At 42.8% G+C, this 288,358-nt stretch overlaps 3 protein-coding genes across 6 annotated transcripts in view; 1 reads left to right on the top strand and 2 right to left on the bottom strand.

The window, feature by feature from the left end:
* Window positions 1–76,102, bottom strand: part of LOC126266596 (alpha-1,3-mannosyl-glycoprotein 4-beta-N-acetylglucosaminyltransferase A) — a 705,207-nt gene extending 629,105 nt beyond the window's left edge. Inside the window, exon 1 of one of the 2 annotated variants that reach the window (XM_049970912.1) lies at window positions 75,961–76,102. The gene's annotated coding sequence lies outside the window, so the exon portion shown is untranslated. The remainder of the gene's footprint in view (window positions 1–75,960) is intronic. The other variant, XM_049970913.1, reaches the window with a different exon arrangement.
* An 85-nt stretch (window positions 76,103–76,187) lies between these two features.
* Window positions 76,188–129,834, top strand: LOC126266598 (U6 snRNA-associated Sm-like protein LSm1). Of its 2 annotated transcripts, XM_049970918.1 has the most exons (4): window positions 76,357–76,431; window positions 113,094–113,191; window positions 122,372–122,556; window positions 129,358–129,834. In XM_049970918.1, the coding sequence occupies exons 3-4, from the start codon at window positions 122,380–122,382 to the stop codon at window positions 129,529–129,531; spliced, it is 351 nt and encodes a 116-aa protein (XP_049826875.1). In that variant the 5' UTR covers window positions 76,357–76,431; window positions 113,094–113,191; window positions 122,372–122,379; the 3' UTR covers window positions 129,532–129,834. The 2 variants fall into 2 exon arrangements, with proteins under 2 accessions (XP_049826873.1, XP_049826875.1); XM_049970916.1 differs by lacking the exon at window positions 113,094–113,191 and having other exon boundaries at window positions 76,188–76,431.
* A 55,894-nt stretch (window positions 129,835–185,728) lies between these two features.
* Window positions 185,729–287,897, bottom strand: LOC126266595 (vezatin-like). 2 transcript variants are annotated; one of them, XM_049970910.1, is made up of 8 exons: window positions 287,662–287,897; window positions 270,858–270,980; window positions 249,961–250,026; window positions 247,244–247,362; window positions 230,079–230,327; window positions 216,542–216,712; window positions 192,140–192,263; window positions 185,729–188,299 (listed from the first exon to the last, which is right to left on the bottom strand). In XM_049970910.1, the coding sequence occupies exons 1-8, from the start codon at window positions 287,692–287,694 to the stop codon at window positions 186,986–186,988; spliced, it is 2,199 nt and encodes a 732-aa protein (XP_049826867.1). In that variant the 5' UTR covers window positions 287,695–287,897; the 3' UTR covers window positions 185,729–186,985. The 2 variants fall into 2 exon arrangements, with proteins under 2 accessions (XP_049826867.1, XP_049826868.1); XM_049970911.1 differs by lacking the exon at window positions 216,542–216,712 and having other exon boundaries at window positions 287,662–287,770.
* Window positions 287,898–288,358: the final 461 nt, after the last annotated feature.

Genomic DNA, 288,358 nt, shown 5'->3' with positions numbered 1-288,358 from the left:
GTTTTAAAGTACTCGGTTCGCTTTGGAGCCACTGGGGCGTACAGTTTTCAACCACTCATCTTATCATGAGATACATTTAAAAGTAGTTTTGTATTTTTGCTGGACGCAATCCCACATTTCGAAACCTTGATGAACTCTTAATGCCTGAAGCAAATTATAGTCCTAAACAAATAAGCAAAAAAGGGCCTTATATTAAGAACTGTATATAAGAAATATGAACTGCTGCAGGGATTTTATTTCGAAGCCACTCATAACCAAGGGCGGCAATACCAGGAGGCAAGGGGTGCCCCCTACCGCCGCCCTAGCTCTCAGGTAAAGGAAACAATACAGCGCAGTCAGGTTTTTTTCTTTCAAGAAAATGACTGAATAGTCGGTATTACGCAGGTATTTAACAGGGTCAGAACTAGTCTATTATAATGACTTCTTGCAAGCCACCATTCGTCTTAAAAAATATTAAAAATACGTCATGTGCGGTAGCGTTCTCGCTTCCCACGCCCGGGTTCCCGGGTTCGATTCCCGACGGGGTCAGGGATTTTCTCTGCCTCGTGATGGCTGGGTGTTGTGTGATGTCCTTAGGTTAGTTAGGTTCAAGTTCTAGGGGACTGATGACCATAGATGTTAAGTCCCATAGTGCTCAGAGCCATTTGAACCAATACGTCATGCCACCAGGTCTGAGCCACCGCGAGAAACTATTGCATGACCTCTATTGTTCATAACAGATTTTGATAAATTTATAATATTGCTTTAATGCCACTGGAGGCAGATTTACATACGAAGCGATTGTTCAAAGAGCTTCTAGCGTTTTGTTAATTGAATGAGAAAGAATCGCTTCCAGAATATAGTTTTTGAAAAAAGGAATTACTTGTCTGGGTTATCATTTATCGAGTTTAGATTTGACCAAATCCTTTCTCTTGAATTATATGTAGTTGTAGTAAGCAGCAGCAGCCGCAGCAACAGCAGGAGCCGCCATACAGAACATGCATTGCACTCAGCATGAATAATAGTTTTTTATGTTTTTGTTAAATTATGGAATGCAGCAGATCAAGCAGTGGCAGCAGAAAGACCAAGTAAGTTATTTGTTGCGCACAGGACCAATTAAAAACAAATTAAGTTTAGGCTATCTCTGTAATAGTAAAGTCAACAAGAGTACAAGCACGAGATTTTCAGTAGAAAACACGAGATAAGAAGATAGAGCTCGCGACTTTCAGTTTGGAGAAATAGTAGCTTTATTTCTATTGTGTAAGCAATTTGACAATAGCAGAGGCAGTGACGTAACACTGAAAAACCCTGAACGTTAAGATGATGGCACAGAATCCGAAATGTCACTGTACCTAAGGTAGTAAATTTTTCTCTGGGACGCAAGGAGGCTTTTGTACCGGTACCTGGGTGTGAAGGAAAGGAGGTATACAAGGGACAATGGGCAGAATTAAGTAATCACGAGCCGCCCTCTAAGAGCTGCTGGCACCGGCCAGCCAGCTGTGCGGATCCGCCTCTGGCCGCCCCAGTTCACGGCCTCACTTATTCATCGCCGTTCACAAAGGTCTGCACAGGTTCCCAGAGGTCCGGCTGCAGTGTAATTTCTGGGCTGGCATTGTTCCCCGTGTGTATAATGGACGGCTGCCTCCGTCTCCCTTACCGCCTCCTGTCAATCCGCCTGCTTCCTCCTTTCCTGTGACGGCAGCCATTGCTCACATCTGAGTCAGTTCCGGAGTGGGCGCGCACTTACACCTCTCAGAATCGTGTACGACAACTGGCCAATCAGTAGCACGAGGTAGACCGAGAGCGTATGTAAGCTGTAAAGGTCACCGGAGTCTTTAGTTCTGTTAATACTGTCATTGAGATTTGATTAGCAAAATCGGACAAATCTTTTAACTTTTCATTTACATTACGTTTAGTATGTAGCAAATTTAATGATACGTACGAGGTAATGGAGAAGTACGCCATCACAACCCCCCAGGGACTCAGTATTCATTGCTGAGTACGGGCTTGGCGACCCCGGGGTCCTGAGCTGGGGACTGGTCAGCGCCGCCAGTCTCCTGTCACCGTAACCCCCGGACATGCTTCAGCGACCACCGCATGGCGCGGCGGTGGAATGTTGTGTGCTGTGGGGAATGGTAATCTTGGCTTGACCGCGTGGATTGTGAGGAAGGTAAACCTCTATAAAACCCCCTCAATCTTACGGTGTGCTGCGCGCCTATAAGATGCATGGCTGTTGGTGTGGAACAGTCGCAAGTGGGCAACCTTGGGGCACCTGCCGCACCCCAGTTGTATAAGGCTTACTCAGGCACGCGGGGCTCTGTCTGAGCGGACCTTTAGTTCCCTAGCTGCTCGTGGGACCACAATGGACCCCTCGACCTTTACATTTCCCCCTACCAGTGGATTGGGTGGGCCACTGGTAGGAAAACACACCCCATCGAAAAAGCGACTTCGTGCTGCGAGTCCTCCAGCGCCTGGTGTTGCTAGAGATTTATCAGACTGTCGTAACTGAGCACATGCTGATAACCAGAATGTGTTTTTGATTGTTAAACGGAAGGAACGTAGCTTTGAGAGAGTTTCTCCCTTTTACATCCACAATGGTCTTGAGGGAATTGCAGGAACACTGAAATCTGTGAAGCGACTGCGCAATGGGACTCTGTTAGTTGAAACTTCTAGTTCCCGTCAAGTCACTTCTCTTCGGAAAGCAACCTGTCTCGGAGAGTACGCTATCGAGACCGAGCTCCACTCCACTTTGAACTATAGTAAGGGTGTTGTGACATGTAGGGACTTGGTGGATATCCCCAAGGACGAGTTGAAATCTGAGTGGGCTGACGAAGGTATTGTCGACGTGCAGCATTTTATGAAACGAGTCGATGGGGACCTAGTCAAATCCGACTCGTTTATTCTCGCGTTCAATTGCCCGAGACTCCCAGAGCGTGTTAAAGCCGGTTTCTTACGTTTGCCAGTACGGCCATATTTCCCCAACCCAATGCGCTGTTTTAAATGTCAGCGCTTTGGGTATACTAAGTTGGGGTGCAATGGGGTAGCCACTTGTGGTAAATGTGGTCAGCCTGCCCATGAAGGAGCCGATTGTTCATCGCCTGTGTCGTGCGTGAATTGCTGAGGAAGTCACCCTGTCTGGAGCCGGGTCTGCCCCATCTATCTCGAGGAACGGAAGATATAGGAGATCAAAACATCTAAGCGCATCCCCTATGGTGAGGACAAGAAGCTCTTTAAGGCCATGCAGCCTCCTGTGTTTACAAGATCTTTCGCTCCCGCTCTGCAGAAACCGGTACAGTTGGCCACTGTTGCTACACAAACGGAGGTTGCTAGTGTCAGCATTAATACCTGCGTTTGGCAGTGCACTTGTGCTGCTGCGGTTGTTTTGCAACCTGTAGCTCTCCCCACAACGTCGGACAAGGCCTTGGTTGCTGACATTGGGGTACTTCCTGCCCCTCCCCATATAGCACCTTCTGCCCAGGCGAGTAAAGCTCCAACTGTTGACAAGGTTCTGCATTCTAAGCCCCCAAGACGAAGACGCCGAAGGTGAAGGTTTTGCCACCTGAGGGGACTAGTCAGGGTCAATCCGATGACGATGCCATTATGCCATCGTAGTGTCTGACATCTCCCTTGGGTCGGCATTGGAGCTGATGGACATTGATGTCGACCGGGGGCGATATTCTCGCCCCAGGAATAAATCTCCAGCCAGTACCGGCTCTCCTCCAAAGCACAGAGGCAGGGTGAAAATTCAAGCATCCTGATCACTGGCTCCCATATTACAGCGGAACCTGAATGGGTCAGGACGCATGTGGCCGAATTACAACTCCTTGCACGAGAGCGCCCCTTGTGCTTATGTCTCCAAGCGACACATTTTTGGGCCACTGATGCACCTTCTTTACCGTGTATCGAAAAGATGATCTGATGGGGGAAAGGGCAAAGGGTGGTGTTGCGGTTTTTGTCCGTGACATGCACCACTCATCTGAGCTCCCTCTCGTTACGGACTTGCAAGCAGTTGCAGTTGACCTTCTTGTGGGGCGGAAGCTCACAATCTGTTCCGTTTACTTACCGCCTCAAGATGCAATAGACTCTGAGGCTCTTACAGACCTTATTAGCCAACTCCCCCGCCCATTTCTCCTTCTGGGGGACTTCAATGCTCATAATGTCTTATAGGGCTCTACAACTACTTGCCCCAGGGGTCGCATTCTGGAAAGCCTCATGGCATCCGAAGAACTGTGCATCCTCAACTCCGGTGCTCCCACTCATTTCTGTACTGCTTCTGGGTCGTCGTCAGCTATTGACCTTTCCTTTTGCTCTCCAGCACTCGCGGATTCTGCTCTGTGGGAGGTTGCCGCTGACCTACATTCTAGTGACCACTTCCCCCTTTGGATTCGCCTCCTGGATGAGACTGTGGCATTACCAGTGCCGCCCAGGTCGCACCTCTGCAGAGCTGACTGGACACTTTTCAGCCATTTAGATGTTTTGGTCGACCATGTTACAGCCGTGATCTCCCATGCTGCTGAATTGTCGATCCCACAGTCCTCAAGTCATCCCAAGACGCGTCCTGTCCCTTGGTGGACCACTGAGTGCCCCTCAGCCACCCGAGCCCACCGTGCAGCTCTGCGCCGCTTCAAGTGCCGTCCCTCAGCTGATAATCTTGCGGCCTTTCGGGTGGCAAGGGCCAAGGCGCGGCGAGTGATTAAAGAGAGCAAAAGATAGTCATGGCAATCGTTCTTGAACTCTATCTCCCGCTTCACTAGTTCCAGGAAAGTATGGGAAGCCATCAGGAGAATTTCCGGGAAACGCAGCCAACTACCTGTCGCGGCATTGCTGCATCAGAATTGTCTACTCACGGCGCCGAGAGACATTGCCCAGACACTGGCCATGCATTTTGCGGAATCTACTGCCACTATTAACTGTGATCCAGATTTCTGCCGCTACCGCACTGCCATCGAGAGGGATCACTTGGACTTCTGGTCTCCAAATTCTGAACCCTACAACTGCCCCTTCACAATGTGCGAACTGGATTCGGCGTTGTCTGTGGCTCATGATACTGCGCCAGGTGATGATCAAATCCTGTACAGCATGCTGCAGCACTTGTTGCTGCCATCCAAGGAAGTTCTCCTGAATTGTTTTAATATGATACGGTCATCCGGCTCGTTCCCTGACTCGTGGAGGGAGGCGATTTTCATTCCCCTCCTCAAACCGGGGAAGGACCGAATGCATCCCAGTAGTTATCGGAGTATTGCTTTGACGAGCTGTGTCGGGAAGACGTTGGAACGCATGGTCAACCGTCGCCTTGTTTGGCTGCTCGAGACCAGGCAGCTCCTTAGCCCCTCTCAGTGTGGCTTTCGGAGATGTCGTTCAACTATAGACAACTTGACCCTGCTTGAGGCGGCCATCCAGCATTGTCTAGGTGTATCCTTTGACATTAATAAGGCGTATGACACTACTTGGCGCACCGCCTTATCCTCAATCAACTTCATCAGTGGGGCTTCCATGGCCATCTCCCCATCTTCATTCGGTCCTTTCTTTCCCGCCGCCTATTTCGATATCGGGTTGGTAATGTGTTATCTGATTTGTACGTGCAGGAGAATGGTGTTCCTCAGGGAAGCGTTTTAAGTCTCACCCTCTTTGCCATCGCCATTAACAGTATCACGTCCACTATCCCGAGTACTGCCCAGTGCTCCTTGTTTGTGGACGATTTTGCTGTTTTCTGTTCTTCCTCCGGTCTTGTCACTTCTAGTCGGCAGTTGCAGCTTACGATAAAGCGATTAGAGGCATGGACTGCGAAGACGGGTTTTACCTTTTCTGCAAACAAATGTGTGTGTGTTCATTTTCATCGTTCTTGACGTCTTTTTACCTCCCCTGAATTGCGTCTGATGGACACCATTCTTCCTTTTAGCGACACTGTGAGGTTCCTGGGCCTCACTTTTGATTCCAAGTTGTCGTGGTTGTCTCACCTTAAAGACCTCAAGGTGCAGGCCCTGAAGGCACGGAATATTTTGAAGTGTTGAGCCATCAGTCCTGGGGAGCAGATCGGGCGCGTCTGCTGCAGTTTTATAGGGCTTTCGTCCGGTCGCGTCTTGACTATGGATACACCGTGTATGGGTCAGCAAGGCCTTCGTATCTCAAGATCCTTGACTCAGTACACCATGGGGGTATCAGGCTGGCCACTGGTGCCTTCCGTACCAGTCCCATCCCCAGCCTGTGTGCTGCGGCAGGGAAACCGCCGCTCGCTATCTGGCAGAATCTCCTCATGGTGCAATGGGTGTGTCAATTCCTTGCCTGTCCTACCTCCCCTGCGTACCCTACCGTTGCCCGACCGCCTATGGAACGACTCTTTTCCAGTCGTCCCAGGGCAACGAGACCATTTGGGATTCGTGCCAAGCATTTGCTAGAATCCCCTGGTGTGGAGTGTGTGGCACCCCAACTCCAGGGTTTTACCCATCTGCCTCCGTGGTTGCTCCAGAGGCCCAGCGTCCTTTTAGACTTGTCAGAATACCGGAGGAGCTGCACTTCAGCATTTGTTTTTACCTCCTTATTTTACAATATTTTAAACCAGCATCCCGACCATGTAGCAGTATTTACAGATGGCTCAAAACAGGGGGACTCTGTTGATTGTGCTGTTGTTTTCCCTGATCGAGTCCTCAAATTACGGCTCCCTGCGGCGTTTACCATCTTTGATGCCAAATTGTTTGCCATCTTGTGGGCAGTGGAGCAGATGAGATGTGTTCATAATCTTAAGTTTCTAATCTGTTCTGATTCCCTGAGTGCCCTTCAGACCATGCAACACCTGTACCCAGCGGATACGATCGTCCAGAACATCCATGATGCCCTACTCCACCTGCAACGGCAGGGGAAGGAGGTTTCCTTCTGCTGGGTGCCGGGGCACGTGGGTATTAGGGGAAACGAACTGGCGGGTGTGGCTGCCAAAGATGCATGTTCCCTCCCTCAAGTTGTTGAATGTGCCGTCCCCCTCCATGCTGTTACCTCCCTTTTGCGTTTTCGTGTTATGCGTCAATGGGAAGAGGAGTGGCTGGCAGTCGGTGAAAATAAGCTGCGTTTGGTCAAGGCCACCACGCGGCCATGGCGTACGTCCTACCAGTCATGCAGGCGGAATGAGGTTCTCCTGACTCACCTCCACATCGGGCACAGTCCCTTAACGCATGGGAGGACCCCCCAATCTGCAGTGCTTGTGGCGTCCAGATTACTGTCCGCCACATTTTACTTGACTGTCCTTTATTCTCTGACCAGAGGGCGGTGGTTTACTTGCCACCGGATTTGCCCTCTATTTTGCAAGACGACACAAAGACTGTGGTTAAGGCCTTACGGTTTTGTGTCCTGTCCAATTTGTTGCCTCGGATTTTAATGTGCTGTTGAGTGACTGGCTCACCCAGGTTTTAGGTAAGAGGTCCGCCAGTCACGATTACCTACTTGTTTCACTTCGATTTCTGTTCTCTTTTCCTTGTGTTTCCTTTCCTTTTTTAGTGCGTTTCTTCTCCCCTTGTTTTGCCTCTGTATGTGAGGATTTGGAACTGCGTCAGGTCTGTGTCTTTTAGCCGTTCTCCTTGTTCGGTGTCCACCTTCGTCCCTTCACCGCATGTGTTCCTGTTTCTATGCGTTTGGGCGCTGATGACCACGCTGTTTAGCGCCCGAAAACCTCAAACACACACACACACACACACACACACACACACACACACACACGCCATTACAAGTGCAGAGGAATAATCCTGGCCGACGGCCAGTTATAAGTGATATGTCTGCGTAAGCAGAAGAAACTAACGATCAAAGTCCGAAAACAATTTATTGGACCGTTCAACTAACCAAAACAAATTCTCCAAGTATAACACCAACACAAAACAGTGATCCGTCTTCCAATCACAGCTACATACAAGATTAATATAGAAAACAACTGAAATACTTTCCTACTAGTCTCCGCCAGAGACTTCTCCGATATACCAAGCCTAATCCAGAGATCAGTGAGAAGGATTTGAAGGGATTTATAAAAGGTAGGGTGGGGGGGGAGGGGGGGGGGGGACCGAGATCCAGGCCGGATGGGCGTTACAAAGGATAGGGCGGATGAGGGATTTATAGGTGTGGAGGATGGTGAAGGGGTTCAGACCCCACGTACGGCCGGAAAGGCGCTTGAGGAGACGGAGTCGGGAGCGTGCTTTGGCTTGGATTGTCCGGAGATGGGGGCTCCAGGAGAGGCGACGGTTGAGGGTGACGCCAAGGTACTTGCCGATGTGCGGCCGAGCGCAGGCCTTTATAGCGCTTCGATGGATGAGAACCTCGGAACTATTTTCCATCACGTGGTTTGACGTACGAAAATAGTTCCAGGATCTGCAACGACCTCTTCCTTATGTTTATGTTGGCCTGTAGTGGCCCCTGGTGTCTTTGCTGTGTTGTTGTTGTGGCCGTTCATCAATATTGCCTGCCGGTTGTGTAGTGCTTCGGTGTGCCTGAGAAGCGGGTAACCCGCGGCTGCAGGCTGTCGGTCTGGTTGCTGATACTCTAGGCGCGGTAATGTCTGGTGGATAAGGCCACAGCAATAAGTACCGCATGGTGTCAGTACTTATCAAGGAATACGTCAGTTATTACATAAGAGGAAGATGAATGGTTGGTAATAAACGTGTGAATTTACACTTTTAGAGACTATGTCACTAATGAACGATGAGAGGTTCGTAAATAAAGTTACTCTAGTCTACATGTGTAAACCAATTAGGTTAGTTACACTGAGTATGATAGGGGTATTTCTTTCACCGATATCGGTCTCGAAATGGCAACATTGTATGACAATATTTTCATTTCATATTTTTTCCCAATTTTCGATAAATATTTGAATTTGGTCTTTTGAAATTTTAGTAGAACATAATTTTACTTTCACTGTGTGAAGGAGTCTTACTACTTCTTGAGCTTCTTTGCGTCCAGTCTTTCTCTTGACTGTGTGAAGCAAGTATAGCTAGCACAGGAACTCCGATTTTTAACGCTTCTTGTGTGTTATATCTTCACAACGGCATTCTTCAAAAATAGTTACTGAAATTGATGAAGAAAAATCTAAATGACAAGTTTCATCTTTGCGGTGGGCAGAGACGAGTGAGGGGAAATGCTGACTAGTGCAGAAATGAAAAAACAGGGAAGTCGACATGAAGAGCTCCTGACAAATCCGATGTGTGACGAAACCTAACGACGGACCCATCGAACATCTTTTATTGTGCCACTAACCTGGAATTACCATTGTCAGCAACGTAGTTATCGCCAAGCGTGAACATGCTTCGTTTTTCTTTCAATTCTTGATCTAAGGGACATAAGCGGACTGAACAGAATATCTAATATAATAAATCAATATTTAAATATACAGCTCTAAAAATGGCTATGGCAGTATATTTACAATGTGCAGCCGATATTGTTTTGGCCGGTGCGTCGACAATTTTCCTTCGATATATCGGTAATTTTTCTCGATATGTCAACGACCGACAATGATATTATTCTAAGTATCTATGTATCGGATTCCCGATATTTTTAAAAATATCAGCAGTCCTAATACCTAGCGATAATGTATGAGAGCAAGATGATGCGCACAATATATGTAGAACTGTCTGTAGATTCTTAATGAAGAATGTGGTGGAATGTTTTTCAAAAATGATAATGACGAATGAATGTGAAAATGGTTCAAATGGCTCTGAGCACTATGGGACTCAACTGCTGTGGTCATCAGTCCCCTAGAACTTAGAACTACTTAAACCTAACTAACCTAAGGACATCACACACATCCATGCCCGAGGCAGGATTCGAACCTGCGACCGTAGCAGTCGCACGTTTCCGGACTGCGCGCCTAGAACCGCGAGACCACCGCGGGCGGCGAATGTGAAAGAAGTACGGAGAACGTGGACCTATTAAGTGATACTGTAAATGACTATAGCAACGAAGGAATGTGGCCTTTCTTGCTGGACACTGTATACGAAATGGAAGTGTCTGGATTGTACTGTAGGGCGTATGCGTTCAAATCGACATAAAAAGAAGGGAAAAACGGGGAGGATGATCCTCATATAACACTGAGAGAGAGAAAACGGGGGAGGAAGCTTACAACTTTCTTCTGCTACGCAAAGTTGGCTGATTAGTTTATGTAGGTATGCTACAGTGCATATCATTCTAAACTGTGGATTTGAAAATTGAAGAAATAGGAACTGAATATTACTTGTGGGCATAGCTGTTAAATAAAAAAGTTTTGTCACGTGGTAGACGATAATTTTGAGCGACATGATAATATATTTAAATAATGGTTAAGCTTCATTGGGACGTGTTTTCTAACAAAAGAGAGATTAATAATGTAACTGTGGAAATAAATGTGCATAAAAAGAAAACCCAGAATGGTCGATCTCCGTCACTCCTATGGCTCACGGTTGTATAGCATTGGGTGTAACCTTGGGTTAACCCACGTCTAGGCACTGAGCGACGTAAGGGGCAGATTACTTCGCAAGCCAAATCGCGATCTGCTCGTAGTTTGATAAAGAGACAGATGTGAGTGCAATCATGGTCCAAAACGTGGGAAATCCTATGTTTAATCATGTGGAAAATACGTTGCAGAAAGCACAGTATGTTTATTACTGGACACCGCTGCCATTTTCGCAACCTGCAAGTGACCAACAATGGCGGAGTGCTGGCAGCCGGGCGAGAATGCTGCGGGTGTCAAGATTCCGTGTCGAGGCCCGCTGCTGCAGGGAGAGCGGTTCCCTGTGCTGCAACCGTGCTTCCTGCAACATATTTTACACACGACCAAACAGAATTTCCCTTATTTTGGACTATAATTGCACCCTCAACTGTCTCTTTACTATAAAGAAGAGCAATTCGCGTGATGGCTTACGAAATAAATTACCACTGTCGCAATAATCGGTGCCTTACACATTCACTCTACAGAAAAATCGATATTTGGCCTGTTGTGCTGTACAGCTGATTCTCAAGACAAGTGCCCACTGACGAGCACTGCACTTAGCCGATAAACTGCGTTTGAAAACAAGAGTAACTTCCTGAAGCGCCTTTTCACACGAAAAACACAACTGGCGCAGTACTATATTACTTAACTCATTATTGGGGGGGGGGGGGGGATTACAGTCTTTCGAAAAACATCGTTTACTATGGGTGAAACGAAAGAGTCCGACCTGACTGACCTGGCAGGTTCACGTTCACTTACATCTGTGTCTACACCCATACTCTGCATCATTGTGAAGTGCATGATGAAGAGCACTTCACATTCTGTCAATTATTAGGGCTAATTCCCGTTCCCTTCACGTATGAAGCACGGGAGGAACGACAGTTCTAATGCTTCTTTTCACCTTGTAATTAAATTAATCTTGTGTTCACGATCCGTACGGAAGCAATACGCAGGGGGTCATAGTGTATTCCTAGATTCAGCATCTTAAGTTAGTGAGATAGTGACAGTTCACTTTTGTATTAATAGTGAGCTTCCCGGTATTCATCCGAGTTGTTTCCATTTTCTTTCCGTTAGTACACAGGAACCTGATGATGGTCTGAGGACCGAAACTAGTTGTACAATAACGAAATTATCAGCAGACTTTAGCGTTAAATCACGACGTTCTTCAAATACTTACTACCTGTTGGGCATTACCTTCTCAAAATATAATCATTTAAGGTTGACCTTGAAACTTTGTTGAGTAGGCTTTCGCGGTATAGTTTTCGCATATCTTCAAGCGTTCGCCAGTTCAGCTTCATCATCCGCGTGACACTGGTGTCTGGGAACATGCGGACACGGAAACTGGCGAACGCCAGACAGTCGTGGACACGTAAGGTTACGTTGCAATTTGCAGCGGCTGCAGGCGGTATTGTTTAAGCTACGCACAGCAGTCACTTAAGAGCTCGATCCTCCATTGTAAATGCGCATACGTACACTATGTGATCAAAAGTATCCGGACACCTGGCTGAAAATTACTTGCAAGTTCGTTATGCCCTCCATTGGTAATACTGGAATTCAGTATGGTGTTGGCACACCCTCACCCTTGATGACAGCTTCCACTCTCGCAGGCATACGTTCAGTCAGGTGCTAGAAGGTTTCTTGAAGAATGGCAACCCATTCTTCACGGAGTGCTGCACTGAGGAGAGGTATTGATGTCTGTCAGTGAGGCCTGGCACGAAGTCGGCGTTCCAAAACATCCCAGAGGTGTTCTATTGGATTCAGGTGAGGACTCTATGCAGTACAGTCCATTACAGGGACGTTATTGTCATGTAACCACTCCGCCACAGGCCCTGCATTATGAACAGGTGCTCGATCGTGTTGAAAGATGCAATCGCCATCCCAGAATTGCTCTTCAACAGTGGGAAGCAAGAATGTTGTTGGAACACCAGTGTAGGCCTGTGCTGTGACAGTGTGACGCAAAACAACAAGGGGTGCAAGTCCCCTCCATGAAAAACACAACCACACCGTAACACCACAGCCTCCGAATTTTACTGTTAGCACTACACACGCTGTCAGACGACGTTCACCGGGCATTCGCCACTCCACATAACGTTTTTCTACGGTTCCTTTGTCCAATGTTTACGCTTCTTACACCAAGCGAGGCGTCGTTTGGCAATTACCGGCGTGATGTGTAGCTTATGAGCAGCCGTTTGACCATGAAATCCCAGTTTACTCACCTCCTGCCTAACTGTCATAGTACTTGCAGTGGATCCTGATGCAGTTTTGAATTCATGTGTGATGGTCTGGACAGATGTCTGCCTATTGCACATTACGGCCCTCTTCAACTATCAGCGGTCTCTGTCAGTCAACTGACGAGGTCGGCCTATACGCTTTTGTGCTGTACGTGTCCCTTCACGTTTCCACTTCACTATCACATCGGAAACAGTGGACCTAAGGATGAGTGTGGAAATCTCGCATACAGATGTATATCGCAAGTGACACCCAATCATCTGACCACGTTCGAAGTCTATGAGTTCCGCGGAGCGCCCCATTCTGCTCTCTCACTATGTCTAATGACTACTGACGTCGCTGGTATGGAGTACCTGGCAGCATAATGCACCTAATATGAAAAACGTATGTTTTGGGGATGTCTGGATACTTTTGATCACATAGTGTATGTGTTCGCTGGTCAAGCGTAAAAATGATGTTTCAAAAGAAACGGGACAGGCAATTGCATTAATCGTTAGTCATATGATAGAATATGGTGTAATATTATTTGGTTTTAAGTATACTTGACGTGGTTTATGGTCTCTGGTCATTTCTTAAGATTTACTTTTCATATTTTTCCATGTTCATAGTAACTGTTTATATGTTTGTGTACAGTTTCTTAATTTCTGTTTAAATTATAAATGTTAGTCATGGGCAGTTTTCTGAAACTGGATTCGTATCTACCATTTAGATACGCCGAGGGAAACATTATCACCACAAAATTGCTACCAAAAATTTTAACATGAAAAACACGAAGTGTTCAAATAATAGTCCACGTATTCTTTTCTATAAACAAGTAGAAAACATTGTCACGATTCCAAATATGCCTGAAACAGCAGTATATGCATCCAAGTACATCATTGCGCTACTTTTTTAAGACCAAACAAAAACCTACGAGGGGCTTTCAATAAGTAATGCAACACTTTTTTCTCAGACAGTTTCGGTTGAAAAAACGCAGAATTTGTTGTGAGACATAGTGGAATACTCTCGCTTCAGTTTCGATAGTTCTGATAGGTGGCGTCACTATGTGGTTACAAGCGAGCTGTCACTGAATTTCTTTTGTTGGAAAACCAGGGCATCGTAGATATTCATAGGGACTTGCGGCATCTGTTACGGAAACGTGGCTGTGAACAGAAACATGGTGAGTCGTTGGGCGAGGCTCTGTCATAATCGCAACAAGGTCGCGCAAACCTGTCCCAACTCCCGTGTGCCGGCTGGCCGCACACAGCTGTGATTCCTTCAATGTTGGCATGACTTTCAGCGTGTTCGTCACCAAAAAACACAAACGAAGTTCTCCTTCTGCATGACAACGTAAGGCCTCACACACGCCTGCCACCCAAAAGGAAATCAGAATACTTTATCGGTCTGTTCTTCCTCATCCACACTACAGCTCGGATCTCGCACCTTCCGAGTTCCACCCGTTTGGTCCAATGAAGGATGCACTTCGCGGGAAGCAGTACGTGGATGACTGGAAGGTTACTGATGTAGCAAGATGTTTACTCCAACGTCGACCAGCAGAGTGGTACCATAAGAACAAACATGTGCTTTCAGTAAGGCAGAGTAAGGCCGACACGTTGGACGGAGATTATGTTGAAAAATAGGTTTTTGTAACCAACAGAGTGGGGAATAATACGATGCATTGTAATCCTGAATAAAACCAACTTGCCCACAGAATAAATATGTTGCATTACTTATTGAAAACCACCGTACTTCCTCAGACTGATTTTTCAAATAGTACTTTAATGCTAAATTCTTTGTCAGCTTAAGTCTATGCAATAATAATTATATTTAATACTACGCAATGTGGATAATGAATGAGTTTCATTTTACACATTTAAACACAAGTTTTACCTTGTTTAATTAAATCATAACAGTATTTCTCAATGCAGCTGCAGAAACTGCTTCCACTTCGTAGAGTATATCGAATTTATGCTATAACCCGTATTCTGTAAAATGCACGTCAATCTCACGAAATTATCACAAATCATTACGAAATCTGGACATCCAGCTACAGCAATACTTTTTTACTTGCGGATTAAATTCCAAATCTACTGTAGCGGCACCACTGTTTAAGATGGCGCGGGCCTGTTGACAGTAAGTTACACTACCAGCGGTTGTGAAGTAGAATGGAGGCCACAGGGCTGTACACCCGCTGAAAAGAGTAAACACAGCGGTTTGCATGGCGCAAGTTACAGGCATAAGGGGCCCACTGGCCTACCTAGTTGTTATGAGTACGTGACTCAGAGCAGCGCGATAGCAAAACAAAGGCGCGCAGCCACATATAAATAGGCGCCGATTCACTAACAAGGCATTGAAGTGTAACAGCTCTCCTGGGCAGCGTGGCGTGTCACACCACCGGCTACACGCTGCAGCAGATGGGGCGCAAGCATTCCAGTTCATAGAAGGTCGCTGGTTCGACCCTCTGAGGCCAACGCGGGGTCCGCAGCCAGCCAGCGGCGGGCCACGCCACGGCTTGCTACTGCGGGCAGTATTGTTGATTCCCAACACACGCCGTAGGCATCCCGAGACGAGGGGCGCAGATTCGGATGCTGGATCGCGGGTGCTTGTTGTCGCCGTGATCTTAGTTAGCCACGCTGGCGAAGAAGCACGCAGCAGACCGCCCTGCGGGTTCTTGCGAGTGGTGCTGCGGCAACAAGGGTGAAGACCACTAAGTCGACTGCAGATGCATCTTGACGTCGCCACAACTCTGCAGCAGTACAAGGCAGACACACAGCAGGGCACTGCACAGGTCCCTGAGGCACCCCACACCAAGCCGTTTCACAGACAGCGAAGTGGTGTCCTCAGCATTGCAGGAACCAGTGACACAGACTGAGAAGGATGGGGGCACTGTAGCTGGTAATAATAAATCACTTGGGAAACTCGGATGAGTTTTAATACGGTGCATCCTGACAGTTTCCATCAATGTCCAACACTTGCTCTACACCACACATTATATTTAAGACTTTTATCTCTATCTGCTTATACTGGTTGCAGCAGAAACCATCAGAAGGTTTAAATTGGACATCATTGTTCAACATGGCCAATACCTGAGAAAGGTAGCGAACCTTGTGACCCGCATACCTTCATGTCCACATTTCTCCGTCATTTCCCATGAAAGAAAAAAATGATCTGTGACTATTCGTGCTGCCCTTCTCTCTATACATTCAATAACCCTGTTAGTCCTATTTCGTATGGGTCCTACAAACTTGGGCAATATTCTAGGAATAGTAATGCGAGTGCTTTGCAAACAGTCGCCTTTGCATTTTCCTAGTATTCTATATATGAACTGAGGTCAGCTAACTGCTTTATCTACGACTGAACCTATTTGATCTTTACATCTCATATCTCTACAAACTGTTACACCAAAGTATTTGTATGAGTGATTCCAACTGGGATGCGTCAATTTTCTTTTCATGCAATACTGTGTTTTCGGAAGTACACAATTTTACATTTATGAACGTTCAAATCAGGATGCCAATTTTTGCAACACTTGGAAATCTTGTCATGATATGAATGAACATTTATGCAGCTTTTTTCAAACATTACTTCACTGCAGGTAATTGCTTCACCTACCAGATTCATTATCTCTGATGCCCCAGAGGTATCTAATTGCCTTCTTTTGCCAAATGACAACTTCTTTTTGCTCCAGGGGAATTCTCTCTTAACAAAACGGCATATGTCAGTTGCCCATAGAAAAAAGCATAGCATGCATTGAGCAATACCTTATCACTAACATAAGACGTTAGTTTACCAAACAAATATGTAACACTTGCTAACTTAGTACAGATATAATTCGTGTGACACTTCCATGTCAATTTCGAGTCAAGATAGATCCCAAGAATTTTAGGTGATGCACACTCGTTTCCATCATCTTTAGTACACACAATGAAAAGAATATTTACAGCCTATTCCATGATTAATACACACTTCATTGATTTGGACCAACGTACTGGCTCCTCTGATATGATCCTTCTTTTCTGCTTTAATGCACGTAAGTCTTTTGCAGCTGTAACGAAAGTTGTATCACATGCGCAGAGTGTGGTATACACAACATATTGCTGGGAAAGTCAACTTACATACACTGTGAAGAGTAAAGGTTCAAAGACAAAACACTGTGTCACACCCTAGTGATATTCAAGTCGTTTGGCCTCATATGTTCAAATGCACAATTTGTTTTCTGTCAGTACGGTGGGATGTGATCAGAAATAGTTCTGAGCCTCTAAGACAATAGCACTACAGTTTTTCTACCAGAATTCTATGCTGACAAAGTCAAACGTCTTGCTGAGACGCACAAGGATCGCATTTAGACACGAAGACCTTATTTCAATAGTGTTGTTGTTGTTGTCTTCAGTCCTGAGACTGGTTTGATGCAGCTCTCCATGCTACTCTATCCTGTGCAAGCTGCTTCATCTCCCAGTACCTACTGCAACCTACATCCTTCTGAATCTGCTTAGTGTACTCATCTCTCGGTCTCCCTCTACGATTTTTACCCTCCACGCTGCCCTCCAATGCTAAATTTGTGATCCCTTGATGCCTCAAAACATGTCCTACCAACCGATCCCTTCTTCTAGTCAAGTTGTGCCACAAACTTCTCTTCTCCCCAATCCTATTCAATACCTCCTCATTAGTTACGTGATCTATCCACCTTATCTTCAGTATTCTTCTGTAGCACCACATTTCGAAAGCTTCTATTCTCTTCTTGTCCAAACTAGTTATCGTCCATGTTTCTCTTCCATACATGGCTACACTCCAAACAAATACTTTCAGAAACGACTTCCTGATACATAAATCTATATTCGATGTTAACAAATTTCTCTTCTTCAGAAACGCTTTCCTTGCCATTGCCAGTCTACATTTTATATCCTCTCTACTTCGACCATCATCAGTTATTTTACTTCCTAAATAGCAAAACTCCTTTACTACTTTAAGTGTCTCATTTCCTAATCTAATTCCCTCAGCATCACCCGATTTAATTTGACTACATTCCATTATCCTCGTTTTGCTTTTGTTAATGTTCATCTTATATCCTCCTTTCAAGACACTGTCCATTCCGTTCAACTGCTCTTCCAAGTCCTTTGCCGTCTCTGACAGAATTACAATGTCATCGGCGAACCTCAAAGTTTTTACTTCGTCTCCATGAATTTTAATACCTACTCCAAATTTTTCTTTTGTTTCCTTTACTGCCTGCTCAATATACAGATTGAATAACATCGGGGAGAGGCTACAACCCTGTCTCACTCCTTTCCCAACCACTGCTTCCCTTTCATGCCCCTCGACTCTTATTACTGCCATCTGGTTTCTGTACAAATTATAAATAGCCTTTCGCTCCCTGTATTTTACCCCTGCCACCTTTAGAATTTGAAAAAGAGTATTCCAGTCAACATTGTCAAAAGCTTTCTCTAAGTCTACAAATGCTAGAAACGTAGGTTTGCCTTTTCTTAATCTTTCTTCTAAGATAAGTCGTAAGGTCAGTATTGCCTCACGTGTTCCAACATTTCGACGGAATCCAAACTGATCCTCCCCGAGGTCTGCATCTACCAGTTTTTCCATTCGTCTGTAAAGAATTCGCGTTAGTATTTTGCAGCCGTGGCTTATTAAACTGATAGTTCGGTAATTTTCACATCTGTCAGCACCTGCTTTCTTTGGGATTGGAATTATTATATTCTTCTTGAAGTCTGAGGGTACTTCGCCTGTCTCATACATCTTGCTCACCAGCTGGTAGAGTTTTGTCATGACTGGCTCTCCCAAGGCCGTCAGTAGTTCTAATGGAATGTTGTCTACTCCCGGGGCCTTGTTTCGACTCAGGTCGTTCAGTGCTCTGTCAAACTCTTCACGCAGTATCGTATCTCCCATTTCGTCTTCATCTACATCCTCTTCTATTTCCATAATATTGTCCTCAAGTACATCGCCCTTGTATAAACCTTCTATATACTCCTTCCACCTTTCTGCCTTCCCTTCTTTGCTTAGAACTGGGCTGCCATCTGAGCTCTTGATATTCATACACGTGGTTCTCTTCTCTCCAAAGGTCTCTTTAATTTTCCTGTAGGCAGTATCTATCTTACCCCTAGTGAGGTAAGCTTCTACATCCTTACATTTGTCCTCTAGCCATCCCTGTTTAGCCATTTTGCACTTCCTGTCGATCTCATTTTTGAGACGTTTGTATTCCTTTTTGCCTGCTTCATTTACTGCATTTTTATATTTTCTCCTTTCATCAATTAAATTCAATATTTCTTCTGTTACCCAAGGATTTCTAGCAGCCCTCGTCTTTGTACCTACTTTATCCTCTGCTGCCTTCACTACTACATCCCTCAGAGCTACCCATTCTTCTTCTACTGTATTTCTTTCCCCTATTCCTATCAATTGTTCCCTTATGCTCTCTCTGAAACTCTGTACAACCTCTGGTTCTTTCAGTTTATCCAGGTCCCATCTCATTAATTTCCCACATTTTTGCAGTTTCTTCAGTTTTAATCTACAGGTCATAACCAATAGATTGTGGTCAGAGTCCACATCTGCCCCTGGAAATGTCTTACAACTTAAAACCTGGTTCCTAAATCTCTGTCTTACCATTATATAATCTATCTGATACCTTTTAGAATCTCCAGGGTTCTTCCACGTATACAACCTTCTTTCATGATTCTTAAACCAAGTGTTAGCTATGATTAAGTTGTGCTCTGTGCAAAATTCTACTAGGCGGCTTCCTCTTTCATTTCTTAGCCCCAATCCATATTCACCTACTATGTTTCCTTCTCTCCCTTTTCCTACACTCGAATTCCAGTCACCCATTACTATTAAATTTTCGTCTCCCTTCACTATCTGAATAATTTCTTTTATTTCATCGTACATTTCTTCAATTTCTTCATCATCTGCAGAGCTAGTTGGCATATAAACTTGTACTACTGTAGTAGGTGTGGGCTTCGTATCTATCTTGGCCACAATAATGCGTTCACTATGCTGTTTGTAGTAGCTTACCACCATTCCTATTTTCCTATTCATTATTAAACCTACTCCTGCATTACCCCTATTTGATTTTGTGTTTATAACCCTGTAGTCACCTGACCAGAAGTCTTGTTCCTCCTGCCACCGAACTTCACTAATTCCCACTATATCTAACTTTAACCTATCCATTTCACTTTTTAAATTTTCTAACCTACCTGCCCGATTAAGGGATCTGACATTCCACGCTCCGATCCGTAGAACGCCAGTTTTCTTTCTCCTGATAACGACATCCTCCTGAGTAGTCCCCGCCCGGAGATCCGAATGGGGGACTATTTTACCTCCGGAATATTTTACCCAAGAGGATGCCATCATCATTCAATCATACAGTAAAGCTGCATGTCCTCGGGAAAAATTACGGCTGTAGTTTCCCCTTGCTTTCAGCCGTTCGCAGTACCAGCACAGCAAGGCCGTTTTGGTTAATGTTGCAAGGCCAGATCAGTCAATCATCCAGACTGTTGCCCCTGCAACTACTGAAAAGGCTGCTGCCCCTCTTCAGGAACCACACGTTTGTCTGGCCTCTCAACAGATACCCCTCCGTTGTGGTTGCACCTACGGTACGGCCATCTGTATCGCTGAGGCACGCAAGCCTCCCCACCAACGGCAAGGCCCATGGTTCATGGGGGGGTACACCACTAATTTTTTTTTTCATTTCGAGATACAGAGGCGTTAACTACAACTGAGTGATGACAATAGAAAGAAATGGTAATTCCTTGCACTAAGCAATGAACTGCAATACTTCAGGTATCTCAGTCGCAGAATTGTCGTCACTCAATTTTGTTTCAGCCTCAATATCTCGAAATGAAGAAAATTCTGTACTACTGAAATAAGGCCTTCATATAATCTCGATTCAAGAGAAGATAGTATAAATGATACAGCATTTTCAGTTGCTTTTAGTGAGAGTCACTAAGAATATTATACACAGTCCGATGTGGACTGATTTGGAGCTGCATGCAATATCGCACTGCTTTTGAAACGCTGCATACAAGACTGATTGGGCGGTAATTACTAGGACAAGACGTTTCATCGTTTTTTGTGCACAGGAAGAACGACTGACATTTATAAGGATGATGGAAAACAGACCCTGTCAAACATCCGCTCTATAAGAGACGATACTGGTTGTACCATTACAGCCACAAATTCTTTGTTCATAAAATTGGAGAGATCATGAATTTCTTTTGATTTTGAGTAATTTAATTTTCCTAATGCAGTTTTAGTATCGTCTGTTTAACCTATTTCCATTTATAGACAGGAATTACTATTCCAAAATTTTGTAGAAAGCGTCTACATGAGCTGAGTTTTAGATGTTGTCATAATGGCTATGTTCTGTTGGAAGTGTTATTCATATTAGCAGTATTAATGAAGAATGTGTTGAAATTATCTGGTCTGATACCAGGATTTATTTTTGCTAATATCTTTACCACCACTGCTACTACTACTGTGATGAATCTTGACAACAGTCCAGGCTGCTTTACATTTTTTTTCTTGGGGAACTTATTAATATAATCATCATTCATCTTTTCCTTGCTTAGTCTCATTTCTGCCCAGTGCTTGTTCTTTAGCCTTAAGTAGTTTGCTCTTTCTGCTTCACTATTCTTTAATTTGTCAAAGGAAATCAGTAAGAGAGCTCTATAGCTTTGTAAATCATGTGTGAACCACTTATGCACAGATGTGAGACCATGTTCCCTGCTGTTCCCTTATCGTTTCTCACTACTTCTTAAGGTTACAAGTTTTGAATGTCTCTGACAAAGCCCTGAAGAACAATGTAAATGCATTTTCAATATGAGTAATTTCAAGCAGAATGCAATTCCAGATTGTCGTCTTTAGTTATGGTCTGCAGTTATCAGTGTTCTCCACATTCAGAAGCCGAATGTACTTCATTTCATTTTAGTTTTTCATTTAACCAGAATCCTTTATGATGTAGTAAAATACATATATTTAACAACCCTATTTCATATTCGCTTATGAGTCCTTAGCCTTACATCAATATTTTTGTCACCATAACTTATTTAAGACATATCTCAAAGGATAGTAATCGTTTCTGTTAAGGCGTGCACAAACACTACAGTATCACTAGCTGTTGTGTGGTATATAGACACAATTATGAGTTTTAAAATGAGCAGTAATACCGCCGCTGTTTCCAGTACAATTTCAATGCAGTAACCATTAACATTACGGGCACTGTAATACTATGCCACTGTTAAACATACGTTGAGCCCCCCTCCCCCTCTTAGTTCTGTGTTCATCTACACTAACCCTTTCTAAGTCAAAACCTTGTGGTACATATAACTGCAGTTTATCTTCACTTAGGCAGTGTTATTATAAATTATATAATGTTCTTTTTAACTCCTAACAAAATACTGAAATCATCAGTTTTATTTTTAAAAAGCTGATATTTATGTGTACAAATAACATTGAGTCATCCTGACAAATGGGTAGGTCTGAATTCTTATACAGCAACACATCAGTTTGCTCACGTTGCTTGTGCATTCTTCTTTGACTTGCTGACTGTGTACCTATACCTATGTCTAGTTCCCTGAAAACACTAGCTGCTGATGGTCATGATCAAATGATTTCCCCAGTGCCAGCCATAAACCATAGTTGGTCCTCTCTGGAAACGTTCTTGTTATACACTCCTGGAAATTGAAATAAGAACACCGTGAATTCATTGTCCCAGGAAGGGGAAACTTTATTGACACATTCCTGGGGTCAGATACATCATATGATCACACTGACAGAGCCACAGGCACATAGACACAGGCAACAGAGCATGCACAATGTCGGCACTAGGACAGTGTATATCCACCTTTCGCAGCAATGCAGGCTGCTATTCTCCCATGGAGACGATCGTAGAGATGCTGCATGTAGTCCTGTGGAACGGCTTGCCATGCCATTTCCACCTGGCGCCTCAGTTGGACCGGCGTTCGTGCTGGACGTGCAGACCGCGTGAGACGACGCTTCATCCAGTCCCAAACATGCTCAATGGGCGACAGATCCGGAGATCTTGCTGGCCAGGGTAGTTCACTTACACCTTCTAGAGCACGTTGGGTGGCACGGGATACATGTGGACGTGCATTGTCCTGTTGGAACAGCAAGTTCCCTTGCTGGTCTAGGAATGGTAGAACGATGGGTTCGATGTCGGTTTGGATGTACCGTGCACTATTCAGTGTCCCCTCGACGATCACCAGAGGTGTACGGCCAGTGTAGGAGATCGCTCCCCACACCATGATGCCGGGTGTTGGCCCTTTGTGCCTCGGTCGTATGCAGTCCTGATTGTGGCGCTCACCTGCACGGCGCCAAACACGCATACGACCATCATTGGCACCAAGGCAGAAGCGACTCTCATCGCTGAAGACGACACGTCTCCATTCGTCCCTCCATTCACGCCTGTCGCGACACCACTGGAGGCGGGCTGCACGATGTTGGGGCGTGAGCGGAAGACGGCCTAACGGTGTGCGGGACCGTAGCCCAGCTTCATGGAGACGGTTGCGAATGGTCCTCCCCGATACCCCAGGAGCAACAGTGTCCCTAATTTGCTGGGAAGTGGCGGTGCGGTCCCCTACGGCACTGCGTAGGATCCTACGGTCTTAGCGTGCATCCGTGCGTCGCTGCGGTCCGGTCCCAGGTCGACGGGCACGTGCACCTTCCGCCGACCACTGGCGACAACATCGATGTACTGTGGACACCTCACGCCCCACGTGTTGAGCAATTCGGCGGTACGTCCACCCGGCCTCCCGCATGCCCACTATACGCCCTCGCTCAAAGTCCGTCAACTGCACATACGGTTCACGTCCACGCTGTCGCGGCATGCTACCAGTGTTAAAGACTGCGATGGAGCTCCGTATGCCACGGCAAACTGGCTGACACTGACGGCGGCGGTGCACAAATGCTGCGCAGCTAGCGCCATTCGACGGCCAACACCGCGGTTCCTGGTGTGCCCGCTGTGCCGTGCGTGCGATCATTGCTTGTACAGCCCTCTCGCAGGGTCCGGAGCAAGTATGGTGGGTCTGACACACCGGTGTCAATGTGTTCTTTTTTCCATTTCCAGGAGTGTACAAGACATACATCAATATTGGCTCCTTCCATGTGCACTTGCCAGAAGTAGCAATATTTTTGCATATTTTCTCTTTTTGTCTCATGTTTCGAAGAATTCCATGTTTTGTGTAGTCTTCTCTTGGTAAAAGTTGTTCATATCAATTAAAGTGATGTAAGCACATGTATGTGCTAGATCCATTATCTGTACACTGCAGGGGAAAAATATTAGTACACCTGGAAAGACGACGTCGATTTTGATCCAATGACGTCATTTGCCACCTGAGGGACAGTAGATGTACTAGTGGTTTTAATGTCATCCGGCAACAGATACCATAGAGGTATAGTTATCATAGTGCCATCAGTGTTACCCTTAATATGCAACGCTCACAGCCAGACGGTTCAGGGTGGTGCAAACGTGTGATGCAAGCAGGAAACCATGCCCAGGAGATGGACTTCTGCTTCCCACAGTCAACTGAACGAGTTCGAAAGGGGTCAAATTGTGACGGGATGGTCGTTTCAGAGAACTGCCACACGTGTTGAACACGATGCCTCAGTTGTGCAACGATGCTGGTACCAGTGTTCAAGTGAACATTGTCACACGTACAGACGAGGTTCTGCACTTCCACGCAGCACAGATGCCCGCCACAATCGTCGTACAGTAAAGGCAGCAGTGGCAGATCGTACAGCTACCACAGCACATACAAGAGGGTTTGTGAGCTCAAATGTGCCAACACAAATTGTTGTGGACTGGTTATTAGCAGTGAGACTATGGGCTCGCACACCTCTAGCCCATCTTCTACTCATGCCACAGCATCCACATGCAAGGCTAGACTGGTCTGTATAGAGCAAGAGAGAGAGCCTGCGCCAACGTCCATTAATAGTTTACCGAGATCAAGTCGGCACTTAACTCTGATCGACGCAAAATAAGACTTAATTGCGGCACAAGTTAACTAAGGTCGGAGCGTCGGTTATCTTTACTTCATCACGCTTGAAATAAAGTAAACACTTAGCACGGCGGCGCGTTTTATGTTTTGGATGGGACAGAGGATAAAGAAATGTTATACACTACATTAATCATGTAAATCGACGCCGTAGTGTTATATCTGTGGAAAGCGGAAATTCTTTCGAAGATTATGGGGGCAGGAAATTTCGAGAGAGATTTCATCTTTCAAAAGAAACAGCATGGCGGTTATTAGGATAAATCTAGGATGATTTCCTGCTTATCGAAACAACCCTCTCCCGCCCATGAAGAGACTGCTAGAGACATTAAAGGCATATGCAACTGGTGTATTTAATATAGTAATTGGTGCCATTGCTGATGTACATAGCACAACATCGCAAAGAATTATCAATGATGGGATCACTGTAGCAATGTCTCCTCAATACATAAAATTTTTTTCCCGAGCAGAATTACACTCCGTGATGGATGATTTCAGATTTCCTGGAGTCACTGGTAGTGTACTCACATAAGAAGTCCTGGGAGGCATAGTGAGAAATTTTTCCGCAATCATATTTTTAATTTAACTGCTGAACATCAGTGACCACAACTTAACCCTTTCGTGGTTGATGGGTCATATATGTCCCACTAAATTTGAGCGCCAGTTCGAGTGTCGGGATATATGTTACCCAGCTCTGCACGGTGCTGCCATCTAGGGACGACTCTACTGAACCTAAGAAAAAAATCGGGACTTCACTGCAAAGGCAATAGAGAAGCGGTGACTACTTTTGTTGACTGGCGTGTATATATGGCCGCTTCAACGCCACTTATTTGTGTCATTCTTCAGTTTTCACCATTTCACACTTTCCAGCGATGTCTGAAGTAAGTAATTCATCTTATTATTAACTTAATAATCATGTTTTAGTACAAATACAGTGTGTAATGTTACTTCTCAGCGACTGTACTATCTTATAATCGAAATAAAGTTAGTAGGACACATGTGTCCCAGCAGACATTATTGTAAAGATTAGCAAGACAATTGATTAATGACCGAACGAGGTGGCGCAGTGGCTAGCACACTGGACTCGCATTCGGGAGGACGACGGTTCAATCCCGCGTCCGGCCATCCTGATTTAGGTTTTCCGTGATTTCGCTAAATCGCTCCAGGCAAATGTCGGGATGGTTCCTTTGAATGGGCACGGCCGACTTCCTTCCCCGTCCTTCCCTAATCCGATGAGACCGATGACCTCACTGTCTGGTCTTCCCCAAACAACCCCAACAATTGGTTAATGGGTATTCATCCGGCAAAAAGAGGGGATCAATGTCCACTTTCTTCCCGGCAAAGAGAGGAGTCTAGTGTGCCAGATAACGTCCGGCTCGCGAACGTAGGCAAACATGTACCGAAAGACAGTGGTACGAGGAAGCGATGCAGATTCTGCAGCACAAACTCTATAGAGAAGAGAACAAAAGTTGTTTGCACTGCTTGTGGTGTACCACTCTGTGCCACAACATGTTTTTCCAAGTTTCACGGCATATGAAGTATTGTAAGTATTGATCATGTATCATGAAAACTGAAACGTAATGAATATTTTTTACACTGGTTCTACACAAATAAAAAGATTACATGCATGTGTAACTTGTAGTTATTTTATTCTCTGCAAAATCCTGTTTATGGCTAAAAAATAAAATTACAAAATCAATCGGTCAGCAGAAAAGGTATCTTGCGTTGGTTCATGGGACATGTGTGTCCCACTTCCTGTTGTGAAAAAATGGAGAACTTAAAAAATATTTTGGTGATGAAAATATAATAATGGGACTGAAAAGAAATTGTAATCACCTTAATATTTTAAAAATCTGTAAAAAATGAATTTTATCCATGAAAGGGTTAATAGTATGGGCTATTGTGGCTCGATGGTCTGGCTCTGTGCACGGCAGTACAATATTTCGTAACTGCGCTCATAGAGCCCAGTTTGAAAATAGGGTACTACTAATAGGTTACTTACTGGGAGATAATGGCCACACATGCAGCCCGTACCAACTAACACCACTTCCAAATCCATAAAATGAAGCAGAACACCGAAACAACAGGATTCACATTAGAACAAGAAACGCTGTGGAGAGACAGCATGGTTTGTGGAAAAGGAGAGTCCCCATTTTATCCGTGGGACTGAGGTATAAACCACAAAAAATAATGGCAATTATAGTGAGTCTGGCTATCCTGCATAATAATGCAAGGAGCGTGACTAAGAAAGAGCCATCAGAAGATCCAGAAATTGCATGGCTGCTGAGTCTGTTACGTAGTCAGAACAGTCCCGACATCGGCGACAATGTTCCAGTGTCTCCTGGTCATGCATCGTGATGACACCCGCCAGGACGAGCAGTTCGCGGCAGTATAATTAACGAACATTTTCACTGAAGTAACTGCTACTTAATACATGTAACACAAGTAATTATTTTTAAATTATTATTGTGTACAAGTTACAAAATATTGAAGTAGACACTGGATACAAAAGTATAATTTTGAGAACCAATAGATTTCTTTATAACAACACAGGATTTATATTATAACTGAATTATTAAATTAAAATTAAAATGATAGTGACGTGGCTAAATATAAAAAATATACATTTGCGTTTTTCCCCTTCGCATCTTACTTTATCTTTCAGTGACAATAATTTTAAATTTTTCATTCTCATTTCTTTGAGCTGCTTCGCTCTCGTCATTTCCTGATGCTCCTGGAGTACTTCAACCTTCTTCCGCAACACACTATCCATTGAAGATCTACATCTACAACCATACTCTGCAAACTACTGTGAAGTGCATGTCAGGGTGTATGTCCCATTGTACCAATTATTGGGATTTCTTCCAGTTCTATCCACGTTTAGAGAGCGGGAATAATGACTGATTGAATGCCACTGTGCGTTTAGATTAGATTAGATTAATACTTGTTCCATAGATCATGAATACGACACTTCGTAATGATGTGGAACGTGTCAGGTTAATAAAAGATGTCTGTACAAGAAATTACATTACACAAAATATTGCATGACACTAATGATTAAGTTTTTTTTTTTTTTTTTTTTTTTTACTTACTTTATATCTAAAAATTCAGCCAATGAGTAGAAGGAGTTGTCATCTAGAAATTCTTTTAATTTATTTTTAAATGTTAGTTGGCTATCTGTCAGGCTTTTGATGCTGTTTGGTAGGTGCCCAAAGACTTTTGTGGCAGCATAATTTACCCCTTTCTGTGCCAAAGTCAGATTTAACCCTGCATAGTGAAGATCATCCTTTCTCCTGGTGTTATAGGTATGCACACTGCTATTACTTTTGAATTGGGTTGGATTATTATCAACAAATTTCATAAGGGAATATATATACTGTGAGGTTACTGTGAGGATCCCTAGATCCTTAAATAGATGTCTGCAGGATGACCGTGGGTGGGCTCCAGCAATTATTCTGATTACACGTTTTTGTGCAATGAATACTTTTCTACTCAACGATGAATTACCCCAGAATATGATGCCATACGAAAGCAATGAATGAAAGTAGGCATAGTAAGCTAATTTACTGAGATTCTTATCACCAAAATTTGCAATAACCCTAATAGCATACGTAGCTGAACTCAGACGTTTCAGCAGACCATCAATGTGTTGCTTCCAGTTTAACCTCTCATCAATGGACACACCTAAAAATTTTGAAAATTCTACCTTAGCTACAGACTTCTGTTCAAATTCTATATTTATTACTGGAGTTTTGCCATTTACTGTACGGAACTGTATATACTGTGTTTTATCAAAATTTAAAGAGAGTCCGTTTGCTGAGAACCACTTAATAATTTTGTGAAAAACATCATTTACAATTACATCACTTAGTTCTTGGTTTTTGGATGTTATTACTATACTTGTATCATCAGCAAAAAGAACTAACTTTGCATCTTCATCAATGTGGAATGGTAAGTCATTAATGTATATCAAGAACAGTAAAGGACCTAAGACCGAACCCTGTGGGACCCCGTGCTTGATAGCACCCCAGTTTGAGGAATCAGCTGTTTTAACATTACACGAACCACTTATTTCAACTTTCTGCATTCTTCCAGTTAAGTATGAATTAAACCATTTGTGCACTGCCCCACTCAAACCATAATGATTTAGCTTATCTAAAAGAATTCCATGATTTACACAATCAAAGGCCTTTGAGAGATCACAAAAAATACCAATGGGTGATGTCCGGTTATTCAGAGCATTTAATATTTGATCAGTGAAAGCATATATAGCATTTTCTGTTGAAAAGCCTTTCTGAAAACCAAACTGACATTTTGTTAGTACTTTATTTTTACAAATATGGGAGGCTACTCTTGAATACATTACTTTCTCAAAAATTTTTGATAGAGCTGTCAGAAGAGAGATTGGGCGGTAGTTGTTGACATCCGACGTATCCCCCTTTTTATGCAATGGTTTTACAATGGCATATTTCAGTCTATCAGGGAAAACACCCTGCTCCAAAGAGCTATTACATACGTGGCTGAGAATTCTACTTATCTGTGGGGAACAAGCTTTAAGTACTTTGCTGGAAATGCCATCAATTCCGTAAGAGCTTTTACTTTTCAGTGAGTTTATTATTTTACTGATTTCAGAGGGAGAGGTTGGTGGAATTACAGCTGTTTCAAACTGTGCAGGTATGGCCTCTTCTATTAATAGCCTTGCCTCTTCTAGTGAAGATCTAGATCCTATTTTCTCCACAACATTTAAAAAATGATTATTCAAAATATTTTCAATTTCTGATTGTTTGTTAGTGCACTTGTCATTCAATTTTATTGCACTAAAGTCTTCCTGTGCTCTTGGTTGCCCTGTTTCCCTTTCAATAATATTCCAAATTGCTTTAATTTTATTATCAGAGTTACTGATCTCAGACATGATACACATGCTTCTGGACTTTTTAATAACTTTTCTTAGTACCGCACAATAGTTTTTATAATATTGAACAATTTCGGGGTCAGTACTCCATCTTGCTGTTAGATACAGTTCTCTTTTGCGGTTGCAAGATATTCTTATTCCTTTAGTTAGCCAAGGTTTTTTATATGTTTTCTTGGAATTATGTTTAACTATTTTCTTGGGAAAACAATTTTCAAATACCCTTAAAAATGTATTGTGAAATAAGTTATATTTCAAGTTTGCATCGGGTTCCTTATACACTTCATCCCAGTCTAGCTGCTGTAGGCTTTCCCTAAAGTTTGCAATATTTATATTGTTAATTGAACGCACTGCTTTGAAAGTCTGATTTATTATACTGCATGGAGCTATGTCATGTACTGTAACAAGCTGTGCACTATGATCTGAAAGACCATTCTCAACAGGATAAGCATTTATGTCCTTAAACTTATCTTGGTCTATAAAAAAGTTATCTATCAATGTACTGCTGTTCTTTGTTATCCGAGTAGGAAAATCAATGACGGAGCTCAAATTGAAAGAACTGAGTAATACTAAAAGGTCATTCTTCCTATTACACTCTTTCAGGGAATCAACATTGAAATCCCCACAAATGATAATTTGCTTCCCCCTGTCTGACAGATAGCACAACAAAGCATCCAAGTTTTCCAGAAATAGCTGGAAATTCCCTGAGGGGGACCTATACACTGTTACAATTATGAAAGTGCCATCCTTTAGTTTAAGTTCAGTGGCACATGCTTCCATATGTTGCTCTACACAAAAATTTTTAGTTTCTAAATTTTTTGCACTGTGGAAGCTTTTGACATATATGGCAACTCCTCCTCTCATCATATTATCTCTACTTACATGTGCAGCTAATTTGTACCCATTGATGCTAACCTTTTGCATATCAGTGACAATGTGATGCTCAGACAGGCATAGTACATCTATTGCATTCTCAGTTTCTATATCTTCTAAACAAAGCAGAAGCTCATCAATTTTATTGTTCAATCCCCCAATATTTTGATGAAATATACTAACATTTTTCATTTTACTTTTGCAACTATCTTGAACTTTTTTGACATCTTTAGTACTTGCATGGCTGAGTTTCCCACTGGACACTGATCTTACACTAAAAAAGAGTTTCCACCATGAGATGTAGTTCCTCCCCCCTTTAAATGTCCTGCTATCAGCCCAGCCAGTTTACCCTTCCCTTTCCTGTTGAGGTGTAGGCCATGTCTTGTATAGTCCCACCTACAGAGTGAATCAACACGAACCACACCAATGTGTGACCCCGCATCAGATCCAAGTAGCCGTTCCAACTCCAAATTAACTCTCCTGACAGAAGAGGTCAAATGAGGTCGGTCGTGGCGCTCCAGAACCGACACAAACCCAACACTGGTATGATTCGATGCCGATGCAATATTTGCCAGGTCACACTCTATGCTGTACCCCGGATCTCTGTCAATACTGTTGCCCGGCCCACCCACAATAACCACGGTGTCTTCCTTAGTAAAACCTTTACATAGTGAACCTAAATCCTCTGTAACCTGCCCAAGTTCAGCACTAGGTTTGAAAAAACTTGTGACCTGGTAATCCAACCCTAATTCATCCTGCAGAAGTTGGCCCACACCCCTAGCATGCGAACTACCTAGCAACAAGACTTTCTTTCTCTTTGCAGACTTCCCTACATTCTTAATCAATTTGCTGCTGAAAGCTTGTTGAGCCCTGTGTACATCTACTTCTGTGAGAGGCTCATCAGTTTCTGACTGAGGCAACAGGTCAAACCTATTTTGTACATTAATAACAAAGCGGTCAGAAGAATTTCTTGGCCTGTTCCTCATGCCTGTTGCCACTTCCCACCCCTGTTTACCCTTCTCCCCCCTTAACCTGCCCAGTTCTCGCCTAGCCTCATCTAACTCAGCCTGAAGGGCAGCAATTTTCCCCTCCTGTTCCACAATCTTCCTATCTCTACTGCATAGCCTACAGAACCACTGATGAGTCTCGCTCATTTTCCCAATTCCCACGCCACTACAGTCGCCCCAATGAAAAAAGTTACTACATCCATCACACCAGACCCCGGAGCTAACGATCCTACGGCACGTCAGGCACTTTACACTCATGGTACAAATCTATTTTAGTGACAGAAAGACAATTAAGTTACCGGAAAACAATGAAAATACGTGTACGAAAAATTAGGCCTACTCGCGACTATGTAAACAGTGGTTCAGAAGTTTTTTACTGGAAATTACTTAAGAGATGACGATACTCTACAGATATAAATGGGCAGCAAACGTATTTAGCACACTAAACTATCAGTAAATGCTCTTAAGATTGCGGTATGAAGTTTAATCTGAAAACTCAAAAGTTCGGCCTGGCCGCGATATGTAAACAAAATGAACTTTACGTGATTACTGTGAAAATACGCGAGTAAGACAAAAACCTTTAATGGTATGCTTGCAGAGCACTATAATTAACGTAATAAATTAGTTTAAAGTGTTAAAAAACAGTTTATTACTACTTAAATTCCTTATCTTGTACAAGAGCTGAGACTCAGACGTCCGTGTAGCAGGCGCAGGGCTACCAACTGTCGTGCTGTAATTTATTCTAATATTCTCCTCACGACCCCTATGCGAAAGATATAGTGGTGGTTTTAGTATGTCCCCAAAGTCGTCATTTAAAGTCGGTTCTTGAAACTTTGTCAGTAGACTTTCTTGGGATAGTTTACGTCTATCCTCAAGAGTCTCCCAGTTCAGTTTCTTCAGCGTCACTGTAACACTCCCCCACGGGTGAAACAAACCTTTGACCATTCGTGATTATGAAGTTGCCTTAGGTTTAGCGGCGGGCATGCTTCGCCGATTCCATCTAGATGGTGTTGCTGGACTTGGGGGAGGTGTTACCCAGGAGCATCCATAATAATCTCAGGTGCAATTACGTTCTACATCTACATACATACTCCGCAATCCACAATACGGTGCGTGGCGGAGGGTACCTCGTACCACAACTAGCATCTTCTCTCCCTGTTCCACTCCCAAACAGAACGAGGGAAAAACGACTGCCTATATGTCTCTATACGAGCCCTAATCTCTCTTATCTTATCTTTGTGGTCTTTCCGCGAAATATAAGTTGGCGGCAGTAAAATTGTACTGCAGTCTCTGCTGCTTGAAAATTAATTACAGTACCGTTATTGGGGATACTGCTGGCATTGTCAACTGCCGCTTCTCCTACCACATCTAAATTCAGATCCATTATCACGCTGTATTGCGAGTCCATGTCAACTGGGTTGTCAAGGGGCAACTATTTCAATAAGTTTTGCCTAGTGCGGATTTTTTATTTTATTTTATTTATTTATTTATTTTTTTACTGCCTTCCCCTCTCCTATCTTATGCACCTGTACCTTCTTCTCTGCTAAGTCCAACCTCAGCCTTCTTTTCATGTTTTCATAGCAAGTTTTCAGTGCTGCGGTCGTTCTTTGCGTTATACCCGAAATTAATACATTTTGTAGTTGCTAGTGTCTGTTTTGGATATAAGTTTACATACAGTGTCGCGTCATTTACGTGTGCTCATGTTAAATGCTGGGAACTGATGTCAATATTCTTTGTAAAATCCAAGCACATGTAATGAGGGAAATATTCTTTTGTGTTGCCCATAAAATAAATGTAATGCTGTTAGCTGCCAACAAAAAAATGGTTCAAATGGCTCTGAGCACTATGGGACTTAACATCTATGGTCATCAGTCCCCTAGAACTTAGAACTACTTAAACTTAACTAACCTAAGGACATCGCACAACACCCAGTCATCACGAGGCAGAGAAAGCTACCAACATGAGCACACAAGAAAATGCCACCGACACCGCAGGTAAATTTTAACCTATCTTTGTGCTCTGTGTATTTTGAATTGTTATTGCGATATTAATCTCAGAACCATGACAAATAGAGTTTTCGTTTACTGCAGTAACAGAAATTTATTAATTTATGAGTGAAATAAAGTTTAATCTTACCTGGATTGAATCAAACTGTGTAGTTGCATTCGCCCACGCATGGATTGTGTCGTGAAGTGTGTTATGTAATGGTAAGTAACGAAAGTGTTGCCATCGGTCGCGTCAACAAGATTTTAAAAGTTGACGAGTCGCACATTGCTACTCATAAATGCGGCAGAAGGCGTCGCCTAAAAAAGAAGTAGAACACATTTGGATGTTCAGTGGCAGCGACTGGAAATCCAGAAAGTTTTTTTTTTACTTCGTACTCACTCTCGGGGTAGTACCGCTTATTGGGCATTTCATTCTTTCAGGTACAAAAGTGGCAACTGACTACTTCAGATCGTATCAAAAATTGAAGAATGAGGGTTTCGATCATGAGTCTGTAGCTTCAAACGATCCATATGTGCACACCCAAAACGTTGAGCGATTGTGGAAGACATTACAATCATCCATTAAGAAAGAGGACCGACTGGGAGAGAGAGATATGAACTAACTATACATTTTCCGACAGTTGTACTTCCACAATTTACGACTATCAGGAAAATCTCATTTGTGTGACACTCTCCCCGTATTTTTCAAAGACATTTCACGAGGTGAGCGCAGATTCGGAAAGAAAGGAACGCTTCCAGCTGCCAAAACCTCACGTGGCGTTACTCACACTGAGGAAGTCGTTGACGAGTAAGGTAAGTCATCTACTGATTTCTTCATTACTCTGATGAAAGAAAAAGTAGTAGAATTACGGTTCCTTTTATATCACCTTCATTTTAAACCATGTTCGTCATTTATCGTCTTAGTTTTCACCCTCACTTTCGGCGTTTGTCATCTGAGTTGTCAGTGCAAAAAGTAATATCCAAACCTGTCGCCTCGACAGTCGAATGTTCGATATATATATCGCTCTCGTTGTGTGCGCCACTTCGATACCCAAGGCTTCTTGAAAATTACCCAGAAAGTTAATAATTTATGAATCAAATAAAATTTAATCTTACCTGGAGTGGGATTAAATTGTGCCGTTATATTGTGCCCGGATGTCCAGTTTCTCTCCAACAGTGTAACCGTCAATTTATTTTACACTCTAATGTTGTTCCACTGCAGGCAACCATTTCCAAAGGGATGTCAAATTTAAATATAGAAATATCACATAAACAAAGCATGATGTGTATTAGGCACCACTCAGACAAGAATATGGATATATTGCCATATGGCATCAAATGATCACTAGCAAAATCTGGGAATTAAGGAAGTCCCACGAAGGAACAAAAATTTCTTTGCTCCGCCCTTCACTCGCCAGAACTCAACCCCCCCCCCCCCCCTTCCCATACACCTCGTAGGAGGAGTACAGGAGGGGAAACATGTTGCATCAACTTCATCGTTTGAGTGCACAGAGTAGAAATATATCTGGAGAGAGCACTCCGAAGCTCAGAACAGATTTTGTGTACTCAACCTAAATTGACAGCCTGGTCATATGATTTCAGGACGCCATAGGCTTGTCTGCAGGGAGCCCTGTACATTTAGAATATCATTACACCACTAGTATAGACAGATTCTCTTCTTAGGTGCCGCGAATTTGGCGTAGACGTTTCGTAAACTTAATAACAATTTTTATTTGATACCTGGAATATACCGGTTTGAAGAGAAATGGAGGAAACCAAGAACAGAACTTAGAAGATATTTTTTGGGAAAAGTGTCAGAGCTCAGATGCACCCATTTTTTTAGATCTAGGTCAGCGACAGCAATTTTTCGCTGTTACACGACACTTAATCGTATTATCAGGTCTGATGTAAACTTTTTGCTGTGATAGTGTTGGCTGATAGCAAGCCAGTGCCACTGACAGTGTCTGAAAAAAACCGAATTTGCCGCATATCAGGGATTATACCACCAGCTTCATCATTTTTTTCCATTTTTCTGGATTTATTTTCCTCTTTCTTGTAGGCTAGTGCACAGTTTTGCTTATCGGTAACACTTTGAAGTATATATTTAACACATTTGCTTCCCACTATAATACAGAGTAAATGAGAAGTGAAAAAGACGTCCAGTCTCCGGTTAAATGCATTACAAAGCCATATGTACCCCACACATTACAGCCCCCTTAACATACAGTATATTGCGTGAACTTATAATACCGTTGCTCCTGTAACACTTATTTATTTCTTTAATCTCGAATCTTTTAACAGCATCAAGGCAAGTGGACTACACACACGAATGCCAACTCATATAACAATATTTTGCGCTTGTTAATCAAATGGTAAATACAATAAATTGAAAGTAAAATTCAACAAACCAACTGGTTTTGTACTTTGATTACACTGTGTGTGAGTTTTTTTTTTCTTTTCCCCTTTTTGTGTCTGAATTTTGATCCCCTTTATCCTGATTCACAGTCAGCCTGTTGATTTCTTATTGACTTACTTTCAAAGCACAATATACTACCTAGGCTACCTAGGTATGAGAATAGCACAGCTGTGATGAAAATAAGCAAAGCAATTGCCCTGTACCAGATTTGGGCAGAAAATGTATTTAAGATAAATAGTGAAATTTCACTCAGTGCAACATGTTACATTTTTCAGATTTTGTGTACATCACATACCTTCACTTCATATTCTTATTAGCATATATTTAACTTCCAATTTTCTGTGTTCAAAAAACCTGATGCTCCCCCCCCTCCCCCCCATCTCTCTCTCTCTCTCTCCCTCTCTCTCTCTCTCTCTCTCTCTCTCTCTCTCTCTCTCTCTCTCTCTCTCTCTCTCTCTCTCACACACACACACACACACACACACACACACACACAGTTTTTCTTCTACATTTTGCAAAACATCCTATCTGACCAGGAGTGGAATATTTTATGAACATTTTGCTTTTAAATAAAACAAGAAGCTGTTTCTTCTTACATAGTACCACTTTGGAAGTACAGAGTGCATCAAAAAGTATCATCCGATCTGGCACGTCTATATTTCTGAAACTAATAAACATATACAATGAATTTTGTTTTTTGAAGAATGGAAAACTCAAAGTTTTTTTCATCTCTTTTCACAGGTGTTCAATACTCCCCCCCCCCCCACCCCCCCTTGAGATGCACGGCATATGTAAACGCAGTGTTCAAATTGTTCCCTCACTGCAGCGAGCATGTCTCGAGTTACAGCTTGCACAACTATGCGATGTATCAGTTCATTCATTGTTGTTGGTAACGAAGGCACATAAACAGAGTCTTTAAGAAAAATCACAAGAAATAATGACATACAGTCAGGTCCGGTGAGCTTCGAGGGCAGTAATGTAAGGCTACATCATTCGGTCCACGGCGACCTATCGATCGTTCAGGAATCCTTTGACTTAAAAATTCCCACACTTCCATATGGCAGTGTGGCAGTGTCCCATCCTGCTGGTAAATAAGTCGTTCAAATCAGTCTGCAACTGTTGGGAAAAAAAGTTCTCAAGCATACCGAGATATGTGATTTCTGTAACAGTGTTCTCGGCAGAGAAAAATGGACCATATACCTTTTCCCATGAAAACTGCACAAAACACATTAAATTTTGTAGAGTCCCTCTCATGTTCTACAGCTTCATGTGGTTGTTCTGTACCCTATATTCTCACATTATGACGGTTCACCTATCCATTTAAATGGAATGTTGACTCGTCATTAAACACTAAGCGTGGAAGATAACTGTCACCCTCCATCTTCCCAAGAATGAAATCACAGTATTCCACATGTTGCCGTTTGCCACCTCCGCGAAGAGCTTGCAGTAGCTGAATTTTGTATATTTCACGTACAAATGTCGACGCAACACACACCAGACGGACATTGGGGACATGCTAAGCTATCGAGCTGCACGCCGAACGAATATCTGCGGACTGCTTGTGAAACTATTGCGGGTGCATTCGACGTCTGTGTCAGACCCTCAGGGACGGCCCGGCGATTTTCCGTTACACAAACAACCTGTTTCTCGGAATTGTTCATGTCACCGTCTAATGCTCTGTCTGTAGGAGGATTCACACCATACCCAGTATGAAAGTCACGCTGAACAGTTATTACTAACTCGCACTTGAACAGTTATTACTAACACACACTACGCTAAACGTAGAACACAAAACGCTTTCGGACCATGTAGTGATGGTGGGAGGGGCGGGAAACAGTCTCGACAGGGATGGGGCATATGACATAGGTGGTCACCTGGATAAGATAGCTTCCCTGACTCATGGCACCAACGTACACTTTGTTGAGCTGTTCCGGCGTCATGATCGACCACACCTTGATGGAGCTGTGAGGCGAATCAATGTGGTGTTAGGGATGGCTCTGAGGACGGCCAACTTTGCTCCTGTTTCTCTGGTGCCCGTTGGGACTATCAACAGATGGGGTTTCACTAGGCATGGCCTACACCTAAACAGGACCGGCAAGGGAAGATTGGTACAGCTGATTCATGGAAGTATAGCGTATGGGTCTCGGGCCACACATGGTCAAATACCTGGTGTCATAGGTTAGAAAGTAGGTCTTTTTTAAGATAAATCCACACAACAAGTTTCCGTGCCTAAAGAGTCTCTCCAGCACTTTAAAATATACTGACACAGTCACTCACAAGAGAGATTTTTAACACTTCGAACATCACATATACCAGATGTCACAAAGATGTCAAAACATGCAATCAATAAAAAATAAAATACAACTATTAGAAGTTGAGCTCCAATCTTTGAATTGCACAGTAGTTTGTATTACTGAGCACTGGTGTACAGACACAGAAATCCAACATGTAGTATTATCATTGTATGAACAGGCAAACTCTTACTGCAGGACTACTTCAAGGGGTGGAGGATCATGCATTTTACCAGAAAAGGAACACAGTTTAAATTTAGACGTGACCTCAGCACCGTAAGTGAAGAGAAACATTTTGAAATATCAGCTATTGAATTAACAGGGCTTGATATAACCAAGAAATTAATCATTTTGTGTGTGTATAGATCTCCTAGTGGTAGTGTGGACACTTTTTTCAATAAGTTAATAAAAGTTCTAGGTAAAGTCTCACGTACAAAGGTCAACATAATTCTGTGTGGGGACATTAATATCAACACTAACATCATAAATGAATCCAGCAGCACCTTCATAAACATCCTTCAAAGTTTTGGCATGTCCCTATTGGTCAGTAGTGCAACAAGGATTACCACAATGACTTCATCAGTAATTGACCATGTGACCACAAATACGGACAGGGAAAAATGTGATGTAGCTGGAAAAGATCTCGGAATATCAGACCATCTCTGTCAAATACCAACAGTAAAGGTATACATCAACGACTTTCCCAGTAGTGCTAGTCTTAGTGAAAAAATCCTCTTCGCTGATGACAGCAATATTATAGTCACTGATAAAATGAAAACTCCTTGCCGAGAAATCAAATGAAACTCTCAAGGAAGTTTATGATTGGTCAATAAGTAATAAAGTGACACTGAGCATAAAGAAAACTAATGCCATGAATTTCAGTTTAAAGAGGAAAAATGTCATGTTAAATTAAATGTAGATGGCACCTCTATAGACTGTGTAACAAATGCAGAATATCTAGGAATGAATATTGATTCTCAGTTGATGTGGTGCGAACACACAAAGGTACTTGCAAACAGAATGTCATCAGCATGTTATGCCCGTACAATACTATCATCAGTGTGTAGCATGCAGTGTCTTTTAGTTACATATTATTCATATGTACACTCAATTCTTAGCTATGACATTCTTTTTTGGGGAACAAATGCACAAAATATGAACACAATTTTTAAACTCCAGAAAAGAGCCATAATAATAATAACCAAAAATACTAGTCGAGCTCATTGTAAAGATCTGTTCAGAACACTGAGGATTTTAACTGCTCCATGTGAATACATTTACCAGTCAGTTACACACATCAAAAATAACATTGGTTATTACTGAAAAAACAGCTCTGTCCATTACCATGAAACAAGAGATAGACTCAGCTAACATTTAGCAAGAAAAAATAACCATAAAACTCAAAACATCATTTTCTAGCAAGGAATAAAATTGTACCATAAATTACCAAAAGAGATTAAAGAAATTGCCAGAATACACTTATTTAAAAAGGCAGCTAAAAAGTACCTGCTCTGCAAAACATTTTATATGCTGAAGGATTAGTTAACGAAAACAGAGTTGGGGTTTGATAAAGAATGTTATACAAATAAATAATAATGATTACAAAATATCCAACATTCCACATAACACCTTCACTTTGTTTTTTCCCTTCTTTTTTCCTTTCTAGAAATACTTACCCTCAAGCTACACATAGCACCTCTTCCTCTTTCTGAGCTCAACATCTCACTCATTATGGAGGGATGCTGACTCAGTTTTTCAGGATAGCAAATGAGAAGTTGCGGTACATAAAATGGCCCAGAAATCGTGTGTGTGTGTGTGTGTGTGTGTGTGTGTGTGTGTGTGTGTAGTGCGTGAAGTGTTGTGAAACAATGTGTGTATAGTGACTGATAGTGAGATATGGGTGAACAATGTGGCATTACATTATTTAATAAGTTATTTGTTATTTGTCAAAAAAGTATTGTATACCAGGAGTAAATCTAATGATTGTCTCTAACTAGAAGTCTGTAAATATGTGTGTGTACGAATTAGCTTATTTTTAACTGATTTAAATTTGTAAATACTTTGACATGTCCAATATCCTTGTAAAAAAGAGATCTACTGCTACTGCTACTACTACTTTCTGTTGTCCCGACATCATTTTTATTAGAACTGAAGTGGGCGGACACTGCTGCCTCCTAACGGGAACCTCGTAAAACTCGAAAGTTTGCTCTTTCCAACACTACGTTGTTCACACACATATCTCAGACAACATAATAGTTATGATTTTGTTAAAATCGGATTATTCTTTTTGATACGCCTTTTATATTTCAGTTTAAAACAGTGGCCACAATTACGCATATGACAGATATCATAAATGTATAAAGAGGAAAAGAGCCTAACTTATACGTCTTTTCTGAGGTTCACAAGTATCAAAAGAAATGGTCATTTTTCGAAATGTGGATTTAGACAGCCTTTTATGTGTATTACTAACGAGAAATAAGGCACATTTTGCACAGACAACGGTATCTTTAAAACATTTATTCAAAATGCAGCATCGTACATCAAGGTATTCATATAATACAAACTTTTTCTCTTTCTATGCACCTATAGCAAGAACAGTAATTCACATTGCAGTTACGAATTAAAAAATGGCGAAACCGCAATAAATATAAGTATCCAACTTTGCAGAAAGCGTAAACAAACGGCGGTATCCCTAGATCACGTGACAATTCCATGTTAATGTTGACAACATGTGCAGAACGCAATCCTCATTCCGGAGATGCTTGTGCTCTATGTTTGAGTGAGCCGACGTGCAAAGGTGTGCATGACCAGCTGTGTCGCAGCTGGCTGCACTGTAGAGGACAGCTGAACCGTTTCTCGTAGACGTGTTTCGTGTGTGATGCTGTTGCTGTAGAGCTGGTTCGGAAGCAGATGGCGCGGGAGGCGCCTGGTGTGCCCATACCCGGTCACAGGTGGCTCTTCTGAGGGCGGAGGGGTCGTTACTGCGGCGGGATCCCTCTCGTAGTGCGGCGGTGGTGTATGCAGCAGTCGTGAGAGGAGCCTCGGGCAGGTGACAGTCAGAACGTCATGTGTTTCGAGGTTAGATGATACGGAAGGGTAGTCGATGTCGCTGGGAAGGGTGTACGTGTGGTCGAGTCAATGAATGCGTGCAATGTCGCTTGCCGTGAGGCAGAGATCATTACGGGTGAGCTTGGCGATGATGTCTGGGTTGAAGTAGCTGAAATCAAGCCGAATCGCGGTGGTATTGGGAGTTACCATCTGTGCATCAGGTACTGGTTGATACTCGGTGTCATCGTCGCCTGTGCCGCCATGGTCGATATTCTTTGATAACTCAAGCTGATTTCACGCCGTTAATCGAAACGGTTGTTGGTTTGTCATTAACCACAATGTCGAACACATGTGTGTTCCTTTTGGGACTTCGAAGCGACCTGTGTATGAACTGTGATGCTTTACGTATGAAGACTCTAGGTGCCGAGTGTGTTTGGGTGTGGGGGAGTGGCAAGTGGATATGTGGGATGTGGTGCTCCACTCTCTGGGCTAGGGCAGATAGATCTGTCTGTTCATGGCCGACGAAATCAGTGCGGAGAACTAGAGCTACGCCGTGCAGTACCTCAGTGAGGGAAGCCTGCAGGTCTTTGCCGACGGCTGTTCTTGAGCCGAGTAGTATCCAACGTAATGCTTCACTCCACAATCCGCCGGGACACAGAGGGGCTGCTTTGAGGGCTCGATACCACCGTTCGACTAATCGATTGTTCTGGCGGTGAGGTGCTGTAGTAACATAAACATCTTGTCCAGTAGAGCCAAATGCCTGTCTTAATACTCGGCTTCATGCGAAGTAATTGTCAGTTGTTGCGACGGGAGACTAACGATTCAGAGTGTCCACAGGGCAGCAAGCAGCATGGCCCGGTTCAGACACGCGGGAATCGCGCGGTTGGAACCGCAAAATGATGGCCTGTGTGTTCTGACAGGCGCTAACCGACCGCGGTTAGAAAGTGGCTGGCTTACGCTATGTGCAACAGGAATTGACAGTTTCAAAATGGAAGTCGATCAATGAATACTGTGTTTACTCTGGCTGCTCACAAATAATAATAATAATAAAAAACAAGAGTGAAAGGAAGAAGTGGCAGTATTGGGTGCATCCTATACCAAGTGATCGGCTCGTACAAGGCCAATTAGTTATCCTAAATTAAGAATCTATGGGGAAAAATTCCTTGACTATTTGAGAATATCAGTAAATTCTTTCGGTGTGCTACTTCGATTGGTCAGGGAAGCTATTTCAAGTTCCAAAACAGACTTGAGACGAAGTGTTCGCCAGACGGAAAGCACGTAATTACTTTTCATATAGGCTATTTATTTATTGTTGTTCAGCGAATTCAGCATAGTATACATTGTTTATAAAGGTGGAAGAATGCGAGGTAGAGCTAAACTGAGATGATGGCGCTATGACTTTAGAAGCTGATTCAGGTGCAGTAAAATACCCCTGCCGGGTTTGAATATCGCTGACTATGCCAGTATGCTGTGGTAGGTATAATCTGATGACAGTTGTTGCGAAGAGGAGGTGGTAAAACTTGCCCTTTTTGTCTCACCTGAAGCAATTCAATTTTGTTTGCTAAACGCCTGTTTTCCGGTACGTTCTTCAGTCGTTTGTATTGTGACAAGCAAAAGAGTTTATCATCATCTTGTTTCGAATTACTGTTTTCTTGTGGTTCTTTCTCATTATTTTTTGACTGGATATTGTTTTCTGTTAATTCACTTATTCGGTCTTCTGTCATAACCTCGGTTTCCTTTCGTTTGGGTTCATATATTTGAGTGGATTTAGTAGCTTTAACTCCACTTGCCTCACTATTGACTTTACTAGCCTGATTATTGACTGTAGGTTGCGTTTTCTGACTTCCGCTGTAGTGCTCTTTCATACTAGCAGTGTTTTCTTTGCTGTCTACATTCTTGTACAGAAAAGAAAATTGCATATACTGTGATCCTTTACGAGAACTTGAACCTGAGGGAGCTGTTTTTATTTCCTTGTGCTCCTGATTATAACAATCACATATGTTCTTCCATTTTTTTTTTTTTTTTGTAGCGTACACCTGAAAATAATATGATTTATTAATTTGACTGTTTCAGATATCTTGGAACGGATTGTTCACTTGGAGACACTAGCTACAACTATCGCCTTCGGAAATCTATGGTTACAAAAACTGTACGAGAAATATGTAGAACATCATGGAAAAAGTTGGTACATAAAGTCAAGACCGAACCAACTGAACATTTGTGGAAGAAAACAGCTGATAACATCGAAAGATACGCGAATTTTCCGGGAAGGGCAGTGTCTTCGCTGCATTTAAAAATTCTATATTTTATGAAAGATTAATAGAAAAGTCATTAAACATACCAAAACCGAGAACTTGTGTAGATCCAATACCAATGCCTTATGTTGTAGTTGGAGATAAAGAGCTCAGCTTAGCGGAACATTTAATGGGATCCTACGCAGGCAAATGTTTACCATACGAAAAACGTATTTTTAACTATAGGTTATCGAGAGCCCGACGTTACATAGAGTGCATTTTCGGTATTTTGTCATCCAAGTGGCGTATTTTTCACAGGCTCATAAATATAAACACAGAATTTTCTGAAGACATAATAAAAGCTGTTGTCTACTGAACAACTTTAAGCGGACTAGAGATAGTATAAAGTATGAAGATACTTTATACATTGCACCAATGGTTAATGTAAATATCTTGCATGGAGGAAAAGGGGCATTGTCTTCTTTGAATATTAGAGATAAAGTCGCTCTTTTCTTTGCGGGCGCGCTGCATGGCAAGGTACAAAAATAATATTTTATGTATGTTCATTTTTATTGAATAAGCACCTACTTACTAACAATACTCTTTTTTCAACAGATTTTCATTATTTCCAAATATATCCACCAACTCATGGCACTTTTATTACAATATTTATCACTCTGAAAATCCCATACTGTAGGTTGTTTCTCCACTTCATCGATAAATAATTCAGTTTCGGAGCGATCCATTGCAAACTTGTGGTGTCGAGAGGTCCGAACCGTGCGGTGCTCGCAACGAAACTAGACGCTCCCTGAGTTCCACAGAAACAGAATTGCGCGAAGGCGGTTTTATTTTCCGGCGGATGAAGTACGGTTACCGTGCGGCAGGACAAACAACGCGGTTATGTCTGAACACTTACGACGATACTCAGTTAAATGAAATCCGCGCGGTTCAGTAGCCGCTAGATTTATCGCTTTGTCTGAACGACGCTTAAAGTTGACGTCCAGCGTAGATTGGAGTGGTCCGAAATCTGGCGGTATTCTGTCATTCAGTTGTTCGTCACAGATAGCCCTCTCTGAACTGCTGCTCGGGTGTCCTGGAGGGCCATTTTAGCAATGTCACTTCGGCTACGTCGTACGTGTTGTGGGAAGGTGGTGCCAAGATGGCGTCACTGATTAAGTCTGCGTGTTCCGCCAGATGACAAATGAAGATGAAGAATCCGGTGTCGACGTTGAGGATGGTCAGTGGAGTAAACACCAGTATGAACTCCGCAGTGACTAACCATAGGGCGGGCTGATCAGGTCTAAACGGAAGCAGTTTCGGTTGTGAGTTGTGGCAGCGCGTGTCTGCAGCCGCACCGTCCGGAATTGGTAATGATGATGTTGATGATGATGATGATGATGATGATGATGATGATGATGATTAGTGTTTTAGGGCCGGAATTGGTGACTGAACTATGTATGTACGCAGATGCAACGTTCACAGCAGATGTGCAAAGCACATCCCGTGATTTTTGTTTTTTCTACAGGGCCAAAGTTCAAACGCTTAACAATACGTATAATAAGCAGAATTGTACTTGGCCATACAGTCGCTTAAAAGAACATGTCGTTGTTGTCTCCGTTCTCACATCCTTTCTTGTAACACGTGTGGAAACTTTCCGGACTTTTTTTTGGACAAAAACCAGTAAAGATAAGCCGAGTAACGTTAAAATGCGCTGATTATGCCATAATTCATGAAAAGGAGCAAAATTTACCTTTGTGAGTAATGTTAGCTTTGTCATCTTCTACCGTATATTAACCCCCAAATAATTTTTTGCTTTGGCTACGTATCTGATGCGTGCACGTGTATCTGTACTACCTTTCACGCGCATTCACGCTCACACGTTGGGTTTGAACACGTCAACGCCCATTGGCAGATACAGGATTTCTTCCTTTTTTTGTCAAGATGTTGGTGAGTTCTGTCGGATGATGGTGAGGTGTGTTTCCATATCTAAGGTAATGATTTGACGGAAAAATCGTTAAAATTCCCTTGAAACTAAATTACGCCGATTATGTTGGATCGAAGTGGTTTCCCTCTCGTCTACAAATCCATCCTTGCTCATTCTTACAGCAATACTGAGTAAAATTTAAATATCGAGTAAAAAAAAAAAGCCTGAGGCACGTTTTGCTCTGGTGCTGTTACCAGTAGTGCATCTTATTTCCCTGGCGTTTATCAATAGTTCGTCTCCGTAGCTGAACGGTCAGGGTACATGGCTACCAGCGGAGGACCCACGTTTGAATCCCAGTATTACCAAGGATTCTTCCTTGGCAGGACGATGGTACAGCGCGCACTCAGGGTGCCAACTGAGGAGCTAATTGACCGATTAGTAGCGGCTTCACGGTCTGGAAAGTCTGCAAAACGGCTGACTAGATGCCCCTTTCTCGGGCCTTTACGGCCTGGCAAAAAGCTCAATATGCCTTTTTTTTTGCCTCCTGATTGGCTTGATGCAGCCCACCACGAATTCCTCCCTGCGTTAACCTCTTCATTTTTGAGTAGCACTTTCCCCTGCGTTCTCAGTTATTTGTTGGATGAATACGAATCTCTATTTCCCCCTGCAGTTTTCAGCTTTTACCCAACACATTCCTTCTAGTACCATAGATGATAGTCCCTGATGCTTTAACACACGTCCTATCATTCTGTCCCTTCTTCGTGTCAGTGTTTTCCAAATGTTCCTTCCTTCGCCGGTTCTGCACAGAAGCTCTTCATTCCTTATTTTATCAGCCCACCTGATTTTCGACATTTTCTGCATCGCCACATTGCAGATACTTCGATTCTCTTCTGTTCCAGTTTTTCCACTGTCCACGGTTCACTAAGATACAATGCTGTGCTCCAAACGTACATTCTCAGAAATTTCTTCCTCAAATTAAGGTCAACGTTTGATACCAGTACATTTCTCTTGGCTTCGATGAACGCTATGTGCTTGCCTTGTTTTTGCTTCAACCTGGCATCAGTTATCAAGTGCCATGTCAGAACTGCCTCTCTGACACCTTTACCTTCTCTTTGCCTGTACTAGCCTACTTTTTACGTGCTGCTCGTTTCATCTGTAATTGGTAATTTTGCTTCCAAGGTAGCAGATTTCGTTAACTTCGTGATCCCTAATTTTGATGTTAAGTTTCTCGCTATTCTCATTTCTGCTACTTCTCAGCACCTACTTATTTTTCCAGTTTACTCTCAATCCATATTCTGTACTCATTAGTCTGTTCACTCCATCCAACAGATCCTGTAATTCTCCTTCATGTCATCAGCGAATCTTATCACTCATATCCTTTCACCCTGAATTTTAACCCATTCTTGAACCTTTCTTCTATTTCCGTCACTGCTTCTTCAATGTATAGACCGAACAAAGCGAAGGCAGTAACCCTGCCTTGCACCCTTTTTGTTCAGAGGACTTCGTTCTTTGTTTTCCATTCTTATTTTTCCCTCTTGCTTCTTATAGTTCTCACATATTACCCGTATTTCCCTATAACTTATTCCTGTTTTTCTCAGATTTTCAAACACCTAGCACCATTTGACGTTGTCGAACGGGTTTTGTAGTTCGACGAACGCTATGCGCTTGCCTTGTTTTTTCTTACCTCGCTTCAGTTATCAAGTGCCAGGTGAGAACTGCCTCTCTGACACCTTTACCTTCTCTAAAGCCTAACTGATCGTCACCTAACTGATCCCTTCTTCTGTATATTATTCTTGTCAGGAGCTGGGATGCGTGACGTGTTAGGTAGATCGCGCGAAAGTATTCGCACTTATCTGCCCTTGCTATCTTTGGAATTGTGTAGATGAGGTCTGGTGGTATGTCGTCAGTCTCATAGATTCTGTACACCAAGCTGAATCATCGTTTGGTTGCCAATCTTCCCATAGATTTTAGGAATTCCAATGAAATGTTGTCTTTCCCTTCCGCCTTATTTGATCTCAAGTCTTCCAGGGTCCATTTAAATTCTGACTCTAATAATGGGTTCCCTATGTCTCCCTGTCGACTGCTGTTACTTATTCCATCACGTCATTAGACAAGCTCTCTCCCTCATAGATGTCTTCAATGTACTCTTTCCACCCATCTGCTCTCTTCTCTCCATTTAACAGTGGAATTCCCATGTTACCACCCTTGCTGTTAATTTCACCAAATGATGTTTTGACTTTGCTATATGCTGATTCAGTACTAACAACAACCATCTCATTTTCAATTCCTTCACATTTTTCATGCCACCATTTGGCCTTGGCTTCCCTGCACTTCCTATTTATTTCATTCCTAAGTGCCTTTTATTCCTGAATCTCCCCGAAAATTTTTGTACTTTCTTCTTTCATCGATCAACTGAAGTATTTCATCTGTTGCCCGTGGTTTCTTCGCAGTTACCTTCCTTGTACCTAGGTTTGTCTGTTCAACACCTGTGACTGCCCTTTGTACAGACGTCCACTCCTCTTCATATGAGCTGCCTACTCTGGTGTTCCTTATTGCAGTGTCCACATCCTTAGCGAACCTGGGACGTGTCTCGTCAATCCTCAGTACTTTGGAATCTCACTTCCTTCGACACTCATTTTTCGGACGATACTCTTAAACTTCAGCCTACTCTTTATCAATTTTAAATTGTAATCTGAGTTTATACTTTGACCTGGGTACGCCTAACAATCCAGTATCTGATTTCGGAATCTCTGTCTGAACATGAAGTAACACAGGTGGAACCTTCCTTTGTCTCCCTGTCTTTTCAAGTATATCTCCTGCTCTTGTGAGTCTTGAACCGAGTATTCGCTATTACCATCTCAAATTTATTGTTAAACTCAGTTAGTCTTTCTCCTCTCTCATTCCTACTACCAAGCTCATATTCTGCCATAATCCCCTTTCTTCTATTCCTTCCCCTACAAATGCTTTCAAATTGCCGCTAGGCTGCAGTATTCTCCAAATCAATAAAAGGCAGACGCCACTTTTACTCTCACCTGACTACTGAGACGATTAATGTTTCACTATTAATAAAATTATGATATAAATTATAATTTTGGGATAAAGGTATTAATCAGGGTTATTAAGAAGTATCTCTTATAAGACTTGATTTAATAACAACCATTAACTCGTGAGGTGACTTTTCTGTAATGTATACCACGAGGTGGAGTGTCTGGGACCCCTATGTTTAAACCGAGATTTAAGGCAAAAATTATATGGAATTTTTAATTTATGCTACATAATACTAATTTTCACAATTATTTAAGTGTTGTTTAAATGCTTGTAGTTTATTTTATTGCACTAAACAAAGCTGTAGGATTTTACTATTTATCACATAAAGCACATAATTTTCTGTAGTTACGTTAAGTAGTACACAGTAATGGATTGTTAGAGTACTGAATTCCACATTCTGAAAAGTTATACAATCTTTATATCAAATAAATTTCCATACAGAACTAAATTCAAGGGTTTAAATTTGCGCATAAAGATTCCCCCTGATAGCTACAAAAAGAAACTCGGTCACATTCACATGGATTGCTGGGAACTACATTTTTCTCATCATCTCTCAGAACACATCAATTTTAACACACACATTGAGTATTTCATTGAAGAAACAGACACATCCTCATCACAACTTTCGTGAAGTTTTTCCTCTGCATGATACTCTTGTTGGATAGTAGAACTGTGGTCTGGCTAATGTAAAATCTTCGTCTTTTTCGTTTATTTCTTGATCTGTATCACTGACACCTTCCTCCATAGACTGACTAACAATGTCATCAAACTCGGGAAAGTTAAAAGGGGCAAATCCGTGTGAACACATTTTGCGCTATACGGTACAGTACCGAAGAAAACAGGTACATGTCCACGAGGCGCGATCTAAAAGAATCCAACACCTATCAACACGTGTCAACAATAAACACAGAAGGCGACAACACAACCGACAACGAAATATCGTAGGCCTGACAATTTACGGAGGGTAGGGGGTGTATAATTGCATTCCACCCAAACTGGCCTTGAAGAGCGAGTTCGAAAATTTTCGCGCTGTTTGTGAGACCACACTTCGTGAGTTAAGGGATAATGATACTGAGAAATTGCGTAGCAAAATTCATACAGCATAAAATTCAAAACTATGTGATCGATGAGGGTCGTTTTGTAATTACCTGATTGAGATGAAATCTTGTACGTACCTTTTTCTTATCGATTGAAACAAAATACGATGGTAGGACGTAAACTTTTTTAAAGCTGAAAAATAAGGGCCACCCTAATCAACACCCAGGGCTATCATAATAGCAGTATCTTGTTTTTATTCTTATCCTCAGTCATTTCACAACCGGTACCAGTAACCATTTTTGAGTTTCTGGAAGTTTTTTTCAGTCTGTTTTGCTGTGCCTTTTTTGCAGCATCAGAATTATTGTTTGGCGGAATACTGACACTAACGGTCACTTGTTTCAAATTGTAACGGTAGCTGGTTTCCAATTGGATGCAGTGGGCCTATTGGTTGTTGCAATTTGTTTTTGAATTGGAATCCATAGCGCGGTTGTTTACTTTGTTGCCTTTTCCAAGTAATCAATCATATTTTAGAAACTGAATTACATCGAGATAACTTCGTGTTTACTGTGAAGGCAGCACACACAGGACCGATTGTCAGTCACCCTGTATTTTGTTGACTGTAACAGACATTATAATCTAATAGAGGCAAGCACACAACCTAAAAAATAGTCGGGGTTGGCAAAAAAACAAAAGATAGGACATGTCCATTTTCCCACCGAGTCGACTCAATTACCATCTGTTTAGTAGTCGTCATGTGCTGATTCTTTGTGTTAACGATAAATACTGATAAAGAGAGGCTGATTATTGTTCAGAAACATTGTCCTTTCTATGATACTTCCAGCGCAGAATATCATGGCGGAAATACACATAACAAAAGACTATGGAAGTATTATGTGGAACTGATTGGTAAGAAAATTCCAACTTCGCTTATTTATTACTGTGCTACACTTTATCATATTGCCAACGAATTATTCCTTGTGATGACGTAAATTAATTGGCAAAATAATCCCTAATCGGCATTCCTCTGTTTGCACCTGTTCTGTCTTGCAATGACATACTTTCCAAGGGCGGTATCATCAAAGCAAATACCGTCTTTCTTCCTTACAAAGTTGGGTAGAACACATGCTGATTTAATTATATGAATACAATGTTCCAGGCTAACGTCTAAGCTTCTGTGGAATAGCCTGCAATTACCAGCTGAAATTCCAAATGTGCATTCCATGATACGTCTTGCCTTACATAATCTATTGTTAAAAACCCTTTTCTCCACATCCAAATATCGATAAGGTCTCAAAACATCCGTTAATGCTGCAAATGGCACGTCTGCTATGGAAACAAATGGCATAAATTTACCATGTTCATCATGATTCATGAGGTAACTGTTGACTGCCTGGTATACTCAAGCGACCTTCAACTAAACATACATTAGGGTCGCTAGTTTGCCCCAAGCTCCTATATCAACACATGTGAAGCAGTAATCTAAGTCAGCGCTGCTCTGAGTATCACAGAAAAATATTGTTTAAAAATGAAGTAGTCTAAATCCGACGTGGTCAGCATTTTGATGCGTATACGATTGCCACCAATGGCTCCTAAAAATTTAGGAAAACTGGTTTTCTAGAAAAATCCTTTGAAATTTTCAACCGTGATTCCTCTGTTGGAGATCGTATGTACTATCCAATTCAAGATTTCCCAAAGAGCTTGACATTCTCTAAAAACAATTTTGCATACAGTTGTTGCACCAAGCAGATATCGATAACGTAAAGATATGAAAGAGCTGCTGTTGCCAAGTAACTATAAAAAAGAAACAAAAACAACTAGGCATGGGTGTAGATATTGTGTTACAGAGTAGAAAAGATGGGGTTCCTCCGTAATTGCTTCAGACGAGAACTAGCTTTGCAGAGGAAAATGTGGGAAACTCTGCAAATAAAAGGCGAAAGTACATCTATTTCGACCAACTACTGTTGCTAATGCCTCATTCACCAACAGAACTGTCATTACCAGAAGGTGAAGAGAATGTAGAGGAACCTCAGATAACAGTATCAAATAACCAAAGTAGGGTTTCTTCAAATCAAAGAAGGACAAAAGGAAACTACGATGATGAAATTTTGCAAGACTTTAAAGAAAGAAATAAGTCACAATCAAACTGTGCCAAGAGCAGTTGATAAAGATGAGTCTTTTTCAGCTATCGCTCATTCCTTCTTTCACGAGCCACAATCACGAGCAAACTTATTGTTGAGAACATAACTTAAGAACACAACTGTCAGATTCAGGCAGTATCAATGGGTTTCAAACCATGGGTCAGAAAATTTCAGCACACACCATCAAAAGGCGCAGCAGATACATCCATCCACTAGTACACGGGTCTAACAACAAGACATATCTACAATTGCTACATTCAACACGGCTGCCCATCAACCAGTTCCTGAGATCAACGGCATGGCCATGGTCAATCACCTTTAGAGGCAACATCCACACCTGGAATGAGTTCTTCTGTGATTTAGCCACAACTAATAAATTCACCAGAATCCTCTTACTCACAAGAATCAATTAATAGTAGCGTTTTGTTGGAGCTGGGATACATGGATGAAAAGTAAGCTATTATGTGATATATGGTTTAATGAACGTGGTACGTCTGATTAAAAATAAAAATGCTGTTCTTTCCTTAATGAAACTGACAACCTCTCTTCCACTGCTACACGTTTTCTCGTGGTAGTATCTTGATGTGATATTTCTCTGCCTAGTATGTACAGTAGCTCGTCGAATGAGCTTTTAGACATACGACAGTAGTTGAAAAATGTATTTTCCAAGAAACGTTGCATATCAAAGTTGCGGCCTGCCCCCGAGCGATATATATCGAACGGAGAACGCGTGATTCTCGAAGCAGTAAATATGGATATCGTAAATGGTCTTCACGGGTTTGCTGCCGGATCACGTTGTGCAAATTCCACAATATTTCCTCGGAGCAACTGTCCGACATCTTCAGGGAGACGACACAGAAAATAAATAAATAAATAAATAAAAATAACGGGGGAGGGGGGAGCAGGGCGGACGCGAGAAGGAGCTAGGAAGGCAGTGGAAATGAGAGCAATAGGACTCTGGGGGGCGGGGGGGGGGGGGGGGGGGAAGGAGTCAAAGAGTGGGTAGGCGGGGAAAAAAGGAACAGGATGGACCGACCAGAATACCGACGTACCGGCAATTTAAGCAAACAGAGGAGGAATGGATCGAATACGTGACTCAGTTCCAAGCGCATTGTCAAGTTCATCGTGTCCAATGTACCTTAAAGTTATAATACTTCCTTTCCACTGCCGGGTTCCCAGTATTCAATACAAAAACTATTCCCAATCGCGTCTCCCGACGAACTCGTCTCTGACAAAGTAATCGCTGCATTAACTCAGTACTAAGTCCAAGAAGTCCAAGTAGCTGCAGCCAGATATCAGTTCTTTTGCTTGCAGAAAAATCCGGAACAGATGTACCGCCAGTGGCACAGAATCAACGGGCATGACTAGCAAGTGTAAATATAAGTGTAGTAGTGGCAACTTTTACAGTTGTTTAATGATAAGAGCTGCAATACATTCAATGTCCCAGATAGCAGAATAAGGGAACGGATCTTAAAGTAGTCTGATCCATCACTTCCCCAAGTATTGCAGATCTTAGAACAATATGATTCGGGTGCCATAGCGGCCGATAAGTTTGACCAGACACCGATTTGTCGGGTCGGGTCGCCCCTAGTTAGCTACCGCCCCAAACAGCCACAACAACGAGCGCGTACACAGTCGCGCGGGCAGCCATGTACACAGGTAAACAGGCTTGTGAACAAAGTGAAGCCTTGACCTAGAGGTCTTGCTCACCATAGAAGACAGGATTGCCCATCACGTGACGCCACGTGCTACAGGTGTGGGAAAACAAGGGCAATGTCCAAGCAGTTTTTTTGCAACGGCGCAAAAACGCCAATTTTACTCGCTCCCAGAAAAAACAGGCTCGTGCACATGCAGTCAACGCTGTGTTTTGAAAACCTACAACAGTTCCTGACAAAAGTAGATTAAGGTTGCGCCTCCATCTCGCCCTAGTGCTGTGCAACGACGTTCTAACAAACTATTTGCCTCTTTACGAATTGCTGGCCCTCGTGTGATCTTTCAGTTACACAAAGATGCCTCAGTAACTTTGCTTAATCGTAACAGGTACAAACAGTTATGCACACCACACCTTTCTTAATCTAGCAAGCACCTCACTGCTTACAATGGACAGGAAATTCCAGTGCTTGGACAGTGTAGTTTGCCTGCCATTTACGAATCTCACCCCAGGACAGTGAATTTAACTGTGTTGAAGTCAAGAGACAGTGAGAACACATTTGGTTCAAATCCCTTTGATTTGTTTGGACTTAGCATCCAGGACTTCAGTGTCTGCTTTTGAACCAAACCAAACCAAATTAGTGATTATAGTGGGACTAGTTACCCCAACCAGAATTGTACTTTACTGATGAGCTTGTACCATAAAACATTGACTCTACTCGAGTTAAGCAAAATTTCCAGTTCATCTAGAAAGAACCGAAGTAATCCAGTGTGCATTTCTGTTGTGGAAAGAGAATTCCGGCCACCCATAACAATATCCTCCCCCAAGCTTCTTTGCGGTAAAAGAATACAGAAGGAGTTTTCAGGATGCTCACATAAATCCTCATGTAAGTTAATGTCTGAAATTGCTCCTTAAGTAATTCCTAACAAGTGAAGACTTCTTTAACAAAAACTTGTCAAAAATTTACATCTTTCAGGAGAGCGAAAAAACTTCGCCATCAATTATATTTTTATGTGGCTTCTTGGGAATGTCTAAATCATTTTATGATACTGTACTAACTTACCTTTCAGTGTAGCTAAAGCGATTTTTTATCAAGTTACAGTCCTTACGGACATAGACTGTTTTCAGAAAAAGCAGCTGGGCATTACTAATTTTTTACAGAACAAAAGATCAAGTTACATTAAAGATACACACAACTGATCAGATAAACGTTCACTGGTCCTCTCCACTACTGTCGCCATATTCAATCACCTCCATGTGCGGCCCACCTTCTTCCTCTCTACAGGCAATCAGTGTTCTGAAAAAGTTTTGGCTGACGCTCCTCGAATAAGAAAAAGCGCCTTGAGGTCTTGAGCTCTCCACTTTTAATCTTGGGTACACTGTTGTAAATCTGACTGAAAATTATTTCACGTGGAAACTTCTTGTTCCAAAGTACAACCCAATGCCAATGTCCTGTATAGCAAGGCCGCACAAAAATGTACACTCCTGGAAATTGAAATAAGAACACCGTGAATTCATTGTCCCAGGAAGGGGAAACTTTATTGATAAATTCCTGGGGTCAGATACATCACATGATCACACTGACAGAACCACAGGCACATAGACACAGGCAACAGAGCATGCACAATGTCGGCACTAGTACAGTGTATATCCACCTTTCGCAGCAATGCAGGCTGCTATTCTCCCATGGAGACGATCATAGAGATGCTGGATGTAGTCCTGTGGAACGGCTTGCCATGCCATTTCCACCTGGCGCCTCAGTTGGACCAGCGTTCGTGCTGGACGTGCAGACCGCGTGAGACGACGCTTCATCCAGTCCCAAACATGCTCAATGGGGGACAGATCCGGAGATCTTGCTGGCCAGGGTAGTTGACTTACACCTTCTAGAGCACGTTGGGTGGCACGGGATACATGCGGACGTGCATTGTCCTGTTGGAACAACAAGTTCCCTTGCCGGTCTAGGAAGGTAGAACGATGGGTTCGATGACGGTTTGGATGTACCGTGCACTATTCAGTGTCCCCTCGACGATCACCAGAGGTGTACGGCCAGTGTAGGAGATCGCTCCCCACACCATGATGCCGGGTGTTGGCCCTGTGTGCCTCGGTCGTATGCAGTCCTGATTGTGGCGCTCACCTGCACGGCGCCAAACACGCATACGACCATCATTGGCACCAAGGCAGAAGCGACTCTCATCGCTGAAGACGACACGTCTCCATTCGTCCCTCCATTCACGCCTGTCGCGACACCACTGGAGGCGGGCTGCACGATGTTGGGGCGTGAGCGGAAGACGGCCTAACGGTGTGCGGGACCGTAGCCCAGCTTCATGGAGACGGTTGCGAATGGTCCTCGCCGATACCCCAGGAGCAACAGTGTCCCTAATTTGCTGGGAAGTGGCGGTGCAGTCCCCTACGGCACTGCGCCGGATCCTACGGTCTTGGCGTGCATCCGTGCGTCGCTGCGGTCCGGTCCCAGGTTGACGGGTACGTGCACCTTCCGCCGACCACCGGCGACAACATCGATGTACTGTGGAGACCTCACGCCCCACTTGTTGAGCAATTCGGCGGTACGTCCACCCGGCCTCCCGCATGCCCACTATACGCCCTCGCTCAAAGTCCGTCAACTGCACATACGGTTCACGTCCACGCTGTCGCGGCATGCTACCAGTGTTAAAGACTGCGATGGAGCTCCGTATGCCACGGCAAACTGGCTGACACTGACGGCGGCGGTGCACAAATGCTGCGCAGCTAGCGCCATTCGACGGCCAACACCGCGGTTCCTGGTGTGTCCGCTGTGCCGTGCGTGTGATCATTGCTTGTACAGCCCTCTCGCAGTGTCCGGAGCAAGTATGGTGGGTCTGACACACCGGTGTCAATGTGTTCTTTTTTTCCATTTCCAGGAGTGTAGCTCGTGGATGGCTCTACTTTATACATCCGTAGCCCTATCACTTCTTTTTTCGCATATGGTTTGAAGTTTTGTTTAACAGTTTCTTTCATACTGAATATCATGAGTGGTCTACTTTGCAGATGCGGAAAGGTGTTGTATGTTTTCCAAAAGAGGTAATGAGTGTGTCCCAGTCATCAGGTAATTCTATGACCTTATTCTGTTTCTTACGTGAAATTAAGGAAATATCTTGATCATTGGGCAAAACAGAATTACCTCCCATGGAAAAGAAGTCAGTTATTCCGTTCAACAATTTCAGGTTGTGCATTAGCATATACAGAAAATACGTCATGAAGTTTTTATTCTGAGCAACGCTTCCCTCTGAAATCAAAACTAAATCTTTCTTCAGATGTTACCTACTTTTCAAGTAATGAAACAATAAAGAAATCATGTCGTTACGCTGTTTGTCGGGTACACTTTGGTCGACGTAATTCATGTGTTCCTCCCTGATCAGCTTCTTCTTCTTCTTTATTACATTTTCCTTTCCTGCATTACGTTTCTGGTTTTTTGGCTACTAAACACTTCGTCGGAATTCATTACAAAACTACAGACACTGAATCGCCATTTGCCAAAGAGTGGACTGAAATACACTCCTGGAAATGGAAAAAAGAACACATTGACACCGGTGTGTCAGACCAACCATACTTGCTCCGGACCCTGCGAGAGAGCTGTACAAGCAATGATCACACGCACGGCACAGCGGACACACCAGGAACCGCGGTGTTGGCCGCCGAATGGCGCTAGCTGCGCAGCATTTGTGCACCGCCGCCGTCAGTGTCAGCCAGTTTGCCGTGGCATACGGAGCTCCATCGCAGTCTTTAACACTGGTAGCATGCCGCGACAGCGTGGACGTGAACCGTATGTGCAGTTGACGGACTTTGAGCGGGGGCGTATAGTGGGCATGCGGGAGGCCGGGTGGACGTACCGCCGAATTGCTCAACACGTGGGGCGTGAGGTCTCCACAGTACATCGATGTTGTCGCCAGTGGTCGGCGGAAGGTACACGTGCCCGTCGACCTGGGACCGGACCGCAGCGACGCACGGATGCACGCCAAGACCGTAGGATCCGGCGCAGTGCCGTAGGGGACCGCACCGCCACTTCCCAGCAAATTAGGGACACTGTTGCTCCTGGGGTGTCGGCGAGGACCATTCGCAACCGTCTCCATGAAGCTGGGCTACGGTCCCGCACACCGTTAGGCCGTCTTCCGCTCACGCCCCAACATCGTGCAGCCCGCCTCCAGTGGTGTCGCGACAGGCGTGAATGGAGGGACGAATGGAGACGTGTCGTCTTCAGCGATGAGAGTCGCTTCTGCCTTGGTGCCAATGATGGTCGTATGCGTGTTTGGCGCCGTGCAGGTGAGCGCCACAATCAGGACTGCATACGACCGAGGCACACAGGGCCAACACCCGGCATCATGGTGTGGGGAGCGATCTCCTACACTGGCCGTACACCTCTGGTGATCGTCGAGGGGACACTGAATAGTGCACGGTACATCCAAACCGTCATCGAACCCATCGTTCTACCATTCCTAGACCGGCAAGGGAACTTGCTGTTCAAACAGGACAATGCACGTCCGCATGTATCCCGTGCCACCCAACGTGCTCTAGAAGGTGTAAGTCAACTACCCTGGCCAGCAAGATCTCCGGATCTGTCCCCCATTGAGCATATTTGGGACTGGATGAAGCGTCGTCTCACGCGGTCTGCACGTCCAGCACGATCGCTGGTCCAACTGAGGCGCCAGGTGGAAATGGCATGGCAAGCCGTTCCACAGGACTACATCCAGCATCTCTACGATCGTGTCCATGGGAGAATAGCAGCCTGCATTGCTGCGAAAGGTGGATATACACTGTACTAGTGCCAACATTGTGCATGCTCTGTTGCCTGTGTCTATGTGTCTGTGGTTCTGTCAGTGTGATCATGTGATGTATCTGACCCCAGGAATGTGTCAATAAAGTTTCCCCTTCCTGGGACAATGAATTCACGGTGTTCTTATTTCAATTTCCAGGAGTGTAATTCAATAAGTACTACGAAGGCGACAGTGAACATTGAGGCTGTATTGTCGCCCACTTTCACACAAAAATTGCTCTTGTCAAATGGCAAAGCCTGTTTTGTCAGAAATTATTTTGAAAACGACTGTTTTTGTAGAACCATCACACTTTTGAGATGCAATCACTCAGTCGTTTCTGCCATATCTGATTAGAACAAATCGTGGATTTCGAGGATGGCTACAAGATTGCGCTGAAATCGAGAAAACGAAAAAAATTGGCAAGGGTTGTTTTTGTTATGAAGTGTTCAATTGGAAGGACCAATAATTGTGAATTTTGTCTTCTTCGTCGATATCTCAGATATCAGGCTACACATTGCAGTTCTTGTGCATTCACCTTCATTCATAACTATCCACAGACTATCGGTCGTATGTGCGTTTCCAAAAGCTGTCAGACGATTGCGTTTATTCGCGGCCACTGAAATCACAGGTTTATTGGAAACTTCAGGTACGCAAAATCTTTATCGGAAATTACTCGTGTAAATTACAGCCTAAAAAAATAATTTGTTGAAGTTAGAAGGATGGCGTATCTTTTGCTTAAAGTTACTATAGTGGATCTTTTTTTAATTTGGGTATGTGGACATGAGCTCTCTAGAAATTATTATTACGCTTACTCGCATTTTGATGCCACTAGGGCGGTGACTGTGTTTCTGTTATATGAAGTACTTTAAAAATGTGGTGTATATGTTTCCAAAAAAATGGTTCAAATGGCTCTGAGCACTATGGGACTTGACATCTATGGTCATCAGTCCCCTAGAACTTAGAACTACTTAAACCTAACCAACCTAAGGACATCACACAACACCCAGTCATTACGAGGCAGAGAAAATCCCTGACCCGGCGGGAGTATGTGTTTCCACTATTCAGTGTTTTAGGTGTTCACGGTATCTCATTCTATAGTTTTGCCTTCACACGAATGCTGAATGACAGTCATTGAAGGTTAACTGAGTATGTGTGCAAAACTTCATATAAAATCAGCAAAACAGTGTGTTTGTAATCTTGATTTTCAAGGTCACCACGTATAATCTCCTGTATGTAAAGCAGGAGACCAATACGTGAAACACTTTCGGAAAACGAAAGCTAATTTCAAGTACTTGTAGAGCTGTATCTCGACTTTATTTTTTTTTTTAATAATCCGATACTCACATAAAAGTTGCAGTTCTGTCTCAAGGAAAACTAGAAGACATCTGGCGATTCATCTTTACACTGTTTTGGCCTTCACCACGTTCTGAAAAGAACATTTTCAAAGTTTTTGTGTGATATGTTAGATGCTACTATCGATGCCCTAAGACTACTTTAAAAGATAATATTTTCAGTGTTGAATCGCACATCCACTGGGCAAGCGTTTAATCAGCACTGAAGTTAGCAGTACTAAAATCTGATTTTCAGAATATACGGCTAGCACTATATTAATTTCCACCTTTTTTACGATTAAGTGAGCTGCTGTGAAACCACAAATCTATCTTTCACTAATTAAATAATACTTGCACCCACAAATTTTATCCATTCATCGTGTAATACGAACATCTACTTTTGCCACGTAAATTAACTATTATGTGCTCGGTCTCATTCGCAAGACCTTTATACACGGAAGCCGCACGTCCAACAATTGTAACACAACAAACCGTATTCGTTGGTTGGTTGGTTTGGGGAAGGAGACCAGACAGCGAGGTCATCGGTCTCATCGGATTAGGGAAGGGCGGGGAAGGAAATCGGCCGTGCCCTTTGAAAAGACCCATCCCGGCATTTGCCTGGAGCGATTTAGGGAAATCACGGAAAACCTAAATCAGGATGGCCGCACGCGGGATTGAACCGTCGTCCTCCCGAATGCGAGTCCAGTGTCTAACCACTGCGCCACCTCGCTCGGTACACCGTATTCGTAACCTTGTGTTTTGGAGAGATGCTTAATGTGATGTATCATTAAAACTATATTTTCTCGAAATGGACACGTATAAAAAATATGAAAAACGCCATTTACGGAATGTTAGTCTCAAAGGTGGTTGCCCTTTCTTACACTAATAGGTGGTGTGAGAAGGAAAGTGGCGTCACAAGGTTAAAGCGTTTTTAACTTTGTGGAATGGCGTTTTTCCGTTCATTTCATGTATTCCTAAAACTTGTCTGGTAATTCCGATAACTAAGGACGGAGTCTACAATACTCTCCATATTCTTTTCGAGAAAGTTATACTTCTTTTACATGCTTTCGGCATTTTTAAAATGACAAACGTCGCATTGCAGAGGGCGTCATGGTGTCCATCCCACGCTTGGCGCTTAAATCTCTAACCTACCCTTACATCCTTGACCCGCCAAAAACTGAGGGCGAAGGAGATCGGACGTACCGTGACGAAGCTATCGGCCGATGTTTTCGGGCGACCTCTAGCGGCCGTTGTCGGTGCCTTTGTGAATGCAGCCTAAATTGGCAGCATGAAAAAACAAAAATACAGTGGCCATTAGCACAGACTTTGCAAAAAATGTATCCCTGCCAAATACTGCAACAAATGACGTTTATTTTAAGTGGCTATTTTCGATTTATTCGGTCAATATCCAAGTTCATGGAACAGGCGAATCCTTTTTTTTATGTTTATGCTGAATGCACTGTGAAAAAGGATGCAAATTAAGTGACGTCATTCCGTTTTCCCTTTTATCACTCGTGCCTCGGACACTTAAGAGCTGTGTATAGTGTGTCCCAGGATAGATGTTCAATATCCAGGGGTATGGAAGGATCATTCGAAGCAAAAAAGTACAGTAAACATGGGCTCTAAAATACGTACCGTAAGAGCTATGATAACTTTTTCAACTTAGAGGCTGTGAAACAAATCTTGTCTACTAACTCTCCTTCCTTTCCAAATTTTGGGAGGAAATAGTATCGACCAAAACAAGATCAAACTGCTTATTGAACGCACATCTTGAAGAGCTATTAGCACTTGTTCAATAGAAGAATAGAATGTTTTTCACAGTAGCGAAGATGAGCCAATGATCATAGTTCTTGGGATATGCGCCTTACAGACAGGCTTTTTCGCTTCAAATAGTAGTTTCTGTGATATCCTTGAATATTGACCATTCCTTCTATGAAATTCTGTATATTCTGTGATTTTGCTGGTGATCAAAACAAAAACTTCACGGTCTTCCCCTTCATTCATTATGTAACTCAAAGTCAAATTAGAGGCCTGAATAAGATAAAAATTAAATTCCCTGTGCATGGCCATGGAAACATGGAAATTTCAAGGTAATGATAGAAGCATCCACGTATAAGCAAACTGCTTTGACTGTGGTCAGTGTTAATAAAGAAATGGAACGCGGTTTGACTCAAACTACAATGCAAAATAACCTTTAAAAAAAACAATCTGAATGCAGCAATGTCGTATGCTGAAAAATCGAACGACTTATCACGGATGAGTGCAAAATGGCATTATAAGGACACTATGACAGTGTCAACCAACGTATGTACTGTTTGAAATGCCCATATCTGCTTATAATGGTATGTTTCACTTCATAATTTCTTACTTGTCTCGCGCACAAAAACTTTGCAGTTTCCTGCTCGCTGTAATCTAAGCCGTAAAATTCCGTTTTTTATTCTATATCTCCCAATCTCCAGATTAAAATATAAAGATTCACAAAGCATGATTAAGTTTTTTCCATCCTGGTGCTGTGAAGTCCTTTAGTCAGCTGCCCCACAGCTAAATTTACGAGATTTGACGACTGTTGCAGTATTATTACAAACCAAAAATTTGTTCAGTCGTGGTTATTATGAAAATATTGCGTCTGTTTCGCTTGACTTACCTGTTTCTTTCCCGTTACAGAGTGACGGATGACTACATTTTGGAAAATTCTGGGAACTCTCCGCAAGGCATTAACGCTATTCCCACATTCGCTGTAATCGAGATGTTTAATGTGTGAAATAAAAAGTGTTGTATGTGTTTATATATTGCTGTAATCAGGGTTCCAACAAAAGAACCGCATTTTCTCCAGTTTCATAAAAATTAACTTACCTTGCTCTTTTTCCACTCATCCTTCAATATTCTGAGGTGACCAAATTCATGGGTCAGCGATATGTACATATACAGATGGCGGCAGTATCGCGAACACAAGGTGCGAAATTGCAGTGTATTGGCGGAGTTGTCATTTGTACTCAGGTGATTCGTGTCAAAGGGTTACCTACATGATTATGGGCAGGAATTAGCGAACTTCGAACGCGGAATGGTAGTTGAAGCATGGCGCATGGGACAACCCATTTTGGAAATAATTACGGAGTTCAACAGTCTGAGATCTAGTGTCTAGAGTGTGCCGAGAATGCCAAATTTGAGGCATTACCTTTCACCAAGGACAACGCAGTGGCCGGCGGCCTTCACTTAACGACCGAGCGCAGCGGCGTTTGCGTAGAGTTTTCAGTGCTAACAGACAACGACCGAGCGCAGCGGCGTTTGCGTAGAGTTTTCAGTGCTAACAGACAAGCAACATTGCGTGAAATAGCCGCAGAAATCAATGTAGGAAGTACAACGAACGTTATCCATTAGCACAATGCGGCGAAATTTGGCGTCAATGGGCTATGGCAGCAGACGACCGACACGAGTCTCTTTGCCAACACCACGACATCGTCTACAGCGCCTCTCCTGGACTCGTGACCACGCCTATTGGACCCTAGGCGACTAGAAAACCGTCTGCTGGTCAGATGAGTCCCTATTTCATTTGGTAAGAGTTGATGGTAGAGTTCGAGTTGGTGCAGAACGCACAAACCATGGACCCACTGTGCAAGCCGGTGATGGCTCCATAATTGTGTGGGCTGTATTTACACGGAATGGACTGGGCCCTCTTAAGGTAACATTCCGAGCGCAGCGACAGCGACGGGCGACAGTTGGCAGAGAGCCATGACAGCGACATGTTGTTGCCCTACCCAGCGGCAGACTCTGCATTGTATATTGACATGGATATGGTGACTGTTCATTCGGACATGTCCGAAAAAACAGACACCATATCCATATAAATATATAGTTCTGCCGATACCGACCATGACCTTCTTGTTCTGTGCGGATGCACACATATTCCCCGAACTCTTACGGGACTTCGTAAGAATGTCTTCCACGAGTAATGAGTGTGTTGGGGTGGGGCACTACGAATGTATTGTGTGGACATACAAGGTGAGAATGTGAGTCTCGCGGGAGCCGTGCGCGAGATAGTCCCTGCAGTCGCACTATCATCTGTGCCCTCGGTGGCTTGGATGGATAGGGCGTCTGCCATGTAAACAGGAGATCCCGGGTTCAAGTCCCGGTCGGGGCACACATTTTGCCAGTCCTCGTTGATATATATCAACGCCCGTGAGCAGCTGACGGTATTAATATAATTCTAATTTGACTCTACAGTGTGTCATTAGAATTCGAAGACGACGGTTGTCTGCGAAAACATGTCGACTAATGAAGTTGTGCGAATACTTTTTGAAGAGGAGGAAGATGATGATTTGTTTTTGTACCAATATTTAAAGAGGAGACGCCCCGTTAACTCTATGTTCAAGGAACGGCGCAAGTAAGGTTTCTACATGTTAGAAAAACATTTACGAACTAATGAAGAAAAATTTAGATCTTACTGCAGATTAAATAAAAAACAATTTAATTTTATTTTGAATTTAATTCGTGAAGAATTACAACAAAGAACTGCAAGAGATGTGATTACAGTCGAAGAAAAAATTATTCTTAACGTTAAGGTATTGTATTTGTATCGTCTTGTATCAAATTTTCAATTTCTTCTACACTGAAATCATGCTGTTCTTGAACAGGTGGTAGCGTCAAATCAATAGGTACTTGAGGAGAGTATGCATACATGGTAACGGAACTGGCGGAAATTGAAGGCTTTGAAATTATGTAATGAGTGCTCGCAGTTTGACCTGGGGAATTTGAGTGACATGAACTAGAGATAAATGACACTTTGGTACTGAACTGCTGAATAGAAGAATCAGGATTCTCAGCTGCCATCATTTGATAGTTAATCAGGATGTTAAAAATTTCTTGCTTAGCTTTAAGTTTGTAAATTTGTGATCGTGAGCACAAAACATCTCCGACGTGATTGCAAAATGAATGTATTTCACTATCATGTTTTTGTGTTATTTTATTCAACAATATCTGCCGACTGTCATCCCTCTTTATAAGTAACTGAGAATGATATCGTCTTTTTTGTTTCGGCGCCGTCGTTTAGTATTAGCAGGCTCAGTACTTGTGGGTTGGCGGTCTGTCAGAGTTTCATTCGCAGCTCCTTAATCATTCAGCTCCCTGTAAGCGACAATACTCTCACCTCCAGATAGCTCAGCAGTATCCTCTCCGTCTACCCTGTCTTTCACCACGTTTTGCCGCCAGTTCTATGCTGAGATACGGTCTCAAGAAAACTCAACTGTTTATATATTGTCCATTTAGAGTTCTTAGGTGCAGCAGATCCTGTTCCTGATGTATTGTTGAGGTTGAATCTATTGTAGGAGTCTTTAACGTGTTTCCACCGTCTTTTACAATCCTCACCTGTAACGATAATTGTGACATGCATTTTACATGTTAACATTGAAATACGAATCACAGTTTCTTACGTATGTCGTGTACATTTACAAAACACATATTACCTATATAAATAATGATAAGGAATTCTTTTTTTTTCCTCTTTTACAGATTCATGGCGACAGGAGAAACGTTTAAGTCTTTGTCATATGCCTGTCGCATTATCTCCCGAATCGCTAGGGAAGTTTTGAACGCATTGAGAACAAAACTGTTGCCAATAGCCTTTCCCTCGCCAAATGAAAATACTTTTAAGCACGTTGAACAAGATTTCTGGCAGAAATGGAATATACCAAACTTTGTGGGTAGTATTGATGGCAAACATGTGCGCATAAAAGCACCAAAATACAGCGGATCTGTTTTTTTTTAACTATAAAAATTACTTTTGCGCTGTTCTGCTTTGAATAGTTCACGCCAGTTACAAATTCATTGTTGTAGATGTTGATTCTTAAGGCAAAGAAGATGGGAGCCGTATTTTTCAAAAATCCGAGATGGGGAAAAAGATTGCCACAAACAATTTTAATTTCCCTGCATCTAAATGCTTTCCCAATACTGACATTTTAATGCCGCTTCATAATCGGCGATGAAGCATCTGCACTTAGTAATTACCTGATGAAGCCATACTCTCGAAGAGTTGTACTATTGGATCGGGAAAAAGAGATTTTTAACTACCGTTCGTGTCGTGCTCGTCGAGTAGTAGAAAGCGCCTATTGCAATTTTACCAGAATCCGTTGATGAGCTCATTATAACAGCTAGTTGCCTACATAATATTCTGCGAGATGCTTGTCTTGAAGATCAACAAATTCTCTTCAATCAATGTGAAACTCCGACTCAACAAGTATGATCAAACTGGCGCATAGCGGAGATTTTACAAAGTGTTGGATTTGAGGTGGTACACAGTGCGGAGTACCATGGCAAGAGAATGCTGTAAATAATGGTAATTGATCTTCGTTGAACTTCCGTAGTTAATTTTACAAGAAACATACATAAAGATATGTATATATTTTTTATTTACGAAATTAATTTGATTATGCACTACTGGCCATTAAAATTGCTATACCACGAAGATGGTGTGTTACAGACGCGAAATTTAACCGACAGGAGGAAGATGCTGTGGTATGCAGATGATTAGCTTTTCAGAGCATTCACACAGGGTTGGCGCCAGTGACGACATCTACAATGTGCTCACATGAGGAAAGTTTCCAACCGATTTCTCATACACAAACAGCAGTTGAGCGGCGTTGCCTGGTGAAACGTTGTTGTGATGCCTCGTGTAAGGAGGAGAAATGCGTACCATCATGTTTCCGACTTTGATAAAGGTCGGATTGTAGCCTATCGCGCCGGCCGCGGTGGTCTCGCGGTTCTAGGCGCGCAGTCCGGAACCGTGCGACTGCTACGGTCGCAGCTTCAAATCCTGCCTCGGGCATGGATGTGTGTGATGTCCTTAGGTTAGTTAGGTTTAAGTAGTTCTAAGTTGTAGGGAACTAATGACCACAGCAGTTGAGTCCCATAGTGCTCAGAGCCATTTGAACCATTTTTTTTTTTTTTTTTTTTTTTTTTGTAGCCTATCGCGATTGCGGTTTATCGTATCGCGACATTGGTGCTCGCGTTGATCGAGATTCAATGACTGTTAGCAGAATATGGAATCGGTGAGTTCAGGACGGTAATATGGAACGCCGTGCTGGATCCCAACGGCCTCGTATCAGTAGCAGTCGCGATGACAGACATCGTATCCGCATGGCTGTAACGGATCGTGCAGCCACGTCTCCATCACTGAGTCAACAGATGGGGACGTTTGCAAGACAACAACCATTTGCACCAACAGTTCGACGATGTTTGCAGCAGCATGGACTGTCGGCTCGGAGACCATGGCTGCGGTTACCCTTGACGCTGCATCACAGACAGGAGCGCCTGCGATGGTGTACTCAACGACGAACCTGGGTGCACGAATGGAAAAACGTCATTTTTTCGGATGAATCCAAGGTCTGTTTACAGCATCATGATGGTCGCATCCGTGGTTGGCAACATAGCGGTGAACGGACATTGGAAGCGTGTATTCGTCATCGCCCTACTGGCGTATCACCCGGCGTGATGGTATGGGGTGCCATTGGTTACACGTCTCGGTCACCTCTTGTTCGCATTGACGCCACTTTGAACAGTGGACGTTACATTTCAGATGTGTTACGACCCGTGGCTCTACCCTTCATTTGATCCCTGCGAAACCCTACATTTCAACAGGATAATGCACGACCGCATGTTGCAGGTCCTGTACGGGCCTTTCTGGATATAGAAAATGTTCGACTGCTGCCCTGGCCAGCACATTCTCCAGATCTCTCACCAACTGAAAACGTCTGGTCAATGGTGGGCGAGCAACTGGCTCGTCACAATACGCCAGTCACTACTCTTGATGAACTGTGGTATCGTGTTGAAGCTGCATGGGCAGCTGTGCCTGTACACGCCATCCAAGCTCTGTTTGATTCAATGCCAGGCGTATTAAGGCCGTTATTACGGCCAGAGGTGGTTGTTCTGGGTACTGATTTCTCAGGATCTATGCACCAAAATTGCGTGAAAATGTTATCACTTGTCAGCTCTAGTATAATATATTTGTCCAATGAATGCCCGTTTATCATCTGCATTTCTTCTTGGTGTAGCAATTTTAATGACCAGTAGTGCATATCACGTTCGTCCATACATAAATGAGAGTACTTGGTCAATAAAATCTATAGTTAAATAAATGATACTCACTGTTTTTATTGAGCTCCTTCCCTGCGTCTTTCCATATATTGTCCTTCGCAAGTATATTTTTGTATGCATCTAATTTGACGTCATATAGATGGGGATTGACACAGACCAAATTGATCAGTTTTTCGTCTTCTTCGCAACTAATATTCATATCTACGCTCGGCGACACTACTGTAAGAAATATGGAAACCAGTAGTGTCGCTGTCGCCGGGTGACAGTTTTCTCTGTCGCCTGTCTCTGTCGCTGCGGTCAGATGTTACCTTTAATGTTCGGCTACTTGGCGACCATTTACGGCCATTCATGGACGTAATGCTCCCAAACAAAGATGGAATTTTTGTGGATGACAATGCACCATGTAACCGTGTCAGAATTGTTCGCGATTGGTTTGAAGAACAATTCTGGACAGTTCGAGCGAATGATTTGGCCACCCAGATCACCCGACAACAATGCCATCGAATATTAATGGAATATAATCGAGAGGTCACTTCGTGAACACGATCCTGCTCAGGCAACACTTCCGCAATTATGGACGGCGGCTATAAGAGGCAGCATGGCGCAACATTTCTACAGGCGACTTCCGCGACTCTATGAGTCCATGCCACGTCGAGTTGCTGCACTACGCCGGGCAAAACGATGTCCGACACGATATTACGAGGTACCCCATGACTTCTGTCACTTCAGTGTACTGCTGTTATACTATGCAACAAAACAGAGTTTCTTTAATCAAAATTAATGTTTCAGGTACAATTACAGACCTTCACACAAGATTAACGAACATCGTTGGCATTTCTGTAAGCAAGCTAGAGGGTACAAGAGGGTAACAGATCTATAATTTGATCACAATGTGCCGAACGAATTCTCAGCGGTGTGTGGGGAGAGAAGTTAGCGAGTTGCGCCCACCGACTCGCTGCACATTGTTTGTCGAGGGGGAAGAAGTAATGTGAGGGGGGGGCGTAATGGGGGGGGGGGGGGGGCGGTGACAAGTCATGATTCTCTACAGCAGTAATGGCTCCACTCTCGTGCTTACTGGTTTGACACGGCGCGACAACCACTTCGTAACGCTACAGTACATTAACGATAGGAAAAAACGACCTCTTAAAACCGCTATCGGTATTTTAGTTCAGAATAACCAGTGTTTTTCGGTACTTTTCGGTTAAAACAGCGTTTTTCATTTTTCACAGGCAAAAAAACTGGCACTTCAATTTGCCTTAGCAGCAGAGCTAAAATTTTTGGTTTTTAAATAATACTTTCTTTTAAAAGCGAATAATGTTTATTCGCAAAATTTCCATTCCTTTGAAATATTGGGCTATTATAGAAAGAGGGAAAAGCGATCAGTGCTATTTAAATTATGACGCCGACAGTCAGAAATGAGCAGTAGACACGTGACATAAGAAGCGGTAAAGCACTGCTGAGAGAATGGCCTTTTTGATGGTATCTGTTTTCCGTGGAGTGTGCAAAACTCATACTTTGTACGAGTACAAAATAAATGCCCAGTCTTTGGTAACGGTAACATTTCTCAAGTAGCTGGGTGTGGCAATTCGAAATGATCTTTTTTTTGTGAAATCTTATGGGACTTAACTGCTAAGGTCATCAGTCCCTAAGCTTACACACTACTTAACCTTAATTATCTTAACGACAAACACACACACCCATGCCCGAGGGCGGATTCGAACCTCCGCCGGAATTAGCCGCACAGTCGAAATGATCTCAAATGGAATGATCAGATTACACAAGTAACGGGTAAGGCGAACTCTAGATTGCGGTAGAATCCTGAAGCGATGCAGTCCTTCAACAAAGGGAATAGGTTACCTTAGTTCGTCCTGTCTTGGAGTATTGTTCGTCTGTATGGGACCCTTACCAGTTGGGTCTGATTCAAGATATTGAGAAGGTCCGAAGAAGAGCGGCAAGATTCATGACTGATACATTTAACCATCGCGAGTGCGTTACAAATCTCGTAGAAAATTTGAAATGAGACACACTTGCAGATAGACGGCGCGCTAAACGGAAGGGGCTGCTCACTAAATTCCGAAATCTAATCTTCACCGAGGATGTAGAGCATATATTATTACCACCAACTTTCAAATCGCGCAATGATCACCATTCAAAGATAAGGGAAATTAGAGATAGTACTGCGGCGTTCAGACAGTCGTTTTTTCCTCGCGCGGTCCGCGAGTAGAACAGAGGGCGGGGGGGGGGGGGGGGGGGGGAGAATGACATTGGCGCAAATTGTGCTCTCCGCCACACATCGATTGGTGGCAAGCGGAGTATATTTGTAGATGTAGGGCATGATTAGAATTTTTCAATTTTCGTTCGAAATCTACGTTTATTACTAGAAATACCAGCGATAAAAATCGAAAGCTGGTTATTTGAGAAACCTGTTATTATGTGCGGTTTTAAGGGTCACTTTAAACTGGAGACGAAAAAAACGAACACTAGTTGTTTCAACGATAATCGCCATTCCTAAAGCACAAATGGATACTGTATTGTTAGACTGTCAAAGTTGGCAGCAGCCGGATACAAAACAAAATGGGTGTTGGAAATAACTGGAAGTAGAAACAGCCTTGGTCATATTTTTTTGTTTTATTATCCGCAAAATCGATTTTCGGTCACTTAGTGACCATCCTCAGTGCTATAAGATACAATTAAAATTGTTAGGCACTGGTATTAACAAGCTTAGAGCAATCACATCACATTATGTGATTGCTCTAAGCTTGTTAATACCAGTGCCTAACAATTTTAATTGTATCTTATAGCACTGAGGATGGTCACTAAGTGAGCAAAAATCGATTTTGCGGATAATAAAACAAAGAAATACGACCAAGGCTGTTTCTCCTTCCAATTATATCCATTATCTGGTCGTGATGCACAGAACAAACCATGGAGTCGCCAATCAATAAAATGGGTGTTCTACCGATTGACGGCTCCACGGTATACTCACATTAATGTGCCCACCCAGTATGTTCGATGTCAACGTGCAACAGCCACTCACAGACGGCAGATGGCAGCATTCGCAGAGGGGGGTTTACATAAAGCGTATCGGGAGGGGGGGGGGGGTCGAAAAACATTTCAGTCATTGTCGTAAACCGAGCGAATTATCTAAAGTCCAAAAGGCATAAGCATTTGCTTTCGGACCAAGAGTGGAAGCATTACCGAAATGGCTAAGTTGGTAAACTGTTTGCGCGCCGCCGTGGTTAAATTATATCATGCATGGCAAAATCCGCTGCCAAAATCGGCATCGAGGCAACTGTGACACACCAGGGTCCAGGGCTGGTTTAAAGCCTAAACGACACAAACCGCTGCTTGGGGCGCCCAGCTGAGGGGTCGCCACAATTGTGACTCTTCTGTACCGAATGCAGACCAATAAACAGCGGTTGTTTGGGAGGGGGGAGGGGGGGGGGGGGGCTGACGCATCATAATTAATAGCGAAAACCAAGACGGATGAAAATGTACGATGGAAAAGCCGAGATGAAGGGCGCCAAATAAAGAGTCGCTCGTGTACAAATATTTTCTCCAGCTGGCTATTCATGCGCCATAGACGATACAGGTAAATGACGGCTGTGGAGATGTGCACGGGCGAACAAATGGTTCAAATGGCTCTGAGCACTATGGGACTTAACATCTGTGGTCATCACTCCCCTAGAACTTAGAACTACTTAAACCTAACTAACCTAAGGACATCACACACATCCATGCCCGAGGAAGGATTCGAACCTGCGACCGTAGCAGTCACGCGGTTCCGGACTGAGCGCCTTAACCGCGAGACCACCGCGGCCGGCACGGGCAAACAGACGTGCACCTGTTGAGCAACTGACGGCCCAGATGAACCAAGGGGCTATGACCAGTGTCTCCTCAAGGACTGTTCAGCGAATGTTGCTGCGTATGGGGTTCCGCAGGCGCCTGGTTCAGGCAACCATGCTGATTGTTATTCATCGGCGACAAATGCTGTGATTTGCACGCCAGTAACGCAACTGGTGTACACTGAGCGGCCACAGGTTGCCTTTTCAGATGAACCACGTTTTATGCTCCATCGGATAGACGGCTGTGGGCATGCGCGGCGTGAAACGTCTGAAAGCAAACATACTTCAAAAATCGTCCGAACGGTTGAGACAGGAGGAGGGAGCATTATGGTCTGGGCAATGTTTTCGTGGCATTCCCTGGGTGGTCTCGCATTCCGGGAGGTTCCCGCGGCACGATGGCATCTTCCAGCAGGGCAATGCAATGTGTCATACAGCTCGCAGTGTACGAACGTGGTTCAAAGACTACCAGCATGACTTTATCGTACTCTGCTGCCACCAAACTCCACGATGTAAGTTCAATAGAGACTCTGTGGGATTACCTCGATCGTACTGTTCGCACCACGTATCCTCAACCGAGAAACACAGGGCAGCTGACCACCGCAATGGAGTCGGCATGGCTCCACAGCCCTCCGCCTGCACGTCTCGCAGAGGTCCGCGGTGCACAACGTAATTCAGGCTTTTGACAAGTGGTCAGAGTGATGTGACTGGATAGTGTGTCTACGGAACCCTCGTCCAGGATGCAGTGAACAAACAGACCAAATACCCTTAGGCTCATCCTGGGTTTTAACAGCTATCTAACGCACAAAAAACTCATGATGCTCTTAAAAAAGCCGAAAACATCCACAAAAGTGTAATAAACATTTAATACAAAGTTTTAAACGACGGACTTCATATAAAGACCAGAAAACTTTCGCAAAATCCACAATGTTACGCATGCTATGGGTTAAGAGCTAGACAAACATGTGTATTAATGTTTCATAAAACATTTCTAACCTTTCAGAGATTCTGCACAAAGTCTTTGGTGCGTTGAAACAATAACGTCTGCTCTACAACATATTCACAATCTTTGGTGGCTAGTTCAATGATCTGCCATGTAGAACTAAGTATCTCCAAATCTTAGGTCAGTATCCAACAATGTCAGGTAGTGTGAATCAACGGAGAGGAGATTGGAGGGGGGGGGGGGGACAGTTCTACAGAAGTTTCCGTTTGTCTAAGAGTTTAGGATAGCGCGAAAACGCAGCCTTGACGAAGGAGACAGGGTAATCTCTCATGAAAGGTGTGGCAACCTAACATTAGTTGTGCAGAGACTGCTGATGATATAGCATTTCTCACTGTCTAAGCCCCTAGTCATAGCGGGAACATGATCAATCACATCTACAGGGTGTTTCAAAAATGACCGGTATATCTGAAACGGCAATACAAACTAAACGAGCAGCGATAGAAATACACCGTTTGTTGCAATATGCTTGGGACAACAGTACATTTTCAGGCAGACAAACTTTCGAAATTAAAGTAGTTACAATTGTCAACAACAGATGGCGCTGAGGTCTGGGAAACTCTATAGTACGATATTTTCCACATATCCACCATGCGTAGCAATAATATGGCGTAGTCTCTGAATGAAATTACCCGAAACCTTTGACAACGTGTCTGGCGGAATGGCTTCACATGCAGATGAGATGTACTGCTTCAGCTGTTCAATTGTTTCTGGATTCTGGCGGTACACTTGGTCTTTCAAGTGTCCCCACAGAAAGAAGTCACAGGGGTTCATGTCTTTCGAATACGGAGGCCAATCCACGCCGCCTCCTGTATGTTTCGGATAGCCCAAAGCAATCACACGATCATCGAAATATTCATTCAGGAAATTAAAGACGTCAGCCGTGCGATGTGGCCGGGCACCATCTTGCATAAACCACGAGATGTTCGCAGTGTCGTCTAAGGCAGTTTGTACCGCCACAAATTCACAAAGAATGTCCAGATAGCGTGATGCAGTAATCGTTTCGGATCTGAAACATGGGCCAATGATTCCTTTGGAAGAAATGGCGGCCCAGACCAGTACTTTTTGAGGATGCAGGGACGATGGGACTGCAACATGGGGCTTTTCGGTTCCCCATATGCGCCAGTTCTGTTTATTGACGAAGCTGTCCAGGTAAAAATAAGCTTCGTCAGTAAACCAAATGCTGCCCACATGCATATCGCCGTCATCAATCCTGTGCACTATATCGTTAGCGAATGTCTCTCGTGCAGCAATGGTAGCGGCGCTGAGGGGTTGCTGCGTTTGAATTTTGTATGGATAGAGGTGTAAACTCTGGCGCATGAGACGATACGTGGACGTTGGCGTCATTTGGACCGCAGCTGTAACACGGCGAACCGAAACCAGAGGCCGCTGTTGGATCACCTGCTGCACTAGCTGCGCGTTGCCCTCTGTGGTTGCCGTACGCTGTCGCCCTACCTTTCCAGCACGTTCATCCGTCACGTTCCCAGTCCGTTGCAATTTTTCAAACAGATCCTTTATTGTATCGCTTTTCGGTCCTTTGGTTACATTAAACCTCTGTTGAAAACTTCGTCTTGTTGCAACAACGCTGTGTTCTAGGCGGTGGAATTCCAACACCAGAAAAATTCTCTGTTCTAAGGAATAAACCATGTTGTCCACAGCACACTTGCACGTTGTGAACAGCACACGCTTACAGCAGAAAGACGACGTACAGAATGGCGCACCCACAGACTGCATTGTCTTCTATATCTTTCACATCACTTGCAGCGCGATCTGTTGTTGAAAATTGTAACTACTGTAATTTCGAAAGTTTGTCCACCTGAAAATGTACTGTTGTCCTAAGCATATTGCAACAAACGGTGTATTTCTATCGCTGCTTGTTTAGTTTTTATTGCCGTTTCAAATATACCGTTCATTTTTGAAACACCCTGTAGTTGTGTATGAGAATTCTCTAATGAATAAAAACTCTGCACTCCAGATTCCAGGGGGTCGGGGGCGCGCGAGTGCTAGTGTATTTAGGGGGAGGGGGGGGGGGGGCGCTACGTGCCTTTCCCGCCTCTTTTGCAACCCCTTGCAAAGGGTCCATGCAACACTCTGTGATTTACTGGCAAAATTCGATGAAAGTGCTTTCCCAGCAGGCAAAAACAATTTATTGTTGTATATAATATTCTCGAGTACAACAAAACATTACAGGAAAAGAAAGCGAAATCGTATAGTTCCAAGCCATAAAATATGTGATGGTTTTATACGCAACGTGTCTCAAAGAACATAAATTATTCACGGACTGACCATAGTTTGTTGGATTCCAGGGATGCTCTACTCAAAATGTCCATGCCATCCAACATTTTTGTTATGAAACTGTTTCTGCTATGTGATCCTGATACGTTCAGTAGCGGTGTTGGTGTACTTTTCTCGGGGCAAAGAACTACCGCCGAACGTGTGCCGGCCGCTGTAAAATTTAGTGCAAATCGTAGATGTACAACGGGCAAATGGTTCTCGCTTCTTCGCCCACTGTAGCGCGAAACTAACGATTGTGTGAACATGGGACAAGCACTGTTGGTACATGGAGGATTAAAAATGGTACTGAATACTCCATAATAAAGACAACAATAAAGAAAAAAGAGCACTCTTTGTTTTTTCTTTAACAATACTGCCCTAAAATGATGATTGTACTTCATATTGTGGGGGTAAACCACGCCAAGGGTTTCTGAAGTTATTGCAGTTAACAATACCACCTAAGTTGGCCTGCGCGCTTTCCAGCAGTTATCTCATATGTAGTCATCTGCTACAAAGAAAAAGCGTTGGCTTCTTAAGCTATTTTACAACGTTGTTGACAGTACTGGAACATCTTTGAGTGGATCAAAAAGCTCCATGACGGACGATGCTAAAAGGCTGATGAACATGTATTAAGCAACTGTGAGTGGGAACTTGACACTGATCATGCCGGTTACTAACAGGGCGTAGTTCGACCATTCCACTAAAAGTGAAGTACCATCAGAAGCGCTATTTAGTAGGGTATTTTCAGCTGGAAAATTGTTATTCTGAACCCTCAGTATGGGCCGGAAAAACTTAACTTTATATAATAAATGCAAAACGCTCACCCGTTTCGAACATAAAATAAAACTATGCACAGGTTGTAAAAATTGAGTTCTTTTAAAGTTTTGTCTTCAAATTATACTAAATTATATGCGAAAGTAATAGTTTTCTAGTTGGAGTAAATTAGTACGGTATTCCTGCGTAGTGCTGATGCTTCTTTTTACTTTGGTGCCGTTCCAGGATTAAAGAACGAATCACTGCGTGGAGATCTTTACAACAAGATGATCAGCACTTGGTAGGAACAGTTTAGACATACTTTGTACGGTGCTAACAGCTGTTCTGTCCACAGAGATTTCTTACGAGAGCAAGTGGCAAATGATCAAGAAAATAAACACTAAAAGCTATCTCACCTGTATTCGTAAATCACAGTCACTTAACGTAGGAATAGAATATAGTGCTGCAAATTTAAGAATAGAAAATATGAACAAGAATAACTGGACTATTCATTATTTAGTCTCATACGATAGTAGTCAGCATACATCTATTTGAACGGTAGTTCTTTATATGGGAGCAGAAGATAGTTCAGACAGTAACTACAGCTCTAAAGAACTCAAACGTTGAATGATGTATGTTTGGTTATGCATGCCGCTAATGTTGTCACTTGTCACAACAGGTACTTCGTTCTTTCCATCTTACCTGGAGTCATTGCCTCGGCTTCTGAAGATATTTCACATAATTTCAGCTCTATAAGTATTTCATAACTTGTAAAAAATACATATTTCAACCGCACAATTGCAATAGTAACACTACTCAGCCTTGTTCACCATTGCTAAGTCAATGAAGAGCGCATTTCAATGGTTGCGCACCATCTATCTACTAAGGTGTGAATTAACTTCATCGACAAATAATGTATCCTTCGCGAAATCTATGTAGCATCTTTGGTTGTATGGTCCATCATTCATAAGCCATAATGTTTGACTGGTAGTATGTGCGATTTGATTAGAGGGTGACATCAGGTGTTTACTGAATGTTTGTACTGGTTCAACAGCACGCGTACTTGCTCCCCACTGCTAGTGCGACTGAAATATGAGTGTTTGGATAAAATGATTGAGCCTTCCGAATTACACGTTGCCCCTGGCACCGCTACGCTTATTGAAGAACTTGACAGTAAGTTAACACACATTCATATATAACGTACAGACATTATAAGGACATTTAAACGCTGCTGCTGCATGTAAAAATAAATCATCTTTACTTTCGCTACAGAGCCATCATACGTCCAAAATATTACCTTGAGGAATGTCGGTTGACATTGCACAGTGGTTGTCAAATGTTGTTTTCGTCATTGAACTAGTGTTTGTATAATAAGAAAAAACGGTTCAGACATCGTTCGCCGCGTATTGCCCACTTTCCCGTCCTATGAAGAAATACTCGCATGATAGCATATCGGAAGTCTTTTAGGTTTTTCTTCCAACAGACATTTTGCTACGTTACAGCCTTCAACTGTGTGTCTCCTCGTATGTTCTGCATGCAATATAGTATCATCCACTCACTTTCCGTATGTTATGTTATCTTGAAGGTTCTTCCTTTGCCCTGCTGTCCACTTACGACCTGACAGCTTTGCTCGGTTCAAATGATATGTAGAGCTAGGTCTGCTGACTTCGTTCTACTGCGCATTCAAGTGGCTGTGCTTTCTGTCAACTTCCATTCAGACGTCATTACAATAGCAATTACGACTTCCATCCAGTGTGGGCTACACTGTGATTTGCTCTAGTATTACTGCAAATATTCTTCAGTTAACTAGTGTAGGCCGAAACTGTGCCTTTGTTTTTCGAGGTCTTTTTCATTTTGTTGAAACTGAGTGTTAAGCTTTATCAAAATTTACAACCCTAAGCAAAGTGGTACCTAATTTCTCTGTTCTGTAATTTGATGGATTGTAGTGGCCCATTGTATTCTGTTTAAGCAAACATATACCCTTCCGTTATTAAAATCTAATTTTTTTGTCATAAGTTTAGACAAGATATAAAGAGACTACCAATCTGCTTCCTTTCTTGTTAAGTATAATGTTTGAAGTATTGATTTAAGTTGTGGAAAATTTTCACCCTTTGAAGACATGCTGTAACAAATTTGTAAGATCATTTTGTATTATTTTTCCCTTAGATTTCTATTGAAACACCATCTCCAAGCACCTTTCTTTTTTTTATGCCTCCAGTGTGTGTGTGTATACCCCATTAGGCATTGTAGGACTTGAGTGTGATTCTTTTTATTAATAACTGTGTTTGTGATCTCTCTTTCTCGATCTGTGCAAATATTCAAAGAAATGTTCGAATCCATGTACAGTTTTCTCTGTTGAAACTCCTGGCAGATTAAGACTGTGTGCCGGATCGAGCCCCGAACCTTTGCCTTTTGTGGGCAAGAGCTCTACCAGCTGGTCTATCACAAACTGTTCTCACAGCTGTACTCCCCTCAGTACCTCGTCTCCTACCTTCCAAACTTCACAGATGTTCTCCTCCACATAAAGAGAACTTCTCTGAAATTTGGAAGGTAGGAGACAAGGTGGTGGAAGCAGAGCTGTGATTACAGGTCGTGAGTTAGCAATGGGTGGCTCAGTTGGTAAAGCAGTTGTCCACAAAAGGCAAAGATCCCGAGTTTGAATCTTGGTCTGCCATACAGTTTTAATTAGCCAGGAAGTCTCATATCAGCACACGCTCTGCTACAGAGTGAAAATTTCATCCTGGAATTTTCTGTTGTTTTCTTCTTTCAGATATGACATGCTGCAATAGATTTTACCTTCGCCTTCTTCACATGTAAAATATATTCAGCTGTTTCCATGTTATGTTTATATAATCTTCATTTTCCAACATGGTGAATGTCTTGCTCGGTTTGATGTGGTAAAACTCCCCATTTTTAAATAAATTTTTGAAATTTATTACTACTTTCTGGCCTTTAACTACTATTTGTTTTCTATGTTTGTCACTGTTATCACTCAGGACATGGCTAGAAGATGATTGTATAAATTCAGAAGTGGTTTTAGACAGTTATTTCCCATATAGCTAGCATGTTAGTTTATTCTTAAATCACTCCAGTTTCTTCCAAATCCACATCCTATGTGTTTACTTTTAAAGATATGCCTACATGTTAAGGACATGGACATTCATCTCAGCAAATTGTATCAATCTGTGACTTTTACATTTTATAGTAGGCTGTCTTACCAGTTTTTCCAATGAAGAAGCGGTCTTCATCTTCTGTGCCACTATTGCATTAAAATTCAGTTATAATTTTCTAGTGTGTTTAAATATAATTTACCAGGATCTTAAAGTCTTTGCAGAGGTCAGCTATCACTCTGTCAAAGTAAGACCCTGATGATGTGCAGACCTGAATGATTTCTATGGTGTACAGTTTCTTTATTTTTATGTCTTTTTATTTTATCAAAACTTGGAGTCCAGGATGATAATAAAGGCCTTCTCTCCTTCACCTGGTCTCTACATTGGATACACTGTTTTGCCATTAACCCTATCAGTTGGATTCAGTCTAAAACCAGTACTGAAATCAGTCTAAGTTTATTCTTCAGATCACTGTAACCCACCTGCATTTGCAAAATCAGTCACTGTTAACTTTCTAGAATATCCTGTCCTTGAACTTTCTCAAATTGTCCCCCTTCCCCAAATCCCTCAACCTGGAAACTACACTCTCACCTGCAGGAAGAACTTCCATCCATCACCTAAAAACTGATACTGAAGTTACAATCCTACTTGCTGACAAAGGCTGTACCACAGTGATTATGTACCACGGGTGTTACCTCTTGGGGGGACTGTGCCATCTGTCAGATACATCCACCTACAAGTCCAGCCACAGTAACACCAGTCCAGAAATCCAGCAATGGAAAATGAACTGCCTTTCTTTGAACTTTCTGTCAGGATACATATCCCATATGATGCTGTAGTACTCCAGAAAAGGATGGGCAAGTGTAGTGTAGACAGTCTCTTTAATAGCTCAGTTGCATCTTCTAAGTGTTCTGCCAATAGAGTTTATTCTTCGGTTCACCTTTCCCATAACATTTTTGCAAGTGATCGTGTCAATGTGTTCATAATTGTAAAACTAGGTGTTTAGTCGAATTGACAGCACTTACAGTTATGTGATTTATCATGTAGCTGAAATTTAACGGATTCCTTTTGGTATTCATGTGGATGACTTCTCATTTTTTTCCACCATACATATATTTTGTCCATACCGTCTCCACAACTGTCACCAGCCCCTTACCTCATGGCTTGTATCCTTGCAGTAGATGTAGCTGGAGGACCTGTCCCATACATCCTCTCACTACCACCTACTCCAGTCCTGTGAGTCTTCTCCTACCCTGTCAAAGACTAGGCCACCTGTGAAAGCAACCATGTGATCCACCAGCTAAGCTTCAACCAGTGAGTCACGTTCTTTATGCTAATGGCAAGTAACAGGCTGTCTGTTTGCATGAATTGCCACTGCCAAATTGTGTCCAACAGACCACCAAGTTGCTGAACATGCCAACCAACATGATATGCTTCGCTTTAATGACTGCATCACAGCCTGCGCCCTCTGTATTCTTTCACAAGCACTAGGATATTCTGAATCGCGCAGGTGAGAATTCGTCCTGCAACATTTCTTTCTAGTTCCTGTCCTCTGCATGCTTATCCCCTTCTCTGCTGCCACTCAAAATTTCTTCCACGCTGCCGCCACATATACATAGTCATTTCCCCTTCTCACCCCCCCCCCCCCCTCCCTTTCTCTCCATCTTCACCCCCACCCCCTTCCCCAGCACATCCTTCCAATGCTGCACCTTGTGACCCTGACCTGTCCTCACCAACTCTGTCCAAGCTCCCATGGGCAGAACTAGCCTCCTCCTCCACATCTACCATCTTATTGCTTCCTACCACTGTCCCATGCCTCTTCCTTACTCCAATACACACTACAGCTAGACGCTTCTCACATCTGACATCTTAATGCCTAGGGGTGTGTGTGTGTGTGTGTGTGTGTGTGTGTGTGTGTGTGTGTGTGTGTGTGTGTGTGTGTACTTCTGGAGGAGGACATCATCCAACAGCTGGAATACTTCTAGCATTCTTTTTGATTGTGACTGCTGGCAACTCATTCACTCACCTTGTTATTTTTCTGAGATTCTGTCTGCATCTACCCTTACCTACATCTGAACTATGCAAACCATTGTGTAATGCACAACCTATTACAGGTCTCTTCCCTTTCGTGCAGGTGCAAATGAAGAGTAGTTGCTAGAACACTTCTACATCTGCTGTAATTAGTCTGTCTCTTCATGATCACTAAGAGAGGAATACATAAGGGGTTGAAGTATATTTCTAGATTCTTCATTTAATGTTGGTTCTTGTAGCTTTGTAAGTAGACTGTCACGGGATGGTTTCTATTTGCCAATTCAGGTTTTGTGGCATTTATGTAACACTGTTTTATTGCTCAATCAAGCCTCTGACTAGTCATGCTGCTCTTTGTTGTACACATTTAGTACACTCTGTTACTCCTACGTGGTATGGATCCAACACACTTGAGCAATATTCTAGAATGAGTCGCAGAAATGTTTTATAAACTTTGTAGACTGATTGTTATGAATAATAGCCAGCTACACTGCTATGTAAATTGTTTATATTTTATATCCTTTACGATGCGTCCATTTCGACAAACTGCCATAGTCCAGGTGCTCTGTAAATACATAAGTAAGTGATGGTCTTAATATTAATGAAATAAAGTATAAACAGTTTACATAACAGTGTAGCTGGTTATTATTCATAGTAATCACGTCATTAAGAGACATTTTGCACTGTGGGCTCCAAAGAAAAAAGTTTGCAGACTGATAGTTTACTTACTAGCCCATCAGTTAACTGAGGTCTGCTGCCTGCTTTATTGATGACTGAGCCAGTGCGATTGTTCCATGTCTTATCCTTACAAATTGTTACACCGGGTTGTTCCTATGAGTCAACTGATTCCAATTACAGGTCGTTTGTACTGTAGGCATATGATACATTTTTTCCATTTTGTTATGTGCACAATTTTGGGTCAGCAGAAGCATCTGATTCCATCTGTCTGCTTTGACCACTGACGTAAGGATGTTGTGGTGTGTGATCTCATTATGGCATGGAGTTTGAGTTGGTTGTTTTTGTAGATGTCATCTTGTTATGTTTGATGGTGCCTTGTGTTTGTTTGTTTGATGGTTTTGGGATCACTGACCTACTTTGCAGTGTTCACATTTGTTGGTGGTAAGTAATTGCTTTTTGGGTCAATTTTTCCTAAGTTGTAATGTTTTGTGTATTTATTGTGTTGAATGTGTTTTAATTTATGTAGGGATGTTTGACTTTTTAATTTTTTGGGTGTTGTTGTTTTGTTCTTATTTTTCGTAGTTATAGGTGGTGGTTTTTTTGTATCAATAGTTGTGATTGACCTACATAGGTGAAGGGAAATGACCAATTCCAATTTTTGTACTTTCATATGTAGGTATTTATGTTTTGGTGTCATCAGCTGTGGTCAAGGGAAATGTCTGATTCCAATTTTCGTAGTTTTTGCCATAGGCGATGGTGTTTTGGTATCTTCAGCTGTGGTTGACCTATGTAGGTTAAGGAAAGTGTCAGATTCCTGTAGATTTTTCTAAATTTTTTTCTTTGTTCGTCATTTTGTGTGTTTTGGGATGGTGGTGTGTGTTTTTTACTGTTTTATTTAGCCTGTCCCCTCCCTAAAACCCCCAGTTTCCTGCAGCTGCCCCATTAGTTTGATTGTATTTTTGGAGGGAGATGTTATTGTTTTATTTGTACATATTTTCATGTTTGTTGCCGTGTGTATGTAGTGACATCATAGACGCCATATTGGAGACACATAGAATAGCCATTTCCGCCATATGGATGATGTCATGAGTCAAAGCAGATGGGAGGAATCGGACATTTCCATAATCCCACAATTTTACATTTTTCAACATTTAAAGGTAGATGGTACTCTTTTTTGCTACATCAAAATCTTAAGATCTGAAATTTGTGAAGCTTTTTTTTTTTTCAGGCAGTACTTCAGTATAGATAACTGCATCATCTGCAAAAAGTCTGAAGCTACTGCTAACATTTGTCTGCCTTGTCATTAATATACAACACAAACAGTAAGGGTCTCAACACATTTTCCTGTCTACATCTGTAAATTAATTTTAATCCAAGATAACAGCTGCATCCTACGTACTGAGGGAGTCTCAGATTTCACTTGTTAACCCTGTGACCTTACTTTTGATGATAGACATAGGTGTCGTACTGAGTCAAATACTTTTTGGAAATTGAAAAATACTGCATCCCTCTTATTGCCATGATCCACGACCTACAAGGTGTCAATTGCGAAAAGTGAGACTGATATTCTCGGACTCGGTGCTAGTTGGAATGGTGGTCATTCTGTTTTAGACACCTAATTGCATTTAAGTTCAGTATATGCCTTAAGGTTATAAATCACACAGATGTCAAAGATATTGGATGGTAGTCTTGTCAACCACTTCTGCTGCACTTCTTGTGGACAGTTGTGAGCTCAGCTTTGTTTGTTTTAAGAATGTACAGTATATTGTGGTTAAAATGGAGGCTAACTCAGCCAAAAATTTTACGTGGAATGTGTTAGAGATTCCATTGGGACCTGGGGCATTGTTCAGTTTTAGTGATTTTGGGACATCATATTAGTAGGTTAGAAAAACTGAAACTTTGTTGCTCAGATTTATTGGCTAGCTTTGGGGTTGTCTCCTCGTTTACTAAGGTACTTGGTGTTGACATCTTATAATTGATTAACAGTATGTTTGAGGGAGGCACAATAGCATTATTTAAACATGCACTAACCTCCACTTAGTTTTTATTTGATAACCAGTGTTTTGAATAGATTGACAATGCCGTCGCGTGTAACCCTTTCTTACCCAGAATAGCTAGTTTGTTTATGGAGGATATTGAAGAAAAAGAACTTAACTATGCAATTTTAAAACTCTACATCTACAAAACAACCGTGAGGTGAATGGCAGAGGGTATGCCCCGTTGTTTCAGTTATTAGTGTTTCTTTCATGTATGGAGTGCAGGAAAAAGATTGTTTGAATGCCTCTATACATGCAGTAATTATTCTAATCTTATCCTTATGATCCCTATGTGAGTAATATGTAGGGGGTGTAGAATACCATCAATCATTAAAGCAGATTCTTGATTCTTTAACAGACTTTCCTGGGATAGTTTATGTCTATCTTCAAGACTGTTCTAGTTCAGTTTCTTCAGTATCTCTGTGACCATTCATGCTGCCCTTTTCTGTATACATTCAATATACCCTATTAGTCCTATCTGGTACGGGTTCCACACACTTCAGCAGTATTATAGAACTGGTCTCACAAATGATTTGTAGGCAGGCTCCTTTGTAGACTTATTGCACTTCCCCAGTATTCTACAAACATTTTGAAGACATACCAATGACACATTCATGGTGAGAATAATTTGGTGCAGTTTCTTGAACACTAACTCAATTCGTCAAAGTACCAGGTTTACAATGGAATGGGAAATGAAGGTTTGTAGATGTTTTAGTTCGATGTAATGAGGAGGGTTTTTAGAAAATTGTGTGTACCGTAATTCCGCCTATAGTCAGAATAATGAAGAACCATTAACTGGATATGATCTTCCACCCTCTGACCAAGGTGGCAACTTTTCTGGGATCTGTAAAAAAGGAACACACTTTTACAAAAGGTGGGTATTTATGAAAGCCTTTGTCATTGTGGTAAAAGATACGTAGGTCAAATGATCTGAATTTAGCAATTAATAGCATAAATTATAAGCACAGTGGATTTGCTGACTTAGTGCTTTCTGTGCTTTATTATTACACACACACACACACACACACACACACACACACACACACACACACAGTTTTTTTGTGATCCGTGACTGATGGTATTGTTTCCAACAGTTGTATAACTTGAACACATGCACAGAGTTGTCAAGTGGTTTTAATTCTGTCACAAACTCATCTTGAACATGGCTGCACAGTTATCGGCTGAAATATCAGAAAAAGAATTATATCTATCCTGGATGCTCACCTCTAAAAGGATGGAATAAATTTCAGCTGGTTCTCAACATCGCTGACACTAATATCTGTTTCACTTATCTTTACGTTGGTACGAGAATTAAACTGGGGAATTTTCTAAGATTTTTCTTCATTGAAGAATATTTGAAAATGCAGTTCAACATTCCTGCCTTTGAATTGCCATTTTTAATTTCATTTTCTCTGTCATTCATGAGGGTGTAGACTCTAAATAAGATGAGTTGTAGAGCCTTTCTGTAGGACCAGAATTTCTTTGAGTTTTCACAGAGGTCTTTTGATGCCACAATATACAGAACTCCTTTGACAGCCAAATGGATTTCATTTAGCATTTCTCTGTCTAAAGCTCCATGCTGTGTTTACGCCTATTGTGCAGTTAGCATAGCTCCTTTACAAGTTTCTTCGCAGAGACTGTCCCTTCTGTCATGAACTGTTGTACTAAGTGCACATCTACATCTATGCAGCACAAGCCATCTTATAGTGTGTGATGGAGGGTAATTCGTTTATCACTGCCATTTCCCCCTTTTCTGGTTTGTCAAGAATGGTTTGTTGGAAGAATGATTTCTTAAAAGCCTCCATGTGAACCTGACTCTCTCTGACTTTACCTTCGTGGTCTTTTGCATGATATACACGGTAGGAAGCAATATGTTACTTGACTATGGTATCAGTTATAAATAAAGCATACTGTGGCTGCAAGGATGATTTTATAATTTTTTCATTATATTCAATCAATTCTGGGACTGCCAGTTTCACCTATAGATGTACGTGTGCATATAGGAAAATTTTCCAAAAATTACATCATGTTATTGGATATACAACGTAAAAATGTTTCTTGTAAAGTACATGTTAAAAGTTGTCAAGTCTGTAGGTCATAAAACCAGGAGAAAGTTATTTTGCTTGAGCTGGAAAATATCTGAAATAATGGTCACTCATTGCCAAGACCAAATATATATTCAATATTATTTTCTCTCTTTGCAATGTTAATGTCATTATGCAGCGTAACTGCAACACTGGGGATAAAAGAATGTTGACCCAAAAAGGAAATAAAGTGGAAGTTGATCATCTTTTCATAATGTTAATGGTAGCTGTAATTCATAATGTTAATGGTGGCTGTAAATAAAGTTCTTGTAATTTGGTGGGTGTAGCTCAGCATCTTCAGAATAATGATGAATGTTGTCAACTTATCTCGCTCTGGATGCTTTTGAAGCTTCACTGCAGCTGGTGTTTCCTGGAAGTTTAAGTGAAAATGGGCCAGAGAGCTGCATGGTTCCCAGTAATTGTGTAAAGCCAGTTGTCAGGTGTGTTATTTGCTACTTGTCAGAGTCCTCATCTAAATCTTACATTGTAGTTGCCCCATACTCCCCTCTTTCTGTACGTTTTATAACAATCACTACAGTGTTACATATAGCACACTCGCCAATTACAAAAGTTATCAACAATAACAAAAAATATTGTCATATGGCAGTTACAAATGAAATACATTCAGTGGGATACCAACTAAATCACAATTCTTCTGATTTTAAGGAGATATAAAAATGGTTAGAATAAACAGTGATTATTATCTTTTTGTTAATTTCACAGAAACTACTCCATCCCAGATCTTCTTAACATGTTTCTGGTTTCAATTATGAGTAAATTATTTTTTTATGTGAACAGAATTTCAATAAATATTTACAGAAGTCCAAATAATCACTTTGTTTACATCACCAGAAAGACTTTCTTTTATGAGTTTCAGTAATAACTAAGTAATTAGATATTGTTACTATTACAATTGCATAATAAGTTGACGGTATGTTAATCAGAGTTGTTGCATGTTTCAAACATCATAAAAACAGTATTTTTGATGTGTCTTTCATTATCTGATTGTTCGTAACTGAACAATTCTGTAACTAGACAAATTGATTATACATATTCCTAGCAGTGGATGGATATGATACTGACAAGTCCTTTGACATGATGTTATTGAAAATTACATTTTGATGTCTAGAAGGTGAAATTGCCTATATGGGTCTTACCTAAAGATTAAACAGTTAATTAAGCAACATGATTTGGCAGAGTGGGTGAAAAATAAGTTAAATTAGTTCTCTGGAATCATATGAAGAATGATATGTAAATTTGTTACATGTTGTTGGTAACCCGTTCACAGTTGAATGAAAACCAGTTATAGTAGGAGTGTGTAACAACTCTTTACAAACAGCAAACATTTATGGTGTTGACAACAGCTCCCTATACTGCACACAGCTGAATATTAATCTGAAAGGACACAAATATATAATAAAATACTCTTTTATGCTCAATAGCTACATAGTTTGTGCATGAAATTCAGTGAATGTTCACCTGTGAGAACATCATGCGATAAAATAGAAGTTGATGAAATCACTAGAATTATCTTCTTTGAACCATGGTCATAAAAAGAAAAAATTAGGACATTGGTATTTTTTTTCTTTCATATCAAAGATCATTATGTAATGTTAGCAACTTACTTTTGGTTAAAATTAAAGAATATTTGCAGTGGGGAATATAGTCTTTAATAGTATAAAAAATTTATGCAATTCAAAACTTTTATGATGAAACTGATTGGACATTATTATGAAAGGGCACCAAGACAAAATAAAATGTAATTCTGTGTCCCTCCCCCCTCTCTGAAGATATAATAGTAGTTACTAGATTAATGTCTAACAACATAACAGCATTTCTCATAAAGTATGAGGTGTGTTCAGTAAGTAATGCAACAAATTCTTTATTTTATTTTATTTTTTAAATTTTTTTAAGCAAATTGGTTTTATTTAGGATCCCAATATACCATATTGGCTACAAAATCCCATTTTTCGACATAGTCTCTGTTGAATGTTATGACCTTCTGCCATCTTGCTGGGAGGGCTTGTGCGCCCCCGTGGTAACACACTACTGGCCGATGTCGGGGGCAACGTCTTGCTGCATCAATAGCCTCCTCATCATCCACATACTGCTTCCTGCAGAGTTCACCCTTCACTGAGCCCAATAGATGGAAGTCAGAAGGTGCAAGATCTCGAATGTGTGGTGGATGTGGAAGAACAGTCCAATTAAGTTTTGTGGGCACTATGCAAAAACATTCAGTTGTGCAGTGAGGTGTTTGATTTTGATCTGTCAGTCACTATGAATGATAGTTTCCGCACATTCCAGCATTGCAGGAGTGACAGCTGTGTGCACCTGGCCAGCACACAGGAGATAAAACATGTTTGCGCAAGCTTCTTGTGCTGAAGACTGACACCTCACCAACAACACGCCATACTTTCGTCCCTAGGGGGTCCACAACTCTTTTGTGGATACATGAGTGGTGAACACAGGATCTCCAGCTGGTGCAGCTCTCTCTCCTTTCCGGGGCTGCATACCTCCCCTTCCTACATCCCTCCGTGTCCCCTATCCTTCCCCCCTCCTCCTCGCCCCGTCTCTTCCTCTTCTCCCTCTCTTTGGAAGTATGTTTTGTGCCTATGTATGGAGACGGATGCTTATGACAATAAGATGTGGTTTCTCTTCTTTTTCTCTATACTGGAAAGTCTCTGTCCTCATTTCATCCTTCTCTTTTTCTTGATTCTTTTCATAGCCTCCTCCTCCACTGTGGTGTTTGAGACCTCTCCCTCTCCCTCTCCCTCTCCCTCTCCCTCTCCCTCTCCCTCTCCCTCTCCCTCTCCCTCTCCCTCTCCCTCTCCCTCTCCCTCTCCCTCTCCCTCTCCCTCTCCCTCTCCCTCTCCCTCTCCCTCTCCCTCTCCCTCTCCCTCTCCCTCTCCCTCTCCCTCTCCCTCTCCCTCTCCCTCTCCCTCTCCCTCTCCCTCTCCCTCTCCCTCTCCCTCTCCCTCTCCCTCTCCCTCTCCCTCTCCCTCTCCCTCTCCCTCTCCCTCTCCCTCTCCCTCTCCCTCTCCCTCTCCCTCTCCCTCTCCCTCTCCCTCTCCCTCTCCCTCTCCCTCGGTTGGCATCAGGGTGGATGAGCCGCAATGAAATGTGGTACATCATCTCTCGCTGGTGGCCAGCTAACAGCAGTCTCTAAGCATTCTCGGGCTCAATTTAACGCTCAGAAATACAATCCCAAAACATTCCCCTCCCTGGCCACACCGTGGGAGGAGCATAAGTCTCAGGATGGCAGTGACAGTTATTCACTCCAGTTCCTGGTTTGTACGAGAGCTGATAGGGAGTCTTTCATGTCCACAAAGCCTCAGTTCTTCGTAGAGCGTTTAGAGGACAAGTTTGGGGAGGTGGAGGGCTTGTCCAAAATGTGCTGTGCATCAGTACTGACAAAAACGGCATCCTCTGCCCAGTCACGAAGGTTACTTGCTTGCGACAAGTTGGGGGATGTTAATGTTACCATCACACCACATAAGAGTCTAAATATGGTCCAGGGTATTATTTTCCATACGGACCTACTTTTGCAGTCTGATGACGAGTTGCGCGCCAACTTACAGCGTCGAGGTGTTCATTTCGTCTGGCGCGTTGATTGGGGTCCGAGGGATAATCAGGTTGCTACCGGTGCCTTCATCTTGGCCTTCGAGGATGATACATAACCGGAGAAGGTCAAGGTGATGGTCTACCAGTATGATGTCAAACCCTATATCCCTCCCCCGATGTGGTGCTTTAAGTGCTATAAGTTTGGCCATATGTCTTCCCGCTGTACTTCCAGCCTCACATGTCGAGATTGCGGACACCCATCACATCCCAATACTCCATGTGCCCCGCCTCCCATCTCTGTCTACGGCGGAAAGCATCATTCACCTTGCTTGCCAGACTGCAGGATCTTACAGAAAGAGTGTAAGATACAGACTGCAGACAGTAACAGTCTGAGGCGTCCACAGCCGTACAGCGATAGCCTCGAAAGGTGTTTGTAGAGGGACAGACTCACTGTAAAGAGAGTGTAGGATGTAGATGCAGATGCCACCAGATACCCTCTTATAAGCTGCCTGGTTCTTATAATAACCCTGATAGCCACGGAGGGCGAAGGGTTCGCATTGCCGGAAACAAAGTTTCCTGAAGAGCAATGCAGAGGAAAGGGTGAAGGCTGAGAAGTTGTCGGAGCTCAGCAAGTAGTGGAAAAAACTGCTGCAGTTCCACTGGAGGATGACATTGTCCATGGCCGCGAAAGGCGTGAAGGGACCAAGGGGGCAGATTACGCCCACCGCTGGGTCACTTGCTGCCACTGACTACCAACAGGAGCGATATTCATCATGTCTGAAGGACCGGCGAGAACTAGGTTCTCATCGGATGCCAGAATCTCAACCACATCCTCAGATGCAGAGCTTGTAGGTAGTGCTGGAGTGGGTGCCACCAGTTTCCTTGGTCTTAGGGAATTTCGATTTCTCACACTGTTCCTTTGGTTGCCTTTGGTTGGAGGGCTTCTTTGATTCAGTCTCTGGAAATGAAAAGGACCGCAAAGCCCCATGACCAGCTGCCTGGGGCTTCTTCAGCCCCTGGCGGGTACCTTGTTTGCCACTGGTAGGAACCTGGGAAGGGAGTGGCCCAAGGGATCCCTTCCTAGTGAGAGAAGCCGAAGAAGACTTACTCTCCTCTGGCTTAGAAGTGAGAACTGGTGCTCCCAAGGTAGGTGGTGCGGAAGCAACAGGGAGGGAAGTAGGGAGGTGCCCCCCACCATCAATTGGGCAGGTGTGGTCCCTCAGCTCTGAGAGCTAACCATATATGGTGCAACAGATGGAGCTGTAACGGGAGTGACAGTGGCGGCATAAGATGACATCATGCACACGGGATGAAGCCATATATATTTCTGTTTAGCCTCAGTGTAGGTCATTCAGTCCAGGGTCTTGTATCCCATTATTTTCTGTTCCTTCTGTAAAATGTTACAGTCTGGTGAGCAAGGGGGATGGTGCGCTCCGCAATTGACACAGATGGGAGGCGGGGCACATGGAGTATGGGATGGATGACCATAATCACGACATATGAGGCTGGAAGCACAGCGGGAAGACAAATGGCTGAACTTCCAACACTTGAAGCACTGCATCGGAGGAGGGATATATGGCTTGACATCCCAAGGGAGACCATCACCTTCACATCCTCGGGTAATGTATCACCTTCGAAGGCCAAGATGAAGGCACTGGTGGCAACCTGATTATCCCGCAGACCCCGGTGGATGCGCCAGACGAAATGGACACCTCGTTGCTTTAAGTAGGCGCGCAGTTCGTCGTCGGACTGTAAAACGAGATTGCTGTGGACGATAATGCCCTGTAACATATTTATGGGGCATGATAGAACAGAAACACCCCCAGCTTCTTACAAGTGAGTAATGCCCATGACTGGGCAGAGAATGCTGTTTTTATCAAGACTGACCCAGACCACATTTGTGAGAAGCCCTCCACCTCCTCAAACTTGTCCTCTAAATGCTCTACAAAGAACTGAGGCTTCATGGACACAAAGGATTCCCCATCAGCTCTCGTACAAACTAGATACCGGGGCAAATACATTTCACTGTCATTCATACCTTTCATTCCTCCCATGGTGTGGCCAGGGAGGGAAACGATTTGACGTCATACATGTTTGCATTGAAGTGAGCCCTTGAATGCTTAGAGACTGCTGGTGGCTGGCCACCAGCAAGAGATGATGTGCTACACTTCATTGCGTGTCATCCACCCTGATGCCACGTACTCCGACTAAGGGCCCTCCCCATGAGTGCCACCGAACCACAGCAAGGGCCACCTGGTAGGACGGCCATTGCCAGGAGTCCTGATGCCCCAAGGAGATAGGCATCTACTCCTTGGCATACATGGGGAGTAAATGGCGCAGGCATCAGTAGAGCGATCCCTATGTTGTCAGGGGGGCTACAACCAACAGAGTACATGGCCCACCACAATGGACTAGCTACCGTGCTGGATATTAGGTGGCATGTGGTCCAGGGTAGTCGTCAGCATAGAAAGCAGCATGGCAGAGTGCATGTCTGAAATCGCACCCAGGAATGTATCCTTGCCCAAGAGATGGAGAATGAGTGGGACTGCAATGCAATGATGAATAAGCTGGCTAAAGGTGTCAATGCCCGATGGACACAATACACCAAGTAAGACGCCCTTGCCCAACTGACTTGAAATATGGTGGTCAAACCCAAGAGGAGACCATCACATAAGGGCTGACACATTTGAGACTCTTTTTAGTCATCTCTTGCGACAGACAGGAATACTGCGGGCCTATTCTTAAGCCCAAACCCACAGGGGGTGAGACAAAGTGTATCCAGAAAGGGAAAGATGTACAGCGAGAGCTTGGAAGGAACTATTAAAGGGGACTGGATGATAATACCATGGAGAAGAATTGTAAGTCCACCATGTGCCAGCATGCCATCAACAAGGTGAGATCGAACCAGACTGATTGGAAATGAGGGAGGACAAAGCGATCATGGGGATGTAGGTTGGTTGGTTCGTGGGATTGAAGACATCAGACTGCTATGGTCATCGGTCCCTTTCTCCAAAAACTTCAAACACCCACACAGAATAAAAACAAACAATGGTGACAACAAGAGACGACACAGGACAAGAAAGACTCAGAGACCAGACAAAAGGAATTAAAATCTCACAGAATGTGACAGTGGTTGGCCGACCATAGAGACAAAAAAAGTGTATCCAGAAGCCAACCACCTAGAAACACACTGGAAAACCCAGTCTAAAATCGTAGACCAAAGACCAGACTCAATACAAAAAAAATGACAAACACTTAGATTAAGTGATAAAAGTCCCCTGCCCGAACAAAACGCAGAACTAAGCCCACCATGGTAGTGTCATCTGTTAAAAGGGCAGGGAGCATATCAGGCAGCGCAAATGTCTGCCTGAGCACAGTTAAAATGGGACAGGCCAGCAAAATGTCGACCACCATCAAAGCCGACCCGCAGCGAAATAGAGGCGGGTCCTCACGACACAGTAAACAGCTGTGTGTCAATCGGGTGTGGCCAATGCAGAGCCAACAAAGGACAACGGAGTCCCTGCAAGTGGCTCGCATGGATGACCGCCACACATTCGTCGTCTCCTTGATAGTACAGAGTTTGTTTGGTGTCGTCAAGTTGTGCCATTCAGTATCCCAAATCTCGGAAACTTCGCGGCATAAGACTGCACGCAAATCAGGGAGGCCAGTGTCCAGAGATGGTTTACTGGTGGCCTGTTTGGCCAGGTGGTCACCATGTTCATTGCCTGGTATCCCAACATGGCCTGGGGTCGAAATGAAGGTCACTGAGCATCCACTCCTGTAGAAGATATAAAGAAACTCCTGGATTACCAATACCAAAGGATGCTTAGTGAAGCACTAGTCGAGGGCTTGTAGGCTGCTTAAGGAGTCACTACAAATTATGTAGGACTCACCAGAGCAGGCGCGGATATGTTCAAGAGTGCGATAGATGGCAACCAGCCCTGCAGTGAATACACCAGCAAGGAGTGTTGTTCTGTATGGTCAACATGAGCGTAAGCAAAGCCAACAAGACTGTCGACCAGGAAGCCATCAGCGTAGATGATGTCTGAGCCCCCAAACTCGCCAAGAACAAAGTCCGGCGGAGGACCTCACGTGGGACTGAGCCTTTGGGGACAAGCAATAGGTGCAGCCTGCTGAAGCTGCGGCCGAGGTATTGACCATGGAGGGTTATGGAAACGAGTCTGCAGGGAAGGTGGTAGGGGGGAAGTGTCAAGGTCATGAAGAAGTGACTGCACACAAACAGCGAAGGGCATTTCAATTCTGGGCCCACGTTGTTGGGGATGGACCGCCGTGTTCGGGAAAAGAAGACGGTAATTTGGGTGGAAGTCTGCGGCAATAGTTGCCGCCGGAGCCGCAATGGAGGAACGCTCACTTCTACAAGGAGGTTGTTCACAGGGCTAGATCGAAAGGCTCCTGTAACGAGGCGAACTCCACAATGGTGGACAGGGTCTAGTAGACGCAGTACAGAAGGGACTGCTGAACCATACACCACACTTCCGTAATCGACACGGGTCTGTACAACGGCTTGGTACAGCTGCAGTAGTGTACTACGATCAGCACCCCAGTCGGTGTCGCTCAGGCACCGAAGGAGATTGAGATGCCGCCAGCACTTGTCTTTAAGCTGAAAAATATGGGGAAGCCAACTTAAGCAGGCATCGAAGACCAGTCCCAGGAAGTGGTAAGTGCCTACTACGTCTAGTAGTTGGTCACCGAGGTAAAGTTCGGGATAGGGGTGGACGGTACGGCGGTGACAGAAGTGTATCACCCAAGTTTTGGCGGCCGAAAAGCGGAAGCTGTGATTGAGGGCTCATGACTACGCCCTCCGTATAGCTCCCTGCAGCAAGTGTTAAGCTACAACAGTAGAAGAGGAGCAAAAAGAAAAAAAAATAATCAGCATAGAGGAGGGGAGAGATTGACAATCCTACTGCAAGTGGAAGACCATTGATGGCAATTAGAAAGAGTGGAACACTCAGGACAGAGCCCTACGGGACCCCATTCTCTTGTGGATGGGGTGCGCTATGGGAAGCACCAGCGCGAACTCTGAAAGTGCGGTAGGATAAAAAGTTCTGTATAAAAATTGGGAGTGGTCCCCAAAGACCCCACTCATGCAGAGTAGTGAGAATGCGTTGTCACCAAGTAGTATCGTAAGCCGTCGTGAGATCGAAAAAGATGGTGATGAGGTATTGTCACCGGGAAAAGACTGACCAAATGGCAGGCTCCAGGGACACAAAGTTGTCGATGGTGGAGTGTTCTTGGCGAAAACCGCACTGGGACGGAGCCAGAAGGTTCAGAGACTCAAGGAGCCAACTCAACCAACGGCTCACCATGTGTTTGAGCAACTTGCAAAGAATGTTGGTGAGGCTAATGGGGTGGTAGCTGTCCACCTCCAGTGGGTTCTTGCCAGGTTTCAGAACGGGGATTGTGATGCTTTACCGCCAGTACGACGGGAACTCACCCTCAACCCAGATATGGTTGTAAAGGTCTAGGAGGCGCTGCTGGCAGTCCACCAAGAGGCGTTTGAGCATCTGACAGTGGATGCGGTTGGACCCAGAAGCCATATCAGGGCAAGCAGCTAGGGCACTTTGGAATTCCTACTCAATGAACGGAACATGGTAAGAGTCAGGGTGGCGCGTGTGAAATGAAGTGCTCCAATGCTCCAACTGATCTTTAATGGAGTGGAAGGCCAGTGGGTAATTTGCAGAAGTGGAACTATGAGCAAAATGCTCTAAGTGGTTGGCAATTGTGTTGGGGTCAGTACAAACCGCTACATTCAGTGAAAGCGCAGGAACAATGACGGTGGTCCGATAGCCACAGAGTTGCCCAATCTTGGCCCAAACCTGCGATGGGGAGGTATGGAGGAGACAAACTGTTCCCAGCACTCCTGCTTGTGTTGGCAAATGATGCAGTGGGCCTGCGCACGGAGCCGTTTAAAGGCAATGAGGTGTTCTAATGAGGGATGCTGCTTGTGATGCTGGAGTGCCCGCCGCTTGTGACGCTGGAGTGCCCGCCTGCAATCTCTAATTGCCTCGGTGATCTCAGGCGACCACCAAGCCACAGTCCTTTGCCGACCCAGAAGAACAGGGAATGGCAGTTTCTCCGACAGTAACGATGCCGGTGGTAACTGAGTGAACCAATGCATCGTTCGCCAACAGAAGCAGGAGTGCTGGAAAAAATGTCTCCCCACCATTGGCCTCTATACCTCTCCATCGCAGGTTTGGGTCAAGATTAGCATACCTGCAGTTTCACTGAATGGAGCAGTCTGTACTGATTCCGATACAATTGCAAACCGCTTAGCGGAGCATTTTGCTCAGAGTTCCACTATTTCACACGCGCTATCCTGAATCGTACAATGCTCCATTCAGTGAGGGGTAATTCCAAAGTGCCGTAGCCGCTTGCCCTGATATGGCTCCAGGGCCAGATCACATCCACTGTCAGATGCTCAAACACCTCTTGGTGGACTGCCAGCGACGCCTCGTAGACCTTTTCAACCATTGGGTTGAGGGTGAGTTTCCGTCGCAATGGTGGAAAAGCATCGTAATCCCCGTGTTGGAACCCGACAAGAACCCACTGGAGGTGGACAGCTACCGCCCCATGAGCCTCACCAACGTTCTTTGCAGGTTGCTCGAACGCATGGTGAGCCGGAGGTTGAGTTGGCTACTTGAGTCTCAAGGCCTTCTGGCTCCGTCTCAGGGCGGGTTCCATAAGGGCTGCTCTGCCACCGATAATCTGATGTGCGTGGACTCTGCCATCTGTGCAGCCTTTGACCGCTATCAGCATCTGGTCGGCATCTTTTTTGACTTGTGGAAGGCATATGATACAACATGGCGACATCACATCCTCTCTAAGCTTAATGGTTGGGGTCTTTGGGGTCTGCTCCCGATTTTCATACAAAATTTTCTGTCGCTTTGTTCCTTCCGCATGGAAGTTGAGGGGCTTCCCATAGTTTCTCCAGAGTTTGGGAGAATGGGGTACCGCAAGGATCTGTCTTAAGTGTCTACCTCTTTTTAATTGCAATTAATGGGCTCGCTGCAGCAGTGGGAAGTCTGTCTCAGCTTCCTTGTATGCTGATGACTTCTGCGTATACTCTAGCTCCTGTGGCATTGCAGCTGCTGAACGGCAGCTGCAGCGTGGTATCTGCAAGGCGCAGTCTTGGGCTGTAGTGCATGGTTTCCAGTTTTTGGCTGCAAAGACCTGTGTTATGCATTTCTGCCAGCGACGGACTGTTCACCCTGAGCCACGGCTTTATTTTGATGGTGAACCTCTTGCTGTGGTGGAGACGCATCGGTTTTTGGGATTGGTTTTTGATACCCGGTTGACTTGGCTCCCTCATATTCGGCAGCTTAAACAGATGTGCTGGTGGAATCTTAATGCTCTTTGTTGCTTGTGCCACACCAGCCGGGGTGCCGATCGGTCTACCCATCTACTGCTTTACCAGGCGTTAATTCAGTCCCGTCTAGATTATGGGAGCCTGGCTTACGGGTCATCACCTTCCGCATTGCAGTTGCTTGACCCCATCCTTCACCGCGGGATACGACTCGCCATGGAGCTTTCCAGACAAACTATTTTAATTGAAACTAAATGTTTACTCTTGGCGATCACAATTTATTTTATTTCCAGTATATGTTCCAGAGGTATGAATCCCATGAGGTGAACTTAATTAACTAACATGTTTTTTTGTGTGCATGACTTTGGGCTAGCCAGTGTCACAGTTCCCAGGGGCTAAAGGCTTCAGTGTTTACAAAATATATGTGGTATATACTTGGCAGGAAAAGGGGCATCTCACTGTTGGAGAAAGTGGCACACGTTAGCCCAGACTCATACACACAACAAAACATGGCTTATTAATTGACACAAATCCATTTGGAGGCTTTAAACCTCTGAAACAAGTAATGGAAATAAAATAAATTGTGATTGTTTACACTGAACTTGTAGTTTCACCTGACACAAGTAACACTCACTGTGAAACCTAACCTTCAAGGTTTTGATCACTAAGAAACTTACATAAAAAATTTGAAATTAGCAAAAATTTAAGATTAATGCAGACAGTGTACACTCCTGTTTAAAGAGAGAACTAAATGTAACATGATATGATTGTTATGATATGTGCTACAGTAACTGTAACTAACAAATGTCAATTTACTAGAAAATATATTATGCACAACACTCCTAATATTCAAAAATTTTCTAAAATATTCATTTATTCACTGAAATATTAGGTAAGCAATTTTTTTTGACATATTACTGCCAAAACCTTTTAATGTAAAAATATAGATTATTTGCTGATGCTATAGCACGAAGTACATTTTTCGCAGCACTCAGAGTTTAAAATGTATAACCTGTGTAAGATTGTTTGCACTGAAGCTTGCACTGCTGCATACTACAGTGATCACAGTGTGATTGCATAGATTCTTTTTGTCTGTTTACTGACCTTATGTAGGACCAAAACGTTTTATGTTTATTTCATCAGTTTCCTAGATAGTAGGCCTATTTTACTTTTGAACTCATTGAATTTTACTCCCACTAATCCCCTTACTCATTTAACTTCTTTCAGCTTTATTATTGGGTTTGTGGTTTGATAGCTCTTGAAGTCATCCTCCTTCATTTACACAACATGGAATGAGTTGACACTAGTTTCCATAACCCTTTCATTGTTATCAAGAGATCAGAGGGATCCTTCGAAATGATCTCCCCACTCTATATTTCCCAAGGCATTTTAGTATATTTCTGGGTCCTTAAAAAGTGTTAAATGACTTTATAATGGAACACTTCTTGTTGGAACTGCTATGTCAGACCAAGTATATATGGTAAGCTTCTGGGGTGCAAGACCTTGGGTGACTGCTGTATGATGGCTGAGTTACATAACACTCTTTAACCTCTGCAGAGACATGATTACCTGCTATGATGTAATGGACTCTCAGGAGTTACATGAGGTTGGAACATACAGGTGTCACAGAAGTGCAGAACATATGAGAAGGGTCAATGGCACATTGAAAGAAACTGCAACATTAGAAAAAATGTTAAATCCTGTGGAATTACATGAACATATTCTTGCAGGCTACATCCATCTCAAGCTTCAACCACTTGTTCCCAACTCATTGTAATGCTTCAGATGCAAAAGATTTGGTGATACCACTTTGGTCTGTAATGGGAGTGCTATGTGTGGAAATCGAGGAGGCCCAGCTCACAGATCTGGTGATTGTTGTGTAATGCCTTCAAAATTTATAAAGCAGAGCAGGAAGTGCTGTTTTTCTAATGAGAAAAGGAAAATTCAGGAGTTGAGAGTTATGAGATACATACCCTATGGTGAAGCAAAAAATCTTTTTAATCTATGCAAACACTGGTGTTCGCTACTTCTTTTGCTTCGGACCTTAAGAAGCTAGTTACCAAGTGTGATGGCTGTACACAAACCCAGACCATTTATTCAAGTCCCCCCTGTGGGTCCGGGGGCTAGAATAGGCCCGCGGTATTCCTGCCTGTCGTAAGAGGTGTCTAAAAGGAGTCTCTCACGTTTCGGCCTTTGTGATGGTCCCCTGTAGGGTTTGACCTCCATTCTCAAAATTTTCCTGAATAGTGAGCCAATTGGGGAGGTGCGTCTTACATGGTGCATAGTGTCCATCGCGTGCTGAGACCTCTTGCATCCTTCGTCGACGTGGATCTGCACTTCTGCTTATTCTCCAACTGTTGGGTGAGATCACCCTCCTGGATGTGTTTTTCTCCATCCTCTGTGCAGTATCGCTTTCTGCGCTGTTGACGAAAATGGACTTCTTAGCTCATTTGCGCCTGATATCCAACACGGTAGCCAGTCTGTTGTGGTGGTGCTGCCATGTACCCTGTTAGTTGTAGCCCCCTGACCACACAGGGACCACTCTGCTGATGCTTGCATCGTTAACTCCCCACATATGCCAAGGAGTAGATGCCTGTCAGCCTGGGGCATTGGGATTCTGTCGGCAATGGCCATCCTGTCAAGTGGCCTTTGCTGCGGCTGGGTGGCACCCGTGTGGCAAGCCCCTGGTCGGAGTGGGTGGCATTGTGGCGGATGACATGCCATGAAGTGTAGTACATCATCTCTTGCTGGTGTTTGACCACCAGCAATCTCTAAGCGGTGAAGGTCTAACTTCAGTGCTAATAAGTATGACCACAAATTGTCCCCTCCCCTCCCCTCCCCTCCCCTCCCAGGCACACCATGGAAGGAACACCATGCTGGCAGTGAAGCTTATTGACCCTGGTAGCTTGTATGTATGAGAGTTAATGGGGAATATTTCTTGTCAGTGAAACATTTTTTTTGGTGGAGCATTTTTAGAGGACAAGTTTGGGGAGGTGGAGGGCCTGTTCAAAATGCAGTCAGTCAGTCAGTCTTGATCAAAACAGCATCCTCTGCCCAGTCATGAGCACTACTCGCCTTGGACAAGTTGGGGGATGTTTCCGTTTGCATCACACCCCATAAGAGCTTAAATATGGTCCAGGGTATCATATTTCCCAGGAATCTTCTTTTACAGTCTGACAATGAGCTGCGTGCCATTTCAGAGTGGTGAGGTGTCCATTTCATCTGACACATCCGCCGGTGTCCAAATGATAATTAGGTTGCCACCGTTGGCTTTAGAGGGTGACACATTACCCGCGAAGGTCAAGGTGATTGTCTGTCCCTGCGGAGTAAAGCTATATTTCCCTCTCCCAATGCAGTGCTTTAAGTGCTGGGAGTTTGGCCATATGTCTCCCCACTGTACTTCCAGCGTTACTTGCTGGGATTGTGGATGTTCTTTACATCCCAATACTCCCTGTGCCCCGCCTCCCATATGTGTCAACTATGGAGAGCACCATTCGCCTTGCTTGCCAGACTGTAGGATTCTCCAGAAAGAAAGAAAGAAAAATAATGGAATAAAAGACCGTGGACCGACTGACCTACACTGAGGCTAAGAGAAAATATGAAAGGCTACATCCTGTGCATATGACACCAACCTACACCACCACTATAATAACTGTTCTACCATCTCCCATTCCACTGCTTACAGATGGCTCTCAGAACCGTCAGACTCCACCTGCTCCCTTAATTGGGGGGAGGGACTTCCCTCCCTGTTTCAGTGGGGGACTGTATTTTACGTTTTCAAGACAGTGTGCGATTTTTGGGCTTATTATTTGACTCGAAATTAACATGGCTCCCACACCTGAAAGACCTATGAACAAAGGGGTTCCAGTCATCGAACATTTCGTAATACCTTGGCGGAAAAACATGGGGAGCTGATAGCTCCTGGCTCATGCAGTTTTTATAGGGCATTTGTTCAATCACATTAAGGCTATGGCAGTGTAGTCTACGGTTTGGCCCATCCTTCCTACCTCCTGATGTTAGATGCTGTCCACCACGAGGGGCATTTGGATATTGACTGGAGCCTTTTGGACCAGCCCAGTTCAGAGTCTGTGTGCAGAGGCTGGTGAAGCACCACTCTGGATTCAGCGATGTACCCTTTTGGATTGACAGACACTGAAAATCTCAGCGTCACCTCAGTCATTGGCATTTAGTTCAGTGATACAACCCACCTTCGAATGACTGTTTAGGAATTGGCCCCAAGCGACCCAGCCACTTCGTGTATGTGCTATGGACTGTCTCAAGGATCTGGATCTCTCAGGTATGATAATACACACCCATGGATGGAATGCACTGCCGTCTTGGTGTCTTCAGAGATCGAAAGTGATTTTAAGCTTGACACAGTACACGAAAAGTTGTACTCCAGATATGGTTTTTACAGCTTTGTTTTAATCTATTTTAAGTATTTTATCATTACTTATACAGATGGATCCTAGCGGGAGAATGCTCTCTGTTGTTCTGGATGGCATTCTGATGGCACTGTAGAGGGTTCAGGCATCAACATCCCCCCAGGGGGTCCGCAAATCTTTTGTGGATACGTGCGTAGCGAGCACGGGACCCCGAGCTAATGTGACCCTCCTTCCTTTCCGGGCTGCATGCCTTCCTTTTCCGCATCCTTCCCCATCCCCCATCTTCGCCCCCACCCTCCTCACCCATGCCTCTTTCCTTCCCTTTCTCCCCCTCTGGGAGTATGTTTTGTGCCTACGTCTGGAGACGGACGCTCGAAAATGTCGCACATTCTTCGCTTTCTCTGCTTGCATGTCTTCGGCCTTCCTTTGTCCTTCCCTTTTCCTTACCTCTTCTCTTTACCCTTTCTCCGCTGCGGCGTTTGAGACCTCTCTTCTTTCCTTTCCCCTTCTTTGTTTTTCCCTTTTCCCTTTTTCCTCACTGTGCGTGTCTGAAGGCCGACCCATGCGTAACCTGTGAGGGGCTAACGCGTAATTCCCCGCCCCGGGTAGATGGGTAGGACACGTGCGTACCCCCTGGTAAGGGCCAGGCCCAGGGAGGGGTGATTACTCGAGCTTATACCTTCCGAAAGTGCCGATTGGTCCCTCCGTCTGTTTCTCGGGAGGTGTGACCTGAGGTGTGAACAGTAACCTAAGGCGGGAGTGCCCTCAGAGAGGGCCTCCACAAGGGAGGAGCATGCCATCGGAGATGCCGGTAATCATGCAGGATACTTCCTCAATGGTTTCCTCATCCTCTGCTATGTCTGCTCACAAGCGTAAGTTCAATGAGTCTCAGCCACAGACAGTTCTTCCATTGTTGCCACAGTTCCTTGTTGTTTCTCGGTCTGACGAAGGTCAAGACTTCTCCACGGTCAACCCTTTCATTATTCAGAAAAGGGTCAACACAATTGCGGGCCCTGTCAAGTCTTGTTCCAGATTACGGAATGGCACCTTGTTGTTAGAAACAGTCATTGCCTTCCAGGCACAAAAATTGTTGCATACTTCACTGATACACACTTTCCCTGTTTGGGTGGAAGCGCACCCCACTTTAAATTCCTCATGTGGGGTTGTTTATACACGTTCCCTCGACGGATTGTCCCACGAGGAAATTCAACACTACCTGTCTGACCAGGGCGCAACTGCTGTTCATAGTCATGAAAAGGATTGACAAGAACAGTGTTCCAACCCGTACTGTCTTCTTTACATTTGACAGAGTTCAACTCCCATCAAACATCAAAGCGGACTATGAGATAATTTCCGTTTGCACCCTTACATCCCAAACCCTACGCATTGCTATTGGTGTCAGAGGTTCAATCATACCAGCCAGTCCTGTTCCAATCCGGCCAAAAGTGTTACGTGTGGCAAGGATGCCCATGAGGGTGCTTGTCCACCTCCATCCCCTCGTTGCATCAACTGTATGGGTGACCACTCTGCTTCCTCTCGAGATTGCCCCATTTTTAAAGATGAGAAGCTCATTCAGGAAATCAGAATGAAGGAAAAGGTGTCGACCTTTGCTGCTTGAAAATTATCCGCCAGTCGAAAGCCCACTGTGCCTCAGACAGGTAAATACAGCACTGTCCTTGCCTCTCCTCGGCCAACAAAGGAGGCGGCCATGCAGACTTGTGATCTCACCTTTAGTGCTACAGTCATCAGATCGGCCAGCGCAAAGATCGCCCGTTCAACCTCCCCACTTTCGCCTGCTCACCCTTCATCGGGTTCTGCTAAATCTCAAGCCCAAAAGTCAGACACCCGGACTTCCAAAAAAGAGCCTACACGTGAAGATTTTCTACGTACCCCAAATTCACAATCATAAATTCCTCCTTCATCTAAACATCCACGGCGTGTCTCATCTACATCACCACCTGGCGGTATTCGCCCTCGGCCATCTTCTGTGTCGCCGAGGTGCACTGCCGGCGATCGATCAACCGGCCGATCGCTGGTGGCAGGAGCTGCTCCTGAGCAACCTATGGATCAGGATCTTCTGCCTTCAGCTGACTGCCATTCCACGCTGTTAGTCACAAACTCTGAGCTGCAGTTGAGTTGAGGGCAACCTTGGTCACATTCTTGCATTTTCTGTCCACCCTATGTCCATTATCCATTAGAATATACGCGGCATTCGAGCCAATCGATCCTCTTGCGATCCTAATCGCCGGTCATCTTCTGTCTTCAGGAAACAAAGCTGCGTCCCCACAACCGCTTTGTTTTCCCCCCTTTTCAGCCAGCCCAATTTGATCTCCCCTCTGTTGAAGGCACTCCAGCACATGGAGGACTCATGATTCTTCTCCATAATACTCCCCATTATCACCCAATCCCCTTAAACACTTCCTTCCAAGCTGTCGCTGTCCGTCTTTCCCTTTCTGGATACACCTTCTCTCTTTGTACTGTATACATTCCATCGTCCACATCAATGGCACGAGCTGATCTCCTTCATCTTCTTCTTCAGCTTCCATCCCCCTGTTTGCTGGTTGGGGACTTCAGTGCCCACCACCCGCTTTGGAGATCTCCACATCCTTGTCCGCGTGTGTCACTATTGATAGAAGTCTTCCACCAAGCGGATCTTGTTTGCCTCAACACTGGGGACCCTACATTTTTGTCTGCTTCCACGACAAATTTCTCTCATTTGGACCTTTCGGTCGGTACTGTTGTGCTAGCTCGGCACTTTGAATGGTTTGCCCTTGCTGATACACACTCGAATGACCACTTTCCATGTGTCCTTAGATTGCAGCCGCACCTGCCATATGTGCGCCCGCGACACTGGAAGTTTGCCCAAGCCGATTGGACACTTTTCGTCTCTAGCGACATTCGATGACCGTCACTTTCCTAGCGTCGGCGATGAGGTCATTCATATTACAGACGTTATTCTTTCAGCTGCGGAACGTTCAATACCTCGCACCTCCAATTTGCCCCGGTGGCCCCCAGTTCCTTGGTGGAACGAGGCATGCAGTGATGCAATACGTGAGCGGCGGCGTGCTCTTTGCGTTTTCAGACACCATCCTACATTGGCCAACTGTATCTGCTATAAGCAGTTCCGTGTGCGATGCCGTCGCGTCATCAGCGATAGCAAGAAGACAAGCTGGGACTTCTTTACTAGTTCATTTAACACCTTCACTCCCTCCTCGGAAGTTTGGAGTCGGCTTCTACGGTTATCTGGCGCACCTAGTTTCTCCTCGGTCTCTGGGCTCACTGGGTCAACACTTTGCTGAGATTTTGAGCTCTTCAAATTACCCACCAGCGTTTCTCCCGAAGAAACGCGCTGCGGAAACGCAACCTCTTCCCTTCTCCTCTCAAAATCGCGAAAGCTACAATACTGTTTTCTCCATGCGAGAACTCCAACATGCACTCTCTTCTTCCGCTATTCCGCCCCTCCACTTATATCATGAACAATTTTCTCCGGAAACGCGAAACGGTAGCAATATTTTTTGATCTGGAGAGAGCATACGATACCTGTTGGAGGAGAGGCATCTTCCGCACACTGTTCTCTTGGGGTTTTTGAGGTCGGCTGCCCCTTTTTCTTCACGAATTTATGGCAGTGTGCACATTTAGAGTGCGGGTGAACACTATTCTCTCCCCTACTTTCTCCCAAGAAAACGGGGTACCCCATGGCTCTGTGCTAAGTGTTGTACTGTTTGCCATTGCCATAAATCCCATAATGGATTGTCTCCTTCCTGATGTCTCGGGCTCCCTCTTTGTGGACGATTTTGTGATCTACTACAGCTCTCAATGGACCAGCCTTCCTGAGCGACATCTTCCAGGATGTCTCGATCGCCTCCACTCTTGGAGTATCGAAACCAGCTTCTGCTTTTCTCCCAGTAAGACCGTTTGCGTTCTTCCACCTTCCTTACATCTAGGACCTGTCAACCTTCCGTTTTCGGACGTCGCTAAATTCTTGGGTCTTATGTTTTACAGAAAACTGTGCTGGTCCTCCCACATTTCCTATCTGTCGGCTCACTGTCTGCGATCCCTCAACACCCTCCGTGTCCTGAATGGTACCTCCTGGGGAGTAGACCGAGTGGTACTCCTCCGCCTCTATCGCGCCTTAGTGCGCTCGAGATTGGACTGTGGAAGCATAGTTTACTCCTCTGATCGGCCGTCTGTTCTTCGGCGTCTCGACTCTATCCACCACCGTGAACTACGTTTAGTGTCTGGGGCTTATGCTAGCCAACTGCCTTCCATGCCTGCAAATCCTGCCCATGACATTTTTTTCGACACCTCGTTGGATTTGGGGTATGCAGGCCGCCCTTCCTCCCTACTACCACCGGGAGTCCGCTTCCATCAACTGCTCCATTCTCTTTCCTTCTGCTTTCCTAAAACTTTGACAACTTGGGATACAGCGCCTTGGCTCCATCCCCGGACCTTTGTCAGTTTTCCAAGGATGGTACCCCTTCACTTGTTTATCGCCGGCATTTGCTGCTCTATGTGCACAAATGAAGGAAGCCACGTTTATTTACCCTGATGGCTCAAAAACATCGTTTGGTGTAGGGAGTGTCTATATTGTTGGCGACACCCCATATCGATTTCGGCTTCCCGACCAGTGTTAAATTTATACTGCGGAGCTTTACACTGTTCTCCAGGCTGTCCAATACATCCGTCACCATCAGCAGATACAGTATGTTATCTGTTCAGATTCACTCAGCTCTCTCCTCAGTCTCCAAGCTCTCTACCTTGTCCACCCTCTGGTCCACCGGATTCAGGACTGCCTCCACTTGCTCCACTTGGGGGGCATCTCTGTGGCGTTTCTCTGGATCCCAGGACATGTTGGTATCTGTGGAAATGAGGCTGCCGACATAGTGGCCAAGGCTGCAGTCTCTCTTCTTCAGCCAGTTATACGCATGATTCCCTTCGCTGATCTAAGAAGTGTTTTATGTCGTCATGTTGCTTTTTTATGGCACGCACATTTGTCGACATTTCCCCATAATAAATTTGGGACGTGAAAGCTCTTCCCTGTGCTTGGACCTCTTCCTCCCGAACTCATCGTCGGAAGGAGATAATTTTAATTAGACTTCGGATAGGGCACCGTCTTTTTAGCCATCATCTTTTAAGTGGCGATCCTCCCCCACTCTGTCCCCACTGGTTTCAGCTGTGGACGGTAAGACACCTTTTACTTGAGTGCCTGTATTTTACTCAATTATGCACCCGTCTACAGCTGTCGCCTGATATATCGTCCATTTTAGCAGATGATACGTGCTCAGCCGATCGTGTTCTCGAGTTTGTTAGTGCCAGTGAGATAACGTCAGTCATTTGAAGCTCTTTTTGGGGTCAACCAACCCCCTTCTGTAGTGTTTTTTAAGCTTTCCTTCTGCTTTTAGTTTCTCCAATATTTTTAGTTCCATTCCCATTGCTGCTGGTTTCCATTTTCGTTTTGTACACTAATGACAATAGCAGTTACACTAATGAGCATAGCAGTTTTGCACCCGAAAACCAAAACAAAGAAAAAGACATAAACATAAGTGTTTCCTTGTCTGTTCCGACTCTTAGTGCACTGCAAGCACTTCACCAAATGTATCCGGTAGACCTGCTGATTCAGCTCATCCATGACTCCTTAAAGTGGCTCCAATGCCATGGCAAGGAGGTGATCTTTTGCTGGGTACCTGGCCACGTTGGGATACAGGGTAACGGCATGGCTGATCAAGCTGCCAAGGAAGCATGTTGGGATGGTGCTGTCCAATGTCCTACCCTGTTGTATGCCATTATCTTATTTTCTGACAAATGCATCAAGTGTCAGTGGGAGACTGAATGGTTGCAGGTGTCGGGCAACAAACTGCAGTCGCTCAAATTGACCACAAAGGCTTGGCGGACTTCTTGTCAGCCTGGCTGCTGGAAGGAGGCTTTGCTTACCAGACTGTGCATCGGGCATAGCCCTTTCACACATGGCTTCTCCCTCCGGTGAGAGGATCCGTCATTCTGTGAAGTTTGTGGTGTGCCACTTTCAGTTCAGCATATTGTGGCTATGTGTGTCCTGTATACTGATATTAGGACAGTCCTCAGTCTCCCTGGAGATCTGCCCACCATTCTTGCAGATACCGACTGATACCAGTGTTAAGAGTGGTGAAATTTTGTGAACTGTCAGGCCTCATCCCTAAACTGGTGGGGAAGGTCGGCAAACTTCAGTACATTACAAACATGCTCCACCTGTGGAGACTACCTTCGTCCGCACCGATGAGATTTCTTGCTGACTTTTCGTCACGGCGCTGATGATCATGATGTTGAGTGCTCCCTCAACCCAAATAATAATAATAATCAACAACAACAACAACAACAACAACAACTTCATCCCTCCCTGTTGCTCCTGCACAACCTACTTCAGGAGCAACACCCCCCCCCCCCCCTCCCCAAACCATCCTTGATCACTGCCTCTTAATTGCAGGTGCCCCCACACATTTTAGTGTGGCACATAGCACATATTCAGCCATTGATCTCTCGGTTTGCAGTCCTGGCTTTCTCCGATCTATTCAATGAAGAATATATGACAATCTGTGTGGTAATGACCGCTTCCCCATCGTCCTGTAACACCCTGGTGTCGTGCCCACTGATACCAACACAGATGGGCTTTAAACAAGGCAGACTGGGAAGCCTTCATCTCTGCTGTCACCGCTGAATGTCACCATTGATGTTGTCGTTAAGCAGTTCACTACAACCATTTTGTCTGCGGTGGAAAATGCGATCCCTCATTCTTTAGGGTGCCCCTGGCAAAAGACAGTCCCTTGGTGGTGGCTGAAGTCGCTGAGGCAATTAAAGAGCTTTGGTGAGCTCTACAGTGACATCCTTTCCTAGAGCACCTAATAGCCTTTAAGCAGCTCCATGCCCGCATTCACCAGTTTATACAACAACAGAAACAGGAGTTTTGGGATATGTATGTATCGACCATAGGGTGCCATACATCACCTTCCCAAGTCTGTACGAAGATCAGACACCTTTTTGGGTACCAGTCCCCAACAGGTGTCTCTGCCATTAACATCAGTGACGTGTTATCTACCGACGCAAACGCGGTTGCCGAGCACTTTGCCGGGCACTTTGCATGTTTCCCTGACACAGCTCCTGAGCCAAATTGGATCCACAGTCAGATGATTAAACATCTCTCATATGACTACAAGCGACATCTCCTCGTCATCTTCAACTGTATCTGGTGCGATGAAATCTTTCTATCACAATGGCGAGAGAGCACCATCATTGCGGTGCTCAAACCCGGTAAAAACACATTTCATGTTAATAGCTAATGGCCCGTCAGCCTCACCAACTTTCTTTGTAAGTTGCTGGAATGTATGGTATGTTGGTGGTTGGGTTGGGTCCTGGAGTCACGTGGCCTACTGGCTCCATGTCAGAGCAGCTTTCGTCAGGGTCACTCTGCCACTGATAATCTTGTGTCCCTCGAGTCTGCCATCCAAACAGCCTTTTCCAGTTGCCAACATCTGGTTACTGTCTTTTTTTACTTACGTAAACATGCAATATGACCTGGCGACATCATACCCTTGCCACATTGTATGAGTGTGGTCTCTGGGCCTGCTCCCAAGTTGGTGCCTCCCACAGTTACCCCTGTATTCATATTGAGTGTCTCTCTCTCTTTTTGTGGCTATTAACAGTCTAGCAGCAGCTGTAGGGCCGTCGGTCTCACCTTCTCTGTATGCAGATGACTTCTGCGTTTCGTGCTGCTCTTCCAGTACTGGTGTTGGTGAGTGGCACCTTCAGGAAGCCATTCACAAGGTGCAGTCACGGGCTCTAGCCCACGGCTTCCAGTTTTCAGCCGCAAAGTCGCGTGTCATGCATTTCTGTCGGCTTCGCACCGTTCATCCAGAACCAGAACTTTACCTTAATGACAATCCATGCATTGTAGTGGAGACATATCGATTCTTAGGACTGGTTTTCAATGCCTGATTGACCGGCCTACAGAGACGGACAACGGTCCAGCAACTATATAGATAGGTGGAACACAGCATCCCGACACTTCGCCAGAAGATGATGGGTACGAAACTCATCGAAACGTTGCGACAAGACGACGCCACCACTCGGCTGATAACCCGAGAAGATTTCATCAATGGAATACGCCGAGAAAGACTGCAATCGCATAAGCCTACAAGCTATTGACCAGTGCTATCCTCACCATCCTTTGGTAGTGTCCATTCAGGAGTCCATGAATGCCCTGGAATGGTTCCGTCATTCAGTGGTGTTTGTGTGGACCCCAGGACATAATGGAATCACAGGCAACGAACTTGCAGACAGGCTGGCCAAACAGGTTACACGGAAACTGCTTCTGGAGTTGGGCATCTCCAAAACTGACCTGCATTCTGTCTTACACCACAGGGTTTTTTGGTGTTGGAGATGGAATGGCATAACAGTATGCATGACAATCTTCATGTCATTAAGGAGACTACGAATGTATGGAATCTTCCAAGCGGTCCTCATGCAGGGAATCAGTTGTTCTCTGCTGGCTCCGCATTGGTCATACATGGCTAACGCTTGGTTACCTCCTCTGCCGTGAGGACCCACCATGGTGTTGCTGTGGCTCACAAATGACAGTCGTCCACCTCTTGCTGGTTTGCCCACATTCAGCCGCTCTGCGGCAGACTTTTTACTTTCCCAGCACCCTACCTTTTATGTAGGGCAACTGTGCCTTAAGAGCAGCTTTACTTTTACATTTTATTCGTGATTTAAGTTTTAGCATATGTCCTTTGTACCTCTGTGTCCCCCTACCTAGTGCTTTTAGGATGGAGGATTTAATGTGGTGCAGAGTGGCTGGCTTCTCCTTTTTATTCTCATGGTCAGCCAGCCGTGGTAATCTGCTCTCTTGTTTTGTTGTTTCTTGCATCTCTCTGTGGTTTTCTTGTCCGATTTTGTCCATTTTAGTGTTTGTTGCCCTTCTGTCATTCTTGTGGTTTTCTCCTTTCTTCCAGCTGTGTTTTGCATGCCTTGACTGTTTTACTCCCACCCTTGTGGAATTATTTTCATAGGAATGAGGGACCGATGACCTAGCAGTTTGGTCCCTCCCTCCCCTCTTTTAAACAAACTGGCCAACCAACCAATTTATTCAAGTACGAGTACATGCACTTGTCATTGTACCACTGGGGGAATTCTACATACACTTGAACCAAACATCTTTCAGAAACTGTCGATCACTGTCTTGGAACCTCAGCCACGCTCAGCCACATATTGCTGCACACTATCACAAACCCACTAAACTGTCCTCTCTATCTATGCAAGCACCTTCTCCCCTAAATAAGGATAGAGTCACACACAAAGTTGTTCGAAGTTGAAGGAATTGTGAGGTAAACCTTCGAATTGGTTAGTCCTCTCCCTTTCTTATGATGATTTTACTGTCGAGGGTATTGATATCCTGATGGAAGAACTGGGGAGCAAGGTACCATCCAGTGTTGACCTGTGAGGTAAATCACCTCCACCGAGTAAGGGGGCCAGGGATAACCATTGCTAATCAGTGGCCCCCACAGCAAATTTAGTTTTGCAATGGAATTGAAATGGGCACCAATCACATCTGGAAGAATTACAGCTCCTGGCCCAGGAGAGATTGTTCTGCATCTGCTTGCAAAAAAACTCATTTTAAAGTTGCAGATACTTCAGCATTAAGGGCCTACCACTCCTATAGGAAAGACAATGTTACTAGAGAGAGGGCAAATGGTGGTGTGGTTTTTTCATCAATGTCTGATGCCACTTATCGCCTGTCCTTCTTGCCATGGCCATACAGGCAGTTGCAGTGGAAGTTCTCACATCAGTTAAAATCACAGTGTGTTTTTTATCTCTCTCACTTCCTGATCCGTTGCATGCAGATCACTGACAGAACTCTTCCGGGCACTCCCACAATGTGCTATAGAATGCAGGGGTTGAATTATGGAATATGTTATCCATTCAGAGAATCATTGCCTTTTGGACAGTGGGCACATGACAGTTTTCCATAGCTACAGGCTCATCTTTAGCCATTGACTTGGTTTCTGCTCTCCAGTTTTTGCAGGCTCAGTTCAGTGGGAAGTGGCCACAGCTTTGCATTCCAGGACCACTTTCTGGTGTGGATTTGTTTGCTGACAAGGTGGTCAACAGGAGACCGCGAAGATGGATGGTTAAGATGGCAAATTGATTGCAATATTGTCAGCAGGCAATCTTTGAACAACAGGATTGTGCTTACGAGATGGTGGACCACACCACCTGTGAGATCCAATGTGCTGCCACAGATCCCGTTTCCTAGTCTAGCAACCACCTCAAATGATGTCCTATCCTAGGTGGACTGATGATGTCGCTCAGCAATCAGAGCTAGAGATGTAGCTGTGCACAAATTCAGATGCCACACAACTACAGAAAACCACGTTGCCTTCAGATCTGTGAGAGCATAAGTGAGATGGGTGATAAAAGAATGGAAGAATAACTCCTGGAAGGAATTCACAACTTCCTTTAATTGGTCCACTTCCAGTGCTAAAGTGTGTGTCTCAGTAAGCCAGTTTCAGGTGAGGGCCGTACACCTCTCCTTATGGACCTGTTGGAAATACCATCTTTGTGGATGCACTGAAAGACATAGCTCAGGGTGTATCTGAACGTTTTTTACCATCGTGTCATCCAGACAAATTCCAGTGTCCCAGCTGTTATGTAGTACTATGGAGATCAGGCAGTTTCACTAGTTCTCATGTTATGATGTCTACAATCTTCCATTCTCCATGTGGGAATTGGAGTCAGGTCTGTGGCCAGAGCCACTACTCCAGGACTGGATCAGATTCATTATGCCATGCTCCACTATCAGTGCACTGAAGCTGAAGGCAAGTTCCTATTGTTTGTCAATCAAATCTAGTTTGATGGACAGTACCTCATGACTTGGAAGGAGGCAGTGTTGATTCCAGTATATGATCGAGGCAAGAATTACACTGACCCTAACAGTTCCAGAACATAGCCCTTACCAGTTGTATGGATAAAACTCTTGAGAGCATGTTCAACTGCCACCTTACCTGGCTCCTTGAATCCAGAGCTCACCTGTGCCACTCCAATTACGGTTTCAGGTGATACTGTTTGACCCTTGATGACTTAATTCTACTGGATTTGGCAATACAGGATTCTTTCCTCCCTCCCTCCAAGGGAGAAAAAGAAGCAGCACAATTCCAAGGATGAGGCGTCAATAGCATCCCATGGAGCTTCACCACCCCCTCCTCCTTAAGCTGAATCAAACCTAGTTTTTATGGATGTCAGCCCATCTCGGTCGGTGATGACCAATGACATGGCCTCCCTTTGGTGTCTTTAAGTCTAACCTGGACTCTTGCCTCGTGATACTCAAGTAGAATTGCAACAGATATTACCACCTCCTGCCAGCAATACAACAACTTGTTTCCTCTTATTCTGAATACTGTCTCTCTCTTCAAGAAACACACTTCCATGATGACCACTCTCCAATGTTTCATGGCTATCAGGTGTTCTGTTGGAACCATTCTGGCTCCAAGATAGCATCTACAGGGGTCTGCACTTTGGTGTACAACAGTGTCATTAGTGATTGCATCCCCCTTCTTACCAACCTGGAAGCAATAGTGGTAAGTGTGTGAATGGCCCCAGCAGTCACCATTTACAATGTGTACCTCCCTTCAGGGAGGCCACTTCCTTGTGCTGAACTGGCTACCTTAATACAGCAACTTCCGACCCTGTATGTCCTCCTTGGGGACTTCAATACGCACTACCACCAGTGGAGGAGTGCCAATTCGGCCTGTAGGGGTCTTGTAATTGACTGACTTGTTCAGACTCTGTCTCCCCACAGCAACGTTTCTCCTACACACTTCAGTGCCGCTCATTGCACCTTTTCTGCCATCGATTTCACGATCTCCTCTCCTGGTCTTGTGGCTGCACTAAACTGGTCACCCCATAATGATCTTTGTGACAGTGACAAGTTTCCAGTGATTCTATTGTTCCCCTGCCACTGCCAGGCAGACAGGCTTTCACATTGGGCACTCTGCAGAGCCATTTGGCCTGTGAATAGGTCTGCTGTGCACATCAACACCTCCCTCTTGGGTTACATTGATGTGGTCGTGCCAGGTGTCTCTGACACTATCCTTCATGCTGCTGACACTGCTATCCTCCTATCCACAGGTCCCCCCTCATCATCAGCTGGTACCGTGGTGGACCCAGGACGTAGCAATTGCTATCAAAGTCCACTGACAGGCACTGCAATAATTTAGACACCTTTCACAGACTATTCTTATCACTTTTAAGTGTCTCCATGCTAAGGCTCACTACCTTACTAAGCAAAGTAAAAAGGTATGGTGGAAGCGCTGCATCTCCTCCCTGAGGACATGTGCTTGTTCATCCCAGGTTTGATCCAAGCTCCATAGTCTTCTTGCACGCCGGCGACCATTAACAATCCAGGATCTTATCCTACAGGGTGCTCTGTGTACTGATCTGTAGGTTCTTGCAGGACACCTCACAATGCAATTTGCAATAGCATTGGTGTCCTCCTCTTATTCTGCTGCCTTTCTCCAGCAGAAATGAGGAGTTGAAGACCTCCCCCACCCCTGTTCCAACCCCTGCCTACGATGAACCGCTTCACTGAATGGGAATTCTTCCAGGCTTTTACCTCTTCACATGACTCGGCCCCAGGCCTGGATTTCATCCACAGCCAGATGATACAGCACTTGAACATTGGCCAGAGACAACATCTACAAGGGTGAGTCAAATGAAAACATTAAATATTTTTTAAATTTTATTTATTGTGCAAAAGTGCTGCAAAGCTGTATCACTTTTCAACATAATCTCTCCCACGCTCAATGCAAGTCCTCCAGCACTTACAAAGTGCATAAATTCCTTTAGAAAAAAATTCTTTTGGTAGTCCACGCAACCACTCGTGCACCGTGTGGCGTACCTCTTCATCAGAACGGAACTTCTTTCCTCCCATTGCATCTTCGAGTGGTCTAAACATATGGAAATCACTTGGAACAAGGTCTGGGGAGTATGGTGGATGAGGGAGACACTCAAAATGCAGGTCTGTGATTGTTGCAACTGTTGTACGGGCGGTGTGGGGCCTTGCATTGTCATGTTGCAAAAGGACACCTGCTGACAGCTATCCGTGTCGCTTTGATTTGATTGCAGGTGGCAGATGATTTTTTTAGATCATCTGTGTATGATGCACTGGTGACAGTGGTCCCTCTAGGCATGTAATGCTCCAAAATGACACCTTTTTTGTCTCAAGAGTGTCAGCATAACCCTCCCTGCTAATGGTTCTGTTTGAACCTTCTTTGGTTTTGATGATGAGGAATGGTGCCATTCCTTGCTCGCTCTCTTCATTTCCGATTGGTGGAAGTGAACCCAGGTTTCGTCCCCAGTAACGATTCCTGCAAGGAAGCCATCACCTTCTTGTTCAAAGCACCGAAGTAGTTCTTCACAAGCATCAACGTGTCGTTCTCTAATTTCAGGAGTCAGCTGCCGTGGCATCCATCTTGCAGATACTCTGTGAAACTGGAGCTCATCTTGCACAATGTGGTGTGCTGACCCATGACTAATCTGTAAACATGCTGCAATGCCATTTAGTGTCACTCAGCGGTTTTCCTTCACTATGGCTTCAAATGCTGCAATGTTTTGTGGAGTCACAACTCGTTGTGCCTGACTTGGACAAGGAGCATCTTCCACTGAAGTCACACCATTTGCGAACTTCCTACTCCCTTTCTAGACTTGCTGCTGTGACAAATGTGCATCACTGTACTGAACCTTCATTTGTCGATAAATTTCAATAGGTTTCACACTTTCACTACACAAAAACCGAATGACAGAACGCTGTTCTTCCCTGGTGAAAGTCGCAAGTGGGGTGGCCATCTTTATACTGATACTGTGACAGTATGTGTGGATCTGCACTATGCTGCCACCTACAGGCCATTCTGCATGCTGTTTATAGCTCGCTTACCAACTTACAGTATAACACTGCAAAATTTTGATTTGTTATTACAAATTTAAGGTTTTCATTTGACTCACCCTCATACTATACGTCTTTAACTGCATTTGGCCTACAGGTGTCTTCGTCTCGCAATGGTGAGACAGCATAGTTGCCCCTTACTTAAGCCCAGGAAGAACACAACATCTGTCTACAGCTACCGACCAATTACCCTGACTAATGTACTTGTCAGCTGCTCAAGAGGATGATTAACGTCAGATTACGTTGGGTACTCGAATCTTAGAGCCTTTTGTGCTGGTATCGGTGTGGCTTCCAGGAAGGATGACCTACAACTAACCATTTACTCAGATTGGAACAGCAATCAGACAGGCTTTTGTTAAGTGCTGACACCTCGTGGTCTTCTTTGACCTACATAAGGCATATGACACGGCTTGGTACCATCACATTTTAGTTACCCTCCATGACTGGGGCTTTCACAGCTCCCTTCCAATTTTCATCCGTGAGTTTTCATCTCACTGGTTATTCCAGATTAGAGTAGACTCTTCACTCAGCACACCTTGGTTCCAGAAGAATGGTATCCCAAAGGTTCTATGTTAAGCGTCACACTCATCGTCACCATTGATGGGCTTGTAACCTCTGTTGGGCCTCCAGTTACCCCGGCATTGTATGTCGATGATTTTTGCATCTTGTGCAGCTCCCAGTCAGTAGCATCTGCTGAATGGCAGCACCAGGGTGCCATCCAACAGGACTCTGCATGGGTCCTGTCTCATGCCTTCCAGCTTTCTCTCTCCAAAACACGGGTTATGCATTTTTACTGTCGACCCACAGTACAACCCGATCCAGAACTTGATTTAGGCAACCAGCACCTAGATGTTGTAGCACAGTCCCATTTCTTAGGCCTCTTTTTTTTATGTGGCAGTCCCATATATTTGTCACCTGAAGACTACCTGCATGTGGAAGCTTAATGCTGTCAGCCTCCTGGCTCATACGTTTTGAGTGTAGACCTTGCTACTCTTCTCCACCTTTACTGTGCTCTGGTTTTGTCCGGACTAGAGTATGGTTGTCAAGCTGATGGCTCAGTGGCTCCTTCCACTCTGAAACTACTTCACTTGTGTCATTGTTAGGGGGTCTGTCTGGCTATCAGTGCTTTTGCACTAGTCCCATTGACAGTCTCCTTGCAGAGGTGGGGATTCCCCCTCTACAGATATCAGAGTCAACCACTTGTTCCCTACACAATCATTATTTGACAATTCCTTGACCATCCCATGTGCACCGTCCTTTTTGCAAATGAGGGATTGCTAGTTGGAATCCGTCTCACTTCCCTCCTTTGGGATCTCCATCTCCACTCAGTGGAATGTGCCCCATTTATTTCCTCCTGCACCCCTCACCCTTCCTCCCCCCACCCCCTCTCCATCATCTTGTATGGTGCCTACGCCACAGATTACGACTGCCTTATTCCAGGGCTCTAAGGCTTCTATCTCCCCTATGATATTCTGGTATCTTGTACGTTCCATCCTTAAAAAATTTCAGTGTGCTATCAGAATACGCTTCTGTCTCTCCCTCCTACGGGCATGGAACACCATTTACCATTGGGATCATGTAGTGTGCTCACAGCAGAGCTGCTAGCCATTAACAAGGCCCTCCATTTTGTTACTCAGACCTCCCCAAACAATGTTTTAATACGTACCAGCTCACTAAGCAGCCTACAGGCTATAGACCGATGCTGCTCTCATCACCCTTTGGTCTTTGCTATCCAAGACCTTCTCTCTGCCCTTGGCCTCAGTTGTCTTTCTCTAGGTCCCAAGTCATGTAGGCATCCCAGGGAATGAACTGGCTGATCGTTTACCTAGAGAAGCAGATACTTGTCCCCCATTTCCTTTCATGGATTCCAGATGCAGATATGCGGGTAGACATCAAATCCCTTACCAACACCCTCTGCAAGCTCCTTGAATGCGTGGTGAGTCAGCGACTGTTTTGGATCTTTGAATTCTGCGACCTTTTGTCATTGACTCAGTGGTTTTCGCTGTGGCCACTCTACGGTGGATAACTTGGTGCACCTGGAGTCTGCTATCCAGTCGGCTTTTGCCCATCGGCAACACCTGCTTGCAGTCTTCTTTGATCTGCATAAAGCCTATGGCACCACCTGGCGCCACCACATCCTCACCACCCTTCACGAATGGGGCCTTCGTGGCGCTCTGCCCATTTTTATCCATAACTTCCTTTCTTATCGCTCTTTTCGTGTCCAAGTTGGCTGCTCCTACAGCACTCCACATCAGCAAGAAAAAGGGGTTCCACAGGGTTCTGTGCTGAGCATCTCTCTCTTTCTCAAAGCCATTAATGGTCTGGTGACAGCTGTTGGGCTGACAGTGTCCCCTTCTTTGTATGACGACGAATTTGTGTCTACCTCACTTGCTCCATAATGGGCGCTGCAGAACACCGTCTACAGAGGGCAATCTGCCGGGTGCACTCATGGGCTCTCTCCAATGGCTTGCAGTTTTTGGTTCGTTGATGGCCAGCCCCTTGAGGCAGTTGACACCCATCGCCTCTTGGGTCTGGTCTTCGATGCCCAGTTGACATGGCTCCCTCATCTTCACCAGCTGAAGAGGGCATGCTGGTCCCATCTCAATGTTCTTAGGGGTCCGTGCAATACCACGTGGGGTGCAGACCGCTCTGTTCTCCTGCGATTGTTTCCAGCATTGGTCCAGTTTCATTTAGACTATGGAAGTCCTGTCTGTGGTTCTGCATCGCCTTAGACGCTGCAGATCATAGACCCCATCCACCAGTGTGGGGTCCGACTTGCGGCTGGTGCCTTCTATACTAGCCCCATACGTCTCACAGAGGCAGGGATTCCACCACTGCAAGTTTTGTGCCAACAAAAACTGGTATCTTATGCGCAGTTCCCTTTACCGCCTCTCATCGCTGCTCATGCACGTAACCCTCCTTGGTGCGTCACTCGGCCACAGCTCTGTCTTGATCTCTCAATCGATTCAAAGGATTCTGTCCCTCTGATGGCTCTTCACCACCAATTCTAGGGTCTCCTCAGTTCATTCGAGGGTTCAGAAGTGATTTATACTGATGGTTCCATGGTTTCTGGCCACACTGGTTTTGCTTACACCTATGCACGATGCACAGAACTTTGTTCCTTACCCGATGGCTGTAATAGAATTGGTAGCCATCTTGCGCGCACTGGACCATATCCTCTCCTGCTCCAGATTATACTTCACTATGTGTAGTGACTCATTGATCAGTTTGCACGCTATTGGCCAGTGCTTCCTTCACCACCCATTGGTCATCGCTATCCAGCACTCCTTCTCTTCTTGCTCAATGCGGATGCTCGGTGGTTTTCATTTGGACCCCAAGCCATGTTGGGACCCCAAGCCATGTTGGGATTCCTGGCAGTGAACTTGCCGATCGACTGGCTAAGTTAGCTACTTCCAGGCCATCTCTTGCTATCGGCATTACATTGTCAGGTTTTGGGCCTTTGGGATGCAGAATGGCACACTCTTTCTTCGCCGAACAAGCTTAGGGTGATTAAGGATTCTAAAACTCTGTGGCCATCCTCCTTGTGGGCCTCTTGTAATGGCTCTGTCATCCTCTGCCGGCTCCGCATCAGCCATACTTACTCACGGTTATCTCCTCCGTCGTGAGGACCCCCTCTCTGTCATTGTGGATCGATGACTGTGGCTCACATCTTATTAGACTGCCTCAACTTAGCCACCCTGCGACGGACTTTGAGCTTTCCAGACTCGTTACCCCTAGTGTTAGCTGACAATGCCTCAACGGCAGATCTCGTTTTATGTTTTATTTGTGATGGTGGTTTTTATCACTTTATTTAAGGGAAGGACCTTCCACCTTATCGGTGAGTGAAGGGGATCAGGCCCCCTTGCTCCCCTTTTTGCCCCCATTGGATTGGCTTCAACTGGGCTTGGTGGTTCACCCCGGCCCTCTACCTTCCCACTCCTTTCCTTATGGGGTCTGTTATGTCTTTGAGCATCTCTCTTGTCTCCTGCACTTCTTCCTTCACGCTCCTGTCATTAGTCACTTTCTTTCCATCACCTCTTCTTTTGTCCTTTTCCTTTCTTCCCTGACAACAGTTTATCATTTTATGGATATTGTAGTTCCTCCTTCTAATGTGGGATTTTACAAGTTTTAGTTAATCTAAGGTCGGAGGGACTGATGACCGCATAGTTTGGTCCCTTCTCCAACCAACCAACCAACCATCTTTCATCTTTGCCTAAAAATGGAATGACATCTGGTGCACCACTGCTCTCAGTAATAAACTCTGCACTGCCAAGGAGTGTACTGAAGTCTCTTCTTCCACTCCTCTCAGGAGTAGTCTACTGTCTTATGTGTTGGGTACCAGGCTCACCCATTATTTTTCTCTTGTATAATGAACCAACACCACAATGCTTCTTTGGAACCTGATTCATGGTATCCCATAGGTTGGTGGAATATCCCTTTCTTTTGGCCCTTCACACTAAGTATAGCCTTCCAGATTCCTTTTCTTTAATAGTAGCTCTCCTCAGTCAATCACCTTGCATGTCGCCATCTCATCATCTGACAGACGAATCATATGTCAGTGGGAAACTGAATAGCTGGAGGAAACGGAAAACAAACTGCGGTTACTCAAATCCACACAGGCATGGCAGACTTCATGCCAGACCCACCGGTGGAAGTAAGTATTGCCCATCTGTGTGTAGGCCATAGCGCTTTAACATGTGGTTTCCTCCTTCACCAGGAAGATCCACCACTCAGTGGAGTTTGTGGTATGCCACTTTCATTTCAGTATATTTTAGCTGTGTGTGTCTTATACACTGAAATCTGGGAAGGCCTCGGTTTGGCAGGTGATCTGCCTACCAGCCTCACTGAGACTGATACCAGTTTTAAACGGTGAATTTTGTAAACAGTTGGGCTTCATCCCTCAAGTGCTGGGAAAAGGAGGTGAATGTGAATGCATTATAAACTACTCCACATGTGGGGACAGCTTACTTGACCCCCCCCCCCCCCCCCTTTCCTATTAGAATGGCGTGACTTGTAATTTACCTCAGGACACTGATGACCATGATGTTAAGGAGCAACATATTCTGAACTTATTCCGTGCTGCTGCTGCTGCTGATGATGATGATGGATCAGCAGCAGCAGCAATATATTGTTCCTTAACTGATACAACTGGTTTATAGCATAAAAATGACTTGCACTTCTTGTTTTTTCTCAGCCACACCAACATTTAGCACTAGGTAAATAGGTGTGACCTAGTACAAGGAAATGATGCCTGATATTGTCACGCAGATCCAAATAAACAAGGACATAATATTACTTATTTATTTTATTTAACCTTGTCAATTGGAGCCTCTCTCGCATCAGGCCAGGGTTCACACACAAAGTATTTTTACAGCATGGTTACCAAAATGATGTTGGTTGGTTGGTTGTTTGTTTGGGGAAGAGACCAAACAGCAAGGTTATGGTCACCAAAATGATGTTTAATATGATAAATAGTAATTAAATTCTATTAATAGAATTAGAAATTATTTGAATTTACCTAACATTAGTGTGCTGGGTGCACTCAGCACATGTGAGGCAAACTTAGGAACTACTTGATTGAGAAGTAGTGGCTCCAGTCTCATAAACTGACATATGGCCAGGAAAGCAGTATGCTGACCACATGCCCCTCCATATCTGCATCCAGTGACACGTGTGGGCTGAGGATGGCATGGTGGCCGGTCAGTACCATTGGGCCTTCATGGCCTGTTCAGGTGGAGTTTGGCTTTAGCAACAACAGTGTCAATAACAGTAACGTTGTTACTTCAGTTGCTACGTCATTAACTGTCCTTTTAAAGTAGCTTTTTTCAGTTCTCTGATATGAGGAAGGTCATTTCATCATTAGTTCTGGGCACCAAGAGTGTTTTTGAGAAGAACCTTGTAGGATACCATCAGTGAAATCAACAGTCAAAAGTATAAGTATTTAAACAACTTTATTTTTCAGGCCAAAAGAGAAGAGCTTTTTTTTATTTTTGTAGGGCTTGGAGAGATGCTGATGCATTTTCTGCATGCTGTTGCTATGTACTGAGCACACTTTGGGTCTTCATGTATTATTATTCTTTAGACTCTTTATTGAGCGTGAGAAATTAATATTTGACCAATTCAAGATAGTAGGTGTTAGAGATATTTCAGGCTAGGGATTTTGAATGGACTCCATTTTCTGTGCCCATTTTGATATTGCACAAATGTCGGCATTGAAATTCTCTGTAGCTGTGTTCAACTCTACTGGTTTAGCACTTATTGTTAGGTTAACTTAAGGTCATCAGCTTAAATGTGGTATTTATAGTAGCACAGAACTGTGACACATCATTTATGTACACGGAAAATACTATAGGAACTAAAACCAAACCCTGGTGGACACCTGATGTTACCCGTCTACCTTACAACTTGTTGCCAGACATGATGTATTGTTGTTGAAACCATTACACTGCATTTGGAGAGAGATTTAATCTGCTAAGTTTGGCAGGTAAAATATTGAAGTTGACAGTGTCAGTCTTCGCTGAAGTCTAAGAAGCACATTTAGTCCACTCTTGTCTAGCCATGGCGAGCTCTATGTCGACTGTTTATGAAAGCGGACGTTGTTACCATAGGTGTCCGTGAGGAGCGGGGTGTGGGCTCTTGCCCCTCCCCCTGGAATTACAAGTACAGAGTTTTTATTCATATATTGAGTGGATAACCATCCAATCTCTGGGATATAACAAGTTTTTTGTGCAACTATAAAATTTAGTTATTGTGGCATGACAAGTAATGAAACCGTCCAACTTACTTACACAAAAAAATGGCAATTTTAGACCCTTGCCCCTGACTGGAAAAAATTTCTGCAGATGTCCATATGTGCTGTGATTTTTACAGAAACGTGAATAGTGTTTGTCGAGTAGGTTGCAATTAAGTAGTTAGTAAGCTGACTGTGGACTATACATATTATAAGGCTGTTACCAGTGCTGGAAGAATGCTAATAGGTTAGTAAGTAGACAAAAAGACCCATACCATTTAATTACCACAAACAACAACATTTCCCAGCAAGTTTTGAAAGAAGTGCACCAGTACTGCAGTCCACGTTTTGTATTCTTTAGAGGACATGTTGTGCTGTTTAACTTACTATATCTCGTTCTTTATGGAGGCAGCTGTGCCCATGATGTGACCTGAAGTATCCATTTTTCTTTTGTTCAAGTATCTTTATTTAACCCTAGAAACAAAAGTCTATCTATTTTAGGGCTGAAGATCTCTGTCCTTCTCCAACCAGTCTATCTGTTACGGCACTCTCCTGATAAATGTGATAGAATGGGTAAAGGGTCAGTCTTTCTTAAAGTACATTGTATTGTGTGTCGTCAATGAAACTTCCTCTTGTATTCTAACATAATTTCCAAACAATGCAAGTAATTGTGTTCTTTTGTTTGTTCCTCCAGAGCAAAATCGCCTGTTAACAGTAATCGTTCAACACCACACAGTGAGAGAGAAATGTGTGTGTTGCTGTCCAAACATTATGTGTGGCATCATTGCGTATTGTGTATTACTGTTTGCATGGTGCATGAAAGAGACACCACAGCAAATAGTATTAACAGCAGTACATCATGATGCTATTTTACTACTGACCAAATACGGCAGTTAGTTTCATGTCAAAGTGGTATTCTGTCTGCATCTTTGAGACGTTCAAATGTGTGTCATGAATACTACAGGGTCACACCTGACTATGGTGGCACACATGTGCCTCAGAAAAGTTCTGTTCAGCTCTTTGTAAAACAGTGATCTGATTTTATTCTGAAGTTAAAAATTATTTGCTTTCATGTTTCAGTAGTGTGCTGCTTTAGAATTATTTCGAAGGTGTATCATTCTTGTTACAAATGTGGGTGAGGTTAGACTAAATACAAATTTGTGTAGTTGAAAATGACCAGAGATATGTAAAACATTGTTTCTAATCATCAGAAAAGCTGATGGTGCTCCTGCGAGATGGAAGGACGTTGATTGGATATCTGCGCTGTGTCGACCAGTTTGCAAATCTCGTCCTGCATCACACTATTGAGAGGATACATGTTGGCAAGGACTATGGTGATATTCAGCGTGGTGTTATCATTGTTCGTGGTGAAAATGTAATCCTGCTTGGAGAAATAGTAAGGCTTGTTAGAAATTTACTATAAATATTTAATGTTTTATTTGTTTTTACTGTTATAAATGTTTTCATTTATTACTGTCTTTAATTGAAATGTGGATACTTCATTTCACACATGTTGTAAGAATTTTGTAATGGAATTATGGCCTGTGAATTTTATCGTCATCAGATTTGTGGTTTCCTAAACATTACCATTACGCTGGAACTCTTAGTCTGAAACTGTTTCATCACCCTGTCTTTGCTCATTTACTGAGGGCCAATGTGTAATTTTTTGCACTTTATGTTCTCATATTGTTACAACAATACATTTTTGTTTCTTGATTTATATTATATTGCTCTCAATATTCATCCCCACTGCTGTCTCACATGTCATCTTAATGTTAATGCGATCAGTGCAACTTCCTATCTGCAACATTTACGGAAATGTATAAGGTAACTTAAAAAAAAAAAAAATTGGAAATCAGATGGAGGATTAGAGGAAAGGAAAGATAGGCTATAAAAACCATGAGAAAGGGGACAAAGTGAAATAAAAATGATAAAAGTGAAGAACATAGAATATGAACTTCTCCGTTCACCAAATGAGTTTGTGCAGGGCCCTGAGCTATTGCAGCCCATTGTTCCGTCCAGGGCTGCATTCCCTCCCCCCCCCCCCCCTCCTCTCTCTTTGTATCCTTGCTTACATAGAACTGGCTGTCCTCCAGGATTCTGGTATTCCTTTCAGCACTTGCTGTATCATTTTAACCTTTCCTTCTCAGCATTTGTGGTCCCCCCAATGGGGTTTGACCACCTCTTCTAAATGTTCTCTCCATAGTGTGAGCCAGCTGGGGAAGAACACCTACCTAGCATTTCCGGCATTTGGCCTTACCCTCTCTTCCACCCTTTCCTCAACACTGTTCTTTAACACTATACAGACAGCATGGAAGCCAGTCTGAGGGGTGGTGTCATTATGCTTGAGCCCCCTGACAACACACAGATCACACTTCTGATAACGGGGCTGATATCTCTCCTAGTATGCTTAAGAGTGGTTGCTTGTCATTTGGGAGCATTTGAACTTCTGACAGTGGCTGCCCTTGCTATGGCTGGTTGGCATCTACAGGAGAGCCCCTGATTGGAGTGGGTGGTATCAGGGTGGACACTTTGCATGTGAAAGGCATTCTTCTGGCCGTCTATTCAGTTGGCAACAGATCTTGTAATGCTGCTTCTTATAACCCTGCAGTCTTCCTTTCCCTGGCTACACTCTGCAAAGTAGGCCAGGCTCACTGGCTTTGAGTGAAGCCTTTCCCCGCTACCAGATCTGCACCAGGACTGACGGGGTCACTTTCACCACCACAAACCTGTTAATTTTCATGGAAGCTATTGAAGACGGGTATGGTGAAGCAGAACTCTGATTAAGATGCTGTCAGGTTTGTTTTTGATGAAAAGTACTTCTGTCGCCCAACCTGTGGCCCTTTGTGCCTGTGACCATCTTGTCCACATCCCTGTGTCCAGTACTCTTCATTAGTCTTTGAATATGGTCCAGGGAGTAATTTTTCATAGGAACCTCATCCTTGAAATTGATGGGGAACTCTGCACCAGTCTGGAGTGGCGACACATTAATTTTGCTTGGCATGGATTGAGACAATCTTGTAGATAACAGTGCATTTATTCCAGCATTTGAGAGGGGGTACTCTACTGGAGATTAAGTTTGTGTGTTACCACTGTGACTTGAAGCCTTACATCCTGCCACTTGTGAGGTGTTTCCAGTGTTCAAATTTCCAACACACATCTTCCAGCTGTACAGCGGACCCTGTATGAGGTGAATGAGGAGAGCCACTCCACGAGGGGAGCCCCTGTATTGTCATCTGTATGTTGGCTGGTTTAAAAGAAGCAAAAGATACAGAAGTTGATCATTTATCCAATGTTGAGACTCGCCAGAAATAGGAATGTCTGTAATTTTGTTTCCTCATGTCCTTTCCACCTCTTTTCTCCTCCTTATTGCCCCCCCCCCCCCACCCTCTTCTCCTGTCTGCTCCCCCTGCTGTTCCCATGTCCTCTCCTCTTGAGTGCTGCTCCCTGTACCCAGCAGGAGAAGTGTCCCCATTTTTCAGTGCCTGCTGGTGGTGAGTCTTCCTCTCGGAATCCCTTCCCCCCAGTGTCTCAGAGACCAGTGGTCTTCTGCCACAAGTCACACAAGTTGGCCTCAGGACCCACAGTCTGTGTGCCCTACTGGACCTATGGTGACGATGACGAGGAGGGGGGGGGGGGGGGTCTCACAACCCGAATCGGACATCTTGTTTATGGATATCACCCCTCATAGGTTCTGTGTTTTTTTTCAGCACCAGGTCAGCACTTTGAGGGCTTCTGATAGTGCATTCACATTCATTCATAGGGTCGTTGTTAATACATGGATTGCCCTTCTTACTGATTTGGAAGCAGTTGCCGTCCAGGTTTACTTGGACTCAGTGGTCATGGTTTGCCATCTCTATTTCCTCTTGATAGGCCGCTTACACCCACTTGGGCCAGAATTAAAGGCTATGTTGCAGCAAAACATAGAACATGTAAAATGTTGGAAGCTAAGGAACTATTAGAACAAACAAGAACAACAGTGACCCGGATATATACACTCCTGGAAATGGAAAAAAGAACACATTGACACCGTTGTGTCAGACCCACCATACTTGCTCCGGACACTGCGAGAGGGCTGTACAAGCAATGATCACACGCACGGCACAGCGGACACACCAGAAACCGTCGAATGGCGCTAGCTGCGCAGCATTTGTGCACTGCCGCCGTCAGTGTTAGCCAGTTTGCCGTGGCATACGGAGCTCCATCGCAGTCTTTAACACTGGTAGCATGCCGCGACAGCGTGGACGTGAACCGTATGTGCAGTTGACGGACTTTGAGCGAGGGCGTATAGTGGACATGCGGGAGGCCGGGTGGACGTACCGCCGAATTGCTCCACACGTGGGCCGTGAGGTCTCCACAGTACATCGATGTTGTCGCCAGTGGTCGGCGGAAGGTGCACGTGCCCGTCGACCTGGGACTGGACCGCAGCGACGCACGGATGCACGCCAAGACCGTAGAATCCTACGCAGTGCCGTAGGGGACCGCACCGCCACTTTCCAGCAAATTAGGGACACTGTTGTTCCTGGGGTATCGGCGAGGATCATTCGCAACCGTCTCCATGAAGCTGGGCTACGGTTCCGCACACCGTTAGGCCGTCTTCCGCTCACGCCCCAAGATCGTGCAGCCCGCCTCCAGTGGTGTCGCGACAGGCGTGAATGGAGGGACGAATGGAGACGTGTCGTCTTCAGCGATGAGAGTCGCTTCTGCCTTGGTGCCAATGATGGTCATATGCGTGTTTGGCGCCATACAGGTGAGCGCCACAATCAGGACTGCATACGACCGAGGCACACAGGGCCAACACCCGGCATCATGGTGTGGAGAGCGATCTCCTACACTGGCCGTACACCTCTGGTGATCGTCGAGGGGACACTGAATAGTGCACGGTACATCCAAACCGTCATCGAACCCATCATTCTACCATTCCTAGACCGGCAAGGGAACGTGCTGTTCCAACAGGACAATGCACGTCCGCATGTATCCCGTGCCACCCAACGTGCTCTAGAAGGTGTAAGTCAACTACCCTGGCCAGCAAGATCTCCGGATCTGTCCCCCATTGAGCATGTTTGGGACTGGATGAAGCGTCGTCTCACGCGGTCTGCACGTCCAGCACGAACGCTGGTCCAACTGAGGCGCCAGGTGGAAATGGCATGGCAAGCCGTTCCACAGGACTACATCCAGCATCTCTACGATCGTCTCCATGGGAGAATAGCAGCCTGCATTGCTGCGAAAGGTGGATATACACTGTACTAGTGCCAACATTGTGCATGCTCTGTTGCCTGTTTCTATGTGTCACTAAAGTTTCCCCTTCCTGGGACAATGAATTCACGGTGTTCTTATTTCAATTTCAAGGAGTGTATAAACCCTAATGAAAATAGTTAGTTTGACAGAATGAACATAGTTTTGTCATCCTTCAATATTACTGTAACTGGTATTTTACTAAACTAGCTTGTATTTGAATCTACAATGCTGAGTGTTAGTTTTTTTACACTTTATTTCATTACATTGGAGCTCACATTTGTAATACAGGGGTTCACACAGGTGTGACATTTTCCCGTATGACGTTAGCCTTGCAGCTAATCGCACAGCATATAAAAAGGATTTGCGGCACCCCTTGTGTATCACTTGAATACAGAATGTGCTTGCAGGGCAAGAGATAATGGTCAGTGACTTGCAGCTGCTTCTGTTTTGTTGCAGCTCCTGGTGAATAGGCTATGAAGGTTGTCATTTGACTGCAACGAAGCATAGAGACATGTAGTTTCTGGCAAATAACTCATGTAAGGGATATTTCTTTAAATAGCATGATGATCAAACAATAGATTAAGTCGAACATATTAAATTCCTAAGGCTGAAGAGAGATAAAGAGCTGTCTTAGAAGTATTACCTGTTGAAAATATCTTTACTGGCAGCAAATATTAGAACTAGCTATGTGATCAAAGCTTAAGTAGAAGAGGAATCGTGACCACCTGTGATTGGTAGATGTAAACTGACATACCAGTTATTTCTAATGGATTGTCGAACTGTTCATGAACACTGCTGAATCCCACACTATACTTTGGTTTCTTAAATAAGTAGAATTGCAATAACTCAGAAAAAAGGCAATTAATGTAATTGCGAGGAAGGAAACTCAAATATTATACTTTGTTCTGTGAAGAAGAAAAACAAAAATGGCCTATTATTCCACTACAGGAAGCTGATCAGATGAAGAATGCAGATTATGTTAAGTGACTGCAGGAACAAATTATTCCAAAGCTACCACAGTACTTGATAATGTCATGCCACAAAGTTCAAGAAAATAAAGATCCCACAAAGAAAATATGACTGAAGTAAATCTTGAACACCTTTACATCGTGGGCACTCTTTCAAAAGAAATGGAATTTCATGTGCCACAATTACTCTGAGGCATCAAGGGATCACCAATTTAGTATTGGAGGGCAGCGAAGAGGGTAAAAATTGTAGAGGGAGACCAAGAGATGACTACACTAAGCAGATTCAGAAGGATGTGGTTTGCAGTGGGTTCTGGGAGATGAAGAAGCTTGCACAGGATAGAGTAGCATGGAGAGCTGCATCAAACCAGTCTCAGGACTGAAGACCACAACAACACTGAACAGAAGATATGAAAAATCTGAATTTTAAAACTCAAATGGGACTGGCACACAGAGATAACTGTAAAAAAAATCTAGTGCATGTACACATTACAAGCTTCAAAAAGTGCTTAATACTTTAATGGCACAGGAATTTACAAAGTTGTAAGACAAATTGGACTTTATTTATAATGTCCAATGAGATCATTTAGAAGCATATTTCACCAGGGGAAACATAGGTACCACCTATAGCAAATTAAACATTCATTTGGTAGAAAGAGAAGCAACTATATGAATATCAAGAGCTCAGGTTGAGAACCAGTCCAAAGCAAAGAAGGGATACTGAAAGGTGGAAGGAGTATATTAAAGGGTTTATACAAGAGAGATGAATTTGAAGGCAATATTATGTAAATGGAAGCAGACATATATGAAGATGGGATTCTGTGAGAATGTGAGAGTGCAATCAAACACCTAAGTCAAAACAAGGCCCTGGGGGAAGATGACAGACCTACTGATAGCATTGGAAGAGCCAACCATGACAAAACTCTTCTATGTGGTGTGCAAGATGTACAAGACCTGTGAAAAAACCCTCACACTTCAGAAGATATAATAGTTCCTATTCCAAAGAAAGCAGGTGGTGATATGTGTGAATATCACCAGCAAATCATTTTAATAAGACAAGGTAGCAAAATACTAATTTGAGATGAATGGAAGAACTGGTAGAAGCCGACATTGGTGAAGATCAGTTTGATTCCAGAGAAATGTAGGAATACATGAGGCAGTACTGGCCCTATGACTTAGAAGATGGATTAAGGAAAAACAAACCTGTGCTTATAGCATTTGCATACTTGGTGAAAGCTTTTGATAGTGGCTACTGGAATACTCAAATTCACTTTGAAATCCTGAAGGTAACAGCGATAAAGTACAGGGCACGAAAGGCTATTCACAACTTACACAGAAAGGAATAAAATACAACTATATTAGAGTTTTCAGTATGTTGACCATTATGAAGGTGATTGAAGTAATAAACTTTGTAGTGAAACATTGAAGATAGAAGTTTCCTTACACATCAAAAATGTAACAAGCACCCATCGTAAACTTGCAAAAGTTTGTGAATAATTCAGACTCGTTTTATGCAGACGTGGTACATTTCTGATTTATTGACATGTGCGTAAACTTCTTGTATTACTTGTTTTACAATTACTTTAATAGTCATGTCTTTAGAAATAGTAGAATAAAAGGATTTACAGTAGCATTTCTAAAAGTAGAAAAATTAAGGATTGCTGCCTCAACTTTCATACAGTGTAGAATTCTATTCAATCTCTGCATGTCCGTATTTTTCCCCATTTTTATTGTTATTTTATTTTATTTTTACAGGAAATATTTTTAGTAACATGGCATAGTAATGCAACTCGTGAGATGGAGGGTGTATTCAAAATGTGTACAGCTACTTTAAAGCCTCTAACATTTTTAAGTGTTCAGAATGTCGAAAGCACATTAAAAACAGTGTAACTCAAGTTGGTTGAATTTTGGAAGTCAATATTTAGCAGATGCTTTCATTTTATTTAATAGGGGATAATTTACATAATGTCTTTCATATACTTTATATGTTGCAGGACCCAGCTAAAGAAAATGACCTCCCACTGAATAAAGTATCTGTAGATGACATCCTCGACTCACAGCGTCGTGAACAAGAGGCACGTCAGGAGCGAGAGAGGCTGCTGGCAAAAGCACTGAAAGAGCGTGGCTTGCAGTATATTCCGGACCTCAGCCATGATGACATGTTCTGAGGCCCAGCTGGGGAAGCATTAATGAATGAGCTTGTTTAACACTGAAAATGTACACATTTTGTACAATAAGAAAAACTGAAGCATTTATGCACTGCTGAAGACATGGACAGAAATGGATGGATGAACTATGTCCAGGTCATATTATTTTTGTGCAAGTAATTTTTTTTCTTTTTAAGGTTTCTACATACGTTAATGACCTTATTTTCTTTCCTTCATTTTATACTGTGATAAAGAGAATGCAAGCTGTGCAAAATTATGAAAATGTTTTGTAAAATAAACATTGAGTCTCATATTTTGTTAGAAGCTTGTTAATTTTTTTTACAACTTAAAGTGGCACTTGAAGTGTGTGTGTATATGAGCAGCAGTTCAGCTGGCATTATGTCGCTGAGTGGATCATTCCAAATTTACTCACAGCTTGTTAGTTACATACTGGACATGAGACTACGTGGCTGAAAATACAGACTGCTACCCACTGAGATGGCCAGAAACTGAAACCAAAATCCAGTCATTTGAAGCATCCCTAGGATCAAAAATTGTTCTGTCTATTGTTAGTAATTAAATTTGAGATTATGAATATTGATTTTTCTCTTGGTAATTTCTGAATTAGTCACAATAAGATGTCACTGGATTTTTTTTAGTTAAAATAACTTTCAAGCAATGTAGCAACCATTGTACTTAGTTTCTTCCCATGTATTACCCAAGACTTAATGCAGATCAAATTTATTTACATAAATAGACTTTATTGGTGTTGACCAATTACACAGACACTATCAGCAAACAAAATCAGATCTGACTATAATTAAAAACACATGACAGCATAATTCAGTAATAGAGCTGCATTAACACAAGATACATTTGACCGTCTGATAATTGCTTTACTTAATTGAAAAGCTATCAGTGTAGCATATTTATTTGCTAAGAATTACAAATGACATGGATCTGTGAAGCAAGAATTTGCATCAGTTTCAACAGAACGAAAGGAAGTAAGAATTCAGTGCAATGTGCGATTGTAACATATAATCTATAGATACATGAAATGTGGATGTAGTTATGTTACTCAAGCATATGAGAAATGTTAGAAACATATGTTTCCTACAGGTATTGTATCATCCTGTGAGTATTACATAGCTCAAATGGAAAAACATGCAGTAATAGCATTTGTAGACTTAGCAAAAGCTGTTAACAATGTTGACTGGAATACACTCCTTGAAATTCTGAAGGTAGCAGAGGTAAAATACAGGGTGCAAAAGCTATTTACAACTTCTGCAGAAACCAGATGGCAGTTATGAAAGTTGAGGAGTGTTAAAGAGAAGCAGTGGTTGACAAGAGTGTGAGATAGTTTTGTAGCCTATCCCTATTGTTATTCAATCAGTACATTGAGCAAGCAGTGAAATAAAAGAAAAATTTTAAGTAGGAAATAGACATAAAAAGTTGAGGTTTGTCGATGACAGTGTAATTCTGTCAGAGATGGCAAAGGGCTTGGAAGAGCAGTTGAATGGAATGTACAATGTCTTGAAAGGAAGATGTAAGATGAACATAAAAAAAGGCAAAACAAGGATAATGAAATGTAGTCAGGTTGAAACAAGGCACTTAAAGTTTTGCTATTTGAGCAGCAAAATAACTGATAATTGTCGAAGTAGAGGGGATACAAAGTGTAGACTGCCATGACAAAACCATATCTGGAGAAGAGGTTTGTTAACATGTTAAGTGTTGGGGAAATCGTTTTCGATGGTATTTCTGTGGAGTGTAGCCATATATATGGAAAATAAACAGTTTAGACAAGAGTAAAATAGAAGTTTTTGAAATGTGATGCAACAGAAAAACATTGAAGATTAGATGGGTAGATCAAGTAACTAATGAGATGGTACTGAATAGAATTGGGAAGGAAAGAAATTTGGGGGACAACCTGACTAGAAGAAAGTATCAGTTGATAGGATACATTCTGAGACATCAAGGGATCACCATTTTATAATTTGGGGGGGGGGGGGGGGGGGGGGATTAACCACTGAGGGAGGCCAGGAAATGACTACAGTAAGCAGGTTGCAGTTGTAATTCGGAGATAGAATGACATCTAGAGCTGCATCAAACCAGTCATGGACTGAAGACAACAACGACAGTTCATACAGTTTTTTTAGTTATAGGTACTGCAGTTCGTGGTGGTAAGAGGAAAAGCCACACACTGTGCGCAAATTTTTTATTCATGCGCAGATATGATATGCAAATGTAAGCACAGTACAGCCACAAGGTGCAACGTAGAGTCAGTAGTTTACTTGTGTGAAGGGCCCTCTTACACTTCGATGTTGCATTGTTGAAGTGCCATGGACGTCAAAGAGGAGGTGCTTGATGTGAAAATGGCTGCTGTTCTGAAAGAAAAAATCAAAAGATTGTATGGAATTACTTACCTACCTAATTGCTTCTTGACTTTGGGGTACTAACAATCTGTCAGTCAGCACATTTAGTTATTAAAATTGCAAATGTGAATATTTAATTTATATCGTGAAAGTATTGAGGGGACTGTTAAGTACAGAAAGATTTTGAGAAGCAGTTTGAGTTTGTAGCTAGTGCTCAATTATCACAGTGTTTTCTGTAAATGGTGAAGAAGTTGGATGTAGTTATGAGTGGCACTGCATAGCAGGACCACAACTTCCAGGAACAACATGAGTGCAGAAAGAGAAGATTTAAAGGTAAAGGTAGCTATGAACATATGACTGACAAAGCACATTCATGGAATTGATACCATGGTTAAGTACTCAATCAGAAGCGAAAACATTCCATGTGGTAACTACAGAATGAGAGCAAGACTCTGTGATAAGGTTGTGGTGATACGAAGGATAATTGCACTGCAAAATCGTCAGATAATACGATGTTGCTAAGGGCAACAACAGTAAACAGGGACAGAGAGAAGAGACTTACCTGAAACGTGTTCTCTCAGTAAATGAGGAACCAAATAACTAGAAACAGAGGAAAGATGATTTATTGAAGAGGGTAACCTTTCGACATTAAAAATGGTTACTGTGTGTGATTGCTGGCTCAGCACATAATACAAGATTTAAGTCATGTACAGGAAGAGTCTGCAAACAGTTTCAACGTCTACAAGTCCAACTGCAGTTTCTGTAGGCAACACTCCACAATTCCACACTTCAGTGGCAGGGTTGTTGGCTACGGCTGCAAGATACTTGATCCAGGAGTTGTTTAGTGCTGTGTGCGGTCAGGCATTGTTGCGCAAAAATAAAATTTTGGATATCAGCTTTCCTCAGGGTTTGTTTTGAGCTGCTCTTCTAAGCCTGTGCAGAATTCATGGTTGCTCCACGTTCGAGAAAATCAATAAGAAGTACACCTTGCCTATCCCAAAACAATGTCACCATCAACTTCCTTGCTGACAAGGTTTGCAAACATTTTCTTGATTTTTGAGGGGACTTTGTGTGCCCCCACTCCATGGACTGTAATTTTGTCTCGCAATTGACGTGTTTCACCAAAGTCTCAACACCGGTTATGATTCGATCCAATAATGAATCACCACGTTTGTGGTAGGCCTCCACAAATGTCAACTTTTCCCCCATTCGCTGTTCTTTATGGTGCCCTGTAAGCATTTTGGGCACCCATAATGCACAAAATTTGTGGTAGCCTAACTTTTGAGTGACAATTTCAAACAACAGAGTCCGTGAAACGTGGGGAAAAAAGTGAAAGCTCCGTTATTGTGAAGCAATGATTTCATGAATCGTTTCACCAACTTTAGCGACAAGATCATCGGTCACAATGCTCGACCGCCCACTCTTCTCTTCATCATGAACGTTGGTTTGCCATTTTTAAATCAAACGCACCATTTCCGGATGGAACATTCCCTGATTACGTTGTTCCTGTACACTTCGCACAGTTCACAATAAATTTCTATACGTTTTAGGTTCTTTGCCAACAAAAACCGTATCACGGACCACACCTCACAACTGATGGGATTTTCAATTGCAGCACACATTTCAAATTCAAACATTAAAAAAAAAAACAGACTTGCAGAGACGTTCCTGTGGTCACAGGTGGATGCCAACTGAGCTGCTGAGCACGTACATACCAAAACATACGCGATCGGTGCACACCTAGTGGTGTCATACAGAAACGTTCCCTACTTTCTGAATAGCCCTCATATTAGTAGTATATTTAATGGCATTTAATCAGATCAAAATATTTAGACAATCTACTAGATGAAATACATTTAGTACAAGTTCTTATGAGGCGATTACCTTACTATGTACAAAAGGAGATATTTTACAAGTGATGGATTAATGTGAATAATTCATTAACCTTCATTGAAGGGTTACATACATTAATCAGAGATAGAGGAGATTCCAATTGGGGAGAAAATTGGAGTGCTGGAGTTAAATATTCAGGAAACAATGTGGGTGATTGCTATACTTAGAAATGTCAGAGCCAAAAAGAAAGTAATTTTTGAGAAGGCCCAATGTTATGGAAAATTAAATACTAGACACAGTAATAATTCACAGGTATTTGTACCGTGTAATGCAAACACCAGTGACAATGGAGTAAGACACAGTTCATCTTACTGTAGACATTAAACACAAACAGATACTTTTTGTATAGTAGTGACGGAAAACACCCAACATATTGGAACATGGACCAGAATCCAGGATGTAGCAAACCAATAATAGACCCATATACTAGATGATTAATAGCTATTACTCAAATGATACCTACAGAGGATAAAACGAAACAAAAAGGAACAAGTGAACCCATGTGTGGAGATAGAATGTTAACATATACATAGATTCTGGATGTGAAATTTCACTAGTATTGTAGGAATATCTGGAAACAAATAGAAATAGAGATTGAAACATCAGCCAACCATTTGCAAACAAAGGTTTATCATCACTCTACCTGGGTTTCAATTTTTGTAAAAATATCTTCTTCAGAAGTAGTGAGCCTTGTTACATCACACGATGGAACATTAGATTAGATTAAGCTGAGCAGCTTTTGTAACATATAAAGTTGACAAAACAAGAATTAACCCAAGCCATGGCTTTAGATAACAGCCAGGTTACATATATCGTACTTCAAAATGAATGCTCACTAGTAAATGCCCACAGGTAGAGACTCTTGTCAACATAAAATTGTAACAGGCATCACAGGATAAAATATTTACTTAAGTTACATTTTCAGAAGGCCAGAGACTAAAACCAATTGTTGGCCTTCTTGAGGTGTAATGGGTGGCAATAGTTGAAGTGGAGATATTGCCGGTGGTCGTAGATTTGATGTGGGTGGAGGTACTGATGTAGCCATCCTTGAGGCAAGGACAACACTCAGGAAGCCCCATTACAGCCAGTTACTGTGCCCCCACTGAGACAGTCTCTGCTCTCGTGGACCAACACATGCAGCATGTTACCCATAAATTACACCCCTGTACAAAAGACACCAACCATTTCCTCCAATGACTCTCCACAGTTCCTATTCCTTTACCACATGGCATCTTGCTCATCTGTGTTGATGCCACCTCCCTCTATAACAACTTACCCAATGCCCTTAGCCTTTCCACTATTAAACTCTACCTTTCCCAAATCCCGACTGACTACAAACCATGACCTCCTTCCTGGTAACCATGTCTATCTATATCCTCATCCACTATTATTTCTCTTTAAAGGCATTACCAACAAATCTGTGGTACAGCAATGAGCACCCACATGGTTCCATCCTGTGCCAATCTATTCAGGGACCATCTTAAGGATGGTTGGTTGGTTGATTGGGGTTGAAGGGACCAAACAGCAAGGTCATCAGTCCCTTGTTACAAAGGCGGTCAGTTCCGACAGAGGGACAGCTCAGAAGAGTCAAAAACGATAAAAGGTAAAAGGTAAAAGGCTAAAAAAGTGCAGTTGTGTCGTCAATGATAAAAACACAAGGAGGGAAGTCAGTAAATGGGCAACCTCAAGAGAGGAAATATCCCACCTGTGATGCAGTACAAGCAAGACCACATGCTATTTAAAAGCGTTCAACCGCCAGAGTGTAAAAGGGCGGATTGTAAAAGGGATTAAACAAACCTAAAAGGCGATAAAAACAGTAAAAGGGAAAAAAGAAGGAACATGGCCAGGGAGGGGAGTCAGGAATCTCCAAGCACAGCCTACAGTGGGAGACATCCCAACCCTCACCGCCCTGCCCCTACTCCAGAGGGAGATGAAAATCCTTAAAACTGAGAATAAAAACCACTTTCACGGAGGAAACTGAGAACCAGTTCAACCATCCGGGAATCGTCTGCTAATATTAAGGGTAAAGTGCAGGGAAGTCTGTACTTAGTACGCAGAGCTAAAAGAAGGGGGCATTCCACCAAAATGTGGGCCACTGACTGGAAAGCTCCACAACCACAAAGTGGGGGTGGCTCACCACGCAAAAGAAAACCATGGGTCAGCCTGGTATGGCCGATGCGAAGACGACAGAGGGTGGTTGAGTCCTTTCGCAAGAGGCGTAAGGAAGAACGCCATGGGACAGGTGTCACCTTAATCGCACGAAGTTTATTAGACAAGGAGGTAGCTTCCCAGGATGTGGCCCATGATTGCGCAAAGTGGGATTTGAGATGAAGCCGTAAATCCGCCACAGGAGGGGTGACAGGGAATGGGGGGTAAGTGACTGCTCCCCCAGCCAAACGATCAGCAAGCTCATTTCCTTGGATGCCCACATGGCCAGGGACCCAAAGGAAGCTAACAGAACAAGCAGCATGGTGGAGATCAGCGAGATGGTCATGGATGGAGGAGACCAAGGGATGACGGGAGAAACACTGGTCAAGTGCCTGAAGGCCACTCATTGAGTCTGTACATAACAAAACGCGATTGAGCTTGGACTGTTTAATAAAGGCCAGGGCCCGGGAGACCGCCATCAATTCTGCAGTGAACACCCCACATGCATTTGGCAGGAGATGATTTTCCATGCCTACAGAGGAGGTGAAGGCATAGCCCACACGATCAGCAGATTTAGAGCCATCAGTGTAAATAACAACAGCATCCCGAAACTCAGATAAAATGCGGCGGAAAAAACAACGGAACACCATCGGGGGAACGGAATCTTTCGGACCTCGGCAGAGATCCATCCGAACTCGGGGCCGAGGAACTAACCAAGGAGGTGTGTTGGGGAGGGAACGTGGGATACAGGAAAAGGAAGGAAGCTGAAAATCACGGCGAAGAGACGCTAGGCGGAGCCCAACCGGTAAACCCGCCCGAGGGCGGGAGTCAGGTGGGCGACTTCCTTGGGCAGGGAACAGGATAGAATAGGAAGGATGAGTGGGAGAGGAACGGACAGCGATTGCATACGAAACCAGAAGCTGGGAGCGCCGAACGGAAAGGGGGGGGGATCCCAGCCTCAACCAGGAGACTATCAACAGGGCTAGTCGGGAAGACACCGATGGCCAAACAGATACCACGATGGTGGACCGGATCCAAGAGGCGCAATGTAGAAGGGGCAGCTGAACCGTAAACTTGACAACCATAGTCCAAGCGAGACAACACTAAGGCCCGATAAAGGTGGAGGAGAGTGGAACGGTCAGCACCCCAAGAGGTGTGGGCAAGGAAGCGAAGGACGTTTAGTTTACGGAAACATCCTATCTTCAGGCGTCTGATATGAGGCAGCCAAGTGAGCTTGTTGTCGAAAAGAAGGCCAAGGAAACGAAACTGTGGGACCACAGGTAATCGTTGTGCATTGAGATAGAGCTCTGGATCGGGGTGGACTGTCACACGACGACAAAAGTGGACCACTCGCGATTTTAAAGGAGAAAACTGAAATCCGTGTGAGATGGTCCATGCAGAGGCACGCCGTATAGCACCCTGGAGCTGCCGCTCTGCAGCGGCCATCGAAGAGGAACTAACCCAAATGCAGAAATCATCCACATACAGAGCAGGAGTGACCAAAGGACCGACGGAGGCCACAAGTCCATCTATAGCAATGAGGAACAGAAGTACACTCAATACGGAACCCTGAGGGATGCCATTCTCCTGGGTTCGCGGAGAACTTAAAACTGTACCAACCCTAACCCTAAACGAACGATGAAACAAGAACTGGCGGATAAAAATCGGGAGTGGGCCCCGAAGACCCCACTCATGAAGTGTAAGTAAGATATGATGGCGCCAAGCCGTATCATAGGCCTTGCGAAGGTCGAAAAATACAGCAACCAAATGGCGGCGCTGGGAAAAGGCCTGCCGAACTGCGGATTCCAAGCGAAGTAAATGATCGATCGGAGACCGTCCCTCTCGGAAGCCACACTGGTAAGGGGACAACAGACGCCGAGATTCGAGGACCCAAGTGAGGCGACGGGCTACCATCCGTTCAAGTAACTTACAAACAACGTTCGTCAGACTAATTGGCCGATAGCTGTCGACGAACAGGGGGTTCTTACCGGGCTTAATGACGGGAACCACGATGCTATCCCTCCATTGAGAAGGGAAGTCACCCTGGAGCCAAATACGGTTAAATACCCGGAGAAGATGTCGCTGTTGTGGAGCACTGAGATGTTGAAGCAGTTGGTTATGAATGGAGTCTGGGCCAGGGGCCGTATCATGAGAAGAGGAGAGTGCGGAAAGAAGTTCCCATTCAGTAAAAGTGTCGTTGTATGATTCTGACTGGCTGGGGGTAAAACATAAGGCGGAAGCTTCGGCCCGCTGTTTCTGGGGAAGGAAAGCAGCCGGATAGAAGGCTGATGCCGACGCTGTTGCAAAATGGGTGGCAAGGTGTTCCGCGAGAATCAACGGGTCCGTGCAAAGGCCATCCGGGAGGTGAAGACCCGGGAGGGTAGACTGCCGATGGCAACCTTGGAGAGAGCGAAGTGTAGCCCATACCCGCGACAGAGGGACAGCAGAACCGAGGGAAGAAACAAAGCGTTCCCAACACATCCGTTTGCTCCGTTTGATTAAGTAACGGGCCCTTGCGCGAAGGCGTTTAAAGGTAATAAGATTGGCAACGGATGGATGCCTCTTAAGGTGTTGCAAAGCTCGACGGCGATCACGGATGGCAACGGCAATGTCCGAACTCCACCAAGGGACCTGCCGGCGGCGAAATGGTCCAGATGAGCGCGGGATAGCAAGGCTAGCAGCGTGAACAATCGCGTCAGACATGTCACGTATGACATCATCAATACCATCCGACAATGAGGGAGAAAAAACTACCTGTGCAGTATACAGAGGCCAATTGGCACGTTTGAAGGACCAACGAGGTGATCTGTCCATAGGGGAGCGGGAAGGGAGCGAGAGAATCAACGGGAAGTGGTCACTATCGCAAAGGTCGTCGTGCGGTGACCATTGTAGGGAAGGGAGGAGGGAGGGAGAAGAGAGAGAAAGATCAATGGCAGAAAAGCTACCATGACCGGCACTGAAATGGGTAGGGGAGCCATCGTTAAGAAGGCATAAGTCGTGGTCGGTAATAAACTGGTCAATGAGATGACCCCGACTAGATGGAAATGCACTGCCCCACAAGGGATGATGTGCATTAAAATCGCCAAGTATAAGGAAGGGAGGAGGAAGTTGCTGAAGGAGGGCACTTAAGGAGGCAGGTGTAGGAGTTCTGTCAGGAGGGAGATACAGATTGCAAATTGTGACCCCAGAGTCCAGGTGGATCCTAACAGCAACTGCTTCCAATGTAGTTTGGAGAGGAATCCACGTGCTGGCAATGTCCGTTCGGACCAACGTGCAAACTCCGCCAGACGCCCGTAGGGGGCCGACCCGATTTCGACAGAAAGCACGGAAGCCACGGAGGGTTGGTGAGTGACCACCAGTAAAATGAGTTTCTTGTAGAACCACACAAGCCGCAGAGTAAAACGAAAGAAGGGATTGCAACTCCGTTAGGTGACGGTAATAGCCATTACAGTTCCATTGGATAGCCAAAGAACGATGAGTCAATTGGGGGGTGAACAGGCTAATGTCAGTCATGCCGGTGGGTCACCACCCGTCACCGACAAGGAGGGGGCGACATCCATGAATAACAGGTCAGAGACAGGTTGTGAAGATGGGGACGAGACCTCTGGCGACACCAGAGACTCCTTGTCCCGGGACTTGTGCTTCTTCTTTCTTTCTTTTTGGGATCGTGGAGGGCTGTGCAACAAAATGGAGCCAGCCACAGCAAGATCGGGAACAGAAAGAGAGCGGGCGATCTGGGGGCCCGCAGACCGTGGTTCTCGTGGTGGCCGCGTGGCAGCAGACCTTTGGCCTGGAAGGTGCCGGGAAGGGGGATCCCGCAAGGGGCGCCCATGACCGGCAGACGCCGAAGAAGCAGGACACTTCTCCAGCCGGGGAGGGGAAGCGGTGCCCGGAGGGGATGGTGTGGGAACCGCAGGGGGAGGGGGGAGGAAAGAGGTTCGGGACTGGGGTAAGGAATGAGGAGGAGGGGGTGAAGATACTGCTGAAGCATAACTAGTTGTCAGGGTCACTGGATGAAGGCGTGTATACTTTTTACGGGCCTCGGTATAGGTGAGACGATCAAGAGTCTTATACTCCTGTATCTTTTTCTCTTTCTGATACACTGGGCAATCCAGTGACCGTGAAGAATGATTCCCACGACAATTTACGCACACAGGAGGGGGAACACAGGAACTTCCCTCATGGAACGGATGTCCACAGTCACCACAGAGGGGGGCCTGCGAACAGCGCGAAGACATGTGGCCAAAACGCAAACACTTCAAACATCGCATAGGTGGTGGGATGTATGGCTTCACGTCACACCGATAGACCATAATCTTGACCTTCTCAGGGAGGGTGTCCCCTTCAAAGGCCAAGATAAAGGCACCAGTGTCAACGCGGTTGTCCTTCGGACCCCTCTGAACCCGCCGAACAAAGTGAACCCCCCGCCGGCTTAGATTGTCCTGAAGTTCCTCATCAGATTGAAGGAGGAGGTCTCTATGGAAAATTACACCTTGCACCATGTTCAAGGACTGGTGTGGGGTAATTGACACAGGAATCGTACCAAGATGGGTACAGGCACGGAGAGCTGCAGACTGGGTAGCTGAAGCGGTTTTAATCAACAGCGACCCAGACCGCATCTTGCTGATAGAGTCCACCTCGCCAAACTTGTCTTCGATGTGTTCAACAAAAAACATAGGTTTCGTATGAGTAAAAGTATCCCCATCAGTTCTGGCGCAAACCAGACAGCGAGGGAAAGGTTTCGCCCCCAGCCGACGAGCCTGGCCCTCCTCCCAGGGGGTAGCCACGGAAGGGAAGGCGGAAGGGGCAGAGGAAGCAGCACGTGAAGAATCTTTTCCAGTCAAAGAGACGGCCGGAGAACGGCCAGAGTTGTGGACTCTTATGCGTTTCATGAGCATAGTGTCCGCCCTGATACCACCCACTCCGATCAGGGGCTCTCCTCATGGGCGCCACCCAGCCACAGCAAGGGCCGTCTGGCACGGTGGCCATTGCTGGGAGTTCCGATGCTCCAGGACGACAAGCAACCACTCCTAGGCTTACATGAGGAGGTGACAGCTCAGGTATCAGACGTGTGATCCCTGTGTTTTCAGGGGGCTCAACCAAAAGGGTACATAGCGACCCCACCACACGGGCTGGCTACCGTGCTGGCTATGGACCCTAGCGTCAAACAACGACGTAAAGGAAACGATGGAATCAATGATGATGGCACACGCCGGAGACACTAGGTAAGGTGCTCTTCCCCAAATGGCTCACACTACGGAAGAAAATTTAGTGATGGAGGTCAAACCCCAGAGGGGACCAGAGAATACCAAAAGGATGAAGGAATTACAGAACAAGGCCGAATTGCAAGGTCAACAGAACCAGGAGAATAGCAGGGCCAACATAAGGAGGGACACCATAAGTAGGGACACCAAGAGAGGGAGAGGAGAGGTCGGAGGGAAGGATGAAGGACAGGAAAGGAGGGGAAGGGAAAGGAAATGCAGCCCGGAAAAAGAAGGAAGGCTGCAATAGCTCGGGGCCCCGTGCTCGCCATGCACGTACTCACGAAAGGACCGCGAGCCCCCTGGGGGGCCATCTTAAGGAATCCTTCCTAACCATCCAGAACCCAAACCACTCACCTGGTTCAGATTCATTGATAACATATTTGCAATCTGAACCAGCAAGAATGAGGAGACACTATCCACATTCATGCAGAACCTCGCCACCTTCTGCTCGATTTGCTTCACCTGGTCCAAGACACGTTCCTCCACACCAAGGATGGCTACATCAGTACCTCATCCAAATAGCACCTACCAACTACTAGACTTTCATTATTTTAGATGGCATACACGGATCATGGCAGGCTCTGTAAGACGTAAATGTCCTTGATGTTATTTGAAGAGGAAAATAATGCAGTTGAAGTGGATTTTGAAGACAAAATGGACACAGATTGTAACAACAAAATTGACTTTTGGCAAGTTGATTCAGAAAAAGGAGGAGGCAACAGTGAAGTCAATGAGAAAGTATTTGAGAAAAAATTCTTCTCTATAATGGTAAGAATAGAGAGATGAAATTGTATAAAGTTCCAACATCTCAGACTGATGGCCTCAGCAGTTAAGTCCCACACCGTTCAGTCCAACATCACAGAGAATACATTTCAGGGCAGAAAATGTTGCTTGAATGTTACCTGGACCTGTAGATCTGGTGAAAGCAATGAGAATGTGTATGGAAAGATGGATTTGCCTCACAGATGTCTTTTTTTCCCATTATAGTTCTGTATGCAAACAAGGGTGCTGATATTGTGAAGCTTCATTTCAGCATTAGACAGTTTTAAACCCAATTGGTATTAATGAACTAAAAGCCTTTATCAGTCTCTTATTTTTAGCTGGTGTTAACAAGAGTAATAGAAAATCTTTAGAATCTGTGGGAAACTGATGGGGCAACATTGAAGAATTTCAAGTTGTAATGAACATAAAATGTTTCAGTTCATCATGCGATACATTAGATTCGATAATTGCTCAATTCTTGATGACAGGAGTCAACTAGATAAAATAACAGCAATACTGAAAATATTTCCTGTGGTTGCATAGAGCTGTCAAAAGTTGCAAAGAAAATGTTAAAGTAGATGGAGAAACTGGATGGATTCCATGGAAGATTCTTCTTTTTACAATTTATACTCAATAAACCAAACAAATATTCGTGTACTTGAGTATTGCTCATCATTCCAAGATCCGTACCAGGTCGGATTGACAGAGGAGATAGAGAAGATCCAAAGAAGAGCGGCGCATTTTGTCACAGGGTTATTTGGTAAGTGTGATAGTGTTACAGAGATGTTTAGCAAACTCAAGTGGCAGACTCTGCAAGAGAGGCACTCTGCATTACAGTGTAGCTTGCTGTCCAGGCTTCGAGACATTATCAAGTTTGACTCTATCAAGGGTCTTAACACCTATAGTGCTGTTCCCCATAGGTTATATGGCCTTCTGAAGGTTCATAAGGACGGGGTTCCTTTCCATCCTATAGTGAGTAACATCGACACTCCGACATATCGTGTAGCCAAGCATCTTGCTTCTCTGTTGAGTCCACAAGTGGGTCAGTGTGAACATCATATCAGGAACTTAGCTGATTTTTTACGTTGTTTGGGGGGACTGCGGTTGAATGACTCTGATATTTTAGCGAGTTTCGATGTGGTCTCTCTGTTCACTCGTGTTCCTCTGTCTGATTCATTGTGTTTAATTGAGGCCAGGTTTGGTGCTGAATTAACTAATCTCTTTCGGCATGTGTTGACATCCACTTAATTTTTATTTAATGACCAGTATTACAAGCAGACAGGTGGAGTTACGATGGGTAGTCCGTTGTCTCTTGTGATCACAAATTTGTTTATGGAAGACTTCGAGGAGCATGCATTGGAGCCGACACCTTTGAAATCCGCCTGTTTCTTTAGATACGTTGATGATACCTTCGTTGTTTGGCCTCATGGTACGGAGAATTTGAATTTCTTTCTAGAACATCTGAACTCAATCCACCCGAACATTCATTTTACAATGGAGGTCGAAGAGGATGGTTGCCTTCCCTTTCTTGACGTGTTGGTCAGCAGGAAAGATGATGGATCATTGGGACATGCAGTCTACAGGACATGTACTCACATTGACTTCAACTTATAGGCTAATGGTTGTCACCATCCAGCTCAGCGTGAAGAGGTACTTCGTACCTTGGAACCCAGGGCACATGTCGTTTCTGACGCTGAGACTTTGCCAGCTGAGCTGTCCCATCTTGAAGCTACATTTTGTCAAAATGGTTATAGTGATAGACATTTAATGTGTGTTGCGCTATCGACCAACTGTACATCGGGTGATTGAAGATAATTTTCAGTCAACACTTAAGTCTACCGCCTTTTTGCCTTACGTAGGAAACATGTCCTACAAGATCGGTCATATTTTATGGAAATATGATGTGAAATGTGTTTTCTGACCTCCATCTAAAATTAGAGCACTTTTGAGTTCCGTTAAGGATGATCTTGGACTGCGTAAGGCGGGTGTATATTGTATTCCTTGTAGCTGCGGCATGGCATATATTGGTCAAACTATCAGGACTGTGGAGGACCGATGTACTGAGCATAAACGGCACAAACGATTACACCAGCCAAGTAGATCTGCTATTGCCAAACATTGCTTGGATACTGGTCACCCCATGTTATATAATAACACCGAGATATTGGCATGCACGTCCAGCTATTGGGACAGTGTTATTAGGGAGGTGGTTAAGATTAAATTAGCGAGCAACCTCGTTAACAGGGGTGGAGATTGCTGTTTAAACTCTGTTTTGAATCTGGCTCTCTCCCTTGTCAAAAAACAGAGGGACAGAGTCAATGCTGCCTCACCTGCGAACTCATAGTCTCACTATCAATAGCTCTGACTTTCGTCAGCTTTGGTGACACTAGTGTTCTGAGAGTGTGTTATCTTTCCTGCTAAATTTGCATGTACGCCGCCAGTCTGTTGCAGTTTGCCTTGAAAATGGCGGGGGTGTTCTCCCGCCGAAATATCGGCGGTCGCTGACAGTGTTACCTGGCTGAATTCCCGGAAGTTATTTGAAATCAGAATAATTGTAATGTGCAGAACAACGTAGAGTATGACTGAACTGATGCCCCCATCACTATGTCAACACAGTGTACTGCCACTGCAACAGACCTCTGAACTGGGCAGACAATAAATGCAAGAACTGCTGTACTAATTAGCAAGGTACTGTGAGCTAACACTATGTAACTCCATGTCTGAGCACTGATACAATGTAAAGCATCACAAGGAGGACCAAGTTTGATGGCCTAGAATCATTACTGAAATTACTATAGTGAGGTAAGAAGCTCTGGCTTGTTTGATAAATGGGGTCAAATACACTCATGCACCCGGAACCACCACATTATAAGTGACCCCTAAAATAATGCAGCATTAGGAGCACAAGAGCACATTCTGTTGTGCTGCCATTTTTTCCGTGTCAAAGAACCAGAGACAATGACAGTCTAATGAATTTCAGTGAAACCACGATGAGATAATCAATGGTGGCCATCCTTCTACTTGCTTGCTGATATCAACACCAAGGCAGTACAACTTTAAGAATACCACAGCTGTGGCCTGCTGTTGCTGCCTACTGAGTCACTTTGGATGAGAAGTCTTATGAGCAGCCAGCTATCCTGCTCCACTGGGTCATTGCAGTTGATGTACAAACTGCCATCTTTACACCGACCAGGTGAGGCGTTTCCACGCAGCCTCCTGACCAATTCGTGAGCAACTGCTGCAGTCATGGTCAATGTGCGGTGAGCGACCACGGCCTGTCTGAGCAACTGCCAGCATCTTGGACCACATTCGACTGACTCGACCAGAATACTTGATGTGGCTCTCTTCAAGAGCACTTCACTACATCCTATAGGATGCGGCAACCACACCACTACCATTGCCAGCACTGATCTGCGGCACTAGTGTCACCACATGCTGATGAGGCATCACCATTCCTTTATAGCATGTGCGCCCACGTGCATCCCCAGCCTGTAGCTTGCTCAAACAAAAAATGTATGTAGAGGTAATACTTATCACTGATGCCTCTGGGCATGCACTGGACCACTCACACTCGCTTCACTTGACCTCATGATTACAGTGCAGTCCCATGTCAGGTTCACTACACTGGCATCAGCAAGTGGTCTTCTGGTGGGCTGATATTGCTGGCAAATCTAGCATCATATAATCACAGTTGGACACTGGCTCTACATAAGTACTAATCTGCCTTTGATCAGTGGGAAGGCTCATATAGTATGATGTATTGCTCTAAAGTACATGTGTATTCTGTGAACCTGGTGCTTAGCATTGCAGAATAAAAGAAACTGAAGTTATTAAATGTCCTTGTATAAAGACCATTTCAGTATACAGTGTTGCTAGAGAGACCAGTTGGCAAGCTGATATCATTGTTTGTAACTATAAAACATTCTAAATTTTGTAAGTGAACAAAAGGTCTTGATGGAAACACGTAGTTAGCAATTATATCTTGTAACATAAAAACAAACATGTTTTGAGTAAAGGTAAGCAGCCCACATAGAATGTATGCAATACCACAATATTCTTCTTTGACGAGATATTAAATGCTGTTAAAAAAAGTACATAATTCATTGGAAAAAACTATACTTATTTCCGTATCTCATTGGATCTTATGTGCTGTTAAGTAATGGAAAATGCAGGATGGAATGTAACAGTGTAATGAAAACGATAGTTGCTACTCACAATATAACAGACATGCTGAGTCCCAGAAAGACACAACAAAAAGACTGTCAGAAAGTTAGCTTTTCGCCAACAAGGTCTTCATCAAAAATTGACAACATACATACTCACAGACACCACATTCACGCAAATACAACTCACTAACATGTGACCACAGCCTCTGGCAGCTGTAGCCAGACTGCAGGTAGCGGGGCATGACGAGAGAGGTAACTGGATTGGGGGGGGGGGGGGGGGGGCGAAAGGAAGAGGCTGGGGGCAGGGATAGCAGGAGGGTTGTGGGAACATAGGATGTATTGCAGGGAGTGTTCCAACCTGTGCAATTCATAAGAGCTGGGATTTGTGGGAAGGATCCAGATGGCACAGGCTGTGAAGCAGTCATTGAAATGAAGGATGTCATGTTGGGTGGCGTGCTCAGCAACAGGGTGGTCTAGTTGTCTTTTGGCCACAGCTTGCCAGTGGCCATTCATGTGGACAGACAGCTTGCTGGTTGTCACACCCATGTAGACTGCAGCACAGTGGTTGCAGCTTAGCTTGTAGACCGCACGAATGGTTTCACAGGTAGCCCTCCCTTTGATGGGATAGGTGATGTTTGTGACAGGACTGGAGAAGGTGGTGGTGGGAGGATATATGTGACAGGTCTTGCATCTACGTCTATTATGAGGATACAAGCCATGAGCCAAATGGTTGGGAGCACGGGCAGTGTAGGGATGGATGAGGATATTATGTAGGCTGAGTGGGCAGTGGATTACCACCGTGGGAGGATTGGGAAGGATGGAGGGTAGGACATTTCTCATTTCAGGACATGACAAGAGGTAGTTGAAACCCTGGCGGAGAATGTAATTCAACTGCTCCAGTCCTGGCTGGTACTGTGTCACAAGGGGAATGATCCTCTGTGGCCAGATGGTTGAGCTATGGGTGTTGGGTGACTGGAAAGATAAGGCACGGGAGATCTGTTTTTGTACAAGATTGTGAGGGTAATGATGATCTGTAAACCCTCAATGAGACCCTCGGTATATTTTGAGAGGGACCGCTCATCACTACAGATGCGACAGCCGCTGGTGGCAAGGCTTTATGGAAGGGACTTCTTAGTATGGAATGGGTTGCAGCTGTCAAAGTCGAGGTATTGCTGGTGGTTGGTAGGTTTGATACGTAAAGAGCTACTGCTATGGCTATCTTTGAGGTGGTGGTCAGCATTGAGGAAAGTGCTTGATGGGTTGAGTTCAACCAGGTGAAATGAATGAGGGAGAAGGTGTTGAGGTGGATAGGGTGTCCTCACCCCCGACCGTGATCACATAGATGTCATCAATCAATCTGAACCAGGTGAGAGGTTTGGGATTCTGGGTGTTTCAGAAGGACTGCTCTAGATGGCCCATGAATAGGCTGGCATAGGAGAATGCCAAGCAATTGCCCATAGCCATACCCTGGATTTGTTTATTGGTAATGACTTAAAAGGAGAAGTAATTGTGGGTAAGGATATAGTTGGTCATGGCAACTAGGAAGGAGGTGCTCGATTTGGAATCTGTCAGGTATTGAGAAAGGTAGTGTTCAATAGTGGTAAGGCCATGGTCATTAGGGATGTTAGTGTATTGGGAGGTGGCATCAATAGTGAGATGTAGAGCACTGTATGGTGAAGGAATGGGAACTATGGAGAGTCGGTGGAGGAAATGGTTGGCATATTTTATGTAGGAGGATAGGCTGCGGGTAATAGGCTGAAGGTGTCGCTCTATGAGAGTAGAATTCTCTTAGTGGGTCACAATAACTGGTCACAATGGGGTGTCCTCTGTGGTCGAGTTTATGGACTTTAGGAAGCATGTAGCAGATATGATTGCAGGAAGTGGCAGGGGTGAGGAAAGAGATGGGCTTCAGGGAGAGGTTCTGGGAGGGCCATAAGGTTTGGGGAGGGAGGTGGGGTCACTGTGGCAGGGTTTGTAGGTGGATGTATCTGACAGCTGATGAGTCCTTCTGCCAGGTAATCCTTGTGGGTCAAAACAACAGTGGAGTAGCCTTTGTCAGTCGGTATGATTATAAGGTCAAGGTTAGGTTTTAGGTGATCCACCCCTACTGTCCCCAAATGACACCCTGTTAACTTTCCAGAATTTTGTAACCTTGAAGCTTGCCTCACAATCATTCCCAAAATCCCTAAAAATGCAAACTAACCTTACATTCGCAGAGAGATCAGTGATCCACCACCAAAAAACTGATCCGACCTTATAGTCCTACCTGCTGACAGAGGCTCCTCCACTGTTGTTTTGAACCACAAGGGTTACCTGGCAGAAGGACTCTGTCTGCACTCAGATTCATCCACCAACAAACCCTGCCACAGTGACCCCATTGCAGAAATCCAGCAGGACCTCCAGTCTCTCCTCAAATCCTTAGGCCCATCCCAGAATCTCTTCCTGGAGCCCATCTCTCTCCTCACCCCTATCATTTCCTGCATCCTTAACTTCTATATGCTTCCTAAAGTCCATAAACCCAATCATACAGGACACCATATTGTGTCCAGTTACAATGCCCCCACTGAGAGAATCTCGACTTTTGTAGCCTATCAACCACAACCTACCCTCCTACTTGAAAGATACCAACCATTTCCTCCATCAGCTCTCTGCAGTTCCTGTTTCTTTACCACACGATGTCTTGCTCATCACTATTGATGCCACCTCCCTTTACAGTAACATCCCTAATGCCAATGCCCTTACCGCTATTGAATAATACCATTCCCAACACCCAATAGATGGCAAACCAGCCAACTCCTGCCTCGTCACCATGACCAACTATATCATTACCCACAATTACTTCTCCTTGAAGGCATTACCTTCAAACAAATCTGGGGCACGACTATGGCAAACTGCGTGGCACCATCCTATGCCAATCTATTCATATGCCATCTAGAGCAATCCTTCCCAAACACACAAAACCTCAAACCTCTCACTTGGTTCAGGTTCACTGATGACATCTTAGTGATCTGCATCAAGGGCGAGAACACCCTATCCACAGTCCTCCAGAACCTCAACACCCTCTCCCTCATTCATTTCACCTGGTCCTACTCAACCCATCAAGCTGCCACCCTCAATGCTGACCTCCACCCCAAAGATGGCTATATCAGTACCTTTGTCTGTATCAAACCTGCCAACCACCAGCAATACCTGCACTTCAACAGCTCCAAACCATTCCATACCAAGAAGTTCCTTCCATACATCCTAACTACTGGTGATTATCACATCTGTAGTGACGAATGGTCCCTCTCGAAATATACTGAAGGTTTCACTGAGGCTTTTACAGATGGTAATTACCCTTCCAACCTTGTACAAAAACAGATCTGTCTTGCCTTATCTTTCCAGTCACCCAACACCTCCCAAAGCCCCTTGTCTGGCCACAGAGGAGCATTCCCCTTGTGGCTCAGTACCACCCATGACCTTGAATTACATTCTCCACAAGGGTTTTGACTACCTCTTGTCATGCCCTGAAATAAGAAATGACCTACCCATTATTCATCCCATCCCTCTGACAGTGGTATTCTACCGCCCACCAAACCTACACAACCCCTGCTCTCAGCCCCTTATCCTGTGGCTTATATCCTTGCAATAGACCTAGATACAAGACCTGCCACATACATCATCCCACCACTACCTACTCCAGTCCTGTCAAAAATATCACCACCTCATCAAAGGCAGAGCTACCTGTGAAACCAGTCATTTGATCTACAAACTAAGCTGCAACCACTGTGCTGTGTTCTACGTGGGTATGAGAACCAACAAGCTGTCTGTCCGCATGAATGGCTACCGGCAAATTTTGACCAAAAGTCTAGTGGACTACCTTGTTGCTGAGCACGCCCGCCCAACACATCTTTCATTTCCATGACTGCTTCACAGATGTGCCATCTGGATCCTTCCCACCAACATCAGCTTTTCTAAACCGCACACGTGGGTACTCTCCCTGCAATATGTTGTACATTCCTGAAACCCTCCTGGGCTCAACCTTCGTTAGTCATTGTCCTCACCCATCTAGCCCCTTCCCTGTTCCCATTCCAGCACTACACAGCCCAACCCCCACCAACGTACCCACTCTTTTTACTTCTCTCCTTTTCCACTACCCCCACCCCCATCTCTCCCCCGCCCCCACATCTCTACACCACCCTCCTTCTAACCCCCTGACTGCACCTAGCTTCCTATTCTCTTGCACATTCCCAGCAACACTTTACCATCCCCCAGCCCATCCTGCTATCCCTCCCTTTCCCCACCCCAGCTTCCTCTGTACTCCTACCTGATTGCCTCTTCCGTAATGCCGTGCTACACACAGTCTGGCTTCGACTGCCAGAGACTGTGGTGATGTGTACATGTGAGTTGCATTTGCTTGATTATATGCATGTGTATATGTTGTGTATTTTTGACAAAGGCCTTGTTGGCTGAAAGCTAATTTTCTGACAGTGTTTTTGTTGTGGCTTTTTGTGGCTTAGCATCTTTGCTATATGGTGAATAGCAACTATCCTTTTCTTTGTGTACTATCATTTGCAAAAACTTCGTTTCAGTATTGTGAATCGTTCATGAAATTTAATTAGTGTTACATCCACATAATTCATGTTGCACACAGACAGAACTGTGTGCACTGTGCTTGGCTCTCTATTGAAGCACTAACTGATATCCTAAAAGAATGGAGATAATGTCAATTTGCACTCAACTTCGAATACAATTTTGATATGTTAGCTACATTTCATTAGCAACAATGTAGTATCTAAATAAAATATACTATATGCAAATACACACTGCATTTTTGCTTCTGCAAACTCTTAAAATTTCTTGCAGTGATTTATTTAAGTTGATGCAGCCCAGTAAATATGACAAATAATAAAAAGAAATTCAGTGTTTCATTGAGGGAAAATATCGGACTTTAAGATGTATTAAAAACAAAGATTCCAAGACTTACCAAGCGGGAAAGCGCCGGCAGACAGGCACATGAACAAAACACACAAACACACACACAGAATTACTAGCTTTCGCAACCGATGGTTGCTTCTTCAGGAAGGAGAGGGAAAGACGAAAGTATGTGGGTTTTAAGGGGGAGGGTAAGGAGTCATTCCAATCCCGGGAGCGGAAAGACTTCCCTTAGGGGAAAAAAAGGACAGATGTACACTCGCACGCACACACACACACACACACACACACACACACACACATATCCATCCGCACATACACAGACAGAAGCAGACATATTTAAAGGCAAAGAGTAAGGGCAGAGATGTCAGTCGAGGCGGAAGTACACAGGCAAAGAAGTTGTTGAAAGACAGGTGAGGTATGAGCGGCGGCAACTTGAAATTAGCGGAGGTTGAGGCCTGGTGGATATCGAGAAGAGAGGATATACTGAAGGGCGAGTTCCCATCTCCGGAGTTCGGATAGGTTGGTGTTGGTGGGAAGTATCCAGATAACTCGGACGGTGTAACACTGTGCCAAGATGTGCTGGCCGTACATCAAGGCATGTTTAGCCACAGGGTGATCCTCATTACCAACAAACACTGTCTGCCTGTGTCCATTCATGCGAATGGACAGTTTGTTGCTGGTCATTCCCACATAGAAAGCGTCACAGTGCAGGCAGGTCAGTTGGTAGATCACGTGGGTGCGTTCACACGTGGCTCTCCCTTTGATCGTGTACACCTTCCGGGTTATAGGACTGGAGTAGGTGGTGGTGGGAGGGTGCATAGGACAGGTTTTACAGTGAGGGCGGTTGCAAGGGTAGGAGCCAGAGGGTAGGGAAGGTGGTTTGGGGATTTCATAGGGATGAACCAAGAGGTTACGAAGGTTAGGTGGACGGAGGAAAGACACTCTTGGTGGAGTGGGGAGGATTTCATGAAGGATGGATCTCATTTCGGGGCAGGATTTTAGGAAGTCGTATCCCTGCTGAAGAGCCACATTCAAGGTCTGATCCAGTCCTGGGAAGTATTCTGTCACAAGTGGGGCACTTTTGGGGTTCTTCTGTGAGAAGTTCTGGGTTTGAGGGGATGAGGAAGTGGCTCTGGTTATCTGCTTCTGTACCAGGTTGGGAGGGTAGTTGCGGGATGCGAAAGCTGTTTTCAGGTTGTTGGTGTAATGGTCGAGGGATTCAGGACTGGAGCAGATTCGTTTGCCACGAAGGCCTAGGCTGTAGGGAAGGGACCGTTTGATATGGAATGGGTAATTTGCTCTGAAGCAGAATGTGCTCGAGTTGTAAAGCTGTAGGCTCATGATTTTTGAGGACACATTGAAGGTAGGCACAGTCTTCATGTTTTATGGCCACATCCCCCTGATTCATAGCACTCAGACTAGCACAACTATGGAAAGGCAGTCCACTACAAAATTGTCTTTGCCTGATATATATGTTGCATATTGGTTTTAAATTGTGCAATAAACACAGTCTGCACTGGTGGGGTGAGTTGAGGTCTGCCACTTGTTGAAAAATCGTCATCAGCAGTCTTTGGTCCATGAATATCATAAAGTTCTGATATTTGACTGAAGATCAGAAATGCTTCAAACTCAAGTAGATGGCACACACATCTCTGTCGATTGTGCTCCAGTACGGTTGCTGCTCAGATAGGTTTTTCAAGAACACAAGTGGTTGTCAAGTGGTTCCAACTGCTGTCTATCTTAAGATCTACCATCAGCACTAGGGGAGCACCTACATTAGGATTAGCCAGTAGACTAGTCTTAGATAATGCCATTTTTAAATCGTGAAAGACTGTCTCACCTTCTGGGTCCCATTGTACTTTCCTAATCCCAATCATGATTTTTTCTGTTAGCAATTTGTTGAGCTGCTCTAGTATCATAGCCAAGGAAGGCAAATGCCAATGATTGTAGTTCAGCATTCCTGTGAACCTGCCTAGTCATTTCAATGCAGGAGTCCACAGTGTCTGCTGAACAGCCACCTTCACAGAAAACAATGGACTGCTTGCATACTCAAAAAAAAAAAATCCTTCTTTGCAATAACACCTTTGCCTGTTAATTAGATTGTTGAACTCCTCCAAACATTGAAATATCTTTCACAACATCATAATTACGGTAAAGGATCATTTTTTCTAAACGCCATAATTCTCTCTCATTGTGATGCAAAGGTTTGAACTTTGGCTCAAAGATGTCTGCAATCTTTCTTTGTAAGGGTGAAACAGCTTAGCACCTACATCATCATCATCCTACGCAACACTTCAAACAGCGAAGTGTCGACACATGCAAAAATAAGGCCTCAGCTCAGAAGTTATGTGGGGTAGTTATTTTATGTTTTTAAAATTTCAATGTTTTTGGTTAAGATACCAATGTTTTTAGTTCATTTTTGGCTTCCTAAGGCTCACATAGGGACTACAGTTTCTGATAATTCATGTTGGTGTTTTATTAAAATGATGTGGGTATGCCATTTTTCATGTTATAAAGGTTATTTCTTATTTGGGTTTAAGGTTTAACTGTTTTTTACTGTCTTCATGTTGATTGGATGGTGTTATTGTTAGATTTGTTTGTTTTCATCAAATTGATCTAAAGTCTTTAATTGCTTATTCTTCTGTTGCTCTTATGATTATTGGTGGTTTAATGACTATGAATTGACGGGGTTATATGGGAGCACTTTCTTTAATAATTGTGCAAGGGTCATGTTCATCTGGTTGGTTGGTTGGGTGTGGGATTGAAGGGACCAGACTGCTAAGGTCATCGGTCCCTTGTTCCACGATAAAATCACACGAAATAAAAACTGTCAGTCGTTAAAAACGGAGAACTGAGAGAAGGGACGACACAATACAAGAAAGGCAGACAAAGACCAGACAAACGGAACTAAAATCGCACCGAGTGTGAAGGTGGCTGGCCGACCATGAAAATAAGGAAAAGCCAACCACCAAATGACATTAAAACCCACAGTTTAAAACCACAGGCCAAAGGCCCAAGTCAATACAGGAAATAAAAGGACAAACACTCAAATCATACGATAAAAACCCCCTGCCCGAATAAAACTCAACACGAGGTCCGCCATAGCATCGTCATCACATAAAAGGGCAGGGAGGGTATCAGGCAGCGCAAACGTCTGCCTGAGTCCTGTTAAAAGCGGGCAGTCCACCAAAATGTGGACCACCGTCAGAGCTGCCCCGCAGCGACATAGCGGTGGGTCCTCCCGGCGCAACAAATGGCCGTGCGTCAGCCACGTGTGGCCAACGCGCAGCCGGCAGAGGACGACAGAGTCCTTCCGAGAGGCCCGCATGGAGGAGCGCCACACATGGGTCGTCTCCTTCACCGCCCGAAGTTTGTTGGGCGTGGGCAGGGTGCGCCACTCGTCACCCCAGGCACCAAGCACTTTCTGGCGCAAAAGCGACAGGAGATCACACTCCATAAGGCCGAGTTCCAGAGCCGGTGAACTCACTGCCTGTTTAGCCAGCGTGTCAACCCGCTCATTGCCCGGGATGCTGACATGACCTGGGGTCCAAACAAAGACCACGGAGCGGCCGCAACGGGCAAGAGCATGGAGCGACTCGTGGATGGCCATCACCAGACGGGAACGAGGAAAGCACTGGTCAAGAGCTCGTAAACCACTCAGGGAGTCACTACAGATGACAAAGGACTCACCTGAGCGGGAGCGGATATACTCTAGGGCGCGATAGATGGCAACCAACTCGGCAGTGTATACACTGTTCCCGGGTGCCAGCGACCGTTGCTCACAATGATCCTCTAGAGTAAGAGCGTAACCAGTGCGACCAGAGACCATCGAACCGTCGGTATAGGTCACGGCAGATCCGGGAAACTCGGCAAGGAGAGCAACAAAGCGGCGGCGGAGGGCCGGAGGAGGGACCGAGTCTTTCGGATCCTGTGCCAAATCCAGCCGAATGCATGGTCGGCGCACACACCAAGGGGGCAGACGGAGATTGGCCCGGAAAACAGGCAGGAGAGGAAAAAACTCAATCCCACACAGTAGAGCCCGGATGCGAACCGCGATCGTACACCCTGACCGGGGCCGCCTGTCTGGAAGATGGACGATCGAGTGCGGGAACAGGAGACGGTAGTTGGGATGCCCTGGCAAGCTACAAACGTGGGCAGCATAAGCGGCCAGAAGTCGGTCGCGCCGGATCCGCAATGGAGGAACACCAGCCTCCACAAGTAAGCTGTCAACAGGGCTTGTCCGAAATGCTCCTGTGGCGAGTCGGATCCCGCAGTGATGGATGGGATCCAGCAATTGCAACGCTGATGGCGACGCCGAACCATAAGCCACACACCCATAATCAAGGCGGGACTGGATCAGCGCTTGATACAGCCGGAGAAGGGTGGACCGATCGGCACCCCATCCGGTGTGGCTAAGGCAACGGAGAGCGTTTAAATGCCGCCAGCATGTTTGTTTAAGCTGCCTAATATGAGGCAGCCAAGTCAACCGGGCATCAAATACCAGTCCCAAGAACCGATGCGTCTCTACCACAGCAAGAGGTTCACCGTCAAGGTAAAGGCATGGCTCAGGGTGAACCGTGCGACGCCGGCAGAAATGCACAACGCAGGTCTTAGCGGCCGAAAACTGGAAGCCGTGCGCTACAGCCCACGACTGCGCCTTGCGGATAGCGCCCTGCAGCTGGCGCTCAGCAACTGCAATGCCAGCGGAGCTGTAGTAGAGGCAGAAATCGTCTGCATACAACGAAGCTGCGACGGACGATCCCACCGCCTCAGCGAGCCCATTGATCGCAATTAAAAACAGGGAGACACTGAGGACAGACCCCTGTGGGACCCCGTTCTCCTAGACCCGGGAGGAACTATGGGACGCAGCAACTTGCACGCGGAAGGAACGAGACGACAGAAAATTCTGAATAAAAATCGGGAGCGGGCCCCTAAGACCCCACCCATGAAGTGTGGCCAGGATGTGATTTCGCCAAGTCGTATCGTACGCCTTCCGCATGTCGAAGAAGACGGCAACCAGATGTTGGCGGCGTGCAAAGGCTGTACGGACGGCAGACTCTAGGGAGACCAGATTATCGACGGCAGAGCGGCCTTTGCGGAACCCACCCTGAGACGGAGCCAGAAGGCCTCGAGACTCGAGGAGCCAACTCAACCTCCGGCTCACCATACGTTCTAGCAACTTGCAAAGAACGTTGGTGAGGCTTATGGGGCGGTAGCTGTCCACCTCCAGCGGGTTCTTGCCAGGTTTCAACACGGGGAGGACGATGCTTTCTCGCCATTGAGACGGGAACACACCCTCAACCCAGATGCGGTTGAAAACATCTAGGAGGCGTCGCTTGCAATTAACAGAGAGGTGTTTCAGCATCTGGCTGTGGATGCGGTCTGGCCCAGGAGCCGTATCAGGGCAAGCAGATAGGGCACTCTGGAATTCCCAGTCGCTGAAAGGAGCATTGTACGACTCCGCGTGGCGCGTGTGAAAGGAAAGTCTCCAACTTTCCAACCGCTCTTTCCGGGAGCGGAAGGCCAGTGGGTAATTCGTAGATGCGGAACACTGAGCAAAATGCGCTGCTAACTGGTCCGCAATCGTGTCGGAGTCAGTACACACCACTCCATCCAGCGAAAGCCCAGGGACAGAGACAGGCGGCCGATAGCCATGGAGTCGCCTAATCTTAGCCCAAACCTGCGATGCAGAGGTACGGACACCAATGGTGGAAACATACCGTTCCCAGCACTCCTGCTTCCATTGGCGAATAAGGCGTCGGGCACGGGCACGGAGCTGTTTAAAAACGATGAGGTTCTCCAAGGACGGGTGCCGCTTATGGCGTTGAAGAGCCAGCCGGCGATCTCTAATCGCCTCTGCGATCTCGGGCGCCCACCAAGGCACAGTCCTCCTCCGAGGGGACCCGGATGAACAGGGAATCGCAGATGCCGCCGCAGAAACGATGCCGGTGGTGACCGACTGAACCACCGCATCAATGGTGTCAGGGGAAGGAGGTGCGATAGTGGCGAGAGAGGAGAACAAGCCCCAATCAGCCTTATTCAGAGCCCATCTGGAGGGGCGTTCAGAAGAGTGACGCTGTGGTAGTGACAGAAAGATGGGGAAATGGTCACTACCACATAAGTCGTCATGGACACTCCAGTGGATGGATGGTGAAAGTCCGGGGCTGCAGATAGAAAGGTCGATGGCCGAAAATGTGCCATGGACGACGCTGAAATGTGTCGGCTCTCCCGTGTTTAAGAGGCAGAGGTCAAGCTGCGAGAGAAGAGTCTCGACATTTCTACCCCGGCCAGTAATAGCGGCGCTACCCCACAGGGGGTTATGGGCGTTAAAGTCGCCCAGTAACACAAAAGGAGGAGGCAGTTGTGCTATCAATGCAGCCAACACATGACGCGAGACATCACCATCTGGCGGAAGATACAAACTGCAGACAGTAATAGGCTGAGGCGACCACATCCTTACAGCGACAGCCTCTAAAGGCGTGTGAAGAGGTACACATTCGCTGTAGACAGAGTTAAGGATGAAGACGCAGACTCCACCAGATACCCTATCATAAGCTGCCCGGTTCTTGTAATAACCCCGATACCCACGTAGGGCAGGGGTCCGCATTGCCGGAAACCAAGTTTCCTGTAGGGCAATGCAGAGGAAAGGGTGACTGCTGATGAGTTGGCGAAGCTCAGCAAGGTGGTGGAAAAAAGCGCTGCAGTTCCACTGGAGTATTGCTTTGTCCATGTCCGAAAAAGGCGTGAAGGGGCCGAGGAGGCAGATCACGCCACTGGGTCATCTGCTGCCACCGATGGAGGACCAGTACAATCTGCTTCCATGGCGTCTGAGGGTCCGGCGAGATCCAGGTCCTCAGCGGACGCCCGGATCTCCACCTTATCCCCGGACGCAGAGCCTGTAGGGAGCAGTGGGGTGGATGCCACCGCGTGGTCCTTGGCCTTAGAGGTCTTCTTCTTCGTCTTGTCTCTCTGGTCCTTGGGTTTCATTGGCTGGGAGGGCTCCAGCGAGTCAGTCTCCGGGACGGAGGAGGAGCGGGAAGCCCTGCGATCAGCCGCTGGTCTGCTTTTCTTCCATTGGCTGACGTCACCCTTCCCAGAGGTGGAAACCTGGGAAGGAAGGGACCCAAGGGACCCTTTCCGTGCTATTCGAGCAGGGGAAGTTTGAGGCTTCCCCAGCTTAGAAGTGGGGACTGATGTCCCCGATGGTTGGGGGGTTGCTGCACCTGAGGCAGGTAGTGCAGGAGCAGCAGGGAGTGAAGTGCCCCCCACCATCAAGGGGGCAGGTGTAGCATTCCGGCTCTGAGAGGTGGCAGTCTGAGGGAGAGCCAATGGGGCCATAACAGTAGTAGCCGCGGCGTAAGAGGCAGTCATTCGAACAGGATGGAGGCGTTCGAACTTCTGCCTGGCCTCAGTGTATGTCAGGCGGTCCAGGGTCTTATACTCCATGATTTTGCGCTCTTTCTGGTAGATCCTGCAGTCCGGCGAGCAAGGTGAGTGGTGCTCTCCGCAGTTTACACAGATGGGAGGCGGAGCACATGGAGTATTGGGATGTGATGGGCGTCCACAATCTCGACATGTGAGGCTGGAAGTACAGCAGGAAGACATATGCCCGAACTTCCAGCACTTGAAGCACCGCATCGGGGGAGGGATATAGGGCTTGACGTCACAACGATAGACCATCACCTTGACCTTCTCAGGTAAAGTATCACCCTCGAAGGCCAAGATGAAGGCACCGGTGGCAACCTGCTTATCCCTTGGACCACGATGTACGCGCCGGACGAAGTGAACACCTCGCCGCTCTAAATTGGCGCGAAGCTCGTCATCGGACTGCAATAGAAGGTCCCGATGGAATATTATGCCCTGGACCATATTAAGAGTCTTATGGGCGTGATTGTAACCGGAACATCCCCCAGCTTGTTACAATCGAGTAACCGGCGTGACTGGGCAGAGGACGCCGATTTGATCAAAACCGAGCCCGAGCGCATTTTGGACAAGCCCTCCACCTCCCCGAACTTGTCCTCTAAGTGCTCGACGAAGAACTGAGGCTTCATGGATGTAAAGGATTCACCATCAGCTCTCGTACACACCAGGTAGCGGGGCGAGTATGGTTCGCTGGCATCCTTAGTCTTTCGTTCCTCCCATGGTGTAGCCAGGGAGGGGAACGATTTGGGGTCATATGTAGTTGCGTTGTATTGAGCCCTGGAACGCTTAGAGACTGCTGGCGGCTGGCCACCAGCAAGAGATGATGTACCACGCTTCATTGCGGGTCATCCGCCCTGATGCCACCTACTCCGACCAAGGGCCCTCCCCACGGGCGCCACCCAGCCTCAGCAACGACCACCTGGCAGGATGGCCATTGCCGGGAGTCCCAATGCCCCAAGGAGATAGGCATCTACTCCTTGGCATACGTGGGGAGTTAACGGCGCTGGCATCAGCAGAGCGATCCCTGTGTAGTCAGGGGGCTACAACCAACAGGGTACATGGCGGCCCCACCACAACGGACTGGCTACCGTGCTGGATTTTAGGTGATGTAGTCCAATATCGTCATTGGCGCATAAAGCGACACAGCATAGCAGACTGCAAGAAACCGCACCCAAGAACAAATCCACGCCCAAGAGATGGTAGGTGAGCGGGACTGCTAAGCGATGATGACAAACCTGGCTAGAGATGGTAATGCTTGATGGACACATCGCTCCTTGTAAGGCGCCCTTCCCCAATCGGCTCGCTCTTCGGAAAATTTAGAAGGATGGAGGTCAAACCCGTTAGGGGACCATCTCACAAGGCCAAAACGTTTGAGACTCCTTTTAGTCGCCTCTTACGACAGGCAGGAATACCGTGGGCCTATTCTTACCCCCGAACCCACAAGGGGGCATGTTCATCTGGTGTAGTTTGTTGGTCAAATATTATTTATGATTGTTTAAGCAGATTAACATTATTAATTAATAAGGTAGCATGTTGGTGATTTCTTTTGAGGTCATCAACTATGGTTGTCTCTCCTCCTCTTTAAATTTGGAGGATGAGTTGAGTTTATTAAATATAATTATGTCTCTTAACCTTCCTTTAGATTTTCAGCATTATTTTTTTTTTTTTTTTAATGAACTACTGACGGCCTCGGGAGAGCCAGTCATGACAAAACCTTACCAGCTGGTGAGCAAGATGTATGAGACAGATGAAACACCCTCAGACTTCAAGAAGAATATAATAATTCCAATCCCAAAGAAAGCAGGTGCTGACAGATGTGAAAATTACCGAACTATCAGTTTAATAAGTCACAGCTGCAAAATACTAACGCGAATTCTTTACAGACGAATGGAAAAACTGGTAGATGCGGACCTCGGGGAGGATCAGTTTGGATTCCGTAGAAATGTTGGAACACTTGAGGCAATACTGACCTTACGACTTACCTTAGAAGAAAGATTAAGAAAAGGCAAACCTACGTTTCTAGCATTTGTAGACTTAAAGAAAGCTTTTGACAATGTTGACTGGAATACTCTCTTTCCAATTCTAAAGTTGGCAGAGGTAAAATACAGGGAGCGAAAGGCTATTTACAATTTGTACAGAAACCAGATGGCAGTCATAAGAGTCGAGGGGCATGAAAGGGAAGCAGTGGTTGGGAAAGGAGTGAGACAGGGTTGTAGCCTCTCCCCGATATTATTCAATCTGTATATTGAGCAAGCAGTAAAGGAAACAAAAGAAAAAGTCGGAGTAGGTATTAAAATCCATGGAAAACAAATAAAAACTTTGATATTCACTGATGACATTGTAATTCTGTCAGAGACGGCAAAGGACTTGGAAGAGCAGTTGAACAAAATAGACAGTGTCTTGAAATGAGGATATAAGATGAGCATCAACAAAAGCAAAACGAGCATAATGGAATGTAGTCAAATTAAACCGGGTGATGAGGAAGGAATTAGATTAGGAAATGAGTAGTAAAGGAGTTTTGCTATTTAGGAAGTAAAATAACTGATATAGGGTACACATCCCTATTATTGGCACCCCACCAGTAACTGGCAGCCTGCTAAGAACCATTGTGTAGTAAGGAAATTTTTAAGCTGGTAGTGCTATTTTACAAACAGATAAAGACTGCTGTTTTTGCTTGTTGTGTTGCATTTGTTTCAACATTATCTGTGAATTGGTTGGCAGGAAGCTGACATCAAGTTGATTGTTGTGAAGTTCCCTGTGCAAGATTGAATTTTCTAAGAGGTAAGTTTAGAAATACTACCATATATTAAGTGCTGTAATTGTGTGGACATCTCATATTTCAAAATCATGATACCAGGGTTATCAAATACAATCAATCAACATGGTGTTACTGGAATAAATTCAAACATCCTAACTTCAAAAGTATAGAAGTTTAAGCTGTGCCAATATATGGTTTTTGCAAAGGCTGTAAACCTAATAATGCCAACAACTGGCATTTTGAATTGATTCACTTTCAGAGTGAAATTCATTTTAATGCTGATAAGAATGAGAAATAATGTATGAGTAAAAACTCAACTTCAAATGATAACAGTAACCAGTAAATGGCACAGTGCCAGAAACTAGAAAATTGTGTGCCAATAACTGGAAAATTATTAACCAATAATTGGCATTGATTTTAACAGTTTTCTGCATCTCTTCCTTCATTATAGAAGTAAACTGAATGAAATATGGGTCCTAGGTGAAAAGATTCATACAGTGAACAAAACCTTCTGAAGCACTCCAAGAATTAAAGAAAGGTGCAGTAACTTTGTTTGTTGATGGGCATAAAACCCACGTAACCTGCCATTTGAGCGAGCCATGTCAATAGCTTACAATTATTCTGACATCTTTGTATCCCAATTCTACACAAATATTACAGCCTGCTGATGTTGCTGCCTTCAGACCTCTCAAAAGTCAATGGAAGACTGCTACATTCACATGGCAAACTAACAACAGTGGAAAAGCTTTAACCAAAGAGGACTTTACACTAGTCTCGAAAGAAATGCTTGAAAAAATGAACCTTGAAAACATAATTAAAAATAGTTTCAGAGTACCAGTGTGTACCCCTGGAACTCAATATTGATGTCTCAAAATGCTTGGGTAGGAATGTTTCTAACTGTAATAATATTAGCAGCAATAGGAGAAGGCGGAAATCCTGCGTCTTCCATACGACACTTTTGTTCGAGTTGTTGGAGAAGAGACAATAAATGAATTTGAGACTAAAAGAGAATGTGGTAAAAAATGTTAATGGAGAAGATTTCTTTCTTCTATATTGACTATGGGAATGTTATCAAAATGAAAACCAACAAGAGGAACAAGAAGTTACTGAAATCACGCCAGATGCCAATGTATCGCCTTCTGATGAAAATCTGAACATTTCAAATCCACAACATGCTGTGAGTGAAGAAGTTAGCCATAGTTCATCAGGAAGAGATGACACAGATGATAGGCCTACACCTATAGTAAATAAAACTCCAATCAAACGTAAAAACAAAGTGCTTCTGTGGCCAGAAACGCCAAGGAAAGGAAAGTGTCAAGTCCAACGAGTCCCATTTGTTTTAACCTCAACAAAGTAGCACGACCTGCACAAGGGAAAGGTAAAAATGAAGAAGGGCGCCATGAAACAGAAAGAAAAACGAAACCAGGAAAGAGAAGAGAAGAAAATTCAAAAGAAAGCTACTGAACAAATTAAGAAAAAGAAGCACATGAAGAGAGATACCAGCATTCTGAAGAGCTGACATCCCAAGCTGAGCGTTTAGAGGTTGAGAACACTCCAGCATCTACGAGTGGTTGCATGAAGAATAAAGAAAAAAAAGGTTTTGTGGAATATGCTTCAAATGTACAAGAAGTGTTTCTTCCAAGAAGGTATATGAACATAATAGCTGTAAAAAACTTTTCCACTCCACATGTATTCCCAGTGGCCATCAAATACATACCCCAGATGGTGATCTTTTTTTAAGCCATAATTGTTACATGGTACATGATAGTGACAATACTGATGATGAAAGTGATTTCTCTGAATCAGTGGAATAAATTCTTACTGTTTGCATTACACAAATGGTTACGCATAGCAGTTCTTCAGAAATAGTACTCACATATAGAAAAAGACTGAGAACAAACTCAGTTCGGTGTTTCTGTAGTTCATAGTTGTATTTGTATAGAGTGTTGTGTAATTTCACTGAATTATTAAACTGATTCCTAATTTTTACTTTAATAATAATAAGTAAGGTCAGTATGCATTTGGGGTGCCAATGACTGGTATAATGTGGATGCCAAGTATTGGAAAATCAACTCCAACAGAAAGACATCCAGATTTTATTTATTTATTTATTCATTCATCCATCCATCCATCCATCCATTTCCAATCATTTGCATGCTTTTGATGTCGTCACGAGTAATGCAGAATGCCAACGTACCCACCCATCTTTCCCCATCCCTGTTCCTCTCCTTTTCTGTTCCCCCTCCACCTCCCTGCTCCACAGCCTCTTCAACACTGCCACTATGCTTGGTGACAGTCTTGTCAGGCCTCTGTCTAGTCCCTGCAAGCTCCACCAGACAGCAACCTCCCCGCCCCTCTCTGTATCCTCTCACTTCACTCCTCCTCCAGGCCACTTCTTCTTCTGTTGACAATTGCATTCCAGTCTGTGCTGCCGGAGATGATGTGCATATGTCTGTGAGATCTACTTTCTTCTGTGAATGATTTTATGTGCGTGCTTCCTTTTTTTGAAGGCAGCTTTGGCTGACTGAAAGCTAAATGTTAACAGTCTCTTTATTGTGCCTATATGCAACTCAATGTGTCATCTTTATGGTGCGTCACAATCTATCCTTTTCCTTATATTGTAAGTATATGTTTCAAATACCTACATGAACACAAGTACTTTTGTTAACTAATACATTATACTTAAACAAATCTACAATATTCAGAAAATGACAACAAAAATGTTACATCAGCACGGAAGATATGCCGGCCACTGTGGCCGAGTGGTTCTAGGCACTTCAGTCGGGAACCGCGCTGTTGCTACGGTCGCAGGCTCGAATCCTGCCTCAGGCATGGATGTGTGTGATGTCCTTAGGTTAGTTAGGTTTGAGTAGTTCTAAGTTCTAGGGGACTGATGACCTCAGATGTTAAGTCCCATAGCGCTCAGAGTCATTTGAACCATTTTGACAAAGATTGCACAGTGGCCCAAACTTGAACTGGACCCTCTCGTGTTAAAAATGCAGAATTATACTTCTACAAATTGAAGCCTTCCTCCTGAATTGCATTAGAAGAGTCCATCTAAAGATGATGAAACTCAAAGCCAGGAAATCAGAAGGGAAAAGACTTTCTCCATGGAGCTCTGAAAAGCTCACTGAAAAAAAAAACATCACTTTTCCAAGACACAAGAACGAGAGAGACTTAATTTAATGAAATTGCACAAATGCATTTTTTATGAGACTTTCACACAAAAATCAACAGATTGTGTGGTTTTCTCGCAAAGGAAGTAAAAGAAAAGGCTGTCATGATGTTTCCATTTACCATAAATAGAGTAATGTAAAGCCAAGGGATTTAAACTGGTTAAAAGATGTGTGTTACAAATTGTGATAAATCCTGAAACCGTATTGTGGGGCAGGAACAGGCGAGTGAGCATGTGAAACAATTTTACCACAATGATATAATCTTATTTCGTGTTCTGCATCTCAGGCAGGCAGTGAGTTACCAATAACTGAAAATTTTAAATAACAATACTGAAGCATGAAAAGCTGCTGGCATGCTGCTGCATGGCCAGTAGTGGGAACGGACAGAGAGATTGCCACCATCAAATACCTCCGAATAGCAGTTCATGCATTTGTCATTACAGTATGAATCCGTGTATACAAGCAATGGAATGCTAACCATGTGACAAACCATATCCATGAAAGGGGCCAGCAGAAAGGTCATTGCATCATGTCATAGCAGCATGGAGCATAATCCTGTTGGCTTCAATTCACGTGGAGTCCATCAAACTGTCTAGTCAGCAAATATCAACATATGACTAATGAACTGACTGAGAAAATAAATTCAAAGTCAAGGGTAAATGCTCCTTGGTGCTTAAGATTACTTTTTAATAATGTCATAAAGTGACAAAAATACCTTAATCCTTATGGGCCATTCTCGGATGTTTCAACCTCAAATCTTTATCCTGTAGTTGCCATATGGCCACACATATGTGTTTTGAGAAACCAGCAACAGACGGCAGCAGAATGGCCACCTGTTGTTGTTGTTGTTGTGGTCTTCAATCCAGGGACTGGTTTGATGCAGCTCTCCATGCTACCCTATCCTGTGCAAGCTTCTTCGTCTCCCAGTACCTACTGCTACCTACACCCTTCTGAATCTGTATAATGTATTCACCTTTTGGTCTCCCTCTACGATTTTTACCCTCCACACTGCCCTCCAATGCTAAATTGGTGATCCCTTGATGCCTCAGAATATGCCCTACTAACCAATCTCTTCTTCTAGTCAAGTTGTGCCACAAATTTCTCTTCTCTCCAATTCTATTCAATACTTCCTCATTAGTTATGTGATCTACCCATCTAATCTTCAGCATTCTTCTGTAGCACCACATTTTGAAAGCTTCTATTCTCTTCTAGTCTAAGCTATTTATTGTCCATGTCTCACTTCCATACATGGCTACACTCCATACAAATACTTTCAGAAACGGCTTCCTGACACTTAAATCTATACCCGATGTTAACAAATTTCTCTTCTTCAGAAGCGCTTTCCTTGGCGTTGCCAGTCTACATTTTACATCCTCTCTAATGCCCACCTATGGGTCTTAAAAGTAATCTTTGGTATGAGCTGCCATTCTGATGTTTCAATCGGATGTTGTATGCTATTAGTTGTTGCGCTTTTATACTCCTCTCTCCACGAATATTTATAAGGTTTTTAAAACGGCAATGTATGACTAACTGTAAATTAATAACACATTTCTAACGATCTGTACTCATAACACTTACTGAAATGTGACTGTTGCCATTTGGTAACTATGGGAATTCATGTCTTGTGCTTACATAACCTAAGAAACTGCTTCCTGTGTCACAGTTTTCTGAGAATGGAATTCTCCCAGAAAAGTCTAACTGGTAAGGAAATATTAGAGCCGCTGCAGATTCCAGATGGTGATATTTCAGAGTTAAGCTTTTCATCAGATAAAGAAAAAATGAGTCTGACTTTATCCAACAAGACTCCGACAGTGTCCTAGAATATCAACGAAGTAATCGTACTGAAATTCACAAGCAAGGGAAGGATTATAGTATTGAACATGAGGACATCTCTAAACCACAAGCAACGAACATAGAAAGTCATAGTGTACAACCTTCCACCAGTAAGGTAAGTATTATTTCTTTTCAGCACGAAAAATTATTACATAGTGTTACCCCAAAATGCACGTAACTGATTGTTTATGCATACATTATGCTACAGGAAGCAGCTTAGCCCACAAAAAAGAAGAAGAAAAACTGTTCATGGAAGAAAGGTGATTTCGTTCTGCCAGATACCACATGAAAGACAAATACTTCTACCACCGCCTGATGAAGACCTGACTCCAATGAATTATTTTTGGATGTTCATCAATGATGAAATATGCAAATCCATTGCCCTTGAAACAAATCATTATGCACACATCAAAGATGAGGTTGTCACTGATATTTCTTGCAATGAAATAAAACAATATATTGGTATTTTCGATTTATGGGTGCAGTTCTAATGCCACAATATAAAATGTACTGGTCACACCAGTGTGGCTTTCCTCCAGTTGCAGGTGTTATGAGTAGGAATACAGTACAGACGATCCCTTTCAAGGGAAGAAGTTCTTTAGTTCAGTATCTCAAAAACAAACCACATAAGTGGGGATATAAAGTGTTTACTTGAGCTGGAGTATCATGCCTAATATACGTCTTTGTAATTTATGTGGGTAAAGGCACATGTGATAAGCATGGTTTAGGAGTTTCAGGAGATATTGTTCTGATGGTGTGTGAAGATTTACCAGAGGGCAAGAACTAAAAGATATTTTTTGATAATTGGTTCAGCTCTTTAGAACTTTTAGATGATCTCAAACAGAAATATATCTTATGTGTTGCAACTATTTGTTCAGACAGAATGTCACTGAGCCCCATAGCAGAAAAAAAGGAAGAGGGGCACTGGATTATAGCATTTATGAATCATCCAACACCATAGCAGTAAGATGGTATGAAAATAAAGCTGTGCAACTGGTTTCCACATATGAAGGTATAAATCCACAGGATAAATGATGCAAGAGGTGGAGTAAAAAATATAATCAGTCAATTCAGGTAAATCGGCCACTGATTGTGAAGGAATATAATGAAGACATGGGAGGAGTGGATTTAGCAGACATGTTCATAGAACATTATAGGATAAATGTCCATTCAAAAAAGTGGTATATGCGAATAGTTTATTGGTGCTTTAAATTCGTGGTTGCTTTACAGATGTCGCTTGAGTCAGCAAGGCGCAACATCTCATCTTTCTCTTCTGGATTTCCACACTCATATTGCTTCTGGTCTTACTATGGCAAGAAATCATGTTCATCGCAAAAGAGGAAGACCATCTACAGAAGATATACAAGCTCCAAAGAAGAGGTTGTTAGCTTCCAGGCCAATGCAGATGTCAAATATGATGAAGTTGGTTATTGGCCACAACAGAGCCACCAGAAAGGCCGCTGCAAGCTATGCCCTAAAGGATTCAGCAGAGTGTTGTGCATAAAATGTAAAGTGTTCCTATGCCTAAAAAATGAAAAGAATTGCTTTATGCCTTTCCACACCAACTAATTAATGAAGTTTTCTGTAACTTACCTTGGCAGCATGTTTGTGTTATGTTGTATAAGAAAAACTTAGAAATGGTCATGTCATCCATAGGAAGGTATATTCTCCTTGTTGCATTGATATAGAAGCATATCTTTCATTTGTATTCAATTCTTAAAAATAAATGATTTTATCAAATTCCTGAAAATCATTTTGTTGGGTACCAACGTTGCCATATGGCAACATTTCTTGGTGTGTGTGCGTTTTTTTTAATTGGGTGGGGGAAAGTTTAGGAGAGCTTCAAATTATATTTCCAAATACATCCTAGATAACATATTTCAAAGCAAATTTTTTTTAAAAAAAAATCACATATATTAATTCAGAGATGAAAGTGTTAATATACAGGGTAACTATAATGATTCATTCATTTTAAAAGATCTATGTTTTCTAAGGTCTTAGATGTTTAAATATGACTGATGCATGAATAGTTCTTTAAGGCAAGTTTGCATTGGGCCACCCGTTGGCTTTATGAACGCAGAGCCTTGACAAAATGGCAACAAAGCAAGAAAAGTGTTTTTGTGTGCTGGAATATGTGAGACGTTTATCTGTCACAAGAATGCAGCATGCATTTAGAAGCAAATATGGAAAAGAGGTGCTGCATAAACAGAGCATTGGGCATTGGTATAAGCAGTTTCAGAACACTGGCTGCCTGTGTAAACAGAGAAGTACCAGTTGACCAAATGCAAGCATGGGGAGGGTGCAAGAACATTTTATACACAGTTTAAAAAAATCAACAGTCTGTGAATGCCACAGGCTTGGAATACCAAAGCAGACTATATAAATAATTTTGCAATGATGTTTAGATTTCAAACCGTACTGTCTGCAGCTCATGGAACAATTAAAATGGGAAGATTATGGCCAGCCCCTTCAATTTTGCATCACGATGCAGGAAGCACTTGAGGATGAACATCATTTTGCCTTCAAGCTGTTGTTCAGAAATGAAGCATCCTTCCATTTATCTAGGAAGACTAATTGCCACAATGTGGGCAGTGAAAATCTCATTAAACTACGGTGCATGAACAAGATTCACCAAAGGTTAATGTTTTCTGAGCAACATCAGATATGAAGAAGTATGGGCCATTTTTCTTCTGTGAGATGACTGTAATGGCTCTCACTTACTTTGATATGTTGCAATTGTGGTTATTTCCAGAACTGACTGCTGACTCCTAGAATTTCATCTTCCAGCAAGACGTGGTAACACATCATTGGAGCATGATATTCATTGTTACCTAAATGTGGCTCTGTTCCCTTAACCCCCTGGTCACCTGACCTAAAGCCTTGTAAATTTTTCCTTTGGGGGTACATGTTTACATACACGCCACTGTTAAAAACACTGGAACAGCTCAGAGAATGAATCAATAGTGCTGTGACAATCACTGATCAGATGTTGCTACACAAGATACAGAACAAACTCATAGAACACCTATAGAGTGCAAAATGCAAACTTAGTGAGTTTATATTCTATTCATGCCTCAATCATATCTGTACACGTAATACTTTGAAAAATATGAAGGTCTGAAAATGAATGAATCAATATAGTAACTCTGTATTCACTATCTACAACTTTCCCTGTCCCAAATATTCTCACCAATACAATGAACTTTGTAATACTTACTGAAAAAGATGTCCTATGAGAACAGATCAATAATCTGGAGGTGATGGGAATGATCATTTGAAACAAAGTTCATAAAGACATATTCTACCTCAAATGGTTTCTGGGATATATTTCCACATACATTGTTCTTTTGTACTTCTTTTTTTCTCCTCTTTCTGTAAGTGGGATAGTAATTTCTCAAACCCATCTCTCTTATTTACTCCGAGGTTCTGTGTTTAAAAATTTCTTTCACTGTCACTGCCGACAAGATGGTGGCATGGGTGAACATTAAGCATGTCTCTTTCCAAAAAAACATCCATTTCCTGTTAAAAAGAAACCGTGCAAAAATGGTAAGGATAAAATTAGCAAACTTAATGAACACATAACTAGTTTACAGTTTCTTATTGATACTTTAAAAATGGATACTGTGAAATTACAGTTTGAAAAAAGTGAAATGAGCACATGGAAATTTCCATGTGATAGTGTGACCATTATGGAAAAGAGGACAAATGTAACGTGCAATAACAGCAAGAAAAAAGTGCTAAGTCGGAAGAACTGTAAAAGTAACATAAGCTTTGAACATGAAAACTTATTTCAAGTACTTTCTACGGATGATTGTAGAAGTGCACGACTATGCAGTTCTTGTGAATGAGGTGAGGAGGAAAAAGACAACATGAATGACGCAAATTTATCAATGCTGACACATAAGAAACCAAGCATAAATGTGGACAGTGCAAATCTGCCAACCCAAAGTTGTGCTGAAGTTTTTAGTGAAACAATAAAAATGACTTCCAGACTGTAAACTCCAATAGCAAATTGTTTGTGCTTTCAGACAGCCATGGCCATGGTCATGGTCTTGCAAATAAACTAGGGGAAAAAGCAAATATATATTTGTATGGTATAGTGAAACGGGGTGCCCCCTTTGTGATATTAAAAAGATGATTGCATCTACAGAGGTAAAAAAAATCCACACGATAAAGACTTTGTTGTAAGTTTAGGAGGTTCTGACAACGTATACCTAAACAAAACAACAAGTGCTACGCATGATCTTAAACAGTGTCTGAAAAATCTCATACATACATATATCGTAATTGTGAATATTCTATATTTCCATGATCTTATGAGGCATGGATACAAAGTGCCAACAATCAGTTTGATAAATCCTGAAAAAATTTGAAACTGTGAAATGCACTGATGTGAGTAATGTAAGACATATATTCCACACACAACACAGCTTATACCTCACTAGCTTGGGCCAACCTGATAACCAGGGAAATAAAAAAAAACAACACCGAAATAACTTCAAACCCAAACCAATAGTCGCGATGCCATCACCAGACCAAACAGGAATGACAAAAACACACAAAAAAGTAGATGTGTTAGAACCATCAGCAGTAAAAGCAAAACAAGCAAAAAAGGTAAGGAGTCAGTAAAATTAATAGTGGGTAGTGATGTGAATATCAAGAAAACTTCAGATCCTCATCATCCAAATAATTTTTTAGACAAAGACAAGAAAAACAAGAAATCTCCAAGGTAAGAAGTGCTCAAGTGTTTCTCACTTCTCCATCAAAATATCCAGTCCACAAGAAATAAAGTTCCCTGTGCAAGACTGGATTTTCTAAGAGGTAAGTTTCGAAATACTGCCATATATTAAGTGCTGTAATTTTGTGGACATCTTATATTTCAAAATTATGATACCATGGTTATCAAATACAATCAATATGGTGTTACTGGAAAAAATTCAAATACTCTAACTTCAAAGGTGTGGAAGTTTAAGCTGTGCCAATAACCAAGTTTTGCAACGCCTGTAATCCTAATAATTGGCACCAGATGCCAACAACTGGCATTTTGCATTTTCACTTTCAGAGTGAAATTCATTTTAATCTTGATAAGAATGGGAAATAGTTGTATGTTTAAAAACAGCTACTTCATATAATGACTGTCCTAGTAAATGGCACAGTGCCAGCAACTAGAAAATTGCGTGCCAATAACTGGAAAATTATTAACCAATAATTGGCATTGATTTTAACAATTTTCTGCATCTCTTACTTCACTATAGAAGAAAACTGAATGAAATATGGGTCCTAGGTGAAAAGATTCATACAGTGAAGAATGACTTCTGAAAGCACTCCGAGAAGTAAAGAAAGGTATCTCATTCAAGGCAGTATCCAGAATGTATGTGATTCCCAGGTCAGCATTACAATTCCGGCTAAGTAATAAATATGCCAAAACATCCCATTGGCCAGTGCCTATACTGAGCAAAGAGGAGGAAAGCACCATTGGTCAGTGAGTATTTGTAGGCCTGTAGTTTGCGTCGCTGACAATTTACAAGCTTATTTTCTCTGTATCATTCCAATTTTAGTATATAACTGCCAAAGCAAGCCACACGGAATGAGTTGACGGCACCGACAGCAGCGGCGGCAACTCGACTAGTAGTGTAACCAGCTACCAGAAAACACAGCGCGCAACAAACAGCGAATCCCGCAGCGCGTATTAGCATTGTGGGGAAATGAGCCTTGTAATCACAAGGAAAAAAAATAGGAGGTAGTGTGCAGAAGCAGGAGAGAGGAAAAAATAGGAGTTATATGGGATCCTCATACGGATACGTCAGTCATGATGCTGCATGCACAACTGTAACTCGTATATAATGAGACAAGGGTGCTACTACCATATGTAGGTCTGTTGAAAGGCACACCACTATCGAGAAGCCTCTTTGTGCTGTTGTGGCAAGAGAAGCTGCAACAACGGACGCTGTGCTGACATTCGGTGGTACTCCAGATTCATCACACTGTCCACATGGGAGTACCTCCAGCTCTCCAGGCAAATGAAGGACCAGCAGCTGAGGGAGACCAAGGTCTCCTGAAGAACTGATGGTACAATGTGTAGACCGACGTGTACCCCAGGCAACACTGCAACATGGGACAGCGGCAAAAAGTCTACACAACTACAGCAGCCGGACGCACTAATGCCTCCCAGCCCACATAAAGGCAAATGGAGGAAGCAATGAATTTCGATATGAAGAGACTGACTGTATGTCATTTCAACACAGAAGGCTACACAAGAACAAAGGGAGAAATCCTTGAAAAAATCCTAAAGAGAGAAACGAGTAAGTGTCGTACTTCTGCAAGAGACCCACATCACAGTGAAACTATCAACTGACTCAAAATACCGGGTTTCCCTAATGTGAGCTATGTTGCCCACAACAAGCATGGTATGGCCACCATAGTGAAGAACGATATCTTAAGGAATATAGACACAATAATGGCGTCAGTAGAATGTGTGATAGGCATAAAACTGGGAGAACTTACACTGTATAATGTGTATAAACCTCCATCACTGAAATGGTCCATGGGTATCTTGCCAAAGGCTAACCACCCAGCAGTTTATGCTGGCGACTATCTCCCAACATACCAGATGGGGCTACCTGAGATCCACAGATGAAGGTACTGGACTAAATGACTGGGCAGACAACCACGACCTACACCTCCTGTTCAACACTAAGGACAAAGCGGCTTTCAAATCAAAGTCTTGGGGCACAACATCCACACCCGACCTGACCTGCATCACACGCAGAGCAACAGGCGTACACATACGAGCAACGAGGAGGGTCCTTGAGGCTTTTCCATGGAGCCAGAACAACCCAGTAATGGTAGAGATCAGACTGTCAATCCCAGTCATAATAAGCCCTCTAATGCCCTGCTGGAATCTCAGGAAAGCTGACTGGAATAAATACCGATCCTATGTCAAGAAGAAGATAAATCTGATACCGCCAAAACCTGAGAACTACAAAAGATTCATACACCTGGTACATAAAATAGCCTTAAAATGCTGTTCCATGAGGGTCAAGGAAGGAATATACCACCTGCTAGATGAAAGAGTGTGAATCACTAATGGTGGAATTTGAGAAGGGTGGGGACACAGACTGCAGACCAACTGATAAACGCTATGAATGAGGAACGAAGGAACAGACGGAAAGAGGCAATGGAAAATCTCGATATCACCCATTCTAGAAGAAAGAGGTGGGGTCTGTTGAGGAAATTAGGTGGTGCTACAGTATCTCAGATGCCATCTCTTGGCACAAGTGCTTCTGAGATTTCAGCTGTCCTGAAACACAACTCCAAAATCCAACTAAAGACATGTGAAAAGAAAGAGGTTTGCACAAACCTGAACAATTGATTAGTCATTAAATCAACCAGCATGGACATTGTGAAAGAAGTGGAGATAGAAGAGACTACCCAGGCTCTGAAGCTAATGAAGAAAGGGAAAGCAGCCAGACCTGATGAGATTCTACCAGAATTCTTGAAGAAACTGGGAACCCTAGGAAGAAGGTGGCTTGCCAAGCTCTGAACGGAATGTATCAGTACGGGCGTTCGCCCCAAGATCTGGAAAGAAGCAAAAGCCATCACTGTGCTGAAACCCGGAAAGTCTGGAGATAACCCATAGAACTACATACCAACAGCCCTGCTATGTACTTTGTATACATTATTCAAGAGAATATTACTGACTAGATTAACTCTGTACATTGATGCCAACCTTCCAACATACCAAGCCAGTTTTTTGGCATACAGGAACTGTTGCAATCAAGTGCTATCCCTTACATCCTACAAAGAGAAAGGCTTCCAAAACAAGATGAAAACTGGATTAGTTATCATAGATCTTACATCAGCTTACGATACAGTGTGGGTTGAATGGCTATTATTCACGCTAACTAGAATCATAAAATGCAAACAGATCTACACATTACTCGAATAACATGTTAACATGCAGGAAAATCAAAGTCTCACTTCATGGCACGAACAGCAAGATTGTGGTTCTGTATAATGGTTTGCCACAGTGCTCAGCACTAGCGTCCACTCACTTCAACCTGTATATAGCTGTCATGCCAGAAACCAAATCACGTAAATTTGCACTTGGTGATGACCTGGCCATCGCGTATCAAAGTAAAAATTTCAACGATCTCGACAAAACAATGAGTGCAGACCTGGACGTCCTGAACACATATTACTCCAAGTGGCACCTACACCCAAACCCTAACAAAACAACCAGCACAATAATGCACCTTAACAACAGAGAAGCGCATAGAAAATTACAGCCTTCTATGAATGGACAGCAAATCAGACACGAGAATAAGCCTAAATACTTGGGTGTGAAACGAGATCACACTCTAACATACAACGCACACCTAGAAGACACAAACCAGAAATTAAAATCCCGCAATGCTATCCTTTCGTTACTTCCTGAAACGGCATGGGGATGTGGAGTGAGCACTTAAAGGACATCAGCACTAGCTTTTTTCTACAGTGTAGTTGAATACTGCTCACCAGTCTAGATGAGAAGAGTACATGAAAATAAAGTGGACGTGCAGCTGAGGGAGACAATGCGAATAACCTCAGGAACACTCAGGGCCACCCGCTGTGCCTGGCTCCCTGTCCTAGCCAACGCAGAATCCCCTGAAACCAGGTGATCACAGCTAGCCTTGAGAACATACCAAAAAATCCTAGACAACCTGGTTCTCCTTATTCAAAAAGATCTAACAGCTACAAACACGCTTAAATCCAGGACAGCTTTCTGGAAAAGAGCTTCAAGGCTTTAACTCAAAAACAACCTTGAAGGAAATATGGGCTGCAAGTGCACACAAGAACTACAATTTGGTGGACAACCCAACAAAATTATTTGAAGGACTCAACCTCCCAAGGAAACTGTGGACAACTTTGAACTGCTTAATGTCGGCAGATGCAAGCAACTAATGAAGAAATGGGGCCTGTCAGACAGCCCTGAAAGTGAATGTGGTGAAATCCAAACAATGGACCAATTACTTATGTGTGAAGTGTGTGGATATGATGGTGATTTGAAAGATGTACAAAGACACAGTGACTCAGCCATAACATGGCTCGAGAGTATTTGTAATGTTGATAGTATTATAAGAGCACCTGTAAAGAGTATTGCTACCATAGATGTATAAGTATATTGTAATTAATGTAAGAATGATTGCCTTTGTATATGCTGAATGAGTATATAAATTAAATACAAGCTAATTCATTATTTCTGACAACAGTCTTAATTATCTTTTCAGGTGGATCTTTGAATGTGCTCAGAAGGGATTCCCACAGCAAAAACAAGATATTAAGGCAAGCGTGCAAGAATTTCTTCTTAACAATAAATGTCCTAATCCTTTTAAGGATGACACCCCTCAAAACAAATGGTGTTCTGCCTTTTTAAGAAGGCATCTGGAAGTTTCTGAAAAATCACCTGAGGGTGTTACTGCTACAAATGCTTGTGTTAGTGAACAAGATGTGAGAGGATAGTTTACATCCAGAGAAGACCTCCTTAAGGAGGAAAATGGATTTGATGTACTCTCATGTCCGAGCCATGTTTTCAATGGCATTGAAACTAATTTTGTTCTATGCTCTAAGAAAGATATTGTACTTGCATCCACTGGCTGTAAAAATGTCTACAAAGTAAGAGATAGGTCCAGGAAAAGATACTCTCACCGCCATGTGCACATTCTCAGCAGTTGGAAAGATGTGCCCTCCAATGATAATTTACCCTTGTCAGAGAATTCCTACCAGTTATCAGCAAGGTTCCTGAAAAATGGAGCATCAGGAGAAGCGACAATGGATGGATGAAATCTGAAGTTTTCTTCAAATTCATGGCTAATGTTTTTTGTCCATACCTCCAATAACATAACATCCAATGATCAACAACTTTTTTGATGGGCATAAAACCCATTTAACCAACCTCTTGAGCGAGCTGTGTCAAGAGCTTAAAATTATTCTGACATCTTGTATCCCAATTCTACACGAATATTACAGCCTGCAGTTGTCACTGCCTTCAGACCTCTCCAAAGTGAATGGAAGAATGCTCCATTCATATTGCAAACAAACAAGGTGGAAAAACTATAACTAAAGAGGACTCTGAATCAATCCTGAAAGAAATGCTTGAAAAATGAATCTTGAAAACACAATTAAAAATAGTTTCAGAGCTAGCGGTTTGTACCCCTGGAACACCAATAACATTGATTTCTCAAATTGTTTAGATAGGAATGTTTCTAAACACAATAATATTACCAGGATTTGCAGTCAGAAATCCTGCCTCTTCCACATGAAACTTTTGTTCGAGTTGTTGGAGAACAGAAAAGAATTGAATTTGAGACTATACCTAATGTGATGAAAAATGTTCATGGAGAAGATTTCATATATCTGCCATGGGAATGTTATCAAAGTGAAAACCAAAAAGAGGAACATGAAGTTACTGAAATCATGCCAGATGTCAATGTTTCCCTTTCTGATGAAAATCTGAACATTTCAAATCCAGAACATATTGCAAGTGAAGAAGTTAGCCACAGGTCATCACAAATAGATTACACAGAAGATAGGCCTACGCCCATAGTAAATAAAACTCCAACCAAATGTATAAACGAAGTGCTTCTGTGGCCAGAAATGCCAGAAGGAAAGGAATGTGTCAAGTGGAATGAGACCCATTTGTTTTAACCTCAAGAAAGTTGAATTATCTGCACAAGGAAAAGGTAAAAATGAAGGACAATACCATGAAACAGAAAGAAAAATGAAAGCAGAAAGAGAAGAAATGCAAAAGCAAGCTACTGAACAAATTAAGGAAAAGAACATGAAGAGAGGTACCAGCATTCCGACAGAGCTGACATCTCAAGCTAAGCATTCAGAACTTGGGAACACTCCAGCTTCTACGAGTGGTTAGCTTCTATAATTAGTTCCATGAAGAATAAAGAAAAATAATTTTGTGGAATGTACTTTAAATGTACAACAAGTGTTTCTTACAAGAAGGGGAATGAATGAAATATCTGTAAAAAACTTTTCCACTAATAATGTATCCCCAGTGGACATCAAATACACACCCAGGCATAACAGTTCTTCAGGAATAATACTCGCACAAAGAAAAGGACTGAAAACAGGAATAATACTCACACAAAGCAAAGGACTGAAAACAAACTCAATTTTGTGTTTCTGTAATTCCGTAATTGTATGGTGTGTTGTGTAATTTCACTGAATTAATAAATTGATTCTTAATTTTTACCTTCTATTGCAGTACCAAGATTTAGGAACAGCTTGCAATAGCTAGTTGTGAGTAATAATATAAATAATAATAATAATAATAATAATAATAATAATAATAATAATAATAATAATAATAATAATAATAAGTATGGTCAATGTAAATTGAGGGTTCCAAAGACTGGTATAATGTGGATGCCAACTACTGGAAAATTGTGCCAATAACTGGTAAAATTTTACATATTTTTAAGCAACTTATTTCATATGGAAAATAAAGTATAAAACTTTAGTAATTGTAGTAAAATGTTACTTTAATATTCTAGTATGTTTTGTGTTAGAATTGTACTTCAAGCAAGGCAAGTGTTGAGGATACATAATTTATCCTACAAACATATTCATAGTAAATGATAACAGCCGAACAGCTGCAGAGTAAAGATTTATTGCAATACTTGGCCATGGTTTCAGTATATCTAAATATACCTTCATCAGAAGCAAAAATGTGCTTGAACAGAACGACTCCTTCACTAGAAAAAAGCAACTTAACCAGGAAAAAAAAAAAAAAAAACCAGTTGCAGCTTAGAAACAAAATTTTTTTGGATAGTTTTAAACCCCTTCTTGCTCTAAAGTAATATAGTCTGGTTGACTAGAAGCCAGTTTCCTTGTCTGTTGATGCTGGTGAGATGCACCTTTCCTATCTTGTTGGGATTTTACATATTTCTGATGATTGTTGTTCGTGGTTTTCGATGTGTATGTGTGGTTTAATAATGAATAAAAAAATAGGAGTGCGGGTAAGCTACTACAAACAGCACAGTTAACGTATTATAGTGGCCAAGATACATACAAAACCCATGCCTACTACAGTAGTACAAGTTTATATGACAACTAGCTCTGCAGATGATGAACAAATTGAAGAAATGTATGCTGAGATAAAAGAAATTATTCAGGTAGTGAAGGGAGATGAAAATTTAATAGTCATGGGTGACTGGAATTCGACAGTAGGAAAAGGGAGAGAAGGAAACATAGTAGATGAATATGGATTGGGGCTAAAAAATGAAAGAGGAAGCCGCCTGGTAGAATTTTGCACAGAGCACAACTTAAACAAAGCTAACACTTGGTTCAAGAATCATAAAAGAAGGTTGTATACATGGAAGAATCCTGGAGATACTAAAAGGTATCAAATAGATTGACAGAGATTTAGGAACCAGGTTTTAAATCGTAGGACATTTCCAGGGGCAGATGTGGACTCTGGCCACAATCTATTGGTTATGAACTGTAGATTAAAACTGAAGAAATTGCAAAAATGTGGGAATTTAAGGTGATGGGACCTGGATAAACTGACTAAACCAGAGGTTATACAGAGCTTCAGGGATAGCATAAGGGAACAATTGACAGGAATGGGGGAAAGAAATGCAGTAGAAGAAGAATGGGTAGCGCTGAGGGATGAAGTAGTGAAGGCAGCAGAGATCCAAGGAGGTAAAAAGACAAGGGCTAGTAGAAATCCTTGGGCAACAGAAGAAATATTGAATTCAATTGATGAAAGGAGAAAATATAAAAATGCATTAAATGAAGCAGGCAAAAAGGAATACAAACGTCTCAAAAATGAGATCGATAGGAAGTGCAAAATGGCTAAGCAGGGATGGCTAAAGGACAAATGTGAGGATGTGGAGGCTTATCTCACTAGGGGTAAGATAGATACAGCCTACAGGAAAATTAAAAAGACCTTTGGAGGAAAGAGAGCCACTTGCATGAATATCAAGAGCTCAGATGGAAACCCAGTTATAAGCAAAGAGGGGAAAGCAGAAAAATGGAAGGAGTATATAGAGGGTCTATACAAGGGCGATGTACTTGAGGACAATACAGGGTGATTCAAAAAGAATACCACAACTTTAAAAATGTGTATTTAATGAAAGAAACATAATATAACCTTCTGTTATACATCATTACAAAGAGTATTTAAAAAGGTTTTTTTTCACTCAAAAACAAGATCAGAGATGTTCAATATGACCCCCTTCAGACACTCGAGCAATATCAACCCCGATACTCCAGCTCGTTCCACACTCTCTGTAGCATATCAGGCGTAACAGTTTGGATAGCTGCTGTTATTTCTCGTTTCAAATCATCAATGGTGGCTGGGAGAGGTGGCCGAAACACCATATCCTTAACATACCCCCATAAGAAAAAATCGCAGGGGGTAATATCAGGGCTTCTTGGAGGCCAGTGATGAAGTGATCTGTCACAGGCTGCCTGGCGGCCGATCCATCGCCTCGGGTAGTTGACGTTCAGGTTTCATAACTAACCTTTTTCGTAGGACTCTCCATACAGTTGATTGTGGAATTTGCAGCTCTCTGCTATCTCTGCGAGTCCATTTTCCTGGGCTGGGAACAAATGCTTGCTGGATGTGTGCTACATTTTCATCACTCAATCTCGGCCGCCCAGAACTTTTCCCTTTGCACAAACACCCATTCTCTGTAAACTGTTTATACCAACGTTTAATACACCACCTATAAGGAGGTTTAACACCATACTTCGTTCAAAATGCACGCTGAACAACTGTCATCGATTCACTTCTGCCGTACTCACTAACACAAAAAGCTTTCTGTTGAGCGGTCGCCATCTTAGCATCAACTGACGCTGACGCCTAGTCAACAGTGCCTCAAGTGAACAAATGTACAACTAAATGAAACTTTATAGCTCCCTTAATTCGCCGACAGATAGTGCTTAGCTCTGCCTTTTGTCGTAGCACAGTTTTAAGTTCCTAAAGTTGTGGTATTCTTTTTGAATCACCCTGTATTATGGAAATGGAAGAGGATGTTGATGAAAATGAAATGGGAGATATGATACTGCGTGAAGAGTTTGACAGAGCACTGAAAGACCTGAGTCGAAACAAGGCCCTGGGAGTAGACAACATTCCATTAGAACTACTGACGTCCTTGGGAGAGCCAGACCTGACAAAACTCTATCATCTGGTGAGCAAGATGTATGAAACAGGTGAAATACCCTCAGACTTCAAGAAGGATACAATAATTCCAATCCCAAAGAAAGCAGGTGTTGGCAAATGTGAAAATTACCGAACTATCAGTTTAATAAGGCACACCTGCAAAATACTAACACGAATTATTTACAGACGAATGGAAAAACTGGTAGCAGCCAGTGAGGCAATACTGACCTTACGACTTATCTTAGAAGCATTTATAGACTTAGATAAAGCTTTTGACAATGTTGACTGGAATACTCTCTTTCAAATTCTAAAGGTGGCAGGGGTAAAATACAGGGAGCAAAAGGCTATTTACAATTTGTGCAGAAACCAGATGGCAGTCATAAGAGTCGAGGGGCATGAAAGGGAAGCAGTGGTTGGGAAAGGAGTGAGACAGGGTTGTAGCCTCTCCCCGATGTTATTCAATCTGTATACTGAGCAAGCAGTAAATGAAACAAAAGAAAAATTCAGAGTAGGTATTAAAATCCATGGAGAAGAAATAAAAACTTTGAGGTTCGCCGATGACATTGTAATTCTGTCAGAGACAGGAAAGGACTTGGAAGAGCAGTTGAATGGAATGGACAGTGTCTTGAAAAGAGGGTATAAGATGAACATAAACAAAAGCAAAACGAGGATAATGGAATGTAGTCGAATTAAGTCGGGTGATGCTGAGGGAATTAAATTAGGAAATGAGACATTTAAAGTAGTAAAGGAGTTTTGCTATTTGGGGAGCAAAATAACTGGTGGTGGTCGAAGTAGAGAGGATATAAAATGTAGACTGGCAACGTCAAGGAAAGCGTTTCTGAAGAAGAGAAATTTGTTAACATCAGGTATAGATTTAAGTGTCAGGAAGTTGTTTCTGAAAGTATTTGTATGGAGTGTAGCCATGTATGGAAGTGAAACATGGACAATAAATAGTTTGGACAAGAAGAGAATAGAAGCTTTCGAAATGTAGTGCTACAAAAGAATGTTGAGGATTAGGTGGGTAGATCACGTAACTAATGAGGAGGTATTGAATAGGATTGGGGAGAAGAGAAGTTTGTGGTACAACTTGACTAGAAGAAGGGATCGGTTGGTAGGACATGTCCTGAGGCAACAACAATGTGTGGTTTAAATGATTCTCTTATGTTTTTTATTTACGACAACAGATGGTTTGGATTTACGACGTTTTGTTCGTTTTCGCTAGTATGTATCCTGCCTTTAATTTCGCGCATACCACAAGTGCCCTCTCTCGGTGAAATTTTCTGCCCTAGTGCTTCCAAACCCTCTTTGTGCTAGTTCACAGGTTAAGTACTGATAATAGGTCATCTCTTTATAATTATGCTGTACAGATGGAGGTGATATTTTAATTTTAACTACTGATGACACCTTTGGAACAAGTGTTTTAAGTATCTCCACTGCAGGATGTGATTTTAGTAAATGACCAAAAGTTTTTGTGCTTGTAATACTTTGGTAATTTTCATTGTTACTTAAAGCTATAAGTGTTTTTTTCTTCTACCTGGTTATGTTGCTAAGTTTTTTGCTAATGAACGTGTCTTCCTGTTCAGGTGTATTTTTGCTTCTGATGAAGCTATATTTAGATATACCGAAACTGTGATCAACGATTTCAAGAAATCTTTATTCTGCAACTGTTTGGCTGTTATCATTTACCATGAAGATTTTCAACAGTTGTTGCTTCAGCCATGTTTAAAATTTTGAGCTACAAACATGTTCTTAAAGTGCCAATAACTGGGTGGTTTACCATATATAGAAAAGTTTTAATAAACAGCAAAATGTTCTCAAAGTGACAACATTATAGAAAAGATGGAAAAAAATAAAAGAAGCATGGAATGTCATCAAACAGGAGATAAACAGAAAAAAAGGCAAAACAGGTAAACATACAATTACAGTACAATGGTACCACAATAAATGATCCCCAAAAAACCGAAAACTTTGAAAATCAATATTTTAGCAAACATAGCTGCCAAGACACGACACAAATTTGACAAAATACAACCTGTACAAACAATGAACTATGTTCCAAACACAATAATGCTGTGACCCACCAGTTCGGAAAAAATAAGCATTGCTGTTCGGAACCTAAAAAATAAAACCTCAGCAGGTATAGATGAGGTGCCTGTGCGGTTGCTGAAAGACAGTACCAAAGCCCTTTTAGTGAACATCATAAATGAATCATTCTTCACAGGTTGCATGTAAAGGTCCTGCCCCTACATCAACAAGGAGACTGAAAATATAGAAAATTATAGCTCTATCTCTTTAGTGTCATCTTTTTCAAAAGTAATGGAAACCATAACAAAATTTAGACTGTTGGGGCACCTAACAAAATACAATCTTCTGTGTAAAGAACAGTTTGGATTCAGACCAAGTAAAAACACACAATCAGCTACAGCTACAGCTAAATTTACAAATGATGTTCTGGAAGCACTAGATAAAGGAGATCAAATAACAGACGCCTTCCCTGACTTCAGCAAAGCCTTTGATGACGTAGAACACAGAATTCTGTTAAATAAACTTGAAGCTTTATTTGCAAGAGGGGTGACAAATAGGTGGTTTTGTTCAAACCTAAAAAACACAGAGTGCAATGGGTAGAGATCTCTCAAACAAACTCCAAATATACCATAAAACACCCTTCTCATCCAGAATACACTAATATTGGAGTCCCCCACGAAAGCGTGCTTGGCTTGATACTCTTCTTGATATACAGAGAGGTCCAAAAAAATGTATCCACTGTTTAAAAGTCCATAACTGGCAAACTAATTGACGGAGTTGTCTTATCTTTGGTAGTGTAATAGTGCGTAGTTCCAGTAATCGCCACACAAGCGTTGTATTGGTTTGTCAGATGACAGTCGCCAGATAGTCAGTGTACTGTTATTAGTCGCACCTAGTTACTCAAGTAAATATGGCTGGCACAAAGCTTACATTCGATGAAAGGAAGTCAGTTCTGAAGTGGTATTTTAAGTAGGAAAACATTAATGAAGTTCAACGGCAATGGCAAAATGAGTATCAAACAGAGCAACCGACACATTTAACGATTCGTCGCATTCGAGACAAATTTGAAGCTGGAGCCTGTGTTAAAGATGTACACAAACAATGATCTGAACAACCTGTAATGGTAACAAGTCCAGCTAACTCCCATTGTGTGTTACAACAATTCACTCGCTCACTACAAAAGTCTGAGAGACAGTGTGCCCGTGAAACTGGAGTGAGTCACTCAAGTGTTCGGCGAATTTTGAAGACAGCAAAGTGGAAGTGCTATGGTCTGATGAGGCACAGTTCAAATTCAATGGTACAGTAAATCGCTACAGTTGCATCTACTGGGCTGCCGAAAATCTCAATGTCCATGAAGACAAAGCTGTGCCTTTGCCAGGAGTAAATGTGTGGTGTGGGTTGTCTTACCGGGGCTTGATTGGGCCATTCTTCTTTGATGGCAGAGTTATTGATGAGGTGTACCTTCAGAAGCTTCAGACATCCATTTTACCAGCCATCCGAGACTTGTATGGAGACAGAAGAGTTTACTTTCAACAAGATGGTGCCCCAGCCCACTACCAAAATCGTGTTAGGGCGTATCTCGACGAAAATCTACCAGTAAGATGGATAGGCTGTAGAGGTGCTGTGGAGTATCCACCATGTTCCCCAGACCTAACTCCTCTGGACTTTTACCTGTGGGAAACACTAAAAGACGTCGTTTATTGACAAAAGCCACGTACATTGGATGAACTTCGAGAATCCATCGTACAAAATGGCTCTGAGCACTATGCGACTTAACTTCTGAGGTCATCAGTCGCCTAGAACTAATTAAACCTAACTAACCTAAGGACATCACACACATCCATGCCCGAGCCAGGATTCGAACCTGCAACCTTAGCGGTCGCTCGGCTCCAGAGTGTAGCGCCTAGAACCGCACGGCCACTCAGGCTGACAATCCATCGTACATTCACGTGCAAATATCCAACTGAACATGTCGTAGTCAGTAGTTCGTGCTGCAGTTTGGTGGCATCGTTTGCGTGTGGATGTTAATGGTGACTATCTCAAACACCTACAGTGATATCTTTAAGTTGGACTCTAAGCTATGTTTCACCAAAAATGAGACAACTCCATCAATTAGTTGCAAGTTATGGACTTCTAAACAATGGATACATTTTTTTGGACCTGTCTGCATATCAATGATATTTCGCAGTGTGTCAAACAGTCAAACAGATTGAAACAGTATCGTTTGCTGATGGCAGTAACATTCTAATCAGTGGAACATCAAGTGTTCTAAAGGAGAAATCTGAAGAAACACTCATGCATGTATGTGGAAGGGTAGGCAACAAAAAATTAATTTTAAATGTAAAAAAACCAACAGTATTAGTTTTTACACAAGCAGAAAACCCAAAGAGAACTCTTTAAAAGTGAAAGATGAGCTCATAGAATTGTGTATAACAGACAAAATTTCTGGGGATGCATGCTGACATACAGCTAAAAGGGACTGGGCATGTTACTGCCCTTGCGAAACAAATAGCTTCATCATCCTTTGCTTTGAGAATAATAAATTCAGTCTGTAATACCTCAGGCACCAGAACAACATATTTTACACACGTTCATTTGTGACGAGTTATGAGATAATGTTCTGGAGAACAAATGAGCAGAACAGGCAACTAATCTTTAAGCTACAAAAAAGTGTTGTACAAGTTACGCAAAAAGTAGCAAGAGAGCTCACTGCACTGAGTTGTTTAAATCTATGGGAATCTTGACTGTTCCGTGTGAGTACATTTTACAAACAGAGATCCACATTAAAAAAAGACATTGATCAGTACCCAATGAACAGGTCTCTACAAAAATATGGAACCAGATCCAGCCACCACTTACATCTCTATAGAAAAAATAAAACAAAAACCCCAGATAATGTGTTATTATACAATGGAATCAAACTGTACTAGTGACTACCACAAGAGATCAAAAAGGAAATATTAGAAAAGTATTTTTGTACCATAAAAGATTATCTAAAATGATGTGTAAATTTTGTTGACAATTATGCTAATAATTAATTACTGCAATTAAGAGGCATTTTATGATATGTTCTACTGAACAGTGAAATAGAATGTCCAAATGGGCAACTCAGTAAAGCAAGAAATGTATGCATCTATTTATGTGTGTAATTGTATACGTTTCTATATCTGTGTGTCTGTATTTTATGTATTTGTGTGCTGGCAACAACCACACAATTAACATTGTCTACAGATGGATAAATAAATAAACATAATTAAACCAGACGAAATAATTTATAATCGATTGTGATACTGCACAGCCAGCCAATAAAAATTCTTCATGTTTTCAATAACACTTACTCAATGTTTATTTCTGGTATCTCTGTTGGATGTGATCAAGATATTATAGAAAAATATAAACAGCTGTTTCTGACAATTTGAAATCTGAATTGCCATATTTCACCTGAATAAGTCGTTCAACAAAATCTTTAGAAACTGCAATACATCATTAATATAATTTATTGTAGTCATATAACTGGCATGTGACAAGTTTCTGCATGTCACAATGTTCTAATATCACTTTCATGGGGACCATTACATGCAGAAAACGTGTACTCTTTCACCTACAGCACATCTAACACCTCACTGAAGATAGCGCTGAGCAGCAGGAACTTTCCCACAGGTGAAATACCAGTCACGCTGTGCTTCTGTCTAATGAAGTCTCATTTACAGGATAACAATAACTGATAGCTGCATGACAACCAACATAGTACAAATAAAAGTAAATTTCCATGTTCATTTCTTTATAAGTGTGCAGTGTGGCAAGATCGGTGAAGTGTCCATAGGGCCTGTTATTTTGTGAGAACAAATTACAGAATATGATTGCTATCTCTTTAGATGGACAACTGTAATTCCACTGGAACAATGTACTTTCAGCATGAGGGAACCGCTCCACATTCTACCACACGTGACACACAGTAAACATACTTCTGTTTTAATTGGTGGACTTGTCACAAAAGTACCTCTTTCTGGCCACCAACTTGCTTTCTCCGCTTGTCACACACACCTAAAGACTCCATCAGGACGTCAGGAACAAACTATAAATGATGGGAACATTTAAGCTGCTTCATGAAACCTGCTGTCAACAAAAAGGAATAAAGAGGTGTACTGATAAGAAAGAACCATATAGGAACACCCAGATTTACTGAGACCAACACACAACACACACACCTGAGAGTATGAAAGTGCATGTAAATGGTGAACTTTATTGTGAACTGTCTGATTGTGACCAGTTGCAAATTTATTTGGGACTGCTAAAACATTATTGTGAACTGTTGGAAATATATTATAAACTGTTGGAAATATATTATAAGCTGTTGTAAATTTGCAACCTGACAGACAAATAACAACAACTAAGACATTTAAAAAAATACCACAAAGAAACCATTTCACTGTGATAACGATTTAAAAGCATTTATCATGGCAACCATTCAAAACTGAGCATATGTATTTTTACTGTCCTCCTGAGCCATCATATTGTCAAAATCCAAGTTGTGCAGTGTAGTAACATATGTCCAGCTTCATTTGTGAAAGTAACAGCCTAGGCATTATCACTATCTTCACTGCTGGAGTGTTCCCCAGTCCCACAAAAGGTTTCCGAGTCTTTCAACATGAATCTATGTGATAAAGGTGTTGAATGCAACCCAAATGGAGAAGAAAGTCCAACCTTAAACACACCGATGTCATGCATATTATAATTTTCTGAGTATTCAATGTTACTGTCAGTTTTTCCATTTTCTGAACCTACTATTTTTCTATGATTAAGGTCCCTGTCGACCCCTTCACTTGTGAATGAGGAATTGTCTTCATAACAAACTCCACTGTTAGCTTGCTGACATTCTTCAAACACAGGGTCAGACACACACACATCCTTGACCCCTTCTTCAACTGGTCTGCTCTGGTCAACAGGAGTTTCAGTTTTTAAAGCCATTGTATCTGCTAACTCAGCCTCTTCCACTGGTCTGCTATGACTATCAGAAATTTCAGTATTTAAAGCTACTGTATCTGCTAACCCAGTCTCTTTAACAACAATTTCTGCTTCACATATGCCCTCTCTAGCTCTTTTATTTTTGAGAGCCTTTTCCTCTCGTTCTTTCCACTCTTTTGCTTTGTCAACAAGAATACTTTTTAGTTCATCTAACATCAGTTTTGAGCAATTCTTCTGTTGTTGTTTTTCAGTTCTGCTACATTCAGCACTGTCATATAAGTCAATTTCATCATCAAAATAGTCTGCAGTGCTTACGGCTTCGAACACTTCGTCTTCAACATCAGGATCTAGGTCTGTTTTTCCAACATGTATTTGTTTAATATTTTCATTCCCACTGTGGCTTCTAGCAGGCCAATCCTCCTCCTCTTCCAAATTTTTTGGCGGTTCTTGATTGTTTAAAGTGTTCAGAAATGATATTCCTCGCTCACAACAACTCCTGCACATATCAAGCTCTTTCAGGATATCATTCAATGCAGTCTGCAAATCTGGTGTTGACAATTCACTGTTTAAGTCATCAAGATTTTCCCTTGTTTCCAGATATTCTTCAACAACATGAGTTCGATACAGAATGTTTTGTAGATGTAATGTGGTGCTGTGAACCGAAACAAATAAGGCATCATATTTTAGCTTTTTTGGTGGACCACTGGCAGGTGGTTCATTACTTGGTGATCTTCTGGGCACACCATATGTGCTGAAAATTCGATATTCTGTATCGAGTTGTTTGGTAAGTGTTGATATGTCTTCTAAGAGCTCATACAGAATCTTTGGGTTGACACATGATGGTTCAGCTCTCAATTCAGGATGGAAAGTAAGAACGAGGCGGCGAAGGAACTCAGATTGCAGTAAAAGATAACAATTCTGCAGCACCTGTGGAACAGATATCACATTAATTTTAATTTGATGTTTCAAAAACATTTTCTCACACACAGCACAATAGCAAAAGCACAAGAGATATCAAACTTTTATAGAGCCCTACACAATGCAACACTATTTAACAATTTAAGATAATTATGCAAAAAAGACAGCACAGGCAGGTAAAAGGGAGGACACAGTGCAGAAGGATCTTCCCTGCAGCCACATGTATAGTGCAAACATTAACAGATATGAGTGCTATCTGTAAAAACACATGGGCAAATTTGTCTCACTCTGTTCTCACATGAACACCTGCACAAAGTCAACAACTTCAGTAAGCCCCATAAGTATTACCTGGCATTTAAGCAAACTGAAGACCTGGCCAGCATGGCTGAACCACTGTGCTTACAAGAAACAGGGATGGGAGTTACTGGTAACATACACTTCAGTATTCTTACGAGTGGAGTGCTGCTACTTGCTACATGCCATGGCCTGTATAGCAAAAAACTGACTGGCAGCTCTGTTGAAAAATACTTCTTGCACATTTTGACAACATTTATTCATAGTGTAATGTATGTGAATAGTTATATTTTTTAATATACCATTGTCCACTTTGACACTGATGTTTCATTTTTTGTAAAATATAACATAGTTTACATTTTGTTTTTAAAACTATACTGACTCGTTCGCATGTAATGGTTTGTTTATTCTGGCAACTTTTAAATCAAATCCTACATATAGAACACAACTAGTTTCAGAATTTCCTTGCCAGCCTTGAAGTCTAGTTGTGTGTGACAACAGAAACTTTTGCAAAGCTGATACTCTTTGTATTTTTCACAATCTGCAGAAATTGATGCCTAAGAATGCATTTATTCATATTGTCAATAGGATATTTACTGTGTGTACTTTTCTTCTTTTTCTTTAGACAGATATTTGAATCCTACTCCACTCAGCATTGTGTCCCTTCAACCATAATGGCACACCATGTATGAGACTAATCTGGAAAGTAAGGTTATAAGATTTTTTTGAAGTACAAAAAAGGAATTTATTTTAATAAAAATTACATGCATTGTAGAATAGGTCTTGCATTATTTTTTCTACATAATCACCATGTACCTCAATACATTTTGTCATCCAGGAGATGAGTTTCATGATTCCTGTGTCGAAGACGTCTCCTGTCAACTTTTTCAGCCAGTTCTTCACTTAGATTCTCACCCCGTCGTCATCAGAAAAGTGTTTTCCATGAAGGAGTTCCTTCAATTTAATGAACAGATGATAGTCACTGGGTGCGAGATTGGGGCTGCAGGGGGGTGGCTTAAAACATACCAACCGAACGAAGTCAACAACACTTGTGTTGCATGAGCGGTGAGCAGACGTGCATTTTCATGAAGCAGACAGACTCCCATTGTCAGCATTCCACGATATTTGTTTTGTATGGCTCTGTGAAGTTTCTTCATGGGCTCACAATATCTTCCACCATTTATTGTTTCACTTCTTTCCAAACAATCAATGAGCAGAACCCTTTTCTGATGCAAAAGAACTGACACCATGATTTTCCTCACTGTTTGCTGAGTTTTGAATTTTTTGGCTGAAGAAGAATGAGTATGGTGCCAATGCATTTATTGTCTTTGCTCTCTGGAGTACGTGATAAGCCCGAGTTTCATTTCCTGTCACTACAGAGTTGAGAAAATCCTTGCCTTCAGTCAACAAAATGGTCAAGAAATTTGCGAGCACCACTGACTGCTCATTCCATCTGCTTCGGTAAGCATCTTGGGCACCAATCACACACACAACTTGCAATAATTGAGTCGATCAGTTATGATCTTGTGAACAACATTTCATGAAATGTTTGGACAAACTGCATGCTGGTCTCCAATTGCTGAACAGTGATCAGAGAGTAGACGTTCTTCAATTTTCTGCACCACATCATTAGTCACAACACACGGCCTTCTGCTTTTGTCTTTATCGTAAATTTCGGTCCTTTCAAAATTGAAATTCCGTACCCTTTTCATCACATGCTGCCTTGACATTACATCCCCTCCATAAGCTGAAACAATTTTGTGATGAATCACAGTGGAGTTCATGCCCTTAGCATTTACGTAGCGAATTACAGCACACACTTCGCACTTGGCGGGAGCTGAAATGAGAGCGCTCATCTCTAACTGTCACTACAACAATAACTGACCAGCTACTGGTTGTTGGGAATGCTCATTCCTTCTGCTGGCTTCTTGCCACATGGCAGTGGTACCAACTTCCCCCACAGAGATTCCATGCTAAATCTACTTGCCTTGTTAACTTGGTTTCCAGATAACTCTAGTACTTATTCAACTTTAATATTCTTCTTATCCTTGGCACCAATAAACTGCATGACATTACCTGCAAGCCATTGCAGCATTTCTTACAAGTCTTTTGCAGTCTTGCACTGCAAGTTAACAATATGTGCTATTTTGAACTGCAATGTGACCAAGTTATTTCCCCTAAGGCCAGGTCTACAGCTTGCTTTGGTGAGTAATACTTATGAACATAGTTAACACATGTACAGCTGCTGTCTGTTTTTCATTACCTTACTCAGCAGTTGTAGTGTTAAGTGTGTCAGATAGCCAGCGAATCCAAATTAATTTTCTACAATTAAATAAAACAGTCATTTGGGGAAAAATGCATCATCTCATTTACTCTTTCATAAAGAAATTAATTATTCCATAACACATATCAGATCATAATAGGTGTGCCTCACTGATGCTAAGAATGCCAGGATGGCAACCACCAAACTATAAATGCAGATGATGATACTGGTGCAGCTATCTGTAGTACAGCTGTGATATAGGCATTATAATTAAAATTAATTTAATGTTAGACTCTTTCTGTAGCTGAATGGTTAGTGTCACTGTCTTCAGTGCAGAAGGACTTGCATTCAATCCCGGAACCACCCCAGATTTTTTTCTGACATAGGAGGTCTGGTGCAGGGTCCACTCGCCCTTGTGAGGTCAAATGAGGAGTTGCTTGAATAAAGAAGCAACAGCATTATCAGCTTTCATCTACTGGCAATAAAGGCTGGAGGGATTTCCAACAACCTGACTACATGCCCAGGATCATAGATCACTCCTCATATTGCCGTGTAGGTAGCAGTCAGCCAGTCGAAATAGGCTTAAGGCCTAATCTGTAGTGTTGACTTACTTTACTTCTAAATTTGAAGTTCCTCTTCAGTTACCATGTTTTACTGCAATGAAATATGTTATGCTGTGTGTTTTTCATATCATTAATCAGTCCAAAAACTACTGAAACATGTCTACGGATGTGAACTCCTGAAACATGTTTTTAAGGTATTTCAAAGCAGAACTTTGAGCTTTTATGAAAATTTTTATATCATTGCGCATTGATTTAGCTCCAATTGCAAAACACATTACCAACCATAGGCTTTGTAAGACTTTATCAGATAGGAACAGTCCATTTAATATTTTCGATCAAATTCTGACAAGACGATCAGTGTCGTCATCAAGATCATAATGTTGGTTCATCCCTGTTACATCTTATCAGCCAGCACATTTCCAGTTACCAGTTTAGCTTTAAACTATCATAACTGAATGACAATTAACCGTGTGTGTGTGTGTGTGTGTGTGTGTGTGTGTGTGTGTGTGTGTTATACGAAGGTCTATTAAATATTCCAGATTCTTCAGTTCCTTGCAGTGTCACACTATGAAAGCACTGTTACAAATCTTATGATTATAAAGCACTGATTGAGAAGTCAGTAGGGCAATATACAGCGACAATTTCTCAAATAAAAAGTCTATATAAAATTATTTTTGTATGCACAATAGAACAAGCATTACAACAGATTTATCCATATGGTGCTCTTACCTTTAGCACATCAATTTTGACCTCTTGTGAGGTGCTGCCTTCTTCTTCACAGGTAGCACCAATGGTGTTGAGAAAATCGGCCTCTTGAAATGCTAGGTAGAACTGCTGCCTGTCCAGCTGCCCTCTGCAACAGTCACCACATCCTCACTAAGCCTCTCTCAATTAATGAAAAGTTGTTTATGTACTTCTCAGGCTCTGCAGTCATAGCTTCTAAGAATAACTCACAACATATAGATAACATAATATGACTAAATTGCTGGATTCCGAGGATGGTCTTCCCCATATGAGGTATCTCAAACAGAATAACCACCTCCATGTGAAACAGGTTTCTGAAAATGTCATGTGAAACCCAACTCAATTTTCTCACATTACTTGCTGAAAGCCGTGGATTAAGCCAGTCAGGTAGATGCAGTATTTCTTGACTTACCAAAAAACAGTTTGACTCTGTATCCCACCTACACTTATTACTGAATGTACGATTGATTGCGGTATCAAGCAAAATCTGAGACACTAGAATTAAGCCTTTGTGGTAGGAGGGAGGACACAGCATATCATTGTGGGTGGTGAGAAGTATATTGGGAGCTTTGATGTTCATGTTGTATATAAATGATTTTTCAGACAATATTAATCATAAGCTCAGACTTTTCCCAGATGATGCAGTTGCCTGTAATGAAGTACAGTCTGAAAAAAAGCTGCACAAATATTCAGTGTAATCTTGATAAAATTTGAAAGTGGAGCAAAGATTGGCAAAATTTTTTAAATCTTCAAAATGTAAAATGGCACACTTCACCAAACAAAACAAAATCATAGTATCCTATGACTACAACGTCAACAAATCATAACTGGAATTGGCCAACGCTCACAATTACCAGTTTTAACAGTTTGTAGAGATATGAAATAGAATAATCAGTCTCAGTCATTTGTGAAGCAGGTGGGAGACCAGTTCATTGACAGAATACTAGGGCAATGTAAACAGTTTATAAAGGAGACTGCTCACAAAACACTTGCGCAATCCATCCTCGAATACACGTTTTCAGAAATAACTGCAGCCAGTTGCACTTTGTGACGACTCCAACGGGGGCAGCTGCGCGAATTGTGGCAAGACGCTTCAGACTGTGCAGCTACTCCACACGGCACAAAATTATGGGATTAGAGGGAAATCTCAACAATGGTTCACTTCATATCTGGAAACTAGGGAGCAGAGGTTGACCTCCAGTATCAACTAATTGGAAAGAGGCTTGAATCTCTGACTCGGGTCATGTAATGTGTGAAGTTGCACAAGGTCCTGTTCTGGGTCTACTGCTTTTCTTTATGTTTATCAATGATTTGTCACCAGACGTGACAGGTGACATAAAAATTGTCCTCTTCACAGATGACAAACATGTTGCTATGAAAGGTATAGAACGTAATATAAAGGATAACAGAATAGTGATTATGCTTAACTTGCACAAAACATAATGTATACAGTTTCTGACATGGAACTATTGTAAAAGTGAAAGTTTATTGTCCAAAGATGACCAAATGGTCAGTGAAGCCAATCATTTTAAATTTGCAGGACTGGGTGTAGCTGGACGGCCTTCTTGGAAGTATCATGTTGAAGATCTCGAGCAGAAACAGAATGCTACTTTCTCACATTATAAGAATGATGTCCAATGTCTCTGAGACTGAAAAATAAAAGTTCGTTTACTTTGCTTACTTCCACTCCATTATACCACATAATAGTATATTTTGGGACAACTCTGTGCCCTCACCAAGAATACTCTTAGCCCAGAAACAAGTGGTCAGGCCTATCTCTAGCACCAGTTTGCGAATTTTCTGTACGACATTGTTCGGAATTCCAACTCTGCCATCCCAGCACACACATTCGATCATGTGATTTGTCGCTGACAGTATGGAATCGTTTATAAGAAACTGCAACATTTGTTCAGTGAACATTAAGTGGAGAAATAGTTGACACTTCCTTAAGCATTGCACAGGAAGGTGAGCACTATTCAGCAGGTTTCAATTTTAATATGCTTCCAGCGGAAAAAAATTGATAAACCTCAAATATTCAAATCCAAAACAAAGGTTTCCGAGCAGCACCCTCCTCCTGTTCTTCACAGGAGTTCCTTGCAGTGCTTGAGAACTTTTCTCTGTTCTCTTCAAATATTTTTTCATGTTTTATGAATTATTTCTTTATAAACTTTCAAAGAGGAGCTCAAAAAGTAGAGGTGGTTAGGAGTTTCAAGTACCTAGGTGAATGGAGCAAATATAACAACCTTGCAGGGAAAGCAATGGAAGCAAGAAGGAGCAAAATGGAACTAGCTTTTCAGAAAACCAAAAACACATACAATAATAAAGCCCTCTCTTGGAACACCAAAATTAGGCATTATAACACAGTAATTAAGCCAGAAGCACTCTATGTAGCAGAGACACTAGTCATGGGGAGGAAAGGGCAAATGGAGAATTTGGAAATCAAGGAGAGGAAAATTTTGAGGAAGATCATGGGTCCCAAATTCCAAAATAACAGGTTTTATATAGAAATGAAGCCCTCTATGCAAAGTCAGAGAGACTCTCAGAAACCACGAGGAAAAGGAGGACTGATTTCTATGGACACATACTCCAAATGAATCCCGACAGACTAACTACACAAACCTTTGACTTCTGTTTTTTAAAAAAAAGACTAAACCCAATTGGTTTAAGTGGAAAAGGATTTGAGAGAACGCCAGATTACCCAAGTCACGTTAAAGAATGGTATAGCCAAGACCATGACCAAAGACAAACTAAGAGGTTCCAAGTTAAGATCAACACCAGGAAACTGATTCACATATCAGAGGAGGAAAGAAATAAGAGATCCGATAGAATGAAGAACTATTGGGTGAAAAAGAGATCACAAGCACCTAAAAGTGATTGATCTGACGTACCCCCAAGATGGGTGATTCGAAGTGAGGGGGAGGAAGAAAAAAAGCTTTCTATTCTGGCTTATTCCATGACCAAGTAGATTTGGTTCGCATTGTCTCATTTTGATAAATAAATAAATAACTTGAAGAAGCTCCAATAACTTGTATAATGGCAAGTACACTCTGCCATGCACTTTATGGTGGTTTACCGAGAATGGATGCAGATGTAGATAAATGACATGTGATCAAAACTCAAAGGAAATTTTTGTTTTTCTTAAATAATCTCTATTTATTCAGCAACATCAACTTTGTCCCCTTCAAAACAATCCCCCTCAGATATAATAAACTTGTGCCAGTGCTATTTCCAATCTTGGAAGCATTTCTGGAAATCACTATTCGTTGTGGGGTTCAGCTCCTTCAGTGATTTTATTCTTGTCGCATCACCGATGGCGAAACAACATCCTTTCATGGTTCTCTTCTATTTTGGGAATAGAAAGAAGTGGCAAGAGGCCATGTCTGGCGAATATAGTGGCTGATGCAATGTAATGGTTTTATTTCTTGCAAAAAAATCCACAAACAAGCTTTGAGGCGTGAGTGGAAACATTATCGTGGCGCTATTTCTGCGAGTTTTTTTACCACAATTACCACAATTCTGGCTGTTTTCTTTGGATTGCTTCACACAAATGGTGCATTACTTCCAGGTAGTATTCCTTATTGAGTGTAATACTATAAAGACAAAAACTCATGACACACTATCCCACTGTAATTGAAGAAAACACTGAGAAGAACCTTCACAACATGTGATCAAAGGTGTCAACTTTTTTGGCTTTTGCTCTTCAGGCTGTTTCCATTGGGATGATTGGGCCTTAGTTTCGAGGTTATACCCATATCCCCATGTTTCCTTACCTTCTTTAGAAGTCCTGGACCATTACAGGCTTCATTCAGCAATTACTGAGTGACATCTAGGCAATGTTTTGGGTCACAATGCCTCAATTTCATAAAAAAACTTTGCTGCTACATGTTTCATCCCCAAAACATCTAAAAAAAAAAATGGTTTGGCATGGTCCAAAGGATATGCTGACGTAACCAGCAACCTCTCTGATAGTCATTCGGCAATTTTCCAGAACAATTTTCTTTACTTCTTTCACACTGTCGCTGGTAATTGATGAGCTAAGGTGTCCAGGGCTGTCTTCGTCTTCAACATCTTCTCAATTCTCTTTGAAACATTTATACCACTTGTAAACTCTTGTCTTACTCATAGTAGATTCGCCAATACCCACAGTCAACATTTCAAATGCAGTGCTTCACTTTATTCCATTTTTCAAGCAAAATTTAATGCAAATCCTTCAACCCATCTTTTTCAAAAGTGAAAATTTGCTGAGCACTTGAAAACACACAGAACCAATTCAACAGTCAACAATAAAATAACTATCCAAAACAAATGAAAATGCAAACATACATCAGGAACACGAGTATGAACAACATGAACATTTTTTTGAAAATTGGATATATAAAGCCTACAAAATTAAAAAATTTCAATTACTTTTTGAACACACCTCTTGTATTGTTTTATTTTGTTAAAAAGGTGATAACTTGTGTCACATTCTAGTATATCACTGGACACTTCAAAATGGTGTGCCTGTGGATTGCAGTAGGCCAATAGCAGGCTAGTGGAATGACTGGTAGAGAGCAGCTTGAAAAGCTCATGGAAAATACAGTGGCACTTGCACAGAAATGTAACCTTGTCATGAGCACTGGGTGATTCCACCCCGTTGTTCTGAAGGGGCAGCCACTTCACTTGGCTGTCCCCCAACAATCTGCAAACTTTGAGCATTCTCGTTACTCCCTCTCTCTTTGCCACATAGCAATGCTTTGCTATCTTCATGTAGCACAGCTGCAGAGGAAGCCCTTTATAATCAGGCAATTATAAGCAATACCATTAAATTTTTGCTGAAACACGCAGACAAGGTAGCAAGAATCTCATTAAAAGCTGTGCTTGTGTGGGTTGCAGCAAACGCAGCACATTAAAGTAGGAGGGAGAACATAGCTTACATACTACCCACTGTATCATAAAGATGTGGAAGGAGGAGAAAATTTTATTTTTCACGCAATATTCCTGAACAGCTTGTCAGGTGGCCGACACACAATTTTCACATCACATGCGTTTTTTATCATACGTGATCATTATCAAAGTAAGTGATGTAGTCCACTACGCTATATTTTTTACTCGTATTTTGTTTATGAGATTGCTTTTTAGACGTCCTGGTCAATATCCTTCATTTGTGTGACTATTCTTTTTCTGTACTCTAGTGAGGAACTATTTACTTTAACATCTATGAGTTTCATTCAAATGAAACCTGGTCAGTGCGTCTACCTTTGCCTTACACGTAAGGTGGCACCACGTAACTGCTGGTATGGTGGCACCCACCATTGGTAGAGAGACTGTTGCATGCGCACCGTTTGATGTTGCGTAGCACCAGTGCTGAAGAGAAGGTGGTCACACAAGTTATCGTCCACTACTGAACATGAAGGCGAGTAAGCAGGAACAATGAGGAGTGATTTGATTTTTGGCAGTGGAGGGAGTTGGAGGCCGTGAAATGTATCGACGGATGAAGGCCGTGTACGGTGAGTACAGTCTGAGTCGTTCAAGTGTTGTGGAATGGCACAAACAATTCATAGAGGAGTCTGTGTCACTGGAAGATGATGCTCGTCCTGGACGGGCTCATCATGTCATCACACCAGAAATGGTTGTGGAAGTGAATGCTTTAGTTTTGGACAACCGCAGAGTCACCGTGTACGAGATCCATCAGTTACTGGTATTAGTGTGGGCACTGCCCACACCATAATGCATCAACACTTGAACTTCCAAAAAATCTGTACGCAGTGGGTTGCCCACCAACTGACCCCGAACAGCGCAATACTCGATTGGCACTGTCTCTGAGTCATCTGCAACGTTATCATGAGGAGGAATACAGCTTTCTGTCGCGTACTGTCAAAGGTGACGAAACATGGTGTCACCATTTTGAACTGGAAAACAAGCATCAGAGCAAGCAGTGGAAATATGCGACTTCACCACCTCCAAAGAATCAAAGGCTGTGCACACCAGTTCTGGTAAGGTCATGATGCCCTCCTTTTTTTTACCACAAGGGCCCACTGCTTGTCAAGTTCCTGGAACGGGGAACCACATCAATGCCCAGCTTTATCAATCCACTTTACAGAACCTTAGATGAGCTATCAAGTCGAAATGCCGAAGCAATGGCGTTATCCTCCTGCATGATAATGCCCGCCCAAACACGGCCAATGCAGTGAAGATGACATTGCAGCAGTTTTGGTGGGAAATGCTGGAACATACACCATACAGTCCCAACGTTTCACCGTGCAACTTTCATGTGTTGGACCTCTAAAACAAGCTACTCATGGACATCAATTCAAAATGGACGACAAAGTGTGTGACTGGGTTCAGGACTGGATCTGACAACAGCCTACTAGCTTCTTCAAGGATGGAATTGACCAGCTAGTGTCGCAGTGGGATAAATTTGCAAACAGTTTTGGTGACTATTTTTTAGTAGGTGTACTGGGTAAACTACATTTTTGAGTTAGTAAAATTGTTACCATTACATTACACTAGTGACCAGGTTTGAATGAATGCCCCCTTATATAACAGTCAAATTATTGGCTGTACTGACAGAATCTGTTATAATGACCATTTTCAGACTAACAAGTTGTAGCTTAGTACACAAGATGTGTGTTTATGCAAAGGCTTCAGCTGTCGGGCTGCAACTCCCATATCATGTGGTCATTCACAACATAGCCCCCACCATAAGTATTGTCCTCTTCCCCTTCTCTACTGTACCTTCTTTGTGGATGCAGACCCAAGTTATATTGATTGCCTTCTACCCAGCTGCAGTACTTTCCTGTAGCCAGACAGTCATGCCACATGAAAGTTCTCATGTGATCACTTTTTTATACAGCTGCAATCCAGGTCTTATGGTACTGCTAACTGGTGAACACATACAACCCCATCTCCCCCAAACCTGCTGGAATGGGACCACATTTAGTAGCCATCCACCTGTTCATGATATTGGGGCATATAATTGTTTCAATAGCCTTCCTTGTTTTCCACTGTTGCACTTACGATCTTCAAGCAAAAAAACTGATTTACTGATCACATTCCAGGTGATGTTTGACTGTTACTGATTTGTTGGGTTACCCCAATCATAAGTAATGTACATGTTCTGACATTTCAGTGTTAATTAATCTCCAGCTTTTGCCAACATGAATGTTGCCACATTCATATCAAAGTTTTTAAATGCCTGCAGAGCGAAGACTGTCTAGGAAATCCTTCAACAGGCATCTCAACTCTGAACTGTTCAATGACTTATTTGAACGTAGCATAATTTGTCACTCGATAACTGAAATGAGATGGTATATATAGTGAAGATTATCTACAGATGCTACCAGTTTAGTTGTTCTAAAATGATCCACTGGAAGACAGTTAAAACTTTGGATTTATAATTGTTTACTGTTTCATTATGATGTGGGCTAATATCCAATAAGATTTTATTCATACATGTCATATGATAAAAAAATTAAAAAAAAAACGTACGTTCAGTAGTATATGTACGTAACACAATACCACAAAAGTCTCTAATATACTGAGAAAAAATCTATACAAAACAAAATGATTGTGCCACAACAACAGACTTTCAGCTTGGATATGAAAGTCTGGAAATTATCAGTCACATTTTCCACTTGTGTTGAAAGCTTGTTGAGAACAGAATCTAAATAATAGTGTGCACAAAGTACAATGGTTAAGTATTATCCAAGCACAAATCTTTTTCTGATATCGCATTCACAGCATGAATCGTAATGCCCATTTTGAGTGATTCTGCAGTAATGACGACAAATACCATAATGGTATACTTGTATAGGAATGACTAGAACACCTAGGCAAGAGACCAAGGTGTCTTCTTAGGAAGATTCTGAATCAAATGACATTGCAATTAAAATGAACCAACATCTGTTTGAATTGCCGCATTACTAGATTTTGTCAGGATTGCTTTGAATAGGTATATTTATTCTCTCTCACTCTGAGACATACTTCAGACAATATTAAGTTAGTTTAAACACTTCCACTGGGCAATTACCAGCAGACGTGGTGACTGTCTCCAGCAAGCCTGCAATGGTGGAAGACTGGGGAAGACTCTGCCACATTCAGGAATATTAGGGATTCTAAAATGATAATGAATGTTCTCACTGCTCTTCTTCTTGTTCCCTACTGGACTATTAATTATCTAATCATGAAAGTAATCACTGTTGCTTCCACCAAAGATCGACTCGTCAATGCTCACATGCATCTGCACAAATAAAACAACTGAATAAAGGTAAGAAAAAGCACTGGTTTTAGGGCCTTCTAATGCGTAGTTCGGTTTTAAATTGTTGGCTATGTCACCATGCAGGGACTAACCAATGCATCCGTCACATTTAACCTCAAATAAAATGAGTCATGTTTAAAATATGAAGGCAAGAATTTACAGTAAAATAATGTTCTCTTCACACAGTGGTTGAAATTTTTAAGAAACTGAGCTTATTGCAGAAAACTAACACATCCCTTCACACTGCTCACCATAGTTTCAGATTAGAATATACCTGTCAGTGCGATAGCCTTTGTAAGCTGACTAGCACCATGTGTTTGGTTAAATTTTTAAAAAATCCGTGAAAAATACTTAAAGTCGCTTCAGTACAATTCTAAGATGAATTTCTGTGAGTGCTAACTAATGATATTCTAAGTGTTGATCACTCTCAAAATTAGCTCCAGTTTAGACTAAGACACCTAACCTAAAAATTATTCAGAAGCTTTGTGCTGCATGTTTCTTTCACCCAGCCATCCCCATCACTCCAAGTTCTGCCCTCACCGGCCTGCACTGCCGCAGTTTACTCCTCAACACACAGCACCTGCACCATCATCCACATTGATCATCCCTTATCATTCTTCCTCTAACCGTTCCCAGAACACCTCCATCATTAAACCACCTCTCCCCCACCTAGCTCAGCCCCTACCTACTCCACGTAGGCACTTTTGGCTCTTTTCAGTGCCTCACCCTTACACACATTTTAAGATTTCTCTTCCCATGCGTCATCCAAATGTAACCTACATGCTTCCACACAACCAAAATTTATGCCAAGTGCTTTTACACAACAACAGTCTATTCTCAGCACTTCTGCATAACCTATTTCTCTCCCAGGTGGTTCCACACAACAAATTTTTATCCAAAGTGCTTCTACACAACACTATTTTGTCCAAAGTGCTTCCACACAACAAAATCTTATCCCGCATGCTTTTGCACAAAACTTTTTAATCTCAAGGGCTACTGCACAACCAATTTTAATCTTGAGTGCTTTCACAGGAAGAAGTTTCCTCACCAGTGCTTTCACCAGTGCTTCCACACACTGATACTTCCATCTTCTTCTCTGCATTTCCTCACCAAGTTTTCCACTGTCTATGTCCAGTCTGTCATGGCATATGGTCTCCTTACAGACTGGCTACAGGCAGCCTGTTCTTTGGCCAAGTCACTCTGGGTCCACCCACACCAGCTACATGGTCACAGGCACTGGACACCCCAGATGCAGCTGGATGGTCACTGCTCCCATCTATGGCCAACCACATGGGCAGACTCTCAGCACCTTTCACACCATCTGCTGGGATCCAGCCTTCTCCGCAGTTGTGGAGGGACAGGCCTTGCACCTACCCAGCCAGCAACCAACTTTTTAGAGGCAAGTGGTAGTATAATTCATAAGGGCAAACTTCCCACAGACAGACACAACTCTGCCACAACCTATCTGACCACCACACAGCATCCCAGGCGTTGATGACATCGCTGGTCCCATGAACCTATTCTCTTCCACAGGACACTTGACTGAAAGTATCATGGGGCCCAGATTGTATTTAGGTTGGCCACTCGGGGCATGGCAAGCAGTTCATTCTGCTTCCTCAGCCAGGTGCCAAATGCAGACACATTCCATCAATCAAGAACTCACTTTGGAGCTGCCCCAAAGAAGATGCCATGTTTTGTATCACTGATCAGTTGATGGACTTGCAAGAGTTCTTGTCTTTGTTTCTATCCCAGATTTGACTGAGTTTCATCATGTTGGGCACTTGAAACTGGACTGACACATACTCAGTCTAAGTGTACAATATTTTATCTGTGGATTGTCCCATCAGGACTTGAACCTTTGCTAGTACAGTGCATTGTGTATTTACCAATCAGTGATATTTTCAACCAGTGTTGTTTTCTTTCTAAAGATCTTGAGCATTAGTCCATATTTATGTTTATTTGTTCTTCCACATGAAATGACTTTTGTTCAGGCCTTAGGCCTTTCCATAAGTACTGCTGTTATTTCCATACTTGATAAGAGACTTTCTTTTCAGTACTGTTTATTCTTTATTCAAGAAGAAACCGCCTTTCTAAACTGATTAATTCTTACATTGCACATAATACACATTTGGATAGATGTATTCTTTTTCTTTTTGTTCTATCAAGCGAATATGAACATTTTTTGTCTGGCGAACCAGGGGGACAAAGCACAGATGATGAAAGAGGCTTTGTAATTGGAAAAGGAAGGATAAGGGCTATAAAATATGTGGACAATGAAGCAGTGCTGACTGACTCACAAGAGGAACTACAGAAGATGTTGAAGAGTACTGCATAGAGGGTGAGGAGTATGGAATGAAGATAAATGTAAGAAAGACAAAAGTGATGAGAATAAACAAGGAGCAAGCTCCAGTTATACTCCTAAATGGAAAAAAGATAGAACAACCTTTAATGATGTGGAATGGAAGCTGTACAGAAGAAATAAGGAGAAGGATATCTATGAGAAGCAGAGCATATGGAAAGATCAACCAGTTACTAACATCTAGAAGAACTTCAATGGAACTACAGAAAAGATTTCCTAAATGTTATGTCTAGAATGTAGTGTTTTACAGCAGTGAATCCGGGACACTTAAAAAGACACAAGAAAGATATTTAGAAACCTTGGAAATGGGGCTATAGAGAAGAAAGCTAAAGACGCAGTACACTGACAGACTTAAGAAGTAATGAAGAAAATAGGGGAACAAGGAAGATTATTGGAAGTGATTAGAAAGAGGAGAAAATCTACACTGGGGCATATACTGTGCAGGGACTGCCTGCAACAAAGAATTACAGAGGGAATGAGGGAGGTATGAGACGGAGAGGTAGGAAGAGAATTGGAATGATGGATGACATTAGAAGATGACGAACATAAAAACAGATGAAGGAAGATACTCAGAACATCCTCTGGTTAAAGCCTGTATAATATAGGTACACTGAAGAAGAAACAACAAAAATAGACACTGGCAAGTTGAGAGGATCTAGACGACTCAGTAACCGTGAAATGAAAATCAATGTAGGTATTAGTTCACTTTGTTGAAGTAGTGGTAATGAATCCAACAAGCAATTTGCTAAAAGAGTATTCAACATGAAAAATACACAGGATTCACATATTTCCCAACAATACAGAGTAGAAGCTATGTTCCATTCTTTGTATACACTGAAGATATATCCAAAACACCACACAATTCCGAGCATGATGTTGCCACACAATTCCAAGCATAATGTTGCCCGATTGCACTCCTTAACAGTAGGCAAACTAATTCATGAGGTTAAACCTGGAGTTAAGGATATTACTATCATTATATGCAAAAAGTGTGACAGCTGCATGAAGACTGAGTTTGCATCAGGTCAGAGGGTGACCAGTGTTGGCATTTGGAAGGCAAAAGTCAAACAAATTTTATATCCCTCAATTATTTGTGGTTACAGAGCTCCTAATACAAAAAGAGATAACGAACTTGTGGAGGAAGTAATTAAGAGGTAGTGCTGTTCATGTACATGTTATTATCAAAAAGGGAACCAAGAAATTAAAAGTTAAATATTTTACAACTCCGTCAGTTAAAATTACTTTTGCTTGTCAGAAACTTGAGGTGGCTATATCTTCTTCTTCTTCTTCTTCTTTTCCTTCATCATTTGTCCGCATGCCTGCGGGGTCCGTTACATGAGTCTGTTGTCCCTATTTCGCTCTATCACGGGCTGCATCTGGATGGATGTTCACGCATTTAATGTCTTTGTGAACTGTATCAGCCCAAAGTTGCTTAGGTCATTCTTTGGGTCTACTGACTATGACTACAAGTGTGTCTCCCACCTTGGCAATAGTCATCACCACTCTGTAAAACATAAAACATGCCCAAACCATCAAAGATGACTCTCACGCATCTTATCTTGGATCGGTGCAACACCAAACTGTTTCCTAATGCTGCCATTAGAAATGTGATCTAACTTAGTGAGGCCCACTGTCCACCTTAGCATCTTCGTTTCTAATACACTTGTGGTGGCTATATGCATTATGTATATGAGGTGCACTGTAGATCCCTCTATTACAATGTCATACTATGCCAAAACAGTGTCACATCCATATATGATTTGCAAAATGTGTCAGTCGGCACAAAATACCTGAATTCACTTTTGAAAGAGTTAGTCATTGTAAAATTTCATCTGCAGCCTAAAGTTTCTGTTACTAGAAAGGAGGTTAGTAATGTTTATGAACAGAGATACTATCAGACTGAGGATGACGAGTGTGGAACCACAATAGGAACTGGCTCTCATCACCTTTGCTGTTTTAACATTTGTACCTTCAAAGCACCTTATCAGAAAGAACTAGAATACTGGAATACGCTAATGATTTATGTAATTATGGTGCTGATGAATCATTGAAGGATGTAAAAATAACTTGGATGAAACAATACATGACTTCCAGCACGGGATAGAGCTCGAAGAATTTGTGACAATGGCTGTTAAGTCAGTAGTAAGCATCCACCTATAATGCAAAACCACAGTGAGTGAATCTGGTTGCCTACTAAATAACTTACAGAGGGTGAGTTAAATATCTAGGACCCTATACAGACAAGTTTAGATGGTCACGGCGCATAAATTATATCAAAACTAGGTGTGAAAGCACTCTATACATATTCTCCATCCCAACAGGAAACACACAGGAAGGAAGAAGGAAGATTAGAGCATAGTGATCCATTGACAGCAAGGTCATTAGAGACAGACCACAAGCTCAAACTACAAAAGGATGGGGAAGGAGATCAGCTGTGCCCTTTACAAAGGAACCATGCTGGCACTTGCCTGCAGCAATTCAGGAATGTCATGGAAAACCTAAATTTGGATGGCCAGATGGGAATTTGTACCACTGTCCTCCTGAATGAGAGTCCAGCGTGTCAACCAGTGCATCGTCCGCCTCCGGTAGCTGAGTGGTCAGTGCGACAGACTGTCAATCCAAAGGGCCCGGGTTTGATTCCCGGCTGGGTCGGAGATTTTCTCCGCTCAGGGACTGGGTGTTGTGTTGTCCTAATCATCATCATTTCATCCCCATCAACGTGCAAGTCGCCGAAGTGGCGTCAAATCGAAAGACTTGCACCAGGCGAACGGTCTACCAGACGGGAGGCCCTCGTCACACGACATTTCATTTCATCCTGCTCAGTGAAACTCAGAGGGCATGGACTCTGCCATAGCTTTTCTATGCATCACGAACTACTGTGACCTCAACTACATTACAACTGCATGTGTTTCAAGGGTGATCTGGGTTAGAAAGAGGAAGAATGTGCTACAAACAAATATCTGCAGCCTTGAAAGAACACAGGGAAAGAAGCAGAGACAGAGTTATGATTCACATTATGAGCTGGTGCATCCAAAAGAAGCTTGAGGTTGTTGATAATTAAATGTATTAAGTGTAAGAGATGAATATAGATCTGTAATCAGAAACTTCTGCAGTTTAGTAGAAACTAGCTCAAGTAATAAGGATCAAGATATCACAAGAAGGCGCAAGGAAGGTGAAGAGCGCCCAGAAACTCCAAACGTGTCTTAGGTCTTAGTTATAAAAAGCTTTCTCCGCACAATATTTTACTGTGACATAACATATGTTGCAGGTCATGTAATAAAGAAACTACATTAATTGTACAGTGCATGCACTGAGGAAGCAACAGTAAAAAAAACACACACCAATGGGTGAAAATGCACAGAAGACAGAATTTAACCCAATTAGTAGCCAATAGGTCAGCTAAATGAATATCTTAAATAAAAAAAGTGAGAGGATAGAGCTGTTTCACATTAATTATTTCATAGTTTATTTTATGATTCACTGTTGACCTTCCTCTTCAGTTCAACAACATTCACCTGATTCATGATGATCTCACCTCCTCTACCCAACACAACATCTAGTTGTGTCACAGTACCATGATACGGTAAGCCATGTGTATAAGAGTTTAGCTGTGTTGCATGCTCCGAAGGAGACCATAAGTCCATAACCTGTGTTATTGGCTTCTTCACGCACTCCACCAGAATGGTGTTTACACACAGTCCATCTAGGCTGCAGCCTAAAGGCCTGGACCAAAAAAATTTAAAATATTTTTTTTAATGCTGTGATGTAGGCCTCTTCTAATCATAATAGACACGCGCATAATTACCTTGTATGGAATTGCTTGGAAGAAATTTTCAGTGGACAGCTGATATGAATTAAGCCACCACATCTCTTGAACCTCATGCTCCCTCACAACAAATTCCTAGTAATGTTTCAGCTGCCAAAAGTCACTGACTTTAAAAAGAATGGTTAAGAGATTTTGGCAGTTTTAAATGAGCTAAATTTTAACCATATTTTTTCTGTACCTCAGTTCATCCAAACTGTAACCCATAACTGATCTGGATTCTTGAACTCTTGAAGCTGGTGAAAACCATTTTAAAAAATTAGACATGTTAATGAGATACTGTGGGGGAGTGTGGAAGATGTCTTATGATCAACAGCATCTCTCAGACAGCTCTCCGACTGTTGATGTCATAACAACCACACAATCACCGTGGGATTTTTCACCTGAAATTAAAAAGCCTAATAATAATAATAATAATAATAATAATAATAATAATATTGAGGAGACACTGAGTTGCAGATGAGCATAACATAAAGACTGTTATACAAATGACATTTCAGCTCTGGACCAAAAGGCCTTGTTCTAAGGAAGAAAACACACACACACACACACACACACACACACACACACACACACACACACACACACACACACTCGAGATTACTGTCTCTGGTTGCTGAGGCCATGTACAGCAACTGCACATGCTGGGAGAAGAAATTTGTGGGTGGTGAGGGGGTAAGGAGGAGGCTGGGGGTCAATGAGTGGAAGGGATAGGGGAAGGTGCAAAGCTGCCTGTGGGAGCAGGCAGGGACATGGTGGGGACAGGATAGGACTGCTAGGTGCAGTAAGGACACTGGGTGGAGGGGGTGGGGGAAAGGAGTAGAGGAGTGGAAAAAGAGTAGTGGGTGCACTGGTGGAATAAAGGCTGTATAGTGCTGGAGTGGGAAGAGGGAAGGGGATAGCTGGGTGATGGACAGGGAGTACCAAAGGTGCTATGCTGCCTGTAAGAGCAGGCAGGGACATGGTGGGTACAGGGTAGGTGCAGTCAGGACATTGGGTGAAGGAGGGGGGTGGGAGGGGGGAAGAGCAGGAAGAGACAGAAGTAGGATATAAAAAGAGTAGTGGGTGCACTGATGGAACATAGTGCTGGAGTGGGAGCAGGGAAGAACTTGGGTGACGGTCAGGGTCTAGGAAAGGTGGAGGCCGAGGGAGGGGGAGAGGGGAAGGTAATGGGAAAGTAGTCTATATTGCAAGAAGAATTCCTACCTGTGCACTTCAGAAAAGCTGGTGTTAAAGAAGGATCCAGGTGGCACATGCTGTGGAACAGGTCATGCTCACATAGAAAGCAGCACAGTGGTTGCAGCTTATTTTGTGTATCACATGACTGCTTTCACAAGTAGCATTACCTTTGATGGGATAGGTGATGCCTGTGACCGGACTGCATAGGTAATGGTGGAGGGATATATCCTGCATCAATGTGTGTTACAGGTATGTGGGCTATGAGGCAAGCAGTTTGGAGCAGGGCTGGAGTAACAATGCATAAGAATATTGTGTACATTCAGTGGACAGTGGAATACTACTGTGGAAAGGGTGCGAAGGATATTCTGCATTTCGGAGCATGATGAGAGTTAGTAGAAACCCTGGCAGTTGCTCCATTCCTGGGTCATACTGAGTCACAAGGGGAGTGCTCCTTTGTGGCTATGCAGTGAAAATGTGGGAGTTGGTAGGTGACTGGAGGGACAAGGCATGAGAGATCTGTTTCTGTAGCTAGGGAAGGCAATTTCAGCCTGTGAAGGCTTCAGTGGGACCCTTGGCATATTAGGAAAGGGACTGCTCGTCACTACAGATGCAATGGCCATGGATGGCTAGACTGTATGGAAGGGACTTCTTTGTATGGAATGGGAGGCACAGCTGTCGAAATGGACAGGTTTGGCAGGTTTGAGACGGACAGACATACTGATGTACCAGTTTTTGAGATGGAGGTCTACATCAAGGAAGGCAGTTTGTTGGGTTGAGGAGGACTAGGTGAAGCAAGTGAGGAGAAAGTGTGATGTTCTAGGAGAATGAGAATATATGTGTCCTAAGCAGTGGCATCTCATGAATGAATAGAGTGAGTATGCCAAACTGAGGAGCAGGAGGGGGGACAAGCACACAGACTTTCACGGGAAGTGCAGTGCTGAGGGGGAGAGTACTGAAAATGTGTTTTGTTTGTGACCATCATCTGCTATGCTCAAAAATTTCACAGGGATGAACACATTTTGCTCAGCGATCACCTACCATAGCGAGTACAGCAAACTGTAATAAAAGTACTAGCTTAAAAAACGATGTGTTGCACAATAAGTCTTTTTTGTGTATTTTGCACTTTTTAATGACCATTTCAAAAACTATATCAGCTGGTGTGGCTATTATGAACGGACAGTAGTCACAGGTTCCACTATAATCTATTGTTTTGTACATCAGAAACTCTGAAGATGTAGCATTCAGCTGTTCCTGTCACAATGCCCCTAACACTATAATTGACTCCTGTACCACCACTGCAGACTCTGCAAAGATGTGGTGAGTTCTTAGCAACAATACTGCTACTTCTCCTTGCTCCTGCAGTGCCTGTTACTTCGTTGCCTTGTTATAAACTGTTTAGTAATTCCACTTTTAATTTGTTGTCATTAACTACTATGTTGCTATTTTTTGTGTTAGAAGTAACATTGACAAAAATGATTTTACAAGAAAATCTAATATTAGCCTCTTTTATGAAATTTATTACTCGCATCCTGTAATTAAACTGTTTAGCAAGCTTCCTTTTAAATATGTTTTTTGAACTGCAAAAGAATTTTAAGTTCATTTAGTCGATAAGAATACTGAATGGTAAATTCTTTTAGCAAATAACACCATTTTGAAAAGAAGTTAGAAGACACACACTTTGAGAACTGGCAGCTACTTTCAAAAGTAGTGACTTATACATCCCCAGTAGCAATTTGTTGCAATATCATTTCAACAAAAGTGTTTAAACATTTGACAGTATTTTCCACATCTGTAAAAATATAAAGAGAAATGAAAATTGGGTACGAACACATTGGTGATTTATGTTGACAAAGTCACATTTTTTTAGAAGTAATTACAACCTTTTGAACACTGATGTAATGGTTTGCAAAGTTTTTTTGAATGTTTGAGAGCTAAAGAATGACTTTCCTGGAAATTACAAATAGTGAAAACATTACAGTCTTAGGCCCTTCTAATTTTGGCACCATTTAGGCAGCCTTGTTAGTACCTTTCAGACTTGTTGGAGGTAACAAGAATAGAAGCTGGTCTCTAGAGCAGCGTCAGCCACACTTACATCTATATTACCGGGATGGTCACAGACAATGGCTGATTTTGAAAATAACAATATCATTACTGAGTAAGCCATACATAATGTAGAATGATACACAAGTTGTTAATCATAATGTAGATTTGTTCTTCAGACTGATACAGGTTTGCTTGTAAGTAGACTTAAGTCATTCAGTATTTCCTGTGACTGCAGGGTTTCCACAAATTTCCCCACGTGAAATTCCCTAATATTTCCCTGATTTCCAGACAAGTTTTAGCATTTTTTCCTGACAAATTTTGAGATCTCAAGAGTAAGTCGGCAGTTGAAAATCTGTCTTTGGACCTACAGTACAAGAAACAATAGTGCAAACGAGGAAATATCTATAAACAAGAAAAACTTGCAAACAGATGGTGTTTCCTGATGTGAGCAAAAATCTTAAGTGCTAACATCATCTTTTGTGATGAACTGTTTTTAGATGGAGAAAGCCAGCCAAATGGTGTATATGTTTCATTAAAACCACTAATGTTATTTTATTTCAACAGAACAAAAATTTGGTGACAAAAATCCGCATTTCTTTGGAGTTGCACGACATATTTAAAATACCTCCACTGATTTCAAAATATGTCTCTTGAAAGAAGTGTATCAGGTGGCAAAGAATTGTGCAAAGCAACACTGTAGGTGACTGCCAATAAAATGTTGGTTCTAATATATTCTTTATTGTCGGTTATTACTCACTGTTATTACGCCACACATAAACAGACCCAGCCTGCGGGCAAATCGGTAAGAGCAGATCTGACAGGCAGGGTCTGCACATTAGTGGAAACAGAATGGCTTCAGATCAGCAGGCCTGATCCATTACAGATACCTGTAGAAATTACATGAGGTTTTGGCCTGTCACTGAAGTCCACTCGTGTGGCCAGCTATTCAGAAGTTACAGATAGCATGTTGATGAAATGAGACCGCAGTGATCAATCCAAGAAACAGATAACTTGTTCAAATACTCTGAGAATGAAGAGTAATGACGACAGCTACCAGCTCAGCATGAAGATGATTGCTGAGCCACAGACAGCATCTAAAAAAAGACAATCACACTCTCACAACAAAATTTTCAGCCATAGCTTTTGTCAGAAAATGAGAGCGCATACACACATTCACACAGTCACAACTCATGCAAACCGGGTGCTGCGTCTACAGTCTCTGAGAATCAGATCCAAACAAACCACTCTTCATGCCTCCCTGCCTCTTGTCGGCAGCTGCTAGGCTAGTGGCAAAAAGTCGTGACACCACTGACAACAAATTGAGGGGATGATGGGAAGGGGAGAAGCAGTAGTAATGAGGGAGTAGGGAAGCAGCACATGTACTCAGCTGTACCTAGCCAGCGACTATGCATCACACCTCAGGAAACAAACCATTTCATCTACTGAGAAGATTTTTCCAGTGGTTCTTTTTTGTTTTAGTTTTTTCATATTATTCTGATATTTCCCTGATTTTCCTGACTTTGAAATTCCTTGATTTACAGAACCTGTGGCAACCCTGGACTGTGTGTTTCTTAGATTGATTGTTTTAAATGCTGAGAAAGAGTTTTCCACTAAGACTTATATCATGGAATTGTCAAAATCAAATATGATAATTTACATACTTCATTGAACCCTGAAATCGGGCCATTCTTGTTAATACTAATGGAAGTACCTCATACATATTCTTTGAAAAGAACTTGGGTGAACAGTACAGCACAATAAGGTCCTTTTTCAAAGCAATATAGTCCAAGAATGGTCCACAAATTGATGACAGTTCATGTAAAAGTTGATCAAGAAATTTTTACTTGTAAATTTCATAATTCTGAGAGTAAAGAGATCAATTGATTCAAAATATTGATGATGATAAATGCCCATTTCTGAGTCATTTGAATGCAGTCTCTTCACTCTCTTTTTACAACATCCTTTCATTTTTCCCTCTCCTTCCCTCTTTCCTGACGAAGCAACTGCCAGTTGCGAAAGCTCGTAATTCTGTGTGTGTGTTTGTGTGTTTTGTTCATGTGCCTGTCTGCCGGCGCTTTCCCGCTTGGTAAGTCTTGGAATCTTTGTTTTTAATATATTTTTCCCATGTGGAAGATGTGTGTGTGTGTGTGTGTGTGTGTGTGTGTGTGTGTGTGTGTGTGTGTGTGTGTGTGTGTTTCCTGCCAAATTGCAAATGTTCTAAAATCGTCTTTATCTTCTTGCTGCAATACACAACATCATAGTTTTTCATGTGCAGTATGTTATACAAGACAGCTGTGTAACTGAACAGCTTTCAAAATATTTCCAGCAAGAAGACTGACTGAAAATTGTGCACAAAAACCAAAATACACTAAGACTTCACCACTGCATCATTGTCCCAGTTATCACTGTTATTTGTAACTCTGTCAAAGAATTGTAGGGTTTTAACTTGTGTTCTTCAATTGTATAGACCAACTGGGATGAGAAGTTCCACCTAACAGGTGAGTGATGGAAAACTTTCTCTGAACAAGTTCCTGTAATGCACAACTTCTTTTAGAACAGAATAAATGAAGAAATACCATTCATAATTTGCAAAAATATTTTACATTCCTTAATATTAAAGATGCTTTATTGCAAAACCAAATTCAATACAGGGGCATATATCTTGACAAAACCTTACTCTGCAGGCTCATACTCAGTACTGAAGCTCCACTAAATGACTGGTTAACCAACTTCTCTGCAATGGCAAATTCATCAACTGCGTATTCATCTTGAGCAAACAAATCATTAGTGGTTCTGCCTGCACTGTCATCAGTAAAACCAAAGAATTTTTCATTCACACTATCTTTATGAACATAACGCAGAATTATTGACAGTTGCAATTTACACAGTATGTCAGAAGTTTTGCCAAGCATTATGGTTACAAAGGCTGCCAATTTTATTTCTTGTTTCAGTGATTCCTTAGCTATCTCAGAAATAATTTCATTTTGTATGGCTGTGAAAGTTCATTGAAATACTGTAGATGTACTCTAATGTGCCTCTAACAACGGTCATAGTTTTTCAAAACAGTTAGTAATTCCATGTAATTTACTTTGTTAATAGTAGCATCCAACTAATGTCCTCAAAATGGGAGCTCTTATTTTGCTATATAACACACTGCATCAATGAGTCTCTTCAAATTTTCCCTGTTTCTTTCAACTTGTTTGATGTGCTGCCTAATATCATTTCAGTGCTGCTCATTTAGCATAATGTCAACTCTGTCCTTCACAAACATTTTGAAATGCAAAAGCGACAGAGAGATTTTGGGGGTTTTGAATGCCTTTGTTGCCCAATTCACAGTTGATTTACATCTGAAAACCCATGTTTATTCATCGCCAATATTGCTCTGGAAAACAGAAAACATGGCCAACAGAAAAGTTTATTTGAATCGGGATAACCCATCAACCAATCAACACTTCCATACTGTGAAACAGAAAAATGTCTAGTGTAATGTTCTTGTTTGCCCTTATACTCAGAAACTATTTTAGGTAATTGTGGCTTCAGCCTACCTTTTGTAACTCCTTCCAATTTTTCTTGAACAGTTCTCACGGAAAATGGTTTCCTAGCAAGTGTTTCTTAGTTACATTTACCTCAATTGTCAGTTCTGAACAAAACCCCTAAAAACATCACAAAGTTGGAAACAAAATCCTACACCATATTTTAGGTTATTACAAACATCTACAGTTAAAGAAATAAAAAATGAAAACAACATTGGGAACGTTTCTGAACACACAACACTGATGTGTGAAAGCGTCATTGGCAGTAGAGGTGAGCAGCGTGGTGCCTTCCCCACACATCAGTGACAAGTTGCAGCCCCCTCCTGAAAACTAAGTGGGCACACTCCCTCCCATACCTCCCCTCCTGCCCACAATTCCTACACAATGTGTGCAGCCATGCCACAGAATGCTTCCCCCTCCACAAAGCTCAGCTTAGCTGCTGGTGGACAACATTCCCTCAGTTCCCCCGAGTCAGATCGGAAGAGGGCTGTCATCCAGCAGCACACAGAGCATGTGTCTGAGCTCATTTTCTGGCACAGATTGCGGCAGTCAAACTCATTTTCAGTAACAGCAGAATGCATTGCTGTTTGTTCCATGTTCCTCTTCTAAATACTTTCTACAGATTTCAAGAATAAAAGTATTCGTAATATGGGAAAATTTTGAAAAGGCTTGCAGTGCACAGCTAGCACATATTGAGTAAACGCCAGTGGTCCTCACCCTCAATCCATGTATGAATGTGTCATCAATGAATCTGAATCACATAAGGGCTGTGGGATTCTGAGTGGTTACGAAGGATACCTCTAGATGGGCCGAGAATAGGTTAGCACAGGATGGCGCCATGTGGTTGCCCATCACTGAACCGCTGATCTGTTTCTAAATTATGCATTCAAAGGTGAAGTAATTGACAGTTGGTCATGGTGAAAAGGAAGGAGGTTGTGGATCTGGAGGTAGTCGAGTGTTGGGAAAGGTACTGTTCAATAGCAGCATGACCATGGGCATTAGGGATGTTAGTGAAGAGGGAGGTGGCATCAATAGTGATGAGCACGGAACTCTGTGATAAAGGAATTGGAACTGGAACTGTGTACAGTCAGTAAAAGAATTAGGGTACATTATCGGTATTCATTCCGAGGCACCCAAGAACATGGTGGAACACGAGAATGAGAATATCTGTGCAAAGGAGAGGTGTGACCTGGCAGCAAATGGACGAAGAAAAGTGGTGGGCAGACCGAGCCAAATGGAGAGGACTCGTCAGCATCCAGACCCGGCAGTAGCTGGAGCAGAATCCGGATACAACAACAACGTTATGGGTAATAGGCTTAAGGTGTTAGCCAGAAGAGCAGAGATTCTCAAGTGTAGGAGGGAGAGGGGGCTGCATAGTTACCAACCACAATGAGGCATCCTGTGTGGATGGGTATATGGACTTCAGGAAACATATAGAAGGTATGAGTGGAGGGTGTGGTATGTGTGAGGATAGAGAGATACTCTGGGGAGAGGTTCTGAGATGGCTCTATGGATTTGATGAGTGACACTGGAGATCCTGTTGGATATCTGAAATGGGGTCACTGTGGCAGGGTTTGTAGGTGGACAAATCTGACAGCTGGTGGAGTCCCTCCACCTGGCAATAACCATGGTTCAAACCCACAGTTGTGGAGCCCTTGTTGGCAGGTAGAATTATAAAGTCACAGGCATCACTCATCCCATCAAAGGCACAGCTACTGGTGAAAGTAGTCATATGACCTACAAACTAAGCTGCAGCCACTGTGCTGCTTTCTATTTGATCATGACAACAACCAACAAGTTGTCTGTCCGCATGATTGCTCACCAACAAACAGTGGCCAAGAGGCAGTTGGACCACCCGTTGCTGAAAAAGCTGCCAAACATAACACACTTTGCTTCAATGGCTGCTTCCCAGACTTTACTGCTTGGAACCTTCCTATCAACACCAGATTTTCCAAATTGCACAGGTGGGAATCCTCCATGCAACATCTCCTACATTCCTGTAATCCCCCTGACCTCAACCTTTGCTAGTTCCTGTCCTTTGCCCACCTATCCCCTTCCCTTCTCCCACTCCTGCACAATACAGCCTTCTGTTCCACCAACACATCTACTATTCTTTTTCTCCTCCTATACTTCTCTCCTTTACCACTCTCCCCCCCCCCCCCCTTTCCATCCGACCCCTCAAACATCACGACAGCACCTAGCAGCCTTACCCTGTTCCCCCTATGCCCCTGCCTGATCTTGCAAGCAGCACTATGGTTTCTTCCACCCCTACCCTGCTATCTCTTCCCCTCCCCATCCCAGCTTTCTCATAACTCCCACCATCTGCAGTTGCTGTACAAGGCCCGGCCACAGTGGCCAGAGACAACGGTCTTGAGTGTGTGATTTGTGCTTGTGTGAATGTGCAAGTGTTTGTCAAAATAGTTCACAGATGAACAAACCGTTTCTGGGATAATGCAATAAAAGAAGCAATATAGATAAAAGATATGTGACACCACTCTTAATAAGGATGGCAGCTTACAGATTAACAAGTCTGGGGACCCAGCCATCAGATATAGCAGGTGCGCTTTGAAAATATTACCTCTCAAGGAAATGGACTAAGCATGAGTGACAACATGGGCAATGGCTTGGCTGTAATGGAATCAGTAACTATACGACAGTCACCAGTTGACAATGGCAAAGGAGTACTCCTTAGAATGCTCATGGGTATTTAACCACTTGACGTGGTTGGAAGCTCAAGAACATTTTGTGTTTGCTTATAGTTACAATAGTTTATTTTTGTAATTGAAATACTGATTTATCCATGGACATGTTCTCAACTTTTGCACTTTGTTTAAAAAAAGTGTAGTTAACCATAGAGATGTTAATAAGTTGACCTGAATACTTTGATGATGTAGTGTTTCAATTTTTTGTTTTAATTTTATCAGCTACTTGAATCAAATTTTATTCAATTTAATAATAAACCTTAAATGCTGTGTTGCAGGTTAGTTTAAAATATATATGCTTAAAGGGTCACATTAATAACAGACAATAACTATACAAAATCTACAATGAACTACTGGAATATGCACCATGATGAGTAAAATTATTTATTTTATTTAGGAGATTGTTTTGCTTGAGGCCACAAAGAAGCATCCTGGACAGTCTCTTCAAATTGTGCAACATATTACTAATCACCATTCATTCTGTTTTCAAGACAATATACTCTACTAACCTCAAAGGGTATCGCTCTACAAGAACTCGTGTCGCTTCAGTAAGGCTCTGCACAGCTGCACTTAAGGCAGACAACAGACCTTCACGAAGACCTGGTAGTGTGTGCCATCGTCGTGTCAGGCTTGGTAGAGATGAATTTTCTAGTCGATCAACAGAACTACCTGTTACAGAGCTGCAACAAAATAAAAACTGAGAATTTCAAAGTAATTTTCTTCCTTCTGCTACCGAAAGAAAGATAAACACTAAAAATTATTTTCTAAGAGGAAACAAATGTGTGAGTTGCTTTTAAAATATTCTCTTTGAAAAATTATTTGTAGCCTGCCAGTATTAGATTGAGGAATGAGGTAATAAGTCATTTGATTCTTCAACACAGCAGTTGTGCAACTCAAAATTGTGTTGCTCAACCTATCTGACAAATTGTTTATGCATGCTGAAAATATTAATGGTACTATTACACTTCCTCGGGGCACTCTCACTATTACATTTGATTCTATGGAACATTTGTCGTCCTGTATGACAAACTGGATTCTATTAGACGAATATTCCGTGAGCCATTCACGTACTTGTGATGATACTCTGTATGATTTGATCTCGGTTAGCAGTCAACGATGTGGCACAGGATCCACCATATTACGGAAATAAAGGAAGTCACAATTTACCTGGTCACCTGTATCTGTTTTTTGCAAGATCTTGTGTGTGAATACTGTGTTTCACACAAATGTTTTTCTACTTAATTTATATTGATTCTTTGAGAAGAGCTTGTTTCTTCCATAAATGTCTCAATGTTTGACCTTAGAATATGCTCTAGAGGCATGCTACATACAAACAATGTAATTTGTTGGGGTGTGACATGTTTATGCTATGAAATAACATATTCTACTTTCACCTACTTAGGTTGACAAAAATGTTTATGGAAACTGAAAATGTAGTTTAGGTAGTTATTAAGTGTGGAACATCCTACGGTGCACGTCCTTGTGTCATATGTGCAGATGGATGCAAAAGGAAGTCATCTCAACAAGGTCTGATAGCGAATGTGTGCTTACGCTTTGGCAAGTATGGCTTGTGGTTTCCGTACTAGGGAATGCTGCAATTAACCTAGGCCTAGGGCTACACTAAAGATTAGTCTGTTGCCACAACCAAGCATGCAGGAGTGGAGGGGGGGGGGGAGGAGGGGGGGGGGGAGCTTATTCATCCTCCAACATCACATTTCCCAACAGTTTACCACCACAAATAGTATTAAAAGATGTGTTCCGGAGAGATCTTTAATACAGCATATGTTAGCTTTGTTGCAAGCTTAATGTTTTTGGTATTTTTATTTCTAAACTTCACAGATTTGTGCACTCGAACCATAGTGTTTGAGTTTGCATGACAAATCATTGATTTTTCCATGATGTCACAGGCCTTATGCTGTGATTGACTGACATGAGCAACCGAGCAACTGCCACGGTAATTTACATGCCATATCTACATTTATGTATTACTAAAACTAAACTCCAGCCAAACAGGTCTTGCAAGGCCCAACGGTACTGACCAGCCGCCATGTCATCCTCAGCTCACAGGTGTCACTGGATGCAGATATGGAGGGGCACACCGTCAGGACACCACTCTCCAGGCCGTATGTCTGTTTACAAGACCGGAGCTGCTACTTCTCAATCAAGTAGATCCTCAGTTTGCCTCACAAGGATTGAGTGCACCCTGCTTGCCAACAGCTCTTGGCAGACAGGATGGTCACACATCCAAGTGCTAGCCCAGCTCGACAGCATTTAACTTCGGTGATCAGACGGGAACTTGTGTTACCACAGCGGCCACGTCGTTGGCTATGTATTACACAAATATGAATTTTAAGTGATACAATGCACACGACCACCCATCTGCATCATACATTGCTCTGTTAAAATAGTGTGTACACCCTGCCTGGATTTACAAGTTTCTGTTCTTGATTCAAGTTTACATCTGGTCTGGGTGCACCAAATTCCTTCACTATCATACTAACCATATGTTCCATAATTTTACCTAATAAACTGCATTCTGAATTCATACTGTGTTGTGTTTGAACTTGTGATATGTTGCTGTTATTTGCAAGAACATAAAACTCACTAAATTCATGTGTAACACACTCACAAAAAGAAAATTGCTAGTAATGCATCTTACTGCAGTCAGCAAGCTAGGAAACTAAAGTAAAACAGGGAATTTTCACATACAGGGTATATTTCATGTAAAATTTTTGAAAACATTATCAGTGATCTTTAAAATTAAAATTTAAAGATTAAAAACAGTCTTGATCACAATTTTTTATTTTTATTGGAGTGACTGGTTTCGATTCTATTAAGGAACCATCTTCAGACTCCAGAATGGTGGGTGGACTTCATGGTGCAAGTTGCGCCAACCCTTGATGCTGGAATAAGTTATTCCATCCACTGTTACGGAGTCTCAAGATGGTTCTTAAATAGAATTGAAACTGGTCACGCCAATAAAAATAAAAAGTTGCAATCAAGACTGTTTTTAATCTTTAAATTATAATTCGTGTGCTTCTCCTCAAACCATTCACGAGGGGTGGGGGGAGCCGGGAGGGGGGGGGGGGGGGGCTAAAACTGTGCACGTCGGTAGGACACCCTTAGACTGAATCACCAGTCTTCAGGATGCCCATAAGAGCTGTACTCTGAGGAAGCCATGCCCCAAACCTGTCTCCTGTACAGAGCTAGCGGCGATTCCAGGTGCAGCCTTAAAACTGGCTACTACCCGATCGAAAAACATTGCTTGATTTCACATATCGACAGTTCCAAAAACATATAATTTAAGACTGTCTGCAAATTATGGGAAACACGTTCTAAAACTTTAAATTCTGTAATAAGTTATTTATTTTTATATATATTTAGGGGTGACTCCACTTCAGAACCTCTAATTACGAGCCGCGCCAGTGCTTTGGTGTAACGACTTGGCGATGCTTTAGAATTCGAGGGAAAAGTGGTGCTGGCAAGAAAGTGAATGATGGAAGAAGTGATGACTCGTGATGAGAACTGTCATTCATGCTCTAATCCCAAAGTATTACATACATACTATGATCTACTGTGAATTACAAGTTATGAACCATCTCCATTGCCTGCAATTGTAAAGTAAATATACAGCGGAAACTTTGCCATTATAATACAGAAGAGTTACTGCAAACTGAATTATATCATTTCAGTAACTGCAATAGATCAGAGCTCTCTTTCAACATCTGCTCCAACTTCAAAAAGAGAAGTCACAAGGCACAGTTTAATGGCGCTGTGTAGCAAGTCCTCTCAAGCAATTAAGTCCAAGAAAGGCAACCACAAATTACTTGTAAGGTAAAGCTGGCACGCTCATGCCACCAGGTGAGAGATCAGACATGGAGTACACCCAAAAATGTCTGTAACATTCTATGATTATAATTCTGTGCAACCAATACATTACCTTGTTGCAAACTGGACCGATCTGTGCTGCTTTGCTGGTCATAAGAGAGTATTTGCAGTGGGACTGAATCTTAGTAAATATGAGCTAAGAAAGAAGCTAGGTCTGTGGCGTTGTTGTTGTTGTTGTTGTTGTTTTTGTCGTCGTCATAGTCGTCTTCAGTTTGAAGAATGGTTTGATGCACATCTCCACACTAGCCCATCCTTTGAAAGTTTTCTCATCTCTGCATAACCACTGCAACCTGTAACCATTTGAACCTGCTTACTACATTCAAGCCTTGGTCTCCCTCCACAATTTTTAGCTGCTTCATTTCCTTCAATCATTAAGTTGAGGTTTCCTTGATGCCTGATAATGCATTTTATCAAGCAAACCCTTTTTTAATGAAGTTTTGCCAAAAATTTCTTTTTTCCTTTATCCAATACAGTTACTGTTTGAGCTAGTCATCTAATCTTCAACATTAACAATGTAAAGAAAAGAAAGATTACTACTTACCATAAAAAGGATCTGTTAAGTTGCAGACAGGGACAATTAAAAGACAGTTACACGTCAGCTTTCAGGCACAGCCTTAGTCAGAAAGAGACATATGTGCACATTCATTCACACAAGCAAGTACACCTCACACACACATGGCTGCCAGATTGGACCAGAATGACAAGGTGTGGAGATGGCGATCATTGCTTGTGTGAATGAATGTGTGTGTGTTTCTTTTTCTGGTAAAGGCTGTGGCCCAAAGGTAACATGTAAGTGTCTTAACTGTGCCTGTTAGCAACTTCACATGTCATCTTCATGGTATACAGCAATCTATCTTTTTCTTACACTGTTAATATTCCAACCTGTAGTTTCCACTGTTTAATCTTCAACAGCTGTCTGTAGCACCACATTTCAAAAGTATCTATTCACTTCTTGTCTGTACTACTTATTGTCCATGTTCACTTTTGTATAAGACTACACTTTACAGAAATATCTCCAGCAAAAACTTCCTAAAACTTAAATTTACATTCAGTTTTACTAACTTCTCTTTTTCATAAAAAAAACTATTCTTGCAATTGTCAATCAGCATTTTATATCCTCTCTACTTTGGCATTGTCAGTTATTTTGCTGCCCAAATAACAAGACTAATCTACTATTTTCATGGTGTGTTCAATGTAAAATCTAACTGCAATTCCATCATGCCGTGGTAGATTTAGTTGTTTTTCAATACCGGAGGGGTTAAAATTGAAATCACTCATCTGTACATCTGTGCAGTGACCAAACATTGGTGAAGTACCATCATCTTGAATGAAGACATATTCAAATGCAGAATTTAAAATTTCTGCTTTCTGTCCACTCTCCTCAATTTAGATACCACAGGGATCCAAGAGAGATTGAGTGAAAGGTTTGAATCCATTCACTGACTTTATGTATGATCACAACTTCCTAGGATTTTCTGATAAATCATCAGCATATGACTGAAAAAATACTGCTGCCTTTATGCACTGCTCTTCTCACATTGCACAAGTTGCTATCAACTTTTCTGCTTCTTCATCCTTGCAATCTCTCTTATTGTGAGACTGTAATACAATATGATTTTCAAATTTTCTTTAAAAGATAAATTAAACCAGGATGGATCTTTGCTGTCTTTTAGTACTTTACTTGCAAAGTACTTATGCATACCATGATTTATAGCATCTTTCAACTTAAACCCCAATTTTACTGCATTCCCCAGATCTGACTCAAATATTCTTAATTCCTAGTTGACAGTGTCTTTCTATCAGTTCAGAATTTTCATATCTTGGAATCTTATTCAATGATCATTTTACAATCTACTCTCCACCGTCACAAGCTGGCTAATTCATTCTGCTTTAAATAGCATTTTTGCTCTGCATGGCATTCAGCTACAACTGATTGATCTGGTCAATACAGTTATCATATTTGGTGGGATGTGGCATACAGTAAATGTCCTGAAACCAAGGTCACCTTGCAGTGGTGACTGTGTATGTCTGATTTCTGTTGGCAGTCAGTACATCAGTTTCAGACTATGACTTTGCAACCAGCACCTGATTCTACTGGTTTTGGTGCTACAGTACTGCAGGATTGCAGATGGTTTTCTGGTCTCCCCATACATATCACTGATCCTCATTTGTTTTATGTAAAAAATGTGGATCAAAACTCAATCTTACTAAAGCTGTGTTTTCTAAACTTGTACTTACGCGGTTCTTATTTTGATTGCAAATGATTAGTATTGAAAATCCACCACTGGGAAAAAAATTGGTACACCTGGAAAGATAACGTCAATTTTGATTCTACTATGGCATATGCCATCTAGGATATAGTAGATGTAATGATAACAGCTTCAGCATTGTCCATCAACAGACAGCATAGTGGCATAGCTACCAGAGTGCCACCTGTATTTACTCTTTAAGAAGGAATGCTCACAGCTAGAAGACTCAGTGTGGTGCAAACATGTGAAGCAAACTGGAAAACATGCCACAGAGATGCACATGTTTCCTAAAGCCAGCTGAGCAAGTTTAGAAGGGTCACATTGTGGCCTTCCAAGTGACACAACAGTCCTTTTAGAGAGTTAGTACACAAGTTAGAGATGATGTATCAGTTGTGCAATGATGCTGGTATCAGTGGTCAATGAACATTCTCACACCCGTAGACGAGGATCTGGACTGGTATGCAGCACAGACACCTGCCAAGATCTTTATACTGTAAGGGCAGCAGAGGTAGATTGCGCAGCTACCACACACAGATAAGAGGGCTTGTCAGCCCAGAAGTGTCAACACAAATTGTTACAAACCAGTTATTAGCAGTTGGACTATGGGCACGCACATCTCTAGCCCGCTTTCCACTCATACCAGGGTTCAACTGGTGCCATCAGAGGATCGCTTGGAAGATGGTCTGGTGTATCGCTGTCATCAGTAATGAGAGAAGATTCTGCCTGCACGCAAGTGATGGTCATTTGCGCTTACGATGTAGACCTGGTGAGCGCTGTCTCACAGAATGCATCCGTGCCATACCAGGCCTTATGGTCTGGACTGCGATAAGCTACAACCCTTATTCACCTTTGGTGTTTCTGGAGGGGATGCTAACCAGTGCTTGGTATGTGTAGAATGTTTTTAAACCCGTTCTTTTGCCGTTTTTGCAACAGGAAGGTGATGGGTTGTTGCAACAGGGTAATAATCACCCACACACAGCCTGTAAAACCTAAATGCTCTGCACGGCATGCAGCAATTTCCCTGGCCAGCACAATCTCTGGACTTGTCTCCAATCATGCAGGTGTGGGATATGATGGGACAATACGCGACTTGTGCAACTCATTAACCAACAACTCTTACAGAACTATGTGAACAGGTTGAGCAGGCATGGCATAATGTATCCCAGGACAGTATTTGCCATCTGTACAATCAACTGGATCCCAGAGTCAGCGCTTGTCCTAATATTGGTGTTTCCATATGGGTTGATACCAAGTACTTCAGAACCAACTATACTATTGATCTGTAAATGTAATCATTTCATGAACAATGTAATCATTGTTGCAACGATAAATCTTGAGTGAATGGAAAACCATCAAAAGGGTGTACTATTTTTTTCCATCAGTGTAGCTCCTACTTTGTAAGTTATCATGTTAAGACAGCTTTCTTCATGCTACATGAACAAAGTGTCTCATTTAGCACAAGTCCACATGCACAGGTTTCCAAGACTAAGTCTGCTGTCTGCTCTTTGTGTCATATCCCAAAAGTGTAGTTTACTGTCTCTCTCTACCTCCACAGTAAAACTGATGTTTACAAGATTGCCAATAATTCATACGGATATGATAGCTGCTGACTGCATGAGCCCTCTGCTCACTACCTATTGGCTGACAAAATACTGGAGGTAACTTTGGATTTGAAAGTTGGACTCTGTGCAAACCATGTTCTAAACTCCACTGACAATACTGATGGCAGGAAAAAGGTTGTGCCATAACTACCTTGCTTGTACAAAATTGTTATTTAGGATGCCATCACATGTTGTTTCCTGCACACATATCTGGAATATACACCGACGAGACAGAAGTGACAGGATACCTCCTAATATCGTTTTGGACCTCCTTTTGTCCAGAGTAGTCCAACAATTTCACATGGCACGGACTCAACAAGTTGTTGGAAGTCACCTGCACAAATACTGAGCCATGTTGCCTCTATAGCTAAGCATAATTGCAAAAGTGTTGCCAGTGCCGGATTTTGGGCACAAACTGACCTCTCCATTATGTCCCATAAATGTTTGATGTGATTCACGTGGGTTGATTTGGGTGGCCAAATCATTCATTCAAATTGTCCAGAACATTCTTCAAATTACTCAAAAACTGTGGCTCAATGACATGGTGCATTGTCATCCATAAAAATTTCATCACTGAATGGCTACAAATGGTATCCAAGGAGTCAAACATAACCATTTCCAGTCAACGATTGGTTCAGTTGGATCACAGAACCCAGTCTATTCCATGTAAGTACAGTTCACACCATTCTGGAGTCACCAGCAACTCCCATGGTACACTGTTGACAACCTGGGACCATGGCTTTGTGGGGATCTACATGACACTTGAACTCTACCACATCAGCTCTTACCAACTGAAATTGGGATTCATCTAACCAGGCCATGGTTTTCCAGTCATCTAAAAGTCCCACGTACATGGTCACAAGCCCAGGAGAGGCACTTTAGATGATAACATACTATTAGCAAAGGTACTCGTGTCAATCGTCTGCTGCCATAGCCCATTAACACCACATTGTCCTCACAGATATGTTCAATGTTCATTCTATATTGACTTCCGTAATTCTTTCACGCAATGTCAGTTGTCTGTTAGCACCAGCAGCAAACACCACTGCTCTCGGTCATAAAGAGAAGGCTGTTGACACTGTGTTGTCTGTGGTGAGAAGTAATGCCGAAAATAAAGTATTCTCAGCAATTTCTTGACACTGTGGATCTTTGAATACTGAATTTCCTAACAATTTTCAAAACGGAATGTCCCATGTGTCTAGCCCCACTTATCATTCTGCATTCAAAGTCTCTGTTAATTCCAGTTGTGCAACCACAGTCACATTGGAAACTTTTTCACATGAACCACTGGAGTATAGGTGACAGCTGCACTAATGCACTGCCCTTTTGTATCTTGCACAGATGATACTACTACCAACTGTATATGTGCATATCATTAGCCCTTAACGAGTGTCATCTCAGTGCATGAGGGTACATGTTTACAATCTTCTGCAGTGATGCAAGTAATATAAGTGCATATATTTTCATGTGTGCATATTTCTGATTTTATTTCTTATTTGTTCTTGAAGCTGTTGTAACTTTTGGTATTGTTTTTATCACCAAGTACCTTGATAATGCTCAAGCAGGTGAAATTAGCTAACAGTTAAATCATTAAATACAGTGATTATTTCAAAAATAATACAGCCTATGCAGGAAAATGACTTCCCCCAAGAAAAACAGATGATAGGCTCCAATGATGTAGCTGTTAGTCCAAGTAGAGCCAGTGGAAGTTACACTGAAACTGGTACCTGAAAAATTTCCATCAGACATTACTAGTCCATTCTGCCACTATATATACAACATCATGTACTTCTAACAAAGCATTGTCAGATGACAGACAGTACTCCAATGTGTTTTCCACTGTCACTTGCAGGGGAAAATATATTTATGGGACATTTCAAAGATTTGGCACTAAGGTTGACTTCCCCCCATAAGAACATCAACATTTTATTAACGTGGCCTCATGGTGAAACAAAGTAGACAAGTTCCTTAATCATATGAACAGCATCCACACAAATATAAAATTTCTCTCTCGAGGTAGAGAGAAACCCTTGCTTATAACTGACTTGACTTGTACTTAAATGTGTGAAGTTTTCTTCAGATAATGCAAAACAGAGCTACCTAAACAAAACAGGACTGCCTAAACACATTCACTTACACAGAAAGAGTTATTTATGACATTAACCATTTGGAACCGTGATTAGAATGCCTAAAGCACGTGTTTAGAAAAAACAGCCATGGTAAGAGTGACACCTAGATCTGCATTCAAGTACAAACAAAGGAATAGCTCTGACATGCCCAGGACAGCCGAAAAACTGGCTGCAATTCTGGCTATTGTGGCAACATGTCCAGCAAATTAAGGTGCATACTGCAACAGCAGTGGCTGGAACCATTACTCTTGGTGCCAAAGGAGAGTGAACATACATGACTACTGGTAAATGACAACCACCAACTCATAATACGAAACCTCATGTAAGAAGTAACTGAATGCTGTGTGCAACACAAGTGCCACTTAAAACAGAGGGAATTAGATAGTTGGGTGTTGTGCAGATTGGTGGTGGCTTGGAGGCTAGTGGCTATATCTCTGTTATTCCTGTTCTGACTGTTCAGACAGTGTGTGTGTGTGTGTGTGGTGCTATCTTCAGACTACTAGTGCCCTTAGCTTTCAAATTTTACCAAATCAACCCTTGAAACACCCTAGAAGTTTCTCATGTTGTACTTATATGTAGGGAATGCCAAAACATCCTTGCAATCATTTTTTGTTTCCCTAACAACCAGGGATTAATTTCAGCTGGATCATGCCAGAATGATGTTGCAGCAACTTCCAGAGAATTTTCTTTTGTTAACTAAATGTAACAAGGCAGCTCTGGAGATTCAAAATAGTACACGTGTATTAAATTGCAACATAACTACAATTTGTTGCTGAGCCAGCATCAGTGAGCGTGACAAAGTGTGACCAATGTGATGTGATAGGCAGATGCGTGGGGTGAGGTAGTGTGTGTGTGTGTGTGTGTGTGTGTGTGTGTGTGTGTGTGTGTGTGTGTGTGTGTGTGTGTGTGTGTTTGTGTGTGAGTGTGTGTGTGTGTGTGTGTGGTATACCCAAGATAAGTTGAGTTTTGTTCCACTGTGATCAGTACGTACCACAAACGCAACACATATGACCACAACCAGTCTCCAGCTGTTTAGGTCAGGCTGCTCACAGTCTGGCCTCAGCAGCCAGGGAGTGTGGTCGTGTGTATGAGTCGCATTTGCATGAATGAGTGAGTGAGTGATTGATAGTATGGAATGTGTGTGTGTGTGTGTGTGTGTGTGTGTGTGTGTGTGGTGGGGGGGGGGGGGGGGGGAGGGCGGGGGGTTGTTGTATGTTCCTAATGAAGGCCTTGTTGTGAAAGCTCACTTTCTGACAGTCTCTTTGTTGTACCTATCTGTGACTCAGCATCTCCACTCAATGGTGAGTAACAACTATCGTTTTCATAATATTGTTATAAGTGACAACAGTAATTTTCTCTTGAGATCAAAACAGTAATTCATATTTGTCCTACAAATTTATGTTCAAGACAAATCAACTTTCAGGAAATTTGTGTAAGTGCTTCCCAAATGTAGACTAATTGTAAGTGGAGAAAAAATATGGAAAAGGAGACACTGAATGAACATTTCGATGGATTTGTTACTGTGGTACAGGCTCTGGAAGAAACCTACAACAACATATTTAGTGAACTAAATCATTCTGAATTTGATTTTGATATTTTTGCAACTACTTCTGCAGTGGACACTGAAAATGTCTCTCCTGAAATTCTATTTGAGCTCACTGATTTTCAGTGCGGTGCAGGAGAGGGAGAATATTCGCTAATCTAAAAGAATATTCTTCCTAAAGAGTTCTTGCAGTTGTTTGCAATAGCTGTTTGAATCTGCAGTATGTTGGGAATCAAATACATATGTGAAAGTGTGTTTTCAATTATTAAACTAATGAAATCAAAAGTTGGAGGTAGTCTCACTTGTGTTCTACTGACCAGAGTAATGGGTTTGGTGATCAGTAATATCATTCCAAATTCCATGATGCTAATGAAAGATTTTTTTGAAAATAAAAGTTAAGCGATGAAAAAAAGTTTCTTTCTTCATTGCGTGTAGCAGGCCTGCTTTGTACTTTACAATTCTATGTTTCTGTGTAGGATTAAATGAAACTTGTTAATACACGCTTAACAAACAGCATGTGTTCTTTGTTTATTACTGTGTGTGTGTGTGTGTGTGTGTGTGTGTGTGTGTGTGACCACGATATAGGAAAAGGTATTCAAACATTTCAAAACTGAACGGACTAAAACCCGTGTTTTGGGGGTAGCACAATGTTCTCACATGGTTGTAAACAATAAACTGGTAGGCAAGATTGCAGGAATTCTTTTTATTTCATGATTACTGGTTTCAGAGAAACTAAAGCCGCCACCAATGGATCTAGGGAGGACAGAAAACACTACAAAAGTGGGCTTGGATTTCCCTTTATCACACGCATACATATAAATTTAGGTACACATACAGGTTACGACATCAAGGCAGACAATGGTGATATTAATAGATGCCTATAACATGCAGGCCTTACAAAATTGTCATAAGTAGCACATAGGCGTCCAAGAGAGATGACATTATAAATGTTAAGTGTCTCCATCACACACAAGTGCAAGCTATGTACTACCGCAACTCCGGCTCTGTTCTTACTTTACAGGCTGCGCCGCGAGATGGCGCTAGCAGTAGAGACGCCAATGACTGTCACAGCTTGCGTCATAACAGGCTCTGCATGTGGTAACACTACGTCATTAGGGCTTGTACAGAATTCTGAGACTTCCGAGTTACTCAAGTACCCATCTAGTTTATAAACTATGATGCGGTAGGTGCGAAGCGTTCTATGTCGGGCAGACAGGAAGGTCATTTTTTACAAGTTTTCAAGAACACACAAACGCACATAACAAGACCGCATTTGGAGACCATGTGCGGGCCCCTAAGCATAAAGTGTTAGATATAGGCCGAGACATGGAGATTTTGCATAGGGCACCCCAAGGGAAAAAAGCTTCATATTTTAGAAAACGTTCAAATTTATAGAAACAAAAAAGATACCCTAACTTACTGCCTAATGATCAACTCTAATCTGCAGACCATAATTTCTTTAATATTTCTGACGAGGTCCTATAGAGCCCTTTAAGCAACCGTGAAGCATGGGAACACAGTCAACTCTTATGAATATGGGGAGAATGTCCTATTTTAGGGCGAAAGGCAAAGGTCCCGAGTTCGAGTCTCGGTTGGGCACACAGTTTTAATCTGCCAGGAAGTTTCACTTTTATAGTGTTTTCTGTCCTCCCAGATCCAATGACAGCGGCTTTAGTTTCGCCGAAACCAGTAATCATGGAATAAAAAGAATTAATGCGATCTTGGCTAACAGTTTATTGTTTCCACCAGGAGCAAGCAGGACAGCTGTAGCCCCTGGGACTCTCTTTCCCATGACGTAATCATGGTGGAAGTGTCCAGAATGAAATTTCGCTCTGCAGCAGAGTGTGCACTGATGTGAAACTTCCTGGCAGGCAAATGCTCTACTGACTGAGCAAAGGCAAAGATCTCATGTTTAAGTCCCAGTCCAGAATTCAGGTTTAACGCTTTAACTGCTCTGGACGTGTTAACGCGCGCACCTTTGTACCTGTTCCTGTGTGCTCTGAACATGTTTACGCGCGCCACCAGTCCTACAACCTGGTACTCTCAACATGTCTATGCGTAGACATGTTCAGAGTACCAGGTAGAAGCCAGCCTGGAAGTTTCAAGAAGCATGTGCATTTCACTCTCACAGAGTCTGTCTTGTCCTGTCTTTTCAAGTGAGCAGCTCATGTGCAGTGGTCTTTTCTTAAAAAGTTTGTATTTTATGATTTCTGTTTCTTCCCTTCACAGAGAGATGAAGTACACATTGCAAGTGTTACTGAGTATTTTTGTGGTCAGGTACAGGTACTCAGAGTATAGAGCCTAATACCATCTACAGTAGGTATTCTGTGAATTTTGTGCCTAATAATAACTGATGGACTATTGCTACATTTTAATTTTTGAGTACCGGATCTCTGATGCAGTTTGTAATGATTTCATACTGTGTGCTGTGTAAACAGGTGATGGAATAATAAACAAAAATATATAAACTGAATGCTTACATTTTCTTTCAGTTTATGCTGCTTTATTGTATTTTGGCCTCAAATTCTCTAAGCTGGAAAGTGAGACTTCTTATTGTGAGGCATGTTTTTCTCACCTCAGCCTTTTAAACATATGCCATGAAACTAAATAATTCTTTTAATAGAGCTGTTACTTACAACATGAAACCTCGTGCAATCAGCTCATTCTCCTGCAAACGTCTGAGTGCCTTCTTGGAAGTGGTCTGCAACTCCTGCAATGCTCTAACAAGTGCCGCCACGGACTGCAAGCAGCGTCTGTGATACCGTTCGCCTGCCAAGCGCACTGCAGCATACAGTAGTAGTGTAGAGATGCCTATTATAAGCAGTGGGCTCTTCAGTGTCCATGTAACTGCACCTACAAGCCCACCTAAAGGCAGCACATGCCAACTGCAACAATGCATTTAGTTAAAAATTTAATTTTAGCAGCAGAAAAAATAAACAGAACTTATTTGTGGAGGATGTTTTTTGCTGCTCATTTTTATCTGTGACCTATATTCCCAAGACATAAGCAAAGTAAATCAACCAATTTCATTTATAATTTATTCTATGAAGTTGGTACAGTCCAGACGTACACATACTGTACACATACAAAATAAAATTGAATTACCTGAAATTCCATATTTTCAACATACTAGTTACAAAACATCATATTCCTAAGCTATAAGTGTTGCTGAGCAGGGGAAGAGGCTGTGGGATATGTATGGGGCAATAAAGTGCAAAAACAGGAACAGAGCCTAATCAACACACATGTCCTGCATTCATATGCCACACAAAGGAATTAAAAAAAGGAACATAGCAACTTTAATGCATTGTTCCTTTTAATAAAGATGAAATATGCAGGAATGCACCAAAGTTTCCCAAACGTCTTTGCCCAAAAGTAGATATTTTATTGGTGCTTTGAACATTAGTACTCTTCTCACAGTTGGAAAACTGAAGCAAATAACATAGCAATGCAGAAACTAAGCAGCCAAGTTACAGAAATATTTGAAAAGAGATACATGAGCGAAAATCACTTTGAATAAGGAAACTATAGAATATCCAAAGAAAAACCAGTGATTTCTGACCTTAAGAAACAACTACAATTTCGTGTCGGATTTCCAGTCAGGATAAATGTAAATTCAATAAGGAACTTGACATCTCCTCCTGAAATAATTTCATTGTTAGCTGTCAAACCCAGAAACAAAGTCTCAGTGTAAAAACTGGCACAGAAGAGAAACACAGAAATACTGCTGGGTTATACCCCCCTCACAAATGAACCAATAGAGATAGTGATAGTGATACATTAACTGGCTTCTATTATACCTTTTATTTAAAATTGATGTCAACCTATTTTCTGGTGTGTTCCCACAAGAGAAAAACATGAAACACCCAATTCATATAGGACAGTTTCAAATACAACATGTGGGGAAAAAATAATTAGGAGAATATTACATTTTGATCATCAAGCATCGATAGTTTGTTACTAAAAGTGACATTAAAACCAAACAGATCCAAACCACGAATGAACTAAATCCCACCAACTTCTCCAACATTTATGGCACTTTCTTTGCAAATGTCCACATTCAAAATCCTTCCAACTGGCTGTAAATAAACACACATTCTTGAAAGCAGCTTAGTAGCAAAGCAGCAGACAAAATGAACGAACACTATGACAACCCTGCCCCTCCCTCCTATTCCACCCCTCCCACCGTGGCCATGAGAGATCACAAACAACATAAACTCACAATTCACCTGAGTACAATGATTAAGAAATGCACTGAAACACTGCTAAAAAAATTACATTGCCACTTGGCTGATATCCTGAGAAGGTTATGTCAGTGAAATTGGATGAAAATGGCTGCATTTCCATACTTCAAACAGTATAATGAAGAGATTCAGCACAGCTTCAAGATGCTACAAAAACTGCTGATCAAGAAGGCAAGGCTGCTCAGGAGCCTCACGTTCTTGCAGCAAAATGAAATCTACAGTGTGCCATTTCGACCTTGATACAGGAGCCCATCTGTGTTAGCAGACCACAACTTCCAAAACTGCACCTTGCATCAAGTATCTCGGCCTACACTCAGTAGTAGGTGGATGGAAGCTACAGCAAAACAGTACAAGTTTCACCAGCGTCCAGATGCAAGCTGCAGAACACCAACAATAGTAATTTGAGACCCATCATCAATCTGAGCAGGAAGCCATTGGATGAGGCAACAATGTCTGTGTTGCCAAAAGACCTGAATTTAGCACCAGTTGCAAGAACGTTAAACACGTGATCAGCAACAGCATCGAGCAAACCGTCTGTGGGCTCCTCTCTAATACTGCTGAAGAAGTGAGAAGGAAGACCTGGACAGTCCTCGACAAGGCCAAAATGCCCCAAGACCAACATCTCGGTGGCAGAATGCTGGGTAATACAGGCCCTCTGTGAGGACGATACTGTAGTGGGCCTACCAGCAGACAAAGGCAATGCGACGATGTTGTTAACGTCAAATGATCAGTGTCAGAACATTGACACATTGCTACAGGATCACATACAAGCAAATCGAGAAGAATCCACAACATGTGATGCAGAAGACTACCTCACTCTTCAAGAGCTCAGGTCCAGACAACAATACTGTCAGAATGCATCACAGTGGCTGTATGACCTTCCAAAAACACACAACATGGGAATCCCACTAGATATGAAAGCAAACACAATAAATTTGCCAACATATGGCATAGCCAAACATTTGCCACAACTGTTGAAACTTGTGGGTCATTGTTCATATTGACTCAAGAACTAGACAGCAATCAAACAACAGAAAATCCAGGATGGAACGTAACAATATTATGAGAAGAAAGTTGCTACTCACCATATAGTGGAGATGGTGAGTCGCAGATAGGCACAACAAAAAGACTCTCACAATTATAGCTTTTGGCCATTACAGCCTTCATCAACAATTTAAAAATAAAGAAACACCCCCCCACACACACACACACCTGCAGTCCCAGGAAACTGAAACCACACTACGAGCAGCAGCATCAGTGCATGATGGGAGTGGCAACTGGGTGGGGGTAAGGAGGAGGCTGGAGTGGGGAGGGAGAAGAATAGTATGGTGGGGGGTGGCAAACAGTGAAGTGTTGCAAATTAAACGGAGTGCAGGGGAGAGATTGGGAGGGGAGAGGAGGGGGGTTGGCGGGAAGTAGCGGAAAAGGAGAGAAGTAAAAAGACTGGGTGTGGCAGCGGAATGACAGCTGCGCAGTGCTGGAAAGGGAACATGGAAGGGGCTGGATGGGTGAGGACAGTGACTAACGAAGGTTGAGGCCAGGAGGGTTTGGTAACATTGGATGTATCGCAAGGAAAATTCCCACCTGCACAGTTCAGAAAAGCTGGTGTTGGTGGGAAGGATCCACATGGTACAGGCTGTGAAGCAGTCTTTGAAATAAAGGATATCATGTTTGGCATCGTGTTCAGCAACAGGGTGGTACACTTGTTTCTTGGCCACGGTTTGTCAGTGGCCATTCATGCAGACACACAGCTTGATGGTTGTCATGCCTACACAGAAGGTAGCACAGTGGCTGCAGCTTAGCTTGTAAATCACATGACTGGTTTCACAGGTAGCCCTGCCTTTGATGGGATAGTTCATGACTGGACTGGAGTAGGACGTATGGGATAGGTTTTGCATCTAGGTCTATTACAGGAGTATGAGCCATGAGGTAAGGGGTTGGGAGCAGGTCCCTTACTTAATGGCTCATACCCCTGTAATGGCAGCATACTTATACAACACTCTTGAAAGCTTCCCAAGGTACTGACGTGTTTCTGAGATGGCAAAAAAAAAAGTTGGAAAAAATGAAGAAGGAGGTAACGATGAAACCAGCTATAAAAGAACAGCAAAGTGCCACTGGTGGTGCGAAAAAAGAGCCAAAACCAGCCAAGTTATGTTCTCTGACAAGATATAAGTGTTCCACATCATATTAACAAGTTCTGAGCTATTGTAAGAGGTGTCCAACCAGACTCTGGGAAGACAATATTGCCTAACCATTAGAGAAGACTATACAACTCACACTATTGGATAAAATGGAGAACTAAGTTCACTGCTTGGAGGTCATCAATTCAAATTGAGATTAATGAGTAGGTTAGCTTCAGAGTTTTTCCTATTGCAGTAACAGTGGGGCACTCTATCAAAATGTATGACACTGGTAAAGAGGCAACACACGCAATAGTAATAACATAGGGCAGCTTGTTTAAGAATGTACTCCTGGGCAATTCCCATGTGGTCAATGTGGAGTCAGCTAAGAACTGTAGATACTGGGTGGGACATTCTACATGAAGATGGTTGTAGAACATTTTACAGTACATAGATATCTTGCAGAAACAGCAACATTCTTCACAACAATGGGAGTCAATGGGTCAGTACTGCTTGTAAGTCAGGGCACATTACATGAATTTCAATTGTCCTTGTCAGGCACAGCTCATAGTTTCCAGACTGGTGAACACTGGAAAATTTATCGCTCAGACCTTTCTTTCCATTTCATAATGAGCTACTAAATAACAACAGAAGCTAACTCCAAGATCAAATCCATCATCACATTTCCTTACTGTTTACCACAACAAATCATAGTAAAAGATGTGTCTTGGAGAGATCTTTAATGCACTGTACGTTAGCTTTATTGCAAGCTTAATGTTTTTGGTATTTTCATTTCTAAACTTCAGACAGTTAATGTTTTCTGCATTCAAACCACAGCATTTATGAGTTTGCTTGACAAAACAGCGATATTGCTGAGACATCACAGATCCTGTGCTGTGATTGGCTGACATGCACAACCAGAGCAAATCGCCATGGTAGTTTACACACCATATTAGTCGTATTTTTACTTGTGTATTACAAAAATATGCCTTTTAAGTGATAAACTGCACTCAACCACTCAGCTGCATTTTGTGCATTTCTCTGTTAAAATTGCTTGTATAACCTTGACTGTTTTTGTTCTTGATTCATGTTTACTTTGGGTCTGGGTGCACCAACTTCCTTCACTTTCATCTTAACCACATGTTTCAAAATTTTACCTAATAAATTGCACAATGAATTCACGTTGTGTTGGTTTCAAATTTGTGTATGCTGCTATTATTCACAAGAAAGCAAAACTCACAGAAGTCACGCGTAGCACACTCAGAAAAAGAAACTTGCTAATAATGCACGTTACCTGCAGTCTGCAAGCAAGGAAACTAAAGTAACAGAATACACTTCGCACAGGGGTTATATTTCTTGCTGTTTTTCCTCAAATCACTCGTGAAATTATGACTAGGTGGTGATACTTATGTTACCGTACTCTAGTGCAGTCTGGCGGGACATTTGCAAACTTATTCCCAAGGTAGATAGACCAGCCAATGGCAGAAAAAAAACCTGTCTAAAACAGTATCGTAACATTGATTAATGATGCATCAAAGCATAACAGATAGATACAGAGACAGGGATTTGACAGTGAATTTTCAGCAACTCTGTTCATTCCCTTTTGATGAAAGCAGTGGAACATGAAAATTGTGTGCAGGTTGGTAGGACACCCTTAGGCTGAAACACCAGAGCATTCGGGACACCTATAAGAGCCGTATTCCAAGGAAGCCATGCCCCTAAACCACTGCTACACAGAGCTAAGTGGCTTTCAAGGCACAGCCTTAAGACTAGCTACTACCCATTTGATAATCATCATTTGGTATCACATATCAACAGTTCCAAAATGATGACCTGCATTATTTAAATTTGCGTGGGAATATGTGAAATGCGATCTGATAATTTAAATTTGGTGGAACACTCTACATCTACATCCATACTCCGCAAGCCACCTGAGGGTGTGTGGCGGAGGGTACTTTGAGTACCTCTATCGGTTCTCACTTCTATTCCAGTCTCATATTGTTCATGGAAAGAAAGACTGTCAGTATGCCTCTGTGTGGACTCTAATCTCTGATTTTATCCTCATGGTCTCTCCACGAGATACACGTAGGAGGTAGCAATATACTGCTTGACCCCTCGGTGAAGATACATTCTCAAAACTTCAACAAAAGCCCTTACCGAGAGTCTCTCCTGCAGAGTCTTCCACTGGTGTTTAGCTATCATCTCCGTAGCGATTTTGTGATTACTAAATGATCCTGTAACAAAGTGCACTGCACTCCGTTGGGTCTTCTCTCTCTCTCTCTCTCTCTCTCTCTCTCTCTCTCTTCTATCAACCCTATCTGGTACGGATCCCACACTGGTGATCAGTATTCAAGCAGTGGGCGAACAAGTGTACTGTAACCTACTTACTTTGTTTTTGGATTGCATTTCCTTAGGATTCTTCCAATGAATCTCAGTCTGGCATTAGCTTTACCAGCGATTAACTTTATATGATCATTCCATTTTAAATCAACTCCTAATGCCTACTCCCAGATAATTTATGGATTAACTGCTTCCAGTTGCTGACCTGCAATATTGTAGCTAAACGATAAAGGATCTTTCTTTCTTTCTATGTATTCACAGCACATTACACTTGGCTACATTGAGATTCAATTGCCATTCCCTGCACCATGCATCAATTCATTGCAGATCCTCCTGCATTTCAGTACAATTTTCCATTGTTACAACCTCTCGATATACTACAGTATCATCCAAAAAAAGTCTCAGTGAACTTCCGATGTCATCCACAAGGTCATTTATGTATATTGTGAATAGCAATGGTCCTACGACACTCTCCTGCAGCACACCTGAAATCACTCTTACTTTGGATGACTGCTCTCCATTGAGAGCCTCCTTGGCCAAATGATCTAATAGTTTGTTTACAGGGTTATGCTCCATAGTTGTGGGTATGGTGGACCCAAAGACTTTGGTGGTCAGGAAGGAGGTCTTGAATGTCTCAGGGATGGTAGTGAGTTATGGTGTGCTCAGAGTCACTTCTGTAAGTCTCATGTGAGCATGTGTTATTATATCAAAAAGCTCATGATCAGAATAAAAGGACAGATAAATACTCTAGACTCTTCTTTTATGGAGGTGAAAGGTGGGAGGGTAACTTTCAGATGCTGTGGTTTAGGAAAAGTGTATTGCTAGTTTTAGCAGCAATGATGAGTCAGACTCAGTAACATTATCCTAACTGATGCCTAGGTTACTAGAGGACAGCCATCGTCCACAAATATTGCATACTTTGTACATATTTGAGGAGGGGGCGGTGACAGTCCCTACAGTGGTTACAAATATTTCCCAATACTCTTTCTTGTGGATTAAAAATAGAGTGTGGGTATGGACTCACAGACTTTTCAAGGTGATAAGTGTATCTCTCAATGAATGTTGCTCATGTTGCTGGAGAGCCTGTCTATGATTTTTGATGCTGATGGCTATTTCACGGTTTCATTAGAGTATGGGTTTCTTGCAGTGAAATCCTGAAGAAAGAGAGGTTTCTGCTTTTGCCAGTTGTGATATCACAGTATTGGTCTCTCACAGGATAACTTCACTTCACCCTTGGGAGGGAAGACCAGGATTTAAGAAAAAGTCATTGCCATTCTTTAAATTCAAGATTGGTGAGCATTTTTGATGGGTTTCAGAATGGCAGAGATAAACCATCAGAAAGTGGTCACTGTTGCATACATTGGCAAGCACCTTCCAAAAGGTTGGTGGGAGAAAGCCAAGATTGCAGATAAATATTGATAGCTGAGACAGAGCCATATGCAAAGTTAACATGGAAGACCTAGAGCTAGAGATTATAATTTTAAAAACACTTTTTCTAGTAGACCACACCACTGAGAAATTTTGAAACTGTCCCACAAACTCTTGTGGGCATTAACATCGCCCATGATGAGGAGCGGTGGAGATAGCAGAAAGATCAAATCTATAATCATCTAATACATGACCTCCCCATCTGGACGTACATAAATATTACAAAATGTAAAATCTATGTTTGTTTATATACGTTCAGCTATCACTCTCGTAGAAGTACTGAGTGTAATCTGTTAACTAAAACTAGTTTTGTGGCCTCAAATCATTTCCCTCCTGGGGTCAGCTTGGGTTCTGTAATAGGCATTGTAATGTCGGAGAATGTAAGACTATTGTAAAATTTAAACTTTCACAGCCAGAAAGGTTAAAATTACTGAAATTCTCCAGGCTGTTAGGTGTTTTCTTCCAGAGCACATTAATTAACATGTGGTGGCATAAGCTGGCACCAGCACACCGTGCGGCATAGCGGTCACAAGAAGATCGATTGGGGCCAACGACAGACAGACGTGCTAAAAACGCCATCTTGGCTGCCAGTACTTAGGATCACTGCAGTGGACTGGAGAGCCAGTTAGTTAGTTTGTCCCAGTTAGTTCGAGTAAATCTGAACCTGTTGCACTTAGTGAGTTCCAGAGTGTCACAAAGTCAGAGCCACAGATTTGACCTCTAGCACAGAGGCAGGCAGCATATAGCAACCTTATAGTAAACATTGCAGACTACTTCTTCACTAGCAGAGAGCTTTTACCACAGCACATGGAAGCTTAAGTTAAGTAGCTCTTAGTTTATGTTAATAAAGAACCTAGTTAATAATTGCATGCAGTTCATGTTATAGAATGAAGATACCAACCACCAACCCACATACTGCCTTGCTTCCCATGGTACAGCTCTACAGAGAGAATTAAATGACAAAAAGTGGCTAACAAGGATCTAACATAACAGATCTGAGACGACCACAGCATAATAGACTGGAGGATTTTAGTAATGTTACTAGGAGAGTAGTCTGTTGGGAATCAGGTTTCCTTCACAGCTACACCAACTTTAATTAGGTGAAGGAAATATCTGTTGCTCTTCCATGGGGTAATTTTCTATTTTTTAGGGGGGAGACAGAGGGAAAGAGGTGAACATTTCTACCAGAGTCTATCTTTCCCTTTGATTTCTTCTTTTTCTTCTGGGTTATAGTTCCAGTTGGGTAATGTCTCAGTGGGTTTCTGAAACTGGAGATGAACCATCCACTGCCATTGCCAGGGTCTATCACACACACACACACACACACACACACACACACACACACACACACACACACACACACGTGAATCAGAATGACTTGCACCTTTGTTGCAACATGTGCAGGAAAAATAGCAATAAGATGTAAGTGCAAGGGATGGAAGAAGGACCAAAATCGAAAACCCTGGGCAAGCACACTCTACATCAAATATGTTAACACTGTTTATGGGCTGGAGGGTAAGACTGCATTCACAGTGTGCCTCAGGTGGGGATGGCATGTACCGGACCAGCCTGTGCCTACCCAGCTCAAGTTGCCATCCTGGAGGTTCACACTGCATGTCAGGCTCTGAAGACAAGAAATGGGGAAATCCATTTCCTGATTTTTCTTATTGTAAAAGCTCTTGGCACTGTGTAAGACTATGCCACATCATTTTATGAACTTACTTTTTACTTAAAAGCTTTACTTTCCTCACAAAACAAGAAAGCACCTACTTTTCATTTCACATGATTTTTTCCATTCCATAATGTTTCTTAATTGATTTGGAAAAAATATGTAGTTAAAAAAAAATCTGATTTTTGTGCCCATGGTAGTGTAGCATCTCAGCTTTTTAAGAACACATTTACCTTTTCGTAATTCGTAACAGTCATTGTAAAATGACACTATTTGTCTTGCAGTGAAAAAGTTTGATAGGAGGAAGCTTATACATTAGTGTGAGTGAAATGTAGCTAAGAGTACAAAAAAGTTTTTGAAATGGTAGTGACACCGATGTCTCGTCTTTCACAAGACAAAGCGAATTACTGATTGGCATCAATGCTGCAATCGCAAGCCTACAGAGTTCACATGAGTTTAGTATGGTTTAGTGTAGTGTAAAACAGTGCAGGGTAGAAAATCAATGCAGGCCTAGTGTCAACAATACGTGTTATTTTAATACTCAATGTCTAGAAAAATCCAAATGTATATGAATTTTTAACTCGGTGGCATCTGATTTTACTGGACAATCATCTGCTATGGTTCTACAATGCACCACATTTTATATTGCAAAAGGCAAACAACTATTTACTGTGTCTCGTCATACAATGAGTAGAATGTACATTTCATCTTTGGAAGTAGAAGAGAGGAACAAATTAATTTAATACAACTCTCTCCTGTAAGTGGACTGTAATAACAGCTTGCAACATTCTACTTAATTCCTTCCTAATTGGAGATGAAAAACAGCAGATGTTAAAAATATAATCACATTTACAGGTGTTTCTATGTCTAAGTTTGACTAATATGCAAGATGTTCAGTTTTGATATTTTTGCTTTTGTAGTTTTTGGAAACTGTAAATAATTAGTTGCTTTAGATTGACCCTGACTCCACTTTCAGGCCTCTTGAAAGGCACAGAAGAGTTGTGTAAACCAACACTATAGGTGACCACCAATAAAATGTTGGTTCTACTATGTTCATTATTAACCAGTTATTAGCCACTGTGTTATGTCTATTATTTTACAAGTATTGTGTGATTTTTCTTTCGAAAAATACATGAGTATATAGTGTACAAACCGCCAGCAACTGTCATAATTTTCTCCTTTTTCTTGTCGATACTTTCTAATACGCAAATTATTTTTTAAGTGCCAAAATTTACTAGAGTAGATAAAATGTCTACAGAACAATGCACTGTACAATGTCCTTGCAGTGAGACAGTTGCAATTCCTGAAATCCATCACTCATGGCCACTGGCCTGCCAAGGAGTATCACTGCCCTGGATCCTCCTCGGATAAACCACGAAAATCCACTCCATTATGCGACACACAAACAGACCTAGCCTGCAGGCAGGTCGGTGAGACTAGATCTGATGGGCAGGGCTTGCACATTAGTGGGAAACAATGGACTTCAGATCGGCAGGCCCAGTCTGTTAGAGATACCCGCAGAAATGGCCTGCGGTTTTGGCTCCTTGTGGATGTCCACTCATGTGGCCAGCTATTCAAGTGTCACAGACACCATGTTGATGAAATGAGACCACAGTGATCAATCCATGCAACAGATAACTTGCACAAATACTCTGAGAATCAATTTGCTACTGACTGACGCATTGGATCCTCATGGAGTTCAAACCAGTTTAAAGGACGAGACATGTGTCACTTTCTGTTTCTTTTTCTGTTTGGTTTTCCCCTCCTTGGTGGGCTTATCCCCTGTAGCAAGGGGTCCTCACTCTTTAGCAGCTGAAGGTCAAAGATGCCAAAGGTGTAGCCAAAAGTGTTTCACCGCTATCCAGTTAGTGCCATCTTATGTAATACTGCTTTCGATGCTCTGCTGGTTTTCTTTTCATATTATTGTGACTCGTCAAATTGTGAAGCACATAAGAAATATGGTGTTAATGGACTCACCCCATGAATATCGAGTGACATTCAGGAGACATTTTTCCTTACACGAGGAACTAAAAAGCATCCCTAAAAACCTTTTATTCGTATTGTAGAATGAGCAATAGTATTTGAGTATCACTGAAGAACATTCAAGACAAAAAATTCAAAACAGAACATATTTTCACAGAAGTATAATGCAAGAAGCAGAGTTGTCTATGATGGTGAAGTAAGTTGAATTAGTGCACTGTCATTGTTTTGAAGGAAAGCTGTTCTGAACTCAATGCGCCCAATTCATTCTAGACAAGCTTTACAAACATTTGCCCCTGAAGAGAAAGTAAGTTTATTGCACTCCTCAGACTTATTGGGACATGGTAAGTATCATCGTTTTAGGTGATGCCTTGCTGTGTTTTCATAGCAGCTAATTTTTTCTTTTCAACTGTTACAAAATATTCAACATCTTCACACTACTTTCCATCTTTCTCCTTCGTGATGCTGTACTTTACAATGTACTACCATCTGTTGGCTATGCTTTACCCTCCATGTATATCATCGTGCTTAGCAAGTGCGATAGCACACAAAGGGAGAAGTAATTTGATATATACATAGGTTGGAACTTAAATAGAGGCAACACTGCTTGAAGACACTGCAATGGAATCTACTAGTGTCACTGACAGCACACGTTGTTGACATACCTACCTTACCTCCGAGCAAATGTTCTCGCCCATCCCCATGTGCACAGTTGAGGGAAACACAGTCACTTGTGAGCAAGCAGTCTAAAGTAACGGTGTTACTATGTTTTCGAAACAGGAACAACGGAGTTGGATCAAGATTGAATGTGCCAGAGGTCATACAGCACAACAGTGTCATCAAGGTCTTCAAGAGGAATGCGGGGAATCGGCATTGCCGTACAGAAAAGTGGCACATTGGGTGAAGGCCTACAACAAAGGTCGGCAAACTGTAGCAGACACGCATCGGGCAGTTTGTCCTAGCATCTCTGAAGAACAAGTGCATGCTGTTGCCACGTTAGTGGGCACTGAGCGACACCATAAGATTTGTGAGCTCGCCCAAGAAACTAGATTAGTGCATACAACTGTGCTTCACATCCTGAAGAAATGCCTGGACATGCGAAAAATTGAATCACGATGGGTTCCGCATGACTTGACAGAAATGAAAAAGTGGATGCATTAAGACACTGCTCAGACGCACTTGGAGCACTATGAGCATGAAGGAGAGGCTTTCTTACACAGTATCTTAACACTGGATGACACAAGGGCCACATCGTATGAGCCAAAACTGAAATGTCAATCTAACAAATGGCATCATTATGGGTCGCCGCAAAAGTCAAAAGTGCATCAGAGCCCTAGTATGGTGAAAGTTATGGTGATTCTCATGTACAACTGACGGTGTTACCCTAACACATTATGTTCCTCCACAACAGACCATCAATGCACAGAATTACTGTTTGTTTTTGGAGCATAACCTACGACCAGCTTTGCAAAAGCAGCAGCGATGCTTTTTGTGAAAACCACCTATCATTTTGCACGACAATCTGCAGGCGGGGCTGCTCTTTTTGGACGATGGAACTGGGAAGTACTGTACCATCCACCAAAGTCCTTGTGACTGATTTGATTCCAAAGATGAAGGAACCACTTCGTGGCATTCACTTCAGAACTGTTCCAGAGATTCGACAGGCAGCAGACCACTCCATTTGCACTAACAACAGAACAGGCTCTGTTAGCGGTATACTATGCCTTCCACATCGCAGGTAACAGGTTCTGCACAATGCTGGTGACTACTTTGAAGGACAGTAACAGATGCAAACATGTAACTCTTTCGTATGGTTGGAATAAATAGTTGCTACTATTTAACCCAGCCCTCGTAAATAATACATGCAATTGTTCCGCCACTGAGATGTTAAGGAATTTGTCCTTTAATTGAAATAAAATGAGAAAAAGAAAATACAAAGTGTTTTTCATTCCAAATAAGAGTAATTGACAGAAGCAATACAGTGACAAAGACTAATTAACATTTGGCGTGACAACATTAAAAAAAAACAGAGACAGAAATCATCTGATACATATAATGCAGTCGCTGAAGTGTAGCTCCACCAGCTTGCGGTGGTCGCCAGCAAGCAGTGGAAATATTAAACAATGCCAGCATGGCATGGGCCAGCTCTCACTGTGCCAGAACACGGTCCGGCTGCCAGTGCAAAAACCATAATGCAAAACAATGGGTTCGATGTCCAGGTGCAGCATGGCCCAGCACCGCTTGGCTCAGTCCAGTGCAGCGCGCAGGGTAAACACACCCTAGCCCAAGAAGAAGAACTACCACAATGGCATTGTGCTCATCACATGTGTGTTCATGAAAGATCCATATGCCCCTTGAAGAGAGGAATGCATTATTGCTAGATGATTGCAAGCAAATGCTGAAAAAGGACTGGAGAGGTTTAGGGAAAGGGGTAAAGCTAAGAAAAGTCACCCGTGACCTGGGACCTTTCTCCTCATCCCATCCAGTAAGCCTCCTCTGACCTGGGGTTCTGGGTGACTTTTCCAAACTCTTCCCTTTTTTTCTAAAAGTCTCAAGTCCTTTCCCTTCAACCCTATTCCTTCCCCTTCAACCCTTATACCACTAGATGGAGCCACTGGTTCCGAAAGCTTGCATACGTAAAAAAATTTATGTGTGTGTTCTGCTGCCGCCACTTGGTGAATAGATTTTTTATCTATTCAGTTATATTGTCAATACAACAATGAAACAAACAATTTTTTACACAAACATTTAATTGGATGGATGACCGAAAGGCGTATGTTAGTGAAGGTCTATGCCAGCTGTCTGACACCTACATACAGTGTCTACCATCAAGATCCCATCCCTATGATTCAAACTGACCTGCAGTTGCTCCTTAAAACCTCAGGCCCTCACAATGAGTAATCCCTCAATCCATAGGGATGGGATCTTTATGGCAGACGCTGTGTATAGAGGTGTCACACAGCTGGTGCAGACCTTCACAAACAAACTCCTTTTGGTCAAGTACCACAGTGGTAGATCCTTTGTCTGCTGGAAAAATAATGGTGGGGACTTCAGCTATATGGACTCTTGGTGAGGCTGACCTGTTAAAATTCCTATAATCTCTAAATATCTTCTCCCAATTAAATTTCACATGGTCCTATTCCAAATCCCATGCCACTTTCCTTGATGTTGATCCTGTCCTCACCAAAGGCCAGCTACACACTTCTGTCCACATTAAACCCACTAACAAACAACAGTACTTATATTCTGACAGTTGCTATCCTTTCAGTGTCAAATGTTTCCTCCCACACAGGCTTGGCATTCAAGGCAAACATATTTGTGCAGATGCACATTCTTTTCACCAATACATCACAATTCTCGCCTCAGCCTTCACTGGCTGTAATTACCCCACTAGCCTAGTTCAAAAGCAAATTTCCTAGGCCATCATATCCAATCTTGGTACTGCTGATCCCTCCAAAAAAACAACTTCTGAGCATGGCCTTGGTCACTCAGTATGGTCTGGAATGTACTAATCAGCTACTTTGATGAGGCCATTACTTCCTAAAATCATGCCCTGAAATGAGATCCATTCTGTCTAAGATTTCCCACCACACCTAGAGTAGCTTTTTGTCACCCTTCCAATCTCCTCAATATTCTTGTCAGACCCTATGCTCCTTCTGCATCCATCTCCCTACCCAATGGCTGCTACCCCTGTGACCATCCCCACTGTAAGACTTGCCCTACATACCCTTCTACCACCACCTATGCCACCTCTGTAACTAGCAAAACACACACTACCAAAGGGAAAGCCACCTGTGAAACTACACGTCATATACCAGCTGTTACATAAACACTGTTCGGCCTTTTACATTGGCACGACTACCATCAAATTATCAGCTAGGATGAATGGGCATAGGCAGAGGGTGTATACTGGCTACACGCAATATCCTGTTGCAGAGCATACTCTACAACATGACAACTGTGACCTCAGTGCCAGTTTCACCGCACACACCATCTGCATTTTTCCCCCAGACACCAGTTTCTCGGAACTCCGGAGGTGGGAACTAGCACTTCAACATTTCCTTGGTTCTAGCCAACCACCTGGCCTTAATTTATGTAAATTTATTTTGTCTCAACATTCCTTCACAGCAACTACTCTTTTCATCACTCTGTTTTAGTTTTGTACCTTTTTCATTGGCTTACCTGATTATTTTTCACTGTCCACCTCTGTTACGTAAAATACACTTAGCTTTTCACTATTATTAACTCATGCATGATGTTTAAGCAGTACTCTATGTCTAGCATATCACCCTTTCTTCCACCTTTAAGCTCTCAGGTTTTCAAATCTCATCTGGTGCAGTCCCCAGCAATCAGTTTTTCCTTCTCATCCTGTCTGGTAAGTCTCCCAAGACCCAAAGTTCTGGGTGACTTTCCCGATATCTACACCTTTTCTTAGACCTCTCCAGTCCTTTCTTTTCGTTCACCCATCTTCCTTCACCTTCAATCCTTCTGCCAGAAGAAGGAGCCACTGGTTCTAAAATCTCGACTAATTATAACCTCCTTTTATGTGTGTGTTCTGCCACTGCTTGATTTATGTATCCAATTACATTATTTTGTCAATTACATTGTCAAAGAATCTAATAGTTTACAATTGAGAAATCATACATAAGCTTCTGAAACCTGCCACAGTGTTTAAATATCTAGGAGTTCTCATTCCAAAGCTACATAGCATTGAGAAACATATGATATCAGTAGCAGGAAAGGCAAATAAACAACTTACATATGTTGGGAGAGTTCTGGTTAAGTTTGGGGCATTTGCAAAGAAAGTGAGACCTGAGGAAGTGAGACCTATTCTACAATATTGTTCTAGTGCTTACAATCTTATGAAGTGGATATAACAGTGGACTTTGGATAAATTCAGTGAAATGCTGATACGTTCAGAACAGATCAGCACAACCCATACAACCGTGTTATGGAGATGCTCAGGAAAGTTGAATGACAATCCCAGGCTAAAAGTAACAAGATTCACATGAAAACCTGCTGATAAAATATAGAGACATAATATTACATAAAGGTTGGGAAACAGTTCTGCTGTTTCTGTCATATACTGCACAGAGAGTGTAATCATATTCCTATTTATCATATTTCTATCTTCTCCAATGAACAGCCTTAAGATAGTAGTTTTTGTGTTGGTACTGGTACTGCATGGAAAAAGGTATTAAGAAAGATGAGTTACAATAATTATGTTTGATTTCCATTGAAATGAATCTGTAAAGACAAAAGGAATGTTATCTCTCAAAGTATGTAAACTGCCAGTTGCACCTCAACAGAAATTGCTAGAAATCCAAAAGACAATGCCAATGTAATAAAATCACTTTTGGGACCATTGGACCTACTAGGTAATCAGCCAGCAGAAAAGGCAGGAAGGATAAGGTGTACGGCTGATAAGTAGTAGTAATATGAATGTTGTAGACTTTTTTACATGATCACAAAAGCAATGTACACCAACGCTGGGGCCAAAAAGGTAAGTGACAGTAAGGCCACAAATGTGAGTTGTGGCATCTGCAGTTGTCACTGTGACAGCTAAGGCCATCACAACATAGTACATATGACAATGCAGTTGAATGACCTTAACATAAACACACAGTACTTCAATCAGTGGTGACTAAGCTAGGTACAGCCTTTGTGAACACAAGTGGTTCTTTGTTGTCAAACGTGATCAACATGTATGTCTACAACAAACACACAGAATAAGAGTTTTGAAATAATGTAGCTAGAAAAATGTGAAGATTTTATTCCACAAACAGTTAAAGACCAACTTGCCGAGGACAGTTAGGCTTAAAGAGAGCTTGTAAAAAAATTGGCACTGAAACTTGGGGAAGGCCACCCAATATATCTCGTATATGCTCCTACTATTTTTTTTATTTATTTTATTTTCACCGCCATGCTTACCTTCGTCTGTCTATTGTTGTTTTGCCTGCTTCTCATATCCAGATACTAATAAATACAAAACATACTGTAATAAATGACACAATACACACCTTAGTGTACGCTGATGTTCTTTATCAACGTCCAAACTGGAAATTAAATTAAAATCTTCCTCAGACAGTAGTCTGCTTTGTGTGATGATGTCTACGACTTCATGAATTGTGGTAAAATCCTAAAAAACAACAGAAATGACAGTAACAATACTAACATTTATCATAACAACAACATAACTTGAGTGTTGTTAAATACGCAAAAGATAACATACTTAGAGCTAACTGGCATAGGCTCGGTACAAAGCTTCACTATCAGACTGGAAGCCTTGGACCTACGAGTACCTTAACACATATGAAATTGGAAGGAAGACCGAGTAAATCTCCCATCAATGAGTGTCATTACTGATGGACAGTGCTGGTCACAGCAAAAGTTCCACAGGTAGAAGTTTCATATTATTTCAGCGTGGTTGGAAAGAATGGTTAACACAGAAGAGAGACAAGTTTGATTTGCCTGAATACGGCTACACAACTAAAATTGCACACTATTGATGACTATAAAATAAAAAGATACATACAGAAGTTGAGGAGTTGGCAACTTGAAATCATTGCTGAACATGAAGGTTGTGATAATTAACAGAAAAGATGCTAGGAAGAACTGTGGATCAATACCCAGACTTCAGATTTGCAGTTGTCACTAACCTAAGGATCTATCTGGTGACACCATTCTACACAATGAAACATAATTTATTTCTGAATTCGAAATGTAATAGTATTCTTAGAGAAAATCATTATCTATGTGGTACTGTGCACCACACCATACTGCTCCAAACAATATGAATGCACGCCCTCTCTTCACTGTCAAATAAGCACCTCAATTGTTTTTTTCACAGTCTTCTGTTTTTCTCTGATTAGCCAGCCTCCGAGTTGCTCATTGCTTCCTACAGCAATAACAGAGATCACCTGTGGGAGCACATTACTTGGAAATTCCGAATTACTCATCAGTCCACCTGATCTCCTGACCAGATCTAGAGATGGTATACAGACTTGCATTGGACAAAGACGGGCTGAAAAATTTACATCTATTTCTATATACATATTCCCCTCAAGCCAATATACAGTGCTCAGCTAATAGTACTAATGTACTAATACTACAATGTTAGTGACTTCCAGTCTTCGCATATGGAGAGGGGAAAGAAGAAAGTCTATATGCCTCAATTCAGCTCCTAATCTCTCATCTTATTTTCATGGTCTCTATACATTAAATGCAATAGAAGCACCAGTCCTCACCACATATTAGTTCTCTAAATTTACTCAACTATGTTTCATGAGAACGACATTGCCTTTCTTCAAAAGATTCCCATTAAGTTCTCCTAGTATCTTTGCTACACTTTCTTATGAACTATACTGACTACTTATGAACTTAGCAACGTGTTACCAAATTCACTGGAGATCTGCACTAGCATTATGTGTTTTTATCTAATCTAAGAGCCTCAACAAATCTATGGCTTTCATTCACCTTCTCTACAACTTATTGATTTCATATACTGGCATATTTCATACTTCTCTGTACTGTTCCCCTGTGCCCAGATATTAGAAAAATGTACACAGGTTCTACAAATTAACCAGTAATCTTTTAACTACATACTAACAGCTTTTCAAAGTAATTGCCTCAACAGTTACCTGACATTCTTTAGGGAAACCTCAGAAAACTTAAGTCTAAGTAGGACATATGTGTCACAGGTTAAATGAATCAATTTGAGGTATCTCTGTGTGCAACTGAATAAATGAAATTGTTGGTGGAAAAGTATGTGTATAAAGGTTGTGTGCTGTGCGGATGGTGTCTTATACTGCCTCAAGCAGAAGTATAGCTTCAACAAAAGTAAAGCACACATGTTGTATAAGTTCAACATACTGCCAATGAAGATAATATGTAATAAATTGAGGAGAAATTTGTACAGAAAAACAAATTTCATCTATTCAGTTGATGAGAAATGTAATTTCAAAATCATTAACACAGTGTTACTAGCTAGTGGGGATGCTGAGAATTGTTTGAAGTAGTTGTACTTGCATTTCTACATATTGAGTTACACCTGCTGCTGGTGCAGTATATGTCTCATGTCTGACACAAAACCAACCAGACTGATGATGCAAATCTATATACTTGCCAAATAAGTTCAGTTAGTAGTGCTTCCCTTCAAAGTCAGACACATTTGCCTACAGGACAGTGTTGTCCACTCCTCCTACTGCAGAAAATATTTCTGCATGTGATTTTCCTTCAGGCTGTGCAGGGACCGAGTAGTTTTTGTCTTCTGATAGAGTGCAGGCTCATCTGTGGTATACTACATGTCTACTGCCACTGAGTAGTTAGATTTTCGTGACAATGGTCACAGCATAAAAATGTAGTTAAAGCTCAAAAACAGTCGTGCACTTATATGTCATGACATTTCCTTAGCAATGCAAGCAGTCTCACTATGTTTGTGTTGAGATAATCATCATCAGAAACTAAAGGCAACAATTTGTGGAGGAAGCATGTGACTTTTTTAAAAATAAATTCACCACTGACTTTAAATTTTGAAAATTATAAGTAATGACTGATTAGAGATTTTTCTGAATTTCAATTAATACTCATAGAACATTGACAGTTATGCTTAACCTAAATTTTCAAATTCAAATTGCACTTCACAAATTTTATGCTAAAGCAATGACACTGCATCTACCATATGTTTTACTGCATATAAAGTAATGTTAGTTGCCACTGAAAGTGCAGAAAAGCTTACCAGTCTGTTTATTCCCCACCAGTTTGAAGTAATATACTTCCTCACATCAATTTTATGCCACAGGGACTGAAATACAAAAAAAATCTCTAAGAGACTCAAGGAACAAGCATAAGTACATTGTTTATTAACAGGAACATATACTAGCTATTTATGAGGCCACAACAAGCACATTTGGTAAAAAATTTAAGTATTTTCGAGCCAAACATTCTTTTCTTGTAATATCTTAAAAAAATTGAGAATCAAAAGGAGAGAAGGAAATTTAATATAGACAACTTTGATAAATAAAAAAGTAAACCACGAAATGGAGAAGGGCTGGATTTCATTTTATAACATGTGTCTTGTCAAGTCTAAAGAGGCATTTTTAAATGTCAAACAGTGTTTCGTTAACCCTTTGTCTGCGGCTGACTGCTACAGCAGTCCAACCACGCCGTGCCCTGGGTGTGGCTGACTGCCAAAGCAGTTCAGTGCTCCCATGCTCCAGGTGGTGCCGACTGCTGTTGAAGTTCTGAGACATTCGCTCTCCTATTGTTTAGCTGCACTTGAATACAGCGGCTGTTTGTTTTCAGTGCTACTGACGGACTCTCGCTACACCTTATCGTTTGCTCTAACTACAACAGATAGTGTTTCAATATGCAGAACACGATTACATTTGGCATTGAGTTCAGCACTTTTTGCGGACTCTCATAACACTTGCATGAGTGATTTGCTTTAGACAAAACAGATGACACTACTGTGATTTCTGTCTAACTGTAATTTCGTGCCTTTCTGCGAGAGACTATTCTTGGTTCAGATATCAGTTGGCTATCATTTACTTATGTTTGCATAGTGAATTTATGTATTGTGACGGCATGTAAAAAGCTCCTAACCTCTGAAGAGATAATACAGATGTTGACGGAGAGTGACTCTGAAGAATTGCTACGCTCATCAATAGACAGCGATTCGGATGAAGAAGATTCTCTTACGAATAGTTTACAATCTACAGATGATGTTGATTCTCATTCATCTCCGTCTGCAATTGCTAGTGCAAAGCCTACAACATAGAGAGGAAGTCCGCAGCTGAGTACTTCTATTCAACACTCATCATCTTCAAATGAAGACGCACAGCAACCCACAAGGACGACAGAAATAAAAAACTGTTAATTCTTGTTTTGAGAGAATGTAGACGTGTATCACTGTTGCAAACATCTATTTGTATACACATTATAATAAAATGCACCTCGCACGAAAATGAAACGAAAATGAAGCGTAAATATTGTAAATATACATCCTCAATTCTTCCAAAGCCAGTCCAAAGACCACAACAAAACAGAAAGCGTGTTGGAAGAATTGCACATGGCAAGCACACCAGAAGCATTCCGCAGCTGGCACAGAGCGAGCGGCGCAACAATGAAGCACATGAGGCACATCCGCCAGTGTTGCGCATAGCTGTCAAAGGGTTAACATGTGACATGTATCACTGTAGCAAGTACATGCAGATGAACATCAACAAGTTAAAAATGTGCATCAAACTTTAGGAATTAGGTGTGTAAAATCATTTCAAACTAAAGACTATTATGAGGGTCACTCTGACAGTACTGAAGAAATTACACAACTTAATGCCATTCCAAAGATATCTTCAAATCATATCAATGACCTCTAATTTACATTGTGTGTACTAGCGTATCTTGTCATATCGCTTGACAAAATTCAATTCCACGGATTCAAAACAATGAAAAAATCACCAACTAGGTATTTTTTGTCATCCACTTCATGCATTTGGTTACGCAGGGGATGAAGTTCTCCTATACAAAAGATTTAGTTTTATAGGAAAATGGTTTGAATCATACTTAACAACAGAAATGCAAAAGATAATACTGAAATAAGGAATATTTTAGTAACCAAGGGTGAATTATCAATGGAGAGTCACACAGATTAACTTTGGATCCATTCTTACTCCTCACATATGTGAATGGCTAGCCACATATTTTGTATCAGGTAGAGTAGTACTTTTATATATAGTAAGGAAAGTTCAGGCAGAATGCAAATCTCAGCAGCAAAGAACATCATTCACTGAGTAACAGAAGAATCCCCCCTCCCTTTCCCCCCTCCTCCGACACACACACACACACACACACACACACACACACACACACTGTGCCAGCTGGACACACAATACTGGGATTGCAATTCAGCACGTGGACAGAGATGAAGGGTTGTATCAGCTGGGGTTGGTAGAGACAGAAAGAAGCAGGAAGTAGGAAGTGGGGTTGGGGACAGATAGCTAACAGTTCAGTGGGAGGCAGCAGGTGTGCATAATAGGAAAGTGGGAGAGAGCGATAACAGCTGCAAGGGTTACACACATGACACAAAAGTATCGGAGCTGCTGAGTTTGTGTGTGGCATGATGCAGATGATGTAGTGGCATGGACTAGGAGGGGGCGATGGGACAGAGAAAAGAGAAACTGTTCGTGAGGAGTGGAGACAGTGGTTAGTGGAGACTGAAGGCAGGAGAATGACGAAGGCAAAGGATGTATTGCAAGGATAGCTACAAACTATATAGTTAAGAAAAGCTGGTGATGGAGGACGGCATGGGTTATGAACCAGCCCCTGAACAGGAGCATCTTGTGCTCAGCAGTGTGGTGCACCAATGGGTGGAAACACTCTTCTTGGCCACAGTATTGTGATAAATGTTTACTCTGGTAGACAGCTGGTTGGTGATAACGTCCTGCGCACAAAACACAGCAGAGCTGGTATATTACAATTCTGCTTTCACATGTGGTCCTGCCTCTGATGAGATAGAATAAGCCTTTGAAAGGACAGGAGTAGGATGTGCTGTGTGGGTGAATCAGGCATATCCTGCACCTAGGTCTTCCATGGGGATATGACTCTTGGGGCAAGGGACTGGAAGTGGCAAGGGACTGGGAGTGTGTGAGGCATAAGGAGAGGCCAGGATGTTGTGTAGGTTGGATGGGTGATGGAATACCACTTTAGGAGGGTTGGGAAGGACCAAGGGTAGCGTGTCCCTCATTTCTAGGCATGACAAGAGTTAAAGTCCTAGTGAAGAACATGGCTCAGCTGCTCCAGTCCAGGCTGGTATTTGGTGATGAGGGTGCACTCCTTTGCACCTGATTCTTGGGGTTTGTGGGAGGACAAGGGATGTGCAAGAATACGGTGTAGGCAATCTGTTTTGCGTATCAGATTTGGAGGGTAGTGCCTGTCTCTGAAGGCTTCTGCAAGCCCTTCAGTATACTGGGCAAGGGCATTCGTGTCACTGTAGATACCCCATACACAGGTGTCAACACGGTATGGGAGCAATTTCTTGGTGTGGAAGGGGTGACAGTTTTCAAAATGCAAGAACTGTTGGTAGCTGGTGGGTTTTATACAGACAGAGGTATGGATGGAGCCATCAAACAAGTGAAGGTCAAAGAGCAGGACAGTGGCACAATGGGTTGTAGAGGACCATGTGAAGCAGATGGGGGAGAAGGTGCTGAAGTTGTGGAGGTATGAGGGAGGATTGGTTGTCTTGGGCCTGGGTCCAGATCAAATATATCCTCAATGAATCAGAAGAAGGTAAGGGGTGTAGGAGGCTACGAAGGCTTCCTCTAAATGGCTCATGAACAGGTTGGCATAGGAGGGTGCCATGTGGGTGCCAATGGCCGTGTCATGGATTTATTTAAATACCTTCCTTTCATAAGAGAAGCTGTGAGTGTGAGGGATGTTGGAGTATAGGGAGGTGGCAGCAACAGTGGCAAGTAGGAATCCTGGTGATAGTAGAGTGAGAATCATGAGAGTCAGGAAAGGAAGTTGTTTGTATCTTTGAAATGAGAGGCAGGACTGCCAACATTTGGTTGGAAGTGTTGATCGACAGGACCAGAGATTCTTTCAGTGGTAGCAGAGAACAAGCTACAATGAGGCACCCAGGTTTGTTGAGTTTGGGAAGCATGTAGAAGGGGGTGTGCAGAAAGGTCATAGGAGAGAGGTTGGGGATAGACTCAGGGAAAATATTCTGTGATGGGTCTATGAATTTGAGCAAGAACTGAAGGTTATGCTGGACTTGTGTGATGGGGTCACAATGGCATAGCTTACAGTCAGATGAGCCAGTTAGTTGGCAGAAGCTTTCCATCTGTAGTCATTGTAATTCATCACAATACTGGTGAAGCAATTGTCTCCAGGAAGTGTAATTAAATCATGGCCTGTTTTGAGGTTGTGAATGGCTATCCTTTCTTCTGTTGAGAGGTTTTCATTCCTGGGAAGGGACCTGGGGGAGGATGGTGAGACCAAGCTGGAGGCAAGGAATTCTTGGGGGGTGGAGGGGGGGAGGGTGCTATGAACTGGTATACAGAAGGTTCAATATTGCACTCAGGTTGGCTTTGGCCAGTGGGATTTGTAGCAAATAAATGTTTCCACTGTAGGGATCAAGAGAAAGAGTCCAACCGTTTTCAACTTGGGTGTGAAATTCGATGTGCTGCTCCTGGACAGGACTGACTCTTTTATAGGACTGAGGATTTTGATGGAAAGGCTGACAATGGTGTTTTAGGTTTCTTTGGATTCTGGATTTTATGGAGTGTTAGGAGGGAGTTTTGGAGGATGCGGCAAATTAAAAAGGTCAGCAAAGCACGATATGGGGCTACGAGTGGTTTAAGATGGTGTTCACTGTGAATAGGATAGGTATTGGTGGGTAGTAGTGCTTCAAGACAGAAGAAGAAGAAGTTTGATAACTTATTTACAGTTACACATATACTCCACAATCCACCATAAGTTGCATGGCGGAGGGCACCTTGGACCATTACTATCCATTTCCTTTTCTGTTCCACTTTCAAATGGGGTGGGGTAACAATGACTGTCTATGCACCTCTGTTGGAGCCCTAAATACTCTTATCTTGTCTTTGTGGTCTTTAAACTAAATGTACATTGGTGGCAGTACAATCATACTGCAGTCAGTTGCAAATACTGGTACTCTAAATTTTCTCAATAGCCTTTCATAAAAATAACACTTTCTCCAGGAATTCCCATTTGAGTTCATGAAGCATCTTCGTAACGCTCGAGCACAGATCACATCTACCGGTAACAAATCTAGCAGAATGTCCCTAAACTTCATTGATGTCTGATATGGTTGGGATCCTGTCAGTTGGACATATTTACAATTTTGACTTTCAGCACAACCAGTTTCATATCACAGAACACAGTCTTCTTTGGCTGCCGGCAACATGTATTTGACATTACAGAAAATGAAGTAACTGAGTTATCTAATGCCCAAACAGGTTTGCTGTCAAAGATATTTCCTGATATCTTGGTAACTGATGCCAACAGGATTTTCATCCGTGGTGGCCTCACCTCCATCAGTGTTCACCTCACTCAATTTTCATGAATTTGAAGGCTAGGCAAGAGATAAGCGCTTCTGTGCGGCAACAGGAAACAACTACAGCATGCTGGAAAATGACTTCATCTTGGGTACAGTTATGTGCCTTGTCCCACAGGTTTCCTACAATCATCAGCAGTTGACTTGTCTGTAGGACTGTTGTGATGGTCAATGTCTTGCAGGGCAATAGTTGTCCAACATCTTGTTTCTCTGCAGTAGTGCACAACATGTCTAGGTCACCCACAGTGAAAATAAACTGGTTTTTTTTCTCCATCCTACAAATGTGTGTTGTTCTGCAGGGCATTATGCTTGGTGGAGGAATTGGTTGTACCTATGTTAGTCAGATACCCGGCTGTCATTTGATGGCTACAGCATAAGTCGGAGTTGACCAAGTCATTTGCCTTGGCACATTCTACTGCTGGCTAAGTCTGGTGCTAAAGACAGACAGATTTCTTCAACATTTTCCATTGCCTCCTGAAATATGAGGGTCTACATTCATGGCTGGTACCCATTACGTATTCAGTCCAACATTTCTAGCTGGCATGAACTGATGTTTGTCTTCTATTAGTATCTATTGTGTGGTGTGTGTGTGTGGCGTGTGTGGTGTGTGTGTGTGTGTGTGTGTGTGTGTGTGTGTGTGTGTGTGTTTTTTTTGACTTGACAAGTGCTCAATGGCAAGGTTATCAGCAATCCGAGACGTTTCAAAAGGACTGAATAAAGATAAAATCATTCAAATTGTTGCACACAGTGAGGATGAAACATAAAAAATGACACTTGTGTACTCAATCCCACATCACTCACATTCACTCACACAATAACTCTCTCTCGTGTCTTAAGACAAAGGAGAATATGCTTAAGTTGTTATACCAGCAATTGAAACACAAGTAAACAGCAGAGGAGCTAAAACAACAGCACTGGCAAATGTGACTGAGTATGTACTTAACAAGAAAACATGGGTGAGCCAGATATCCTGTTAACACATTAAGACCATCTCCCTAAGATCTTGGGAAAACTGTTGGGCAATTAACAAAACTTTAAAAACTCTCACTACATTTACTTTGCAGTCAGTTAAAATAGAGGGCATGTCTGTCAGCACATCTCCTGCTACCTTCTGGCCTGAAAATAAAACACAGTCTGATAACATGTGGTGCACAGTGATTTGTACACCACAAGCACCAAACACTGCAGGGTTTCCTCGCCAGAGCAAGAAGCCATGCATCATATGGCTGTGGCCTACGCGAAGATAAGTAAGGAGGACCTTGTCCCATCAATGTGACCAGAAGAAGGTACACCACAGCAGTGTTGTGGGCTTTACTAAATGGAACTTATCGTCTGTCATTTCCAACAACTAATTCTTCCATCGACACAAGACTGTGTCTCGACAGCAAGGGAATAGCATGCAGGGGTATGAAACACCACACTAACTGAAGATCACCACTTGCCTCTGTGGGTACTACATCCACCCTGCAATACCCTAGTGGACTTGTACAGAGCGGAAGACACCTCATTCCCTGCCCTTTGTAGTCAGAAGAGGGCATCCTGGATATTCTGGACTACTTTATCTGCTGGGTTTAGGTTTTTTAGAGAACGAAGGGCTCTCTGATAACTAGAATAGACAAGGAATTTAGTATTCTAATCACATCTCATCTGCTCCAGTGATAATTCCGTGTCTAAGACAGTAATGTCTTGAGGCAGCCGGGCATTGAGGATACAATCAGCAAAAACAACAGAGCAATCAATGAAGTCCCCCTGTTTCGCTCCATCTGTAAACACAGCTGTAGAGCTGTGTTGCTAAGCTAAAATGTCCTTAACTAATGTGGAGAAAAAGCATTCCACACACGGATGAGCAACTATATAGTATGCACATGAATTCGGAGCTGCAGGGAACTTACATGCCTGACACATCATGAGGAGTTGCTATCAGACTGTAAGTGGTAGTTCTCCAGCCTCAGCACAGAGACTGGGCAGGGCATGGGCTAGTTATACAACAACCCATGGCCAGCTTAATGTCCACATAGTGGATAGCGTCAATGATCTTTACATAAGAAGGCCTCACCAATCTATACACTGTGCAGCCGTAGTCTAGTGACAAATGCACGAAAGCCATATAAAACTGGAGGAGACATGCTCTGCCTGCTCCCCAAGGTCTGTGGCTAAGTCGCTTCATAATATCCAGTGACTTCAGAGGGCTTTCAGGTCTTTTAGGTGTGGCAACCACAAAAAACCTAAGTTGCAACCGACATGTCGCTGTTGCAACACTGGAGGAGGAATTGGAACAGCAAAATCGTCCATAAATAAGGAGTGTTGTACAGCTCTCCTTACTGTAGATGCCATACTGTTTATGGCTGTAGCAAAGAGCACAACACTTAAAACACTGCCCTGAAAAATGCCATTCTCCTGCTCAAAATGATCCAACAGTATGTCACCAACACGGGACTTAAAAATCTGGTTAGACAGGAAAGACGGTGTGAAGATGGGGAGGTGGCCACGAAAGTCCCATTGGTGAAGTTGCTCTAGAGTACTATGCCTCCAACTAGTGCTGAATGCCTTACTGATGTCAAAGAATACATTGAGACAGTGACGTTTATGTAACAAAGCCTGCTGAATAGCCACCTCTACAAAGGTCAGGTTGTAAACAGTGGACTGAAATCTATGGAACCCACATTGGGAATGGCTAAAGAGCTGCCTGGTCTCCAACAACCAGACCAGATGACAGTTAACCATTCATTCCATGGCCTTTCCAATACAGCTCGTTAAGGTAATACTCCAATAACTACTTGGAAATATGGAGTCCTTTCCTGGTTCGAGAAGAGGGATCAAAACTGCTCTCGCCAAGGGTTGGGCAAAGTGACTTGTCTGACATATCAAATTAAAACATTTAAGGAAACTTTCCTTGCATGCTGTAGGCAAATGTCAAAGCATCAGTGCCAGGTTTTGTTGCGACCGGGCACAGTATCACAAGTATCAAACAATGCCGTTTCCAGCTCCCACATGGAAAAAGGGTATTTGTAAGATTTGAACTGCTGCATCTGAAGTTCAACTTGCCCCTCTCTGCAGTTGCATCATAGCGGCAAAACACCAAATCCTGGCTGGCACTGTCAGTAGTCTGAGCAAAATCTCTGCCACGCCTGAGCAATGTCTCTGGGCATAGTTTGGAGACACCTTTGTTTCAGCAGCGCTGCTGCAGGTAAACTAATTACTGTATTTACCAGAAATCCTCCTGACGGCTCCCATACATTTGTAGATCAAGAGTCCAGGAATGTCTGCCACAGTTGCTGACCCAAAAGGTTGTGATATTGTCTGCTGTTGGGTGGTACTTAAATCACCAAAGAACAGGATGCCTGTCCCATTGCTGAGCGGCACTCACCAATCCACCAAGGAACAGGTTGCCTCCTAATCTGACTTGAGGGCTTTATATAAGATTGATAAGTCAATGGCATGATGGATCACTCGTGTAATGTGGTCCACTAATTACCGAACACTATCATGGTATTCCAACACAGCCAGCTGGCTGAACAATATCCAGTTAGCCCTGCTGTCCATTCATTTTGATGGTGTCTGTTTAGGTAGTACTCCATCCAGTAGGTGGATCACAGTGAAAAGTGTTCACTGGAATGAAGGTCATCAGTTGTTTACCAATGAGTGGAGTCACCAGCAGAGCAGCATACAAGAGAGGTCGATGGCTGATGACAACCCAGTAGCAGCCAAGAAATTAGTGGAACTGCCCATAATGAGGATGTACAGCACCTGTGACATCATGACGTTCTCCAAGATTCAACCCCTAGGGCAAGTATAGTGCAAGCCCCATAATACATTATCGGCATTGAAATCACCCGATAGGAGAATTGGGCAGGGTAGTTGTTCAATAAAGTCTGTGAAGGTCTCAGAGTCAACTGCGTCCTGTGGTGGTAAATACAGGGAGCATGTAGTGATCTTCTGACCCACATGAACTGCAACAACTATTGCTTGCAAGTCTGTAAGCAAGGAGAGAGCAGAGGAAAGGTGTGTGTTATTGACAAACACACCAACTTCTTCCTTGGCTCTGCCCCAGTGAGGTCATCCTTTCAGTGGAGGGTATACCCCCTAGGGCCAGGGTGTCAGTGGCTTTAAAAATCTTTCTTGTAAACAAAGGCACAAGAAGTGTGTCTATGTCAGTAGACTCACCTCCTCCACGTGTCCCGAACCCACTAATGTTCCACAGAAGCCATCTCTCATGAGGGTAGGATTTTTATCCTGTCTTTCCATCACAAGGGAAGCTTGCAATGCGTGGAGGCTCAGTCTTGGGTTGAGATGATTGCCCAATCCAACATCATGGTCCATTAGCTATACAAAAGAATCATGAGAGATGTCAGAGAGGAAGACGATGACATCGTCACATTGTTTACTTTCCGACCTTGTCATTGGTGCATGCCTGGGCTTTGACTTTTTGCCCTGGGCTTCAGAGATACTACCATGGTTGTGGTAGTGGCAGCACTGGATGGTGTACCAGACTGAATATTCGGAGGGGTCTGCAATGTCTGGAACCACTGCCTTTTCCAAAGTTCTGTGGGGAGGAACAAAATAACTAAAGCTTAACAAGTGCATTGACAAATGCAGGTACTAGTGCTGACACTAGTAACCTCCGTTTGGGTAGCAACATCGGCTTTCTGCACTGGCTGTTTAAGAACTGAAGCAAAGAAGATAGCAACATTGGGGGCAGCATGGCTTTATACATCTTTCTGGCCTCACCATCTGGGGGGCGCTTTGTAGTCTTCAACTCGTGTATCTTCCATTCTTCGTGATATACACTGCAGTCCCAAGTCCACATAAAGTGAGTCCCAGAGCAATTAACACACACTTCAAAGGAGATGCACAGGCAACTCCTTGGCGGGCAGCCTAACCATACTTGCCATAAATGGCTTCTCTTGTGAACACAAGAGTACTATGCCCAAAATACTGGCATCTGCAGCAGCACATTGGGGTGGGGACATAAGGTCGCACTCTTAGGCAAAGAAAGCCTGCCTCAGTGTGCTCAGGATGTTTCGTGCTCTTGATCATCAGGGTTGAGGAGCTGGATCTTACTAGATCCCCGTTCAGCCTTTTCATTATGTTTTGTACATCAACTTTACTTTCTGGAGCCCACTCACCTTTCCTTTCCTCCTTGGGAATGTCTACCAGATCCCTGAATGTCCCAACACCTCTGCTGTAATTCAAGATGGTGTGTAGTCCAGTTTCGATGGTATACTGTATACCAGCATGTGTTCTGTTGCTAGAGATGATACTTTCAGAATGAACTCCTGAGTCAGGAGGACTGTCTACATGAACGATCTTGTTTGATTGGGTGTTGGCACCTACCAGCAGCCCACTCTTTCCACTAAGAGTAGGAGAGAATTTCAAGGGTTCCATTTCAGTTCCACTACCAGCTAGGGAAATAAAAGTCCACCTAGACAGAGACCCACATGCCTAAGCAAGCCTGGGTCACCCAGAGGTTGTCTGCTAATAACTGTTCCACCTAAACAGCCACTCATCTCATCAGCATGCAACACCTTTTTAAATAAAAGTTTTTTGATAGGGGTTTCTGCTATCCTCACAATCTGGACAGTGAAGCCAAACTTGACTGCCAAGATCCTTGTTCCCTGCCATGTGGTGGCAGGTAATGATCAAATGGTCATTACTTCATTATGTCATTATGAAATGAAAAACTTTCTGTGCGTGGTTTCCACCGACATTTGCTGCCTACAAGAGCCTGAAAACTAATTTTGCAGTCAGCCAGAAAGTGATGGAGAACATACTGACCCTAATATTCAGTCTGCAAGTTCACATTACTCTTTTTGCTCATTGAAAGAAAATTTTCCTACGTGCTATTTACTCGGCAGGATCAGGAACTATGAATGAGTTTTAACTAACTGAAATAGTATTGTAACTAATATCCCTATCAGAAACAGTACTATTAACAGTTCAAAGGTGACCTCTAAGGGAAGTTCCAAGTAAAATGGTCTATCACCCTGATTTCTAATCACCAAAAGTTAATTGCTCACCCTGAAAGTGGAAAATAATCTCACCATTTGCCATGCAATTTTGTCAGCATTAAGGGTAGCACACAAGCAGTTACTTCCGTGAAATCTAAATGACTCAGGACAGTGTACAGTCCTCATGAGTTCACTACCTAATTTTACCGAAAATGCATGCACGTCTGCCCAACTCTGACATCATCTGAGGCTCAACACACATTGGCATTTGACTGATGCAGACAGTTTGCTATCTCGGTGTAAATTGTGTCCTACCACTGCCTCTCTGGTGGTATTTTCATAGGAGCACAGTGGATCACCAAAAGGAACATCTGTCATCAACCACCCTGGGCACAGGTAACAGTATCTAAATGACCCCTCTTTCTCAGACACGTTTTGAAAAATAGTTATTTTATTTTTCAATTTCACTCTTAAATTATGGTGCAATCCTTTCTATGTTAAGCACAAATGGGTTACGATGACGTGTCACTGGCAGTAGTGAACTGGGCTATGTTCAGGCACGCGTGTTTTCCTCTGTACCTCTTACAATGATAGTGTTTGTTTAGCCCCACTGAGACACACAACACTCCACCTCTGTGCTACATTGTGGTTGCTGAAGCATGCCCAGGGCTTATGGTGATAGAGGACTGATAATGATTATCAGCCCCCAGCTCAGGAACCCAAGGGTAACCAAGCCCGTACCCACAAATGAATTCTGGGTCGCAGAGGGGCTTTCCTTGCACTAAGCACACTTGCTGCTGATTATCACCAAATGTTTTCTTCAGTTCATACTGAAATTTCACCTACTGTTGAGCTGCATCATCCAGGTAAAAGTACACATCTGCTAAACACATCAAGTCACCCCACCTCTTCTATTTGGCGACTCAGTTGGATCATTTCAGACATTTTGTCTGGGCGTCTCCGAAAAACTCTGATGGATACCCTGATGTTCAGTTGACTTACTTTTTTTTGCAATCCTTTGATCTCCTGAATACAAGGATCTCGAGGATGATGTACTACTTGTATTCCAGTCCCTATCTGCTTAGGGAATGGCTTTTCCATTGCCTAATTGTAGCCGCAGTGATGTAGGTGTTTTGAAGTATCATCATATCCATCAATCATCATGTCTAACCCACAATACAGTCCAAATCCAAAAGCACAGTTGTCAATGAAGTATAGCACTATGCACAGAGCACATTTATTATGAACACCCGTGTACAGACAGAACAGCACTTAACTCTTGGATGAGGAATGCTGCTATTCATACAGATACTGAATATTCCCACATATACAAACAAGAAATTTTGAAATCCTTCCAGAAACGGTAAATACTAAATAACAAACAATTACTGGTCGTCAGGTTTGAACTAGTGAATAGTAGCACCCCAGCCAGTGACACTAACCATGAAGCCATGTTGCACACAGCACTTGCTCACTCATATCAGGGCATAATGGTTGATAAGTACTTTGATTATCCATCATCACGCCCTGATATAAGGGACACCCCACCCAATATCTTTACTTCTTCTCCTTCAGTGGTGTTCTGTCACTCAGCCAACCTCCACAATATCCTACTCCATCAGGCCACTCCCAAACCCAACCCATTTCCACATGTACCATATCCCTGTGGCTTGCCCAGGTGTAAGATCTGCCTGATCCATCCACCCAATTCTTCCCATTCCAATCCTCTCACAGGCTTATCCCACCCCATCAGACACTGGGCCACTGTGAAAGCACCCATGTCGTGTACCAGTTCTGCTGCACTCACTGCTCAGCTGTTTCTATTAATATGACTACCAACCAGCTATCTGCCACGATTAATTGCCACTACCAAACTGTGACCAAGAGCACAATGGGCCACCATGTTACACAACATGCAGCTGAACATAACAAGCTGTGTTTCAATGGCTGCTTCACAACCCAGGCTGTCTGTATCCCCCTTTCCACCATCAGTTTTTCTGAACTGCACAGATGGGAGTTATCCTTACAACACATTCTCCACTCCTGAAATCGTCCAGGCCTCAAATTATCAAATTATGGTAACCCAATGCCCCCCCCCCCCCCCGCAAAAAAAAAAAAAAAAAAAAAAAAAAAAAATATCTGCCCCTCTGTCCTATCACCTCCTCCCAACTCATGTCCACTCACCTCACTGTGCGCTGTTGTCTGCCAATGCAGCCACCAATCTTTCACCCTTTTCTGCTCCTGTCCTTTGCACTCCCTTTTCTTTCCTTCCCTTTCCTCTCCCCGCCCCATCCCCCATGGATTGTTGTTCCTGTTCGATGCATTACAGCTTCAGTTTGGCGTGAGCAACCAGAAATAGTGGTTATGTGTACAAGAGATGTACTTGCTTTTGTGAAAGCACATGTGTTTTTCTTTTCTGATGAAGGCTCTGGCTGAAAGTTTAAAGTGTAATAGTCTTTTCAGTGTGTGTGTGTCTGCATCTCAATGTGTCAGCTCTACAGTGAGTAGCAACCTACCTTGCCAATAACTTATTATTCCATCCTGGACTTTCCACTAATTGATAAAAGTATTAACTTTGTGATATGTGTAATATATTAAGTTCGTTACAAGTGCATGTTCTGTAATGTCAGATGTACGCAAATAAACAAAAATTCATTGCACAGATAATCCTTCAATGTAATAACTAAATATAATAAAAAAATAATCAAAATGTTAAACAGATAGAATAAAAATACGGTCAAAACTTATGTTGTGATGAGCACTAAAATTATATTTGTCCCTTGGTGACCACCTTGACAAACATATTATGTAATCCATTATTAATTCATGGTGTTTCCCCAGAAAGATTAAATATTTGCCAGCGTTGGGCCCCTCTATAAGAAGGATGACCCCACAGATGTCAGTAACTACTGTCAAGTTTCATAGCTTACATCATTTTCTCAAAATTCTTGTGAAGGTATTGCATTCCAGGATTGCTGTCCACCTGTAAAGTAATGGGATACTTAGCCAACCACAGTTTGGATTTCAAAACTGTAGACCTACTGATCTCCTCTGTATAACTAATCCAACTTACATTAGTATACTGAAGAACACACACATCAGTGCTACAGATTTTATTGGAATTTATTAAAAGATTAAGAAATTCATAACTGAAAGAGGAGACAGGCAAGACCATACCATTTCACAACTACCATTCCCACTTGTGCTATAGGCAGCTTTCAGATTGTTAATCTGTGAAAATGAAGAAGAAATGTGGGTTAATGGACATACCTGAACTACTTTCAATTTGTTGCTGACACTGTACTGTTCAGTTCTAATGCAGATAAGCTACAAAATAAATAGAAACAATTAAAAGAGTACTTTTGGAAGTAGGCCAGAAAATCAATTCCAATATGTCAAATAAGACGTATAAAAAAAAATTAAAAAAGAAAATAGTAGGAAATAAAAATGAAGTTATAGAACCAATAAAAACAAGTTCTTGTATTTACAGCAGGTGATGGAAACAACTGAATGGACAGAAGGAGAAACCACACACATGCACGCTCTCTCTCTCTCTCTCTCTCTCTCTCTCTCTCTCTCTCTCTCTCTCTCTCAAAACTTATTACCAGTTGCAATGAGACACGAAATGTTAAAGTGAACCTATTCAAAAGCTGAGGTTTCCATAGCAAGCTGTGGATGCTGTGGGTGGATGTGTATCACAAACTGCTAGGATATACAGGAAACTAAACAATTTAACCAGGAAATGGACTGGGGTGGAAGATGTAAATGTTGTTGTTGTTGTTGTTGTTGTCTTCAGTCCTGAGACTGGTTTGATGCAGCTCTCCATGCTACTCTATCCTGTGCAATCTGCTTCATCTCCTAGTACCTACTGCAACCTACATCATTCTGAATCTGCTTAGTGTATTCATCTCTTGGTCTCCCTCTACGATTTTTACCCTCCACGCTGCCCTCCAATGCTAAATTTGTGATCCCTTGATGCCTCAAAACATGTCCTACCAACCGATCCCTTCTTCTAGTCAAGTTGTGCCACAAACTTCTCTTCTCCCCAATCCTATTCAATATCTCCTCATTAGTTACGTGATCTACCCATCTAATCTTCAGCATTCTTCTGTAGCACTACATTTCGAAAGTTTCTATTCTCTTCTTGTCCAAACTAGTTATCGTCCATGTTTCACTTCCATACATGGCTACACTCCAAACAAATACTTTCATAAATGACTTCCTGATACATAAATCTATATTCGATGTTAACAAATTTCTCTTCTTGAGAAACGCTTTCCTTGCCATTGCCAGTCTACATTTTACATCCTCTCTACTTCGACCATCATCAGTTATTTTACTTCCTAAATAGCAAAACTCCTTTACTACTTTAAGTGTCTCATTTCCTAATCTAATTCCCTGAGCATCACCCGACTTAATTCGACTACATTCCATTATCCTCGTTTTGCTTTTGTTGATGTTCATCTTATATCCTCCTTTCAAGACACTGTCCATTCCGTTCAACTGCTCTTCCAAGTCCTTTGCCGTCTCTGACAGAATTACAATGTCATCGGCGAACCTCAAAGTTTTTATTTCTTCTCCATGAATTTTAATACCTACTCCAAATTTTTCTTTTGTTTCCTTTACTGCTTGCTCAATATACAGATTGAATAACATCGGGGGGAGGCTACAACCCTGTCTCACTCCTTTCCCAACCACTGCTTCCCTTTCATGCCCCTCGACTCTTATTACTGCCATCTGGTTTCTGTATAAATTGTAAATAGCCTTTCGCTCCCTGTATTTTACCCCTGCCACCTTCAGAATTTGAAAGAGAGTATTCCAGTCAACATTGTCAAAAGTTTTCTCTAAGTCTACAAATGCTAGAAACGTAGGTTTGCCTTTTCTTAATCTTTCTTCTAAGGTAAGTCGTAAGGTCAGTATTGCCTCATGTGTTCCAACATTTCGACGGAACCCAAACTGATCCTCCCCGAGGTCCGCATCTACCAGTTTTTCCATTCGTCTGTAAAGAATTCGCGTTAGTATTTTGCAGCTGTGACTTATTAAACTGATAGTTCGGTAATTTTCACATCTGTCAGCACCTGCTTTCTTTGGGATTGGAATTATTATATTCTTCTTGAAGTCTGAGGGTATTTCACCTGTCTCATACATCTTGCTCACCAGCTGGTAGAGTTTTGTCATGACTGGCTCTCCCAAGGCCGTCAGTAGTTCTAATGGAGTGTTGTCTACTCCGGGGGCCTTGTTTCGACTCAGGTCTTTCAGTGCTCTGTCAAACTCTTCACGCAGTATCTTACCTCCCATTTCGTCTTCATCTACATCCTCTTCCATTTCCATAATATTGTCCTCAAGTACATCGCCCTTGTATAAACCTTCTATATACTCCTTCCACCTTTCTGCCTTCCCTTCCTTGCTTAAAACTGGGCTGCCATCTGAGCTCTTGATATTCATACACATGGTTCTCTTCTCTCCAAAGGTCTCTTTAATTTTCCTGTAGGCAGTATCTATCTTACCCCTAGTGAGATAAGCTTCTACATCCTTACATTTGTCCTCTAGCCATCCCTGCTTAGCCATTTTGCACTTCCTGTCCATCTCATTTTTGAGATGTTTGTATTCCTTTTTGCCTGCTTCATTTACTGCATTTTTGTATTTTCTCCTTTCATCAATTAAATTCAATATTTCTTCTGTTACCCAAGGATTTCTAGCAACCCTCGTCTTTTTTCCTACTTTATCCTCTGCTGCCTTCACTACTTCATCCCTCAGAGCTACCCATTCTTCTTCAACTGTGTTTCTTTCCCCCATTGCTGCCAATTGTTCCCTTATGCTCTCCTTGAAACTCTGTACAACCTCTGGTTCTTTCAGCTTATCCAGATCCCATGTCCTTAAATTCCCACCTTTTTGCAGTTTCTTCAGTTTTAACCTACAGGTCATAACCAATAGATTGTGGTCAGAGTCCACATCTGCCCCTGGGAATGTCCTACAATTTAAAACCTGATTCCTAAATCTCTGTCTTACCATTATATAATCTATCTGATACCTTTTAGTATCTCCAGGATTCTTCCATGTATACAACCTTCTTTTATGATTCTTGAACCAAGTGTTAGCTATGATTAAGTTATGCTCTGTGCAAAATTCTACCAGACGGCTTCCTCTTTCATTTCTTAGCCCCAATCCATATTCACCTACTATGTTTCCTTCTCTCCCTTGTCGTACTGACGAATTCCAGTCACCCATGACTATTAAATTTTCGTCTCCCTTCACTACCTGAATAATTTCTTTTACCTCATCATACATTTCATCAATTTCTTCATGATCTGCAGAGCTAGTTGGCATATAAACTTGTACTACTGTCGTAGGCATGGGCTTCATGTCTATCTTGGCCACAATAATGCGTTCACTATGCTGTTTGTAGTAGCTTACCCGCATTCCTATTTTCCTATTCATTATTAAACCTACTCCTGCATTACCCCTATTTGATTTTGTATTTATAACCCTGTATTCACCTGACCAAAAGTCTTGTTCCTCCTGCCACCGAACTTCACTAATTCCCACTATATCTAACTTTAACCTATCCATTTCCCTTTTTAAATTTTCTAACCTACCTGCCCAATTAAGGGATCTGACATTCCACGCTCCGATCCGTAGAATGCCAGTTTTCTTTCTCCTGATAACGACGTCCTCCTGAGTAGTCCCCGCCCTGAGATCCGAATGGGGGACTATTTTACCTCCGGAATATTTTACCCAAGAGGACGCCATCATCATTTAATCATACAGTAAAGCTGCATGTCCTCGGGATAAATTACAGCTGTAGTTTCCCCTTGCTTTCAGCTGTTCACAGTACCAGCACAGCTAGGCCGTTTTGGTTCATGTTGCAAGGCCATATCAGTCAATCATCCAGACTGTTGCCCCTGCAACTACTGAAAAGGCTGCTGCCCCTCTTCAGGAACCACATGTTTGTCTGGCCTCTTAACAGATACCCCTCCGTTGTGGTTGCACCTACGGTACGGCCATCTGTATCGCTGAGGCACGCAAGCCTCCCCACCAATGGCAAGGTCCATGGTTCATGGGGGGGAAGATGTAAATATGACTATAGAAATATGACTATAGAAAATGTAATGGTGATGGGTGGAACACACAGCCAAGTGAATAGATGGCAGATACAGCAAGGAATCTTTTACTGGATTCAATGAGGGGGAAAAAAAGGACTGAACTGACAACCTAACAGAAGGTGGGTACATGACATTAGGAAACATGCTTGAGCAGTATGAATGTGTGTAGCTAAAGACCATATTTCATGGGAAAGTCTACAAAAGGCCTTTAAACAGCAGTGGATGTCACAATTTATCTATTTGTCCCACCAAACCATTCTTGTATAACACAAACACATGGTGATACACAAAGCATACATTATGATATTGGGCAAGTCATACTATAATGTCAAGGATGAAGACATGAGGTGATGTGATGATAAATCACAAACACAATTTTACAGAGATATTATTTATTACTATGTTGTTTTAGTTCCATGTCCCACTCAAATATACACAAAATAAGTACCTACTTGGCATAGTTACAGATTACAACTTATTACATGGCTATTACAGTTTTCACATTTCTCTTGCCCACACTCAAAGTAGAAAACTGGCACAACTGAAGATGGTACAAACACAAAACATTTATCTCCCACACATTTTTACATTAGTGTTTATTTCATTTACAAAAAACAATTCCTGCAATTGATTTCATATTTTTTGTTCATATATGGAGCAAAAACTCAGATACAGTGCAAAAACAATGATCATGCAAGAAGGTTTTCAGACTCCTATTACACAAAGACAGAGGCTTCATGTTTTCTTTATTTTTTATTTCTGATGGCATACTTTTGTAAAGTTGTATGACTTGTTTAAATGCTGAATTTTTTAAAGGCAGAGATATCTCTGAACACTGACTAATTTCCTGTCTCACACCATAACCACGGACATGGATATTTTTTGATGAATTTTACACTGCTACTTATTACAAAGTTATACATTTCTGGTATGTAGAGACTGGTAACAAGTAAAATGATCGATTTTTGAAAGTGGAGTCCACAACTGTCCGTTGGCTTTGCACGCTTCATTGCTCTCACAGGTCTCTTCGGAACGAGGAGAATGAGACATGTGGATAATCTCCCCAGAATATGATTCCATAATGCATTACACTACGAAACTGAGCACAACAAACAGTAAATGGTCCCTCAGATTTTGCAGCATGCAAGGATGCATAAGGCATAGCACACTTTATTCAGCTTACTATAAGTTTCACTGATGTGCATTTACCATTTTAAGATGTTCTGGATCTACAGGTCTAAATATCTTGTTGCTGATGTAGAAAATGGAAGATATTTCAGAGCTACTTATTTTCACATTGGGCACAAATTTCTTGGTTCTCAGGTGAAAGTTCAGGTAGGTTGTTTTCCTTCTGTTGACCACCACATTATTTCTGGCAAACAAATTACTCAATTCACCTGTAACTCCTATTATGGAACAGAATTGGTCCAAGCATTGAACCTTGGGCACAACTTGTGCAACCATCTCCATAATCAGAATAGTAAATTTTTGATTCGCCCTGGATCTCCATAATCAGAATAGTAAATTTTTGATATGCCCTGGATCTTTGTCTAGTCAAATTTTGCAGTCTATAGCACGAATCACATTTGACACATCTGGGAAGACCCCTCATGATGAAAATTCAGATTGTAAATCTATCAACGCAGTTGTGAAGCAAGATTAATTTTTAACATGCTGTCAAAAATGAGGTCATTGAAGATCAAGGATAAGCTCAATTATTACAAGGCTGGGCATTTGACTGGTTGTGTCCCTTTTAGAGGAAAAATCTCATCATTTGTTTTTAATAAATTTGGGGACATCATGAAAACTTTAAACCTGGATATAATCAGCAATAAATAAATCAACAGCCATATTTTCATCTCTGATTTATTCCAGAGGCAACTGATTTTGGCATTCCATTATGCCATCATCATGCCCTCTATAGTGACGTAGTGTCTGAGCTCATATTGCCAGAAAAAATATCATGCAAAAGCAAATCAGTATCCACACCAAAATATGTAACATGACTACAAACGTGTAAACAATCTGTGCTCAGATTGTTTATGAGTGTAGAACCATTTTACATATGCTGGTATGGATATTGGTTCGCTTTTGCATTATATTTTGTCTAGCAATATAAGCTTGGCCACTATGCCACCATAGAAGACCAGATGATGGCATAATGGAATGCCAAAACCAGATCCTGCTGGAATAAATCAGAGATGAAAATACAGCTGTTAGTTTATTTATTGCTGGTTAATGTCATCCTAACATCCCTCCTAGCAAGGACGGATGAAATGAATCTAAAACTGGATGTTCATAAGGGATTTAAACACGTCTCCAAAATATGGCTCCAGTGTCTTTAGCACAGTGTTACTTTGCTCAATTTTGTAATTAGAGATCAATGAGAGGCATTTTTCTGAATGACTCATATATCCAGTAATAACACCCACCCAGATAGAGAGAGACACGTAAATACACTTTTTGTCAAACATTTATAGAAGTCACTGAGGAACAGATACAAACTTACCAATATCCTTGTAGAAATGCTACATTTCTCGGCTATTTTCTCACATCTCTTCTGAATGTTTGGGGTTTCACTTTCATAATCTCTGAATCCTATATCTTTCAGGTATTGGTCCAGAGGATGGCCCTGTAATAAACAAAATATCTTAAATTAATACTCATCACTTCATTGTATAGCACACAACTAAGCAGCAATTACATGTAAGTCAGACTGGAGGGGGGAAAAAATACGAGATCCATAATGTGTATAAAAAAAAATGTGCACTTAATCCTCCGTACTCAATTATTTTTGAGAGGTGTTTAATAAGTAATGCAGTAACCACCAGAAAGATAGCGGGAGGCGCACATTGGCACGGCGCGTCACGGACAGTAGTTGCCACAAGTAAAGTCCCGTTCACCAGAGGCCATGTGAGAATTCGGCCACGACCTCTGCTGGCGAAACAACAACCCAGGCAGCACGGGCCATGCCCAGTCAGTTCACATCGGGCATGCCTATCAGACGGTTCCCGGTCTACAGTATGTGAAGTGTGACGGAAATGTGAATCCGACGGAAATGTGAATCGTGTTACTACACAATTGTGGACGAGGATGGGATCTTCTTTCAAGTGTTACATCATTGTTACGGTTTCGCAGCTTATCCACAGCATGGAGGATTTAGTGCGGGTTTGGTTGAGCAGCAGACGGAGCTCATGGCCACCATGAAACAAGTGCTTTCAGCATTGTTCTCCTAGCAGTCTGCTCCAGTGCCATTCCCTCCTCCCTTTCCCCCATATGACGAGACGATGGAGGATTGGGACGCATATGAACATCGCCTTCGGTAGCATTTCCAGGCATTTCATGTTGCCGATGCGGAGGTATGTCGTGCTCTTTTCTTGTCTTGAATATCTCCCTCGCTGTATCAAGTTTTGCGGCTGCTGCCGCCGTTGCAGGAGCCCTCGTCCTTGCCTTTTGACGCATTGTGTTCATTGCTGTCTGCATATTATCGTCGCCGCACACATGTTGTGGCGGCTAGGGTCGAGTTCTATCAATGCAAGAAACAGCCCCATCAGTCTTAACGGACATGGGCTGCTACCCTGCAAGGTCTTAGTCACAAGTGTCATTTTGTCATGGAGCAGTCGCGAGAGTCGTATGCCTACGTTATGGTGCGCGATGTCACTGTTCGTTCGGCCCCAGATAGGGAGGTCTGGCAATGGGCCCTGCAGTTGGAAGACCCTTCCCTTGAGGAAGTCCTGTCCATTGCTCAATCATATGAAGTCTCTCATGCCACAGGTCAACAGTTGGAAGTGTGGTGCGACGTCGCGGCGGTTCAGGGCGGCGCAGCCGCGTCCACTGTGTCCGGGGTGGACGACGTGCGAGCGGTACAATCCGGCCATTACGGTCGTCTCCCACACGGTGTGTAAACAGAGTTCCGACTGCCAGCCCCCGATACCGACCTGTGCATCGTGCTATATACATAATGATCATCAGAGTGCCCCCAGCATTGGGCCGTTTGTCACAAATGTAATAAAAAAGGACACATTGCTAAAGTTTGCCACTCATCCTCAAAAGAATCGAAGGAAGCAGGTACAGAGGACATGGACGTTGACATTCAGAAAGTTTCATCAGGCCAGGTTCCAGACGCATCGGCACACAAACTCTTTATCGAGGTGTCGGTTCGGTCGTGCCAATTACAACTGCAAGTAGATACGGGCGCGGCAGTTTCCTTGTTGAATGCACAAACTTACTACGACCTCGGGTCGGCCCCGCTGGTGCCAGTTTACCAGCGTGTACGCTGGTCAACAGTTCATTCCCCACTGGGTCAATTCACTACCGAGAGTACTTACAAATCAGCCACTCGGCCCTGAGTTTTGTTATTGTCAGTGATGCGAGCTCCGCTAACCTTTTTGCATTGGATGCCTTTCAAGCTTTCAGTTTTTCTATCACAGACACCATACAGTTGGTCTCCGACGATGTTCCCTATCAATCACTGGAATCTTTGATCTCTGACTTTAAGGATCTCTTTGAGGAGGGCCTGGGGCGTGTTTCAGACTTTGAAGCTCACTTAATGTTGAAGGTGTCAGTTTGCCCGCGTTTTCTACACACGAGGCTGATCCCCTTGGCTCTCCACCCTCAGGTAAAAGCAGACCTCGACCGTCTGACAGCCCTCGGGGTCGTTCTTCCCATTTCTTCTAGTGAGTGGGCTTTGCCCCTCGTTATTGTCAGGAAACCCTCAGGAAAATTACGTCTTTGTGGCGATTTCAAGGTCACCATTAATTCCCAATTGGTGGTAGACACCTATCCCTTGCCTCGTTCTGATGAATTGTTCTCCGGCGTAGCGGGAGGCCAATATTTTTCGAAAATTGATCTTTCGTCGGCTTATCATCAGATACCACTTGATGAGGACTACAAACGGCTGGCGGTCGTCAACACCCCGTTTGGCCTTTAGCAATACCAGCGGTTGGCCTTCGGAATATCCAGTGCCCCAGCGATATTTCAGCGTTATCTTGAGCATGTCACGTTGACAATCCCTCATTGTATTAATTACCTGGACAACATTATTGTCACGGCCCACAGCACGAAGGAACACTTGCACAACCTTCGCACCCTCTTTCTCAAATTCAGGTCCGTGGACCTGTGTTGCAACCTGTGTAAGTTGAACTTCTTCAAACCATCCATTGAGTATGTGGACTACACCATCTCTCGGCACGGCATCCAGCCGCTAGGAAGTTTGTCCAAGGTATCGTCGACCTTCCGAAGCCCGCTTCGCTGAAGGAGTTACAAGCATTTTTACGCAAGATTGCCTATTACCACCGGTTCATTCCCAGGGCATCCACCATAGCCCACCCCCTGTACTGCCTTCTGTGCAAGGGTGTTCCTTTTGATTGGTCGCCTGCATGCGAGCGGGCGTTCACTTCATTGAAGGGCCTCCTCACGTCAGCGCCTTGTTTGGCTTCTCTTTACCCCAATAAGCCGCTGGTCCTGACTACAGATGCTTCGCAATAGGAGGTGGGGGCAGTGCTGGCCCATTGCAATGCAGATGGCTCTGAGCAGCCACTGATGTTTGCGTATAAAACTCTTAGTCTCACACAGGCCCATTACTCCCAGGTGGAAAAAGAGGCTTTAGCCATTGTCTACGCTGTTACCAAGTTTCAGTTAATCACTGACCATAAGCCATTAATATCACTATTTGGCCCCGCCTCTCAGATTCTGGATAAGGCGGCCGACTGACTGCAGCGCTGGGCATTGTTCCTCTCTAAGTACCATTATGACATTCATTTTCACCCTACCGGGCAGCATGCCAATGCCGGCACTCTTTCCCGTCTTCCGGTGGGCCCGGATCCTAAGTTTGACCGGGAGGAGATTATGTGTTTTCATTTGACTCGGTTCTCCGGCAAATAGTTTGCTTTGTTCAGCAGGGGTGGTCGTCCCGACCTCCAGGCCACGCCTCGGACCTTCTTCGTAATTATTTTGTTCTACGAGAGCACCTCTCAGTCTTGGAAGTAGTTCTCCTTCTGACTACCGATGATACAGCTCCTCGCGTGGTTGTTCCTGCAATTTTGCGAAGGGAGGTCATCACATTATTACATGAGGGCACTGGGGTGTTTCCCGTACTAAAACCCTGGCTCACAGACATGTGGACTGGCCCGGTATTGACAGAGAAATTGAGCACTTGGTAGCTGCCTGTTCCCAGTGTGCGAGCTAACAGGCGTCTCCCAGGTCAGCATTCTCTTCAGTGCCGCCTGCAACCCAGGCATGGGAACGTGTTCACGTAGATTTTGTTGGCCCCTTTCTCAATGGCTTTTGGCTCATTGTTATTGATGCTTATTCCTGATTCCCATATGTGGTTCGCTGCTTCTCAACCACTTCAGAAGTTGCAATCCAGGCACTAGAAAAAATCTTTTCTGTGGAAGGCCTGCCAGTCACCCTGGTATCGAACAATGGACCTCAGTTTATTTCGCAGACCTTCCAGGATTTTTTAGGTGCTTCAATATTTGGCACGTTTGCTCTCCTCCCTTCATCCACAATCGAATGGGGAAGCCAAGCGCATGGTGCACATATTTAAGACGCAGACGAAAAAGTATGTGAACGAATTTTCTGTGGAGGAGGCATTGACGTTTTCCTGACAGCATATCAGACCACACTGATGGGAGAACGCAGCCCCGCAGAGCTCCTCCACGGGAGCCAACCCAGGACTCTGCTGCACCTCCTCCGGCCTGATCCTAGCCAGTCTTTGTGAAATGGGGTTCCCGGCTTTCCACCGAGTATGTTGGTCTGGGCCCGTGGGTTTGGTCGCAATCCACATTGGATACCGGCGGTGGACCTGCGCCGCAATGGCCGCCGGCTCTATACCTTGCAGGCGGGGGACCGGGAGGTACGTCAACACTAAAATCAGCTACGTCCACGTTTGGATGCCCATCCTCCGGACCCTCAGGCGCCGGCTTCCCCATTGCCGGCACCTGTATTTTCTCAGGGGACACTACCACCCCTCCCATCTTTAACTCCACCACGCTGCTATGGTTCTCAGCCTTGGCGGCCTCCAGTAGCTCCAGCACTGGCATCGCCATCGTTAGAGATGCCCCGGCGAGAGCCGGCCCCCCTCACAAGCCCAATTTCTCAGGAGGCTGGTTCACCTGTGGTCGTCCCTTCCCCATCGTCCCTGCCACTGGGTCTTGCCCTTCCCGAGGTGGACCGAGATCCGGCGTTTGACACCTTGTTGCCCATTCTGTCCCGGGCTCTGGTGGTGGGCCGACGGGGGCCTCTTCATGTGGGTCACTTCCAGCCGTATTCGAAAGTTCCGGCTCGAGGGTTGGCAGATCCCCTCGACTCCAGCCTTCCAATGGACGTGGATGTCATCGCTACTGCATGATGCTCCACCTTCTGATGCAGTGGATCACAGTGGCTTCACCCCCCAAAGGAGGAGGAGTGCAGTAGCCACCAGAAAGATAGCGGGAGGTGCACATTGGCACGGCGCGTCACGGACAGTAGTTGCTGCAAGTAAAGTCCCATCCACCAGAGGGCATGTGAGAATTCGGCCGCGACCTCTGCTGGCGGAACAACAACCCAGGCAGCACGGGCCATGCCCAGTCAGTTCACATCGGGCATGCCTATCAGACAGTTTCCAGTCTACACTATGTGAAGTGCTATGGAAACGTGAATCGTATTAGTACAAGTAATGCACTTTTTTTCTCAACCAATTTCAGCTGAGAAAATGCAGAATTTGTCTGGGACAATGTGCAATATTCTCACTTCAACCTCTATAGTTCCATGAAATTATGATAGTGGCAGGGCTATACGTAGCCTTCAAAATGGTATCTGTAATGGAGGTGTCCTAAAACCAAAGCATTAATTGGCGCTTGCAGAATGACTATGGAGGTCTGGCAGTGAAAAAAAGTACAGTGAGTCACTGGGCAAGGTGTCTCATCACTGCAACAAAGTCATGCAAATCTGTCCCATCTGTGTGCTGGCCGGCCACACACTATTGTGACTCATACAGTGTTGGAAAGTGCAGGCAGTCTCATTTGAGCCGATTGACAGATCACAATCAAATACCTCGCTGCACAACTTGATGTGTCTGTTGGTAGCGCTGACACACTCATCCACCAGTTGGGGCACTCCCAAGTGTGTGCCAACTATGTTCCAAGCCGCCTAACATAGGGCCATAAAGAATGCCAAAGGATCATCTGTGCAGAACTGCTAGGGGGAACATGGGTTCATCACTTCAAAGAGGTGAAAAACTGCTGAACATGGAGAGGTGCTACACCACCTCTCCTCCAAAGAAAAAGTTCAAAGTCACACCCTTGGGAGGCAAAGTCATAGCCACAGTCTTCTGGAGCTCTGAAGGAGTATACTGTTTGATGTCCTCAACAACAACTAACTCCGAAGTGTATCATGCTACCCTCAGGAAATTGAAGAAATGATTTCAGTGTGTGTGTCGCTACAAAAATGCAAATGTCTTACTATTTAAAACCTGGTGGATACACAGATTCCCGTGAGATCACCGAAGTAAAGCGCTGTTGGGCATGGTCTGCACTTGGATGGGTGACCATCCAGGCCGCCATGCGCTGTTGCCATTTTTTGGGGTGCACTCAGCCTCGTGATACCAATTGAGGAGCTACTCGACCAAATAGTAGTGGCTTCAGTCAAGAATACCATCTTACGACCGAGAGAGCGGTATGCTGACCCCCATGCCCCTATATCCGCATCCTCCACCGAGGATGACACGGTGGTCGGATGGTCCCAGTAGGCCTCTCGTGGCCTGAAGACGGAGTGCTTTTCCTAAATCTCTGTCTTACCATTACACAGTCTATCTGAAACCTTCCAGTATCTCAAGCCTTCTTCCATGTATACAATCTTCTTTCATGATTCTTGAACCAAGTGTTAGCTATGATTAAGTTATGCTCTGTGCAAAATTATACCAGACGGCTTCCTCTTTCATTTCTTACCCCCAATCCATATTCACCTACTACGTTTTCTTCTCTTCCGTTTCCTACTATCGAATTCCAGTCACCCATGACTATTATTTTTCATCTCCCTTCACTATCTGAATAATTTCCTTTATTTCATCACACATTTCTTCAATTTCTTCGTCATCTGCAGAGCTAGCTGGCATATAAACTTGTACTATTGTGGCAGGTGTGGGCTTCGTGTCAATCTTGGGCACAATAAGGTGTTCTCTATGCTTTTTGTAATAGCTTACCTGCACTCCTATTTTTTTTAAATTCATTATTAAACCTACTCCTGCATTACCCCTATTTGATTTTGTATTTATAACCCTGTATTCACCTGACCAAAAGTCTTGTTCCTCCTGCCTCCGAACTTCACTGATCTAACTTTAACCTATCCATTTCCTTTTTTAAATTTTCTAACCTACCTTCCCGATTAAGGGATCTGACATTCCACGCTTCGGTCTATAGGACACCAGTTTTCTTTCTCCTGATAACGATGTCCTCTTGAGTAGTCCCCGCCCAAAGATCTGAATGGGGGACTATTTTACCTCCGGAATATTTTACCCAAGAGGATGCCATCATCATTTAACCATACAGTAAAGCTGCATGCCCTTGGGAAAAATTATAGCTGTAGTTCCCCCTTGCTTTCAGCTGTTCCCAGTACCAGCACAGCAAGGACGTTTTGGTTAGTGTTGCAAGGCCAGATCAGTCAATCATCCAGACTGTTGCCCCTGCAACTACTGAAAAGGCTGCTGCCCATCTTCAGGAACCACACGTTTGTCTGGCCTCTCAACAGATACCCCTCCGCTGCGGTTGCACCTATGGTACGGCTATCTGTATCGCTGAGGCACGCAAGCCTCCCCACCTACGGCAAGGTCCATTGTTCATGGGGGGGGGGGGGGGGGGGGGGGTATGTAATCAAATCTCTCAGGGAAATATCTAGCAAGTTGGAGAAGATGGTACTATGCACTTCATACATTCCAAGATGGCGAAAAGTTGTATTGACGGCTACTGAGTACAGCTGACAACATGTAATGGGCCATTCAGCACAACTGGATGCTGCCACTCAGAGGCCACCACTGATTCCTTTACATGGCCAGTTGAGTCATCTGAGACAGTAAGCCATGGGGTAAAACCACAGCCTGCAATTTGCACCATCTACGCAAGAATTGATCACAAACTTAGGTTTGAAGCTGAGTGGAGGGCTTAAACCAGGGGTTCGGACAATGGTGCAACAATCATATGAAGATTTTTTTTATCTCTGTTATTGAGTGGAGAATAATATGACTCCTCTTACTAGGTAGGTGTGATCTACACGCATGGCAACTAGTCTGTCAGTGGAGTACATCTGGTCTTTAAAAAAGGTTAGACAAACTCCTCCATAGGACTGTTAATCATATACACTCTGTGATTCAAGAGAGAAGTACAGCAGCCAAACTGAGTGCACAGGATAACACCCGTCCTTTCAAATCAGAAAGAGAAAATTTTAATATTTTTCATTGTAATGAGCAAAATTAGTCTCTCTCAATAATGGTAATAATTCAAACATAGTACGAAGAACAGAAAGACAACTGGAATCAGAAGTGAATAGCTGTCAGTGGTTGACAGAAAATATGATAATATTAAATAGGGAAAACACTTCCCAATGTTCAGCAAAATTATATTCATTTGATCATGAACTGGCTTTCGGCTTCTTTTTGCAAAAAACCATCTGTATGATGTAGAATGTGAAATTTTACTTTGTCAAAAAAAGCAGAGGGACAACCTTACAAGAAATCCTGGAAATCAACAAATACGTGACACAGAATGCCAGCCTAGTATTAAATGATCAGACTCAATTTCCGTTTTCCTCCTTGTTAAAGTAAGATTTTGTTACAAATATAGATTCAAACTGTGAAGTCATTTTACTTATTATTTGTTGTATGCACCTCCACACAAAAACTTTCTTTGCCCCCTTTTTAGTTAATGTAATTATTGTAATATTTTCCTTTGTAAACAATATGTCATTTTTGTATCTCCTTTACAAATAATATCATGTTAAATCTGTATTTGTGACATTCAGTTGTCACCTGAAGATGGCCTAAGAAGACGAAAGTTGGTTCATAACCAAATAAATATAATTTTGCAGAACATTAGAAAGAGGTGGTGGTAAATGAGTTTAAACAGGACAACTGGATGCATTTGGTGTTTCAGAGAAAACTTGGAGATTATCATACATAAATTTCACTGTCATATTGCGGTAGTATGGTGAGATTTCACATTGCAAGCATGAGAATGGGATGCTCAAGTGATTAAAAACTGTTCCGGGGGTGGGGATTTGAATGAGATGAGTCTGAATATATTTTCAGAAAATTTCTAGCAGTAGCTAGTTAGATACCAGACTTTTCATGACAAAATGTTAGACCTTCTGATAACTAAGAGATCTGAGCATTTTGATTCAGTTAAAAAAGGGAAACATGACAGAAAGACATTATATCATCAATAACTCAGGTTGTTAAAAACCATAGTTAAAAAGAAACAACTTTTTTCTGTTTAGCAAATGAAATATGACATGTAGCAGTTTGTTAAGAAGTCAATTGCGCACAGTCACATTTGGATAAAAACATTTGGAGTAACAATTAGTAACACTCAAGAGCATTGTACAATTTGCATTAGATATGCAAGTGGTCATCAACACTATCAGGGTGGGAAAGACGTCCCTCTATGAAATAATGATGGTGTCAGAAAGCTGCTAAAAAAGCGAACAGATCTTCATCAGAGATTTAAACTATGTAAAACTACTAGTTAAAAACTATTGTTGAATGAAGTTCAAATGAGTGTATGGTTGGCGATGGGGGACACAATCAATGAATTCAACAGTACTGATAGGCCACAAAAAAGAAAGGAAAACACCTATGAAGTTTAGGTATTATATAAAGTACATAAATTGTTTAAAGTCACACAATTTTGGATGGACTGAAAATTGCAATTCCACCAATTTGCTTTGATCTCCGATGTAACTGTGTTGTGTGACCTGACAGTGGCACAGCAGTTTTGAGTCAAGTCAAGTTTGTAAATGGCTTATTGTAGTATTTGGTGGCTTACTCACATTGGATGTTTACATTTCAGAGCTGTTGGTTAGATATGGTAGTGATTCATTTGACATTGTCAGTTGAATGTGTGAAGTTTTCATTGGAAGAAACTGTGGCGGTTCACTAGTGAGATACTTTGATTTTGCATACTGTGGGTGACAAATCAGTACTTGTGTTTGGTATTATTAGTGCCATAGGTTTCTTACGATCTGAAGTTAAGCAGTGGTTTTCCTTTTTCGTCAGTAATGGACATGACAGAGAAATTTACGGGCAGATTATAACTAGCTGCAATGAGCAAAGATGTGGTATTGTTTTAATATGATATGGTTATCCGGCACGTTCCCTGACTCATGGAGGGAGGTGATTTTGATTCCCCTCCTCAAATCAGGGAAGGACCGAATGCATCCCAGTAGTTATCGGAGTATTGCTCTGATGAGCTGTGTCGGGAAGACGTTGGAATGCATGGTCAACCGTCGCCTGGTTTGGCTGCTCGAGACCAGGCAGCTCCTTAGGCACTCTCAGTGTGGCTTTCAGATATGTCGTTCAACTATAGACAACTTGACCTTGCTTGAGCCAGCCATCCAGCAGGCCTTCCTACATAACCAGCATTGTCTAGGTGTATTCTTTGACATTAATAAGGTGTATGACACTACTTGGCGCTGCCTTATCCTCAATCAACTCCATCAGTGGGGCTTTTGTGGCCGTCTCCCCATCTTCGTTCAGTCCTTTCTTTCCCACCACCTCTTTCGATATTGGGTTGGTAATGTGCTATCTGATTTGTACATGCAGCAGAATGTGTTCCTCAGGGAAGCGTTTTAAGTCTCACCCTCTTTGCCATCGCCATTAACAGTATCACGCCCTCTATCCGGAGTCCTGCCCAGTGCTCCTTGATTGTGGACGATTTTGCTGTTTTCTGTTCTTCCTCTGGTCTTGTCACTGCTAGTCGGCAGTTGCAGCTTACGATAAAGCGATTAGAGGCATGGACTGCGAAGACGGGTTTTACCTTTTCTGCAGACAAATGTGTGTGTGTTCATTTTAATCGTTCTTGACATCTTTTTACCTCCCCTGAATTGCGTCTGATGGACACCATTCTTCCTTTTAGCGACACTGTGAGGTTCCTGGGCCTCACTTTTGATTCCAAGTTGTCGTGGTTGCCTCACCTTAAAGACCTCAAGGTGCAGGCCCTGAAAGCACTGAATATTTTGAAGTGTCTGAGCCATCAGTCCTGGGGAGCAGATCGGGCGCGTCTGCTGCAGTTTTATAGGGCTTTCGTCCGGTTGCGTCTTTACTATGGATACACCATGTATGGGTCAGCAAGGCCTTTGTACCTAAAGATTCTTGATGCAGTACACCATGAGGGTATCAGGCTGGCCACTGGTGCCTACCGTACCAGTCCCATCCCCAGCCTGTGTGCTAAGGCAGGGAAACCACCGCTCGCTATCTGGCAGAATCTCCTCATGGTGCAATGGGTGTTTCAATTCCTTGCCTGTCCTACCTCCCCTGTGTACCCTACCGTTGCCCAACTGCCTATGGAATGTCTCTTTTCCAGTCATCCCAGGGCAACGAGACCATTTGGGATTCGTGTCAAGCATTTGCTTGAATCCCTTGGTGTGGAGTGTGTGGCACCCCAACTCCAGGGTTTTACCCATCTGCCTCCCTGGTTGCTCCAGAGGCCCAGCATCCTTTTAGACTTGTCAGAGTACCGGAGAAGCTGCACTCCTGCATTTGTTTTTACCTCCTCATTTTACGATATTTTAAACCAGCATCCCAACCATGTACCAGTATTTACAGATGGCTCAAAACAGGGGGACTCTGTTGGTTGTGCTGTTGTTTTCCCTGATCGAGTCGTCAAGTTACGGCTCCCTGCGGCGTTTACCATCTTTGATGCCTAATTGTTTGCCATCTTGTGGGCATTGGAGCAGATGAGATGTGTTCCCAATCTTAAGTTTCTCATCTGTTCTGACTCCCTAAGTGCCCTTCAGACCATGCAACACTTGTACCCAGTGGATACAGTCATCCAGAACATCCATGATACCCTACTCCACCTGCAACAGCGCGGGAAGGAGGTTTCTTTCTGCTGGGTGCCAGGGCATGTGGGTATTAGGGGAAACGAACTAGCGGATGTGGCTGCCAAGGATCCATGTTCCCTCCCTCACATTGTTGAATGTGCCATCCTCCTCCGTGCTGTTACCTCCCTTTTGCGTTTTCGTGTTTTGCATCAATGGGAAGAGGAGTGGCTGGCAGTCGGTGAAAATAAGCTGTGTCCTGTCAAGGCCACCACGCGGCCATGGTGTACGTCCTACCAGTCATGCAGTCGGGATGAGGTTCTCCTCACTCGCCTCTGCATCGGGCACAGACCCTTAATGCATGGTTTTTTACTCCGGCGGGAGGACCCCCAATCTGCAGTGCTTGTGGCGTCCAGATTACTGTCCGCCAAATTTTACTTGACTGTCTTTTATTCTCTGACCAGAGGGCGGTGGTTTCCTTGCCACTGTATTTGGCCTCTATTTTGCAAGACAACGCAACGACTGTGGTTAAGGTCTTACGGTTTTGTGTCCTGTCCAATTTGTTGCCTCGGATTTTAGGAAGAGGATTTTAATGTGCTGCTGGGTGACTGGCCCAGGTTTTAGGTAAGAGGTCCACCAGTCATGATTACCTACTTGTTTCACTTAGATTTCTGTTCTCTTTTCCTTGTGTTTCCTTTCCTTTTTCAGTGTGTTTCTTCTCCTTGTTTTGCCTCTGTATATGAGGATTTGGAACTGCATCAGGTCTATGTCTTTTAGCCGTTCTCCTCGTTCGCTGTCCGTCTTCGTCCCTTCACCGCATGTGTTCCTGTTTATATGTGCTTGAGCGCTGATGGCCATGCTGTTTAGTGCCCGAAAACATCAAACCACACACACACATTTATGCAACTGTGGCTTTGGTTGGTAAGTATTTTTATGTGGTTTTTATTTTTTATTTTGTGTATGGCAAATGTTTATAGTCATTAGTTTATATCAAAACTGGTGATGATACAAGTTTATACAAATTTCAGGCCTTTTCTTGTTAATTTTTAGTGATTATGCTGGATTGTGGTTGGTATAATGGCTACTAGTTTACTGTCATTGCTTAGATGACATTTTTTACATTATTGTGTGAGTTTTTGTTTGCTGTACTATGGACTTCTGTTTTAGACAGACAAGAAATGTAAAGGTTTGGATAACAGATTTTGTATGTTGGTTTTTGCTAGTGTGGACTTCATTTTAGATGCCATCTACATCAAGTGAAATTTGCAATATCTGATTTTGGAGCTGTGTGTAGTTCGTGTTATTGAGGGGTTCGTATGACCTACATATGTCAAGTGAAATTTGTGGTACCAGATTTTTGAGTTGTGCCTGGGTTCCTGGCCTCAAGGGCTCGTTTGAGCTACATATAACTCAAGTGAAATTTGTGATACGGGGAATCCTGATTTTGAGAGCTTTGTTTGAGCTTTATGAGACATGAGAAATTTACCATTCCAATGGTTTTCAATTTCTGATTGTGTTGAATGTTTAGAATTTTGTGTGGTTCATTTGGGTTAATATTTGCTTTGGAATGGCAGTGTTATTTTTGTCGTCGTATGTTTAGTTTGTCCATGACCAAAACCCCCAACTTACCACAGTTGTCCTCTTAGATTTTATTGCTGGAGTTAAATATTTTGCATGTAATCTACGTTTGTTTACAAATGTAATGAGTGGCAGCATGGTTGCTTTATTGCATATGCTCATATGCTGGCAACTAGGGTATCCACTATTGCGGGTCAAAGCAGCTGGGTGGAATCACAACTTTCAACACTTCCACATTTTTCAGTAACCATTTGGAGGATGAAACATAGAAGACTTAATTAGCCTACTGAATTCTACCTTTCACAGCTGTGTAGACCCACGACATATGTTTGCCTACTTCTGTTCATCCTACCAATCACAACACAAATGCAAAAATGACATATACTGAGATGTGCCCATGGAACGGAAAAAAAGAATAAAATAAAATCACTTAGCTGAGGAAATGTTCCATTTCTGACACCAGTTTACCACAGGTCACTGGCATAATGAAGAGTTCAAGTGATATGAAAACAATACAGGAAAGCTCACTTTGAAGGAGGATCATCAGGCATATGTACATACTGTAACTACAGAACAACTTTGTTACTCCATTGTAGAATTACGAAACAAGATTTCTAACCATTGTGGCAACTGCAAATGTCTGTATAAAACAACTTGGAATCTCAATCAATACAGGAAATCTAATTTGTTCTGTTCATCCACAAGATACAAAAAGCAGCAAAATAGTGGCACTTGTGCGGATGACATATTTCTTAACTTCAGGAAAGCATTCAATACATAGGGTGTCCCAGAAAGAATGGCAAATATTCAAGGCTATAACAGAGATGATTATTCCAAGCAAAAAAGTCTCATAAACATGGGATCTAAAATGTATTCTTAAGAGCTATGAGCACCTATTCATGTCCAGTACTGTGAAACACATCTCTTCTAAAGGACAAGTGCTCACTGCTCTTAAGAAACACATTTTAGAGCCCATCTTTCCCAGACTTTTTTGCTTCAAATGATCCTTTCTGTCATATACGTGGGTACGGACACTGCATCCTGGGACACCCTATATAGTTACCTAGTGAATGAAATATAGGCTTACTGAATATTTGATCCGGTTTGTGACCGGGCTGATGACTCCATAGACTGTGTTTAATAAAGGGGAGAAATAGACAATCTGAAAGTATTTTCGGGTCTGCTACAAGGATGCATTATATGACTTTTATTGCTCACAATTAACAAACAAATGACCTGGTGGGAACAAAGTATCAGTTTAAAACTAAACACAAGACTGACCTATTTCATGACAATCAGTCAACCCTATGTATCAACTTGTTCATATTCTGATGATAAATGAAAATATCAGAGTTACAGAAAGTGACAAAAACAACAACTCCCTCTACAAGATCATAAAGGGGAACTCAGTGCAAAAACCAAAAACTTACTACTTCAGTGGGAAACTACGGAGTTTACAACAGACGAAACACAGGTCATAAATGAACAGAATTTGTGAAGAAAAGCAATGTGCTTTTCTCCAACATATTCTTCCAAAAGAATGGACTTGGCATGGATCACAAAATGAAAATGCACTATGTTTTATTCCTTAAGGAATTTGTTAAAAATAATATATCTATCTTTTACACCAATAGCTCAGTTCACAGAAACAATGCAAGGAATACACACAATCTAGGCCTATATGAAACTTCTTACATGGATGTGGCTAAGGCAGTTCTCCACAGTAATCTTTCTTCCAGGAGGACTAGCACTGATTATGCAGGAGATGACTTTCTAGGACAATTGTAACATAGGAGAACGGTACTTATGGAAGTAAAGCTGTGAGGGCAGGTTGGTTGGTTTGTGGGGTTGAAGGGACCAGACTACTAGGGCCATCGATCCCTTTTTTCATGAATTTGAAACACCCACAAAGAATAAGAACAAACAATGGAGATGACAAGAGACGACACAGGACAAGAAAGACACAGACAGAGACCAGAAAAAAGGAACTAAAATCCCACCGAGTGTGACAGTGGTTGGCTGACCATAGAAACAAAAAAGGAAAAGCCAACCACCAAGAAACACATTAAAAACCCCAGTCTAAAATCACAGGCCAAAGGCCAGACTCAACACAAAAAACACGTAGATCAACCAATAAAAACCCCCCTGCACAAATAAAACTCAAAACTAAATCTGCCATTGAAATGTCACCTGATAAAAGTGCAGGAAGCATATCAGGCAGTTCAAACGTCTGCCTGAGCAGAGTTAAAAGTGGGCACTCCAACAAAATGCGGACCACTGTCAAAGCTGACCCGCAGCGAGGTGGTTCCTCGCGACGCAATAAACAGCTGTGTTATCCAGGTGTGGCCAATGCGCAGCCGCTCCTTGATTGCCCGAAGTTTGTTGGGTGAAGGAAGGGTGCGTCATTCTTCATCCCAGGTGCGAAGTACCTTCTGCCTCAAAACTGATCTGAGGTCACTCTACGAAAGGCCAATCTCCAAGGCTGGTGCACCAACAGCCTGTTTGGCCAGCGTGTCAACACATTCATTTCCCAGGATGCCGACATGACCCAGGGGCCACACAAAGGCCACAGAGCGGCCGCAATGGGCAAGAGTATGGAGGGACTCCTGGATAGCCATCACCAGACGAGAGTGAGGGAAACACTGGTCAATAGCTCGTAAACTGCTCAGGGAGTCACAACAGATAACAAAGGACTCACCTGAGCAGGTAAAGTCTTGAGTCATGTCTGAATAGCTCAGTCAGTAAAGCAATTTCCTGGGAAGGTCCAGCACACACTTTTATTCTACCACTAAGTTTCAAATCAGTGGGTAAAATTAGTGGAAAAGACGAAGAAGATCCAAAACACGCAATGGGCTTCAGGCTGTGTTCATGAAATGACAAGAGCAAAAAGGGCACTGAGATGCTAGTTCAACTCCTGCTGCACACGTCCCAAGTTAGGTGCAGCGTGATAAATCATATTACAGTAAGAATCAAGTAACCTACTTCATGTAGAAAACGTACAGCTAAAGGAATGAACATGACCGAAAAATCAGTGTTCATACTGAGGTTTGCTGAGAGTCGGTCTCCCTGCACACCATTTACAAGTCCAGCACAAAAGGAGAAGGAATGACTGTGATACATAAGTAACTTTTACCAACGTAAGCCACAATAAGATTGCTTCTAGAACAGAATTGTAAATTTGACTGGTCCCACAATTTTTTTTGATTCCTATCGCCTAATAATGGCAATGCTGAACATCAACTTGAAAAATAAAGCTGCTAACTAACTTTCGTCCTATGTGTGATTGAGAGCAGAGCCTAAGTTATTAGACGGGTTGTTGTCCTTACTAAAAGCATTTAGATTCCTCCAAGGCTTTTTCATTACCACAATTACTAAAATGTTTTATTTTATTTTATGAGGCTGCAACAAACTAATGACATACACATTACATACGAAGGCGAGGCACCACGCCACTCTAATAATAACACTCTGATGATGACACGCCTTATACCGGTGTGATGAATGGTCAAGGGATGAATAAATAAGTGTACTTCTCCGACACTTGGTAAATATAAATTTATATGTAAAGTTATTCCTATAAGTTTGTAAATATAAGCACAACTAAAAGAGTAAAGAGCGGTAAATAATTCCAGAGTACGTGACACTACATAACAAACGTCATACTGCGTTAACACAGCATAAATACATCTTCGGCGTTACAGATACGCGGCACTGCGCCGTAAAAATACCTCAAATATCACCTCCTCGTCTTCATCATCCATCGTTTCCGTGACATTTCACGACAACCATGCCTTACACAATGTAAACAAATACAGAGGCAAAGTTCCTACATAGCAAAGATTCTAAACTCGTCTTTCAAACCACAGTCTCAAAGATCATGTCTACCGACGAAGTTTCGCCGAAGGTTTGAAACAAACCTCAAGCGACAGCGAAACACGGGAAGTGGCGTAGTTCACGTAAGGTTCGCCGAGGAGCGATTCTTGCTATAAACGTCAATGGAACGGAAAACGACATTATTTACAGAAGGCGGTGTATTAACGCTAGACGTCATTCACGTTTTCAAGAAGAGTCGTAGATACACATAATTATTGGCCTCTATCATTGCCATCAATCATTGTAGAATTTTGGTGCATGTTTTATGATCAAGAATTATGACGTTTTCGGAGAAGGAAAATCTGCGCTATAAATACCAACATGGATTCCGCAAACAGAGAACTTGTGAAACTTAACTCGCTCTAATTCCTCCAGGGAAAACTGTGTGGGTTGATTGCAGAAAACTTAAGGGGAGACACTGTCACAAGTGGTAAAATACCAGTGGTCACAGGTGTCAGAGGGATGCCTTTTTTAGGATAGGGAAGGGGGATAGAAAAAGAGTTTTAAGAGAGAGTGGCAGAAACACTCAGTATGAGAAAACAGATGAACAGG

The sequence above is a fragment of the Schistocerca gregaria genome, chromosome 4 (genome assembly GCF_023897955.1).
Source record: "Schistocerca gregaria isolate iqSchGreg1 chromosome 4, iqSchGreg1.2, whole genome shotgun sequence".
In the NCBI taxonomy this organism is placed as follows: domain Eukaryota; kingdom Metazoa; phylum Arthropoda; class Insecta; order Orthoptera; family Acrididae; genus Schistocerca; species Schistocerca gregaria.
Note: the sequence above shows the minus strand (reverse complement) of the source record. Positions and strands in the feature narration are given on the sequence as shown.

Coding starts and splice junctions, on each gene's coding strand:
- LOC126266598 (XM_049970916.1), top strand. CDS start 76,368: ATGATTGAGCCTTCCGAATTACACGTTGCCCCTGGCACCGCTACGCTT. Junction 76,432..122,371: donor GCTTATTGAAGAACTTGACA/GTAAGTTAACAC, acceptor TCTAATCATCAG/AAAAGCTGATGGTGCTCCTG. Junction 122,557..129,357: donor TAATCCTGCTTGGAGAAATA/GTAAGGCTTGTT, acceptor TATATGTTGCAG/GACCCAGCTAAAGAAAATGA.
- LOC126266595 (XM_049970910.1), bottom strand. CDS start 287,694: ATGGATGATGAAGACGAGGAGGTGATATTTGAG. Junction 270,981..287,661: donor ACGAGGAGGTGATATTTGAG/GTATTTTTACGG, acceptor TGTTTATTACAG/GGCCATCCTCTGGACCAATA. Junction 250,027..270,857: donor GCATTTCTACAAGGATATTG/GTAAGTTTGTAT, acceptor TTTGTATTTCAG/TCCCTGTGGCATAAAATTGA.